The following is a 247,896-nucleotide window of genomic DNA, read 5'->3' on the forward strand; positions in this document are numbered from 1 at the left end:
TAAAGGCGATAAAATTGATCAACTAAAAAATTCTCCACTTCGAGGACTTCTTATAGGGTACTTATGATTTCGTGAAACTGAAAACCCTCCAATGTAGGTAGATATATTTTTTATTTTCGATATATTGCTTCTTTACAAAGTCACCTATCACACTTGTCAGTAAATATAAGTCTGGATTTTGTAGGGGTCAACTTTAAAAATTGAGATTACTCAAGTCAGAAATCAGAATTTGAGCCTCCAGCAAATTTTTGAAACCCGAAATCCCCACAAAATTTTATCAAATGGAGTTGGAAAGCCAAAATTCATTCTGCAAACTAATTTCGAATTTTCGATACGACACGAATTCGACTGCAGGTGGATTTCAAGTCGTTTCGGAGCCTCCAGCGACTTTTTGAAAATTACTGGCAATTTCAGGAAAGCCAAAATTTATTCTGCAAATACGCAACAGAGTCGACTGCTGCCTCCAGCATTTTGGACTCGCACGAAATTTTTTAAACCGTACAAAGGTAGATTAAAAGATCAAGCAAAAATTCCACCTGTCAAAATTTCAAGTGCTAAAGTGCCTTTTTCGATTTTTGTTGAATTGTTGAAAATCAAATTTAGGTCAAAAATCAGGAAAAAAATCAACAGTTTACCAAATTGACCAAGACAACTGAAATTTGGGATATACCCTATTTTTGACACGCCAAATCGATTGGAAACTGCTTCAACCCGTTTTGAGCAGTTCTCGAGCCACCAGCAGGTTTTTGAAACCCGAAATTCCCACAAAATTTCACGAAATGGAGGTGGAAAACCGAAATTCATTCTGCAAACTAATTTCAATACGCAACGATGTCGACTGCTGGTGGATTTCAAGCCGTTTTGGAGTCTCCAGCGACTTTTTGAAAAGTTGTACGGCGTTTTTTGGAAAATTGAAATTTCCACAGAGTAGCTGGAAGCTTCAAAACATTTGAAACCACCATACAGTCGACTTCATATCGTGTTGAAATTAGTTTGCGAAGTGAATTTCAGCTTAGCTTGCTAACTCCATTTGATAAGATATCGTGGGAATTTCAAGTTTCAAAAATCTGGTGACTCCAGTAATTTTCAAAAAGTCGCTGGAGGCTCCAAAACAGCTTGAAATCCACCTGCAGTCGACTTCGTAACTTGAAGGCTCCAGAACTGCTCAAAACGATTTGAAACAGTTTCCAATCGATTTGGCGTGTCGAAAATAGGGCATATCCCAAATTTCAGCTTTCTTGGTCAATTTGGTAAAATTTTGATTTTCCTCCTCATTTTTGGCCTCAATTTGATTTTCAAAAATTCACCAAAAATCGAAAAAGGCACTTAAGCATTTGAAATTTTGACAGGTGATAAATTTTTGCCTTATCTTTCGATCTACTATTGTAAGGTTTAGAAAATATCGACTCTGTCCAATTATTCTAAAATCAATGTATCCAATCACATCGGCTTGCATTTTCAATGTATGTGTACTAGAATGGTTGATTTTTATTTTTTTTTTAAATGATGATTCGGGATTATCATGAAAAAGATTGATCATTTCCTAAAATTTTGCACTTTTCCTTTTTTACACGACAAATCTTTGAAATATGACCATTTTCGCCGAAATAGTGAACAAAGTGACTTGCAAGTGAAATTAGTGACTGAGTCACTTTTCAAGCGATCGAATTTCACGCCTGCAAGATGCTTCTAAAAGCAAAAAAACCCGTCAAACTAGATAAAAAAATCAATTTGAAAAAAAGAATGACATCCCCAAAAAATGCTTTAAAAGCAAAAAAATCGTCAAGTTGAAAAAAAACATAGATGCTGCGCGAAAAAAGTTTTTAAAAAATACGTGATATCAAAAAAAAAAAAGACCGCCAAGACTGATCAAAAAATGTTCATAACTTTCACACAGGTCACACAGGTTGTAAGACGAAACTTCCAACGATTTCTAGGAAGAATGTGTTTTTTCTGCAAGATGAAGCATCCTTAAGGTAGGCAAGCGTGCTTTTCATTTTGCTCACATTCTTCAACGTCAATATGAAACTGCGCTTTGTATACATCCACATGAATTTTTCTCTAGAAGAACGTAACGACTGCTGCAAAGAAGATCTACGAGGAAGTAAATTGAAAATAAACATTTGTGAATAATAATAATAATTAAGTATATAAAAATGCCATGCTCGTCCGATTCACTATCTACTGTTGGCCTTGTTTATTTTTCATCGTCTACAAAGATCTGTATATGTGTTTTCGAAAAGCTAGTAGTTTGACCAAAAAGTTCAGTTCTTCTCATCCTGATTGAAAGTAATAAGGAACACCATCAATACTCGTCCGATGCGTCATCTACCGCTAGCCTCGTTCATTTTTCATCATCTCCGGAGATATATACGTATAATCACAACTAGAATAGCAAGAGTTATTACCTATCTGATTGCGTAAATACTCAACTACCGGTAATAAGTTGAACAAAAAATTGATCATACATTGAAGTAAACTGTACTATTGAATGTTTCTTGTCTTGTTCGTTCTTCGTTCATCAGTTTTTCTTGCTAACCTGAAAGAATTTTTCACACAAAGTACAACTAGCCAGAATAATAAGAGATTATAATATTCAGTTACATTACATAAATAAAATACTACCCGTAATAAGATAATTCCAACTGGTGTTTCTAATTGAATTATCATCGCCAGTCAGTAAACTAAAATCAGGAAGGAATAATTCTCATCATGATGAATCGCATAATCGAATCGATACAATAGCAAATTTTATCGCGTTTCATTATTGCTCATAAAGTTATTTTCAATTTCATCATAATTTTTTTTTTTTAATTATCAAAACACTGAAAGTAGTGAAAGTGAGTAATTACTGACAAGAGCGATGATTGGCGAACGGATGCGTCAGAAAAAGAATAATTTAAGCAATTTTATATTGCGATTTGTTACGCATCCAGCGTTCAAAAAGAAAAATCGCCTAAAGATCAGAATCAGACAATGAGCAAAATCTTCGTACAATTCCGTTTAAATCCGTATTTATTCGATAAATTTGAACAACTTTAAATTATAAAACTGACAGGATAAACAGGATAAAAAATAAAAATTAAAAAAATGAATAATTTGTAATTAAAAATTATTGACTCTTGTAGTCGAGAGTAGACTAGTCGTTAAACAAAAACAACTTGAACAGAAACTTGAAAAAAGTACTTCTTTTCACGCAAATCGCTTAAATTTGCGTTTCACATCAATACCAATACGTCCAGTTTCATCACTTCCTGTTTCTTTTATTTTAACAGCATTTAAACATGGTCCCACTGTGGATGGATTTTTCTTCTTTTTGTTCCTCCTCTTCGTTTTCATCTTCTTCGCGGATATGCCATCAGCACAATTTTCGTTGTAGCACGTCTTGTTGCTGTCACAATATACTCGTAGGTGGCCACTGGATGATTTTGATCTCAGATTTTTTTTTTCCTTCTTCGTGTTTTTGGACGCGATGGCGCAGTTTCGGTGGTTGGCATTTTCCGGAAGTGGCCCTACTCTTGAATTTGTTTGAAGCATTTTAATCACTATGCCAAAACATAGACTCGACGTATGCATACAATTAAAATTTTTGTTTTTCAAATATGATACAACTACATATTCTGGCACCGTAAACTTTTCTAATTCATCGAAAATCACCCAACTTAAATTCTCCATATCTGTAACAATTTTAACGAGAATTATAGATTCAAATTCAAACACATTATCTACAAATATATTTTCACTGGAATTTTCAAAACGGCAAGTACGCCCACTTACTTATACTACGCCTTCTAAACAACTCTAATATTTCTCCAGGATTTCCCAGCAGAATACTCCACTGCTGAGGGTCTTTTCCGATTGAACCTTTATCAACTCTTAAAACAGAGCTTTTTTTTAGTTCCATATGCTTAGTTAAACACTCGATGGTAGTTTCTGTCATCTATAACAAAACAGTAAGATGTAATGACTTTGCGAAGGCAACCAGACAAGCTACCATCAAATGAGCCCATTAAGAAAATATAAAATGCAACGTATACTTTTAGAAATTTTTCCGACTTTCCAAAAATAACAGCCTGACATTCCCCTCTTGACAAATCTACCATCTCAATGATTGAAGTACAATAAATAAGTACTTTTTCTTGATCTGCATGTGAAGATACATTCCAAAAAATGTTCAACATAGATTATTCAAACATTCAAGATGAGTTGTAATTACGATCAGTGATATATCAGTACATACCGGAAATTGAATCAAAAGGAATCAAACAATGATTCGTTTCCCTTTTGAGTATGGCTGGGTAGATAATTGATCCCAATTTATTTTCGTATCCCATATCTACAATTCCTCTAAGTAGAGCTTGCTTCAAACTTTTAACTTTAGCTGCGTCGGCTGCTCCTTCGATCTAATTAGGTATTCATTGAGAGAAATAAATTCATTACTAAATGTACATAAAATCGATGCATAAAATACCAATTCCAACCATATACCTAGGTGAAATTATTTACTAATACAGGTTTACTCACTTGCATGTATGCCATCTTAGCGATGCAACCAAAATAAGAATAATCAGCGATTGACCGATTGTAGCAGATTAGTTACTGAAACATATAACAATAAAGTTGAATAGGTACGTTTAGAATCACAGCTAGGTGCATACATTCGTGTAAGGCACCACACATAGGTAAGAATTATTCTGAACAAAAGAATAATGTTCCTAAAGAATAGAACTGACAGCACACGTGCGAATTTTTCATCTCACTAGAAACGAAAGTAGTTAAGTATATGGAATTGGAAACGACAATACGTAAAATAACTTACATTCGCAGTGATGACCACGACCACGTTGTTATTAATCAAGAAGCTGCGAATCTGCAATAATTGGGAATGGATGCAAAATACTTTGAGGTAGATTCTTCTTATCAATAGTCAATACAAAACAATAAACGCTACAAAACACAATTCAACAGCTGAACTAGCTGAACAAGCAACAAACTAATCAAATTAATCTGAAATTGATGATTAACGTCAGGGTACCATAATGTTTAGTAACCACGAGGACGTAAGCAAATACTAGAATTCTAGATGTTTCACACTGAATAAAGCACACAAGGCAGGACACGATTTAAAAATCATTGAAATTGTTCAAAAATATTCTCAATTAAAAAATGTATAGTTATTTCTTTGTAACAACTTATATAGTTAGGTGCTATCGTATCGCATTTTATTATTTTCAACCAAAGTCTGGAAAAACACATGACTAGACGTCGAGTACGTCGAGAAGCTGCACTGGCACCGCGCCGTACTCTGAAAAAGAAACTTCGATAACTGATAACCCAATACTGCTGAATAAGTTGCCTACCTAGACAGTGATAGGAGCAAAATGATCGATCTACGAGTAGAAAAACATCAAAAAGAAGTTCATTTTTTAAAGTACTCACTCGTATATTCGGTTTGTTACAAAAGTAGGTACCAATTGATAAGTATCAAGTACTTACGTCGTTTTGCAGCTATCCTAATCATTTTTCTTTTTGATTGAAAAAAAAATTCAACGTACGTACATATAGGTATCTCTTTCATTTGCAAACTATAACTACACAAGAACTTCCTTCTTAGAATGATGTTTGTTCATTTTAAAAGCAGGCTACCCGGTATACATTTCTCTAATTAAAAATATCCCTCGTTTGAATCTTTTCGAAGGAGCACGTGCCCATCGGAAATTTTTTAATACCTAGGTCACAGGTACCAGTTTGATTACAGCTCGAATGCATTTAATTCGGCTTTGAAATGCATGCGTAGATTAGGTAAATGTACTTAGTATGCACGTAATAATGTCAATAGGTGTGTAAGAAATGAATATACCTATGTATGCACATAATTATGTAGGTATGTATCTAAAAATGGTTTGAGTGATTAGACGCGGATGTTGGTGAGAAGAAAATGCAGAATTTCCGAAAGTTGAGCCTTCATTGCTAATGTACAGAAACAGATATTATTCAATGTAAGAATTTTATTTTAAGCCAGAATCATGGGAAAAATTGAATTTTGAAGTTGATAAATAAAGATTCATAATATGCCAGGGTTTGAGCTTTTTCCTCCGCAAGTAATCTTTCTGTGGTCATAATATTTCAACAAATATAAAATGACGTATATTTTAATAACAAATATTTTGGTCAATTCATAAATCCATATAACAACGATAAAAATACATATAAAATACATAGGAAAACATAACAATAACACACATTTTGAGATAGGAAAGTGACTTGCAAAGTTGTGAGTTTGTAACAAATGCATTAATTTGATTACATTAAAAAAATGCGCATGAGATTTAAAATATAAAACGCACGGGTACTTTTAAGTAGGTACATACAGTTTAAAATTAGAAAGGCAGTTGACTTACAGATGGTCAAGTCCATACGACCTCACACTTATACTGTGTAATTACTTACGTCGGTAAGTGAGTTCAGATCTATAGCATTGAATTTTGATATGACGAAATTTGATTAGGTACCTAATTACCAAGGTAGGTATACTTATCACTGGATCATTAAAAAAATTATGATTCTCCATTCATATAATCGGCCAAAATTTAATTGAGATGGAATTTTGTTTGTGGCTGTAAATCGAGTTTTACTTAATAGGGTTCATATATTGTAATTTCGTCGTACTTATACTTTCCGCACAAGCTACCACTTTAAAATAAACTATGTCAGAATCTGGATGGGAATCGTGTTTTTTTGTATGAGTACGGCCGTTATTCTCTGGAGTGCTTAAATCGTTAATTTCCTCGTCATCTAATATTCCGTAGTCTTGGGCATCTTCCTCTGTCGGTTTTTCTTGAACAAACATTTCATGAACACTTTCATCAGAAGAGAATTTTTCATTGCTATTGCATTTTTTATTGTTTTTTTCATCAATTTCTTCAAGGGAATCGACTTCTGCTTTTTGATTTGATTTTGTAGTTGAAGAATTGGAATTGTGTGTTTCTTTATTATTGATACTTTCGTAGGAAGATGATTGTGATTCTCTACTATTCGAGTTATTATCGTGTAGGCCTACTTCAATACGCGGTAATTTGGATTCACTCGCATGTTGCGTTATACTTATATCACAATGAGCTATACATGAACTCGGATTTTCTTCTTGGAAAACAGCAATGTCATTAATATGACTAAGAGACAATGTTCTCTTTTTTGGCCTAAATGATACACTTTTTGATATTTTTGAATTTAAAAATGGCTCTGAAACTTGAACACTGATTTCTCTTCGATTATGTGGGTTATCGACGGGCGTAAAAATATGGACGCTGGAGTCATCTCGTTCGACAACGTGATTGTAAGAGCATTCTCCAGAAAATTCATTTATCATTAACTGAGATATGGTTTCTCTTTGCTGGGAGTCGTCATTTTGCGAAGATTTCATTGTGTGATTGGCACGAGAAGCTCGAAGGTATTCTCTGGTATTCAGTTGCGGACGGAATAATATGATGAACATCTGTTGAAAAATGGAATTGCTTAATCAAATAACGTATAGGTAGGTAATTTCTTAAATTCAACTTCAACATTAGGAAAAAAGTTTTTCATCGGATCGGTAATGTTTTCTTTACTAATAAGCAGATAAACTTACAGATCTGTAGAATAGCGCAAAGACAATTACAATTCCATTGAAATTGGTAACGAGAGCGACGACATTTTCTCGGAGAAGTATGTCTGATGTCATAAAATGCATTATCAGCATCGCGATCCAGGAAATAATTGTGAATCTAATACTAAAAACTACATAGTAAAACAAAATTTTGAAAAATAAGAATGAAAAATAATGAAGGATTAATGAAAGAAATAATAAGTATTTGATTCTTACATATTTGAGGAGAATCGTTGAAGATTTTAGGTGTATTGGTTATTTTTTTAGTTCGCGAGTAACAAAGTATAATACTCGTTAATGGAAATAAATAAGCTATGAAGTATCCTATTTCTAATGTAGTGAAAGCTGAACACAATTTTATTTTGGTATCTTTATCACGAAAATGGAAGGTCACTTTTCTGGGATCTATGAAGTAAGTCCATATGACAGATTTTATTTTCTGAAAAAAAAAGAAAAAAAAATGGTCACACTTAAACTTGCCTACAGTGAGTTAATAATTTATACAACCTACGTGGAATTATGAAGTTACCTGAATACAACATAATCCCAAAACCAATAAAATAAACGCTGAGCTATTCATATTTTTATAATGAGAAGACAAATCGAAAATACGAACTATTCGATATGACTTCCAGAATAATGTTCCATAAATCAATACATATCCAATTCCACTAAAATAGCTGAAATCAGCAGAAATAAAAAAATAAGTATTAGGTAGGGAGACATATTTTTACGATAAAGAACGAGAAAATTACATTTATAAAAATGAAAATTAAGTACCTACCTTTGCATTGAGCAAACAACTTCATCTGGATCTAATAAAAAGGAATATGCGTTGGCGTGTAAGAACAATGCGCCCACTAATACCAATACTTGAGCTTCTCTCGAAGATGCTCTTACAATAGCAGTATTGAAATTACACATATAAACCGTTATAGTGGTCACAACATTGAAAAACCCAAAGGCTGTGCTGCTAATTATGGATAGCTTATAAAATTCGTTTCTAACATGAACTGCTTCCAAATCAATACACGATTTCTGATCTTTATCTGGTTTTGTGCCTAGTTTACATCGTTTGCATTCCGTTTCATCCGATGGTAACACAACCTGAAAAAGGTGACACATTCATTTGAAAAAAAAGAAAAGAAAAAAAGAAAAAAGAAAATTAATAAGTATCTAAAAATTACTTCATATTTTGAACAAGCGTTGCATTTCCAACAACATTTATCTCCGTTTATGTACTTCTTTACTTCTCCTTTTTTGCAAACTTCGCTGCAGGAAGATGCTGGCATTTCCGTTTCATTAATTTTAAATTGTAGTTCTAAAAATTATCAGCTAGCATTAGAATCTTTATTTAGTTTTGTTAAACAAGAAAATATAATGAAAAAACTTATAATTTTATATGTGAAAGTCTTAGATACTCGTAGTTTCTATCATCTAATTACTTTCCCAAACAAAGCGAATATTATTCGAAATCTGCATAATATGTGAATAGGTAAGCCGATTCTGAAAATTGAAGGGGCTAAAAAAGATACATATCTACATATTACTAAGAAAGGAACTTTTTGAAGGTGAAACAGACTCTTCTCACGGAAACACATAACTCAGTAGTTTTTTCATGAAATGAACTAGCAATTTTTTTCAAAACAATACAGCGCGGCGACTATTTTTGAAGTTTTTAATAAATATGAAAACTTCCATGCAAATTATCGAAAAAAAAAACAAGCAAACAAACAAAAAAGACTGGATTGCTAAAAATTGTACAAATAGGTAATCATTTCTTGTTACATTTGAATTAAACTTATTTAAGAAAATTAAATCATAAAAAATCTGTTAAATGAAAAAAAAAACACAAACGAACAAATAACAGCGAATATTTCATTGTATATCAGTTCATCACCTTCTAAATTCAGGATTAATTCTCCATTTTCGTAATTTCCAACTTTTATCCATTTAAATACCCGAGGGGAAGTCTGTTTGTAATGAACAATGTTATAACGAGCAGGTCCATCACAATTTTCATCAAATTGAAATTCATCGCCAGAAAAATCTAAAGTATGCATAAAACAGAACATGATATTACCTATAGAAATATGTAGGTAGTTTAAAAGGAAAAAAACATGCACATATAGGTGAGCACAAAAAATATCTGATATTTGACAGGAAAATAATATTTTGCGTCGAGCTAACAGCACTTACCAGTGAAATTAACTTTTTTAATGTACTCCAAAAATAGCGACCCTCTACTTTTCCACATCTTGTCACAAACTCCTTTTACATTCTTTCCGCATAGATCTGCATGCATGCTGATTAAAGCATGACAAAATCCGCACGTGGCTTGGTGCACAAATTGCAACTGATTCTCAATTTCAACGCTATTGACTTCGAGGTATAAATTAGAATGACATGATTTCTTAAAATTAACGTTAAAAGGCGTAACTGGTACAAATGGCAATCGACATTCGAAACGACTTTCCCAGTATTCTGAAAAGAAAATATCAAACCAGGATATGGATATGAGAACACGGCGCCAGTTATACATATGCCTACTTGCTTATCTAAGTACCTATATCAATTCGTAATAGATAGGTACCTACCTAACGAAATGCTAATTTAAACTTACCAGCAAAATATGGATTGGTGTGTTCTTCATAAGAACGTTTGAAAAAATAATCTGAAAAACCTTTAACAGGTTTAGCCTGTGGTTGGACAGAAATCGTACCTTCTACGACTTCTTCGTTTCCATCAGAAACTAAATCTCTAGCACTCCAGCCATCCGATCCAATCCATGAAAATCTATTCGTTATATTTAAACGCTTCACAGCTCTCATTATTCCGGCTACTTCTTGATCCGAAGCAAAAACGATTACTCCTATATGCAAAGCAAAAAAAACGTATCACAGAGGGCCGAAGAACTTATGATATGAACTCTAATAATTAGTATTCTTATTCCAACTTTGAAACTTCATAAAGCAGCACGAGAACACAATTCCGCTATTTTTTGTCGGATTTTCTGTTCATAAATGAAAGTTGAAATTTGAGCTGGTGCTCGACCCAATTTTAAGAAAGGGTAGTAATACTAGTACTTAATGCATTTCATTCACATACTTACTTAATGGCATTTCGAGACTACAACTACATTTAGGTTATATCTTTTAACCAAAATTCGAGTCGTCCTTTTCTGACCTAGCTATACAAATGAACTGATTAATGTCATACTCGGCTAGCAAAAATGAAGAGGAAATTACATCGGAACCTCGGAACGAAATAACAGAGAGTTAAGCAATCGCGAATAATTATAGAGAAAAAAAATCAAAAATTACGAAAATGTCTGATTGAAGGCGTATGATAAGCAATACATCACATTTTAAAATGGAAAATGGAGGATTTTTAATTTAATAACCATCGAATCATATGAAATTTCATTTCTTTTGAGAAGGTTGACGCCAATTTCTAAACTTTCGAATAACATTTTGAGCAGAGTTTTTAAATGGTTTCAGAAACGGTTGTATTATGACAAAAATTTCATAAAAGAAAATTCGACTGTTTGTGAAAGCAGATCTATATTTCAACTCTTTTCTCCTTTATTTTATCTAGCTATAGCTGTACCTATTATTCCATAATGAATGCATAAGTCGGTCTATTACAGAATTAGGGATGACCCTAATTTTTTTGTTGTCTTTTCTACGCAAATATGAAATACGTATTAGCCATTTTGCGTTGAAATTAATACGCAGCCAGTATCACATCTCCTAATCTAAAATGTGACATTACGAGTAGGTAGGTATAAGTTACGAGTGTTTTAACCAAACTGTGCTAAAATACAATGTGGACTGTTTAAATACCTTATTTTTTATTTAATGTATAACTTAAGATGGCTTTAAAAGTGCTAAAAATGTCGATTTCTTGCGGCCGTGTAGTGTTTTTTTTGGATGTTTTCCAAAATGTAGAATTGCATCTCCTCCTTATTGAATTCAGAGTAAAATTCTGCTTGAAAATACATGTATAGGTACCTACATAGCTACATAACTTTGACTACGTCTCGTCTCATGTTGAACATTATACTGTCAACGATTTTATCAATTTATAGGTACAATAACGAGCAGAATTTGAACGATTTTTTTTTAATTCGAATAAAAATACAAACTTGATGCTTATTTTTAATTTTTTTTTCTGTATGCGCAAGGGATAACTTATCTACAAGTAAAACGTGCGTATGTTTTTAGGTAGGTAAGTACCTATTTCTTAAATTTTTTTAGTGGGCATGCATGTCTTGAACACTTTTTGGTAGAAAAATTGGACGGTACAGCCTAAGTAAATTGTTAATTTTTTTTAAATAAAAATGCCTAATAATAATTAGTAGGTACTTAATCATGCTACAAAAAAAAAAAAAAAAAAAAAAACTTTCAAGGAAGGAAAACGTTAAAATTCAAACGTACCTACATACGTCTCGCATAAAAAAATTAAAATCGAGGTGAAGTATACATGTATAAGCGCGATATTGCAAAAATAATCACCATCAAGTAGGTATACCTATAAAATATTTAACGATTCAAGAAAATTTTGTATTCATTTACTTAGATTTGACAGAATTACGTAGGTACCTAGGTATGCAAAAATTAGGCTATTGAATTACGAGTACATGGTATGTACCTATAGGTATAATTTTCTAAAAAAAAGTTTAATTATCCACATAGGCACTCCTACTTAAATTAGGTAATCAGATTTTAAATCATAAAATTTACCTCTAGCTAACGGTTTAGTCAACAGTTTTGCCACCACTTTATCATAAAAAGCTTCGTTTGGAACGCCTGAATCTTTCAATACTTTCTCTTTGATCGCTATGCAAATTTTACGTTCGTTCAAAACTTTTTCCAATTCTTCCAGTCCCTATAGTTTTAAATGCAATACAATAAATTACGTATAAGTCTATTTGTGAATCTACATAAGCTTTTGAAGGCCTGCATTTGAAGACGAATATCGCTTTTTTACTACACGTGCTTATGTTGTGCTTCAAAGTGAGACTTATTTCCTAAAAGCAAACTCGACTATAAAAAATATTGTGTATGATTTGTTTACCTTTATACCGTAATTCGATTCTTCATAAATCACAGACACGTAGGTCCATTTCAGTTGGTCTATTATCTTCGCTATCACTTGAACTTGATAATAATCCGAAGGTATCGTGCGACAGAAATAGTCGTATTTATGCTTATTACTCAATTCTGGACTGGTAGAAAATGGCGAAATCTCAACGATAAATTAATAATTCATTAGGTAATGGTAATAATTCTCGAAGCAGTACAAAAGTACCAGAATTTAATTATAGAACTAGGTATATACATAGTTACCTACGTAGTATGTACTGAAATTTTATTTTTTTTTCTTACGCTCCAAGAACTTATTTGAGTCAAATTCAAAATAGTTTATAAGTATAGGTAAGTGTACGAACGTCTCTCTCTAACTTATCTATTTTTATTTTTTTAAACCGAAAAATGATACCTATTGAGTAGATCTAACTCGAGACATTTAAAAACGATAACTGCTCCGATTTTGATCGGAAAACGCCCATCTGGCGATAGCACGTCAATAAGTCAAAGTTTCCTTTGCAATTAATTTTGAAAAAAAAAAAACTAAATTTATAAACGTACAAAAATATTTTATTTTAACTTTACTCTTGAATAATGGTTGCGCGTGTGTTTATAATGAACGAATAGGTAAGGTTCAGGTTGCAGATGTGAGAAATTCTTTCGGTCTATGCTATACTTCAGTTGGCACTAATCTCCAACTTCACTTCCATAACACCCCCCCCCTTCATTTCAAATGTGGCACTACTCGAAGTCCAAAAAAGGACTTCTCAGCCCTACAAGACATCAACTACATACAAAACGTTATTTCTTCGATGATGACGTGAATTATAAGTTAAGGTTATGAGATACCTATTCATCTGACCGAAATCGACTTTTCATAGACACTCCTTTTAAGTCAACGTTAAAAATTCGTTGAACACTACACGAAGATATGTAAATAGGTACCTAATTTAATAGGTACACCAAACGTACCTACTTATACGCGTATTATGACACAAAACTTACCATCGGTATTTTGAATAAACGCAGCAAATTCGATACTTGAATGGATGTTATACTGGAAGGGGCACCAACTACACCCCAAATCGGTTTTGTCACTTGCGAACATTGAGAATCATTTACACTGTTATCCAAATAATGTAAATTTGCTGTAAAACAGAGTAGATACATCATTTTAAGAAAAATTATCGAGTAGGTAGGTATAGGTGCCTAATAATTTTCAATTCTACACAAACGAATAATTGGGGAGACTAATGAAATACACATTATTTATACTTAGTTAAGAAAAAAAATTGTATTCAGATGCACTTTTTCATAATTTTATATTTAAGAAAGCACATTGTAATGAAAAAATGTAGAAGCACGTGATTCAAAAATGTACCATAATTATTCTTTCGTGACTAGATAATAATTGTATTTTTTTTCCTGCTCGCAAATATTTAGTTACCTATCTAAGTATATATAGAGTACCTAATTTGGTTCGGGAAGATATTCATTATAAATATTACCCACATAATAATAAGGGAGAGTATAATAATACTTACTCACCTTTAATGAAATCTAAAGCCATCTCCAATCCGTAAGTATCAGTGTCACAATCGTCCAGTATATGGGCACCTATTTTAAAAGGCATATGCGGATCTTTATTAATCATTTTCAAAGTATACAGCATTACTTCTAAAGCTTGCACCCCTCCTTGAGCCATTATGGGTCCGCATAATTTGTCCCCTTCGCCGCGCGAATGAACCATCATTAAACCGCCTATGATAACGTCGCCTTCGACCGAAACTACTCGTTTTATTGGCCATTTCATTATTATTTTTTCAGGGCTCGCGTATGGAGCGTTGAAAGATGAAGAAAAATTAACAGCATCACGTTTCACAAAATTTCCGGATACCGGAACAGCCGGGCTAATTGAATGAGAAATGATATTCGTATTTTTCTTCGGTACGTCGGCGTCTGCGGCGGCGGCGGCGGTCGTATCATTACCAGATGAATACAAAGTCGAATCGAAACTTTGAAAATGCGAAACCATCAGCAAATTGTAAGCATTCTCCGTGGTGACACCTACCACGTAACTGGTTGATGTATCTGTGGTATTCGTTACGGTGGAATTTTTCGAGCTCGCATTACCATCTTTAATTTTATATTCGAAAGAACGATGCTCTTTAGACAGATCAAATTGATCTCCATTTCGTGTCATATACGGTTTGAAATTTCCTTGTACGGTGGTTCTTTTGAATCGATTCTTAGAAAAACCAATTTTTCTTCCGTGTCCGTCGGATAGACTGTCAGTTTGTTGGGTTTTGTTTTTTAAAAATTGGTCGTTTCGTTTCATCACATACGAACGATCGATATTCATGGACTTTTTGTGCATATGTCGAAAATCGTGGTGGAACTTTTTTAAAAGTCGATTGCTTTTGGTTCGTTTTCGGTGAATAGGAACAATAGCAGATGCTTTTCGCTGCGTAATACTCGTGCCATGGTATAACCTATTTTTTTTATAATTTCGATGCATGAAATCGGACGTACTTTTCATGCTTTTAATGCGTTGTAATTTCTCTTTCGATTTCGTTTTACCGATAAAAAGCTGGCCGAAAAAATCCACAAAAGGAATCCTCGACTTTTTACTCGCATTGTACGTATTCGGAAATTCATCCGACCTACTATAAACACCGGTAAAGGGTGAAATTAAATACGACTCGTTCTTTATATCTTTTGTTTTTTCATCATACATCAAGTTGGAAATTCCAAAAGGCATTTTAGAGCTTGTTAATGTTACGAAAAAAATGTGATGAATTGTAAAAGCAATTACAATGACGAAAGGTTGGAAAATCTTTAAAATTTTCATTGTACGATGAACCCGGCGATGTTTTTAACGTTTCGTTCTCATCGAGCTATTCATCTGCGAACAGAAAAAATGCGAAAAAAAAAAGTTTTGAAAATAATTAATTTATTTTGATCATCTAGTCTAGAAAGTAATAAAATAGAAAGTTTGAAAATTTGTTCAAAGTCACGCGAGGTGAGTATTTGAAATATCGCATGCATATGTTAGAATAATAATAATAATTAACAGACATAAAAAAAAATACCTACCTACCATTTGCAAAGTCTAAAAAGCCACCTAAGCTAGGCCCATATAAGTATACCTACAGGTAAGTAAAATTACTCGTTTAATACGTGCGTTGGTCTTATTTATACCGCATATATTTTACTAAACTAAAGCTTTTCTTCAAACAACAATTAGTATTTTTCTTTTTTCTTAAGAAATAAAGTGGTTCGTAAATAAATGAAAATTACTTCGTTGTACATATTATAGATCTCTCGAGACACAAATATATTCTAGATGATAACTGTTGTTATTCGTAGCGGGAAAAAAATATAAATAAGACCAAGTATACTACACGAGGACTACACTATATATACAATATAAGGCCTATATACATTTCACGTCGTTGATGAATATCTAGAGGCATTTTCTTAAACATTAGGTATCCCATGCTTAACGTAATTGCGAAAGTATACGCGTAAAATGTACTACGAAAGTATAACAAACTCTCCGCTCGAATGGTATTTTCAACTTTAGTTAGGTATAAGTTTGGCCAGCCGATGTTCTTCCGCTCGGTTTTATTTTACAGATAGTCCGCAGCTATTTTATACAAATAGAACTGATTATTTTTTACAACGCCAATCTGGCTTTTTACGTTTTAGCGAATTTTATTTTTCCGGTTCAATTTTCGGCGGTATCCCGTTTAAATTGCATGTAAATACGAAAAAAAAGCTTTAAATAAACGAACTGCCTGATTGTTTCATTGTACGTGATGAGCGCGGAAATGCGTTTTGCGAGCATTATTGTTTAAAAATATGCTCACGACGAATACGTATCAGCAGTTTTTTTCCAAGACAATCTGAACATCGAGGACATGTACGATATCACTTTGTTTATGTTTGCGTATAGTTCGCAGCGTGTAACATGTTGAAACTATTGGAAACAAAATGTTTTAATATTAACCTCAACCCAGATTTTGAAGTGTTGACGATTTGTGGCTTGAGTGAAATTTAATAACATATTGCCGCGTTCGTTGCATGTATGTAGGTATTACACCATCACAAACTCCATATCATATGCAAGAGTGTAGTGCCTATGGCTTAAATTTAAACGTGGAAAATTTCACCTACTGTTACTCGAACGAAATGTTTCCAAAAACTTGCCTATCTAGAGAGTAGGTAGGTAGCTAGGTACCTACTGATTAGCTTTTAAAGTACTTTGACGAAAATCGGAAGCATTTAGGTTTTTGTTTGGTCTTCTGTTAGCATGTCGCAAGTATCTGTTAAGAGATAATTTGTTACCTATATTCGTGCTCGTTTACATCTTAAATGAGCTTCTCTCTATCTCCGTTGCTCTCAGGGTAAGGTAAGCTGAAGTTGTCGAAAGGAGAAACATAGGTACCTATATACGTATATAATACATTTTAAATGATATTATAATAATTCATCTAATTGTTAAATTCTGTTTAAAATATGGAGATGAGATTTCAGAGAGAGCAAAGAAACTTATCATTGATTTTTGCACCAGAAACCAAAATTTCATTCTGTGATTTTGATTTTTTTTTTAATGTTGTAAACAGATTTTGAACGAAATCAAAAATACAATTACAATACTCAAAATTTAAATGAAGCAATTAAAGCAAAAACCATGTAATATGTTTTATGGGTATAAAAAGCGAGGTAAGAAACAGGTCACGGTCGTTACTCGCTCTTCCTCCTTCTCCAGGTAAAGCAAATATAAAGTATTTTAATGTTAAAATACTTATTTGTTGAAAATATTTTCCAGCGAAGTGTTACTTGATTTTTTTTCTTCAATTTAATAGGTACCCAAATTCCACAAATTTTCAGTAAATTCTTCCTCTTGAAAATGTGAATAGGATGTTTTACGCTGAAATGGATGCGTAAATAATGACTAAATATTCTGAAGCTCATGTTAAAGAAATACGTAAAAAACACACAAGCGTTTTACCCAAGTAGCCAAACTATGCACGGACGTTGAAACGGAAAAGTTTTCAATTTTAAAAATTTTATAAAATTGGTACCTACTTTGATTTTTCCTCATAAAGTGGGAGACTCACCAGCACCACATATTTTTCACCGAGAGGGCTGAAAATTTCATTGCGTGATTTTTTTACCCGACGAAACAACACGAGGGGGGAGGGAGTTGTGAACCAAAAAAAAAAAATCAAAAAAACGTTTCCACTCAGCATAAATAAAAAATAATGGAGGCACACTAGAGTGGGTCGACTTCGAGTTCCTTGGGAAAATTGGAAGGGAGATATGATAAAAAGTTGTGGGAGGACCTCAAAAGACTGTAGTAAAAATTTTGGATCCCCAACTTGAACCATCACTTTTCTACCGGGGTTTCAAATTTTAAAATTTACATTAAAAATCAAAGAAAAATTTTTAAAAAAAGTCAAAGTCGACCAACCCTATAAGGTACGCTCAACTGTCTACATTATTGTAGAATACTTAATTAATTATGTACGAGCTTATAACCATATACTTATTTGAGCTCATTTAGGACCTTTATTATTCGATATTCATCAACAATTCATAATAATATGGGGAGGGGGGGGGGGGACTCGTACTAGCATTGACGTTACATCTCACCAATTCACCATAACGTCAATGCCCGCAATTCTTTTGCGTTGCCTGCACATTACGCGATTTAGATGCGCGTCCATCACACACGTCGATTAAATTGCATACTCAGTTTGCCGTAAATACAGAAAGATGCAATTTAATGAAAATTGCTCGACTCGTTATTCATCAATATATGTATTTCTCATTTTTCTTTCTTTTCAAATTTTTATTCTACCTAAGAACAATGCTTATTCATTTAACTGACGTAGCTTACATACGTTGATAGATATACTACACGTACGAATAATAATTATATTTAGGTTAAGTGAGTCTTGTAATTAGCATCATAATTCAAGAGAAAAGGGGTGAACAAAGTCGTATTTAGAAGTTGAATCTATTTAGACATTTAAATAGATATAAATTCCAGATATTCGCACAAAGTTTTACAATTATATTCGCACAATTTTCAGTAAGCTTATCTGATGTAAATAATGTTTCGAGAATTTCATATAATAGATCTACATGCCTATATGAGTTAAACTTGTTTCAATGGAATTCATATATTATGTTGGATGTTGATAATTATTATTCCAGGGTAATTTGATGAGATAAACTCGAGTATCTCTTCGTACATACGAGTATAATAGGTGATGGACAGAAAGTTTAGTTTTCGTCTTTCTGGTACACGAAAACGCAAACGATGAATTTCATTACGCTAGATATAAAAGAAAATATTGTAGACGTTATTATGTAAATGTAATATAATAATTTAAATAAACTCATTAATTAGATACTGGACTTCTTGCCACCACACAAATTTCTAAACTTTACGCCGCAAAATCTTTCCGGCTTTCGTATAAACCGAGTGAAATTAATTTCACAAAGATACTATTACACTTGGCGAGTAAAGTGTATAACGAAATACTAAAATTCAGTTATCTGATTTTCTACAGTCAAAAATCTCCATCTAAATTCCACAGAATGATTTTCGTTCACATTCAGATTTACGGTTCCGTAATGGATTTACAATTGATCTCGAACGGAAACTGTTCACGATTTCCATAACATTTCATTTTAAACAAGGTTTTGATGCTGTTTCCATTCGGACAGAATTCATACAAAGGATGTAAAGCTACGTATTTTTGTCTTTTTAAGCCGAGCAAAACAAACTATTAAAGTTTGTTACCAAAGTTATACTTTTATCTCGTACTTTATGCTTCCTTTTAGGATTTGATTATTTTTTTTCTCTTTTTTGTAACAGAAAGAAAAAACAGCATAAGAATTGAATAAAACAAGCATAATAAATTTTATCAAAGTTGCATAAACGGAAAAAAATATACGACCACACCGACCACATGAAAAATTTCAGAATATCGAATCAAAGTAACCAAAAAAAGTCGACCTTCTTGCAGTACTCAAATTACCATGATGCACAAGTAGGTATAATAAATCTTATAATCTAGTTTAAATTCACATGCCCCACTGGAAAATCTATTTATACGAGTATGTAACTTGAAAACTACACAGCTCAAGGAAAAAACATTCAATTTTTCTGTTCAAACTTCGAACAGAACGCATCATTCATTGATTTTTTTTCCACACATGCATCTGGAAAGTTTTAAAGGAATTAAAGAGAGCGACAATGTAATATCATTTTATGCCCCAAAGAATTGAATCTTGTAATTTGTGGCTATGACTACGAATTTTACTCTATTTGTAGTTCGAATGAAATCAAGCGATAGTCTTGAAATGTCAATTCCTTTACCTTTAGAATACATATACTAGTTGTTGTTTTTTTTTTTTTTGCTGAAAATAAATCACAGCAGCCGTATGCGTGTACCCTATACCTATATGTAATCCGCACCCATTCAAATTTTTTTTACAATTCATTTACTATTCAAGTTGTTTTCTTTAGTCGAACAACATCCATGATATTAATTAACGCGTTGTTATTCCAAAGGAGAAAGAAAATAGGGGTACCTAATTACTCTTTTTTTTTGCGTGAAAAATAGAAAGAAAAACTGTCACATGCTTTACAAGAAACCCTTCTCGTTGTACATAGTAGTTATGGTTTGTAAAGAGTCTCACGGACGCGACGTAGGGAAAATTCCATCTTTCCCTATTATGATTGATCGGCGTACAAATATAAGGGCAAGGGGCTAGTTTTATTAAAAATGTATAAGATCAACGAACATTTTCGAACAGTTCAAATACAATTTTCTAATTACGTTCAGCTATAGTACCTACATTTATATCTACAAGCTACGAATTATTCTTGACAGTTTGTTGAACTTGGAACACCAATTTTATTTACGTAAGAATGATTCGTTCAAAACGTCTGATACGTATGGTATGTATTAATCTAATTTGATAGGTACCTACGTAGCCTTGTGATTTATGCACCCACGCGTGTAAAAGTAATGGCCAACTTACGAAGATCCGCCGACATGAGAATCGTGAAATGAGCAAAGATCATAATCATCATCATCGAAGGATAAAACGCTGATTTGACGACTACTCGTACATCGCACTTATTTTTCAAGTAGGGAAAACATTTTGAGAAATATCTTAATCCTTACTCACCCATAAAATTACACAGCAAAGAGAAAGAATTTAATTGAAAATTTTACGATGTAAAGTATTAAACTTTTAAACGAAAGCTGCGTGTACAACTATGGGAAGAAAAATCCTGGTAGTTTTTGAAATAAAGGAACTTAGTAAGAAAATCTCCACCATGAAAGAATTAATCAGAAGTCGACGAAAATCTATTTGGTACATTATACGGTGTAGTAAAAACGAGTTTTGAAACGAATTTTAGATGGCATATACATTTTTGGAAACAGTTTTGCGTAATATTTTACAACTTAATTAAAAAAGTAAGGAATTAGAGGCAACGAACAACATGCTATTAATTATTTTTACTACATGATTGGTTATTCTTTTAGCGAAAACTTTGCTCAATTCCTACAAAGATGTAATATTACGAAATTAATATTCGCGTAATGTATACCGCAACCATAATAAATATACTTACACTCGTAAACTTCGCCCTATTCTTTATATGTATGCATAGTAGTGTACCTAACTGCGGAAAACTTTAATCGACCAGTCGCCTTATCGTGTATCTGTTCCTGCATGTGTTCATACTTCATCACATGAACGAGAAAACTGAATAATAAATAATGTTCCAGACGCGGTTTCTTTCATTTGAATTCAAAGTATTGTACTCGCGTAATCACATAAATTTTATTTCCATTCTACATTTCGACACGTGGATAATATACCTACGAGCCAGAGAATATAATTTTTATACTCTGGTAGATGGTGGCGTTCAAAAATAATTGTTCATCTTACAAATCGATAGTTTATTAGAAAAATGTTGTGTCCGAACTAGATTACTTGACAAGAAATTCAAATTTTTCTTACAATGCCTTAAGCATAGGGGCATTCGGCAGACTGGAAGAAAATTATTTGAAGGACGAAAAGTATAAGTAATGTGAACTTTGATTTCCTAAACGAGGAGGCCTCTCATTTCTTTCAGATTCATCAACTCAAAAATGAACATATTAATTCCAACTTTTTTGAAAACAATAATAATTTTTGAAAAATGTCAACCAGCACGCGATATGCATATAGGTACTTAAGGAGTTGTCCAGCTTTTTGATCAGTCCGGTTCTATAAAGAGATGTCATGTCATGTCATGTAGTGATGGGGATTAGAAAAAAATCCCAATTCATTGAAATTAAATTTGAAAAAATGAATAATTTTTTTTTCCAAAGCCAATATCAAATTTTTCATAGTAGAAGTAGAGGGGAAGGCAGACAACTCTTTGATTCCCTGCCTTTGGTTCGGCTTTTGTTATCAGCACTGAAGATAACTAAAAGTTCTTCTCGTTTCTGAGTTTAAACTTTTCCAATAGTGAACCTCATTTACTAAACATAGGTACAAAGATTCGGGTAGGTGTAGAACTTGAGTACATAAGGTACCACTAATAAAGGAAGTTTTTCAACTGTCAGTGACTGACATTGATTTTGGTAATAACACTTGTCAGGTGTAAAGAGTTTTTCTCACAAGGAAACCACTTGCGGTGATGTCCAGCTAACCAGCTTTAATTTCAGTTACATATAATAGAATACTTGGAAAGTTGGAAAGAGCATATTGTACATTTCAAAATCCTCGTAACCTGAATTTCAGCCGCCTAAATAGATTTTTAATTTGTTGGTTCAAAGAAAAAGCCTAAATATTAAACACTTTTCCAAATCGGCTATTTACAATAAGCAACCTGACTATGAAGACGGAGGGGAAATTTCTTTTTCTGATATTAGTTATGGTAATTCATCCAACATCCCGATGTACTTACATAGGGGAGGGCGCGTACGAAAAAAGACAACTTGACCAAAAGTAAAATTTTCCAGAAAAAACGTTCAAAGTTTTCCCGAAATTTTTAAAGAAAAAAATGATCTTACACGTACGTCGTTTTTCAAATAATTTTTTTGCATTTTTATATATATTTTTTTGCATTTTCCATTTTGCAAAAGGACATGATCGTGCTTTTTTGCATTGTTTTTGACTTTTTTTTGAGCGATTTAAATTTTTCTCATGCTTTTATAAAACTGAAATATTTTGATGAAATCTTTGTAATTGGGGTTTGTGGGAGGTTCCTTTCAATTCTTAAAAAGTTCCTACGAAAACTTGATAGAAACAATTTTTTTGATTTTTGCGTCAACTGGACCCTTTTTGCATGCGTCATTGCATTCTCGCCACGTACTTAAGTAACTTCAAGACGATTAACCAATTTGATCATTTTCAATGTTTTGTTTTTTTTTCTTCAAAATTTCAAGGTTGATATAAAATTATGCTGGAAGCTTTTAGTCAAAATACCCCGGAGTATTTTCGAATATTTTGACCAAAATATCTTTCTATAAATTTTTTAAGCACTTACCATTGTTTCTTTCAGCCCTCCACATCCATTTTTCGGATTTAAGCATTTGAAGAATTTATGTTTTAAAAGTAGGTAGTTGTGATTTGATTTTCTTACGTACCTGATTAAATTTTGAAGGGGGCACGAAACATTTTGACAGGAGAGCTTTTAGAAATTCATTTACTTTGAATGCTGAATGACTGCTTCAATTTCGAAGTTACCTATAAAACAAAACATATGGCAATATTTACCTACCCAGTTTTCACAGTTACACTAGTATTTCTTTTTTTTTTGAAGGGAAGGGAAGGGAATGGAAGGGAAGAGGGATATTTCACCTTATAAATACTTTTAGGCCAACTCAAATTTAATATTGAACAAAAATCTATCACGACAAAATGTATTCAACTTCCGTACTTGTTTGAACGTATTTACATAATAGGTACTGTTCATTCTCATGGCTGAAACTTTGTAAGGTACCTATTTTTTTCGACAGCAATTTGCTCCTTCAGTTTGATAGATGTACGAGTACAATGTGTTACTCTAATGCGATCATATTTCTTAAAACTATTTTTTTCTAGGCACTTTACCTACATGTAGGTATGTACAAGCGTTTCAGTTGTCTTAGCCTGGATTGCACTTAGTCAGTGTATAGTAGGTACCTACATAATTATAGGTATTAGATACCTATTTCAATTAACAAAATTTCAACTAGGTATATACAAAAAGAGTAAAGAGTTAAAAAAAACTTTTGTTCTTTTCTATTAATAAATTATTTAATTGTGCTTTTTGCAGACATAGGTACATTTAATCATGTTTTAAAAGAAGACTTCAACTTTTTCATCCTTTTGAATACCTACGGCTTACCAGCCATAAAATCCAGACGAGACTTTCAACTTTCAAGTTACCTATCTAGGTAACCAATTGTTGACTAAAAGTATAAAAAAAATTACTATCTTTGTAAGTGAGACACTACCGTAAATGCAGTAAGTATTAAGGAGGTATTATTTTTATGGAGCAAATATTATTACGCCGGGGCTACATTTTCGCCAAAGTACAATAAAACATGGCAGCTGTGCATCAATTGAAGCTTTTCAAGTTATAAACTCTTTTATGTATACGAGAAGATTAATGGGTCACTGCGAAAATAGGTTTCAAAGGATATGTTTTGTCTTGGTCCAAAGCTAATTTCGTATAATTTTGAGCGAATACATGAGAGTAAACCTTTCTCCTTCAGCTAATATTAACATATTTTTAGAGTGCTGAGATTAAAACAGTAAAATTTTCAAAACGCACGCTCGCGCTCTGATTCATTGCACCGAACACATTTTGTATGAATCTCGAAAAATAATAATTACACTTTTTGATAATTTTTTTCGTCGAGCGTAAAAAATAATTATCTAGCCTAATCCACTCATATTGTTACACATTGAAAAACATATTTTTAAATAATGTAAATATTAACGAGTAATTTAATATCATTGTTATTACGTACGCAAAATTTATCCGTAATGTATACATAGTACCTACGCGAGGTACTTATAGGATGAAAAATATATATTTCTTAGGTAGGTAGGCACCCAAAATGGGGATACCGTGTTAAATGACAATGTTTTATAGCTCGCGCTTATCGAAAACGTTCACTTTTTATTTTTCTCACACTACATTAAACTACGCTAACAGGAAATCACTGCTTTGAATTTTTTTCCCAGTATTTGTTAAATTTCTTAAAACTAATAGCATACATGGGAGCTAATAATTTATCCACTAGGCCACCTGCTTACCTATATACTTGAAATTAAATTTTGCAAATGATACATTTCGATTATTCAAACTTACTATAAGTACATACCTACTTATCGTAGCTGAACCCTTGAAAATATAAAAAAGATATTTCGGTATATATGTATAGGGTATAACAGTACCTAAACTCCTTTAAATGGAAAACTCCGAGAAAAACATTTCGAAAAATAAAACGAAAATATTAAAAAAGAAAAGAATTCGGTGGAGTGATAAGGCGTCATTTTAAAAAATTAAGAAATCTAAAAATACTACCCCTACGACTGCGGCTAACGAGAGCAATCAAAGAAAAGCATAACTTCGCATATTTCACGGAAGGAATTTCTTTAGTATGACAGCAGTTCGAAAACATCTTTCAAACTTTTCTCGTTTGTCCAGTAACAAATTTTTAAAAGGGAGCTCACGCGATTGTCGACTATTTGAATTAAGATTGAGCTTTAGACCTATTTGTAAATGTCACGTTTGCGTCAATTTTCTTGTATAGGTAGTAGATATCTACTAGTCCCACAGGTATTTTCAAGTTTCATGATAAATTCATTCTTTTATTCTTCAATGCTTTTCTCTCCATTTTTAGCAGGATTGCTCAATCATAAATGCAGCTAGGAAAACGCACACCCAACAACGTACGTAATACCTACTCGGCTCAATCTTTAAAATGCACGGGGTGAGATGAACATGAATTTTCATTACGTTTTGGCACCTTTAGAACACGAATTAGCGCTTTCCGCGAAGTTACGTTTGAAATAATGATCATGTTTCTGAAGAGGTTTACTTTACGTAGGTGTTAGGTAAGTAAAAGTATCAAAATCAACCTCATGATAATCCTTTTATAAAAAGAACAAAACGATATTATAACTTACCATGAATAAAAATGGACCAAGGAGCTGGTTGCGTAGAGTGAGACGATTTACTACGTGGTTTAGAATACGAAAAATGCCGAAAATTACCACCAAACTATGTATCTCTATCTACGCGTGCACATACCTCTGAATATGTGTATGATTGATGGAGGAGAATAGATCAGCTCAGCATCATTACTTATAATTCTCGGCGTCGAATCTCTTTCGACCTTTTACAAAGTATTCACCATACTTACACGAAAGCAAAAGATAGGTATATAGGTACCATTTAAAACGGACTTATTGCGAGAATGGTACCTTCATTACGGTGTCATGAACTGAACCAAACCCGTACATTGATAATAAAGTTAATTAATCATTAATTGTATCCAGTAAAAAGGGTGGTTACTACATCATAACACCACCTCTAAGCAACACCGCGCATATAGTTTTAGATCGCACATGGTAATTCATATAAAAAACCACGTACCTCGGTATAGTAGAGCATAGTAGGTAGCTCTACCTATCTACCTACTTAAGCTTGCAAATATCCATTTTTTTGGTAGAACAAATGCACGTGGAGAGTCAGCAAAAAGAACTAGTTTACTTCCACTACCCGGTTTTTTCAAAACCATTTTTACTTATAGCACAGCATCTCGGCTTACTCCTCTCCTCAAAAATCGAAACCATATCCTAAACTCATTATTGGAAAAAGTCTCATTTTGTCTTCAAATCTTTTGAATAGGTACCTACCATAACATTTTTAAAAGTTGAAACACTTCAAACTAAATATACGTATTATGAACTTGAATGTTAACGCATCACTGAAGAAACTCAGGCGATTCATAAATCGTAAACAAAATAACATCATGAAATTTGAAAAAAAAAATTCACTAATATACTTTGGTGAAACTTTTCTCCTAAGTGACGGGTATCTACTAGCCTATAGTTGATTTTTCAGTTGGAAAAAGACACATCTTACTTCTAGGAACTGAGATTCATTTTCTCTATTTGTATAAGGCTTCTTTTTCTAGCCTGTTCACGATCGTGCATCAAATTGCAGATATACCTATTTCAGAATAATATTTTGATAGTTAGATCCCTATACTCAGCAGATTTTCAGGAGTTAAATTTTAGAGCAGTACCTAAAATAGATTTGAAAAATATAGCGCCACGCCAAGTATTTCCATAATTCATCTCATGAAACTTAAATTTTGGATATTTCCGGCGAAAAATTGATCCAACTATACTGAATAGTTTTCACTTTAGCCAGTTTGGCAAATTTTTTGCGACATTTTTGAAATTCATTCATTATGATTATTTGATTAATTAATTTACTTACTTAGGTACCTACCAATTTTCATAAAAATGAATTTGTGCTCTAAAAACTACGCAGGTATCTACTCAACTTTTAAAAAAATGAAATGATTTACGTCTAGGAAAAGACCGGGTCAATCCAGTGATGCCAATAAAGTCGAATTCAGGCAGACTGTATGATACCTATTTATTTCACATAATAAATAACTTTTAAGTTGAATTTATTATAGGTATGTAGGTATATGCCGTTTGAAATGACATTTATAATGTATTCCTTCAATGCAACTTGAGTAGAATATTTTGTCACATACTTTTTTAAAAACGTGAAATGAAAAAAACATTAAAATATGAGCGTGAGAATTATTCTGAAACTGCCTGACCCCGGGATACCCTGGTTAACCTTTTATGAAATAAATTATTCAGTTATACCCTCTGCAAATAAAAAAAATATACAAATACATTTTCATTTCCTGAATACGTAGGTAGAGTAAACGTAGGTACCACTAGTACATCTCCCACATCCCACATCTGTCAATATACCTACTTTCAGGGAAATAAGTGGTATTTATTGGTCATTTTACATCGACCATTTTTTTATTACATAAAAATACTCTATAACCAAAATACGTAAGTTCGGTACGTATACAGAGGGATATTAGTTACCTCAAAAACAAATTACTTTTTGATCATCGAATGATCCCTTTCTAAACAAAACGTAGGTATTTTATTTAGTGCAGAAATTTATTGCATTCAGATTTTATCACAATAGCTTTCTACAACACTTCTAATGGCGTGTTTTTCATTTCCAAAAAATGAAAAGAAAACTTCAATAAGGAGCAGAAGATGCGGTATTATAATTCTTTTGTACTCGTATTCTTGACTAAAATTGTCAATTTTTTTCTTCGTCTTGCTGGAATAGTTTTCATAAATTTCACCGACATGTTTCTCGACTTTAACCCCTTTCGTACTCTTAAGTCATCTCGAATAGGCCACAAAAACCCACGTATAGCCAGTATTTTACACCTTACATAAAACCTATTTTTACTCGTTTATATTAAATAAATCTTTAAATTGGGTACAAACAATCATCAAAGGAGAAAGGAATCGAAAAATAATGTATTAACTCGAAGAAACAAACGCCTAACATAATTCATTTACGAGTTGAAAAAAAAACACCGGAAATGAAGACAAGTAAACGATTTTTTGTTATTCTACTTAAGTAAGCTGCTGAAATCTTAGACCAAGGTTGCATTCGGTTGTTATTTATCACTGTCCGAAGTTTCAAGCTTGAAATGTTGGATCCGTATAATCTGACAGTAGAACGAAAAAAGTAACACGCGATACCTAATATAAAATTAACACCCTCTTAATTACATTTTTTCGTACATTTATTATATGGAAAAATCTTGTTTCGCCGTTGAATTTTTCCATCAATAATACGTACGTAGGTAGGTATACGGGAATTTAAATAACGAATTAAATAAGCTCGTAAAATGCCTCATTCACCCATTTGAAAAATATGAGAATCAAAAATACATTAGGTAGCTTACAGCACAAATATTGGTATCATCCTATACGATTTTTGAAACAAATCAGGATACCTATCCATAAGTAATATTTATGTAGATGGAGGTAATTACTTGCAACTAATGACTGGTAAACTAAAATTATCTCATCGTGAAATAAGTACCTGTATGAAACAAAAATTCCATTTTGCCAGCTCGACAGAAAAAATGGGAATTTTTATATCATCAGGAGTTAATCAAATACCTTGTACTCGTGATAATGAGAAACACACACACACACACAACTTGATATGCTTATTTATTAATTTGATCACGCATATCGTAAAACAGACGACTTAACGAAGTAATGTCATCGTATTATCTAACATTTGGCAAATAAAGCTATATAGGTAAGTGGTAAGTATAATGCTTTGCAATTCGAGGATTACAGAAAAGAGTTTACGATGAATTGGAACCCTTTCGATGAAAATTGAGCCATGAAAGTTACTCTACTCTACAAGTTTCAATTTAATAAAGCGCACTCTTTCAATAAAGACATATATTGTATCGCAAAGTACCCCATTTTTTTCAAACAGGTTAGAAGTTTTTCGAAAGCATTCGCATCCGATGAGATTTCAATGTTTTTAAACATTTCAGCGAGATATGTTCGCTTCGAAAAAACTAGCGTGCAGAAAAGAAATTTAACGAACTACGAACACAGTTGTGAATTTATTCATTAATAAAAAGTAAAGAAGAAAAAGGAATAGCACATTTATTAAATTTATAAAACAAATTATATTAGGAAAGAACCTGAAATGATACGACAGGTAATTTAAAAATCATTTATTATTTTAAACGATTCCAATACTTCTAATACGACGCTGCTCTCGATTAATTTTAATTTTAACCGGAATAATTAAAGAAAATCGATTACATTGCTATCAGCTAAAACGAGAAAATCCAAAGGGAAATAAAAGAACCGGGGCTGTTAACTGACAGTTTTGGTCATTTTGTCGAGAAGAAGAAATGTAGGTAGGTATAGGTTCCTAGCTGCCTAAAGCTTACCCATCTTTCGAATCTCTAGAGGGATTTACTTTCGTCAAATGGCGTGAAAATAAAAGAAATACAATGTTTTTTTGATAGCAAAATTATTACAGTATGGCATTGAAATATAAGCACTACCTTGAATACTTTATGCATGAATGAACACCTATCCCCTTTCTCTCAGTAGCCTTGATCATGAAAAATAATTTCAATTCTGTTCTGTGAGACATTTTCAAAGTATTATTAAATAGGGTTTCCATGTTTTCCATGAAAATTTCAAAGCCATTAATCATTTTTGTATAATTGGAGACTTTAATTTTAACCTTGAAAATATTGAAATTTCAAATTTTTGACGACTCGGTTGACAGATACGTACGTACCAAATCAAAGTTTTATTTGAAAAATAAAGATTTTTCTTCAAAAAGAAATACTACAGCTATGGTTCCATCTTCGGTCAGAAAACATTGAAAAATATAAGTGCAAAAAAAGGGGCAATAATAAATCATACATTCAAATTTTTTACTTTCAAGAATAATCACTATACGAGTAATTAGGTACATCATTAGATACGTCTAGGTACATATGCGTACCTTAGAGTCAAACCCAGAATTCTCCTCTTTTCATCATTTCGAGAAAAACGCAAAAAACTGATAGAAGGTGGGTATCAGTAGTAACAGGTTTCTGATCTCGCCTATATAAATAGTGCTTCGGGTAATAATCAAATTGACAAAAAATTTTTTTTTCAAGTCTTTTCATAGCAGTAATTCACGATACCATTTTGGAGAATTCTGGTTATAACTCCAAGTCGTAAAAAAAAATCAAAAAAATGTCAAAAATACGTGATAAAATGAGGGATAATTCTAGATTCAAGTCTGTTGAAAGTATCTCAAGGTTGTTTACAGTCGACTGGAATGAAAAAAATAATCATTTTTGAAGTATTTTTTTCAAAGTTTGACTCGAACCTGGTACTTTGGACCCCCTAACCATCATAGTATCGGATGGGGTAAAATACAGAATGGAAATTGATGCGTATACCTACTACATAACTGTACCCAAAACGACCATAATCTCATTTTTGAAAATTTTGAACATTTTTCGGAATTGGACTCGGACCCAGTACTTTGGACCTCGCTGACTGCGTCATTGTGTCAGATAGGTAAAAACGGAGAATGGCAATCGATGTGTACCTACTAATTGTAACCAAAACGATCATAACCTCATTTTTGAAAAATTTGGAGAATTCTGGATTTGACTCTAAGGTACTCATATACGACACTAGAGAGAATCGTTCAATTTTTGTTTATCAAATTTTCAAACTCCATCCGGGTAAAAAGTTGTCTTATCTGGTCCTAAAATTATACGCAAACTTTTTTTAAAACGCTTCAAAATTTTTGTAAAAAATTCAAAAAAAAATTGGAAAATAGTTTTGAAAGGTATCTAACGGTTTATTTTGAACCAAAATTTAATTTTAGCAGTGGGTTCAGCATTATTTTCTTCTAGTGGAGGTAAAATTCTTCAAAAAAATTAAATTTTTAAATCCTGGGAATTGGGAAAGAAAAAGTAAATAGGTAGGTACAATAAACTTCGTTAGTAAATGTTGCGAAATTTTAGACTGGAAGCTGGAAGGCTTCATTTCTACTTTGAAACATCCACTGTACTTACCTACCTTACCAATTTAACTCACTTTTAGAATAATCCATCAGTTCTAAAATATTTTAACGTATAATAAGTACATGAAAAAAAAATTAGTTTCGACATAACAACTTCATACCTACCTTGAATTTTTTTCATTATTTTTCAATCTTTGTGAATCAATCGAATAAATGTTGGTACTTAATCATCTCACTGCAGATTTTATAATATAAAATTTATTTTTTCTTGACTAATATAAATGATTCATCATAAACGTAAAGAAGCAAGTAAATTACCGCTTCATATTGCAATGAACATTTTTTTCTGAAATTAGGACGGTCTCGGTAATCGGTGCTCCTTGTTTGCGAATAAAATGTTCAAGTATGAAAGAAAAAAAAAACTACCTATATTTTACTTGTTAATCTAGCTACTTCTCCTTCCATAAAATATTACGTACAAACGAGCGCAATTGCGACTATAGACATTCGAAGTTTTTTCCTTCGCATTAATGCTTTTAGAAATTATAAAACTTGAATAATTACAACAATTTGATTTAATTTAGCTACGTACCTATTAGAATGAGAGCGGGAAAAAAATGGAATATCATTTTCCGCTCGCGTTGCGGTTTTATAATCCAAATTGCGTGGATTTACAAGCTTTCTACAAGAAGCTGCTGTTTAAATTACATTTCAGTTTTCAGTCGGAAACGAAATAACATTATTTCCACATTTCTATCGCTTTTATAATCACAAACATGCTTTAATTTTCCACTTCAACGTCAAATAAGCTAATTTTCAAAAAAAGAAGTACTCAGGTTACTTGTCATTTTTAAAGCGTTTTCGTTGTTTTTGTAAGTTAATTTGTATTTGATGTTTTAGCTCATTTAACAACTCAATAGAGTAATTTATATTCATAACAGCCAGAGTTCGCCCGCCTTTCTAGGATTAAGAAGGTTTAAACTTTGGCGAAAAAAAATTGTATTCTAAGTACCTAATGTAAATAGTTTTTACACTTTTCTCTTGAGATGGAATAAATTTTGTAAGTGGTAATTACTTTTACGCCATAGAGTAAGAATACCGCATCTTGAAAATTAGTTTCGTTTCGATTTCACCCGACAAAACGGTCCTTCCTTTTAAGCCGGGTCATTTATTGACCAGCATTATCAACATACTCTCACATTTCGCCTATAAAAAGAATGGAATCCAGTGTTATAGGTGATGCCAGAAAAATAGTACACTTCAACTTCAATCTTTTATCTTTTGCACGTAACGTATTTCTAATATACCAGCGCAGAATGTTTTCAATTTCAGATTTTTTCGCATTTTTTTTTTTTAGTATATCTGGTATGTACCTACTTATCCACCAAGGGGGTACGTTATTAACATATTCATTTTTTTCCTCGAATCGATAGCCATTTTTTTCTTTTATGATTTAATTTGGCTGAAAAAAAAATATATTGATATGGAGAAAAACGTAAAACTAAATGTCTATAGCGCAAAAATCTCATCAAATTCTATCCTCCAATTTGCGCCATGCTCTGGTTATGTGTAAAATGGATTTTTTCTCGTGAGTTGAAAGCTAATATAGTGCCCGAATGGTCTTTTACGAACGTGATAATAATTTTAGCTTCACGTCTTCATTAAAAATCACAAGAAGTGGTATTTTCTAATCCGCTAGAATTCAAAAAATTTGTAGAATACGTAATTTATAAGTATGTACGAGTAGGATGAAAAATCAAAGCAGATAGCGTACAACCATTAAAAAAATATAAAATTCATAAATTTTGAAGAAGATCCTTTCAAATTGCGGTTTGTTTAATTGTACCTACTCATTAATCTATTGTTTCTATTGTAAACTACATTGACAATAATTCGTGATTTTGTTACACGCAAGCCGTGTTAAAAATATGTTAATAAATTTGCATAACTAGTTCGCCGTAAATACGCGCAATGAAATCAACTTTTACGTCAATTTGAACCAAAAATGAAGAGGGGTTCTCCGATTCAGCCTATTTCTTATACAAGTTTCTTTCGATGACCCGAGCACATACACAAAATAAGCATTATTTCCGTCAGACCTTACCGTTGATTGGGGAGTGTGAGGCTGGGAGCTCGAAGTTTTCCAACATTCGTGAAAGCGTCATACATACTTTGAAAACATGTATCTCAGAACCGGTTACATATATAGAGCAAATCCGTTTGCAGGAAAATGAGAGATTCAAAATCAGTTACAAAAAATATTAAAATTTGAAAAGCATCAAGTTGAACTTTCAAGACGATACTTAGGCTACTTTGTGTTATATATTTTTTGTACCCGAATAAAATTTTTATTTAAAAAAAAAAGGTAAATTATCAAAAAACTTTTGAAAGCTTTAATTTTTAAAAAAATTATATTATTTATGATGATTTAGTACCTACCTAGGCATATTTCACCGAAAATCGAAAATAAACAATAAGTACCTATACATCATGACAAACCATTTGAATGTCACGAAACACAATATTTTTCGATTTTCTTATTAAAGATTCGTTTTTGATAGCAGGTGTTTTTGCAAAAAATAATATGTAACATACGAAAGTAGGTACACGCTAGATGGTTTTTCAATCAAATTGTGTCTGTAAATCGATATCTAGCCATATAAATTTAGGAAAGATAGAAATACATTTTAGTATAGGGTTTAGTTCAATTCCACATTGATGTTCCTTTTTTTTATCTCGTAATTATGATGTAAATAAATTATTTATACGCGTTATGATTTATTACGTTCCTATAATACGTGCTATCGAAGGTTTGAAAAGTTCAGTTTAGGAAACAGAATTACATAGGTATTAGGTACCTATATGTAACTTATTTGAATAGGTAACATGTATTCGAGGTCCAAGTATACCTATACTCTTGTGGGCAAAGAAGTACCCTTTTTCATTCACAAAAGCAGAGTTTAAAACAAGTGTAGAGATTATAAACTTCTCAAAAGTCAATAACCAATAAATTGTTCAGGTTTACCAACCTCGCTTTTATTTATATAATTCTTTATTTATTCATGAAGGAACACTTATAAAATGTGCACGATATTACATATTATTGAAATCCCCGAATCACATATAATTTACCAACTTACAAATCAGCGATTTTTAGTTCCAGATACATAATTGAGAAGATAAGACAAAAAATCACACGAATAACGTATCTAGAGATCTATTTATCAACAAAGTGACTCGATGAAAACATTTATAACCCCACAAAGAAACTACGAGTATATTCTGATCGCACTATACATTACATACTATATTTAGTAGGTAGTTAGGTACTCGTTAGTCGTACTCGTATATAAATCAACTAAGTATACGTATTTATGTCCCCTTTAAATTATGTTTTTCAATATATTAATTGCTGAACAAGGTTTGTTGTGCCGTGAAATAAAATTGTTTTCTCATAAGAGCGTGTATCATTTCTTATGAACGCACACCGCAAGTATAGCCTACTTTACCTACACAATCTAAATTCTAAAACCTTTTAATCCTGGCGTTTTGCCAATTTCATTGCTACTGTTATAAGGATATAAGCATTATACATATAATTGGCTGAATTGAAAATACGTATTACTTCGAGAATGAAAATCTGTCCGTTTCGGAATCATTTACGAATCCATAACTAAACGGCAAATAAATGCTTTGTACATTTCTTACGATATGCAGAAAAAAAAGGCACCATCGAGTCTTTCAATCCCAAGAGCAGAATTTCAACAAATTGTGAATTTTTGATTAAGTAAGTATAAGAATGCTTCAATTTAACTTTAACAATATATGTAATCTTTTTTTTCAAAAAAAAAAAAAACAAAAACAAAAACAGAAGAATGATAAGTAATTTTTCGATTTTGTTCAGTTGGAAAAATTTCGATTTGTCCTTCATATGTATTTTTATAACTGCTGCCCTCGCCTCATCTGAGAGCAAATTTCTTATTTAATAAATCCATCAATCATTTTTGTACATTGTTCTCGTCATTCGTACTCCAGAAAGGCATTTTTCAAATTGCGTAGGGCGACATTTTGTCTTGAAATTTCACCGAATTGATCTACTCAGTTGAAAATGACGATATGTCATAAAAACGAGTTTACCCAGTTGACCAAATGCTAGCAAATTTTACGCTAGCACGAATGGTGCCGGAATTTGAGACACTTTTTTTAAAAATGCTAGCAAATCAGTAGTGATTAGGTCGCATTAGCGTAGCAGAATTGAGCACAAACAGCTAGGGTATAGCTAGCATAAAGCTAGCGAAAAGCTAGCATTTTGTTAGCACTTTGCTTGCAATTCTACTACGTAAATGCGACTAAATCGCGACTGATTTGCTAGCATTTTTTAAAAAAAGTGTCTCAAATTCCGGCACCATTCGTGCTAGCGTAAAATTTGCTAGCATGAGGCTAGCATTTTGCTAGCGCAGGAAAAGTTTGATTATCAGGAAAATTATTTTTACTAATTAACTTTTAAAAATACTAGGAGGTGTTTTCAATCAGGTCAAGGTAGTTCTCCAATATCCAAAAATAGGCAACTGACCTCCTACGCTAGCTCACAGCTAGCATAGCGCTAGTGAGGTGTGCCAGAGTAAGTAGAGTGGTAGCACTCTTCTTACTATCATACAAAATACTACCTTGAGCTTATATTCAGATTGACTACATACTTTATCTAAGAGTAGCAAAGTATACCATGAGAGAGAACAACGCTAGCACTTTGCTAGCATTAAGCTAGCGCTTGGGTTAGAAGTCTCTTTATTGAAAAATAAAGTTTTTTTTTTAAATTAAAAAATTGCCAAAATTTAAAAATGAAATATCAAACAAACTAAAAATAAGAAATTTCAAAAACATTTGAACAACATTTTTAATGAACAAATTATACATTATAAAAAATGAAATAATTACAACAATGATTTTTCAATAATGGAATATTCTTCAAAATTATTGTTAAAAGTTGAAAAGTAGCCAAAATGGAAAGGAAAAATACCTACCTGTTAAAATGAAAAGCATTAACTTTGAAATTTTTTTAAAAATGAAAATAAAAAAATCATTGAGAAACGAAAAATTACGTATTTAGGTATCTGTTAAAAATATTTAAAAATTCCATTTAAAAAATGAAGATAATATGGAAGTATTTTTCTGAAAAATGGGTGAAAGAGATTCACTGAAGTTTTTCTGTACTTGCATGAGTAGGCTATGAAGGAAATGCCAGTGAAAAACATGCTAGAAAAAAAATGCCACATACTTGCTCGCATTTTGCTAGAATCTAATTCCATACAGAAAGCTAGCTGAAAAGTGAGGGCAATCAGCTAGCGTTTTTCTATTGCTAGATTGCAAAGTAAAAGCTAGACGAGAGAGACTAGAGATCTGCTCGCATTTTGCTAGCATTAGATTGCTAGATAAATGTAAGCAGATAAATGCAAGCGTATTGCTAGTGTAGAAAAGCAAGCAATTATCCGTTAGTAAAACGCTAGCATTAAGCAAGCACAATTAGTGTGATACAAATGCTAGCTGAAAAAAGCGAGAGAATTGCTAAAGAATTGCTAGAACATAATTTGCCAGAAAAAAAGTGCTAGCAAATTGCTAGCTTTTTGCAAAAGATTTAATGCTAGCTACAAAAAGCTAGAAAAATGCTAGCACTTTCCCAAAACGTGAGTAAAATGCTAGCAATCCGCTAGCACTTGGTCAACTGGGTAAATGTGAAAATACATATCGAAAGAACATTTTCGAGATTAAATAAAAATACGAACGGTGGTTTTCACCCACGTCGCAATTTTCATCACAACCCATAAATCGCTAGTAGATAGATAGACTACCTACCTATATTATGTACCACACTCGTATGTATATGAAACGTCGCTTTGATTGACATCGGTATTGAATTGCAACTAATCTTAATGACACATTTAACCAAAGGTCTTTGTCATTATTAATAAAATGCGAAGTATTACTCGTAGGTATTACATTATCATCGAGGGACATCATTTCAAACGTGTTAGGTAACATCTAAAAATCGGTTTCAAATTGGAGACATTCTATATGAGAATATGTACATTCATAAAAATTCTTCGTAAGTGCTAAGTAGGTACAGGTACATCTTATTTTACGTTACTTTCAAGCCGAACGTTCAAGTACCCCTACTTACCTACATATTGCCAGCTTAGCAATAAGAGGCAGTGACTTTTCAACAAAAAGTTCGAAGGAAAAATTATTTACCAAATGTAAACAACTTCGAGTTTATTTGAAGCGTCGTTTTAAAGCCATGAATATTCTATTAGCGTCGCATTTTTTTCGTCATCTTTGCAATATCTATTGAAATCAGACGTGCAACTTTTACGCAACATTTGTGACCTTCCGCTAAAAAAGGGCCCATTCGGCCGAAACTGAGTTATTACCTTGGGGTTCGTAATGTAGACTGTGGGAAATCGATCAAAAGTGATCCGAGCTCGAAAAATGCAGAAATCGCTGAGAAAACTCACTTTCAATTTTCAAACATGCCAAAAGTTCATTTTCAAGAACTTCGAGAAAAATGAATTTCAAGCTTTTGAAGCTAAGAAACTTCAGTATCTTTTCAGTATAGGTATACCTAATATGAATATTTTATCGCAAAATTTTGGATTACCTATTCTTCTGGTAATTTCATTCATTTTTCAATCGTGGGGATTTTTTTTCTTGTTTTCGGTATACTTATACATGTAATAAAACGCGTAATCGATCAAATAGACATTTTTCCGAAAATTTTTTTTTAGTTTCAATTGTACACCCCTTAACTGTAACGTGTGATGGTAGGCACTAGGCAGTGCGGTATGTGGAAAAAAGATTTTTGTGATTTTTTAATTCATTTCCTGAAAATGCATTTTTCTACTTACCTACTTAATTTGTGACCGACCAAATGGGCCCTGTGCTATAGCGGAACATCGCGTTTTATAAACAGGTACGTTTATTCGCGATACATATAAATAGGTACCTAAGCTTCATTTCAGAATACGATACCTCTGTGGATGTAGGAAAACGTAGCCTGCCTACGTACGCAACTTCATTTCCGACAAGGAAACGAATTAAGATTTCATTACGAGAACAGTATCAGCGAAATAAATTTATTTTCGACATCGAATAATTAAATTTCTCAGTAGGTACTCAACTATAATTAACTGTGAGATTCAAAACATTCGTAAATGATTAAGCGAATGATTGGAGACGAACTTTTTTTCGGGTGAATTACGGTGGTGAAACAAATTGTTTTGTTTATTCCTCTCTCTGAATTGTTTAAGTAGTATACAAATTTGGTGTTTCATGTGACAACATTGTATGTGAGTAATGTAAGTAGGTACATGTGTAGGCAGGTACCAAGTACCCATACAGGTACCTACAATACAACACAGTGTTATGATTTATTTAGATTATAATCATTTGTCGAATTTTGGTTAGCTTATACTAGTTAATACATACTTAGTTGAAACATCGCCAAAACTGTACGTCTGAAATTGTACAAAAATATCGCAAAAAATACCTGGGTCTAGATTGTTAGAAAATCACTACCTATTCTCTTAAGTCAGGCAATTAGTATGTAGAACAGAGTTTTAGAACTGAACATGAAATGCATCTACTTAAGCTTTACCTTAAAGAGAGAAGCTTCCAAATTTCGATTGCGAAGGTAGAGCATGAGTGGGTATGGGTAACATGGTGCTTTCAGAGATAGCTGAAAGAAGATATAGGTAAATCGAAAATTATATGTATAAGGCAGGTGTGTTCAAGTATATTCAAAAACGTTTTTACCCAAAACTATCGCCACTTCTTTCACGCAAAATGTCTTCGAGGACTTTATTAATGAGCTTTAATTATTGAAAAGACCAAGCTCTCTGAATTATTAAAATTAAATTTATGATTATAATGACTGATAGATTGGGAAAAAGGTATAATCCATCCCCCAAAAGCAACCGCATTTGAGGTAGGTACCTAGACCTACCGGGTTCCTATTCTAACAAAATTGAATTTGAAATTTTTCGTAAATTTTAGAGGATATAAAAATTGTTGTCATTAATTTGAAATAGTAATTTTAAATAGGTACCTATTGCACAGAAATCCAATGTTTGAAAGAAATTATTTGTCACCCTCTATTATTTTCTGATCCCCCTGGTGCTGTTGGTAATATTTTTTGATGCGTATTTGCTCAAATTTCAAGAAATTATTTTGAAAATCGAGACATTAGGCCTACTAATTCACTAGACACTAAATTTTGATTAAGTAGGTGTTTTCATTCCATTATACGTACGTACATAATGTACTATGAAAGAGATGAAGAAATTGGTATACTGTTTATTTTGGACACGGAAGGGAGAAAATTTTGAATTATTTTCTCATAAAAAGAACAACATTTCGAGCTGAGTGTAAAAACATCTCACAATGTAAACCAAAAAATAAGGGCCATCCTAATGTAAATACTTGTACAGTACCATGTATAAGAGTAGGTAAGTGTAAGTACCCAAGTATAATAGCTAAAAGGTAACAAGCACATTTTACGTACTGCGTAGGTAGGTACTAGGTACCGAATAATGAAATTTGCTATAAAATATATCCAACGCGAGAGTTACTTTTGGAATTTTTTGAAAACTGTAAAATTGTCAAATAAAATGGTGAAATTTATTATAAATTGATTCTCATAATGCCAGTGGCGAACAAACTGAAAGCGAAGTCGACTTTCCAACATTAAGAGTTTAATATAAAACACATGTTTCGTTCAAGCAATGTGATAAATATCCAGCGAAGGTACACACTACACAATACACATACCTAGTCCATTTACGAACAGGTCAGAGTGAGCAAATAAAAGAAAAGAAAATGCATCGTTTAAAAGTTGAAGGAAGAAAATAATTTTTCTCAGCACATCGAAAAATACTTGGGTAACTTTTTTTTTCTTTCATAAGGTGTAAAATATTTGCCATATATATACTTTCATAAAGAAAGTGAGCGTTTTTTTATTTTCGACCATCACATTTCAGTGAAAAATTGTAACCGCGAGATAACAAATGCGTTTCGCCATAGTTATTTATATAATTTCAGCTAGAAAAAAATGCACTATGATTCAGTTTGCAAAAACTAAAAACTTGCAATTTCCCACGAGATTTACAGAAATGCGATAGGTTTTCAAATTAATGACTGGTAACTTTTATTCTCGACAGTTTTTTCTTTTCTTTATTTTATTTATTTTTTTCTGTTTGGAGTGTATAACTTTTAATGCTGAACATTTCCTCATGAAACCGTATAGGTACATTCTTCGAATCGCGGAGTCATTTTCAACAAATTAACTGGTAGATTAATTATGCTATTCGTAACTGGCGAGCATATTGTAGCTGGCAAAAGCTTTTTAAAACATTTCTTCAATTTGAATCTCGCTACTTGAAGAATACTACCAAGGTTTTCTATTATGTTGGTTGTGTTGAGGTTATTCATTACCCTTAATTTTAGTATAGGTAGTAATCGTAAAACTAAATAACTTCCAACTCTTAATGCTATTAAATGATTTTAAATACGGTGCGTTATAGCACTCATCTCATTGCTTTTTCTTGAAACACAACGCTGAACATTTACATTTCCAAATTACATACAAACTATCGATATAATTATATTACACTTAGACATTAAACTCGAGCAAAAAATCGTTTAAAATTAAACTACAATTTCGCTGTATTTAACTGCAAAATGTGCAGCTTTGGATCGTTTTCTTCCCAATCACTGTAAACCTTTGGGCCGTTCTCATTTTCAAGTTTCACTTTTTCATGCCACCCCACACAAAAATTGAGAATTTTTGAGACAATTTTTTTTCACCACATTGTTTTTACTTTTGTTTCTCGCCTATGAAAGCATCACTCCCACTAGCTAAATTTTCAGAGGAGGGTGGCTAAAATTTTTAGCAAATTTTTTTCTCATGAAACCCAACAACTTTGGGAGACGAAGCAGAAAAAATCACGAAAAAATTTTCACAAGCACAAATAAGGACCGTCCCAATAAACCTGGTGTAGAAATGCTAGGCGAACGAGACACGTTAACACCTAGATATTTTTGATTAAACTTCTCCTACAAAGTGTGATCCACAAAGCTTCGGATCGTCCGTTGATGTCTTTAGAATTTATAATATGAATGTTGAATCTAAAATTGAATTTGTCCTAAAAATAATTCACGTATCTTCTCATACGAGTATAAACTCATTTTCAACTGGCCCTGGCCATCCTACAACACCTCAGCTAAAATACATTTCCATAATAAAACTCATCAAACATGAGCGAAAATGCTCTAAATCAACTTCATAGACGATGAAACTAATGTCACACATACCATTTTCACTTCTCTCACAGCTTTAGGATTCCCACAAGTAGGTATATGCCTTTGATGACGTTTGAAGTAGAATAATTTCACTCTTGAAATATCAAATTTGACAAACTCATTTACACTCGAGAAGATGGCTTAATTCAAGTTATCGTGCGTATCATCACTTCATCAGTCAAATGACTGCAACCCTCTTATGCAATACACAGTCTTCTCAACCTATGCAAAAAACAAAATGTATCTGGTTTGAAATTTAGTTCAGTTCGCTAACGGGAGAATACAAAAAATATTAAACCCCTCTTTCCATAGAATGGAAATCTCCCAAATTACTTATACGTAGGTACATATATTCGAATAAAATAGAAAATCTTGCTGTAATTGTTTTGAAAGTAGCACTCTAAACTTTTTTTCTGATCTTAGTAATAATTACTTATTAAATACGTAGCCAAAGAAATACTATTTAAAAATCAATTTCGCCAGCCACCAAGGTTTTGTTTCCATTTTAGCATAATGACAGGACATATTTTACAGTTGTAGGGTCTCGCGGATTCGTAATTCGCAAAAACACTGCGCTATTCCGCATCAACGTGAAATATAGGCTAGATTTTCTTGTAATACCTAGCATGACATCTTTAATCAAACAAAAATTAAACAAAGACCCCAAACGTTACATTCATACTGTCATTTCTCAAAGAAACATTATCAAATCAGGGAATTCTAATGAATATTATCAATGTAACCTCGCAAAGTTTACTTGGAACATAAAAGTTGAATAAAGTTAGTCTACACTCTCTATGCTTTTATATGTTATGCGTATCCGTTATCTATAGTGCTATATTTGCACTGATGTCGATTCGCATTTTTGCAAGATAATTCGATAAAATGTAAACTTTGCCACTGGTCATTATCAGTAAAACTGGTGTATTGTTATAAAATACATACGTAGGCTGTAGTATCTACACTCGTATCAGTTCCGTGTTTAATAGATACATGCAGTGGCCTGTTTAAAAAATATTTACGCCTATCATTGTAAAAATTCATTCGAACAACAGTTTACATTCGCGAAAGTTTAGGGCAAGTTTTGTTACTCGTAAAATGTAAATTATAACGGAATGTTCATCTTTGCGAGTATTAATTGCTAAAAAGTAATGCAATTGTTCGTGATTTGAAATTATGGCTTTTAAATTAAATAATACGTACACAATACACATGCATACGTGTATGGTCTATATATAGCTTCTTTCATATAAAACACCACCGTGGCCGTTGATTTTAGATACTCGCAGCTACTTCGAAAATATTCGTACAAAAGGATTTATCCTGAACCGAGCAACAAAAAAGCTCGTTCGCTACCGTGAAAATTTTGCATAATTCAACGTTCTAAGGGATGAAAAAAAAACTTTGTTTTATTACTCCAGAATTTTAAGTTAACAATGTTATAGTAGATAATCGTGTAACATTAATGCGGCACGTAACTAGTAACCCACCTATCTACTTTCTTTCATTTATAAGCGAATAGGTACCTATATTAGCGAGCTGCGAGTCGCGAGGTACTAAAAAAAAAAAAAAAAACAATTCGTATTTTGAGAAAAATTGTCCTCGTTTAACGGCTGCTTGCTTATTTTATAAAAACACATTTTCTGTGTTGAATAAAAATAATCTTGTTGAGTACTAAATGTCGAAAATTCGATTAAAATGAAAAATTATACGATAAAAAATGGTTGCTTAATATTCTGGAAATAAGTGTCACGTGAGTCTGACTTATTATCTGGAATTTAACCGAAACAAATTTCCACATAAAATGTTGACGGTAAGTGGAAAAATATTATCCTTATTGAAAGACTATCGAATCTATCCTGTGAAAAAAGAAAAAAAAACTCTTTTGATGTTCGATAAATGGCGTAGAAAATGTTTTTATAAAAGCGTGGTGGTAAAAAATTGTCAATAAGCAAACTATCTTTCAAAAAGAATGGACTGATGAAAGGGTTCGTTTCATAAATCTTGTGCGATAAAATGTATCCATTCAAAATGATGGAGATGGACTTTCTTTCACAAACTTTTACACAGAAATCATTTCATTTTAAACCCTCTCGAATTATTCTCTTCGCGACGAGAAGAGTGTTTCAGTCTATAAACAGAGTATTTACAAATCTGTGTAAAACGGCATAGTACCAATTCTGCTGTTTTTACAAGCAAGACTGATGTTCGTAAATTCTAAACAACGACTACCCGTTAAAATTTTTTCCCTTCAAATTTGCCTAAGAAACCGTGAAGTTTAAAAGTACATACATACTTTCGAGGAGACTTTTTTTTAGGCAATAAAATTTCCAACAAGTCAGATACGAATTTTTTTTTCAATTTGGTAATTAATTGGCAATTCGTATATTGATTATTTTGGTGGCTTCTGTATACCTACAGCTAAAAGTGTACGTATTGACCGAATTTGATACCTACGGCGGGAGAAGGGATGGGTCTGAAAAAACTGGTTACCTACTCTTTGAATTGACAAAAAGGTTGAAAATTCAAATTGAATTTGGAACTTTGGAAGTTATTGGGAATAAAAAGGGTACTTACTACTTAGGTAATAATAATGAATGACCAAAAATGCAATTCTTCTACATTTCCAATTAGATATGCATCTACTTACGCTTTGAGTCTTGGATTTTCAGACAAATGGCCAATTCTAGAGAAAAAAAACTCACAAAAGAATCGTTCAATGTGACAAATTTGAACCATCTGGTCCCGTTTGCCATTTAGTGTCACAAATTGACACTGCATCAAAGTGATACTGGGACGCGGTATAATTTTCAGTGATAGTGTCGGAGGGTCAAGAAAAATTGAAAAATAAGGAATAAATAATTTTATTTAAACCGAAAACTTTTGAAAATTGCCCTTTATTTGACTCTCGAGAGTCTATTAATAGCACTGCTTACCTACTCTTGACTTCAAAAAAGGAATTGACACAAAACAGAAACAATTTTAGGCTAACTGACTAAGCCGAGCGAGTCAGACAGAAAAAAATCGAAAAAGTTTTTTTCGCCAATTTGTAAAAAAGATCTACTTCTACTGTTTATACGACGAACAATAAAACTAGACGAGATAAAAACAAATTTTGCATAAACTGATCAGAAAACGTAAATAGGTATAAGGAATAAGAGAAAAGAATTTACATGATTACATTTCTCAAGTCCTACAACAACCTATAGAGACGCTTATGAAATTGTAAAATACTCGTAAGAATAAACATACGCGACACGCAACATTTTATGGGACAGATTTTGGATAGGAGGAGGAGAGAAAGGACCGGAATAGAATTTTTTCTTTGCATTATAATTTTAAAAATACTCGATTTCAGGGTTCGCGTAAAAATTTATACAGCTACCTACTCGTACATAAACTTTACCTACTTTCTACAGGCTGTACAAAAGTTGAAGAAAAATAAATTCGCATTACAAAATAATCAAGAGCTTGATGAAATATTATACGAAAGTTTTTGGATTAAAATGTGCAGTAGTATTTCGCTATAAATAAATCAACAACATCTGTAAGTATATATGTAGGTAAGTACTAGGTAGTGAATATTGCCCACAAAGTTTCCAATGGATTTATGTAGGTATAAATTTCACGATGAAATGAATTCGAATTATATTTTCCTTACCCGCGTTTATAATAAGATAGAAAAGTTGCCTAAATCATGATCGATATTTTATTCAAAAATGTTTGGAAGTTACTTTCCTTGATTTTCTTAAGAAAAGAACTGAGAGGCAACGCATTTGTGAAAAATTATTAGGTAGATATGATTTAATTTTGTCGAAGTGAATATTGATTAGGTGTACGATGAGTATAGGTAAGGGTACGTCCAGCAATGAGTTTAATTTCTTAATAGTGTTTTACGTACATGTATAGTACGTAACTCATGTTCACAAATTCACGATATGTATGTAATATGTATCTTCTCATATTTTATGAATAAGAGCATTCATACTTAATATAAGAAAACGAACGATTTTATATTCAACGAGTGTATTCTAGCGCACATTAATTCGTTCAATCGTATGCAAAATTAAGTATCCAATAATGGAATTTTCAAATATGCACCACACAATCGCGTGTGATTTTCATTATAATGCCAAAAATTTCACTTTTCTTCGATGTACGAGTATTACTGGTACGAAATTTGAACTCGTTTGTAACGGTACCTATCTTTATTGAATTGCAATGCGGCGAGGTTAACAATAAACAGGAATTACGTTATGTAATTTGCTTTCTTAAAAATAACTTTATAATGGTTATCGCGACAGGGACGATGAACTAATGAGAAAACTTTCAACTTTGGTGTTTGAAGTAATGTAACATAAATAATGAAAAGCTGAAGTATTAGATACGTGTCGAGCATATTATTAAACAATTGTTTCGAAATTATACCGAATAAGTTGCTATACACATACTAAGATTTTAACGTTCATCTCAACTTTAAAATTTGTAGGTAGGCATTATCATCTTCACGCATAAACTAAATTATCTCAACTGTGCAAGTACGCAGAGCTATTATAATGATACGTACATAACTCTTTATTTTTTTTAAATCGTACCTACCACCAACTTACTAACACAAACATATAGCTAACCTACAAATTAAGACAGAAACATAATAAATCTATTCAAATTTCTGTTGAATTCACCCTTTGCAAAATTAAATCATGTTTACCAACATGTAACCTACATATTTCATTTAGTAAATATGGTCTTGTTCTCTCGTTACAAAGTTATCACATTTTTATTTAACCAAAAAAAAAAAAAAAAGGCTGAACGATTTTTTTAATCTCTGAAATTCAACTTTTAAATTCAAAAACCGATTTTGTGAGAGATGAAGGTGGGAGGTTATTTCTGTGAGCATAAGTGAATGCCTAATAATTATATGTACATTGAATTTCATTATGATACACTATTCCGAGAAGCTTTCATCATTTTAAAAGTTGGCTTTTTGACTCCTTATTTTCTGACAGAGAAAGGAACCTTTAGGTATACCTAATCTGTCAACTATGATCGAGCTGAAATTTGGCACACCAAAAGAGCATGTCCCCTGTATCTCATCATCAAACTTTCAGCTTCAACTGATTTTTGATTGTAGAAGAAGTTTCAAGAATGGCAGAAATTTAGCTCTAAAGAAGTCATAGGTGAGTAAGGAGGAGAGTCTATCTAAGGATACAAATTATACCTACAGAAGCTGCATGACTATGACAGCACAGAATAACAAACTTTTCTAGAGAGCCAAATTTCAGCTCGGTTGGGGCGACGAGTGGTAAAGGTTTCCCATGTGAGGAAATTGGACAATTTTTAGTTATATACAAATGACAATAATTTTACTATGAAGTTCAAAACTTCGAAAGTATCAAAGGAAGGAAATTGAAATTTCATCCACCAGCAATCCTATAATATTACAACACTGGCCATAATTTTTTGTAACGATGAAAAAAAAGCGAAAGTAGATCCACATACGAATTAAAGTGTTCCTCTTGAAAGGGAAAAATATTTGCTTTTCATTTCAACGAGATTAGGTGTATAACTTTGCATTTATGAACAATAAAAATCATGAAAATAACTCATGTATGTACCAGGTATATCTATAATATGTATACACATTTTAATAGCATACTTTCCTTCAGCGATACGTTGATGAGATCCTATAAATAAATTTTTTTGCGTAGGTAAGTACCATCAACATACTTGATTGCTGTACCTTCAGTCGTTAAAATAGTTGGGCTTCATAACAAATGTTTATGATCGAAATATTTTGCAGTGTTAAAATATACTTAATGAAAACCAGAGTATAATACATTCATAAATAGGCACCTATTCAAAACATCCGATAAAGTAGAAACTTTACATAGTAATAGCAAGTTCCTCGTTTAATTAAAACTAAATGAAAACTTACCTATCTAAATGGTTAATCGGGAAAATACTGTCGTGTTGATTAGAAAATTTAAAAATCGCCACAAGAAAAGAACCAGGTAGATAGGTAGGTAATTGAATTTCTACATAAATAATTTTTGTATTAAAAATGCAACGAAAACGTAGCAGTCCACGTGTTCGGCTCAATTAAAGTGAACAGCGGTGAATTTAGTAATTTTCTAATTTTAGATCTCTAGAGATGAAAAATAAAAGTTTTAAAGTTTACTTTATTATACCTATATTAAGTCTCTCCTAATTATGGTGTGTGGTGTAATAACTTTTTAGATTTTTTTTTTTTTTTTTAATTTGAATGTTTGGGATAAACAGAGGATTAGAACTGGGTTAACCAATTTAGCGATTAATCGATTGAAATCGCATTAAACCATTTTTAAAAAGTTCATCGGTACCTACACATATTTGCAATATCACAACCTTTTAATAGCAAAGGCACGAGAATGATCATTTCAATGGGTGTTTTTTTTGCATACCTACGTAGGTAGGTACCTATGTAAATTATGTTGATACCTACCTATTGAAAATTCACAATAACTATAAGCTTTGAATCATTAAAATTCAACCTACCTCCCTTTTCAAACTTCATTAATTTTGATTAGTACCATTATCTATCTAACTTCCTCGTGAGAAAGCTGGAAAGGTACCTATTTGATTTTATCTAGTCACCTTCGATGAGGTAAACAATATACCTAAATGAAAGAAAGAATTTTTATCATTTCTAACACTTTTTTAGATCTGAAGATTATTTATGTAGGTACCTATTTACAAAATAAGCTAGATGGTACACAAGGTAATTAGGTCTTGAAAAATTTGTTTTCTTAAATACACCTTCTATTCTAATTCGTGATTCACATGACGCAATCAATTTTCCAAAACATGTTTTAAATTTTAAAAATCTTTACTCGAAACATAATTCACAGTTTGTCGTTTTTCAAACGGTCAATTACATTTTTAAAGAGCAATTACGACAAAACAGCTGAAATAAATTGTACGAAGGTAAACCATCTTATACGTTTGTCTGCAAAAGAACAGCAAAGCATTCTACGAGTATGTAGGTAACTATCATTAATAAAAACACTCTTTTCGAGACATTTGCTTTTAAATTGTCTTTCACAGCATTCCACGTAAAATTGAAACCCATAGTTCAACATAGGTAATTCAGTTAGATACCTACCCTCTTTTAATTCACACGCATTTACCTAGATACTAGTTAACTTGAAAGTTGCAACAACAATATTACCTATGGCTGCTAGCTAATAATATTGACATAATTGCAAAATGACATTTTTTGTGCTTCTTGTTTTTGCGTTTGGTCTCATAAATAAACATGTAGGTAACCTCATTTTCTATTCAAAACTTTGGAATCTATTCCCTGTAGAACAGTTTCAAAGCATAATGCATACATCCCAGATAGAGACGGGAATATGCGTATTCGAGATAGAATTGCTTCTAGCAAAAATAGAAACATGAAGAATTTACAAACCTGAAACATTTTTTCAAAATATTTTCCGTAATTTCATAACTTTTTAACAATAACTTAAAAGCATTACTACGATGTAATAAAAAGAACGTGGCAAGAAATATAAGAACAATATTTTCACCTTCTATATACTTACTATAGGTAACACCGGAATTCAAAATCATTATTTTCAAAGTCGAACGTTATTCTATAAAGTTGAAATTTTTTTCAAACATTTCCAATAAAACCACACGAAGAAGCTTACCAACTGTACCGATTTCTATCGATTTTTTTTATACATGTTTGTCGACTTATTTAGAATTAGTTTAACTTTTTTTTTTCATCCAAAATGGGACATCTTATTCGCGACCGTAATCTCAAAAAGAAGGAAAATTTAATCTGCGTTCGGTAGATAAGCATGAATAAACTCTCTATTTTTTTTGCCCACAAATTCTGGCCAGATTTAGATAGGTAAGTAGATCTAAGTGTTAAAGGATTTAGGAATACGGTACCTACTACAAGAATTAAACAAATAGTCGTCAGATTTTTGCATACTACCTATACACGTTACCTACCGCAGTAGATACCTTAAGTTTTTTCATTTATTCATTCCCAACTTAAGCGATAATTATGCATGTAAAACACGTTTTTCTTTTAATTTTTTTTTTTTTTTTAAGAAAATTCATTTTGAATGAATTTTTAAAACACATTCAAACTTTGTTTACTTCAATTTCTCTCCGCTTAAAGACCCTCATCTGGATAAGAAAAAAAAACGCGAGATAATTTTAGCCAGCGTTATAAGGTCGAAAATGCGTCTTTATTATCAAAATGTTGTATAGAATAATCTGTGTAATCACGATAACTTTCTTGCGAGGGAATTTTTTCGCAATGAAATTTTTATAAGTTTCGAATGTGCAAGATTTCGCCGAACGAAATAGAGGTACGTCTATTGTTATGGTATCTATAAATATATTTTAACGATTGAAGTAAAGTAAAGTAAAGCACCTTTTAAGGAATCTGAAATATGTACAGACGCATCCTTAGTGAATATACGAGATAAAATTTGATAAAAAGTCATGATAAAATTTTAACGTGTGATAAAACTATATTAAACTATACGAGACTATCCATTTCCACCATTCTTTTTTATGAAATAGTGAAAAAATATGATTGTTGTGATAATATTTACAATTGGCGAAATATCAATTTTTTTTTACTGAAATCGAGAGAACAAAAAACAGGCCTACGTAGGTAGGTTAGATATTTTCCGCCAAGTAAGAATTAAACTAGGCTAAAAATATATGTATAGGTATAGGTATTCATAGAACTGAAACTACACAATAAAAAAAGCAACGGAATTCGATACCGAAGGTATCAATAGGGATTAACCAAAGCGTCGTTTTTCTGCAAAATGTAAATTAATTCATTTCCTGCGAAGCGAGAAAATGCGTATAGATACAAAACCACGATTTACTAGCGTTATTGTGGAATCACTTACGCCACAAATAATATTGTTGGCGTTTATCAATTAGGTATTAGTTCAATTAATATCAAAGTACATACATCATTTTACTTTTTGTGTTCCACAAAATGTAAAACTTTATCGATTTGTTGCGGTTGTGTGAGGCATTTAGGGAACTTTTTCAAAATTTATTGTAAGCAATTTGAAAGCATAGACGCAGCTAATTCATAGTACATATACATACATAGCACAAGGAAAAATTTTACCAACACATTTCAAGCTATTCTGTTTTATAAATACCCGTATTAAGACGAGGAAAAACAATTTGAACCGGTGCCTGTCCTAAAATTTAAAGAGGGAGTGGTTTTGAAATTTAAAAAAAAACACAAATTTTTGGAATGGATTCTGATGCAACCGCTATCACACTTTTAAAACTGAAAGCATCACGAGGAAGCTAATTCTGAATGAAACTTCTACCCACCTATATGAAAATTTTTCATAGAACATTTGGAGTGGATTCAAAAGGAATTCGGATCAAAAAGTAGGTAGGTATATAAAGATTTTTAAAATGTTGAACCAAGCTTTAAAAATAAATATTACTCGCCGTATTAACTTGTGTGCAATCAGTATAGCAAGGAAGACTTTTTCATCACTTAGATGAAAAGTACCTACTTGAATAAGTGTCTATAAATAAGTAGGTACATACGACCCACAGAGTTTTTTACTCTTCAAATCATTTTTCAATCTACAGAAGATGCGAGTGTACATAAATGGTAACGTACGTTGGAATGGAACATCCTGTAGGTAGGTGCGTATCTAGATACTTACTTACTTCATAAGAGACAGACTTCTTCTATTCCAACTAGAAAAATTACACCCTCTGCCAATTCTTTTAAATTCCATCGAGTATGTAAATATACGAAATAAGACGCAGTCTACTAAAGATACTGTAACAATCTAAACATAGATATGTACATACATACATCGATGTCGAATGAAAAAGATAGCAAAATTATAGCTTTAACCATACATGTAATTTCCTGAAAGCGTTTCAAAAGTTCAAATTAATCGACCGAATAAAACGAGTCAAAAAGAAGGGGAAAAAATTGAAAATTGCATTCTCATTTCCATCAAATAGACGAATTTGAAACACACGTACGTTTCCAAAGAAATTCGATAATAGAGAATCAATCGAACTAACATTTGTTCACATGATAAAACACGCAGAATAAGTATTATAAGAAAATATGTAAATTTTTTGAGGAAAAAAGCTACATTGCCTTTCGCAAAAAAAAAAAAAAACTCCGGTCGGACGAATTATAAAATCGAGCAAAAAAGCACGCGGTATTTCAGAAGTTGAATGAAATGTTACAGACGTTTTACGAGACTTCGAGATATAAATTACCAACTTTTCTCAACACATCCGTGTTTTTTGCAGGAATTTTAGCGACTAAGTACTTAGATACCTGCAAAAATGTCCTAAAACATCCCCAAAAGAATTTGAATGATATTATACGTGAGCACTTTATGTACATGGTGTGTGGTTTATACAATAGACTGGAAAAATTATAATTTCACCCAGAAAATATACCTCGAAAACACCTGTTGATATATCATAATTCAAAATGATCATTTTCTCGAAAGGTTAAAAATTTTAAGACGAAAATTTAAAAACGAATTTACATTTTTACGCTTTCTGTTCGCGACACAAAAAGTATTAAAATAAAAATGTGTACGTAAGCGTTTTTGGAAGTTGAAAAAAGATCAACATTTCCCAGTAAACAGAACGTTTTCTATTTTCTCTTTTAAAAGAACTGTATAATATTTTGTTGGGTAATATGAAAACGTGCCTTGGTATATTTGAATAATGATAAAATTATTCGGCTTGACATTAATTATAACTAACGGATGAGTTCCAAATTGAACTAAGAGGGCGAGGGTTGAGTTCATGATTGTTATTTTAGCAATAGGTGAGCAGGCTCTGGAGTTGAAGCGGTGTTGCCTCCATGTTACCAACTCAATTACTTTGCTCTACTCTTGAATAAAATATTTCCACAATTCACATTTTTTTTGGTATTTATCAGGAAGTAATAATTTTGTCGGGCACATTTATTAGTCCAGCGTCCAGTCATTCCTTTCCCTGTCTAGACAATTATCTGGGCGGCAAGTTTAACTGTAAAAATTTCCAATTTGGTACCTAAGTATATAGTATTCGTGGAATCTCGCTTTTATTAGAATGGGCAGGAAAAATACCTCGGAACGAGCACATGACGAAGGTGCAGAAAAAAATGAAATTTGAACCCTCCTACCGCCTTATTTTAATTTTTGAAAATTGAGTTTTGAAATATGATATCATTCGCTGAATGAATTTTCATTTTGTATTAGATGTTTGTGTTCCTCGATGACGTAGTACATATTATATTTGTAGTTGGAGCCGTACCGCGGACCTTCGTTAACAAGGCACTGGGCTGGGTTCGAGCCCAGCTACGGAGCCAAGCTTAATTGTGTAATTAAAAATCTCACGTGCATTTATCAACATTATACGTCAAGTACTAGGGGACCACCAGTAATTAGCCAAATTAACAGATTGTGAACGCTATCTGTTGACAGAATCGAAAAGCTAAAACTGGTTCGAGCGCATTACTATAATATGTAGAGGCCAACACCCTCTAAACTACCCGACTAGCTCTAAGGTGCTTGGATAGATGTCACTAGTAAGCAACGGGAAAGTAAGTACACTTGCTTATACGTAGCTAGATTTGCATAACCAGTTTGCCGTAAATACAGCAAGATTCGCGAGATCAACGTAAACTAGAAGAATGTAGCAGCCTAGCAGGGTTTTTCGATCCGTTCTGAACTCTGGCGGATTGGAGAGGGTGAGCTCGCAATTTTCAGTCGAATCTACTAGAAATCGCTCTAGTTTGGTGATCAAAATTCAATTTCCAAGATTCAAATGAGAAAACTAGGTAAAATGAAGTCAGAGAATTTTAATAAAATGGAAATTATGAAAATATTCTAGCGTGTAAGAATGTTACTTTTTTCTATATTAAACACCTGTCAGCTTTTCATGCTTCTACCAAATCCATCTTGGAAGCGATATTATGATTACGACGATAGAGAAAATAGGGAGGATTTGATTAAAAAAAAATCATACAATTGGACTGGGTACAGAGTATCGTAAATGTTCGTTTGTGTACCTTGAACATGATATGTAAATAATAATCACCTGTATGAAAATGAAATGATTAAGTAGCGAGTACTACATTACATACATATAACGTGTTTTTTGAATATTTCTTTACTATTGGCACGATGCGCGTAAGCAATTAAGCACTCAAATTTGACAAAACCATGCCTTTTGAACGATAAAATATTTTAAACAAAAATTGAAATAATCTAGGTAGGTACGTCAAATTAAAAATAAACAACGTAAAAACAAATAGGTTTCTGCTTAGTTTTTAATCAAAACGAGAAAAAAAGTGAGCAAACGAATTTCAATAGGTATACCTAATACGATTTTTAATATTATATTAATGATTCGATCAGGCACTGGTACAAAATTAATGAAGTTTCGAGTTTGACTACAATACCTACCTATCCATTTGTACGAGCAAGAAAAAAATTAAAACAAAAATGACGAAAATTTGGCTCACCTAATATTAAACGCTGCGCCTTGTTTTTTCAACGATGCGAACTTACATACGAATATCAATAACATTTCGCACGACCGCGCGTGAATGGTAGTATAACCACGATAACTTAAAAATTTCGTTCAGCACTCACTAATTGGCGGGAAAGTTTGCCACTGCATTATCATCTTGAAATAAAAAATTCTAGCCGTTCAGAAAGCTGCGATGGTTTTTATGTGGAATACGTATAAGAGGGCATTATACGTGAGATAAAGCCATGCGCGGTATCACATGGAAAGAACACTCCTAGATATCTACGTACACATTTCCAGAAAATTTTTGATTTTTTTTCAAACTTTACAATTTTTTACATATTTTAAAATGCCGGAGGACCAATATACACATTTTTGGGGGTAGAAAATGAAAAATTTTGAAGAAAGTGTACCTATGTAAATAGGTACCTACATATATTACTTTATCAAACATTTATCTACTTTTACGAATAATTGGTTGACAAACAGCCATGAAAAGTTAATTTGAATTGGTGTTCGTGACTTTTTGTATTATTATACTTATGTAATTAAAATGTAATTTTATCCAATTAAATAAAAGATTTGCATATTCTTTTAGTAACATTTCACGCACGCGCCAAAAAACAAAATGTACGCGTAGGTACAAAATGCACACCAAATTTGAAAGAGTTGGTTTCAAGCTAAGTTAGGTAGGGCCTTCTCCTTGTACACATACATTTTTAATAGAAAAAAAGTTCATGTTTAAAAGTAATTTTGAACACAATTTCTTTTCAAAATACAGGTACCCAAGTGAATACATGACGTGTGTGACTGGAGCAGATATTGTAAACATTTTGTGCATTGTGTAAGGTGTCTCTTCACATTTTTTTTTTTTTTTTTTTTTTTTATATATCACGGCGGCTTTTAAAAATAAAATACGCAGGTATATAATTAAAAACTAGGTACTCTAAAAAAAAATCATTATTAGCTTCTTCTATCAGACAAAAAAGCATTCAAATCACGAATAATTTTTAGGGTTTTGAAAAAAACAATTCTTGATAGTCAAGTCTTTTGTGTAATTTTTTAACTCCCTTTCGTGTTAGGTAGTATACGGTACATGCATGTTAGCCTATACGTACATACCTATATCAGAACTGTAGGTCAGCCGTGCTCAAAAAAAAACTTTTCTTGATGCATTTTTCGGGAAATTTTAATGTTTGAAATAATTAAATATAAATACTCAATAGGTAGGTATCATCATAGGTATGGTACATAATATTCATTTTGCAAAAATATTTGTATTGTAGTCCTTTGAAAACCATTATTCAATTATCGCACTGTGAAAATGGATAGATATAAGGTAGGTATGTTGAGTTTTTCGTGAAATAACGAGCGTACGATTTAATTGAGCTGTAAAAATTCAATTTAAATTCACGAAGGAAAACAGTTCGAGGAACTCTCCGAGGTATGATTAGGTTTACAATAAATTCAGTTCGGTGCCAATTTGCTTACTCGTAGAGGCTCGTGCTAAGTAACCAGCGTACATTCTTAACACAGAATTCAAAATGTTATACCATTTTTCAGGCTTATAATGCAAATTTTTTCGTTTTGTGTTTCACTTAAGTATGTAAGTTAAGTATAAACGAAAACATAGATAGGCAATGGGTTATTATGTTGAGATGAGATTTGCATAATTTTGAATGAAACTTACTTCCCGCGCAACTAATGATTCATATTGGAATTTCTTAAAAGCAAAATTTAGTTGAAAGAATGCATATAGGTATACTCTACCTATATGTACTTGGTATTAAAACACCAGGAATCGTTTTATTGTAAACTTGATCTCAAGATAGAGAAACGTACCTAACGCACAATAAGAAAATTTAAGATTTCTATCAAGCTAAAAAGTCACCAAGAAGATAACAATGCTATACGAGTGCTTACCTAGGTATATCTCTGATTCAAAAAATTGTACAATTTCCTGCTTCGATCTTGGAAGCAACAAATCCCAGAATGAAAAAATAAGTTTGGAGACCGTATAATACTATTTGATCGTGGGCCATAACACGACATTTGGCAAAATATCAAAAAACTTTTAACCAGCTGTACAAAATTTATGAGCGTTGCAACATTAATTTAACACTACTTATTTATTATCCTTACGCAGGTTTTCGTGTTCTTTTAATTGTCTAAAATTGCAATAAGTAGAAAATTAAAACAAATTTCCGGGAAACGATTCAATTACGAAAACTAGGTAAGTATATGCCGTAAAAACTAAACAATGTGTGATAATAAGTTACCTACTCACGTAATGAGTCGGTAAAATAGATAGAGCCTATATCCGCTAATTAGGTATAAATTATTACCAAGTTGTCGTGTAAAAATAAAAAATACCGTCTTTAAATACTTATATACGTATAATCTTTGTGTTTAACATTTAAATATTAAAATTCATTTTTTTGTTTAGTTTTTCAACAAATAAAACGGTAGGATTAGCTTGGATTTCTTGATAAATGCCAGGCACACCCTAATTTCATTTTCATTAATATATATTTTAATGAGAATATTTAGCGACTTCATTCCCTAAAACCAAGTGTTAACTCGCACTTAGGGGAGTCGTTAAAATGACTCGGAATGTATTCAATGAACAATTTCTTTTTACGGCGTTTTTAGTCATAATCCCTCGAGAATGAACAAACGTTGAATTTTATTCAAAGTGAAAATTTTCTCAAGACAATAGTTCAGTAATCCGTACAGAATCAGGTAATAAATTATTCTTCAAGCTGATATCTGCTGTAAGACTCTTTGGTCTATTTGCATTTTGTTTCAAAATTATCAATGAAATCGATATAGTTTCAAAGGTACCTATGAGCATAGGAAGGTGTAAACCTATCGTATAATAAAGAACTATACACGTACAACTTAGTTTTTGCAATAAAAAAAGGAAGGAAGTAATTAAAATTCAAAAGATAAAAAGGTAATGGCATACGAAGGTACTGGTTAACATTCTAATTTCCAACGAAATGCGGGGAGTTTTTTTGAGATAAAACGTAATCAAAATCAGTAAATTTTCAAGGTGGTAGGTAGAGGTACTTACACCTGAAATACTTATAGTTATTTCCTATCTTCTTCCATTTTACCAAAATAATATAATGTAGAATTGCGACGAAGAAAATGGTAATAATTTGAAAGAACTTTCGCATTTACGTCGTAAATGATAGAGCAAGTGGTGCTACACATACAACATCTTTTTGCAGTACCAGTGGCAGACTGGCAGTGGCATGGCGGTGGCCAGTGGCTCGATAGCTAGACTTGAAAAAGAACATGGTTTAGTACCGAGGTTTTCCGAATAGCACTTGGCAAGCCATCTACGGTTCACCAGTAGATACATACAGATTGAAATTTATAGTATTCACCGGGGTAATTTGTAAAACTCATTCATGTGAATACTTAATCTTGAAATAATGTGCGGAGAGCGCAATATTTTTTGACGATTTTCAACTCGCAAACTTATCAATTAGGTATCTGAAAATAATGTGATTAGACCAAAAAAATAAATTAAAAATGAATATGGCTCAAGCAGATTATTGCCAGGTACATAATAGGAACAATGGAACATACATAAAGCATTTCAAGTAGGAATCCGGTACCTACCTGATTTTTTTACATAGTACTAGTAACTCATAAAACATTTACCAATTTGTCGATTTTTATTTCTAAATAGTAAGTAAATAATATTTATTCTACTAGTAGAATAAAACACTACTTTATTCACTCTCGCTAGTCGCTCGAGTGATCAAATGCGCGTTTTCTTTCACACGTTTGGATAAAATATGTTATTCAACTAGTCAAATAAAGTGATTTTCGGCGATTTTTAATTACTTCCCTCGCGTTGCTCGGGAAATAAACCTCAAAAATCACTTTATTTTACTAGTAGGATAAAATACCATTAATTTCAGGTAAGTAATTCTGTAGTAGGTATAAGTACAGGGTGGCCAGAAATATCGGGTACCCCTAAGAAAGTTTTTCATTAAAAATATAGGTTGGCAACGTGAAATAGATGCATATGATTGGTGGAATGTTATCTCTCCAGTCCAACAACCAATCATGTGTTATCATTATTATCATTCACTGTGACCAACCGAAGTATTTAGTTAGAAAACTTTTTTAGGGGTACCCGATATTTCTGGCCACCCTGTAGGTACCAACCTACGTGAAGCTGATGATGTTTTGTTTGCAGTGAAATACGAGTATCTATCTATTGGAAAAAAATATAAGACAGGCCAAAACCAACGACAGCTCAATGGCTCAGTCACAAACTCGTAATTAGCTATTACCATCGAAAGGCAACTGATACAATGAAATCTGTCAAACAATTCTTTCGTACCTAATAATTTAATAAGTACCTACCAAAAATACGTTTTTTGATCAGATTCTCGCCTCTCGGGAAGGTAGTGTACATCGCTGAACTTTCTCACAGCGTGCAGTAGCAGTAGCTGAATTTTATTTTCAAGCCATCACTCAGCAATCATTCATCGTCAGATTGTCACTGATTGGAATTTTCACGAATGAATTTTCCCATTTTTGGACAATGGAAGTATTGCTCACTCTCTATGACTGAGAAGAAACTACATCGGAACTTCAATGATATGAAAAAAGGGCGAATAGTGCTCTCTCTGTGACTAAAATAGAACTAACAATTTCCCAGGAACTTCAATGAAGTACTTTCAGATATCGCATACAGCGTCAAGGCATGCCCTTTTATCAATAAATTTGTGTTTATATGATAAGAAAGTTTCCACTGTCTGTAGTTGAACTTAAATATGACAAACTTTTTGATTTTTGAAACTTATTGTTGTGAATAATTATGATTTTAAACTCAACCGACGATATAACATGAAGTTCAGATATTTTGCAGTATTTTGTATTATATTTTTAGTCACGAGTATTTACATTTTCATTTTCGAAAGACAACGGCCAGTTTTCGTTGGATTAGTCACAGAAACGCATAAACAGTTCGACAGTTTACGAACCTTCAAAGTAAATAATATTACTTCATATATGTACCTACTGTTGAGTATCTTTTATGATCTCAATTAATTACTTCTCATGTTGTTCATTCACAGCAAGACTTGAAAGAAGCCAGTGAAAAGCTTCTAAATGTGGACAGACGATACATGATACGTCTCGGATTCAAAGAGAATCCTCAGCTGTATCCAGATTATTTCATGCGGAATGTAACCCTTCCAGTAATCGTAACCTATGCTAAAAGTGGCCAACAAGATCAAGCTGTGAGTTTCGTTCGTAACATGGCCAGCTTATTACCTGAACATCTAACATTGATGTACAACATCGGATTGCAAGCATACGAATTATTTCTAGTTAGCATTTTACGGTTCACGATTCATTTACGTGATATGTGTTGAAGACAGAGAATGATTAATTTTTCAATTATGTTCACAGTTACAAGGATTTTGCAAAAGTAATCATTGTTTGATCAGAAATTTCGATTTGGATATGTATCCTCCTCATATTAAAAGTGATCAGTCTCTTTTCCGGCCTTTGATTATTCAAGTTTGTATAATTTATGAATAGCTTTACCCTTAGAATCATTTTAATATGATAAGGTACCTACGTCTTGATGTACACTTGTGTGTTTTATAGGATGCTTTAACCAAAGTAGGCAGTGTGTTTTTCATGGAATGTGATGTACGATTACTGACGGCAGACGTAAAACATATCTTCAATGAAGCAAAAAAAAGTGAAATTTTGGCCTGGCAGTCAAAATATCCCACTTCTGCGGTTACGCATCCTAAGATGTTTGAATATTTCAAAGCTTCTGAAGAGAACTTTTACTTCATTCCTGCTGTCGAAACATCAAAATTAATCTTATACAATACCAAAATGGTTCATTACGACATTATGTACCCATGGATAAAATGTGTTTTAATTAGAAGCTGTGTATTACCTATCGGTGAGTATCTCATGAAGTTGAATTATTTCGATTAAGGGTATTCTTTACACCGTTATCACTAAGTGTGGTTTCTGGTTGCATACCAGTTTTTCCTTAACGTATATGTTTACATTTGGTGATTTACCTCGCGAACGACCAAAAATCACGAACTGCAGAGGTGCATTTCTTCTTTCTATTCATTCACAATCAGACAATAGTGCATACTACGCAACCTTTTCTTAACAATACTCACCCTCTGCACCCCGCACTTGCGAAGTTTTTTAAACTATCTAAGCTTCTTGTTGTACAGTATATTAGGTGTGTGATGCATTCGAGAGTGACTTTTACATTACTGTACACCCTACCCCTACCTTCACCCTGCTGTGTATTTTTATACCTATTAGCTATCTATTATTCTCTCAGTCTGTTTTTTTTCTCGCAATTCTTATTACCTAAGCTGAAGTATCGAAAGAAGAAAGGACATACTCATGTGAAATATTGAATTTTCGAGGGTGATTCTGATGGGATTTTCCACACTGATCTCAAGCAAACTAAACACTCTACAAAAAAATTATTCCAGTATAGCACGTTTTTTTTTTTTAAATAGGAAGCATTCGTTCTTACTCTAAGATTTGTGCTTTAAGTTTAAATGTTCTACTTTCATCTATTCTTTTTTTCGTACATAGAATGCATGGTTGATCCAGAAAAAAATGTTTTTACTGTCAAAAAAGGTGAAAAAATAGGAAAAATTTTCAGCCAAAAATTGATTCGCGGAAAAGTTTTACATGATGGAAAAAGTAGCTCCATTTTTGAAATCAAATAACAGCATTTCAGAAGCTCCAAAGGTCGATATCCGATATTTATAGTAGGTGTAAAAGGTCGTTCATTTGACAAGTCAAAATTGAGCTTTTTATATTTTTCCGAAATTATCTGAAAAGTGAAAAGCGTAACATCTCAGAGAAAAATCAATTTAGTGAGAGATTTTATGCTACACGATCAAAATGTTTTTTAGTTTCTGGGTAAATATTTTTTTTTAGAAGGTAAGGGGCTTCACAGAATAAATGAAGAGAAGCAAAATTATAGAACATGATTTCCCACCAGTAGAAAGTGGTCAATTTTTTACGTGCAGGTTTATGTATTGTTTGAGACATTCTAAGAGAAAAAAAATGATAAATTTATCGAAGTGATTTTTTTCCTAAGTTGAGATAAGAAAAACTGAATTCTTACATTAAAATTGATATTGTTCTATTTTTCGAATTACAAATTTTTCAAGTCTTTTGCCCTCGCTTCGCTCAGGCCAATTTGTTTTTTACATTTTCACCGGGACACAACAGTATCAATAATTTTGAAAAGTTGATGGTACTGTTCAGAAAAAATGAAAAATTCGCACTTTTCAAATGGTTCGGGTATTGGGAGTATTTCTGGAATTTTTTAATTCAATTTTTGAATTCTTAAAATTTTTGAAGGCATCATGTTGAATAGCCATGAGCGAAGCGAGGGCAAAAGTTTTGAAAAATTTGTAATTCAAAAAGTAAAAGAACATCGGGAGCTGAAGAAAATTAGGGAGAGTTGGAATAACAAAAGGGAAATATTGATACTGAAAATTATTCTGGCTGTGTAATGTGTAGCTCCAAAAAATCTTTAAAATAATCCCTGCAACTCATCGCCATTTCAAATGCATTTGTGGGTAGAAGGTTCATAGTACCTCTACCTATCTACCTACCTATTTATATCAATAAATGAAACAAAATTTTATGAACAAATTGTTTTCCTATAAGTACTTTTTATATGACCAGCTTTGTAGTTCTATTGCAATTGAATGTTCTTTTCAGACGTGCCAATTTTCCTCAAAGAGAGGGAATTTTTAAAAATATGCGTTTTCGAAAGTAACTGCACCAGTTCTAAAAGGTAGTATACTTGAGATTCTGTGTGGCGTCGATCAAGGATCAAGGTCGTCATTGCCCTCAAAATCCAAGATCTCTTTTGGAGTTCTACTGAGTGGTTAAAAATTCTAAAATCGCTTACTTTTGGAGTTTTGAGTAAATTAGTACATATTTTGAAAATGATTTCTTCCCAAATATTTTGTATTGAGCCAAAGCATGGAAAGCAGAGTGTCTACTGGCAAGAAACTCGCAAGAAAGCAAGAAAAAGGCGAGAAATTGACATGGGTGGTAAAAAAGCAAAAAAATTTCCAAAAAATTCACATAAAAAATCTCTAAACAATAATTGAAGTTATCCCACCAATTTTAAAAAATTTTGAGACAAAAAAAATTGAATCCTTTCATTGAAATTGATGTTCTTTTACTTTTTGAATTACAAATTTTTCAAAACTTTTGCCTTGCTTCGATCATGGCTATTCAACATGATGCCTTCAAAAATTTTAAGAATTCAAAAATTGAATTTAAAAATTCCAGAAAAACTACCAATACCCGAACCATTTGAAAAGTGCGAATTTTTCATTTTTTCTGAACAGAACCATCAACTTTTCAAAATTATTGATACTGTTGTGGGACGGTGAAAATGTAAAATAAAACATACAAAATGATCGTTTTTTCGTTTTTTGGAACAATTTTTCGAAAAATGTTCGCTCTCGTTTCGCTTGAGTAGTAATTTTACCGTCATTTCAATAAAATAATCATTATGAAGGGTTTTCGAGAAATTACCTAAAATTTCGATTTTTCATGTCTAGAATCTGGTTTTATTGCTCCCCCCTCCCCCGCCATAAAAATATAAACTCCCTCTATGATTTCATCTGTAAATGCCGCTGATGTTCAGCATAGGTTCTTGAAATTTTGATTTTTGTAGGAAAAATCACAATTTTTTGTTAGCAAAATGACATGATACATCCCCCTGCCCAAATTTTCATCTTTGAATCAAATTGAGTTTATTTTATTAGGTAATTGTTTACTCGTCAGGTACTCTGAATGTTAATTTTCATTAAAATGACTGGTTTTATTATCAAGTTTAAGATTTTGATTTTTCCGTATGAGAATTAAAATTACTTCCTTGCTTCAAAGAATTTATGTTTGAAAGTGAGAAAACAGCAAAGGCAAGAAAAAAGCGAGAAATTTGCTTTTTTGGTTTCAATAGACACTCTGGAAAGTGGAAAGATATAATTTCTGAAACTGGGGAAATATTTTAGAATTCAGTTGTGTCAATTTTTTGGTCATTATTGCCAATTTCATAAACTCGAAAAATTATTAAAAGTTTTAGGCAATTTAATTTCAACTGATTGAATGAAAAAAAAAATGAAATTTTACTCACTGTAACACACGCATATGTATCAAAAAATTTCCTGGGCGAAACTCGAGTATGTATTGTTGAAAAGAAACCCAAACAAGCCTATACGTGAAGTGAGAGCTGAAGGCTTGATAATTCAAAAAGTAAAAACATTATTTTTGACGATCAGAAAAGTCAATTTTTCAAACTTTGTTATTTAAAAAAATCTGAACAAGCTTCTGAAATTTCAGAATTCAAGAATTGAAACGAAATTTTGACAATAGGAAAAAAAATCCGTTTTTTCTCGACGTTGAATGTTGAGTGGATATTAAGGAACGTTTTTTGTTCATTTTGTATTTTTGAAAAAGAAAATTATCCATCATTTTTTAGTTTTCTTCAAATTTAACCCCCTCCCCTACCAAATTTTCCACTCCTAGGCGGCCGCCTTGTCTTGCCTATTGAACTAGAAAATCAAATCGACATTCGACACCCAGTAACAGTAACCTCAGAAGAAGTCGGAAGAAGTAAAACCGGTTTAGTTTAAATACTTACCCAAAATCTGTGAAGAACGAAACTTCCCTTCTTCATAACGTCCAACACTCACGCACTCCCTCTATATTTTTTTGGCTGAACTGTTACTAGGAATGTCACATGTCCCGCCACCCGCTTCCATCCATCAGAGTACTGAACTTTTTCGTCTGATTACTCCGTAAGTTTCAACTTTTTGAAATTTTTTTTTTTACAGTATGGTTCAAAAAAATGAGATCTAGCCGCGTATGTCGCCACATTTTTGATATAACCCTTAAGTTGCCTGCTTGGCTGCTCGCAAGTTACTGTTTTTCAAAGCTTTTTTTTGAGAAAAATAATTGATAATTTCGAAAAATCGCTACATACGCCGCTAGATAAAAGCATTAACGTCACATTAAAACAAACCCCATTGAAATCGGTTAAAAATTCGCGGAGTAATTAGACGAATAAGTTGAGCATTTTTCCCGAACATAACCTAACTGATAACAAGTGTAAAGAATACCCTTAATGATGAGGTCTTTTGGAGATATAATTACGAGAATTAATATGACATGTGGAATGTTCGATTCAAGAACCTATTATCATTTTTTTTTTATCAGGAGCTCAAAACTCAGGATGCCAGTATGATAAAAAGCCACAATATCGTTATTCTGGCTGTCACTTAAATGATGCTTCAGCTCTGAGTGTTGTTCTTGGCCAACATTTCAACTACGATAGTAGCGAATATTTGAGCGCATACGATAAGGATATTTTTCGCGAAGTTTCGGCGGATGATGCTAAATTAGAAATATCGTCGTTATTGCAAAATAACAGCGAAAAATCTAATGGAGTTTCCAAATGGATGATTTTATAAAACGACCTTTTCTAATGATTGATTCTTTTCAACTGTACGTATTGTGCTGGGAACATTTTTCCATATTTTTAACGAGCACTTCAATTCGTTCGTGATTTTTTTTCTTTAAAAAAAAAAATAATAAAAATAGAAATCTGGAATTTATACCTGATAGAAAAATTATTTGCATGTATCATTGGTGTTTTTCATTAGTCTTGTTGTAGTATTTTTTACTTACGAGTAGATACTATTATTTTGAGAATGAATAATTCGTAATTTCAAAAACTGCGGTAAATTTATAAATATCTATGGTACGATTATAATGTAAATTCGAACTATCGACTGTTTGATGTACAGTAGAACTAAATACTCGTGGTAAATTCACTACAGGTTGATATTCTTAATTGATGGATCTGACATGTGTTTTGTATTCGTATCTTAAAAACAAAATATATAGGCTGTGATATTTATAACGATTATGTATTTTTCATTTCACGTTTTAAAAAACATTTTGGAGATTAAGTTTGAATTCGAATGACTTCAATGATTTGTGAATCGAAGAAAGGCGGCATTTAAGCTAATAGGTAGGTATCTCTTTCATAGCTGGTGTTAAAGCCAAGGTTATTTACCTTCAGTTCTACGAAAGACCATCTTTTTCGTGTACCTTTAGGCTATATACCTTAACTAGTTATGGCTTTTCTAGAAACGTACAAAGTTTCAGCTATGTTTGTGAAAACGGAAAAATATCGTCGGTAAGATTATAATTTTGATCAGGAATTCAATCTTGTAGCATAATAAATTTATAGAAGTTTCCTTTTCGATACAAAACTCCGACGTAGTGACGAGCAACGACAATTCATAAATTATAGAAGAGTGACGAAAATTGAAATAAATTTTATATTTATTTTAAACGACAAACTTGATTTATTCTGATTTTGTAAAGAAAAGTAGTACTCGAGCAAGAAAACTGGTAGGTAATTAGGTGAAATATACCTCCCATACATCCCTGTTTAGCTTGTTTATTTATTTCAAAGTGATATACATAAATACATTCTAAAAGCAACTTAGGTAAATGTATGTGGTATAAATGTCATTGTCATTTAGCTAGTAAGTAGCATAGTTACCTACTATACAGTTCCAAAGGGAAGTAGATATTAATTATTATTCAAAATGTAACCCTCTGTTGATTTTATTTACGGTTTTCAGCTAACCAGTAAATTCCATCCCTTCGCTAATATTCGAAATACAAGTAACGAAGTAAAGTAATGTTGCTGTTGACGCGTTGTTATAGAAACATGTAGGCTAAATAATCTACTCGTACAAATGCTAAACAGATTATTACGATTTCAATCATTTTCGTTCATGGATGAAGGTTAATCTTTAAATAATGAATTGTACAGATACCAGTAAAAATATTCAGGCACCAGTCTCTAGAAAAAATGAAACGAATCCATGTGGCAGAACACCAAGGCGCTCAAATCAACAAAAACAAACTGCAGGTAGGTGAATTTATGAGTAAAGGCTAAGACTGAAGACGTATTGTTCGTGATTTAAATGTCCTTACGTATTTTATAATAAATAGGTTTATACTTAGACCTACCTACCTACAAATCATACTAGGAATTCGGTCATTTCTCAGTTCAATTTTTCATTTTATCATGGCTGAAAACGGTAGAGTACCTGCCACCTACTTATTTTTTCCCTACTAATTACAAGATAAACTCTGAAAATAATAAATTTAAAAAAAGGGGGCAGTGTTCGTTAAATTAAAAAAATATTTTTCGATCACGGCTGGTAAACAGGTAAGATAACTATACTCAAGAGGAACAAATTTTCTTCAAAGCTTGAAATTAGATACCTGCATACGAAAACATTTTATGGGTTGAGGACTTCGATTAAAGCATTTTCATTCTTGTTCATAACATGTTTGTGCAGTTATTCTGTCATCAAACTTTATCCATTAATACAGAATATGGCGAAATTAAAGGATTTAACAATGCAAACATTGTTTCAAAATTGTAATGCCATTTCTGAAGGATTTATACCCGATGTGACAGATTTGTTAGATGCTTTAATAGTGGCAAGTTTTAGTGAGCAGAATTGCTCGTGAGTGGGTTACTTTTTTTCAAAATCCCAATTTCAACAATTTTGGAATAAATATTCCTGGAAACAAACACAAACAAAACATATCTACCTATTTGTATCTTGTTACAAATGCGATGAAAGCACCGATTCGGACCAATGAATACGTGCAGTGCACTGACGTACCTCTACCTACCTAGACCTACTAGGTATACATACATTTACCATGACATTTTTTCATACAAGATTGGTACGTTTAGCCTACGTGTAGTACGTCAACATGCATCACCCCCGTGGATGACTCACTTATTACACCCTACCTAAATATAACTACAATTTAGAAGCAAAATTTGAACCCAAACACACGATTATTGCTATTTTTACACCTTTGATTACAGATAATAATAAACGTTGTCTCCTATCAGAACGAAAATCACCCACGCCAAAAACAAGAGCTTTGATTGAAAAATATTCCTATCAAAGTAAAAACGAAAAAAATCACGTCAAGAGCAATATTGAATTCGTAAAAAATATAACATTCAAAGAAAAACGGCACATAATGCAAGATTCAAATAATGGTCACTGTCAAGATTCTGTTCAAGCAGGATTGGAGCTGAGATACGTATTCAAAAAGGTATCTGTCAAATTTGCTTCAAAACATGGCAGAATTTATTTTCACCTGATGTACCTATAGGGCTACTGCATTTCATAATGTTTAAATGTAAGTACGTACTTTTTTTCCCTTGTACAAATTTAGATAAGTAGGTAGAGCTACGTATGTTTTACGAGACGTATGCAGTGAAATTTTAATTCAAAAGGGCGTAACTTCAAATAGGTGTCACTACCAACCAACACAAGCTTGTTTAATCAAATAATGTTATTTAGTTCATTAAACGTGCGTGGTTACTGCTTATTACTACATTCATATTCCGAAATGAGTGATCCAGACATTGCTCTTTTCATTTAATAAGAATCTGGGTACATAATAGCATCAACAATTCAACATACTATAATAGTGTAGGTACCCAATTCAATCGAATTCCTCAGTTTTCGAATAATAGGTACCTATTGTAAAATGTAAAAAGCGAATAAGCAATTTCGGATTATGTAAAAATCAACATGCCTATCAAACACGTAAGCAACAGTTTATTTTTTTTTTTTTTTTTGTAGAAACGGGCATGTATTCAACTGTAAGAAACTATAAGGGGCTGAAATGTTGTAAATGATTACATGAAAAATCACTTATACAAAGTAAAAAATTTTAATGTTGAATGTATATTCCTGCACTCTTTTTATCCTCATTATGAAAACCGTGGGTAGGTTTGACAGAAACATTTTCAAGTTCGCAAAAAAAATAAAAAATTAAAGGTGCAGAGTGGTGAGTGTGGCTCAGTCTACTTGACAATTCATTCATTTTTTTAAAAAAAATTGTAAGACTTTGTGTACGATACATTTACATAATCTAATCATCTAAACCTAAATAAGATAAGTACCTATTACTAAACATAATCTGAACAAATGACTTCCTTTTAATAGTATTGTACTTATAGAATTATTAAAATGAGTGGTTTCTAAATTTTTTTTCAAAATAAGTATGATGAATGATGGATTCCAGCGAAAAAATTTCAAAAAATGTTACTACGTAAAAATTTGACCGCAAAGTGAAAATGTTGAGTATATGTAGTTGCGTATCATGGCCGATAAATTCAATTCAACTGATTAGCCTTTTTTACATCCCTCCCTTCTCGAAAGTCCATTTTATTTTTTACCGGAAAACACGGCTTTTGCTTGAACAGCGAGTCATATTGGAAAAAATTGTGAACAAGAAAAGTACATAAGGATATTTAGCATAATTTTAGTGTTAATTTTAAAAACCTCGCATTCACCACAAATTTGTTAAAATAGTACATACTTGAAAAAAATGACAGAACACCAGAATGTAGTTTTTATAATTACAGAGAGGCCGAGCTCCTATAAAGGGTTTTGCTCTCTTTGCCTTTCTAACATCAAGTGTTGCTCAAAGTCTCAAATATTCTATCTATATCGGCATAAATTATAAATAAAACTCAGAACGCTGCCACACTTGACAGGAATTTTTAAAAATTTTTCGAAGTAAAAAAGCAACCTAGGCCTAAACCTCCAACGAAGCTGTATCAAGTTGATCGTAAGTTCATTAAACGCATTCGAGTAAACGACATGACATAATGACTAGGTATTAATTCTTTAAATGTCGAAAGTTTACAGAAACGAGCTTTTAAAAGTTGTATTTTCACATTACAATGTTAACGAAATCGATACAATTACAGGAATACGGCAAAACACCACGTTATATTAGAAGGAATCGGTACTTGATAGAAAAAATGAAGAAAGTAGAACAGGACGCCAATAAAGTACCTGAACCTTCAATGCGATACGTGGAAGATGAAGAAAAAGACGCTGTATTGGACGTGAGTAAACGTTAATTTGATTGCTGTTCAACGGCTTTATGTTTACGTGAAATGACGGTTATACATAAGCGAAAACGTTTACCTATACTTTATTGTGTTTCGAGTTATGCTCACTAAATTTCCCCCATATTCGACGTTACATATAAAAGGGCCGTATATTTTCAATCTGCAAGATCGTGATTGCGCATTTTCAAAGGATTAACTATAAGGTACTGTGTATAGATTATAGGTAGAGGTACATCTAGCCTACATAGAAACTTGCTAGGTATGTTACGTTGATATAATACCTGAAACTGTAAGATAAGAGGTCACTAAGAGACTGAGAAAAACGAAAACCACAATCGGAGATCGCAATTGTGTTTTCAGCCCATGAGCGCATTGTGCAAATAAGTATGCATCTCATCAAATTGATTGACCTCTGTCTAATTTCATTAGAATTTAATTTCTTCTGAACTTTGAATCAGACCAATGGAGGTCGATTCAAGGAATGCGCAATCCCCTGCCGCGCTGAAACCACAAACGAAAAACAAAACGATCTACATGGTTTTAATTTTTCACACACTCTTTTTTACTCGTACCTATTAGGTAACCATAATATTATGTAGCCTACATATATAAAGTCAACACGACGTCCACAGCCTCGACCATTTCAACTTTTCAAAGAAATGTGCGCAAACAAATCTAATTGGCGCACACTGCACAAATGAAGAACGAACCATTGGAACTATTTTCCATCCTTTTCTCTAGGTAATGGTTTCAAATTTCAAAATTATTAAAACATTGAAAACAAAAAAAAGTTTTTTCAAAAAATAATTTTTTTGGTGATTGGTGATTGATGATGATTGATCATATTATATCCCTACAAAAGTGAGAACGCTATTTTAAAATTTTTTTCACTTTTTAAGGTAATTTTACGCAACTTTTGAATACATCCAAAATTGTATTATTTTTGTAAGTCATGCAAAGCCCTACGATTTTCTTATTTCCGAGTGGGTAGGTAATGGTATGTGTATAAATGATTAATTATCATCGCCAAAACATTTTTTAAAAGAAAGCTTTCCTTTTGATTTTCAGTGTGTAAATTTAAAATTTAAAACTCCGGTAAGAAAGTGATGGGTAGTTCAAGTCAGGGATCCAAAATTTTTCAATCGGTTTTTTGCGGTCTCGCCGCAACTTTTTATCAAATCCTTCCTCTGATTTTCCGAAAAACAAAGTCAAAGACGACCAACCATAGCAAACGCACAGATAAGCTTCTGTATGTAGAATTTTACATGTACATTTACGTGTTTAGTTGTTCTTGGCGCTTTGTGCAAATGTTGCGTTAATTCACACCAGTAGGTAAGTAAAAAAAATCATTTCCAATAAGTACTAAATACTCAATCAAAATTAAACAAAAAATAAATTCAGGCGGAAAAGCAAAACCATTCAGTAAGTTACTTACATTGAAAGATTTTTATTTTTAATTTGGGTATTTCGTTTCATATTTTTGTGTTACTTTCGTTATTTTATTCAGGTATTTATACTCGTATTTTAAGTTTTTTCGAAGTACCTACACATGTACCTCTACCTACCTATTCATTTTTTGGAAAAGTCATTTCTTCGGTATGAAAGTTAGTACTCGTATTTTTGAAACCTCTTTTATTCTACTTCTCTTCTTAAAATCAAAATCATAAAAAGATTATGATTGAATGAATGCCTTTATACTGTCATTTGATTCCTATTGGTTTAAGTGTTTAAAATACCTTCTTTTTTTCAGGGTTTAAAAGCCAATTTAAAAGAAGCGGAGAAACAATTTCTTTCATTACCAATTGTGACAGACACGTTGTCAAAACGCAACAGAAAAATGTACCTGGAAAATTTAATGCTCAAATTACAACAGGATATTGAAACTTTAGAAAGACACGATATTATTGTATTAAATGATTAAATTATGTTAAAACATTTATAATTCGACGCAGCAGCGAGTTTATTTCGTAACGAAAATGAATTTTGAGATTTATCATTCGAGTTGGAAAGTATACAGCTATAAGCGTAGACACTTGGAAATAAATAAGAAAGAATTTTAATTTCAAGTTTTTAATAAATAATAAACGTTGTAATCTTACAGCAAATGAAATCTACACGAAGGCAATACCTACTCGAATTTCATTTGGTGTGCATCTATGTACGAGCACCTACACATTTGTATACCTACATATTCATACCTACGTAAGCAATTAAACAACAATTTTTCAAACTTTATAAAATAAATTTTGCACCGGGTCATTTTAAAACAATCAAGATATACCTATGCAGAGACTCGAAAAACTTGATGCGAATTCAAGTTTCAACAGTCTTTAAATGGCAGCCCAAGTAATAATACCCCACAAAAGTAAATTCAGACTTTCATTCGTGTCATTTTACACAAAATGTAATAGCATCAATAATTATCATTTTTATATTTCCAAGCTAATTAATTCACTTCTTAAGTTGATGGCAAAAAGTACTTTTTCAACACAGCTTTTTCATCTGAAAGAGGGAAAAATTGAATTACGCGCTATAACCAAAAACTTTTAAACAATGGGAATTAAGTACCTTCGGTTTTTACAAAATTAACTTTGAATACATTCACACGAGGTGAATGTTATTAGAGTGTGTCAAAATGATTTATTATTGTTTACATTTTTGAGAGGCGCAACAAAAAAGCCAAAAGTCGGAATAAGTTGGCAAAATATAATTACCTATTTTTATCGTTAGTAAACACTTTTGAAAGAAATATAAATATTATGGACTATAAAATAGACCGTTGAAAACTGATAAAAATCTGTTGGTATGATTTCAAACAAAGTACAAGTTACGTAGGTATACCCAACTGCATAATACAGAAGTTATAGGTACCGACGCTTATTGTACGAGTATAATATAGTATGTCATACTCATACATATAAAAATTGTGAATGGAGACGAAATCTCCATTTCCCTCGAGTGCTTTAATATAGGGCAATTCGATGAAATGCACAATGTAAATTTCAAATTGTAGAGGAATTTCTTGAAAGTAATTTTGACTATAAGACTACCTAGTATTATTTGGGAGTGGAATCTATTGTTATAATCTAGAGATGGAAATAAACACGAGATTTTTACGGATATTTCATCAGTAAAGTAAGTAAGACCTTTAATAAAAAGAAATGTAGGATGTATTCATAGGATGGTTGGTAAATTATTCTCATTCGAATAGAACAAATGAAAAATAAAGTGAATAATCTGATTTTGAAAAACACTGCAGCTAGTGTTTGATTTTTTCATTAAACCCATCAAACATTAAGTATGAGCCTGCTTATTCTCTTTGAATAAAAAAAAATGCCATAATCAGTGTTTAAAATAAAAATAAAATTATTCAGATAATTTTGTGGAAAATTTCCAAACATTCGAATCATGGTAGGTAGGTACGGGTATTATGTATTTGGATTTTTGAAAGAACTCCGAGTAAATAGGAAAAATCGAATACATATATTTCATTGTTGTATTCATATCGAGTGCGAGTAGGTAAATAGGTAAATTTTACGAATAACGATAAAATCATTCGCTCATATTTACATAACTAACTGCAGAACTTATTCGTTCTATTGGATAGGTAGATAAAGGCTTCTAACACTACTTTATATGTAAAATTTGCAGCCATTATTCAATCATGCAGTGAATGAATTGTACGTCGTTTCAAGTTGATTTATGAAAATTTAATCGTATGTATAATAACGTAATCATTCTTACCGATAAAGTAATCAATCATTAGAATTTTGTAAAAATCTGAATCCGAAAACTCCAGCACTCTATCTCCAAATCGTTTAATTTATCGGTTTACGTAAAAATTTGATATAGGTATCTTACCTACCTGTACTTACCTATACCTAACATTAAATCTCGTATGCACGGGCAATTGCAGACAAAGACAAAGACGTAGATTAAATTTTAAAACGATACTTTGTAAACATTCTTGCTTCATGTTGACGTGAAATTTGTTGCTAGGTATTAAAAATTTTCCAGACGTTTTCTAATCGTAAATAAGATACATAGATATAAAATAGGTCTAAAAGTATCTAAAGACGTAGACGGACAGGTTCGAAGATGCCTTCAATTTATATACGTAACGTAGGTACTAGGTCGGTCTAGGTACCTATTGAAACGATAGAATAACAGGTAACCTTATTAGCCATCGATGGTGAATTTTTCAAAATAAGATAACACGAACTTAATTTATCAGTTTGAAAAACAACGTTACCTGAGCATAATGTATTTGGGATATCAGTACTTCGGGGAATTAGACCCAAATCAATGTGACATCTACAGCACTAACCACAACGTTAATTTTGCAACGTGCTTTTTAAAGAAATTTACATTCATTGGAAGGTATAGTAGGTACCTTTTACCTATCTAGAATTATAAAACGGCAATTAGATTCGATTAAACCTGATCAATATGGTTAGACATTGAACGAAAACGTTTTAATTACGTGCTTGTCAAATTCATAAGCCTACCGGTTTAGAAACCTACCTATGTTATAATTTTTTCACAAACAAGCAAATATACAAAATTTCTTTCACGTAGGTAGGTCTGCGAGACTGCGACTGATTCATCGTTTAGCATGTATGAATTTAATCCGTTAGGCATTTCATTGTATTTTTTTTTATAATCGCGCGACTCGATGACGATAAAAATCCATTAAAATTTCAATTTTTAAATGGTTGAATTTACGCAAAATGACATCATTATCAGCTGTGATGTATTCTTGAACTTCACATACGAGTACGAACGCAACGGTGTATGAATTTTTTCGCTCCATCAATTATTGATGGACGTATTTACCCTATTTTTGACTTTTGCTTTCATATAAATGGGTCGATATTCGAATAAAATATAAATAAATAAAAAGTAACAGGCTGTTTTATAATTAATGAAATGACAAAATGATCAAAAAACGTGTAACAAATACATACGTATGACGAACAGTGTATCTAACGTTTGTATAAAAAGACAAGCCCTACATGGTAAAATCATCATTTTAGGCATGACCTTCAGTTTGAATAATTGAAAAATTATGGTAAGCTTTCGTTAAGAGAACCATTCGAGGCGTACTTGAGAAAAAATGTACCTATATGAAATTTTAGCACCCATTTGTATACCTAAGCCAATTTGATTTTCATTGTCTCCGTTACATCACTTTAATATGAAAAGTGGGGTTTCTGGCAGATGAAAAACTGCAGAGAATCTTCATAAAAGGTCCAAACTTGAGCATTGAAAAAATAAAAATCAAGTGCGTCTGATTTTTTGAGAAATGAAAAATTTCACACAAACCCGGTGCTTTGGGTGCTTCTGTCTATAGATAATTATCTTGACATAGAAGCGCCGGTTTAGAAAATAATGATTTTAATGACAAAAACGTGGAGAAGTAACGGTGATCAGATATTTATACATGGTTTTAGCTTAAAACTCGTCTGGACATTAGAGGTCTACTCGTATAAAAAAAATTCCCCAAGACCGCAACCACCATATTTCACTAGCGAAAACTAAATTATAGCGTTGTTAAAATCACATTAAGAAAATTTCTGCAAGAAATGTTCAGAAAATCCGTAATTCCCCAGGATTCAGTTGTTTTTGGAACATTTGGGCGGATTGTAGATAATTCAAGAGTAAAACTATATGTAGGTTAGGTAGTACGTACAAATTTATTAATATGCATGTTTTCTAAATAATCCTCTTATCTTTTACACCGAAACTGTTGATAAGAACTTCAGCCTGATTCAGATAGAAAAATTGTCTAGACACCTTCTTATGTATGTACTATAGGTAGGTCTAGGTACCTATTTTGGTAGCATCACTGTTCTGTTATTTTTAATTTGAACGAAAAAGAAATCATTTTATAATTTGTTCAAAGAACAAAATAAGAGTTGGAAACTTTTTCCATAATAAGTACATGGAACGAAACAGCGGCATAACCCATTTACCTAATTAATAAAGCTCTACTACCTATTGATTTCTCGGATCGTTTGCTATCAGTTTCAAGTCACTTCTGGAGCTTATCTACTGCCAGCGTTCAGATTTTCTGGTATTACATAAATAAGAAATCTTTAAATATTCTATCCTATTGAAAGTGTGAGTAAATTTTGATTTTCAAGAACAAAATACGCACTTGAAAGAACAGCTTTGAGTTTTGTTGGTATCAGGGAGTTGGAATGTCAATTGTGCCTGGGTTGTAAAATAAAAACGGTGGAAAAGGCGAAAATATGTACTTATGCGTGAAAAATGTATTTTAACATTCAGATCTACTTTGAGGCTATTTTTGTCCATAAAGTAATTGAATATCTATACAGCTGTATTGATTTTTAAAATTATCCAATTAAAAATAGGTGCCTACTAAAGTAAGTAGGTTCGTATTTACATTAAAGTAAAATTCCATTTAAAAAAAAAATCTGCAAATCACCCATACGGTGTCATCAGTTCAAAAAAAAATTCAAAAATTTAAGAGAGAGTCATTAGATTCAGCGATAACGAGAAAAAGTACTGTAATGAGAGCGTCTACCTATAGGTGGTAATTATTTACCTTACAATCAATACGGTTACTCCTTCTAACAACGATACCCTTCCCAATTAAACATTAAAACTACATGATGGTTCACCTGCTATGTGATATATGTAATGTATGTACACGAAAAATGTCTGTAAACAACCAAACGTATTGAAAACGACCTAATTAAAATATCGCGTCAGACATTAATTTATGTTAAGGGATTAACTAAATACTATGGTGGAAAATTTCATTTAACTACAAGCTTTTTTAAAATTTGTGAAGTTAAATACGAGTAAACAATAAACCAAAATTTTACAAACCAGGAATGATGTATAAATGTTATACGGACGGCTTTTGAATGGTGAACTGAGGAAAAGGGAGGGAAGAGGAATATTTGACTTCAATAAAATGAATTGAAGGTACTTGGGGAATTTTTTAAATCCATTTCGTACTAATTCATATCTCATATGAAAATGTTTGCATGTGAACCACTAATAATAAGTTTTACTGTACATAAGTAGGTGCTTACCGGCTTTGAATTTTTTCTTGTAATTATTCTACCATCCAGATTCATCGTGATGTCTGATGTCCCCGTCGTGTTGACGACCTGTTAATGAATTTAAAAAACAATCAAATTAGGATACAGCTATAAGTACTGGTAAATGAAGTCTCAAGCTAAAAGCAGGAACAAATTTCAATTTTCAAAAATACCTTACTCAATAGATCTTATGGGGTACCTAATATGTACCTACCTATATTGGTACCTATTTAAATCTATATACTACACAATTTGATCAACAAAACCCTAAATTCATATTTTAAACCAACGTTTATTTAAAAATTCCTTTTTACACATGAGTGGTGAATATTTATATCTTATGGATAAAAAATAATTTTCCTGGAGAAAACCCAATCAAGTACATAGTAGGCAGAACGCTGAATTCAGATGTACTGAAAATGGAGTTATGGAAATGTATTTTTTAAATTTATTCCCACCTACTTTTCGTAGAAAATTATAACCTCTATTAGTTTAATTAAAATTCACCAAACATGAAAATGTACTTTCTATCTTGGTAGCCATACAAAACACATCTTCGCTCTTCAAAATACTTCTTCATTTTTTTTCTTCAATGAATCACACAGTGAACGTTTCATTATTTCAATAAAGTAAATAGATACTAAAACCACATAATGACTAGGTAATACTTAAGCCCCTTTTGAGTAAATTTACACCTTTTGATAATATGAGTGCTAATACCAGCGCGCTGCTTAAATATCTGATGGATACATACAAAAGAGTTTTTCGGGTACCTATGCATAGTACACTTACACTGCAGTGTTTAGATAGGTACCTATCTAAATCAAACAGCTTATTCTGTGAAACAGAACGACTTTAGAATGTAAAGAAATTTAGCAAGGTAAATGAACTGTGAGTAAGTTTAATTCAAAATACAATCTACAAGAAACAATCTCACAGTGATTTGACATTCATATTCGAAACGAAATGTCAAGCTCAAGATAAAACTTTTAACTACATATATTTTAGGGAGCAAAAAAAAGGTATGAAATCAGTTGTAGGTAATGTACCCGTGTACCTGTGTTCAAGTGTGTGAACATTAATTTTAAAAATGTTATCTACATTTAGACCTATAAGCTATTGCGGAGTCACGAAAACATGGAAATTAAAAACTGAAACAAAAGGTAAGGATCACAATTTTATAAAGATAATATCTCTATATCAACCTACCCATCCACCTATGCATATGATTATTACATATATAATTGGTTGAAAAATAATTATGAATTAAACAAAATCACCCAATTAACTTTTAGATACGTTATTAGGTACACAATTTTTTTCAAGTTTTCTTTCCCTTCAACTTGAAAATCAATTTTTTAACGGTTTAAATAAGCAATAGGTAGGCATTTCATTGAAAGCGAATTAATTTTTTCCTCAAGGAAACATTTAGAGTATCGAACATAAGTTATGAAATAAGATTTAAAAATATGAATCTTGAAGTCCTCTTCAATTTGTCTTTGTCTTTTGATTTCAAATTTCGAAAGTTTAGAAAGAAAAAAAAAAGAAAAAAAAGATTGATTTTATTATATCGGGGTCTTGTAAGAAGTGTCGCATAATTCACCTCATGGTACGGCAATTCAAACTGTTTAAGTGTAAATTGGTTTGTTGACCTTGAAAATTTAAGGGACAGATTTCTGAAACGTCAGCAGTTGCAGAACTTTGAAATTATCACAAAAATAGTCTTTCAAATTTTAGTTCAACTTCAAAATTGAAGGAGCTATGTATACTTATGTAGGTACCTATTTCTCAAACATGAAAAAGTGTCCAATACGAGTACCGAGTAGGTACATATAGGTATTCAAAGAGATTCTAAACAACTTGGCGAATTTCCAAATTTCCGAAAATAGTGTTTTGAGCTGGGTATAGTTCTTTTATAATTTGAGCATATGAATCGAGCATGAAGTCCATTTCAACAGAAATTCTGTTCTGAGTACAAAAAAAAAGGATAAAAATTTGTTCAAAGTAGGTACGCAATAATAAACATGGTTTTGATTTTTATTCACAAATTTAAAGACGTACTTACCTAATACCTACAGTTTAAAGAAGAGAGATGAAGAGGTGCCCCCAAGATCAAAATTCCAAACTTTTGTTATTTACCCACCAGATTCTTTTACACTTAATCTGACAAACAACTTTTTTTACACTCTCTGTTTTCAATTATTCATTTAGAAAAACGTATCTTTGTACATACCAGCTTGATCAGTTTCAAAGTTATTGCCAAAAGGTATAAACTTGAACTCAAAACTTATCGACTGATGAATGAATATGCGTTTGTGGAGGTTAATTATCTACGCAGGTAGGTAATATCAATCTATATACGCATAAACACATCAAACCGCCTCAAGTCAAACACTCACAACAATTCAATTTTGGTAGCTTTCTTTATCTACGAGTACCTACCTTTGTTTTTCAAAGAAATACATGGAAGCATTTGGTAATAAAACGATGCATTTTTCAGTATAAACCAAGTTTTATAAGTTTTATTTATCGTACAACATATTACTGAACTTCTGTGAATTGAAACGGCGCCAAGTGAAATTTTCATTTGAACGAAAAATTTTCTTTTAAATAAGATATTTCAAGCATTAAAAAATTATTGCAAACAATGAAAAATATTTTCTCATTTTTCAACAGTAAGTAAGTAAATACGAGAACATTATCATTTTTATATGTTATGATCTTGAAGAATCATTATCATCAACCTTGTATAATACATAATGGTTAAATAGTCCAATAAAATCCATGTATGGAATTTGAAATTTAATGTTTCTTTGATAAACAAATAATACATCGTCCACGTGAAGAATAAATATCTATATACATTTTCTAATACTTGAACAAAACAAAAAAAGAAATGAATAAATACCAACTACCTATACGTATTAATTTTACAAACAACATAGGTAGGTAGGTAAGGTATATAATCTGGAAAATTTATTATGAAATAAGCAGGTACGCGATTGTTTTTTACTACTCGAACTAGACGGGCTAAAAAGTTTTTCATACCACAAATTCGTATAAATCATGATTTCGAGTAGAAAATTCTCAAGCACACTTGTGGAATTTCTTATTGGTCATGCATGAAAGTTATTTGAAGAGAAATCGAAGGCACGATAAACTTTCAAATTTAATACTACTCTTATTTTTCATAGAAAATTTCTAAATTGAAAATATCACCCCTTGAAGCACTGGTTTCAACATGTCAAAAAATTCATGCCAGAAAAAAATGACGAAAAAAAGTCGAATACGCATAGGCCCTTGTATGAATTCAAGTTGATGCCGGCGCAAGTTGACGCATTGTTTGTGGGTATGCAATTAATCTAACGTGTAGAAGGAAAAGTTCTCGAGAAGTAGCATACCCGGAAAAATAAGTTGATGCAGCCGTTTGTGAGAAAAAAGGAAAAAAAGTTTGAAAACATCAAACTCAAAATGAAGATAAAAGGAAAATGGAGAATCTTAAATGAAGCGTGAGTAACTTTGAATTTACTAAAAACTTGAATACTTCACGCGTCAATGATGATTTCTACTATGTATTTTAATACCTACTTCTCAGCACCTTTTTTCAAAGTAGCTAAAATAGAAACAAAATTTCCAAGTGGATATTTGTTACATATTCCATTATCGCTTTCAATTCGTAAATATTTTTTTTACAATGAAAATTGAAAACCAACACACGTTATCGATTGTCGGATATATTTATCTTTTATATTTTCATAACGTGGAAAAAAATCAAAAATATTTTTCCAGTAGAATAATTTTTTCATTTTTTTTTTTTTCTATTGACGGCATTTTTTTGCAAGAAGTGTTTGTAGGTTGTGAAATCCATTCTAATTGCAGACATAATAAAATAATTGAAATTATACTTTTAAATAGTTTTTAAAAGTCGATGAAATCATCTCATTGCCATAATCATAAGACAATGAAAGAAAAAAGTGATATCTTTGAAAAAAGTCACATTAATTAGATATGTACAAACATCGCTTAAAAAATTAAATAAAATGAACTAATATTAACGAATCGTATAATTGAATTTATATGAGAGGGGTTTTGCGATAAGGGCCCTTGTGGTGATATTTCGATTTTTTCAGGAGAGAGAAAACATCGAATTGCTTCGATTTTTTCGATTTTTTTTTTTTTTTGATTTTTGGGTGCAGTGTTGTCTTGCGCATAGGTTGGATGGGAAATTTTGACGAAATTCGTTCATCATCGCCTGATATCCGTGATTTAGAAAAGGGACCTTGTGGTGAAAAGGCGAATTTACACAACGTTACAGACTACCCCGCAAAAAAATACCGAGAAATTCGGATTCGCCATGAAATTTTACATAGGTAACAACAATAAAATAATTTTTCCATCAACCTTTTTTTTTTTAAAAAAAAAAATCAAAAACAAACGAAAACTTTGTTTTTCGATTTCCCAAAAATGTGAGTTTTTGAGTATTCATGTTCAAGTAATTTTTAAACGAGAAGTTGATGAGATAGGTGAAATCTGATTGCTCCATTCGATTTCTCGTGAAAAAGTAAGTCGGAATCGCCAATAAAAAAAAAAAAACATCGAATCGCCACAAGGACCCATATCGCAAAACGCCTCTCATATAAACTGTAATTATCGAAATTTATACGAAATGCTTTACAGCCCGCATTTAACAATTCATCATTCAGCCCTTGCGCCTTACTCAAAATAATCGTCATTGCGCCGCGTGCGTTTTACAAGTCACAACGCTTATATATACTCGACTGGCGCGCTCTTACACTTCACATTTATTTTTCTTATTGTTGCGTTTTTTTTTATACGTCTATCAAAATAGCCACAGGTATTTTCGAAAAACGAAACGTGATGGTTCATTTAAGAACAACAGTTCGCGCCTCAGTAGTATTTTTTGCCATTTTAATTAAATCATCACTATCGGTAAGTTTTTAAAATTACGAAAAATTTTTGCACCATCGAATTTATTTGCACTCGGTTAAATTGGCATTTAAGTTTTTCTACAACATTATGCGTGAGATGCAATTAGAAAAATACACAATTTTTTTGGGCAATTTACCAACTTATATGGCGATTTTCGTTACTTAAGATTTTCCACGCATCCACGCGTAAAAATAATTTAAGCAAAGGAAGCTGAATAATTTCTCTCATAAAAAATCCTCAAATCGATCATCACGCATAGGCAATGGGTTTTTCTAAATAACAGTTTATTTCTTTCTTTCCAGAAAGATAGAATTTTATATTCTTGCATATCTAAATTAAAAATAATCATCAGAATCGGTTCGAAAGTTTAAAATAAATCGATGAATTGACAGGTCGATTTATAAAAGAGTGTGTGTCGACAATTCATGCTGAACCACATATTAGATAGGTACCTAGCACTTAAACTGATCGCAACTCGTAAATCAGACGTGTATAAAATTTAGACTATTCGGTATTTTACGCACAAAAAAAGCGCGCTAATTCAGTTTATGGCTGGATTACACATCTCCCAACAGTATAAAAAATTCGAGAGCTCGCTCGATCTTATCACGAATTTATATAAAACGACCGAGTATTACTTCAAAAGACAAATACCTATTTTTGATGAAATATTTGTTCGCATTACACCGAAGGAAAATAAATAATCCCAAGTATCAACAATTTCGTGACAAGAACAATAAACAAGTTTTTTTTCTTTATTTTTCGAAACATGTTAACGAGTTATTAAAATTGCATAGTAATTATTCTGCTTTCCATCTTGTAAACTTTGGTAATTATAGCATTCGAAGAAAATTTTCGTACTTTCGCATTTATACGGTGAATTTTCTAATAAAAACAAATCGCGATGAAGAATTTCAAAAGCTCTTTAACGCGATTATTTTTTTGGACACTTTCAATTAAAGGTGTCCACTTATCTTATAATGCTCGATGCATTAAAAAAAAACAACACAACGCATTTTTACTCACGCTCGTATTTTCATTTAAATTTAAAACAACACGAAGTAAGTCGCAAAAAAGAAAAAAAGAGGAAAAGTGTATAAGTTTCGAGTAATTTACACGAATGAACTTCTTTTCATAATACAATTTTATATCTATCAAAAAAATAAAAGTTTGTGTCGGTTCCTTCGCAAATAATTCAAACCAATACAATACAATTTGTAATTTCTCCTTCTCGTTGCAGGATTTCCAAAGCTGTTTCCAGGTAAAAAAAAAGCTACGTATTTCAACGAAAGTTTTTACTCGAATTTTATTCTGATTTGCTCAAAATTAATCACTTCGAATGGTCGAAATGTTACGCGAACGTTGTTACAGTGTTTTATAATATTAAAAATTCCCAGTTTAAAAAGGTCACCGAGTCGAATAAAATATTTGTTATTTCCAATGTTACGTAGAAATATAAAACAACCTTTTGTTGAATAAATTTTCGTTGAAAAAATCTACTCTTTATAAACAACTTAAGTAATTATTTAATACTTCACGAGGGAGCAGTTTGAGTTCTCACCAGTACATTGGACCAGATTTTTTTCATTATTAATAAAACAGAAAAAATTTCAGCCACCTATACGTGAAATTAACAAAGCTATGAATTTTTCAGCTCTTTCAAGTGATATTTGCCTCAATGTTAGGTACTCTTTTAAAATTGCTAACGTTAAACATAAAAAATTAAAAGATAGATAGATAGATACCGAAACAAAATTTTACAGTTCATCTGTCATGGCCACTTCAATTATATAGGGTGTCCGGTGAATCCTGATTTGCCTAACGAACCCACGTGTAAATTTGATGTAATAAATTTGCCAATCGAATCAGAAACAATGACAGAAAAATGCAACGAGAGAACAACACCAGTGATTTTTTTAAATGCAATTCGCGATTCTAATCATTTATGGTTTCACGAATGATTCTCTGGATTGACGATTCGAAGTTATATATTGGAATCGCCAAAATTAAGTGTGATTTGTGATTCGAATCAATTTTTAAACGATTTTGCCCACTTCTGGTTCAATCTTCGTGTTGTGTGAAAGCTCAATAGGTATCTAACTACCGCAAAAATTGGTTGATTTTCAAAGTCCATATCAAGTTCAGCATTTTTTTTTCAACAATAATTATTCACAAATATTTCAAAACAAGATGGTAAACAATAATAAAGACTAAATACTAACTAACAATAGGTAGTTTTAAGAAAGTTTCTCAATGAAAAAGTACTGAAGTACCTACAAAGTTTATTTACATTACTCATGATAAGAAAGTACACACTTTCGCCCCTTCTATGCGGGGCGAAAAGCCCTCTTTTCATCCCGGCACTTTCGACCCGCGTCAACTAAACACGTACAGAAGTTTTCCACCCGCGTTAACCAAACACAAGCCGAAACCTATCGAAAAGATAACAAACGCGAGTAGGCTTACATGAGTAACACATTGTTATGAGATTATTGAGATTTTTCTGGGTTTTGCGTTAATCAAGCATTGAATTATTTTGTTGTTTGTGAAGTCAAAAGTGTGTGGTTATGGTCAGTTCTTTCGTCATGTGCATGTGCTGTGTTTGTTCGAATTTTGTTTGAATAACGATTTATTTATCTTACATATTTCATTACCCATGTAATTAAAATTAATAACTTGCACAATATTATACTCTGCATTCTGCAGAGACTCAAGACTCAACTGAATACCATGGTCCCCACATACTAGCAGCGACGAATGCGTATACTTTCTTATAATTCGTAATGTAAAATATCTTACATTATAAGGTGTGAGAGTGAACTTTTTAACGACGAGTAAATTTTGCTTCACTCGCCTTCGGCTCGATCAGCAAACTTTTGCTACCTCACTCGCTTCGCTCGTTCGGTAGCAGTTACTTCTCTCACCTTCGGTTCGTTCAGTAAACTCGTCCACTTCACTCGCCTTCGGCTCGCTCAGTGAACAATACTCGTCGTTAAAACGTCCACTTTCGCCCCTTATGGTGTAATATACTATTACATTTCAAAATCATTCGATGAAAAACTCCAACCTCTCATAGAAAACAAGAGGATCTTTGGTTCCCCAAAATTGGCCATGGCTAAAAATTTTTCTTAATAAACTTTTATTTTCGAAACATTTCAAGAATTCTTAAAAATTGGCAGAAAAGTCTGTTTCGAATAAATTTTTATTAAAGTGCTGACAGTTTTTCAACTTGACTCAACTCTTTCGTTGAAAAAAAAAAACTCCAAAAATTTCCCTTCAATATCTAATTCTTCTTCAAAAATTTTACACATATTGGAAAAAAATTACAACTTCTTCGCACGTTTACCTCTTTTTAAAAAATTGAATGAAAATCAAACCACAAATCAACTTTTTAGGAAATGAAAAAATTAGTTTTTGAGCTTTTGAACAAACGCAAATTTTTAACGACCTCCCCATTCCTCCTCCCCTCCTCCCCAAAAAAATTTTAATATGGGATAATGAAAATAAATGACTAAATACATATAATAAAAATTCAGTTCAAAAGACATTATACACACTCATACATATGCCCTTACAGACATAACAACTTATCTAAAAATCATTGAACTCTTAAAAGAAACATTTTTTTTAGGAAGAAGGGATTTAGAGGAGAGAAAAAGTGAAAGTGTAGAGGGATGTTGAGAAGAAGCTGGTGTAACAAATTTCCTAATGTCACTGTAAAAATTACGTTTTTAACTTCTTGTCAGGATATCCTCTGTTAATATATGCATGGTGCCTACATTACATATCTTATCTACATATGTACCTACATGATACGTATTTACGGCAAACTGGATAGGCAACTTATTTCACATCATTTTCAATAGTGGATTTCTCATTATGGTACCATCAATTTTATAAAATTTGAAATAAATCATCGACAAGATCAGCAAAATTTTACCTACCAATCTTTAAAATGATCAAATTAAAATGTACTAATTTCTAAAATTTTACAAAATCATAAAGAAAACAAACTTCAAATTCAAAGCCAGGAACATCTCACAAATTCAGAGTTATAAATTAATGGAAATAGTTTATTTTTTGTGCCGAATTCGACATTTGCCAATAATTTAACACCTAAAAAATCCAACAGAAAACTTTAACTTTGAAAACATACTTAATTACCTATCTAGAAGACATTCACAACACATCGTAAGTTGAATTTGCTGCTCCCTATTGGTTAAAAATGCTAGGTAGGTAAAGTTAAGGTATCCTTAAATTGTTGAGGTTTGTGTACCAGGCCGAATAGCCTATACCAAAATACAAGAAAGGATTTCCTGATAAATAAGCACTTGAAAAATTTTAAATCTTGTACGTTCATTAAAAATGCTGTACGATACCACTCGTAAAATAGAATTAGATCGTTTAAGAGGATAATTTAAGTTGGGTAGAAGATTACCAAAGCCTGTGCCTGACCTGTACCCATATTTAATTCGATAAATGTTTTCGTAAAAAGTTCTATACCTCCGTAGGTAACTGTATGTGTATGTTTAGTATACTGCAATATGGGTGAAAAAACGATCACGTATAAGGATTCGTTAAAATTTAACAGAGTAGGTAATGATCTTTTTTGCTGGGTCATTGTTGAAATAGAATTACACAGGTTTTCGCAACAATTTTGGAACTTTCACAAAAAACTTCGAATAAATAGGGCACACACTTACTTACCTACTATAACAACATCCAAGTCGATTGTGAATTTTTTCATTAATAATTCAAAATTACATTTTCCTATTACGTATAATATACTTTTAACATAAGATTTCTTCATCTATTTGTAGCGCTCTTTTTCAAAAATCATTACGCTTTCAAAGATGCTAAAAGGTATTATAAAAATGTTTATTGATTAGTTTTTAAACTTATTTATTACTGGTATAGGTAGATACAATGTACTGAATCACATACGTACTCACATACCAACACATAAATGTAGATTTTGAAGTGAAAATTACAGTAATTAGATATACGAAAGTCTTTTTTATTTTTTTAAAACACTTATCTACCTATCTACCTAGGTGGGTAGGATACATAAGTCACGTTTTTAGAATCGATGCCTTCATTCTTCGGTGCTTTTCCTATAATAAAGTCGAGTATAGATACTCATAGTTGAAAGTTTTTATAGTTAGGTAGGTACCTATTATATACCTTAACAATAAAAACTTGGGCAGACCATCGCGTGAATCGAATTCGTGGCAGTGGCAACTTGTTAAATTATTAATTCCAAGGACACTGGACCAAGTAAAACAGTTTAAACAACAAATTTAAAAATATTTTCAAAAAATTCGATAAACTCGTTCAATATTGTCGCCATATTCGTACGGCAGTGGTTTGAGAAGATTATCTCAAGTACAAAATAATCGTAACCGTAAAAGTACAAAAATGACAATGCGAAACGAGCTTTTACTCTCGCACAATTGTGCTTTTTTCCAACGCAACATACAATAAATATTTCAAATATTTTCACATTTATGAGATTTCATTTATTTTAGAATGGAATGTAAGCAACAAATTTTAAACGCGTGAAATTCTCTATTCATGACGAATTGTTGTATAAGTACGAGCAATATAAGTATTATTGTGTAAAAAATTATTTGCAAATACTTCATCTCTTTTTGGGTAATTTTTTTTACGAATCCCTTATTTATCTAATATGTAGTTAAAAATTATTAATTTTTTTCATTTTTCCTATCGTGCGTGGGTATAAGTAGGTGTTTTTAATGAAATTAGGTTTCTTACTTTTTCATAGTTAGGTACGTACCTACCTACCTATGTACTTGAGTAGAATAAGATTTTAAGGAATCTTTGAATCGGACTTGAAATTAAAACGCAACATTTTAAATGAGAAATGCCACAAGGAATTATGAATAAAAATAGGAATAGGTAGATATTGTCAAACAAAAATTTGGGCATATCAGAAATCTGTAGTCTTTGATAAAAATTTTAAAAATGCTGAGCTAGGGGGTCAAAAAATCATTCTCATACCATACCTTTTGGAATCAGATGATAGAAGAGATAGCGATTCTAAATTTTTAGGAGACATTAACATGTGGTGCGGATAGGTATTAGGTACCTTCCTAATACAAATTCAAATACTAATTATCAAGTATAACAGATAAAACTGCTTGCATAAAAAAAATTCATCTATTAAATATATTTTATTGGCAAAGCAATTAAAAAACAATCACCCCCTAGATAGGCATTTGAGTCAATTTCATAACACTGTGGAGTAAAGAATCATCCTTAAGTATAATTCGTTCATTAATTCTCGAAGCATTATTTGATGGTTTCATTTGTGAATACTTACGTATGACAAATTTTTTAAAACTATAAAATTAAAAATTCAGAAAATGAAATCTCATTAAGAAATACAGTACGATTTGCAAAACATGTTCTCTCGTGGGCGAAGGTCGTATTTCGTTTTTTCATTAACTCTTAAAACGACCTTAACACTTGGAATAATATCTTTTATATTTTTCATTATTGCATTTATTTCGACATTTCGTGCGTATTTTTAATAGGAAAATTTATTCTTTTAAATTAAATTCTTACTTCTACCCGGGTCACGTATGGCGATGTTTTTTTATGAGATGATTTCTCGCAGATCATATAGATAGGTACCTTATTCTCATACAATTTTGATTGAGTAATGTATAGATAGATATCGTATTACAAGGTCAAATATAAACTGAATTTTTTCATAATGAATAAAATTATGTATTATCTACTTAAGCTAAACTAATATCGTTGCAGTAAGCATTTTTACAAAAATTTCATACGTTACGACATGATTAAGAAAATTATACTTAGCTTTTTTCCCACCATAGCCCTGATTATTTATATAAAACGTTTTCGTTATTTTAAAAAGACATCGCCAATAATCGAAGCAGCTAATTTATTATTTTGAAGAAAATCAGGTCAGTATCGCCCATCTTCGGTAAAAATTAGACAGAAATTAACCCCGATGCTTAATGGGATTACATTAAAGTTATAAAGTATCGACAAACTTTCAAAAGCGAATTTCGAGTAATTTAAATTATGGCCGCAAGAAGGTGGTTTGGTTAAGGTTAGCTTACTAATGTAGGTATATCGCGGTTTTGTTTTAAAAACAAAGGCTGCAGTGAAAGAGCAGAATTTCGAGTAGTACCTTCTTAAAAATGAATTCGAAATCCGACCAAACTTCCGAAAAAAATTAATATCGAACCGAAATTTCGTTAGATACTTCGTATAGGTAGATCGTAGAACCACCAAAGTCAAATTTCATTGATTTATCGAAAGGTTCAACACGTTGATAAAGATGTTGGAGGCGTATTTGAAATTTTTCCTACCAACAGATAACGAACCATGGTACTCGAAAATATCTATAACCTCATGCACAGCTGGACATTTTAATTAAAATGAAAACTTGAAACTGCTAAGTTATCGAAAATTTTTATTAGATTTAAACGCGGTAATCAAATAAAGGTCTTTATTTATACACCCTTTTTTTTTCTTTTTCAAAATTAAACATTCATTCGAATGTAGAGCAAATTTAGAAAAAATAAACGTTCCGACGCCCATCTAATCGGAGTTTTAATTTAGAAAAAAAAAAGTATGCGACTAAAGTAAAATTAAATACGGTTGTAATCAATCAAATTTGCCAGCTACTGGAGCCTATTTTCCCCTATGTCAAGACCATGTCATTTTTATACAGTTATTAATTAGCCAACAGGTAGGTGGATACTATTCCAGCTGCAGAACAAATTAGGTAAGTATTAATGTTGCACTTGGCCATGACTAGGATCAATCAATTTTCAGTTAAATTCTTCATCCCGTTTTTACTTTATATTTATAAATTGTGAAATAAGCTCGAAGATAGCTTCGAGCTTTCAGCTTCGAGCTTTCCGCCTATAATCTACTCAAAAGTAAGTAGTACATACATACACATACATATACGTATGAAGTTTACCTACTTATACAAAGATGAAGGTGATTGGAAAACAAAAAGCAAACAGAATGAAAACGCAATTTTACATAACAGATACCTATTATAAACTTTACTACAACATCTATTCGGAAAAAATACAGCGATTTGTTTCTTATTTTCAAAAAATGAAATAAGTAAGTAAACATTCGACGTAGAAAAATAAAACTAACTTACGTTATTCGAGCATAAAATGCATGTAATTCAATTTTAAGCAGCGTGTTTTCAAAGCCTCGCGAATTAGATTAACGCAAGAAATATTTCTTTAATATTGCTGAAAGAATTTTACATTGAAATTACTTTAAATCTAACACTTTACTTTTCGTACTGCACCAATCGTAAAATGCTTTTCGAAACGCTCTTTTAAATACCGCAAAATAAAAATTACTTAATTAAATAATCTGCGTATTTCTGACGAAAAAAAAGAACTCCGTGATTTCATTCGGTGATTTTTCCCCAAAAAATCTGGAAGATTCAAATCGCAATCTAGGTGAAGAATATTACAGTTAAATTTACCAAACAAAAGTGATACATTAAGAGTCTGAAAATTGAACATGAAATATATAAAGAATTTATATTAAATTTTCGTAACATGAGTAACGTCACGTCAACACAAAAGTTTTCCCAAACATCTTCGCGGTAGAAATCAACAAAAGAAGGAAAAAACATAGGTATGTACTTAACTTACACTACAAGAGCTATTCCCATTCGAATTGAAGTTTTGAAATTTATAGATCTAACCAATGTCAAGCGAGAAGAATTTGTCCCAATGTGAATATTTCTCAATTTAAAGCGACATTTTGCCACTGAAAACGATAAGTATCATCAAGAAATCTTGAAGGAATAATTAGAATGCTCAAAATACAACGAAATAATTTATAAAGGTACCTTACCTATACTGATGACATAAAAATGTTCTGGCACAATAATATAACCCTAATTATAATAGATAAAGATAAGGCTACCCATTCTAAAAATTAGAGACCAATTTCACGATAAGTAATCGTAACTACCTGAAAATCTTATTGTATAACTTTATACCAACCCGAATTAATAATTTTCGCCTTGTTTCCAATGAAAATATCAAAAGCTATCGAAGTAATTCGTAGTACCATATAACTTTGTAACTTCAATATTAAGTGCATGAAACGTTTTATGAGTGCAACATTCATCAAGTATTAAAACTGAGAGCGCAAATACCTACTTGTTAATTTTTTTAAATTCACTCGTGTTCGATGTACTCGTAATAAAAAATTGGTATCATACCAAAGTTTTTTCCTTCTAAAAAAGGAATAGGTACCTATACGATGAGTGAGGAGAGAGAGTATTTTTTTTATGTAGGACGTGTCAATCAATTACATTATCTAAACATGAAAAAATTAGTTAGCAGAACCTATTTTCGTTTAATTAAGGCATAGGTAGGTATTTTCAAAAAAGCCCGAAATGAATTTTTTGGTTACCAAAATGTAACGATTTTTAATACAATTTTTATATATGTAATTTTTCTTCAATGAAACGATAGGTACTAAAAAATTTCAAATCTTGGCCCGACATTTAAAAAAATATTAACTCAAAATTTGGTCAATTTACTCAAACAATGACAAATTGACAACCTACTTCCTTCATTTAAAATGTTTGAAATTCACCCCACGCTGTTATCCTATCGCAGTAAGTAAGTGCAAATAATTTGATATTTCGAATAATTAAAATGACAAAACTTTGCATTCACAAATATTTTATCAACTAAAAGATTCATGGAAAAATGCATTTAAAAAATTGAAAAAAAATTATTAAAAATCAAATAAAAGTTACAGTATCTCTGAGAACTTTCAATTTTTTCATTAATTTTTTTTACTGATAAAGAAAAAAATGAATTCAACTCGATAATTGAGTAGGTACTTACATAAATGTACATATCTATTCTATACACGAACAACTAACAGTTCACTGTCGTAGGAGTTAAACAACACAGGTCAAATGGTGGGTAGCTGCTCAAACACCGATTACATTGAAGTTTTATTTGTAATAATAACACGAAAAAAATCAGAAAAAATGAACCTAAAACTCTACTGAATAGGCTCAAATATGCGGCAAACATTGGTGAAAATAAAAAGTAATGCGTTTTTCAAAACGACAATAATGGTACAATTTGTTGTGCGACAAACAAAATGAAATCTTACAGGGCATATACGTTTTTCAGTACCTATACGTACCTTCATACCTATCTATACTTTAGGAAAAAGGGGGGTATAATCAGGAAAACATTCGGGTAAATCTCGAGAAATATTTCACTTAGTACTCGGATACATAGATATCAATGGTATTACTCTCATTAGACGTTGCTATGTTGATAAAATATGTAGATTCGCCAAGTGCTTCGAGTCATTATGAGTGAAAAATTTAAGCACATAACACCTGCTTCGATGTAAAAGTTTCTTCCAGTATTTTCCCAGGTACGAGTTGACAACATGCGAAGAATAAGTACCCAATAAAACGAAAGAATATGAACGTAGAAGTAGATACAAATAACTTGGTTAAAAACATTTTATTAAACAATGTTTTCAATAAACAATTTTCTGATCTTTTTTTTTTGAAAACTGTTTTCGCTCATTCTATAGAATCCCGTGTCATAAGTATCATCTTTCATTCATTTTATCCGTTTTACCATCATCTATTCTGTTTTTGAAATATTATCTCGTGTTTAATTTGAAATTTTATTTTTCAAATCAGATGCTAGAAATGACTAGGGTTTGACTATCGCATTAAAATGTAATAAGTAGGTACCATAATTTAATATCAATGATGTACCTACTTAACCTGCGTCGGAAAAATTTAGAAAAATTTAAATTTTTCAAAAACCACCTATGTACCTACATCTCAGCGCATATTACATTAAAAAAATTGTATCGCAAGGCATCATCAAATTTAGGTGAAATAGGACGTACGTACGTATATTGCATAAGTAATGCTAATGTAGGTAGCATACCTACGTATTTGTATTTTTTGTTGTGTGAGGGTATTTCTTAGAAGCAAAGGGTGCGTGATACGAAAATTTGACGTTAATTATTCACACAAGTCGAAAATAATGTGCCAAAAAATTAGTTGTTTTTTTTATTACGTAGATCTACACGACTTTCGTGCAAGCTGAACTTTTTAATAAATTTTGACAACTTCGCTCAGAAAATTCTATTGCGTAAAATGCGAGATATAACTCATTCGTTTGCTATATATGTACGCGTACCTATATAATTATGTAATATTTCAATTCACATTGAAAATACGAGCTTATATTCATTAACTGTGTCACCAATAGTCTTCTTTGTGAAAAATTTTCCCACAAATAATCATAATAAGCGCGTTACTTAAACTGAAACTAGAGAATTTTCGTAAAAATCTTTCTCTTAAGAGGGAATAAATTTTTGAAACAATTTAACTTTGTAACTTCTGAAATGTATCGTTAGTGAAAAGTACCTAACGGAAACCAGAAAGAGGATGGTAAGAAAAAAAATGAGAAAATGAACACAGGAAGAAAACGATTATCTAAGACTGTGAGAAAACTCGAATACCTATATTCGTAGCTTTAAAATTAGCACTGAACAAAAAAAGCTTTCAAGTTTCTCGTAAGTTTACATCGTACTTGAATGACGTAATTGGCAAAACCTTGACTTTTCCGTTTAAAAATGCAGATAAAATTACTTTGAATTTTCTACAATTTCAACTCATATGATTCAGTAAAATTTGATGATAAACAGTTGAAAAATATACACCTACCTTTAGGGGTAGGGAATCCAATTGTTATAGAATTTGGTGGAATTACACGAAGTTAACTACAGTACCTATGTGAACTTTATTAGATATTTTTATATATTATATTTCATTTTATTTGAAATTTCGAGAAAACAATATCATAAGACAGACACTTACCTTGAATTTATAAATTTTTTTGAGAGCGAAAGATGAGGAGGGTTCATTCTGAGAGGAGAGATAGGTAGGTGAGTAGGTTCATAGGTACCCGGGTGGATACGTGGATAGGTAATTAGGTAAATGACTAAGTTGAGCTAGATATTATCTTTCAGTTTTTATTATGCTTACCTTTCCAAATAATTTTTTCGTCACAAATTAATAAATTCTAATAAATTTATATTAAAGCTAATTAAAGAAATTTATTTGCCACTGAGCACCTACAATTTGTTGTTAAATATGTTTACGGGAAACGAGCAATGCTGTGAACTAAATTTGTACCTAGCTCTAACTAAATGTTAAAATCTCTCGAGATTACCTATACCTACTAGGTACCGTAGGTAGTCTCTCTTTTTTTTATACTTCAAGGTTATAATATTCTTAATGATAATTCACGCGAGTATTTTATTTATTTTTTTCAAAAACAAAATGAATAAAAAGGATTTTTCTAGTACGTATGCGGAGCACGTAGATACCAAATTTGAGTTTTTATAATAAGAACACAAGTCACAACTCAGCATACTCCGTATTCTCGTTCAAAAAAAAAGTGCGCAAATTGTAAAGTCGATATTTAAATGATTGACCATTCTCCTGAGAGACATTATGTTATCAATACCATTCATTACGAAAATGAACATGGAATTGAGCTTGCACCACAATATGCATCGAAATCATAATTATTTAGTGAAAATTGTCAAGAGCTCTGATTATAAAATAAGTAGGTACACATAGCTATGTATTATGTACTTACATTTTAATCACGCTGTATCAGTGCGGTATAGACACAATAATTTAATAAAACAGCCCAGGTAATGACTTTTATTCACTCAAATATTATTATCTATAGAATTAGGCTGTTGGTCATTATAGCAGTAATGCTGGAGCACATTGCCATTATTACCGATAACATCGAAAACAGTAGGCCTATATTAGTAGAACAACTTTTCGTACGTCACAGACAATGAAAATGAAAAGTTCATAAATCACTCGCGATGATAACTTTTTGAAGCATCCTCAAGAACCACTTGAAATGAATCTATATTTATCAAAATATTGGATCCTTTCGAAGATATTCAAATTCTGTATCCGATGAATTTAAAATTTTTAAACTTTGACATACGCCTATTACTGCAATACGAGTAAAAATCTACTACACGTTTAAAATGACTCACAAAATTTAGATTTGACAATAACGTTCATCAGAATGCTCCATCCCAAGGTCGAAAAATACTGTTAATAACACTTGAGGTAAGTCCCATCGCTCGAAAAAATGAAAATTGACAGAAAAGCAAAGTACGAGTACCTAGACCTACACATTGAGAATTAATTTTTGTAAACTGACATTTTTATCTGCTCAAAAATGCTTCAAAATTGATTTTGGAGGCCAAAAATGAAGCTAGAAAATTGAAAAAAAAAAGAAATTTGATTGCCTTTATCTTGAACGCTAAATTCAGGGGGGGGGGTATATCATTGAAAGTATGAAAAATGAAAATTGAGAATACATACCATGTTTTGTTTCACACCCCCTTCCCTCCACGGAAAAAGTAGGATCGTGAAGCTAAGTTTGGAAATTTCATTTTACCACATGCAAGTATGAGGGTCAATTCACTTATCTTATCTCGCTAACATGGGGTTTCTTTCGCTTGCTAACGTTGAAAATTTTTTGACCAAATTGAATAAAAGAATTCATTTGAACATATTAAGCTGTCTTTCAAATTCTAGACAAATATGCACAAGTAAACTCAATATGTATTGTCCAATGCCCATGCCACTGATAAAAGGAGCTAATGTAAGTCGCGATGGGACACCCTGTACAACTTGACCACTTAAAATCATCGGTCGAATAATTTTTCAAATTTTGCCTCTGCTCACTTTTGAAAATGACCTCTCGGTCTCGGTACCCCGCCCAATCACTGTAATGAGGAATTTAAAAATTACAAATTTTCAGAAGACCAGCGTAATATAAACTGAAAGTTTATAGAACATGTTTAGAAATTTTTTGTATGTCATTTTTACAACAAGGAATTTATTTCGCACTTTGATCGAAACTTTTAAATTTTATTTGACAAAAAAAGTACGATAACAAAGCCAGCAACTTTTTTAAACAAAATTATTTTGTTGTTTAAAAGTTATTTTTAATGTTTCCCTTACGATCGGAAGAATTTTAGTTTCTCTCTGTAACAAGGCTGAAAAGAAACTATCTGTACTTGGTGACCGGCACCCTGTTCAGAACGAATTTCACACTTTAAAACAAAGACGTGCTGCTGATGCTTCAATTATTACTTCATCGCTCTCATTTGGTGCAAAATTAAGACGAAGAAAATAATTACGCAGATATGATTTCTACAATCATTATATTGCATGTTTCTCATTGCATCAACAACATAGGTATGTACTAGGTAGGTACAAATAATTTTAAATCGATGAGGTCATAGGCAGGGGTAGATACCCTTATTGAAGCAAACCTTGAGAAAAAATTTCTTCCAGATACTAATTCATGGTTTTTTAGTGGTCAGGTGTTCCTAAAGGTACTTTAAGAGACGTGTTAAGTATTCCTTTACGTTTAGTTTTGTGTTACCATAGGGTCTAAGTAAGCTTTAAAATAACAAGATGAAAGGATTACAGTCACTCTGACCATGTCACGAGTCCCCTGGTTGAAGTTTACGAAGAATTTATACGGACTACACTGACTACAGGTACATGCTGATAACCATAATATTTTATGGAAAAAATGTCACGAATCAACGATGTTGATAACGATAAAACAAAAATAAATATTTTCAATTTCACAGCCCATAGCAATTTTGCTATTTTCAAGAAAAATGACCACAACTTCCTTACTAAAAAAAAAAATGTTTTCATTTTAAATTTTAATTATCAATCACTCTATCAGTAATAGGTCTAATTAATGCAATTAAATATGTGTCTAGGATGACATGTCTTTTTATGACAATCGCTCCAAGAGGGGGGAGGGGAATCTTTAGAACTTGGATTTTTTATTCAATCAGAAAAGTTAATTTTAAAATGCAATATTTTAGGCATTCAATCAAAGAATTATCTACTTATTACCAGAAAAACGTATACCTATTCAAACTTACGAAACAATGCAAAATTTCAGAATACGAGAGTGTATAAATGTGGTTTACATTTAGCCGCAAAATAGTATGGGAATTTCTACAATTCCACGCTTCAAATACCGAACTTCCGGTTTGGTTATTTTGAGTAAATTTCGAAATTAATGTCAATAAACATCGGTTAACATCAGTTCAATTAGAGGTAATGGCTAACAAATCGGATATACTCGTAAAATTGGGGCGTTTAAAGTTTAAATTTTCACATTTGTTCGATTTGATGTACTTAACCACTCACGTTTACCTATTATACATATTACCTACTACATATTTACGTAAATGATAGCTTTGCGGCTTGAGCTAGTCCATAGGTAGGTACCTAGTATGTATTATCATATGTTGGGATGTATAATTCATCAACGAAAATTGAATTTGAATCCTAATAAGACGAGTGTAACTTATAACGTATCTTATAAATTCATCGAAGTGCTGCATCCGTCGTCCTTTTAAAATAATTAAGGAAAAGTTGAACTGCATAACGCGTCAGTTGCGGAAACGGAAACTTTACGTACTTAAGTGTCTGTCATCCATTTTCGACAAATATTAACATATATAAATAATTCTCGATCTCTCGTTATTTTGACTCGTGATAGCAAAACGTTAACAGCACGTTGTCGTACGAATACACAGGAATCATCAGTAAAGTACCTAGTTCGTAGTTTTCATACCTACTAAGTATACATAATAGGTATCTAATCTGTCATCTTTCCATGTACATACGATATAGAAACATGGAACGATTTTTGAATAATACAGCTTTAAAAAGGAAAATGCGATTGGCAACGGGGTATGAAAAACCAAAATAAATAAATAAAACGAATGAACGAAGTAATTGGTGCTTCGTTTCAACAACATTCGTGTTTCAATGTGAAAAAAAAGGTGCATGGAAAAATAAAAGTAAACAATATGTTAGCGTCAAACTTATACGCGTAAGACCATGTGGAAAACACATTGTAATTCCTTCTACTATTTTTTCTTGGTTTTGTAACATTTCAATGAAAGGTATCAACAATTTTTGTAATGATTTATCAAAATTGAATCTTTTAGGTCTTGCCATACATGCATTTGGGTGGGAAAAAAACTATACATACAGTATGTATATTGGCAATTTATATTACGTAAGTAGGTCCCCTATTTTGAAATTTATTCAGCAAAAGGCGGAAAAATATAGAACACATTTGCAGTAGTAAGCACATTGATTCCTACTAGAGATCAGTTTTAAAATTAGAAATCTCATCTACGTGGATTCAATCACAGAATTTACCTAGATATCAAAAGAAAATGAGTTTGAAGAAATTATTATTGTGGGATTAGAGGATAACTTTTCAACTTTTTATCGGGATTTGAGCAGGATAATTACCAACCAAATCTCATCACGTCTCAAAAACCTGACGGGTAATTTAAATTTAAGTCGTTTGTAATCTGAATTTAGCATTTCATTTTCTGTAGTCAGTGTCGTCTTCCGTATTCGTTATGAGTAGGTCTAAGGAGTAAAACCCATCCACTGAAGTACAGGTTATTTTTTTTCAAACTTTCATCATTTTAGATAAATACCTACGTAATGTACCTATATTTTCTGCTATGATGCTGAAAATTATTTTGAAAAAAATTCGCACTCAAATCAGCTGATTAGAATGTCAAATCTTCGCGAACTGGCTATTATTGAATGGAAATTTTCAGAAATATTTTGTCACCATTTTTATGGGAAAAAATTAAGTGAAAATAATCGTATGTAAGTAGTAGGTAGGTATAAGTATAGGTTAATTCATTTTTATGTGTTGTTTTTTTTATATTAAATACTTGGATAGCTATATTTGTTCAAAATTTTATAAAACATAAAAATTGTTTAATTTGAACTTTCACCGATGGAGGGGGGAGGGGGAGGGGGTGGGCAGCAATAATTTGAAATTCACAAATTTCTACCATAATTTTATGAGATCATTTAGCATAAATTTTTAGCAGCTCCCTTCCAGCTCTGAATTGAAATTTAGAAAATTCAACATACAAAACCTCACAGGTACAAGAATAAGGAAACTGAAAAGCAAATTGAATGAAAAACAGATGGTCGACTATTTTTTGTGGATCAACGTGAACTGAAATATAATTCATCTTTCAATCTACCTATATAATACACATCATATCTGCCTGTGTAAGTAAGTAGGTATATCTTTCTGCAAGTTCAAAAAACAAAAAGTAGGAACACATATTTGAACAACAGTAAGCAATCAAAAAAGTAAAATAGCAAGATGAGAAAGATACACAATATTTGCACTTGTATGTATGTAGATATACCTACATAAACATAGCAATGAATACTTTTTGGAACAAGTAAATAAAAACAAAATAAAAAAACTTAACAAATCATATTAAGGACGACTGGTGTTTTCAAATTGTTGTTAATCTTGTTAAAGATGCCCATTAATCTTTCCGAAATACCTTAGGTATGGTATCGAAAAATAACATTTCCTCAAAACCACACATATGTACCTACTACCTACTTATAAGTTAGAAGAGAATACGGCAAATAAAAATTTGTAGGAACAGGATCATCAAGAAAATTGAACCGAAAGAAAACATTTTATTATAAAGTCATAAATTCGATGAAGAATTTCTTATATTATTTTGGTTGGATATTCGAATTGAGAACCACGTAAGCCAGGCTGATTCTTTTTTTAATAGTCACGTAAAATATACCTTCATCGATTGGATTTGCTTGAAATAAAGTGCTCACATTCAATTATAGGTATTTCAAACATGAAAGATGGGTAGATAACGAAAAATATGTAGTATTGAATAATTGCATTTAATTTAAGGAGGAAGGAGGGGTCGTATTATTTAGTCCAACAGCCCATTCTGATTTTCAATTGGATTTGACTGAAGCATTAGGAAAAAATAATTTTAATCCAGACTAATGGAAAATATAATATTTTATAAAAAATTATGTAGAATAAATTGCCAGGCCAGATTTGGTGTAAATACGCATCGCTACGTTCTAATCTGACTTTTAACACAAGGTTGATCCCAGACTTATAATTATGCAAACTGGAATCAAAAACTGCATCAAGTACATAGACAGACATACCTATTCCGATTTTACTCAATTTGTTTGTGAGTACTACTCGATCGCCTTTCAACGTAACCGCCGTCATTCCCATCGCCTAATATAGGTATCAAAAATTCGAGAGTAAACCAAGTAATTATTACACAATTGTTTAAAAATTTCTGAATTTCTCGTAAAAAGTCGAAATTTAAAGGTTCATATCATAGTTCAGACCAGTTGAGTTTGAAGTATATATTTTGGTTGGTAAGTAGTAGCCTATTTAAAGTAGATAGTACTTTGAAGAGAATGCGATAGGCATTCATTTCCAAATGTGCCAGCACAGTATACTAATTTGCCCAGTTTTCCAGTCTTCTCCTTATACGTAACATCCAAATTCTATACCTAATGTAATCGAAATACCTGTACCTGAGTCTGACTTTGTTATGAATTTCCCCCTTTCGGGCATACGTACTATTCGTTTCAGGTTATCGTTCCATGCAATCAACTTGTAATTCAAAAACAAATACATAATCATTAACATAAAATTATTTCTCTCAAAAATATAAAAAAAGAAAGGAAATTTTCAAACAGCAGGGAGGTCATTGGATAAAAAAAACAATGCCCGAAGAAAGCGATACCAAAATTTAAGAGTAGGTACCTACTTGAAAGATGAAAAAATAAAAATAAAGGTACGATAAATACCATTAAAATATGTATAAAAACTCTCGTTTTATTCAGTAAACTACATTGTTATCTGTCAAGTAAAATATAGAAATAGAATAATAATAAACACATTGAGAAGAAAATGATTTTTTCACTATAAAATTATCCACTTTCTTAGTACCATCGAGCCAACTAAACGCTTGGTGGTTTTTCTTCTTTCATTTTTTTATTGTCTCAGTTTCAGTTTCGCATCCAGAATACCAAGTATTCGCCAAATATAGTTTGTTTTTATTTTTCGGGGTAAATATTTTTACGATGGAATTCGCCAGTTTTTCGTTCCATTATTTTATGAATGGATGCAATGAATACGAATTCTAAACGGATATGCATTTTTAAACAACATAACCACCGCGACGCTTAATCGAGTTAATGCAATAAAACACCCATGCTGCTTTCTTGGCTTGGTTAAACTGACACCGTTACGTAGTAAATTAATGATAAATAACATAACCTACAAATGGATCGCGTGAATTTAATATCTATAGTTTTTTTAAAAATATTTTTGCAAAAACACGGATGTTTATCAGTTTTTTAAAAACTGAACTTCAACACGTGTGAAAATTAATCAAGTGCATTTTTGAATTTCATATAAATATAGGTACCTACACTTCTATGTGTTTTGGAACAGGAGGAGAAAGAAAAGAAGTAAAATCAGATAGGTACGTAATCAAAGGAACCTATTAAATAAGTTGGATATAAAGGTACCTACTCTCGAAGATCTACAAAGGTGCATGAACTTTATATGTAGTTCATAGTTGCTAGAGAAAAAATTTAATAGCTCCAGAATTTTATTTCGACGTTCTTCCAAAGAGTGTTGGTTTGTTCTATTCCGTATACTTACTTACTCGTAACTCGTATTTACTTATTCTTCATGTGCTGGTACGTGGAAAAATAAATTCCAATCATATTTAGCGTATCAACACAAAATTTTTCATTCGATAGTTTTTCAGTTACATGGTTTACTAACGGACTAACTTCTACTTAATAAGAATAAAACATCGCGAAAGTTCACGAAGCCAGACACTTATTTCATTAGAATTAGAAATACCAATATACTTATGATAGAAAAATGCTTCTTATATTTCTTAACTAAGTTATCGTTAGCAAAAGTAAAGTATTCATTTACAAAAAAATAAAAAATAAAAAATAATCATCTTATAGAAGTTTTGAAACTGAGAATATTTTACGAATTAGTGATGGATAACTAATCTTGAGAAAGTTCGATTCAACGTTTAATCTGCGCGTAAAAGTTTTCACAATAAACGAGTCGAGTAAAATATTGAACTGAAAAGGCAAATTATAACTTAACAGCAACAGATAACTAGAGGGAACAAGGCAGGGTGTTCCTATTCCTAAACAGTGCAATATCCTTTTATCAATAACTTTACAAATGCGACTCATTTCAAGTTTTTGTGCATACGATGCCGGTTGATTTGTATAAACTTCAAGGTTACCAGCCTTCGTATAACACTACGCTTAGAGAAATACGTTTTGGAATTTATTTTGAAAATTTATTCTTACAACGCAAGATTATATAGTATCAATATGGAAGTTTATTTTAATTGTTTCAGCACAAATATTTTTACTACTACATACATACAAAAACCCGTTAAATTCGACAGTGGAGCAACTACCCATTTCTTGATTTTTTTTCACAATAAATAGGTAAGGCACCTGCTTGATTTACAAATTTTAAAATTTAAAAGAGATCGAGCGAGCGTAAAATACAGTGTAGAGGAGTCTCCATCTAATTAGGTAGGTACCTACTCTTTTTCAAAGTCGATTAAATTACATCTTTTCCCGTAGGGCCCACTCTCAATTTCAGAAAAAAATAGCCCAAAAATAGTACAGCCTCCTCTCGTTCAAACATTCAAATACAATAAAAGCTGACATCAAAACCAGTTACATAGCATATTTGTGTTTTTTTGGATTGGAATAAATGATTAGCCCTTTATTCGATAATATTTCATTCGATTAATTTTGCCAATTAATACAAATCGTCTGCGATTACAAAATTACATATTTAAATCCTACGATATTTCATTTGCTTTGAATTTTTGCAAAATAGAACGTTACATGTATGTATTATAAACTTCATCATGGGGAATATTTTCGCTATGTTTCGCTTTTTCATAAATAATAAGCTCGTACATTTATACTACGGAATTTCTACGAGTATGTGGTGGTGAATTTCTACCGTTTGAATTAATCATACAAGTGACATGTCGATGATGATGACAACTTCCCCATCTCACTCATAGTTTGGATTAACGAGTAGGTGGTTTTTTTTCATCATTTTTGAAAAATTAGCATTAATATCCGTTTGATGAAATTTCACACTGAGTATGATTGATTCGTGTAAAATAAGAAGAAAAATACGACTAATTGATTGTTTAAGATTTCATCTTGCTAAACATATATTTATCGTTGATAGCAGTTTCATCGTCCTTTTAAATGGAATAAAAGGATTATTCGACGTGTATTTATTCGATATAGGTATGCGTACATTGTGTGCCCACTTGGAGCATGAATATCCCACTGCTTATAGTCTGCTTGAAACTATTCTCTGCTCACCAAATCTGTTCTCCTCCTAAATTCTATTTTTTCATTACTCTCTCCCACGCTTACTTTCACTTTCGTGCTCACACACACACACACTAGTACCTACATACGTATATATTTACCCCTGCTGGTATTGACATCAATGAAGGGGCACTGGTAACACCCTTTAAAAAAACCTATAAGTAAGAACTTTGAAATTGAATGAAATGTCGTAGATTGAAACTTTTAACTCAATATATTTTTTGACAAAGACTTTCTTTCGGTGAAAATTGAAATCTCGCGATTTTAACTCTCTCAAATCCTAAAAAATTCTTATTAGGTAAGTCATTCGATATTGCTTCACAACAATTCTGCAACAATGTGTGAGTGCGTTTCTCTCTCTCGCTCTCGCTCTCTTTTTTGTGAGAAGATAGTTACTTAATTATGTTCAAGGCAAAAATTTTTATTTTTTCCAGGCCTAATTTTGGTACTTAGATACCACGTAATTTGGTGATGATTACACTAGGCAACAATTTTTGACTTTTTTCGTGTGTTCGGGTTGAAAATGGGCTTAATCGATAGTTTAGACCCTAAAACAAAAAACAGAGTGGGATTTTTCAATTTGAATTGTTTTTGTGGTCAGGAGAGATGATCAAAGTTTCAAAAATGGCCGTTTTTGCCCTATTTCACGAGTTTCTGGCGACACCAGTATTGTTTTTCGAAAAAAACCAAGGTCATATTCGGATTCTACGCACTTTTTTAAGTAAACATCTTTACCGGATTTTTGATTTTCGAACATTCAAGCGCATACGGAAGATTTTCGTTTGTAACACGAGATTTTTACTGCACGAGAGCCTCGCCCGCGCGAACACGGTTCCGCGCCACGATTACATCGTGGAGTAACGCCAGCGTCGTGCGCTCCGAGTTTTAAAATATGTTACAAACAAAAATCGTCCGTATGCGCTTGAAACTTCGAAAATCAAAAATCCGGTAAAGATGTTTACTTAAAAAAGTGCGTAGAATCCGAATATGACCTTGGTTTTTTTCGAAAAACAATACTGGTGTCGCCAGAAACTCGTGAAATAGGGCAAAAACGGCCATTTTTGAAACTTTGATCATCTCTCCTGACCACAAAAACAATTCAAATTGAAAAATCCCACTCTGTTTTTTGTTTTAGGGTCTAAACTATCGATTAAGCCCATTCTCAACCCGAACACAAGCATGCCGTTGCCTAGTGTTATTATAAGCGTGTGAATTGAATTTTGAAAAAAATCTAAAAATTTCGTCTTTTGATAATCAGCTTTCAAAAATGTCAACTCCTCAATATCGATATGTGCACCCTACAAATTAAGTATATGAAATAACGAAAGGATAACACTATGAATTACGAATTTCCCTTCACTTAAATCAATAAAAAATGAAAAACGTGAACCGCAAAATTTGACCTAAGAAAGAATTCATGTGACGTACCTACTACGACACTTGCTTATATCACATACACTAATAAAATTTCGAGAGCATATAAAGCAAACAAAAACATACAGAGCGTAAATAACCAAAATAGGAAATTACGTTTGAAATTTATTTTCACTCCATTTCACTAGAATATTTCTCGAATACTTTTTTCAAAGAACTTTTCTGACTTTGAAATAGCGAAATATTTGGATAAAACCCAAAGTAAGGTACCCAATAGGTCTGACTTGTAAAGTACTTGTAAGCACTAAGCACATTGATATTAGGTATAGGTAGTTTAGTGCCTATTTGAACATATAAAACTAAACATTTTCTCCTCACAACAAATGCTTACCCTTGGGTTGATTTTTCATGAACCCTCGCTAACCTCCAACAATAAAATAACGTGTCTATACTTTCGTCCTTTTATAATAGGTAGGTATTTTTGAGAGGGGGGTCAACTAAAAATTACACGCAAATACATAGGTAGAAGTTTTCGCCAAAACTATCACCTACATACCTATTGAATCCGGATTAAGCTATTCCAAAGTTTTAAATTCAGAGCAGGATGACGAGTTTCCTCTTTTGGTCTATTTTTTCAACAAGTTGCTCTTCTTTCCTCACTCGGTAATTCATTCGTTAAAGCAGTGCCACTTAGAGAATTGAAAGAAGACATGTGCCTTATTTTCATAATTTTTCTATCAAATTTTCGTTTAACTTTCTTACAGTTTATTGATATTTCAACACTTAATCCATTTTTGACCTCTTCTGTCTCTCTCTCTCATTTTCAATACAAAATAGATCCATTCTTTGTAATGAATGGCTCAATTTTTTCTAAATTCAAGAAGAAAAGTTCAAAGTATGTTTGAATAAAATTTTTGTTTTTAAAAAAACAACTAGATTTTTATAATTTCAGGTAATTTAAAAACACCGAGGGGTGCAGCGACTGTAAAAAATATGTGGAAAAAAATGAGGATATCGGGATAAGCATTACCTACAATGTCTTGAAATTTATTAGCGCCCGACCTCGTAAAAAAGTAGATAACTTCAGTTCACTTTTCAGTACAAGATTTATATACTTAACATAGGTACTTAATTTGAGACAATGAAAATTTTCTTTTCTTACTCATGTTTAATTCATGGAAATGTAAGATAGCCTTTACCTACAAAATGTTGTTAGACTACTTACGTTAGATGAATTGCAAGCAAGTCTGCTAGCTATGTATTTAAGCATTGCACATCAAGTATTTAATTTTTCTTTAATCACATTTCTTTAGCTTTCGAAGAATTGAAAAGTTTTGGATACCTAACTTGACACAATTGTGGGCAAAAATTACGACCTTAAGATTTGAAAAACAATACAACCGGAATATCTTTCAAAACTGTTAACACGGTTCTTCTTTCGGCATAATCGGATTAAACAGTGAAATAACGAATAAAACAAATCTCATGTCCTACTCAACAAAAAAGGAAAGATTTTGCTTCTATGATTCAATTTCTACGAAACGGGCAAGGTGCAAAGAAGATTTTCAAATTAAATCTTGGCTGTATTTTTCAAACGAGATTTTGATCTGAACACGATTTTTTTCGTGGGTAAGAACTAGGAAGGGCAAAAATACGTATGGTATGCTATTTCAAATTTCACTTCGTGTAAGATTGAAAAAAAAACAACCAAAATCTGATCAAATCGACAAATCCCATTTGCATGCGAAACTCATTAATTTTAAGTTTTGTTAGGGGATTCGTATTTTGAAATGAGGAACAATTTGAGAGTATTTTTTTCTCTCTTTACAACATACGAGTATAGATATGTAGTCTGGTCATTGATTCGGTGGTTTCATTGTCATATCTGTACTAAAGGTTACTATTACATTGAAGGGATGTGTCTTGGGATTTCATTTCATTAATGCATATTTTCCTTCTGGCGAATGGTATTTCTTATTTAAATAGAATCTCGTTAGGTGCATAGTGCATATACATATGTATTCAAAAAAGACAGTTTTTTCTTATAACGGCTACTTTTGGTTGGGCGTAATATTTGTTACAAATTATTTTTTTACAATTGCTTTCATTTCAAAATTCAATAGCATAATCTACAGTGAAAGTCGAACAGTAGAAAATTCATAATATATTCGAGAAACCCCATTTTCCGGCAATGTTTGAATAAACTTTCTGCAGACACAATCATCAACAAACAATAACATTGGTACCTACACACGAACGATCGACATGCTTGTACGAGTATAGTTATAGGTGATAGGTAGGTATCTATTCGTAAAAAAGACTAAAATAAACACCCTGCATAATTTCAAGATTTTACGTTAGCTGGTTATTTTTCAAGCGCAGATTCGTCACAATAGGTAGGTACATATAATGCGTCAATAATGAAAAAAAAAAAAAAAACTGAAAAAAAGAAAATATTTAAATTTAAGTTTAAACGCACTATGTACGAGTACATTGGTACACATTTATAAATTTATGTAACTCTTACACTTGGGCAACCAAGGAACGTTCAAATTCCAAACATATGGTCTAGAGGCTTAGCGTATCGACGTACCTAATGTAGTCTTTAGTAGGTATCATTTTTGAGACCACTACAAAGATAGGATAATACAGATTTTTCAAAAGCCATTTTAATTCCATCAAACTCATAACTAAAATATATTCGCATAGCATTGACGCGGCTCGTTATCTATTCCAAATTTGACACTTTTCATCCATCCCGCTTCCTATATTTCCTGGGTTTATCCTTCAGTTCGAAATGAGCGCAAATATTACATATATAAATATTTCACTCGTGGATTGAAACCAGAAAGAAGCTTTTGAGGTGAAAATTCGTAGGCATTTTCAAACTTTTCCGTTAATTTCTACGGGCAACGTAAAACAAAGCGTGAAAAAAGTTGTTGAAAAAAAGGTACATATAGGTAAAGGTACTTAACTACCTATAACAGTTTCACTTTCTTCAGTTTTTACCTTCGTGTTAATTTAATAATTGCGTGTTTCATAATAGTAACTATTCGTAGTGTTTTTCACATACCTACTTGTAAACGTTATATTTAAAAATTATTTCTTTTAAAAAGAATTTTTTTTCCTGACATTTGAGCATGCAATAATTGAAACTTTCAAAGTTGCTTCATTTAGAATTTATTATTTTTCAAAGAATACAGGATATTTTGTTGCATAATAAAATAACGTTACCTAATAAAAAGATTCCTTATCAGTTATCAGAATTGACTTCCGTCTTCCTTACTCAATCCTTTGACACTTTTCATCAAAATGAACTATTTACTTAGTATTAAAATTGCGTCATAAACGGTGACATCGTAAAACAGACCAACACCAAACGGTACCATACTTTTGAATAAAATGCAAATACATAAATGGCTTTGACTTTCTCAAAAAAAGAAAAAAATTATTCACCTACATACAATATTTAATTGGAATACGCAGGCGGAACTAGGTATACTAGATACAAGTAAAATTAAAAAAAAAAAAAAAAAAAAAAAAATAGCAAACGAAAGAAAAAAGCGCCAACCTAGTTTTCAGAGTAAAAAGTTGACTCAGTGCCCCTTGTCGGATAAAAGATTATTGCGAATGAAAGAAAAAAGACTTTGTTAGTTTTTCAAAAATCGAAAGAGATTTTTTTTCGGTATTGAAAGAATAGATCAAACAAAGATTAACCAGAAAATGTTGAATTCGGTAAGCACGCGACATTTCTCCCAATTTCTGAGGTCTCCTAATCCTTTAATATCGCATTCAACTGAATGGAATATACTCGACGTAATACGAGTATAGGTACCTAAAATCAAAGTATAGATACCTAGAGCGACTGACGTGAGTTACTACCATTGATGGCTAACAGTTTCTTGATATTAGTTTTGAAATTGAAATCGCACCCAAATGACTGGTTTTGACAATTTTATCTAGGTATTTAAGTAATTACTCTTAGGCATTATTTTCTCGTTTATAATAATTTTCTGAAAACCAAAAATTGTTTTGAAATAGTGGGAAAATTATAATAGCAAACGTGAGAGTCGAATAAGCATAAGTAAATATTTTACAACCTTGGCTCAAAATTATAGGGACATTACTACCCACTTTGGCATTTTTATTATATGATGGTATACGTCTTGAAAAACTTTATGGTAGATAGGAATCCAACATGGTATAGGTTTAGATAGGTAAAAGTACGACGTTAAAATTCGTTGATTTTATTTATTCATACTCAATGAAATATTAATAAAATGAAAAGAATAACTCAACTCGCATAAATTGTCGAAGCTAATTACTTACAAGTATTATGTCGCATAAAAGTCCGGCTGTTACTTGTTTTTGATTACTAACTAATATTTACTTAAGTGCCGTTAAAAAAATCAATCGCCATCGTTTACAAACTCTATGTTGAAGAAAGCAACAAATGTTTTATTTATTGCCAAAACAGGTTAATACCCTTATTCTATTCCCATAATTACAAATCGACGAACCACCATCATTATATAAACAAATCATTCTATGTAGACTGTAAGACCAGACAACTCATTGTATAGGTGTATTGATTCGTCGACCATGACCGCTATAATTTTTACAAATGTGCGTATTCGGACTCTTATAAATGTTTACATCGACAAAATTTTGTTTACGGCTAGAATTTTGTAGCGTTGGTGTGTTTAGCACTTCACAGTTGTCCAGTACATGTCAATTTTTAATATGTACTTACAAAAAAATGAAATAAAAATCTCAGACAATACCATAAAATCGTATGTTGAGCGTTAAAATCGTTAGTTTAAATAAGTTCCTTTTGATTTGGATTGGGAATGCCAATCTATTAAATACATGCATACCTACTTAGGTATTTTTATTTTTCATTTGACTGGTTACCGCAAACAGTTCAAATCATAGGTATCTAATAGCCTACCTAAGTATCGAAAGTACTGTATAATTCATTAAAAGAAAAGCTGTAAGGTACACCGAATAAGTACACTACGTACTTATGCACTGTCCATTTTTGCTGGAATGATTTTTTTAAAACCACAGACTCGCGATCAAGTTTCTAATAAATTTAAAATATCATTACCAACAAAGTTTTCGTTTGAATGTAAAGCGATGTTCTCGCAGGTTAATGTACAACACAAACCATCGTGTTTTTGAAATAAACATTAGGTGGGTGCCATAAAGAATCCAGATATAGAAACAAAAATAAATAATTCAAATTTTTTTCAACGTGTAGCGAAATATGTAAATGGAGCATGAAAAATTGAATAAAACCGCGAAAATTGCGGATGCTTTTTCCGATAATGATTGGTATACGTTTAATAGTATTTTCTTTTTTCATGAGCTATGATGTAGTCAACGAGTTTGGAAGCAGAGGAAGGTACCTATTGATGAATGGTACATACTTATACCCTCTATAATTTAACACCCATCAACATGTGTTACAGTAAAATTCAAAAATGTGTTCATTAATAAGTAAAAGCGAAAAAATTTCAGGGAATGAAATACGACGACATTAGATCGACCTATTCGCGTGACTAGAAAACTCCAATTTTCCCTTTGTAACTAAACTTGTTAAAAATGTTCTTATGGTCGGTTTTGGTTGCCTAGCATGTGTATTCAATAATGTTACTTTTCTAACAAGTGAGTAGAATTAAACGTAGGTATGTTAATTATGACCCAAGAAGATAAAAATAATAGACCTAATTCCAGTTTGTTGTGTTTGATACTTGTATAACAAAGTGTCAAAAAAACAATAATATCAATTTAATTAAAAACGGAAGTTATTTTAGAAATACTCAGATTAAAAAAACATCTTCAACTATCCCAGAATGCATTACAATACTCATTTTTCCCTTTAAAATTGATGAAATATGAAAAAAAAAAATGTTTAAAGTTGTGTGAACAAAAAAATGACTAAGGCGACTTTCACAATTAGCCCTTCAATTTCATCCCATAAGAAAACGTCATTTTTTGGCTCAACCAAACAGATTTTCAAACATCAGTACATATCCCGAACCAAATAGGCACCCTGTATTCTTAAGCGTACCTCTAAGGTATATGGTACATATAACCAAACGGGTAACCAACCAAGTTTAAAACAATAGTTACTCTGTTGGGTTGGTAGTATTAAGTATTTCCAAGGCAGAAATTTATGCGTCACGGAACCAAGGTAAAAGTTGTATTTTTTGTAATAAATTCAAAGTGAGGAGAAAGTAGATACCTATAATTAAATTCGAGCCACACGGTTATCATCGATAAATCCTATACACAATTTTTTATTACTGTACTTTTTCCTTTCGCACGTAATTTACATCTAATAGAATATTTTTACCTACCTATCTGAAAAAAAAAAACCGAAGGAACAAAAAGCGGAAAGAACATGCCTATATTCCACCCTCACTCTCTTTCATAGATCCTTTGATTTTCAGAAGATAAAATCTGCACCAAATATGTGCAAACATACTTTTGGATATTCTTTCTATATACGAGTATACCTACCTATGTATTCCCATCCTTTCAGCACAAAACGCACGAATTGAGAACCTTAAAGGAAATAAAACTATAAATTTAATGAATGATGGAATATTGTAGAGAAGATAAATTGAATGAAAGGCACTTAAAACCATGTGTAGAGTAAATTGTAACGTATACCTACCTACTGGTTGCACATGTCAGAAAATCTAACCAAATAATGCAAAGAATTTATTTCTGATAATTTTTCATTAACGACTCATTTCACATGTCTGCGTCTCGTTCGAATAAAATTGCATAACTGGTGATCAAGAAATTCCTCCATCAAAAAGACTTAGGTGCCTATAATACCTCAGCTTAAGTTGTTGCATTTTTTTTTTGCACCGAATAAAAAGCTAGAAAAGCTCAAATAAGTAAGTAAGAACTGAGTATAATTTCGTGACCTTCGATTTAAAAACGTAAGTAGGTGTACGCACTAAAACAGAAATAAATTGATTTCGCTAAATATACAGAGAATTGTCGGCATAAGTTAGTCAGGAAGCTGTTAAATAACTATCGATATCTACGTTTGAATTGATATCAACATTATTTAGACTTGATGCCCCTTGGAACGTACATTTATGATTATGGAACAAAGGTTCACCTAAGGTTGAAATTAGTTGACAATTCAATTTCACCATTATCGTAAATACCATTCGTTTCAACACCCTATTGTATATTTTCACTGCAAACAAAACTAAATAGTATGTGTACACCTAACTAAATCGATTAGCCATAAAACCAAAGTAAATGTTGGTTTTGCGTTCACTCATAATTTACGAGTACGTATAGTTTTCAATAAAAAATTGCAGTGTAAATACGAAAACCATAATGAAATTAACGAGTACCAGTACAAGTAACTAGGTACTACAAGTATACTCCTATGATATTTTGTCGCAATAAATAACTTAACAATTAAATTTCTTCGAACAGCGATCAAGATAGGGAATGTGAAAAAAGAAAAAGAATAGTATGATAAATAATAATTCAAAATTTAATCTTCGACAGAAAATTATACCAACCACATCAACTCCCCCCTCATTGAATTATCATTTTCTTTGTACATTTTTGCAATCACTTCGATACCTTCATCTACAAATTAGGAATACAATATGTTTTTACAGCCTCAACCGCATCAACACACGCGTACATTATATGTATTATGCCAAAAAAAACAACATTTACTTTTCATTAAAAACAGGTTCATTTAGACGTAATAGGTATCATGAAAGAATAAAGTTTGAAAGTTTGAATAAATATATGAGTCAATAACTTTTTTTTTCAAACAAACGCAACTGACTAAAAAATGGAAAGTTGATTTCAAAAAGATTGTACTTTAGATTTCATAGCGAGATTTTTCTGGTTACATATACTACATAGGTATGTACTTGTTTTTCTACATACCAACCTAAATTTCTCCATTCCCCAAGAGATTAGTTCTCAAGTTTGATTACTACAAAATCATGCAGCAAAAAAGTAAATCTATATACGAGTAGGAATCAATATAGGTACGTCCTCTCTATCTCTTACCGAAATCTCAAATCATGTAATTCCATTTGAAAAGGTTGAATTTTTACAGATTCGATGACTGAATAGTGCTTTATTTTTTTCAATAACAAGAAATAAGAATCATTTCAAGTACCGACACAAAAAGCTCATCTCACATCATTTCAGCAAAATATGTATCTGACCGTTGAGAAATTAGTAGGTACCTATACAATATACATTCGTTCGCATGATATTTACGACCAGGGTTTTTCAATTTTCTCATCTTTGTTGTTCAGCTATAAAAATAGGTACTCTTATTTTTCCTCTTTATGTAATTATAAATATAAATTTTGCATTACTAAATGGCGGCAAACATTGTATTTATACTTTTGAACAAAATGAACCACCTACAAAGGCCAATGCCGATACGAAATGTTATTTCGATACGATAATACGAGATAAAGCAAAGAAATCCTTCATTTCAGATTAATTTTCACAAGAAAAAAAATGAAAAAAAGAGAATTTGTTCAGTGAAACGGATAGTTCATATGAAATCTTTCAACCGATATTAATATTACCTAGGAGAAAATTGTCGAGAGGATATCATAAAAAAAATTGTAACGATGCCTATGCAGGTACCTAATCAAATTAGAAACTTTTATAACTTGCGTTAGGGAGATAAACATTTTCTTATACCTACATAAAAAATTTCAGCCACGATATACCATTAAGTAGATATTAGGTACTTATTTTAAAAATGAAAAATCAACCTCTTTGTTCGAATAAGTAAATCTCTTATTTTAATTCAATACTAAAAACTAAAAAGCAGCGAACGTAGAAAAAGAGAAGAAAAGAAAAGAAAAAAATCACCCAACACGAAGTAAATTTGACGTTCGTGTTGGCAGTTATTTAACATGGAAAATGTTTCAACTCACATAATAAGTTGAGGAGTAATTACTTTATAAAAAGCAATATTTTGTAAGAAGGCTTTAAAGTATAAGGATTTTTGAAGTTACAAGGATACTTTATGGCTCTTATATAAATTATATATGTACAACTAACATTAAATACAATTTTTTGCAGTTACGTATTTTATTCAGATGCATACAGGGTGTCTCATAGGGTGCGATAATTTTCAAATTTCCTCGAAATTTTATGTCACGTTTTAGAAACACAAGAAAATTTCAATTTCAGTTAAATCTCCACCAAGTAGTTTTAAAATTTGAAATTTTCGTAGGTATTTTTCAAAATTTTGAAAACAATTTGAAGCTTTAAGCTTTTGGCAAGGGAGAAGGGAGAGGGAGTGAATATTGATCAGAACGTAGACTTTTCATCAAGCGTTTTTGAAGACGCTTCACAATAATTAGACTCGTAAATATATAATTATTTCTCATTCAACTTCTCCTTCTATTGAAATCGATGCAAAAAAGTTTAGATCATAGGATAAGTAGGTACTGTAGTGAATTGAAATTTTTTTCACAATAATTCTAGTTGTACCTATTCGAAATATTTCTTCTATTTTTACGATAGATAGTCAAAAACTCCATTGGTACAAAATGATGCATATTTACCTATTACTCAACAATACATTTTTTAGAACAAAAGTAGGTAGGCTACACAAAAAATGAAACAATTTATTTTTGAATAATAAGTATGCACCTAGTACCTACTCTTTTAGAAAGTAGATACCCCCCAAAAAAAAAATATAACACAAAAGATTTAAACCTGTTTAAAAGTTGATTGAAATGGTCAACTTTTTGTAAGTTATTCCCTCACTTTTAAAAATTCATTATTTAATGTAAATGAGAATATTAATTATCCACAACAGGGTGTTGAATTGAAATTGTCTGTCAGTAACTAAAAGTGTTGATAACTGTAACACTCACGAGATATTAATGATAGTTTAAATTCGTTTAGACATTACCTACTCCATGTTGTATATGCTGAAATAGTAAATTTTTCAAGAAAGGTTTTCTTTTTAAAAATTCATAAACGTTCTTAATGTAATACATTAATGTAAGATGTATGAATGTAATCAACAAATTAGTGAATAGTGATCTACGGTGTACAAACAAATTCAAATTTGAGTACTGTTGCAGTAAATAAACGCTTAATCATCTCATGAAAATGTTGGCATCCTACGCCGAAAACTCTATCGTAGCAATACATTAAATTAGAAATTTTCATTTTGTTTCAGAGCAATGACGTGGACGGAAAAAATACGTTTAAGACCAACCATGATGATGGCAATTACAATTCGAATGCGAATAAAGATACTGGGTACAATAATCACGGTAAGAGTAATACTTACTGTCAGTCTAGACTTAGGAGGTACTTATGCCTATCTACATTCCTTGATAAGGATACATTGTGCAAGAATATGTATTTATTATTTTCTGTAAGATATTTCATATCTCAAGGTGATTCAACTTTTATTCGAGTCTACGAACGTTGAGTATTCGAGTATTCGAACTAATTAACACGTGTTACTAAAATAAGTAAAGGGTTGTCATAACAACTCGACGAATTCTAATGCAAGAACTTTCAAAAAAATTGAATCAAAAGCTCAATAAAATTATGTGACACTATAACAATTTGAATGCGAAGAAGTTTTATGGTCTATTTTACAGTACCATACCACCTAATGTTATAGAATGAATGATGCTCCAGCATACAGGTAGAGGTACCTATATAGCCGTCTTGAAAAGACAATTTTTACTACGAGTATAAAAAGTATTTTGGTTTTGGTTGGAGTTTTTACTTTTTTTTTTTTGCTTACCTAAATGAAACTGCCTCATCTGCGAGAGGAGTTACATATTTAGCATTATATCATGTCTTGGCATGCTATTAAATGTATCTAATAATACAATCCACATCGCACCCGCAAAATCAAAAGAATTTTAAGCCGACCAATCTAGAATTATTTTCATACCTCGTCGCCTTAGAACACAGAGGTGATAAGTCCATCACATATTTTTGTCAGAAACTGGAAAAAGGTCATAAATTGAAGTTGATTTTGCACATATGACTTTTGTATTATACGTAGTAATTATTTTCTGATATTTTCTCCAATACCTACTTAAATAACAAGCAGTTACCTACCAAAATCGGTCAAACTGTCAAACTCCAAAAACGAAAAAAGTGGACATATCTCCCCTGTGTTTTAAATGCGACGACCTATACTCGTATACATACCTAACGATAAATTCATTTAAAAAAATTAAAACTATCAACGTCTCACTCTTGCCCCTGCGGTTTATAGATTATACAAACATATAAATTGTCTTCGGAATGATTCGTATTTTATCACCAAGGAAAAGGAGTGACGGTGAGAAGAGACGATACGAGTACATTTTGCATACAAGTTGGGAGTAATTTTTTTACGTGTCGTTTTACGTACATTACTGAAATAGCACAATTCTTTCTTATTGCAAACCACTCGATTCCATTTATTCGGAACTTTATTTGGGTTACCGCTCCTCCCCCAATGCAAGATTGAACACAGCCACCGGAACAAAAAAAAAACAAACAAAAGAGAGGCAAAAAATAATACCGGAATAAAACAACCCGCAACAAAGCTACAGTTTTTCTGTATAAATAAGAAAAATGGACATCATCTTCGCATAACCAATAACATAAAAAAGAACTCATAAAGGGTACGATTACATCGGCTCTCAGCACGTCAGTCGTATTTTAAAGGCAAGTAACACTAGTGTGGCGCCTAAGCCATCGTTTGAATGCTGGAGAGCAATTACTAGTTTACTTTCGATGGTATTACACCACGATTGCCGTTTAAGTAAAATACGAAAAATAATGTATGTATAATATGAATATCAAAAACATTTTACAATCACACGTTAGTTGTAATATAGGATATTTTCAAGTTGTATAGAAAACAGATCCGTTGAAAAAGACGTAGGCATATAATTATATCGATTATAGCCTAAAATTCGAAAACGAAATCCCTCGTGGCATCATAAAGCTAAGTACCTAAGAAATCATTGAGTAATTATTTAATATCGGCTCTTGAATGCATTTCAAGTGAATAATCGTGCATAAGGAAAAATATTAACGTAAGAACAAGGTAGTACAGACATTTCATTATTTACATATTTTGCAAACCGCTTAAGAAATTTTTGTAAAGGTAAAATGTTCTCAAGATTTCAGCGGGTAAGTAAGTAAGGGTACTCATTGTTCAGGCATAAATTTTTGAACCAAAATTTCGTTGACATACGTACTTCAACGCACCTTACCGAATAAAAATACAGGAATCGTTAAAATTTAAACGAAAATTTTAAAAAATAGGTACAACGTTGAGTTTAACATTGTTTTATACTATAGAAAATTAAATTTTTAAAAGTAACTACACCCTCCATAACAAATTTTTGTGAAAGATAAACAAAAGCCTGAAAAACTTTACAAATTCTTTTTCAAAATAATTACCTGTGTCCTGTGTCAATCATCAACAATTCATAAAGCGTTTTTTCCTCTGATGTAATCAATAGCCTCAGACTAATAAAGAATAAAATTATAAACGCAGCAAAAAAGAAAATAATTAAAAAAAAAAAAAAATGAAAAACATGCCATGTATCGTGTACAGGCAACACATGTGTAGTTCAAACTCAAACAGACATATATCATTTGGTAATTTAATTTTCATAGATACTTTACGCGTTTCGTGGTTTAACGAAGTTATCCTAGATATGCAAAGTACAACTTGTTGGATGTGATATAATGACTGAGTAATAACTTTCAGGTTTCATCTAATATTCTATGTACCTCATTTACCAACGCGAATCAACTTTTCAGAAAATTCGATTTTCTTACTCGCAGTTCAAAATGTTAATATTTCAAGGGTAAAAAAATGAACTAATATCTACATCATTCGAATGAAAATTAGGCGACAATTTATTGAACGAAAAAGGGACTATCATAATGAATTTTCAAAATATTTCTTGGGTATTTATTACAAACTGTAAGATATAACCTTTCTTTTTTAACCGTTTGTTTCGAAGGCATTCTAAAATTCTTTTAAATATCTTTTCTTTAGAAAAAATACATTTTTTTTGTGATCACAAATTAATGAAGTAGGTATGTGAACAATTTGGAAATTTGGAAATTTGGAAATTTGGAATCAGTTTTTAATAAAAAAAAATATGTAGGTACAACACTGGAACGGGAAAAGAAAAGTGACACGACAATTTCCTAAATAAATGAAAAGATAATACTGAAGTTTGAATAATGAAGAAGTTGTTTTTGAAAAAATGAAACCAAACAGTCGCTATGAAAAACCACAATATCTACCTGTACTATATACATTTATAATACAGTTACGTATTTGAAAATTGTATTTCAACTGACTATATATATTAAATACCTATCATATGATTTTTAATTGAAATCGATTAAGAAAATTAGCTCCTACCTTTTTATTTCTTCGTGTACCGTAGAAATATGTAGATATTCATAATCCAGAATTGGCACGAACTTCCTAATGATTGAAAAAGAAATACGATTAGAATAAAAATGAAGATGCTTTTCATCATTTAGCTTTTTTCTTACCTATAAATGTAAACATCTCTAAAATACATGATATCATAATTCACTTATCGTAATTTAATTTTAAATCCTGTTTCAGATTTGAATACCTTAATAGAAGAACTACAGCAGCTGCGTCAAAATATCGAAAATGCAGCTTCTTCTGAATTTAGAAATACGCCATCTTTTAAAAAGCTCAGTTCGCTGAAGTAAGTTCAATAGAAATTTTAAAAAAATGTTCAGTACTTAAAAAGTCCTGCATAAACTAAGTGACGTAATTGCACGATGATTCTATCTATGCATGTATTTTTCAATAATTATTTATTTTTATAGCTTGAATACTTGAATCGGTCAGTACGGAAAGGTAACAAGTCACATTTTTGAAAAAAAAATTTTTTGCGGAAATGGGGGTTTCAAAGTACGGCGGATCGACTGGTGATGTCAGATTTCCGCAAAACTGCCGGGAAAGTGGTATTTGGGTGCAGAAAAAGGGCGGATCCGCATTTATGACTTTTTTGTAAAATGTTTTAAATTCCTTGAAAAATAACTAACATTTTTGAGAAGACCATTTTTTGAAATTTAAGTTAATCTCTGAACTGAAAAATGATGAAAAAATTAACAACTTCGGCAAAAAGTCTTAGAACTCAAGGGGTTTTTGGTCAATTTAAACGAGATAGCAGTCTAAATGATGTACTTAGATGTAGAATCAAGCCCCATTCGTGCCCGAGAAATTTCAAAAGAAATTTTGTCGATTGAGTGCAGAAAGGGTCTAAGTCCCATTTGTTTAGGCAGCAACAGCACCGGCGCACGTGAATATTTTTTTTTGGAAACTGCGCTAAAAGTTGTGTCTTGGGGTCCTCTTTCAATGACCTTAAGCATGTTTACTAAAATTTTTTGATTTTTGAATGAATCAGTTTTTTGTTATTCCTGAAAAACGCAAAAATGGACTTATCCCCTTTCCGTACTGACCGATTCACTTGATTAGGTTTATTTATCAATTTTATTCTTTAATATTATAACTTCTTGCAGAAAGTCGCCGGAAAAGTTGAAAAAAGAACGAGAAAAACTAATGAGAAATAATGAAAACGATCTCAATTATCTGGATTTTTTATTAGCTAAACTAGAATATGAAAGTTATCTAGAGAGTGAACATCCTGAAAATGAAAATGAATATATCATTCAAGCGAAAAAGAACTTCGATCCAATTGACGCATCTGGATTCAGTAGTTTTAATAAAAAGAATTTTGATCCAATCGATTCTTCAGGATTTAGCAGTTTTAACAAGAAGAATTTTGATCCGATAGACAGATCTGGTTTCAGCAGCTTTAACAAAAAGAATTTCGATCCAATCGATTCATCAGGATTTAGCAGTTTTAATAAAAAGAATTTTGATCCAATCGACAGATCAGGTTTTAGCAGTTTCAATAAAAAGAATTTCGACCCGATTGATAGGTCTGGTTTCAGTAACTTTAATAAAAAAAATTTCGATCCAATAGATAGATCAGGCTTCAGCAGTTTCAATAAGAAAAATTTTGATCCGATAGACAGATCTGGTTTTAGCAGCTTTAATAAAAAGAATTTTGACCCAATAGATAGGTCTGGTTTCAGCAGCTTCAACAAAAAAAATTTTGATCCGATAGATAGATCTGGTTTCAGCAGCTTCAATAAGAAAAATTTTGACCCAATAGATGCATCTGGTTTTAGTAGTTTTAATAAGAAGAATTTTGATCCAATAGATAGATCTGGTTTCAGTAGCTTTAATAAGAAAAATTTTGACCCAATAGATGCATCAGGTTTTAGTAGTTTCAATAAGAAGAATTTCGATCCTATCGATAGATCTGGTTTCAGTAGTTTTAATAAGAAAAATTTTGACCCAATAGATGCATCAGGTTTCAGTAGTTTTAATAAAAAAAATTTTGATCCAATAGATAGATCGGGGTTCAGTAGTTTTAATAAAAAAAATTTCGATCCGATAGACAGATCGGGTTTTAGTAGTTTTAATAAAAAAAATTTTGATCCTATTGATAGTTCTGGATTCAGTTCCTTTGTAAAAAAAAATTTCGATCCCATTGATTCTTCAGGTTTCGGTTCTTTTGTGAAAAAAAATTTTGATCCTATCGATAGTTCAGGTTTTAGTTCATTCACAAAGAAAACTTATCCATATGAAAATTCGGCATCCAGCCTGCATGAAAATAAGTCTGATTTAAAAGATACTGCGCAAAATAAATACACCAAAAAAAACTTTGATCCAATTGACAGTTCTGGATTCAGTGATTTTGTGAAAAAAAATTTTGACCCAATTGATCGATCTGGGTTTGATAGTTTTGTTAAAAAAAGAAGTTTACCATAGTTAGTAACATGATGTTAACCATTTTACGTATTTATTTATTATAAAAAGGAATGAACATCTGTTAAATAATAATTACGAGTACCTTACGTTAAACATCTTCAAATTGAATATATATATTTAATATTTTTACGATGAAATGTTTTGTTTTGTGTCTTAATTACAGAATATAAGTATAAATTAGATTTTGTAGATAAAAAAATAATAAAAGTTTAATTATCATTTAAATAATTTTGTAAGTAAATTACATATTTTATAACAGCTTTTTATTACAAATAAAATGCACAAAATCAATTGACTTTTTAAGAAGTGTTTTATTAAATATGTATTGTTTATTCTAAAGGGGGAAAATGGTGCATCGAATTACTCAGAAAATCAACAAATTTTAAGTACTAATTAAATGAATGAAAGAACTTACATAACGAAATAATAATGAAAATGGAACTTCAGTGCCACGCATTGGCGATATGATACCCTAGATTCACAGCTTCATTATCTACAGTTGCATCTGCGAAAAAAATAGAATAGATAATATTTTAAAAACGTAGAAAATAGGTACTCTACAATATCAGTAGAAAGGGAGCAAAATTAAGTACTGCAGATGAATCTAGCTTACCATATGTCTTAGCTAACTCCAATGGAAACAGTATATAATAATCACAATCAATGGTCGACGAACCCTTGGCAATTCCATGAACTTCAACTAATCCAGATACGTTCTCTGACAATGGTTCTTTCAGGTTGACTGTTACATTGAAACTATCACCAGATAGAATATTGAATGCCATGTTATTCGGCAATACCTGAAGTAAAATACATCGAATGAGCAGTTAAAAAACATGAGACGAAGAAAATAATTATCTTACAACTCATAGAACAGAAAATTAAAAGGAGTAAGAGAAATACTCACAACTTGGACAGTTCCAATCATGCTAACACGTTTCGATGTACATTTTCCCAGCAAAGCACCATTGGTTCTCATCATGAAGAAAGTATATAAAAGTTATGAATTCAACAAACAGAGCCACAAATTACACGTACACTGCTCAACTATAAAACTATAAAAGTCTGTTTTTTAATAATACAAGTTGTAAATAAAATTGTGGAGGAACCAGAACAATTTGAATTTAGGATTGGGAAGCTTTTTGAGCAAAATGAAAATTTCAAAGCGGGAAGAAACTCAGAACTTGTTATCAGATAACTTCTACGAAGTTCCTGCAATTTAAAGTTACTGTCAAAACCCCTAATTTCGGACACTTTTTCACGTTTTTCGAAAAGGGCTTTAAAACGAGCGATTCAACTTGGTGTTTATCTTCACATTCTCATAGAATGTCATCGTGTGAATCGTTTTTGAGCATCAATTTATAAATTTTACGTGATTTTGTTTATTTAATTTGAATCCGAAAAGTGTCCGAAATTAGGTCCAAGGTACCCTAATTTCGGACACTTTTTCTTTAACGTGGGAACTCGAAAATTTTAGTTGAAAAAGAAATTATTTACCTCTGAAAAACAACTCCAATCAAAAACAGCTCGAATCATGATGTGAAATGTAGAGAAAAACAATTTTTCAAGGAAATGTTCAGCACTCTCATTATCCACTTTCTCATTAGAAAAATAAGTTGGTAACATTGAACAATTTCTTATCAAACTCCTTGTTGATGATTTTACGACTCCGACTTTTACTTTTCAGAATGGTTTTTAGGAAAATGAGTGAAATAATAGTACAATATCTTCATCAAAACTGAAAACACTTGAAAAAATACCGTCGAACTCGAAAAATACACATTTGCAAGTGCATCAGTGTTACCCTTCCAATCTCGGTAAAGCGTTAACCAAAGTGTCCGAAATAATGATCCGTTTCGCAACTTTTTCAGTTTTTAGGATTTAAATAATAGAAACAAAACGTGAAATTTGATAAATGAATTTTATTTTTAATTACCAGTGACTTCTTGATATTTTAGAGCGATTTTCGTGGTTATGAAAGCATTTGGATAGACTCTGTGAATAACTTTTTCCCCACACTTTACATGAAGCACTTTGTAAAGTCCATTTTAATGGCTAAATAAATAGTGTAAAATGAAAATTCTTACATCAAGGAGATTGTCCGTGATCTAAACTAATAGAAGAAGTGTTCACTTTTACTTGTACCCTTGGTTCTTATCAATAAAAGAGCAAAAACACTGAGTGTCCGAAATTACGTACCCTGTCCGAAATTAGGGGGTTTGACAGTAGCCTTACTTATCATATATAAAAAATTAGTTATAGAATGTTCAACAAGATGTCGCTTAATTCAATTAGTTTTTACTTTTTTTAATAATTTACCAAATTATTATTTAATTTTGAATTTTTATCATTTTATGTATGTACGTAATGTATGCACTAGCAATTCGCATTCGATACTTTGACAGTTACACTTTTTATTTTTATTACTTTATTTTTTTATAATTTATTTTGACGTGTTGTCAAATAAGGTGTTTGTTTATTCGAGCTTTCGAGCACTTTGAATTTTTGAAAAAAATCCGTCGGAAAAATCAAAATGTAGGTCTAGGTAGAGTAGAATATAGTGAAATACTCTCTGATTAGTGATTTATAATGGTGGAGAGGGAATCAGGAAAACTTCTTCTTTTAAGCTCAACAATTTTCATGAAAGCATTTTTTGAAAAAGATGATATGTGAAGTTGGTACTTGCTACTTGGTAAAATGGTAAGAGATTTACGATATTATTTTTATGGCTCAATTTACTCAATATCTTGAACTCTTGGATTGTCAAAGTGTCAAGTTGTTCTTCTAGGTGATGTTTATCCAATATCCCTAGCTATGAATTTTCCACAGTAAGTTTGGTCTTCTTTTTTCAAAATATATGATTTCGAAAACGCGCCTTTGCCCAAATAATTTTCTTTCACATACCTACGTGTTATTATCTGAATCTTGGATCAAAGATGTATTGTCATCTCAAAGTTGAACAGCTTTCATTTGATTTGATGTAAAAAATGGATATTAGGTATGAAAAATATTTACGAATTTTCGCATTTTGCTGAAGTTGTTTTTTTTTAATAGGTAGGGGTGAAATTAAAGCACTTTTTTAAAAAATAAATCAACCGTAGATTTATAAATTGAATAAAACTAATTCAACAAAAATGATCGAAACTGGCACGATAGATTTAGTGAATCAACTACCTATTTATATGTATTTTTCATTTTGAAAGCGTACGGTGATAACAGAAGACGAATCATTTGAAAATGTTCACTGAGAAATCTTCAAAGTGTTTGAAAATCATGTATTTTTGCAAAAAGTAAAAAAACAAACAATTAACAAATTATGAAACAAAAAAATAACATTCACAAGGAAATGGATGATGAAAATGGCACATTTTATAATTTACGAGTCAAGTTTTCAAATCATTTGCAATCAAATAATTGGGTATACCTACCTACTCAATTATTTTATTCAATAGGCCTATCACATTTTTTCCACAAATTAAATTATCACATCAAGAAATGTGATTTCAAAGAACTTGCCTCTGAGTTAATTGATAATAATGTCCTTCCATCGCTAATAATTCTTTATGGGCACCTTTTTCAATTATTTTACCCTTCTGCATGACATAAATTTTATCGGCATTTTGTATTGTTGATAAACGATGAGCGACTACAATACAAGTTCTTCCTTTCTTAGCTACATCTAACGCTTCCTGAACAATCTGAAAAACAGGAAATTTTTGGTAAACACAAATTCAAGTTTTTTTTTTTTTGAAACTTAGAACAATGTCTTAAATTTAGTGGAGATGGAAAATAAAGTCAGGCAAGGCATTGAGAATTTTAATGTCACTTACTTTTTCATTTTCTGTATCTAGAGCTGAAGTTGCCTCATCCAGTAATAAAATTTTTGGATCCCGAATTAGAGCTCTCGCAATGGCTACTCTTTGCTTTTGTCCGCCCGATAATTGAATTCCCCGCTCACCAACCACCGTATCATATCGCTGTATTAATCATTATTTGTAAAACAATTCATCCTACTTAGATACAAAATTTACAAAAGTAAATATGATGCGTAAGTTGAGTAACGTACTTCCGGTAGATTCATTACAAAATCATGAACATTTGCTAATTTTGCTGCTCTAACTACTTGCTCAAAAGGTACATGTTCATTCAAAGAAATTGCCCCATATGCGATGTTATCTCTGATTGAGATATCAAATAGTATAGGCTCTTGAGTAACTAAACCAATTTTCGATCGTAAATGTGATAGATTCAGTGTACGAATATCATATCCATCGATTTTCTGAAATCAATAAAGGTATTTTTTCAACAATTAGGCTCATGACTACGAGTATAGGTAAGCGCTCCGAAACATTTTCAATTAAATTGATTGTAACTTTTTCACGCGTAAAATAGTCGGAGTTTGGAAAATCATTTTTACTAAGTACACGGAACTATTTTTCTAATACGTACAATGCTTCCTTCTATGGGATCATAGAAACGTTCCAACAACGATATAATGGTGCTTTTACCGCATCCTGATTCCCCCACCAAGGCCAATGTTTTCCCAGCTGCTACATTTAAATTTAAACCTCGTAAAACTTTTACATTAGCTCGAGCCGGATAAGAGAAATGCACATTCTTAAATTGTATTTGGCCTTTAATATCCTGAAAATTTTAAAAACAAAAACTATTAGAGGATACCTAATTACCTACCTACGTTATTTGTTCTCATTTTTATGAAGAAAAATCATGCATACCGGTTTTATCCCTAAAGGAGACGTACAATCAATTTCAGATTTCCTAGTTAGCAAGTAATTGAGCAATCGCATTGATGTTCGAGCTTTGGAATAATCTTGTATGTAAGAAAAAGCATTGCCTATAGATACGGCGCAAAGAGACAACGCGAAAAAAACCCTGAAATGTAAACAAATTTTTTCAATTTATCGAATAAATTAGGTACATAATACACCAATGATCAAAGTTATTCTAAATGAAAAAATACTTGTAAATATCGTTTGTTTGCATTTCTCCCGTTTCGACGAAATAACCACCAACACGAAACGCCACAGCGTACATGTAAAATGTAATTGCTTGCGTTACAGAGTATAAAACAGAGTAGAGTAAAGCTTGCTTTTTAGCTTCTCTGAAAGCATACGCAATTCATTAGCTTATTTATGCACGAGTAGTTCACTCGCTAGAAAGTAATTGACTTAAAAGAAGAAAAAAACCTGTAGGGCACTTCTAGATTTTCCTCATATAAAGCACTGAATAGTTTCTCTTGTCCTAATGCTTGAACTGTTCGAATATTCCTGACAACTTCCGATGTGATCTGTATTGAAAAAACAGTAGGTAGGTATTATTAACTCGCGGATTTTACAACCGTATCTGACTATTTTCGGTGTCACATAAGGGCTCTATTATTTATCCTTCATCAAGGAAAAAATTTTAAGACTGTAACCACTTGAATGTAAGAAGATTTGCCGATCAAAAGATATAAAAAAGTTACAATACTTTGTCTCATTACCCATGTATTTTCACCGCTAACTCTTTGATTCTGCAAACTTACTAACGTATGTACTTAATTACGTTGCATAAATGTTGAAATTTCAGAATCACCAATACATTTTTTAGGTGATGAGTATTAAGTAGGTACTTAGGTGGGTAGGTTCATTCATGCACGATAAATATGAACCTTTGTGAATTGTAATTCATTCTCGATACTTACTCGTCCGGCCTCATCCATCAGTTTCGAATCTCTAGCTTGAAATTCTTTCAACAAAGAATTCTGTTTGAAAGAAGCATAGATGATGATAGGAACACAAAAGGTTAATATAAGAGCCAATCTCCAACCACATATGTAAGCTATTAGAAATGCGCCTATTAATGTTACAGCTGAAGAAATCACTTGTCCGATTCGTAATCCTGCTGCCTGTGAATATTATTTTTCATAAATTGGTATTCAAAAAAAGTCTTCATTAGGTAATAGGTACATAGAATAGATGACGCTCTTACCGCTTTAACTAATGGAGCGTTTCGAGCCAAACGATTCACCAATATTCCCGGAGAGGAAGTTTCCAAATCAAACCATCCTACCGGTTGCCTCAGGATATTTTCAAACACGAGCAATCGTACTCTAGCTATGACTTTTTCATTCGCTGTTGTAGATCCAAAGGCCTTGAATGATGAAAATAATATGAAAAAACAGCTTTTATCATTATCACATAAAGAATGCTCTCAGTTTATCAATCTTACCTGACAGAAGAAAGCCACTGCCGTGAATGCAGCTAGTAAAATAAACATATATGTCCAAAATATTGTCCCTTCAACCAATTCTTTGCCCGTTTTGGTGAATACCTGTGCAAGATTAAGCATACAAAAAACATTGATTAAAATCACAAAGTAGGTACCTCTCGCTGTGTAACACGTCCTATCAACAAAAATCAAAATTATGCAGTATACTGCTTGCAGTATTCTAGCACATTTTGATGAACCCAAAGCCCAAAGCACCAACACAATCGCTCATTTCAAAGTAATTTAATTTAAAAACTGTTGCCCATTATGCTAACACACCTAACACAATTTTTTGCGCCTTTACTAGGACACCGCATTTATGCTAGCACTATGCTATAGTAAAATTGCCAATAAGGGAAATGAGAATAAATATCATCAAACATTTAAATTTTCTCATACAGGAAAATTTGAATAGGCTAAGGAATTGGGTACAAGAAAATAGGTAATCAACTTACAGTGAAAATTTGTCCATAATACAGTGAAAATATTGGCATTATTGAACCACCACACGCACAACCGGTAAAGGCCATTAACAACCATTTCCACTCGTATTTGTGTAGTTTTAAAAGTTCCCATAGCGAAATATCCTTTTCAATTTCCTGTCAAAACAGTAAACAATTTTTCAACAATTGACCAATTGGCGGAAAATGCGGTAGGTACCTAATTTATAGATGTTTTGTCTTGAAAAATTAAGCATGGCGATCGTTTAGTGGGCATTCAAATACTTAATTGAATGAATGGCGTAGGACTTACTTCTGGTTGGCTAAAAGGTAAAAGTTTTTTCTCCTCTTCCGTTGTGCTGCAACCAAATGAAAATATTGGTTAGTAAATGCACAAAGAAAACAAATAATTTCAGAAATACGTATGGAGCGAAAGTAGATAAGTACATAGGTAGAGGTACCTGCATGAACACCATTAAGTACTTGAAAAAATATTCATTATACACAATATTTTAGTAGGTAGATGCTATACCTGAATCGTTTTTTTCTCGACGACGTTGTAGGTTCTTTTTTACTTTTTTCTGCCTCTTTCTGTTGGAAATCAATTTTAAAAGTTTCAAATTAAAATTCTTATTCAAGTTAATTATCCAAATAAGCAGATAAGTAGAATTTACGGATGTTTCAGGCTGAGGTTCATTTCCTTCCTCATCCTCTTCATCACTGTAGAGTATTTCTCGAGTCTCCCTTACATGAGTTACCACTGTTTCATATTCCTGCAATGATTAATTGTTCCAGTTGTAATATGATGCACTCTAGTTAATGCGAAAAGGTATAAGGATAATGAAAATTAATGAATAATTGTAAATCTTACATCATCTTCATTGTCATCTGATAAAGTCTCGTGCGACACTTCACGGTCCAGGACTTTCCAATTATGTTCGGGTTCTTCGGTTTCCTCACCGCTGTCAGACGAAAAAAAAAATCAAGCTCAAGTAGGTATTTGACTATTGAGTAGTAATTAATACAACCAAAAAAAACTTGGCAAATTCAGTGCGAAATGAATTTAAAATGAAATATTTACTCGGCATTTTCTTGATTGATGTCTTTTTCTCCACCCGACGGAAATTTAATTCTGTAATCCTGTAAAATCGCGTAAAATTTTTCAATAATATGTAGACATCCATCAATTGGTTTTGTTATGAGTAAGTAGATGTAGAGCTTTTCAGCATGTAAATAGGTCTCCTGCCTAATTTATGCAGGCAAGCATGTCCAGTTTCTATGCTGTAGAAAAAATTGTGAGTCGGTAAGATATGCTCATAGGAAATTCTTGTTTTTCAAAAATTACTTTCGGTTTTTACTATCTCGACATAACATATGACGGATAGGTAATTCAAAGTTTTCACTTTAAAAACGCTAATTTTCTAAAAAAAAAGTAAATGCTTACATGAAAATGTTTCCATTGACAAAATTTTTTGATCAGCTAGGCACGCTGAATACGTAGTTTGGAATAAGAATTCACTTTTGCCAAAAAAAATTTCCATTTTTTTTGTTGGCAAAAATTGAGTTTTGATTCCAAACTATTCTCAATGTCTTTGTAAGACACAAAAAAAGACTGCATAAATGAGTTCTGTAGGCATGAAAGAGAATATTTCCGGAATAGGTATCCACCCGATTTTTTTTTAACGGATATACAACTTACACATACCTCTCCATCACTTTTAAATTCCTCCAGTAGTTCGGTTGGTCTCAATTTGGATGCATTTTTTTCTTGGCTTAATTCGTCGGATTCCTCTCTAAAATTTTATCATCATTAATGATCATTGTAATCAAGTCCCTAATCCATGATAATTGTGATGATGATGAAATCGAAAAATATGCATCATTAAGAACATCTACTCGTACTTACACGGGAGATGGACTTTCATCATTCGTTTCATCGGCACTAGTAGCAGTTTCAGTATCGTTAGAGTCGTCGGGCTTCGTTTGAGCTGTCACCAACTTATAATATAAAGATTGTTTTTTCATAAGTTCCTCGTGCTTACCATTCTCAAAAACAGCTCCGTCCTAAGCATCCAAAAGAGAAGATCGAAAAAATTAATACATGTAATGTATGCGGAAATTATCGCACAATAGAATAACGATAAATCATAATAATTCAAACCTTCATCACGTAAATATTATCTGCATTTCTAATCGTTGACAATCTGTGCGCAACAATAATGGTAGTTCTTCCATGCATAGCTTTTTCCAACGCCTCCTGTACAACGCCTTCACTGTGCGCATCCAAAGCGCTGGTGGCTTCGTCCAATAATAAAATTTTGGGATTTCTAACCAGAGCTCTCGCAATAGCTATTCTTTGCTTCTGACCTCCAGATAATTGTGAACCAGTGTCACCAACTAACGTATCATAGCCCTAGGAATAAATAAAACCAATAGTCAAGTCGACAAATTACTGAGTTTTTGGTGGGAAATGTGGTGTTTTCAAGTAGGTACTAACTTTAGGCAATTTCGTTATAAATTCGTGAGCGTTGGAATTTTTAGCTGCGTCGATGATTTCCCAAAATGACACGTTTTCTCGTCCGTATCGAATATTTTCAGCGATTGATACTCCGAATAAGACAGGTTCTTGAGAAACCAATCCTACCTGTTTTCTCCACCAATTGACATTTAATTCGTCAATGGGATTATCATCAATGCAAATCGAACCTTGTTGGGTATCGTAAAAACGCAGCATTAACCCAACAATTGTACTCTTACCAGCACCACTCGAACCTACGATAGCAACAGTGTTTCCAGGCTCAATTTTCAAATTCAAATTTTTCAAAACCTGTCAATTTAAAAATAATATAATAAGGTACATTATAGTGAGAACTTAATGCGTTTATAGGTAAGTACATATTAAGCTAAGTTACCTGGACGTTTGGACGAGATGGATAAGAAAACGATACATTTTTAAACTCAATGTTTCCGACTATCTGCGTAAGTTTTCTTCCTTCATCCGAATATGGGTCAATAGTGACTTTACGTGAGATTATTTCCTTTATACCTCCCACCACTCCAACAGCAGTTGATACGACATTGAAATAAGGTAACGCATTTCCGATTGAAAATGCACCAACCACAACGCTGAAAAATACCTGAAATTGGCGAAAAATAATAAATTCAGACCTGCGGAATTAATTTATGAAGAAAAAAACACATTCAGGAGATTTGCGCTCACTGTAAATACACTTCCTGGAGTAGAAACGCCCAATTGAACCAGTTTAGAACCATACCAAAATCCTAGACCATAAGCGGCGAACATTAAGGCGTACATTATGGCAATGCACACTGAGAACACGTGATATTTGCTCATCGCGATTTTTCGACCAGCTTCCAATGCTTCGCCATATCTAATTAACAAATTTCAGAAAAGTGATTATTTAATCTCAAAACAGAAACGATATAGGTATGCCTCAAAAATACTGCCGATTGATTTCTTCACGAATAATGATCAATTTAGATACCTACCTTCTAATTCAAAAAATGGAATCCTCAAATTTTGCGTAAACAATTTTTTCCGTCCACTTCTCTCCGTCCCCCCTCTCCCACCCATGATTAGTAATGCAGGTAGGTAAAATATTACAGTTTTGGTTGTACGTAGATAAGGTACCCATCTGCCATGAAAGCTGAGGGATGATGAGAGGAAAAACTATACCCTCGCATACCAATAAAAAATGAGGACATAGCACTTTTGAACAAATAATCGTCTTATCAAGTAGGTACGTTGATTCTCTTTAGTTCTGTTGCCGACGAGTGGCGAAGGAGTGATGGCCCTCCCGAGAGTCATCCTAATATCTGTGCATATTACCTACCACTTGTTACCAAGTTGAATGTATCATAGCAATATTTCCTTACTTTCTTATGCTTATAGAAAACCCACAAAAAGCTTGAACGGTTTTTATATTCGACAAAGCTTCTTCTGCTACGGCTCCCGCAGCAGCATATTTCTCCTGTTCTCTGGCTCCCGAATAAGCTGCAAACTGAACAAGGACAAATTCAGCACATTATTTGATAGGTGGCAAACACCTTATAAATCAAAATCCTGTGATATAAAAAAACAACTAATTCTCACTTTGGAGATATAAGCCGTTAGACCAATGATGAATGGTCCCACACATAATGTGACTAAAGTTAAGGGTAAATTGACATACAATCCGACAGCGATTCCCGAAATAAATGACGCCACGTATTGTATAATCATTACACATTTGAATCCAGTTCCCTCTCGAACCCTTTCCAAATCGCTGAAATGAACAAATTTGGGGTTATAGTTTAGGTATGTAATTGTACCTACTTATTTTTACTTTTCCAAGGTGCGACTGAAAGTTTCACAAGAATGATACGACTTGAGTCGGCCTGACTGATTTTTTAAATATTTAATGAAGATGTACCTAATGTAAGTATCAAGAATAAGCAATTTGCTCGAGAATAGTGATAAGAAAGTTGCTCATTCAATCGCTTCCGCTCGATTTTTTTAAAACTTTCTGTTAACTGTGGTAAGTAAGTAGTAAGAAAGTATACCTATGGTATGTATATATTGTATAATTGGACATTACAGGTACCTGGGTATTTATATCATGAGCTCAGCTCAGCTAAAACTTACTCGGATAGTTTATTCGGTAAATTCCCATTATCGTTGGTATCATACCAAGAAATATCCTGGCGCATAATTTCTGAAAAGTAAAGTTTGCGCATACTATGAACTTGATGTTCACTAACATATTCCCAACACATCGTCTGAAATCACCCATTCAAATAATTAAAAGTTTTTAAAAATCCTTCTTCAGAAAGGCACATGCACCTCACTTAGGTACCCATTTTTAAAATTAAGTAGGTACCTAATACCTATACGTATATGTCTTACATATGTACATATTATCCGAAAGTGGCATTAAATGAAAAAAAAAACACAAAACGATTATATGTACAGGATAAATAGCAATAAGATTCTATTCATTCATACCCAATTGAAAATAATTTATTCGAAGTCTACTCTCATCTTAGATAAGTATGATATTTTTAAATTCGTGTATTATGAAATTCCCGTGCTGATTATTTTATCTGTTAACACAATGTAACTCTCAGTTTCATATCACCGTAGGAAGTCATAAATTTGTGTTGCAATGAGGGATGAGATATCTACACCAAAGAGTCTATTTACCCAAGATTATGCGAAAATTCAGCGTTGCGTCGTTTCATTATAAATTGCATTTCGACTATACCTAATAGATATCTCGTGTCTACCCATTAGTATGTAGTATAGTAGGAAAGCACTGCAATAAGCGAAATGCCAATTCTTATAATCAGGGTTGCCAAAATTTGAAATCACCTTTTATTACTGACCCCTGACATGGATGATCAAACACTGACACGTTGCCTTACGCTAGATGGAATTGAATTATCAGGTATATAGGTACCTACTTATTACTGATGAAATGAACTGTTACCTGTATAAACGAACAGATCATCATGATGGTGCCGATTATCAAATAAATGATTAGGTATTTGTTCAAATTATTGTCGAATTCTCGTTCAGTCATTGGTATACTATAATTCCTAGAATAATAAAAAAGTTGGATATTAATGAGGCCATTTTTTCTGAAATGATGCATTATTGAAGACATAGCTGAAGCATCACTAGAAATTCAATCTTCACATACCCGTAACCGCTGTTTTCCCACAAATCTTTTTGAGGTAATTCTGCTTTGAAAACTTCATGAAGCACGTATACCACTTGATATACGATCGTGCTATAACAAAATAAGAAAAGGTACGGTGTAGGTAAAGGTATACCATGCACTACGTATACATAATTATGTAAGTATTTTGTAGATGTTGAAATAGGTACTTTAAAAAAATATATAATTATGTGCATCGACTTCAAGTCGTGTAATAAAATTTGTTTTTTCTTTTTATGAAATCGACGAACTCTAAGCATGGATTCAAGCGTTTTCAAATATTTTGGAGCACAATTAATTGTTTTGGATAAGTCTTGCAACGCTTTAGATTTTAGTAGGTACCTACCTAGTTTCTTTCCTTTTTTTTTGCCATAGAAAATCCACAATTTGTAGACATTGGCTTGTATATGCCCTAGTTAGTTACATTAAAGTCCATTGTGCGTTTGTTTAGACTTGAAAAAAAAATTTAAAAATGCATGAGCGTGTACGAGTAAGTATATGTAAGTGTAATGGTTAGGGTTTGGGTTTTTACGCTCGACCATATTTTTTGTATGCACAAGGGATGAAGTATTTTTCAGTTTTTGTTTTGTTGATCTTTCAATTTTATATTGAAATAATAGAACGCTCTATTTTGCATTTTTGTTCGTGAATTCTTGGTATTATGCAACAATTTTAGTACATAAAATCGTCCAGGAATTGATTTTCCCTGTAAAACAACACCCATATCGTTGGGTAATATTTTTACGTTTTAGATCATATTTTGGCATTTTTTATGGAATATTTAAGCGCTTATACAGGAGTTTTTAAGGAAAGAATATTCGAGCTTTGGTAATCGTCCATGGTTAGATATATGAGCTGAATACTTAGATTTCTCCTGCGCTCATCCTACACAATTTCAAGTTGAATCTTAACGCAAACTTTAGTCGCCGGTACTTTATAAAAAGTTTTGTAGACCAAGCTAAGTACAATTAGGTACTGTTTTTATCAAAATTTCTCAATTCTTTCTATGAAGAATGCATAGATAGGTATTATATTACATTACAAAACATGGGTAATGAATGTAAATAATGTTTCGCTCGCCGTTTCGGTATGTTAAGTATAATAAGGCATCATCATTCATCATTGCTATCAATTATTATTCTATCCCTTCTCTATGCAGTTCCATATCAAAAACCAATTACATACACGAGTAGATCACCAATTACCTATTTTCCGCTGATATAGGCACGAGATGTTGATCGAAATTAATTGCCACCGGATTAGCGTGCGATGTTGCATTTCTTAACGTTGCATTTATGACTTCATCCGATACTAAACCCTAGAGCAAACATAAAAAGTACGACTTCTTATCTGTAGATCAAATTAAATAAGAAATTGACAAATTATGAAACAATTTTCCACGTTTTTGAAAGTTCATTTTTCTCTGGTTTTCATCGAGGGATTTTCTACCTAGGTAGGTACATATATTAGCTTTCGTTTTGAAGTTTGAACATTGAATTCGAAACGTGGATGCATTGCTGCTCTTGAAAAAAAATTAAAAACTTACTTGAGTCGCTTGATTAAGGAAAATATTGGTCATGCCTCCAAAGAATAATCCAAGAATGGGTAAACATGATCCAGAAATTAAACTGAATAATGCGCCGAGTATCAATAATGTTCTGTCTAATTTCGTTGTATATTTGAACTAGTGAACGGAAAAACAAATTGTTAATTGGAATAGAGTCATCATACCTAAACCTACACACATTGAATTTCAGTTTTAAATACCGGTTTGCTATGTTTACATACGTGCATGTGCATGATGGCATTATAAGAACCTAATTCATAAGGTGATACATATAATAACACAACTTTGCGTGAATTTCCTCACTTTTGAGTCTATTTTTACTCACAATTCCTGCAGGATAATCTGCATTTTCATTTTTGACCTACGATCTATTGAAAACCAGTTCGACTGAATGTTGTGCGCACGCTTGTATAGATCTAGGTATGTGAGTGTAGATATAGGTAGAGTTGAGCATCAAGTGAATACCCACCCGGTAACAAGCTGCTAAACTTGTTTTTTTTTTTTTTTAATTTTTTTGAATCACCTTATCTGAGTACCTACATATTCAATTCTTTTTCCGCCATAACAATATTTTTTTAATGATTAACAAAAAAAGATAATAATTCCAAGTAGAATTCAGCTATTCAGTGTTATCAAAGTGGTGCCCAATCAAATTAGGGATAACGATAATAACGCGCACAAATTAATCGAGTTTATTCTACAAATTTAGACGTACCTAATTATTTAGAGATAACCAATGATGAATTTTCATCATTTTGAATTATTTCGTTGGGTTACCTATAAAAATAAATCATTTTAGGTAGATGCTTACTTAGGTAGGTACTCGTAAAATGAAATGGGCATTACTAAAATACTAAATTCATTAAGGTACCTTATGTAGGTATGCACATGCACATATGTATGTAGCAAGCTAGGTACACATATGTACATAGTAATAATACATATGTATATAGTACCTACGTACTGCCTACTTCCTACATTTGTACATATGTAGTGACAAGTAGGTATGCTAATACGAGTAAGTAAACTTAATCATAGAACATACATTAAGCTACATTAACCCACTCAATCAACTTACCAAATAGAATAAACTGGAGGTTTTTTCTTTTTGTGCTTTCTTCGTTGATTTCTCGCTGGAAACAATTCAACAAAATCAAATCAATCAAATTTTTCGGTCATAAATTCTATGAAATAACCATGAAATGCCCAGCCAGCTGATTAAACTTTCATTATCCTGTACCTACATATTACAGGATAGCATTTCTTTGCAAGGTTAAAAAAAATCATCCATAGTATATGATCGTAAAAATAATCATGCTCAGGTGTAATCAAAATTCAAAGAAGAGTTATTCATTCATACCTATAAATGTAGGTAATAAACAAAGAACATGTTTTTATTGGAAAAGAATATAAACACTTACGTAACAGATCCATAATCTGTACTTTGCTCTTTTTCTAATAATTTCGCCGATTCTCCGCTTTTAAACACCATTTTCACTTCACGTTTTCTATACTACAAATTAAAACTCATCGCTCAATGAAACAACCATACTTTGATGTTCATTACATTACACGAAAATGATGATAATGTTCAGTTGGCGTTGTTGCTTGTGAGAAGATAAGCGAGTAACCAGGTATACTGATTAGAACTTGAAACATGAACCCATCGATTCGAGCTATTTTAGTGATTTTTATAAACCGGTTACTGAAAACAACGCGACCTTCCTTCAAGCAGGAGTTCAGCTATGGGTTGGCAAAAATTAACATATGTATTTATAATATGCTTAATTCGTAGGAATCCAATTCTTTTTACATCATTTTACATTTTCAATCACATCTTCGCAGTGATATCATAATGTTACGTAATTTTTGATATCGTGGAAGAACACACGCTATAAGTACCACCCTACCTCTTATATGTACTGTACCTTATTTTATTTTAATTTTTGATTTTGATATCTTACGGCTAGTCCTTGGTCTGTATGATTTTCATGCCAATATAATTTAATAAGACATTTGCAGGAAAAAAAAGTTTTCGAAACAATATTGGGAGTAAAGGTGGTTGCAATGAAAATCTTTACGTAAAAAAGTAATGTTTTATTAGAAAAACAAACATTCTTATGATTAATAAAATGTAAAAATCGAGACTTGATAGGTAACCGAGGTACATAGGTACGATTAAATAGGTAAACGAATAAGTTAACATATTTACACATAAATTAAACAAGTTGAAAGAGATCGTTTCAATTCGCATTTAATTTCACATTCATATCTGCTGTCTTTCCGTTAACTTAAAATAGTAACCTTTTTTGCTGACTAAATCTTCGTGCGTTCCAAATTCTATAATTCTACCTTTGTGCACAACGGCGATTATGTCTGCATTTTGTATTGTTGATAATCGATGGGCGATCGTAATACAAGTCCTACCTTCTCTTGCTTTATCTAATGCTTCTTGCACAACCTAGAGACAAAAGATTGATATATTTACAGAAACTTTTTCTTCACGGTTGTTTAATGAATGGATATCAAGTCTGCAGTTTGAACAAAGGTATACATGGACGAATACAAATAATTTGAAAAAACCCTGATCATTGCCTTTTTCAACTCTATTTTTTGAATACCTACTTCAATCAATGCCCAATGCCTTTCAGTTTTCAAATTTTGGAAAAAATGAAACTCTTCAGGTGCATTACAAAAGAAAAATAGTGCCGTTTCGATTGTAATGTGAATTTATATTGACATTTTACCTATCTGGTGATTTCCTATTTACCTACCTAGTATTCGAAAATAAATACTTGTATGTATGTACTACCGGATATTATCTGGTGATTTTTCTATTTACCTAGTATTCGAAATATTACCGGTTCTCATGGCCAAAAATGTAAACAAATATGTATGTACTGTATACTTGACAAGCTGACGATTAATGTGTCCCTTCCATTTAACTAATAGGCAACTCGTTCGCCTCGAGTCTCTTACTAGTAGCATACCGTTACAACGCTACAGTACGTGTACCTAATACCTATTAAATTATAATAATGAAAAGTAATATTTCAAGTGAGGCTTACTTTTTCACATTCTGTATCAAGCGCTGACGTTGCTTCATCCAACAATAATATTTTGGGATTTTTAATCAATGCTCTAGCTATTGCGATTCTTTGCTTCTGACCGCCGGATAACTGGGCACCTTTTTCTCCGACCATAGTATCATAACCCTAAAAAGTACATCGCAAAGGTGATACTTTAAATTTAAAATGAGTTTCTTATCGACGTCTTTGATGAATAAAAACCTACCAGCGGTAGAGATGCGACGAAATTATGTATGTTGACACTTTTTGCAGCTTGGATTACCTTCTGCATCACAATGGTTTCGTTTTCGGAAGCTAATAAGCCATATGCGATGTTATCTTTGATAGACCGATCAAAAAGGTTTGGTTCTTGAGTAACGATGCCAATATTGCGACGTAAATGATGCAAATTTATAGTCGAAATATCATAATCATCGACGTGCTGAAAAATTTAAATTTTATGCAATAAGATAGAAGTAAGATTAAGTAGGTATAGCTACACAAATAAGCAAATGAAATGTAAATGTTTCTCACAATTTGTCCACGACAAGGATTGTAAAATCTTTCCAATAAAGATACCACTGTGCTTTTCCCACAACCGGATTCTCCTACTAAAGCTAACATTTTTCCAGAATCTAAGTTAAAGTTGAAGCCACGTAAAACGTTGAAATCTGCTCTTGCTGGGTATGTAAAATGAACATCACTAAATCGAAGTTTTCCTTTTATATTCTGAAAAAGAAATATTTTCATCATTCAAAATGTTGATAGGCTCCTTGGGAGAAAACAAATCACATGATATAGGCCTATAATCATAATGCTCACAGGTTTAACACCAGAAGGGACCATTGGATCGATTTCTGACTTTTTATTAATTAATTGCATCATTAGTCTAGCTGCGTGTTTTGCTTTCATGAAATCTTGCATATACGAAAATGTATTTCCTACAGCAGTGGCACAAAAAGCTAGTGCAAAAAATACTCTGAAAATGCGCGCAATATTATGAGAGTTTTGCAATGGATTCAGTGGCGATAGATAAGTGTAACACAGTCAAGAAAAACTTGAAACCAAGTAGGTATCAGTGTATCCTACCTATAAACATCTGTCGGAGTCATTTCACCGGTTTCGACCAACTGGGCTCCGTATCTAAATGCTGCTGCATACATCAAATAAATTATCGATTGAGAAAATGCAAAGACTAAACCAAAAGTGGCTGCGTGTTTTTTTGCCTCCCTATAAAAAAATTAGGTCAAAATAGATTTAGATAAGTACGAAAACTTTATCAAATATTTCTATTCAAGTATATTTTTTTCCAAAGTAGGTAACCTTAGTTGAAAATCATCAACTCACCTAAATGGAACATCTAAACTTTGAACATATTGTTTCACAAATAATTTCTCAGTGCCCAACGCTTGAACTGTTCTAATATTTTGAACACATTCATTAACAATCTGTGTAAAAAAAATATTACAATTTACTTCAAGTTTTTATAAGTTTTATAACACGCAATAATTTTTGCTCACTTTTCCTGCTATTTCCATTAGACGAGAATCCCTAAACTGATTTTTCTTCAAAATCATGTTCTGTTGATAAGCTGCGCCTGCTATAAATGGTACCCCACAGACGAGCAAAATCGACAATTTCCATCCAAAAAGAAATGCAATGAACATTCCGGATCCCATTGTAACACAAGCAGTTATCATATGACCCACTCGTAAACCAGCAGCCTAAAAATACGAAATGTTCCATGAAAAATTCATCGACTATGATACTGCATGATTTATCCAAAAATAATCGATGGTACTTTGCTGTATAGTTACCTACCGCTTTAACAAGTGGTGCATCTCGGGCCAATCTTGTGATTAAATAGCCTGTTGAAGATGATTCTAAATCAAACCAGCCAATAGGTTGTCGTAAAATGCAATTGAATGCTTTTGATCTCATTCTCATGATTAATTTTTCAGCAGCACTGGTCATACATATCGTCTGTGGAAACAAATGATTGTAGTATAGTTTAGTACATACGAGTACTACAAACATTTAACCTACTATACACTACATACGTAGGAATCATAATTTATTAATTATTATAATTTTTACTTGGGTGAACATAGCAGTTCCTGAGACAAAAGCTAGAATAAGCAGCATATATGACCAAAATTTAGCAGAAGACTTCATCTCATCTAAGGGAAGCGTAAACGTCTGCAAAAAATTACTGTTATTGAATCTGAATACTTACAAGTGTTCATTAGGGGGGAAAATATGCAACTTTTTATACATACCACAAACATTTCTGTGTAAAAAATGGAAAATATTGGCATAACTGCTCCGGTTACGGCGCAAGCGAGTATACCAACAGTTAATCGTAACCATTCTTTTGAGTTGAATTTCACCAACTGCCAGACGCTGACTTGAGGTAAGTCCTTTTCCTGCAGTCACATTGATTTTAATGATGTGATAAAATGTAGGCGTAGAATTATAGAGCAAAATTGCCATCATGTAATAAAAATACACAGTTTACGAACTTCTGACATATTATCAACGACATTTGTATCCCATTCAAATGATTCTAAGGACGAACTTCTAGAATTTAAGGACATCGTAGAAACAAATCTATTCTCGAACTCGTCTTCTTCGTTCCTACAAAAAAGAAAATTTTAAGTTGCTAACTAAATTCAAGAGAACCTATAGTTTCTACTTGAGTATATAAGTATCTTATTTACTAACCAATTTTTCGCAGGTTTTTCTTCTATACTTTTATCGAGAGTTTGCGCAAGTACTAGATTATAATAAAATCCTTTTCGTGACATCAATTCTTGATGTTTACCACTTTCTGCGACATATCCATCCTGTCAAAACATTTGTTAAATTTTATATTATCTGGGTAAGTCACTGATTTTCTTACAATAAAGTAAAACAGTAATTGCACCTAGATGCCCTTTTTTCATAATTCACAAAAACTTGGTTCGTACTCCAAATTTATAATAGTAGGTAATAGAAAAAATAGGAATGTCTATTTTATAAATAGGCATACTTAAGCAGAGTAGACTCTGAACTAACATACGTTGTCAAAAAAAAAAAGAATGATTGTGCATAATAGGTAGGCAGATAGGTTGTAATTCTTGGGTGGTTAATCGGATTTTCTTTCAGGAGCAAGATTTTAAGGTAATTTTAGGTTATAAAAAATAACTTACACAAAGTTTGGTATTATCTGGTGCTTCTGCCCCAGGCCCTGATGCAGATGCTCCTAGGCGCAAACACGTAAATTGCAATGTGTTCGTTCAATGGCAACATGAGTTTAAGTAACCCAAAAACATGAAGAATCAAATCTAATATTTCATCTTACCTTCATAACATAAATCAAATCAGCGTTTCTAACAGTCGACAAACGATGAGCAATAATGATTGTAGTTCTTCCAAACATTGCTTTCTCCAAAGCTTCTTGAACGATTCCTTCGCTATGAGAATCTAAAGCTGAAGTGGCTTCATCGAGCAGCAATATTTTAGGGTTCCGCACTAACGCTCTGGCAATAGCAATTCGTTGTTTTTGGCCACCAGAAAGCTGAGAACCACAATCCCCCGCCAAGGTATTGTATCCCTGTAGAAAATTTGTCAAAAATATTTATAAGAGTTGATATGACAATGTGTTCCGCATGTTATTTTTAAAAATTTTATTCGACGATAACCTCTGGTAATTTGGAAATGAAATAATGAGCGTTTGCAATTCGAGCTGCTTCTTCTATATCCTCGTCGCTAACGTCTCGTCTACCATAACGAATATTATCGGCAATTGAAGCGCTGAATAACACGGGCTCTTGAGCGACAACGCCTATTTGATTCCGCAGCCAATTGACGTTCAATTGATATAATGGGGTTCCATCTAACGTAATCTGTGATCCCAAAACACGCATACAATTTTAGTGTTATGTAGCAGTAAGTATTCATTCGCAATTTCATGTCTTAATTTTACGTATGAATTATGTACCATGCCATCAACTGGATCATAGAAACGAAGAAACAAGCCTAAAATTGTACTTTTACCGGCGCCACTAGCGCCAACAAAGGCGACCACTTTTCCTTGATCAATTTTCAAAGATAAATCGTGCAATACCTAAAAAAAAAAAAATGTCAATTGTTCAAGGGTAAAGCAGTAACATTTCATTAAAATGTGGACAGACGAACAGAAGTACGAGTATATTCAGCAAACCTGTACGTTCGGACGTGACGGATATTTAAATGACAAACGTTTAAATTCGATGTACCCATCTACGACTCTAGGTTTCAAACCTTTTTTGGAATATGGATCAATTTCTGGGATACGTTCCACTATCTTGAAAATTGAAGCAGCACATCCTACTGCTGTACTAACAGAATTAATGAATGGTAATGCATTACCCACCGAGAATGCACCTGCCATAACGCTGAAAAATACCTGAAGAAAAATATAATTTTTTATAGAAAACATGACAACGCGCCAAAAAATGATCAAAAATAGGTATTAGGTAGGCACGTGAAACAAGGTAAATTCTTGTCAACTAACCGTAAAAATTGACCCCGGAGTGCACGTTCCTTCGGCAACCAAACTTGCACCGTAATAAAAAGCGAATCCGTAAGCTGCGTACATAATGAAAAACACAATTCCAAGACCAATTGATAAAATCAAATATTTTTCCATGGCTATTTTGCGGCCATCGTTTAGTGCTTTCTTGTACCTACAATAACAAATTCAATCAGAATTAATGCCAAGGTATTAGAATATATATAATCGAAGACGTATTTTATTTTTATTTCATTTTCAAGTAGGTTAATGAATGACCAGTCAGCAAAATGTTGAACATTTAGGTAGGTATCGATTTAAAGTACCGTTTCATTTCAATATATTCTTTACAAAATGCAGCCACTGTTCTAATATTGCTCAAAACTTCTTTTGCTATTCCTCCAGCTATGGCATATTTCATTTGTTCACGAGCTGCAGAATTGGACGAAACCTTGAAGAATAAATAATTTTAAAATAATCGTTTTTATACGTATCTAAATCTCATACAATTTTATCTCGTAACGGAACCTACTTTAGCCAAGTACGCAGATGTGCCGATTAAAAAAGGTCCTACAGTGATTATCATCGATGTCAATCTCCAGTTGACATAAAATCCAACCAATAGGCCGGAAATGAACGTCGATAGGTATTGAATAACCAAACTAAATTTGCATCCCAAACCTTCTCGTATTCTTTCAATATCACTAAACGTTAAAATTTAAAAATGAAATTTAAAAAAAAAGCAACGGATACACGTAAATAATAAGTAAATTAGGTCAAGTTATAGAATGTTTGCTTATCGAATACCCAAACAAAGTTTTTTTGTTTAAAATGTAGGTTGGCAACGTGAAATAGATGCATATTGCATATTATGATTGGTGGAATGTTATCACCCCGATCCAACAACCAATCATTTATGCTATCATTATTATTGTTATTCACATGTGACCAACCGGAATATTTTACAGACAACTTTTTGGGGGTACTCGATACTTCTGTGCACCCTGCACAATTACGTGCATATCTGCCTATTGAATAATTTATAAACGCTTACTCTGATAACTTTGATGATAAATCGATGCTTTCATTTTGATCATACCAACTAATATCTTGCCGCAGCAGTTGAGAGAAAAAAATTTTACGCAGACGATAGACTTGATGTTCAGCAACCAATTCCCAGCAGAAAGTCTAAATAATGTACAAATTAAAATCTTTAAAATTTCTTAATCGCACAATCAGAAGCATAGATTACGAATAATGCTTCTGTATAAGATGCAGGCACCTAAGTATACGAAATTTTTTTTTTGAAATATCATTCAAGTATTTTAAAGAATTTCATCATTTTTTTCTTCTTTGAATTTTATTAATAATTAAAAACATATCTCGCACTTACCTACAAAGTAGCAAAGTTAATTTATCTTTATTACACGAAATATTTGAAATGATAATGATTTACTCATAATCCCTAGAGTTCGTAAATGTTAATCAGGAAAATATGATTAAAATTCGATAATTTTCTCTAAAATATGTATATCTTATTATCTTTCAAAAAAATTAATTAAGAATATTCAAACCAATTTTCAGCATCCTATAACCTTTTAAATTTTCAATCGTATCAATTAGTTCCCCTTCACTAAATAACATTTATAAAGGGAGAAAAGGACATTGACTCGTATAGTATTAGTTTGCGATAATTGTACATAATGTATGTAACCTACAATAGGATATACAGTAGGTACTGAATTCAAGCGCATTCCAGTACTGTCTTACATTGAGGTCTTTCAATAAATCAAAAACTTTTCCAAAAAACATTATAAGAACATCACTTACTTGTAAAAAAGCAGTCATTAGTACAACGATTGCAATCACGAGGTAACATTTCGAGTAAAGAATCATTCTGGTATCAAATTCATCTTGACTAATTGGCATGTTAATCAAATTTTCAGAGCTGAAATCGTAATTTACATAAATCACAATAATCAAAATGTGATCACACTACATGGTGAGAAAGTGATTAGACTACGATATGGATAAATAGGTACCTTGTTCCCATAGAATTTGTGAGGTTATTTTGAGAAACCGAATCGAATCCCTAAACAAATATAAAAATAAAATTTATAAACAAGAAGATGAGTACCTATTTACTTAGGTACCTATGCTATACATAGAAATCAAAACTGTTAGCTGAAAAAATGCATATTAAGTATACATGTAAGTACCTATCAATACATATGAAAAAACTAGACAGCTAAGCAAAGCTTAGCTGCAAAGTGTGCGTAGCTAGCTGCCTTTTCTACAGCTATAACCGTTATTGCATCTAGGTAGTGCATAAGTGAATCAACCATGTCACAGTGATGAGAATTTTTGAAACTCTCACTGCTTCAAAATAATAATTGTTTTTCAGTGTTTTCATATTTTCCAAATTACAATAGGTATTTCAGAATAATTTATAAGCTTGTATTGCTTCTAAATTAAGAAATTTCTAGTTGTTTTTCATAGTTTGCATTGTTTTAAAATTTACAAAATTTCAAATCGATTTCCCGAATTCCCCATCGCTACAATTTCATAAAGTTTTCAATAAATTTTCAGAATTTTGCATTGCTGCTGAGTTAGGAAATTTGCAATCAATTTTTAGAATTCACATTGCCTCTAAATAGTCAAATTTTGAATAATTTTTCAGAATTCTTATTGTCTTTAAATTAAAAAATTTCAAATTCAATTTTCAAGTTCATATTTTCCACAAATTGTAAAACGTTTACTCAATTTTTGGAATTCACATTGCCTCCAATTTTTCAGAATTCTCATCTTCTTCATAAATATTACAATACTTATTTCATATAATTTTCAAGTTCACATTATCTGCAACTTACAGAACTTTTAATCAATTTTTGGAATTCTTAGCGTCTCTAAATACAAATTTTCATATTATTTTTTTTAGAATTTCCATTGTCTTCAAATTTATAAATTTTCAAACCAATTTTCACATTTTCAGAACTTGCTTTTCATTCTAAATTAAGAATTAAATCTTATAAAATACCTATGTTAAGAATTTGCATTGCCTATTACACGAAAAAAATATGGGTAATTTTTACAAAAAAATTTAACTAAATACTCATAATTAAGTACCAGATCCCATTCAATAATTTTTACTGTAATCGTATAGTAAAACTTATCATTTTAATAAATTTTGCTATAGGTACCAATAGTAAAAATCGTTTTGTTTTAATAATTTTTACTAAATCATGATAATAAAAATTACATGTTTCAATTGTACAAAAATTAGTTTAATTACTCATTTTGAAGTAATTTTTAAATTATAAGTAAAAAGTTGAAAATTATTCATGTCAAGGTAATTCTTACTATACTTATGGCTATAGGTAGACAAAAAATTAATGAAATGAATTTTTAGTTAGCAAATATATCATAATTCATAACTCAATTTCAGCATTATTTTTACCCCATTATCATGTACCTACTACATAGGTAACTCCGAAGCATTTACCTATCCAATTTTCCTACGAAAAATCTGTCACCTACCTACTTACCTCACGGGGATTCGAACCTGGGTCCCTAAATTTCCTATTCCTACCTACATGCCCTAACCACTCAGCCACCACTTCGCTACGAGGGTTACGGCATTAAAATAATATATTTGTTTGGTAAACGCCCCACCAAACCACTCCCACTTGGAATTTACAGCTAACAGACTGGGGGTGTAACAGGGTACAATGAAACACAGCTGGTGATGGAATAGACTGGGGGTATAGCAGGGTACAATGAGCGGCAGGTGTTCTACAAGTCCCCTTTTCCCTTTTTTAGGATTTAATGCATTAAAATAATGAACTAAAATTGCAATTACTCAGCAACTACCCATCCGAATTGAATGAAAATTAATCTATTCCCTCCGTCTTAATGATTCTCAAATGGTGTCCAATAGGTACAAAAAACGGTTGGATAGCTTAAGAGAACATTCAGTTCCAATAAAATTTCATTTCTCAAAGCGAAACCAATAGTGTGCTACGCACACTAAAAATCATAAAATATATTTTTTAATGATCAATGGCACTCAATACTGCTGAGTAAGTATAAATAAGTTATAGGTAGGTAAGTACTTATTTAGTTTCTCCAATTGAAAAAATATGATGCGCCTATAATATTTTACAATCATTTCACAGATTTTTTTTCATCTTTTTCCTTGTGATCTTTAAAATTCATAAATTTTCTGATGTACCTAGCTAATTTGTCTATTGTATATAAGGAACAATGGATGGATATAACTAAGTAAGTAGGCAAAAAAATTAATTAGGTATTCTTCTTTTGCGTTTTTGAAATCTAACTTGTAGTAAAACGCGTTTTAATTGAATGAAAAACTGATTTATTTACACCTAGATGAATAACTACATATGTTGATGCATGAGGTGGAAAATTTTACGGAACCAGCCCTTGGCAGCAATCAATAAAACAACACAATATTCAAGTAGGTACTTAGACCGGATAATGATTTACCTATTCGTCAAAGGCGAGTAGGTATACTTGGTTTACGTGAAAATAAACGCAGATAATTTTTAATCTTCTAATTACGAGTACAAAAGAATAATAAAGATTACGATGGAGTAAATAAAATGTTTACATCAACAGCGTAAAAAAAAGTATTTCATCAGCCTGGAATAATAGATGAATTAAAGAGACCAACTTTTGACTCTTCGATAAAATCTATACGTACGTAGGTAGAGGTACATAATATTGAATCGTTTTATTTTACAGTGAAAAACATTTACCTAATTAGGTATTATTTATGTACATCTGACTGATGAAACAATCGGAATAACCACGTTTGAATATTTTTTTACCTAGGTAAGTACTTACACTCGTTTTTGAAATCTATTAAAACCATTTTCAGAGATTCAAAAGATCATTAGGAATATTATTTGTGCATTTAAGGGGACAATGATTAAAATTAACGATAATTATTTTTCAACACAGCCGATGAAATAGGTAGGTAACTAAACAAAAAGAATTCTCTCAAAATTCAAAAAATGCTGGCGTCGTAGTAATACAAAATTTTCAACAGATACCTAAGTAGGTATAATGTTGTTAGCCTATAATGTTCTTTTCAACTGTACCGAACAGCTACGTATAATGTATTGTCACAAGACAGAAACTATAAGAAAATAGGTTTTCATACAAAACGGAAATCGGAATTGAAACGTTTGAAAACCTTTACCTACCTAACATTTTTCGATATTTCCTGTGATATAAATGATATTAACTTTACGTTATGTAATATGATACGATTTAGATAAGAATTATGATACATCTTATCAAGTATTAAGTTCATTCATGTTAAATACCTATGTATGTACTTATCATATTTCCAATTATTGACTTTGTGGTTAAATTAATTTTTGCGGGGAAATGATTACGAAACATGCATTATAAATAGATCAATCAGAGTAACTTTTATTCTTTAGCAAAAATGATAATAAGTTGATAAAGGTATCCATCTAAATTGAAAATTGTCGCATTTGACCATGATCCTATTTCAATTTTTTAAAAACTAACAATTTTCAAGACGAAAAACTTACCGATGTTGCTTGTTGGATGAAAGAGTTGGTCATCTGACCGAATATAATTGAAAGTATAGGAAAGCTTGATCCTTGAATGATTGCGCTGCATACTCCAATAAGTATAAGAAATGCATCTCCAAGGCTGGCATATTGAAACTAGATGTTGGTACAAATAAAAATAGGTACCGAATATTTATTATGTACATTCATCAAATAAGGAAGTTGAAGCTACCTAACGTTTTTCGTTTTTAGAAAAATCAATAGGTAATTTAAATTACATTTAAAAATCATGATAATCCTGTCTGAAAAAATCTCATCAACTGTAGTAGATAGGTAGGTACCTACTTAGTACAGGACAGGGCGGGAATAAATATCAAGTACCCTAAAAAAGCTTTTTGCTAAACGTTTCGGCTGGTCACAGTGAATGATGATAATGATGCTAGTACATGATTGGTTGTTTGACTGAGATGATAACATTCCACCAATTAAGTATATGCATCTATTTCACGTTGCCAAGTTGCCAACCTATATTTTTTATTTTAAAAAACTTTCTTTGGGGTACTCGATATTTTTGCACACCCTGTATGCACTACCTAGTACCTATAGGTCCAATTAAATGAAGACCACTTCAATTTTTTTGCATTTTTGTTCAGTGTTCTATGTTTGAATATAGGTTACCTATTAGGTACACTGTTGACTGTTTATCGGAAGAAAAAAACGTAGACTATAATCTTAATTCTTATTTCAATACACTATCAAGTAAGTAGGTATGTACTTATGAACTTACAATTTGGAATAAGCCTCTCTTTATTTTCTTTTGCTTCGGTTTTGTGTAATTTTTCATCCAATCACTGAAAATAAAAAAATTATTTTTCAGTTGATGTTCATCGTACATGAATACAGAATTCAGCAAAACGGTATTTCGTGAGAAGAATATAAAAATAGTCATGTGTAGGTATACAGTAAAAACAATGTAATGTACTAAAAGCATGAATACGTAGGTATAAATGTTCTGATGAGTCGTCCAAGTGCATACAAAATCCTACATCGATTGTATCCATCCACGAGTAAAGACAGAAGCGTATTATAATGCATGCTTAATGTACACGTAGGATGTAGACATCAAAAAAATCTTTCGTAAAGAATGATGAGGTTATCTTTTAAAATTATTTCGCTCACAGTCAGTCTGTAGAAAATATTTTTTCGTTTTAAAGTTTTTGATAATCATGGGTAAGAATTTTAGTTTAATATGAACCTACGAACGTGGGTTACTTATCTAGGTATACACGAAGATTATCTTCATTGCAGCGAGAAGAATTTTGCTCACGAGATATATAATTTGACTACTTAAGCTTTATTAAAATAGATGAAAACACTAACTTGTATTTCTCAACGTTCAGACTTCCATAAAAAGTCACATCATCGCCATCCAATAATTTTTTAGTATCCCGAGGTGCCATCACATTAACAAAAAACAACAGTGATCAATATTCGCTTAAATTATGCGCTGCAACAAAAAAGTTCATTTACAATCACGATTTAATACAAGTTTAAACATTCAAATAGGTGAAATAACGACGTAATTTGATAGAGAATGAAATCGAAAAAATGAAAATACTCGAGTTTCGTTATTTTAGTATGTAAGAAAATACCTGTGACACTGAATTTGAAGATGATTGCAGATTCTGTTTTCCTTATTACAAATTGATAATGAAGTGTTCGTGAACCAAACGCCGAATACAATCTTGAACGCCGACACCTATCCCTGCATTGCATGCGAAAGCGATATGAAATAACAATTAACGCTACGTGCTTTCCAAAATATACCAGTTCACATATTCACAAGAGTTCAACTTATCAAGAAGCTCAAGCGATGTGAAGTGATGGTAGGGGTTAACGTACATAATAAACACTGCTATGCGTTTTCTGATTTTATATCAGCTGCTCTCTGCTCAGAGTCACTGCTACTTCCCTTACTGCATTTAGCACTGAAGAGGTAGGTAGTCTGATTGCTATGATTTAATTTAAACACTCTATCAAAATTGCACTTTGTTGCCTTGATATCAAAATTTGAAATCTGGGGAAAAAATAATTACGGTAATTTGATTTGATTAATAATTATTTCAAGTTGCGTAAGTGATCTCTGTGCACTCAAGTTTGAAGTTTGTAAATAACATGGGACTTACTTTTCAATCTTCAATAATCGAAATCGACATTGTCCAGTGTCCATCATTATAAAAGCTGCCAGACCATATCAACGTGAAGCTCATGTCAGGTAGTAGGTACCTACTCAAAAGTCAAATCAAAGTTTAAAAGTCATGAAGTCATGGACACCACGGAGGGTGAAAAAATGGGTGTTTTGAATTCTGACTCATTATTAAACCTTTAAAAGTTGAAACTACCGATCCCTACCTAACGTTTTGTTTCAATCAATTCAATAATTCAATATCCTCATCTCACGGTGTGTATTATGTATAAAAGTCATTTCATTTTGGAAGATTACAATATTGTAGGTTCTACCGTTCTAGTATGTAGTTAATAGGTAGGTAGGTCTAGGTATCATTCTCATAATCTTATGTATCATTAAATAGAAAATTGTAATACTGGAATAGTGATGAGATGAGCACAGGGATGCGAACAGAAAAAAATTTCAAATTTCTAAAGGTTGAAGGTTCCAGTTGAAAGTTACAGGTTAATTACCCAAAATTAAAAATTTGGGTTCCTGGTTAGTGGTTATAGGTTAAAAAATTTTCAAAATGCGTGAATGTAATATGTGGCCAGGGATCGCGGAGCGGAGCGGAGGTGGAGGGTAGGAGCCCCCCGGAGGGTACGTTTTTTTGGACTTGCTCCGGGAGCCGGAGCCGCAGCCGGAGCAAGAGCCGCAAGAGGTACTTGAAATTTTTCTACTGGAGCCGGAGGTGGAGGCGGAGGCACTTACAAAAAACCCCCGGAGCCGGAGGTATTTTTTTTCAAATAGTCGGAGGGAAGGCTCTATAACCCCCCCCCCCTCCACGACCTCCGGTGGCGGAGCGGGAGGGCAGGAGCCCCCCGGAGGGTATCCCTTTTTTGGATTTGCTCCGGGTGCTTACAAAAAAGAAAAAATCTCCGGAGCCGGAGGTATTTTTTTTTCAAATTTGGGAGCCGGAGCTGGAGGTGGAGGCACTGACCCCCTCCCTCCACGATCCCTTAATTGTGCATTGCTTGGTATTATTATTTATTCAGCTCTGTAACAAAACAATACAATACATATTGAATATACCAATAGCGAACCTTCGGATGAATGAACGATTTTGAACCCATTTCTGTGAATTGTGAAATTTCAAATTTTTAAAAATACTGCCCATTTTATTTTTTCAAAAATAATAATAATTAACAAGTCGTAGCAGTAGCGGTAGGGTTTCTTGTCTTGTTTCTTCTCTTCTCATTAGTCATTTTTTGAAAAACGGCGGGAATTATTGAATTCTCCACCAAATCCAACCAGTAGCGCTATCAAGTGTCACAAAGTGAAATAGAAGTTTACCACTTTTTACTTTTACCAGGCTCTGAATTTTAACTTAACAAAAACAAGAAGAGCCAGTCATGCTGATTTTCATGGTGCTGCCTGCTGCATGTGCTGCAGCATCTCACTTTTCACATAATGGATCATTGATGTTCATTTTACCGTCAGCGTTTAATGGACTTGTGGAGAGTAAAATTTTGGTATGATAATTTTTGATCGTTATTCCATGAAATTGAAGTCGTGATAAATTGTTCGCAGAAGTCCTAGACTACTTTACAGTTTTAGTGGACTGCTACATAAGCGGCAACTCGGCAACTTAGCAACTTCGTTTCGCGTCAGTGGAACGAAAATGATAAGAAGTTGCTCGGTTATTGGCTGGAACTAGCAACCAAATCAAAATTTTTTGATTTGGTTGCCAAGTTGCCAGTTGCTGGTTGCTAGTTGCTGCTTATGTAGATGTCGACTTAACCCAGTAAGTACCTTACCTAAATTTCTATTCATTCATACCCTCAACTAGGTATCATATCGTGTGAATATTGCATGACACGTCGACTTGACTTGATGGATTCAATGTGCTGAATATTCCTAGTTTTGCTAGTATGGTTTGATTTATCGTGTTACTGGTTATTCTTTATGTTCTTTACCTGTTTTAAAATCACTATTTTATGTAATTATGTTCCACTTTATCTTTCAAGTTTTTCTGGCGAACAGCTCATACTTCCATACCTCCGTTTGGCACTCGTGTTCTCTTATACAATCCTTTCTTGTATGATCCCGATGTGCTTTTTTCTAAATTTGGTTTCGATCTTCAAATGAGTATTTTTATACAACGTTCTGTGATTTTCACATTCTTACTATTGCATCATTTAAACTTCACGCAAAATCTGAAATCATGAAGATATGAAATCGTTTTAGTTATCGTTGTCAATTTTTTTTACAGTGATATTGCAGATGAGAGTTTTAAACTGCTCGGAAAACAGATTTTAGCATTTTGTGGCATCATTCAACGCGAAAATGAACAGTAACGAAGAACCGAAAACTTTGCATTCGGGTAACCCAGCTTACAGCTATGAAGAAGTGTTCCCTGCATTGCCTGGAGGCTTACCAGGAATCAATGTGCAAAATGGTCCTAATCCTGTGAATCAGGCGGTCATCTCTAATAATCAGCATAACAGGATGAAGATCAATTCTACCGAAGTGACTCAGGTATGTGAATCGTATGTTTTTTCATTTCTTCATTCCCTGTGAATTTCATTGGATCTTATTCAGCTAGGTTTTCTGCGTGCCAGCCGAAGAAAGAAAGTACGACCATAGTGAAAAGTTCGGTGAAAGCGAATCTTTAAGAACGTGTACGCAAATCAGTAAGGAGACTGGTGCTCGTATTGAAATTAGTACTTCGAAGGATAAATCGTTGACATTCTTGATTACTGGAAAGGTGCCAAGTGTGCAGGAAGCTCGTCGCAAAGTTTTGATCAATTTTCAAACTCAGGTGAATTATTATTCTTTCATAATATTCCCAATTCTAATTTTTCGGACAACTGTCACGTAACTATGTGTTTGGTTATTCCGTGAAAACTTGACTGTGTATGTACATGTTTCAATATTGTTGCAGCTGTGTAATTACTGTTATATGTACAATGTACATATTATGATACAGTTGAAATACCCTTTCTCGTTAACTTATTATGCGATATTCTATTTGTCTATTGATAAGTTACGAATTTTATAACAGTTATAGCGTCCCATCTCGTTTAATTGCAGTAAATTTGGTTCTTATTGAAAGCATTATGTTTTCAATTTCAGGCGAATATCTCTATCAGCATCCCCAAAGAACATCATCGTTGGATTTTGGGTCAGAAAGGACAAAGATTGAAGGATTTGGAAAAAAACACTGGAACCAAAATTAGCATACCGGCGATCAATGATCCTTCTGATAAAGTCACCGTTGTTGGAACGCGAGAAAGTATCGAAAAAGCGGTTCACGAAATTCGTGTTATTTCTGACGAACAGGTACATGGAATTTTCTTTGCTTCTGAAGGAAATTGATGACAATTGTTTCGTTGTACGATTAATCACTAGTGACATTATTGGAATTTATCATGAAAATTGTAAATACTTGTATGTATGATATGTGACTTGAAACATTTGAATATTGATAGAGTGTTAGTAATGTTATCATTTTGGTCAAATTATCTGCTTCGCAGTTATTAAAGTAAGAAGGTTGCGTCAAAAATTTTAATAGAGAATATAAATCTACCTGTGGTTATTTGAAACGATGTCACATTTTTCAAACTCGAGTAGTGCCTGTGATGCAGCCAATTAATATTTTAGTTTTGCGTTGATGTATTTTCTCATGTACCGTATGAATTTTAGTCGAAGAAAGCATTTGTCAGAGTAAACGTACCGAAAATCTATCATCCTTTCATTACCGGCGGGAATAATGATAAAATCAACCAACTGAGCCATGAAACTAATACTAGGATCAATGTGCCTCCGCCTTCAGTGGATAACACTGAAATAACCATCACTGGAGAAAAAGAAGGGGTTTTGAACGCTAAAAATCGAATCATGCAGATATATCAAGATATGGTAGCTATTATTGAATGTACCTGTATGTTTCATTTTTTTTGTGTTTGTATGTATAATCCTTGTGTTATTTTTATAGGAAAAAAATTGTAAAAGTATTAGCGTCGAAGTTCCGAAATGGCAACATAAGTACGTAATCGGACACAAAGGCTCTACTATGGCTGAAATCTTACAAGAAACTGGTGTTAGTGTAGAAGTACCTCCGACTGACGTCGTCGGTGACACCATAACTTTACGCGGACCATGCCAAGCTCTTGGAGATGGTAATATAAATTTTCTTACTTAAACAAAAAACTGTAAATATTGGAAAAATGTTTCAAGCCCAAATTGATTTTCCCACAATCCTGGGCTATTGCAATTATAAATGAAGCTTCACTTAAAAAAAATCCTGAAATGTCTTATTGTTATTACCATAGAGAATGCGTCGTGTTTGCTTCAGTATTCACGTGTTATTTACTTTTGGTGTAGAGGTACATACATCAGTAAAAATTACCCTCCTTAGCGCGTGTAAATTGCATCGTTGTTAATTTCTTTGAATTGATTATTGAGGAAGGTATTATATTGAGCTAGCATTGTGTTTAATTTTTGTCCAACAAGGTAAAAGTAAGAAAGGGGCTCACATGAGAGAAGGCGAGAGAATGTGCAATGAAATTATAGTAGACCGCAATGTGTTTTTAAAACGTAGACAATGAGCTAAGTTGTAACCGATTACATTACAATTCGAAGGGAGAAAATGAAAAAAAGCGTTGTTTTGATGACTTTTTTACATTTTTTTTTGTCGAATATCTGCTGTTGGAAATGTGTACCCTGTATCGTTTGTTTCTTTCAGCTTTGAAATATTTATTTGACAAGGCAACGAGTATGCAATGTGTTGAAATTGATGCTCCGTCTCATATCCACAAATTGATAATCGGTAAAAAGGCTGCGTTTATCAAAGAATTGCAGGAAGCCTATAAACAAGTACATATTTTGAGATCTTTAACTTACATTGAAACAAATCTGGAGTTTCGGTAACTTTGAATTTTGGTGGTTTTTAGTGTCATGTGGAATTCATTGGTGGCAGTGATAAAATCAGAGTCGAATGTTTACCAGACGTCATAAACGAGGTAAAGCATAAGTTAGAAGAAAGAGTCCATTATTATTTACACGAGTACGATATTGTTGAAATCGATGTCAATCCGAAGCATTTCAAACATATAATTGGAAAAAGCGGAGGAAATGGTGAGTGCAGATGATCACTTATGTATAGGTATTTGAAATAATATTATTAATTTTTTTCTGAAACTTTCTTTTTTTTCACAGTAAACAGATTGAAAAATGATAATGATGTTTCGATTACGATTACTGATGATATTAAAAACAGTATAAAAATTGAAGGTGCTAAAGATGATGTTGCTCAAGTCAAACATGTAAGTTGAGCTCACTTCAAAATTCAATAAATAGGATTTAAAAAAAAAAAACCAAAAAAACAGCAATTTCTGATCGAATCGATGGTTTTTATTTAGGAACTAGAAGAACAAATTAGAAAATTGGAGAACGAACTAGAAATTGAAATTCGCGTTGATCAGAGACACCATAGGACATTTAGTGGAAATAAACGCAGAGAAATGCAAGATTTGTACAAAGTTGTTATAATTTTCCCGAATGTTGGTGAGTTGCTGCAGATTTATATCGTTTCATAGATGATTTTATTCGTCGATATTTATTTTGTTCGCTTTATTTCTCTAAGCTGAGACTAGCGATGTTGTGAAAATCAAAGGACAGAAAGAAGACGTTATTAAATGCAAAGAATATATTCTGAAATCAGTTGAAGAATTGGATGAAAATAGCTACACCTTGAAAGTTCCAATTTACAAACAGTTTCACAGATTCGTGATTGGACGTGCTGGAGCCAACATTAGGAAGGTGTGAATTTTTGTAGTTTGTAATTATTTGTGGAAAATTGATGGGTTAGAGATTTAAGATTTTGTATTTTTAGATACGTGACGAAACAAGTACTAAAATTGATCTTCCATCGGAGATAGATAAAAATGATACAATTACTATTACGGGTAAAAAAGAAAACGTCGAAGAAGCTCGAGATAGAATTCTTAAAATACAAAAGGAAATGGTAAATTCACCTCGACTGATTTTTTCAAACTATTTCTGAATTTGCTATACAACAGTGTTTTTATTTTGAAATTTCAGGAATTGGTTCACGGAATATCAGAAGACCCGTCTAAACCGTTACCAGACGTTACTAATGAGAAACCCCAACCGACTATAACGATTGAAATCAAAGCTAAACCCGAACACCATAGATTTTTAATTGGCAAAAGTGGCTTGAAAATCAAAAAGGTACTGTAATATTCTGGCATGTTTTCGTGTTTTTCCTTCAATTGTTATCGTAATGTTCTATCAAAATCAATGATTTATTCAAGGTGCGTGACTTAACTGGAGCCCGTATTACTTTTCCGAATGAAGGCGATGAAGATAAAGAGCGTATCATAATCCATGGTAAAAAAGACGCCGTTGAACGAGCGAAGGAGGAATTAGAATTGATGATAGAACAGATCGTAAGTGCACAGAAATATTCGAATTGTTGTGTAGTTTCGTTTGGGTGGAATTTTCATCACGAATTGCATTTCCTTTGCTTAGAATAATACCGTCGAAGAAGTTGTACACGTGAATCCGAAATATCACAAGCATTTCATCAGCAACCGCGGAGAGCTTATTCATAGAATTAGCGAAGATTGCGGAGGTGTTACCATATCATTCCCTCGACTGTCTAGCGCTGGACCGAATGAATCCAAAGTTATCGTGAAGGGAAAACCGAACGGTGTCAAAGAAGCAATTAAAAGGATTGAACAAGAAGTTCAAGAATTGGTATGTGTACTACATATTAGTGGACGATTGATCTTTTATGTAGTATTATCTATGTGCAATTGTCCTCCGGTCCTATTGGAAACTGTCAGTAAAGTAGTTGCCATTGGCCATCTAGTGGTGAGCATAAGAATTTGGAAAAATACGGAGAAAATTCTAGTATTATACGCATTATTTTTATTAAGAATTGTGGTAAAGATCGTCTTGACTTACAATCAGAGAAAAAAGTGACAGTTGCTAATATCACCATTGAGTTCAACGTTCGCTTTTTCTGATTTTTCTCCATTAAATGGTAGCATTAATCATACTATAGTGATTAGGGTTAATTGTTTAGGACAAATTAGAAGACGAAGTGCATGTAGCACCTCGGCACCATAAGCATTTTATGTCGCGTAAAGGTAGAGTCTTACAAAGTATTGTACACGAATGCGGTGGAAGTAACCGGGTCACGATATCTTTTCCTCGAATCGATATTAAAGACTCGAGAGTGGCTTTGAAAGGACTAAAAGATGCCGTACAATTAGCTAAAAGAAGAATTTTTGAAATAGTGAAAGATTTGGTAAGCTGGCGACTTTGTTTGAATTATAACGTGTTGCTGCTTAAGTCTGCTGGTATTGCGCAGTTTTTTCTTCTTACCGTTATTCTTTTGGCAGCATTGCGTGTTTGTAGTTTTGAAATATAAGTACCTGAGCCTTGAAAGAGTTCATGAGAAATTTATTTTATTATTTTTATTTGATATTGTGCTTCCTTAGATGCAGCATGTTTGCGAGTTTTTGGTAAGAATTACAAAGAGAGCTGAATTTGTATTATTCTTTTGGATGCAATAGGTTTCGCATTGATGGTTTTACTTTTATTCTAGCTGCTGAAATAGTGATTTTTTTTTTACAAATCGCTTTTCAAAAGTTTGCTACCAATTCTTACAGAACTTGAACATGGTAAACGCTTGATCAAACATTCTTTTTCTGTAGAATGTGTAGATTTCGTTTTTTCAGTTTTACGTTATCTCCGCGAGAGTTTTTATTTGAATTTAAAATTTTTGTGGAATTATTACCGTGCACGTAGGTCGTAGATCCATATCGACAATTATTTTCTTTATTTCATTGATATCCTTATGGACGAATTCCATAATTTTGTAATATATAGTCGTTTTCTACGTGTTTTTTTTTTCTTTTCAGGAAGAGCACGTTACGATCGAAGTTTTCATACCAAATAGAGATCATAAGGTTCTGATCAGATCGAGAACTCCACCCACAATCAATGACATCGAAAGACAGAACAATGTTAAGATATCGTTTGCTGACAGGATCAGCGGAGGTTAGTATTGAGTTTTTATTTCATGATAGATTGTGGCAATTCATGCGAATCAAAGAACTGCGGATCATTTATCATTATTATGTTTGGTATCTAATATTATCGTATTTTGTACTCTACAGATAATTACCAGCAAAATGGAATTTCTGATATCAACGGACATGCAGACGATAAAGATCAGGCTAGGCCTTGCGATATTGTTTACATTACTGGTAAACCAGAAAATTGCGAAAGTGCAAAGCAGAGTCTTTTAGATATTGTTCCAATTACTATAGAGGTAAATTTTGAGACAAAAGAGTGCTGAGATACGTGTTTAAAATATACGGCATTTCAAATATTCTATTTTTTCAGCTTAATATACCTTATGGCTATCATGGTTCGATTATCGGACCTAGCGGGAAATTGATTCGCGAAATCATAAATGCGCATGACGTACAGGTGGATGTACCTCATATTGACAAGAAATTAGATTTAATTAAAGTAAGTGTTTCTGGTGGTTGCGATTAATACCGATCACTTTATATAATCAATGTCTCAACGATATGGTAATTCATAATTTACGTATTATTACAGATAAGGGGCAGACCGGCATCTGCAGAAAAAGCGAAGGAAGCTATTCTCAGGAGACAGAAAGAAATCGACGATGAACGAGTAGAAAAAGAATTGAGAAGCTATGCAGTGCAGGTACCTGCTTTAACACTGATTCCTTTCTATCGTTTTTTGTTTTCGTGTTTCTTTGCGCTGCTATAATTTATGAATTGTTGAAAATGGTTCACAGTTAGACGTAGATCCGGAATATCATCCGCAAATAATTGGACGTAAAGGCGAAGTTATCAATAAGATGAGAAATGACCACAAAGTCACAATAAGTTTACCAAAAAAGGAAGATCCAAATAATATCATATCGATTACTGGGTTACAAAAAGATGTGGAAGCCGCGAAAGAGGATATACTCTGTATAGTTCAACGTTTGGTTAGTTACTCAATGAAATCTCATCACTTTTATTCTGCCTTATTCGAATGATCGAATTATTACGAATAAATTTTTTCGATGATATTTTGCAGGAAAGTCGATATCGCGAAGAAGTTAACATCGATCGTCGCGTTCATCCTAGAATGATCGGAGCTAAAGGTCGGCAAATCAGGAAGATAATGGAAGAATTCGATGTTGAGATCAGATTCCCTCGCAGTACGGATACTAATCCCGATACTGTTGTGATATTCGGTGATGAAGATAAAGTCGCTGATTGTAAAGATCATCTGTTGAGTTTGGAAGAAGACTTTGTAAGTTCGCTGAAAATAATTTTGTCGTAATTGGAAAATAAGACTGTTCAAGATAAGCACTAAAATATGTACGGTTTTTACAGCTTCAAAATGTTCGCGATGACGTGAGAATGCCAAGTACCGCAGATATGATATTTGACGGTACCAGAAGTACTCGAAATGATCGTGATGAAGCAGGGTTCTTTGTGAAAAATGCCCCTTGGGATCCTAAAGCACCAGATACGAGCAGTATTGCGGAGTTTCCGTCATTTGGAACCGTCGACAATAGTAAAACTTTCGCTAAGACAGGGTCCGAATCGAAACCTGCTTGGGGGCCACGGCGTTAATACGTTATAGTGCCTTTTTCTTTATTTTCTCTAAGTTAGTTTTTTTTAAAAATTAAATTAAATTACCTACATATATAATACATAATAACTTCCATTTTAGAAATAGTACCGTGGTTGACTGATGACCAATGGTGACTTTTCGAAAAGTACGTAGTGAGAACGTTTTGCAGGGATAGTGTCTTGTTTACTATGTAACGATTAGAGAAATAGTATTTTTTTTTAATGGAAAAAAAATTTGCATTTACGTAATTTTTTTCTCAAAATTAAATTTTTTAGTCTACTTATCAACGATTTAGTTATTTAAATTTATTGTTTCTTGTAATATGTATATGAATTTATCTTTGTCAATGAATATTTTCTGTGAAGTACTACGAATCTTGAAGAATGAAGATGTGTTCACTTTTTCATTTCTTTTCCCTGTGAAATAAATTAGTCGTTCGTTGCGTTTGGCTTAGCATATTTTTACCATGTATTTATTACTTACCTTAATATTTTCCTTTATTTATTTTTTAAAACGAGTTTATTATTTTTATGCCAATATTTCGTATAATCGTTCGAGCACACAATTTTTGATATTTCATTTATACAGAATACTTTTTTTTGCAAATCAAACCGAGTTACGCTCGCAAAATGTTTGTTTTGACAGTTTTTTTTTTTGTTACCTGTTTGTTTACATTTTGAACCGTGTACATGTACGTGCTTTTTAAAAAAGTTCTATTGATAAATGTAATTTGAAAAAGAAAATAAACGAGATTTGTTAATGATTGAATGATACGATGAATTGATGTAAATATGACGAAGATGCAAAACGTAATCGTGAGGTGCAGCTTAGCAGTGCTGAAATTTTTTTGTCCAGCGGCAAGAAAATGTCTCGATGTAAAGATAAAGTTTACAATTTTCATTTAATTAATCACTTGAGATTTCTACTTCGAGAGGCGGGGGAGGGGTGTTTTCGTGTAAGGCCAGTGAACGATGTGAAAAATCGAAACAATTGGGTACCTAAGCGAATCGTTAACAATGAATTTGATATTTTGATACTGATTTAATTTTGAATGATATTATTCTTTGTCGTGGTTCCGGTATTGATTTTGTTCTTTGCATATTGGATGTAAAATAACTACTGAATTGTGATTTTTTTAAAAGACTATTGTCTGGGAATTCATCAAGTTAATGGATGAAATTGTGTCGGGGTTTGCAGTTTGAAAATTCCATGTTCTCTCGTGCTGGAGCTTGTAGTCGGAACGATTTAATTATAATCACGAGGAATTTCGAAAATATCAAATAGTTTAGTTCTACGTACTTGGTATGTCTTGTCACTTTAGGTATCAATGCTGAAGAGTTGAGTAACGCTTCCTACGGCGTTGGTGTTTATTTCATTTGCGTATGTTCACGCTTGATTAGTTTCTTTTTTCCTTTCGAAAACATTTTTCAGTTGAACGTATGTATTTACTAGGTATTCGAAATATGCCGGCATATATCATCTCGTGTACCTGATTTAGCAGCGTCAATAAGGAGAAGAAAAGAGAGGGTGACAGGTTGCGGAAAATTTTCAGCTGCGCGAATAAAAAATAAATAGGTACGTAAAATTCAGAAAAATATGAGAAAAAGAAGCTTACGCGAGTAAAATGGATGAAAAAATTTAGAGAAATTTATTTTTAATTTCAACATGGAAAAGTAGATTGGTAGGTAAATTAATTTTTTCAGATGTTGGAACCGTTGGAAAAACTGTATAGGCATCTCTGTTTCTTACCTATACTGATGGTAGCGAGAGCAACATGACAATAGTGCCTGTTTAATGGAAAAATTTCTATGGTTTAACATCCTAAGAAATAATAAAATTAGCTAAATGAATAACTCGCCGGATTTGTGTAATGCTTTTTGAAAATGTAATTGCCTTTTTCAAAAATATTTACTTGGGTAGACCATTATTCTGCTATTCCTACCTATTGGTACAAGTATTAAAATAATAAAAGGTAAATTTTAGGTTTCTTAAAGGAAATTACGATAAAAAATAGCAAGCTACGGTATTTAATTATATTTTTAAAAAATTTATTATAATAACGAGTCATGATTTGTTTAAATTAATAAAAAACAAATTGAAACATGAAAAAATCCACTATTGAAAAGTAAAAATATATTTTCTGAAAAAGGTTTACATTTTCCCATCAAAAGCAAGTTACCGCGTTGAAATAACACCTCCAGTAAACTTTTCCTTTTTCTTGGCCTCTTCGCTGCAGGCCACTCTGAAAAAAATTTATCATTCGTTATGAGATTTTATCTAAATCCTTAAAAATAGGCATGGTTGTATACATGTACGTCATACTTGATAGTTTAAAAATAATGGGTAGGTATGTACTTTCTACTGGGTGTTTGTGGGTGGAAGCAAACCCTTTCATTCAATAATCACGTAACACTGATTGAATACGCGAGATGTTATATTTTGTATAATTTACAGGTAAGGAAACCAGGGTATGGTAACCAAAGGCTATCTTTAATTTTTTATTATTCAAAGAACATCAGAATTTCATTGTCCCTGTAACCTGAATGACTATTACGATTTGGTGATAGACGTTATTTCTCTTTTCAAGCGATCAGCTATTTCAATTTTTAAAAAATTGGCAGATTCATCAATTTTCAATTACGTACTTATTATACTTATAGGTAATAATAGTGAAAAGTCAAAATATAATATTGCAGAGGCAGAATACGTATAGAAACAGAGTTAGCATTCCAATCGAAGTTTCATAACAGTATCTACCTATTCTTTATTAAAAATAAAAAATTGTGTTCCTGTAAAGAGCTTGATTTGATTGAACTGAACGTTCTCAAATTTCAAGTCTAAATAATATATAGACACCCTTGAATACGAGACAGAAAAAAGTCGGTTTGGTAAAACTGAAACACCTGTTGATATAAAATTTACGACCGAATTTTATCGCATGCATTTACTATTTGCACTTACATATGCCTAGCCTATTTATTGATTTAAAATGAATAAATACGTGTGATTTTATTTTCATCGCACTTTTAAAAAGTTACCTATCAAGCTTTCTAGAAAGTTGAAACGACCAAGTCAAGCAAGCCGATAAATTCGAACGTAGGTACCCACCTCTACCTTGATTGCTATTTTACGCAAAACATTCGTCATCAAAAAGGTCTGATGTACTTAATGCGGTAGGCGATGACAGATTTGTAAGTATTTATCGACACGAATCGAAAAGTGTTTTATTACCTTTTGAAAACGTTTTCGCTTCTGTTTCACTTTCGAGTTAAAATAAAATCACAAGAATTTACCCACGTTGTTCATAAGACACCTCGGTATACATGCCGAAAAGTGTCATATATCGTCATTTGTAAAGTTCGTTGAATGGGACGTGCTTCTTATGGGACATATCCACATTTATATTGAATTTTTATCGTTGCTTGCTCAAAATTACATACTGGTACTCAAACTTACCGTAGACTACATTCTCAGTTTATAAAGATAAGTTTATCGGTTACGTTGTAACTTAGGTATTCTATTATGTACGAGTGTATGTCAATAGACTACTTTTTTAAAAAAATGATAATTATTAAACTTACTCCTGATTCTGGATAATAACCTTTCATATTCGAATCTCTCCCATCGTCTAAAGCTTTTTGTAACGCTACCATTATTCGGTCTAATGCTAATGCCGTTCTTTTTGGAACTACTACCTATGAAAAATGTATTTATTAAAAAACAAGTTCATTTAATTCATAACATTATCAAGATGAAAAGCAAAACTCAACATTTCAATAAAAACCAATGATCGTTTCCAAATTTTTAAATTCTAAAAGAAATGATTTTGTTGAACAAATGAACTCGAAAAAAATAATATTTTTATTGAGAAAAAATATGTACCTATTTTTGAAATCATTTTATAATCTTATACTTTATTTCAAAATAACTTTTAACTATAGAATAAAATACCTAATCATAGGCATGCTTTTGGACTGTGGATTGGTATTATTTTTTCAAGTTTTTTTTGGCGTTTTCTACGTATTAACTTTAAAAAATTTGAGGTAGGTAGGTAGGTACCTAATTAAACAATATATGTACCTAACAGGTAACAGAAAAAGAAAAAAGCTCGCCTCGTAGTTATCATGTTAATTGGAACGCAAGGAAAATATTCAAAATTACGACAGGCGCAATCACTTTATTAAAATTAAGTAAATGAAATTAAGCCGTGATATTGCAAGAAATTGCGTAGAAAAATAGGTGTCGAAAGAATTGCATACTCGGTTCGCCCTAAATAATGCACTGGTTTTACGGCAAACTAAGTATGCAATTTTATTAACACCATCCGACGACTGTCTACAACCCACATGAACTGGAATCAACATTACGGTCGGAACTCGGATCTTTCAGTTTCGCTCTGACTTTTTCTCGAGTTCAATCATGCTCAATCAAAATTTTCGTTTATATTTTTCCGAAAAGCGAGGGGGGGGTGAGCCTCGTAATTTCCACACGCTCGTAAATCTTTACAAAACTACCAAACTTTGAAGGCTTGTTGAACTTGGAGCAGATCTGTTTCCAGGGTTTTAAAAGAAATATGTAGGTACATGGAAAAAACTTCCTTGAATTTTCAGATTAAGAAAGGTTGAAAATTAACATTCAAAAATAATGTGAAAAATACTTTTTTATTTTCTTGATAAAAATTTTATCAGAAATAAAAATACCTAATAAAAATAAAAGTGAAGTAGCCTACGTATCAATTGTTATTAATTTGAAGAGAAGAAGACTGAGTTTGAATATTTGCTTATATTTTTCAATTCGATTCTTCAAAACTGAAAATTATTTATAAGCATCTTTGAAATTTTTTCTACCTTTGATAATTTTTAACGCTCAACAAGGATTCGTCATTTTACTTCGCTCAAGAGTCAGAAACATTTTTTTTCAATTTTTATTTTGAAAATTTCCTTTTCTTTTCAATTCCTTTTACCAGATGCGTCTTCTCCAAAGAATACCCTAATGATTATATCCTTTGTATCAAATAAAATTCGGTCCCTATAGGGTTGCAGCGTGATTTACATTACGAGCATAAATTTTCTTACAAACAGCATAATAAAATGCTTACTATTCAATATTCTTGTCACTTTGTCTCATAGGTTAAAAAATTCGTCATTATTATACAAGTGTATTTCTGCCTAATACCTACAATTCGAGGATTTCCCAGACTGTTAGGATGGCAATATAAAACAAAATCTGCCGCCATCTAATTTCATATTCGTTATTTTGGAACAATTGGTTATAACTGAAAGGGAAAAATGTTTTAATACGTTATCCAGCTACAGCATAACGTCGATTCGTTGAGAAGATTTATTTTTAATCAAGGGGGAAAACGCAACTCTCTGGGGATCATTATTGAGCCCAAGAAAAAGAATTGTTGGGATGATGCGCCTTTTTTTCTCTCCTTAAATGTAGGCCATCTATCATAATTTTATTTTTGTCTATTTTTATTGAATAAAACTTTCAACTTGGAATAATAGAACGAATGAAAAAACCGTAAAGTTTTTTTTTTTTTTTCAAAATGAATCTACGTAAACAAACACGCATACTGGCTATTTAAAAACAACAACAACAATTCCCTGCTGAAATACACATTCAAGAATAAAATAGGTAACGAATTTTTTCCATATCTTTGATCAGGCTGAAGAAATACCCATATACTAAACATATAAAATTTGCCAACATGGCAACGACATAAATATGAATTTACACATCTTGAAGAACACAATACGTACGTAAGTAGGTGTATCTTTTTCGTTATGCAGACAGTATTCATTACATTATTTCAGAGTATTGGGAAAATATAAAGAAATTTTCATTTTTTAACACATAGTAACATCTAGACATGGAAGAATTTGGCATTGCTTTGGGTATGCCGAAGCTTTACGTACATTTATACTTTGGTAAAATTAAAAAACAGAGTTTATATAAATTGGGTTATGTGTGTTGTGCCAAATAAAGTGTAAAAATTTACAATGAGATTAACATTGTATGACAGGTATTAAATTTCCATTTTATCATAATTCGTGTTAAAGTCACACACATAGGTCTAGACTCACAAACACCTACGTTGGATTAAAATTTAGTAGCGTTGCCTTTCGAAAATTTTATAGGTACGTATTGAAAATTCTTCAAGTAACTTTAATTAAAACCAATCTAATCGATTAAATTTTTTATTTTCCCCAATTTCCATTTCAGTTTATGTTCAGATCGAACATTGAAGGGGCGAAGAGAATTTTTCCCTGGAACAAAATTTATTAAGCACCTACCAAATTCATCTAGACGTATTACAAATTTGTTATTTTACTTATCGCATCAATACCTACCTATGATAAACCTAATCATATCATCAGTGAACCAAAAAACAAAAAAAAAGACAACAGCAAGCCGAAATTTGTCACTTTAAATATTATAAGACAAAAGAAATTGAATTTCACTTCATGGTTATTCTTTCGAAAGTTTTTGTTTTTTTTTTTTATGAATATATACACATTTAAGTAATACGATTTGAAAAAGTATCTAAAATATTTTAGCTCAGGGCATACAATGAACAAATAAGGATATTGTAGGCGTTCAAAGTAACATGATTTATCTAACGCACACTTTACAAATTTCACAAAATACGGCGATTTCAAATATTACTGAAAAGAGAATGTACCGTAGACAAACTCGTTTAAAGTCGACCTCATTTTCAATAAATTTATTTAAACTTGATAGTCTAATTATAAGCATACCGAAAGAAAAAAACAAAAAATATCGTTATACGCAAGTTCATTTTCGAAAGCTCACACGTAAAGCACGTAGGTAGGTAAGGTACCTACTACCTACCTATTATTACTTCAAATTCATAATTTAGATTTTGGTCAAGATCACGCAACTCTTGAGTGGAGAATTTCAATGATGAAAAATTGATCATGGAATTTTCAATTACATGATCGGAAATGCCAAATCCTTACCATCTTTTATTATTATGTATTAATCTCTGACGTTGCGAAACAATTGGCGAGATGATAAAGATTTCGTACCACTAATGAAGATTTAGCACTTGGCCTTCATTTTATGACTTTGTACAGCGTACAGTGTGCTCAGAAGTATTGAGCCCCCCCCTCACAGAAAGTTTTTTGTTTAATATGTAGGTTGGCAACATGAAATACTGAGACGCATATGACCAATTGCTATACGTATAGTCATCACTTTTCTGCTACTCACAGCGACCAACCAACATTTTCAAGACAAAATTTTTCGAGGGCGCTCGATATTTCTGAGCATGCTGTGCTAGTAAAATAGATAGGTAGGTACATATTTGAAATACGTATTCAAGTAGAGAAGAGAAAATAAGCATTGCCAACAGTTTTAAAATTAAATTGTGAAGGGATTTTCAAATGTTAGTTTCATTAACAAAATTATTACCTAGCACCCCGATTAGCGCTCGGTGGCAATAAAATTGCCAACTGCCAATTTTGGACTTTTGGCCAAAAAAAGCAAGAAGTTGGTAAAATCTCCACCAATGAAAACGCTTTATTTAATGCCAACTTGACAATTTATTGGAAAAAATTCTGCCAACTATTTGCCAACAGAGGCAATATTTCTGTCAATTACCTACATTTCATTTTTCCAACTAATTGCCAACAGAGGCAATATTTTTGCCAATTACTCTTATTCTCAAAATGATAGTTACATTTTTGAATTTTAAATTTCAAAAATCAAAAATGAAGGGAAGGGTTGCATATTTTTGCTTTTTGACCACAGAAATGGTACCTTTCCATGGGGTTTCATTTTTCTGGCCTATAACATATTACTAAAATTTCCTGACCTAGGGGGGGTTCGAACCTGTGTACTCCTGCACCTAAAACCCTACACCTAACCCTACAGCTACCAATGCTACAAGGAGGATTGGGCATAAAATGAATTCTTATATTTGCTTGCAGGTTCCTGTTGTTAATTGCTTTCATTTAGGCTACGTCAAAAAAATTTATGAATGTTTTTTGTTGTAAAAAATCCCTTGAAGTGGATTTTTTTAAATTTTAGTAAAACCAAAAATTTTAAATCTAAATTCAGAAATTTTGTTAATTCTACTTCAGAAATAAAATAAAAATAAGAAAATCAATATCAATTAAATTGAAATTATTTTTTTTAATTTATTAAATAAATTTGTGAATTGACTTTTTTATTTTCATTGATTTGGAATAAATTATTTTGTAAAATGAAATTTTAAAAATGTCTGAGTTTAGCTTTACAATTTTTGGTTTCACTGCAATTTTTTTCGATCCACATAGGTACACATTCAGAATGTTTATTTTGTATTGATTTTTTTAAAAATTGAACTGAAAATATATTTTTTTCGTACCTAATTGGTTAAAAAAATAAGTTACTAATACAGTTTTAATTGTTTTCAAACAATTTTGAATCTATTACCTATCTTTTTATTTATTACTGTAGAATAAAAAAATTAAAAATAAACAAAAATATGTTTTCCTAAACAGTTACTTGAGTTCCTACTTTTTTATGGCATATTTTCACTTAAGTATCAATTTTTATTATAATTTTTTATGTTTCAAGGGCAGCCTATTCTCAAAAATTTTAAATTAGAATTAGGTACTAGGTATTGAAATTATAACTTTTTGAGGGAAGGGGGGAGGGGTTCGAAATTTAAGTGGCTGCTTGCAGTAATTCTTTCAAAAATTAAGTACATATTTTTGAATTTAGCTTCAGAATTTTTGTTCTCAAAAATTATTCTGCTTGGATTTTTTTGATAATTCGGTTCAAAATATTATTTTAAATTAAATTGTTTCCTTTTTTCGAAATTGGCGATGACTGTGGAAAACTTTTTTTTAGAAAGTTTGAAAAAAACACATTTTTTGGTTAAAAATTAACCTTTCTTTTTTGTTTTTTTTTTCAATTCAAGTGATTGTTGTGAATTTAAAAATATTTTAAAATAGGTACCGACCTCGCAAAATATTTCGCATTTGTTCTTTTTTGTTTTTGCTTTTTTTTTACAGAATTTGACTGAGTGTAGTGATTTTTTTTTGAAATTGGAAAAAATGAAAAAGGTACTTACTTTGAAAGAAAAACTATAGTAAAAACCAAAAAAATCAATTTAAAAATGTTGAAAAACTCTAATTTTTAATTGGGTTCTAAAAAAAAAATCCATTCTTATTACTTATGATTTTAGTTTAATTTTAAACTTTGAAACCACCAAAATATACCAATTATTTCAATGAAAACCTCAAAATTTTGAGCACTGAAACATACACTTGAATTTTGTAGCACTTCAACTGAATTGTAAAAAAAAGAAAAATAGCATCTGTAATGTCTTGCGCAAGCGCATGATGCTGATATTGGCAAAAAATTGCCAAAATGTTGACAATATTCTTCTAAGGAAGTTATCGCCAATTTTTTGACAATTTATTGCCAACCACAGCAAGATGCGCATGCGCAAATAAAGTATGTGGCAATGTTTTGACATTTGGTTGGCAATTTTCTCTTACCTTCATTTTCTATTTCGTAGGTGCCAATTTTATACTCAAAAATGCCAATGTGGCAGTAAAAATGACAAAAATAATTGCCACTGCGCTAATCGGGACAGTAACGTGAGAGCTGACACATAGGTAATATGTCAAAGTATCGAAAAACAAAAAAAAAAGAAATATTTTGAATTAAATAATAATATACTTAGGTAGATTTGCTTTAATGTATATTTTATCATTCCACTTCTCCCTTTTTTTCTTTTCAGTTCCACTTAAGACATGCCGCTTATAAACACATCCATGAAATAAAAATGCAAGCCTCTTTTCAGAAAAAAAAAGGTCGTTATCGAATAAGATTTGAATTAAACATCTTATAGATACCTACCTAATTTAAAAACAAAAACAAGGGATAAAAATTTCAATTTTTTTCGTGAGTCGTTCATACGTAATCCTCCGGTGTAGGTATGTATAGGTAAGCGAAAAATATAATGATAGATAGGTAGGTACCTTACTTATTAATTTGCATAGAGCAGCCTACGGAATGTAACAAATGCTTATGAAAATTTTAAATTCAATTCAATTCAATTCCACCCACAGCTGAATCGTTTATTGTTCATACTAGTACATTTTTCAGACTATTTTTCAAAGTTCGCACGTTTAAATTAATGTGCTCAAAAATATTATTTTTTGCAAGCGATTTTACTTTTTTTTTTGCTTTAATAAGAAACGGAATAGGTATCTAAAGTACGAAGTAAATACGAATTTGCGAATCTTTTTAAATTCGACGATTTAATAGATAATCAATTTCTCGAAAGATGAGTAACCTGTACCTAAACTTGGCTAATTTCTTAATTTCAATTCTACGGAAACGGAAGTTGAAAGTTTTAAGTTTTGTACGAGTATAATCTATAGTGTCATTGTATCGAAAAGATGAAATGACCGAGAATCTATCTTAAGATGAACTACTCTTCGGGAAAACTTAACGATACTTATATTCGAGGTAAGAGCATCCGGTATGTTGGCAAAATAATTATTTTGACTCAAATAAGTACACGGCAGCATTTGCATATTTAAAGGTTATTGACCACTAAGTTATTCATTTTCAAGTTGCTTCGATTAATCATCGTTGAACCTCGAATTTCCTCATTCATTGGGTAGGTAGGTATATTTTTTGAATACGATTAACTAATTCGTTGAAAAGATGAATGAATAATTATACAGTTTGAGAAACAGCTGAGAGAAATTAATGATTAAGTATTCATCCGCACCTGAGGTCCAAATAATGTGGTAAACAAAAAGTCAAGATTAGAACGCGCTTCACCAAAGATATTTTTTAAAATTAACCGCCAATATCGAATTTATTTGCATTTAGTGTTTAATTAGCCATCTATCAATACACTTTCGTACTTTTTCCACTATAATGAAAAACTCTAGTGGAAATCGCGTGTTATGATTGATTTGATTCGAAAACGAACACCAAAAAACGTACAGGCCTGTTATACTGAATTGCAGGAAATAACTTCGGTACCTACGCTTTACGGCACGTACAAGGTGGCCAGAAATATCGGGTACCCCTAAAAAAGTTTTCTAACTAAATACTTCGGTTGGTCACAGTGAATGATAATAATGATAACACATGATTGGTTGTTGGACCGGAGAGATAACATTCCACCAATCATATGCATCTATTTCACGTTGCCAACCTATATTTTTAATGAAAAACTTTCTTAGGGGTGTACCCGATATATTTTCTGGCCACCCTGTATATAGTATACCTAACCTATAGGTATACCTATTATTGTATGTATTTCAAAAAACAAAACATCTTACCGGGTAATCGTCGTAAGGTAAACTCGATTTATCAATACTCATAGGTGCACTTTGTTGTAAGTCTTGAACACGTTTTATTCGAGGAATTGTGTGGTAAATTTTTGTTTCACCGTTTGTATCTACTGTCTCGTGCCATGTGGCTTCCAGCGCATGATATAAATTCACCAATAGAAAAAACTGAAGACATAATTCTTTAACCAGTCCTGTCATCATTTTTCAAACATGAACCAAAATATCACAATTGATTTTTCCAAAAACTGAAACAGATAATTATTCAATTTGTCAAATGAATGCAGCATAATAAGAAGTACCAATAGGTTAGTACTACATACGAGTATCAAGTTGGAATTTGAAAGCATTAAAGCGTTTTGTACACGAATAGGTAGTATAATTCAAGCAGAATTATAGAAAATTAGTAGGGTATATTAATCACAAATATGTACAAAGGATTATAAAACGTGAAGAAATACTGTATCGTATGAGAAACCGAAGGAGCGATACAAGCCTAAAAGCAGCAAATGGCATTAAGAAGAAAAAAACGTAGAATAAACTCTGATTATTTAAATGTTCATAACACTTGCTCTGTTCAGCCCTGTTGTTGTTTCTATGTATGTATGAGTGGTACCTACTCATATCAACTTGTTTTCAAAAACTACCTCGCCTAAATATGGCAATAAAAACGCCCACGCTACATTAACGTAAATAGATTAGCCAAGAGTATAATTTTAAGGGGCAAAATTGTTTAATTTTCAGCTTATTGTAGGCACTTCGCAGTTGAATACTGGGATATTCCATAATTTTTTTAATAATACATACACCTATGGTACTATGATGAGAACATTAAAATGCAATCTCAAGTTTTCTATTTGAAAAATAATATTTTCGGCCATATAAATGTATTATTCGCATTTGTTTTCAAAAAAAAAAAAAAAAAAAACTCAAGTAAATCAAAGCATAAGTCTTTCTTGTAGGCCAAGTTTTTGTCATTCAACCAAATATTCTTATATACTTACTCAAAAATCTACGAAGGTAAAATTACTTATTATTATTAAAGAATTTTTCTGTGTAAAAATTAAAATGTGAGACTTTCTGTACGTAAGTACATACATACGTATAATTTCCTTTCATTGTTTTCAAGTTAATCAATCAAAATCACAAAAAAATCATATATGCAGTGCAATTTTTTCTATTATTATAAAATGAAAAGAAATGATTGATTTCATAAATAGGTAATCTATTGTCTGGCAAAGTCAAAAAAAAAAAATTTCAACCTCAAATACTTTCTCCAGCTTTGGAAAAGTTTCCCTCCTCCACCTCGTAGGTAACTGCATGAGGAAGGTATTATAATTTAATTTTTAAGCACCATAAAAGGGAAAGAAACGTGTTTGATACCTACCTATTATGTTTTTACCCAGGAACTAAGGTAAAATGTCAGTAGGTACCTAACATTTTACTAAACGAATATCTGCTCTCTTTAGACTTTTAAGCTTAATACGAGTATATCCTAATTTACAATGGGGTGAAATGAAAATACGTAATTTACTACATAATAAATACAATATGATAATTTAGACAATTTGTTCATCATCATATGTATAAATAACCATCAAAGACGTCTTAGTTTTAAACCTTTTAGGCGGAAATTATTTATGATTCTATTTGACGTAACAAATTCACGTTCGTATTAAATACAACATTACGTTACGTTCCGTTACATACAGTAACTTCTAAATAATATAGGTTGATAGAGGTACAAATGTAACTGTACAATCGTAAATACATAATTATAAAAATTTTCGAAACTGAAAAAAACTGAAGTGCGCACACTATAAATTGATGAATAGATTTGTGCGTAGTTAGAAGTACCTACCTTTGTTGTAAACCTTCATAGGTAGGTAAGGTATACCTCGGTTTCGTATTCTAATACAGACTCCAACGAATAACGAATTTGCAACTTATGAATTCATTGCTTATCGGTTCAAAAGCTACTGCGAAATATCTCCAAGATATCCTTAATTGTTAAAATTTGCTTTAATTTTTAGAATAGTCACCATTCTGAGACCTACCAACGCGATGCTTCAACTTCCCTTAATTCATTTTTCTTAAAATACACGAAAATCTGAATTGAATTTTTTTAAAAATTCAATTCCATTGAGAATAAAATTATGCGAGTAAACAATAAATGAAATACTTAGTATTTTTTGAGTAGGTGGTGTTGTAAGTAGGTAAATGCTAGCATAACAGTATGAAAAAGTAAGTATCTACTATTTCAATGCGGATTACAGTTTAAACTTTGTTTCTTCTATCGAACAAAGTAAAGACAATTCGTGAAAAGGTAGTTGTACAGATGGAAAAGCTAAATGCTCGACTTTTCATGTCTCATTTATCATTTTGTAAAGCAGAATTGAGCTCAACAGATGAACAAAATAACGTTTCAGGTTACCTATCTAATTGTTTTGCCAAGTTTTTATGGTTTCAATATCAATTCTGCGAATGAGAATTCATTTAATTCATAAACCAATGAAAAAGATTATATGAAGATACAAATTTTAAATCCGTTATCTTTTGCTGGATTGAGGTCTTGAACTTAGCGTATATGCTTCGGTAATTAAAAAGAATCGAATAATACGTACCTCTACAGGTACTTAATCTCAGCGAGTACGCTTTTTAAAATGCCTATGTATGTACCTACCTACCTACCTATGCGTAAATTTCAGAACTTTCAATTAAAAAGTCATTAAATTAATATGTATTTTCACTTCCAAATGATCAAAAAAAGATAACACGTTTGCTTTAAAATACCTATTGGTATCTCTATCTACATATAATATTGTTCATCATGGTAAAAACTTCTATTCCTCAATGAATTGAATAGGTTTCAAAATCATTTCGAATTTTCAATCCTTTCGTAAATTTTCACTGTAGTTTTACATTGAACGGAAAATGTTTACTAACAGTTCATTTTCTGAAAAGAATTAATTTATTTTTAAATTATTCTCGAATGCTGTTATCTTTGTAAATTAATTTTCATAGAAAATGTCATTTCGATTTCGCCCACTGGCAGATATAGCACTATTCTACACAATAAGTTGGTACCTTTAAGTACACAGTGCATGACTCGTAAAGCACCTTGAAAACTTTTACCTACAAGTAAATGATAAGATCTGATTTTCGGTGGATACATTTTCGCCTGAACTCCTGCCGATTGTCACATAATTTTTCATTGAAAAAACATTTTCTCGAAGTTGAAAGTGGTAATTATGTGACTGGGGTTTTTACCATGTATGATGTTTCGAGATGGAAAAAGTAATACTTAGTGACTTATATTAATGGTGTTTTTTGTTTTTTTTTTATATAACTAATACATTGTACGTATATATTCCTACGTGTAAAATATTTTTCAAAAGTAGATAGGTAGGTTCTTAATATACTTAAATGCAAATGATAAATGCCGATGTGTAATTCAACAATTGTATAAGGTAGAGTGGGGTAATTGCAAAGCACTCTTTGATTAGTGACACTTTGGGAGGGCGCTGTGAGAAGATTATTGCACCGATGAAGCTAAAATTTGTACCACTTATACTTCAGGGGGTTCTCTATCAATGCTAAAATTTTGGTACAGTTTGGTCCACAAATCGTGGAAAAAATTGCAATTTTAAAATTTAAAAATCGACTTTTGCATTTACCCCATTTTTCATTTTTTTATTTTTTTGCATTTTCAACACACTCGCTGTATTCTACGTGTCATTTGCTAACTTTTTATGTATTCGTGGTCTTGATTCGGTAAAAAATTCGATAACTTTTCCACTTCCCAAAAAAAATTTTAGGGGAGTGAAAAAATGTTGAAAAATTATTTTTTAAAAAACTCGCTAAAATGAACAAAAAATCAACTATTGATCATTTCTGATGTTTTTTATGTAAAAAACTCGTCATAGAAATACATTTTTCGTCAAATATATTAGTAAAACGTTAAAAAAGAGCAATAATCTTAAAATGCAGTAAAACTGTTAATCACTTCTCTAACGTGTAACTCATCATGTGACCGTGGAAGTTTATTTTTTTGGTAATTTCAAACCATTTTCAAGTTATTTAGGGCAAAAAAATATTTGTGGTAAGAGCAAAAATGAAAAAAAAAATCGTTTTTGCAATCACCCCGAGTCGATTTTTTCTGGGGTAATTGCAAAAACGCAATTTACGGACCAAATTTTTAAAAAAATTCAAATTGCGATATCTTACCTTAAACTTTAATCCTTCATGACCCTAAATCGTGAAAATTCCAGATAAATCGACAGTTTTTTCTATTTCACATGCATTTTTTTTAAAAAACACCTCTCACTTTACTTATGAGTGATTTCATCATGCTTTGATAAAAGTGTTTGCTACGGAGGGACAAGTTGAACCCCGCGAGTTGTGACCAAGTGAATATGTCGGTAAAGGTTGTTGCTTCGACACCCCTTAGTTGGCACAACCAGAAAATTGATATTTTTTTGCATGAGGTCACAATTTTGCAATTACCCCACTCTACCTTAGATACCTATTCCTCCTCATATCCTTGCAAAACACGTCCATATTTTTGTTTAATTTTAATAATTTTTTATCCATATTACGTTATTAAAAGGATTAAAAAAGAGACACATAGAATGGAGGAAGAACGTGGGTAGTTGCAGAAGATACTTACAACGTGTTAACTGTTACGTAGTTACCTCAACTTCAACTTCGAAAACTCGTTCAAGTGTTAAACATGTTTTTCTTGAATTTAAAACAATCTTAAATACCTAACATTCAACTCTTAATTATGCAAACATCTCGCTCTCTGGAAATGTTCACGAGATTTTTTCGTAGAAAATTTTCAACAGAATACTTTTTCAAAAAGAAAATGCCATCTAACAATAACTTTTGACCCTTCATTAATTTATTTTTCATTGTTACCTGTATAATTGTTTTTTAGTAAACGAAGAAAGCTTTTCAGAAAGATTTCGGTCACATTTTATACTTATTGAAACTGGAAATTCGAATCGTTTATTAGAAAGAAAATTGGAATCCTTAAAATGGAGATTATTGTTTAGATATTTCTGAATAAAATTTTAAATAAGTAATAGGTGCAGTAGGTAATTTTCAACCAGTAACTTCTATCTTGATACCGTCTGGAAGGTTAATTTCTTTGTCTTACTTATAGGGATGTTACCTAAAAAACTGATAGTATATATATTTTTTTGAACGAAATATTAACATGGAAGTATTTATGTACACACGTTAAATTTTTCCACGTACATATATACAGGTACTACTCGTATTTTTATGATAGACATTTTGGTAATTTCCAAGCATAGTACTTTGGTACAAAAAGGAAAATTACGTTGTAAGTAGGCCCAACTACCTACGGAAGTTGCTATAGATAGATAGAACTTCAGTTGCAGATTAATAAATGTCGACGCGACGACGTCGTGTCTAACGAATGACTTTTTTCACATGAAAAAAAAAGTAAGGGGTAACCATTATAAACACAAATATTCACGTGAGGTACGAATGTAATTCGCAAGTCGGGACTGAAAAAATCCCACAGGACGAGTTAAGTAGGAGAGAGCAAGTGATGATTAATTTTTTTCACATCCTACAAATTCGCACGTGCGTTTAGAATTTTCTTTCTTATTTTACACGCAGGTGATATGTACGTATTTCATAATGATTTTCAAACCTAGAATCCGACTCTTTTTTGTTGATTTAAACACATGTTGCTGGATTAACAGTGGAAAATTGGCATTGATTTTTTACTTTGTGGTTATTAAAACCAGAAAATTTTTAAAATAATGATTTTGATAATTTTTTCTGTTTCTCGTACGAGATTTTTTCTCCGATTCATTCCCATTAACCCAAACATGTAGAGCTCATTAGGCATTTTACTTAATCTGAAAATTTGACGACGTCAATTTGTTTGTTTGTCTATTATCTTTCCGGTTGCAGCTTTTATAATATAGTTTTGTTTTTTTTTCTTCATAAAGCTTGAAAAGTTTTTGCCAAAATTATTATTATTTAGAAACTTAGGCTGTGTTTTAAAACAAACTTTAACATAGAAATTGCTTTGAAGTACGAATTCTTGGCTTTCTGCTGATTAAACATACTCGTAGTTAGGCACCTATTATGAACGTGTGAAATACCTTTAAAGTGTGCTTTAAGGTTTGTTTTCAAATGCCAGTTTGACTCCTTTTAAACAGACTTTCCATCATGTTTATTTCTCTACAACGATACTTACTATAAGCGTACGTTTCTTTGTCTGTTTAATAGTACCTATAATTGGTAAAGGAGATCTATTTTATTGCTAAGTTATGTCAGAGAAATTACGAAATAGATTACTGTATATAATTTAATGACTTTTTAATTGAAATACGAGGGTCCATTTACAAGAAAGAACGAGCAAGTAGTTATACCCAGAAATTTGAAGAATTCAATGTTGTAAAAATGGATCATTGTTTCATAACTTTTTCAAATCATGAGCCTTATCTGAGCTCTAAAAAACGTTGATTTTTAGTGAGCAGTGACAAAGAACATACCTATATTTCTTTGATTCCAGTTTTCGAAAATTTTCTGTTTAAAGTTGCTCAAAAATTTGCAGATTTTGAAAAAGCTTTGCACACGGTCTCTGAATTGCAATAAGTGACTTAACTTTTTAATTGGATTTGATTGAAACATTGATGTTAAATAAATTGCATGATCACGCAGTTCGCCGTAAATGCGCATTTAAAAAAAAAATTATGTGAAATAAGTTGCCTACTCAGTTTGCCGTAAATACGCGTTATTTCTGTGTTTTAACTTTCAAATTTCAACAGAGAGAATCAAAAATGAAATCATTCGCCTCGATTTCGTTCAAAATTTTGTTTGATTTAGCAAAGTTCCTAATCGTCATCATCATCACATCATCACTATATTTCTGTCGCAATTCTTTTAGACGTTGGTGTGATGGTGATGAGCAGCGCTGTTGATTTTCAATTTTCATGCATTAGATTTACGATCACGATTTTTTACGAAACAGTCAAATTTTGAAGGTGCATTGTATCTCACGATCGATTGACTTTGAGGCTCATTTCTTTTTTGCAGTATTTTAAAGACAATCAATTGAAATTTGAAAAGCTTGAATTTGAGTGAAGACATTTTTTCAGCCTCCATGTAGGTTACGAACTGGGCAATTCTCAAAATAGAATCTCAATACTGTCCAGAGGAAGGAAGACTGAGAGACCACAAAGATGCACAATCTCGATCAAAATTAAAAAAAAAAAAAAAATCAAAAATGAAGTGGCAGGTCGATTGTTGGTAAATCGAAGACCCTGAATTCGAATACTGCCCTATTTTTTTCGATCGGACCCTTGACACCTCTCAATTCTCTCTGAGGCCTCAAGTAAACATGATCAATATATCAAGAAATTGAAATAATGATATGTGACGCGTCGTTTGCTAGGTTTTCGATGGCGATGAGTTAAAATATCCACCGATTTTTTGGATAAGTATTCTCCTCCATATTTCTAATTTAACAAGGATGAAAGTTTGAGGAAGTAATAATGTGACATTTTTTGAGGAAACTCTTCAAAAGTATGATCATTTGCAAGGAATTCCGAATTATTTATAGGTACTTAATTATGAAAATTCAAAATCGTACTGTCTTGCGGGGGAAGAGGTATGAAAAAGAAATAATGCGCAGTCATTTTTAAAGTTGCGTTCATGTTTTGCTTTCTTTCATTTTTCTATGCCCATTGTTCAAAGCTGTTGTTTATTAATTATTGAAGTTCTATATCCTCTCCAACTTTCCCCAACTAAATATGGTATAAGTGAATTGATGAAATGAGCGTTATGCTATTAAAAAGACTTCGAACTCTTTTTTTTTTTTTAAAGAAATATGTAGGTACCTACTTTCAGGTTTGGCAAACATAAGTCGGGCTCAGGATGGGCGTCTACTCTCCTGTTTGAAGTAAAAACAAAAGTCCCTCAGATGAGAAGAATCAGAACTTCATAAATTTCAATGAAATATCAAAAGAGTATGGGCCACTCTGTACTTGATTGTGAATCATTGATTAATTAATGAATATTTATTAGTTCAGTTATAGAAAAATTACGAGACATTGTTTGAAAAGCAAACAAACAAAACTTAATGGCTAATTTCAAATAAAAATGTTGGGATTTTCTTTATTTTGATTCACATGCGACACATATCTACGAATGCAAATAATTGTATAAGGCTCATCATATTTTATAATCACGTATCTTAATAACGCGTGTTTACGGAAATGATTTAGGTAAGTAATGTCAGTTTGTCACCCTGAAAAATATGTTTGATAAGGTACATCCTACAAGTTTTTGTTAGAGCAGTAAAACACCCACTAATTCAATGAACATGTAGGTTTATAAATACAAGTAGGTACCAAGACTTAAACAAAAACAAACAGATGTGGAAGTTCTATACATAGGTAAATGAGGTTTACCGAACGAATTATTCGATTAGAATTACATTTTCATTATCAGGTTTTGTTAAATGGTATGAAGAAAATCTCGCGTGAATATAAATAGCATGCAGATATGTAAACTCGTGTAGGTATAATACAGTGGTAAAGGCAATGCATAAATCCTCCAAAATCTTTGTAGGTATAAATATGGTTGAAAATACGAAGTGAAGACCTGACTGAATTCTTAATTACTTATAAGTAGGTACCTAACCATCTACACACACATTGAAAGAGGCCTGAAGGAAAAAATTGTTAAATATGTAATTGATTAGGTATACGTACACCTACTACCAAAGTTCATTTTTATTTCTATTTTTTGTACTCAAAGGAAACTGAACTTGATTAAGTTAAATTTAGTAGCGAAAGTAACTCTCCATGCAGAGGCAAGGGAATAAAGAATTTTTAGAGCAATGCCATCTTCCTGAATTGCGAATTCCTACATATATTATTTCAACACAGAGCTGTGCTTGGAGACGATTCACAATTCACATACTATAGCAGTTTACGAGCACGCCGAATTGCAAGACGATATTTTGGCTTAGTATAGGTATAGGCTACCAACTCGATTTTTCAAAAGAATATAATTGAAGATATGCGATGTTTCTTTCCCGCTGCTCGTTTAGTTTTTATGAAATATCTACTTATACCTACGAATAAAATTGGTAAAATGTATAGATTGTTATCTGAGTAATTGCTTCCTTTATTTTATCAAAGAAAATACACATTTGTTCGCACTACTGTCTCGTTAAAACAAGCCCAAATTTTGACAATCTTCCTCTTTCAAAAAATTCATGCTTAAAAGCAAATAAAGATTTTGATTTTCCTATTTTCAAAATCAAATTCAATCGTTTTGTTTATTTTTAGTATAAGGTACTACAGGTATCTGAAGGGTGAGTGACTGAGTGATCCCAATGAAAATTTGGATACAAACGTCAAACGAGCACTAGACAGACAATCATAAAAAACATCTCGACTTTCTCGGAAATTCAAATAAGGAAGAAACGCGGTTCAAAAGAATGAATTTTTGATCGTAGTGTGGGTAAAAGTTGGATAAATTGGTTTTTACCTAATTTGAAATGAGATTTAAACAGTTTTTAATGCTAAAAAATTACGGAAAATTTTCAGAAAATTGAAAATTCACAGAGCTGAGGCATAAATAACGTTTCAAAATTTAATTCTACATAAATACGTATTAGGTAAAAATGTGTCTCACAATCAGTAATTTTTTTCCTTTCTCAACTCGCTATCTCATCTTTCAGTCAGCTTTTAAGACTACCTATATCAATGATTCATGTTACACACTGCAAGGTGTTTCATAGATGATTGGCCTCCTTCCATCCGGTTAGTAGGTAGCTCGAATATACTGTAGAGCACAAGTAGGTATGTTTGCCTACATTTTGGAATGAAGGGGTAAAGTCATGCTCGTATGAAAAAATTCAAATTTTTCAGCAATTTCAATCTATTTTTACATGTAAAGGCGATTGCTGTAAAATAAATGTAAGTATTACCATTTCAACCCACGGTGCTGGTACCTAATAATAGGGGGAAAATAAATTTAAAAAAATTGACAAAAAATTCAAGTGATTACTTTTAAAGCGGGTTCGAGACCATTTCAGAAAAAATAATTTATAACCAAATCAACGTAGGTAGGTACCTACATATTTTCCTTTTAAAAAATTCCAACTTTAAAAAATGATCGGTTGTAGGTACTTTTGAAAAATTGAAAACAAAACAAAAAAAACGTAGATATTCAACAATCTTAATCAATGTAAAATAAGCTTTTGTAAAGAGTTAGGTACCTATTTTTTTCAAAATTCTATTCATAGCTCCATCAGTATTTAAATAGGGAAAAACACGTCAAATCAAAATTTGTTTACCATACTTTTCGATTAATCAGAAATTCGTTTGAATTTTTTCTTCTCAAATTGCATTTTCCCCTTCTATGCGGACACCCTGTACCGAAAAAATGTTTCATTTTGATCTTTTTTTTTAATGAGTTGAAGAAATTGAAATTTTTAGTTGATGTGATTCGCTGCCTATAAAATTAGACATTTGTTTCCACATTGAGCGCTCAGTTGGCTTTGAAAATGTACCTACTCGTATATGATTTTAATGGGTAAATCACGATACTCAGTTCAATACGTAGGTAAATTTGAAACAAACACTCATAACATAATCCAACATGGGCTAATTTTCAGTAATTTTCCAGTAATACCTACTTAGAAACTTGATTTATGCTTTCACATTAATTATCCTTGGGTTAAGATCTGTTTCCAAATACCAGCCAAAATATCGGAAGCAAAAAAAATTTAAAAAAAATAGATATTATAAATAAGCAAAATTCCATACATCTACTCGATCATACCGTTCGTACGTTGATTTGCGCAAATTAGGAATCTATTTCAATAAACATTCGAAAAGCTTTGATTTACTTAGGTAAGCGTAAAATTAAATACTTTCGCTAGCACGTATAAAATGTGATTATAGCGATAAAAGGCCGAACACCGTAATTACACACGACTTAACTTCCCAAACGAAATGTTTTCTCAATACTGACATTATTAAAGACAAATTCCCCGACTTTCGATCAATTTCCATTTATTTATTTCCCAATGGACTCGGCTGTCTTAAAATAGGTAACATGTTGAAATACACTGTCATACTTATGCACATGCATTAGTATTAGAATAGGAAACAGAGAAACAATAATCAAAATAATAAATACAAATTCTACGAACACCTGGCGGAAGGAATTTTTTTTTACCTGTATCACAAACAATGCAAAAAATAAACACTTAGAAATATCGCAAAACGCGTAATTTTGAAACATACACCTTAAATGAAATACGGGAAGAAATGGCACGCGTTCAAGGCGAATGGTAAAAATCGCAGCTATATAAAGAGAAAATGGTATAACAGGTGGTTTCAAACAACATGCGATCTAGAAATTGCGCGTGCTCCAAGAACAAAACTTTTCACAAATTAATTGTATGAAATTTTGAGATGCTAAAGCTAATATCATATCGAAACATCGAAGCGATGGCAGTTGCAAAATTTTACACTTCTTAACTTATATCTTTCGTAAAGTTAATTTTTTCATACCTCTTAAATATGCCTACAGCGTTAAGTAACTTTACCCAACTTATCTACTTCAAAAGTCTAGATGATTCAACCTGTACATATACATATATTAAAATGATTCGTGGAAGAGTATTATTTTTCTGTTTCAAGAGAATGTAGAATTTTACTATTTACTCGATGAAGATTTTTCAACTTCATAACGAATAATAGATCTGCATATTTCAACCGTTACCCTTCCATCGTGCTCGTATTCTAGAAATTGGTAAACGTGTAGGAGAAAATAGTAGATAATTTCATCGTCTTGAAAGCTTCCAACGATTCGTTTGCGTAGGAGTAAAATTTTATTTTAATGCCATTGTGACCTATAGGTTGATGATGAATTGTAGACGAAGGAGTAATAGGTAAATTTAGACTACGAGTAAATAATTGATTCCAACTCATCGTCGTCGAGAACATGAAAAAATCATCAGATGTTTTGACTCAATGACCCGCCGTTTTCCAAGTTGAAGGCCGATTTTCGAATTAACCTTGTAATCATAACTTATGTTTTATACTCAAATTGCACCTTAGGGAACTTGAAACGCACAAGTGCATGAAAGATTGCCTATATAATAGTCGTAAGTATTACAGGGACAGCGATATCAAAATGATTTGTTGGTGGTCAAAACACGAAATTTGGCCAAATTTATTCATTTAAACGAGTATTTAGTATTCCTTTGCTGCGACAAATCGGCCATTTGAAATTTTTACCCGAATGCTGTATAAGCTGGAGGAACCGCAACGTTTTCCTTAATTTTCCGCTGTTTCACGAATGGGCGGATAGGAAAACTTGAATTCCTTGTTGAATTACGATTCATTTTTCAAGGTGAAGACTTTTGGCTAAGTACATAGGTACCTATACTTACTTTTACATTTTACAGGTGAAAGTTTGAAAGAAAATGTGTGAAATTTCAGATGAAGTAACCGGTATTAGGTAGGTAGTAGGTACCTACTACACAAGTCCGGCCATCGCGATTTCTGGGAAAAGCGTGGTCTGAAACTCTCATAACCGAAATTTCAGCTGCTCAAATTCATCAAAAATAACCATTTTTGGAAATTTGTCAACTCGTCCGAAAACCGAATTTCATCATACACATCAATTCTGAAGTGTTCAGCCCAATTTTCGACTTCTTCGGTATTTTTTAATTCCTCCAGAAGGCGTGGAAATTAATTTGAGCAGCAAAGAATCGAGAGAAAGTGACACCAAACCACAGAATGTTACCCGATCCACTTTGATCGTACAAAATTAGTACCCAAAAATTGTACAGTATGTGAGGAAATACAAGCACCTCACCATCTACTCCTGCACTGTTCAAATCAGGAAAGGAATAATTTGACATTTTAATATCTAAAATTTCTAGAACGAGAAGGAAATTATGCAAAATTTTCTTCACAGCCTAATACAAGTTTATCGAGGCGTCAAATATACATAGTTAGTGTTAGAGAAAACACAGCCGAAAACAATAAATCCAAAAATGCTACGCGAATCGTGTACACCTCTGTAGTATTTTTCATTGTGTACAACTTTCGTTCGTAGCTTATTTACAGATTTTAGTAAAGTTTCAAACATATAGGAATGTAAAATTAAATCTGCTAAACAATCGCAACTTGTAGCTGTACAATGAGAAAAACAATATCGTCCATTGATTTATTATCTGAAGTTCTTGTATTTCAGAGTGGAAGTTTTTTTTCGTCGAATAACGCCTGACTTGAACTAATTTTTTAAAATTTCCCATGTTAGGCCCACTAACCTACTGATCCCACCCATAGAGAAAAAATTAAACTTACAACAAAAACAAAAAATATTTTTAACACTTTTTTTTTCATTTCGCTATAGATACATCAAATAAAGTATAAAATCAATTACCAACAGAAATTTTGGAAAAAATAAGTTCATTTATTTATGTAAGTATTCGTTCAAGTCGAGAAAATAATTCGGTGTGTGCCTATTTTCCAAACGAAAAATATTTAGGCAGGTGCGTCAAATTTGAAATCGAGCAAAAATACTCACCTAATGTTTAAAAAACTACCATCGTACCTATCTTAAAAACATTTTTCTAATCAAAATTTAATTTTTAACCATCACGTAGTTTTCTTTGATTAAAAATATTTCAACGAAAATATAAGTAATCTAAGTAAAAACACGTATCGAGTTATAGCTCGCTACATCGACCCAGTCATAAATGATTAAAAATATCGTTTGTATTGTACCTATACAGTGTGAAAGCACCCTCGCACCTTCAGTCCACCACACAGTCAACAAATCTTTTTCGAATATTGCACAACTTTCGTGGAATACTTTTAGGCTTCAAAAACACTTAATCGGTTGCGAAATCGCTTTGTTGAAATTTGATCGAATGAAAAATCAACGAAGAATAAGTAAAATGTCGCGAGTTGAAAAAAACATCGAACTTCTCGAAATAAAATATAAATTTTCTCATCTAAATGGCGAAAATACGATGAAAATACACGGGGATAATGTTCAAAAATACATAAGTATCTAATATTTTTTCCTAACCAAATAGTTTTCTGATTTCCATGTTGTTTTCATTCTATAAAAAAATACACTCGAGTACCTAAGTACATACATAAAATTTCCAAACACCATGAGATTGTTTTATACGAACTTAAGTAGATAGGTAGGTGAGTGAATTCAAACACGCATTTAAAACAAATTTTTAAAATATTCGCTCAAAATAAAACTACGATATTACTTATTTAATAAAAAAAAAGCCCAAACGTTGACGCGATAGTAGAAAAAAGTTCAATAACATATCCAAAATGTACCTAGCTCTACCTACCCTCGTCAAATATATAAGACGACGGAATTCTTATATATTTCAGAAATGTACGCTACCATTATTGCGATTTGTGGGAGGCTATAAGCTTACAACATTCAGCGCCATATATCAAATTACCTGATATACTTATATAAACTCTTCAGTCTGCCTGAATTCTTCTGTAAGAAAGCTTAAACTACTAGGTAGGTACATATGTTTGAATATTTCATGCTGGTTTCGGTACTACAAAATATGTATACAGTACATGCGGAGTCTCTACATATACATTTTGAAATAACCAAACGAAAATAGAAAATGCCTCTAGGAGTAGCTTTTATCAATCTGATATGCCTACAGAAAAACGTAGAATGAATTACATCAGCCAGCATACGAGAAAAATAATTTTTGTTACAAGGAGTTAACAAAATACATATCAATTTTTAAGCATTATTTTAAGGAGAAAACATTAGAAGGTTGCGTAATTGGGTCTAACAACTTTTTGTCTTGAAGAAAATCCACTTTGAATTCAGCAAAATTTAGAACTTTTTCGATAAAGCTAAAAAATATTAAACGATTAATTCGATAACGACGAATTGATTAGTTGGAATAAATAAATCAACTTTTCTGTAATACCTACCTAACCAACGTATATCATAATTAATTACAGACCAGATAAATGACCTATTTCGAGAAGCCACATAGACGGAAAAACAAATAACCCAAATTAATTCCTCTTGATGAATTTCAAATTGAAGAATTGGAAAAAAAATCGTAAATTTAGCGCACACTATTGACAAAGCAAAAGCTCCATAAAATGTCATATATAAGTAAACATAGAAAATCTTTCAATACAATTAGTCTCACGCGGCGTAGAGCTGCGGGCGTATCGTCCAAATGAATCATTAAAACGATTTTTAAAAAGTTTCTCCGTTGCTCTCCTTCCGGTATTTGTTTTAAAAATTGTACGTAAAAATATTAAACATATTTATTTTCGTTTAGTACTGCGAATGCGAAATGTAAAGTCGATTGTATTATCCGAGACCGAGATGGATGACGAATTAAGTCGTTAAAATTTTTCAACCCTTTGTTCCAAGTGTTTACAGTATTATAGAGTATTTTAGTCGAATAGAAAATATAGTAGGTACACGGCCCTTGTACCTACTCCTTTTTTCAAACGATGAAAGTTCGGTTCAACACAACTGTTTTAATACAAAGAGTACACGAAAATCAATCATCCTTACGGTTTAATTAATTAATGAACAAAGATATACTCTTTGTTTTTGAATAATTTCCACGACTGTGACTCACGTAGGTATATCGAATAATTAAAAATTACCAAAACGATCAATATGTGAACAAAACTCTCTCGTAGAAACGGCAAAATATTTTAATATAAATTTACAATTTATTCACAGGAATACAAACACTCACTTGATACTTAATTTACTTTTTTACAAAAAGAAAAAAACATCGATACTAATAAAAAATGATATCACAAATTTCTCCAACTCAAAGGTAGCATTATTCGTCAATCTTCTGTAACTGTATTCTGAGAATTTTCTGAAAAATGAAATAATTTTTTTAGAGCAATGAACCAATAAAGAAGAATGAACTTCATCAAAACAAACACATTCAAACAACACATAGAAATTCACTATTACTATTACAAATAGAAATGTTTGGTTTTAGACTCTCCTCCCTCCATCATTATTAAAATAATTTTGATGAGTGATTGAGACAACGATATCGAAAAATCAAATCGATGAGTTGTTAATGAAAAAAAATCGAATGTACATAGTACTATTTGTGGAATTTTTTTCAACATAACATACAAAATTTCTGACTGAGCAAAACGAAGGTGAAAAATTTCCAAAAAAAATTAGACCTACAAGAAAAGCTAACAATCACAATGCGACTGAAAAAAAGACGTAATCAAAATAGGTACCTATTGTACTTGACGTTTCTACAATTTCTAAAACAAGTAAATTTCAGAAAAGTTGAATATGGGACACATGCATAAGCTGGGGGTTTATTAAATTTGCAAAACTGAATTTTCAAACTTCCTTTTACTTCCCTTCTTTTCAATTTTTCAATTTTGTTGACGTATCTAGATTGGATTGTCCAAACTGATGATATTTTTTTCCGCATACTGATCGTTTGAAAGTCAATATTGGCATTTTTTTCCCATCTCCACCATAACGAAAAAATGTTATCCAACCCGGAAGCAAAAGTGACTTTTGACAATTTTGATTCATTTTCATCGCTTCGCTTGGGCAATAAATCTCAAAATCGTTAAAAAAAAAAAAACTTTTTCTCTCTCAGTTGAATAAACTAGCCTATTATTTTTAAAAATCAACTCCAATATAATTCGTATAAAAAACTTCCTATGATTTGAATACTGAAAATTTGAGACAAATAATTTTCAAAAAACCAAGTACGGAAACAATAGTTATTAGACAATAACTTTCCTACATTTTGCAATGACGATAAACAAGTCAACTCAAAGTATAAAATTGATGGAAATTTTTTAATTTGTCGATTTTGAGATCAATAACTCCGCCTTTAATTTTCAGTTTTTCAAGTACATTTGAAATAATCAATTGCTTAAATCATTAGTGACTGTAAAAAAAATGATCAACTAATCAGTAATACAATCGATTATAATCGATGAATTAATTATTAATCTACATATTCAATTTAAACTAACAGGTGATTCGTTTCCCTACTAGTAATTCAACCTTTTTTACAAAGAAATTAAATTGAAAAAAAGCAAAAAGCAACTTGGAAAGATCGATTTTGGATTTTGAGAAGTCATGGGGTGGGACACATCTCTCCCTCAGCTATCGAAAAAGATAAAACAAATGTATTTCACCGAAAAGATATGATTTTTTCGATAAAATAATCATGCCCTACATTAAAAAATAAGTTTTTAAAATGAATCTGCCTCACCATAAAAAATTACTTGAATTATAATTAACAAAACTAATGAAGATTATCGTTTCGATACTTCTACGGAAAAAATCAATTACCCCCCCCCCCGGGGGGGGTGAACATTTTTAAATTACTTATCTGCATTCAATTTGCGGGAGGTCATAACGAAGTCCACGTACTTTCAGGTTTTCATCACCACCGCTAATTATCTATAGATAATTGATATCTTAATTAGGAAATTCTTACAAGAAACAAGCACAGTTGATCACAAAAAATTCCACGATTCAAGATCTCAATTTCTCCCAGTAATTAAAGGGGTGATAAAAACCTTCATAGTACGACTACGATAGAGCTACGAACGAATTTCTAAACCTCCGAATCATAATCAAGCCTTGGCGGACAAGATTTTCTTTGAAAATGAATCACCTGAAGTGAGTAAGAAATGACATACCTCGCCAAAGTTATCTTTCTCTATCGAAAACGATCCCGAGACAACTTTATGAGTTGCTTGATTTGTTTCGTCCGTGATTACGGCGCCGTAACTAAATGTATAGTTAATTCGGATATAATAAGAACTACGTGAACTTATAATCGTAGAACATGCTTAAAATACGGAAAATTTTAATTAAAAATTTACAACTACATGAAACGTTCACACGATATTTAATAAGTTTGCGATGTTACCATAATACCAAAGGCTATCCAGTTACTTATCATAAAACCGGATAGTCCCTGATATCTTGGCACAACGCAATAATCGTGTTGATCGCAAGTTATCAAAAGGATACGCTATGAAATGTCTTCGGAATTCTTCATTAGCTGCGGATTTTTCCAATTTTATTCTTTTACCAGATAATAAGTTAGGAAGCGGCTGTCAAACAAAATTAAAATCATATTCACTTACATCAAAAATGTGCCTTCTTAGGGTTACAAAACTAATGTCATTATTTTATTTACCAGATCCGGAAGCATTTTTCGTTTAATTTTATCAGGCGTAGTTTCATTGCTCTGGAATAAAATCACAATTATTTGACATACCTATAACATTACTTTAAAATGACGTCACAATGTATGTAATTACACGTAAATCTATTCAGAGATTTGCATGCAAATACTTCTCGCGTAAAATGTGACTGGTGATAAAATGAAATTTAATTCCTCGTACGAAAAATTTCCCGCTAAATGAGATACGCTTTTTGAACACACACAAAACCAAATGAAGTGTAAAACAAAACGGAAATACGTACTATATTAATAATGCAAACGCGACGAAAAGATTGAATACCTTTATGTTTTCCTTCTGTTTTCTCGGCTTCTTTGTGGGCGTCGTTTTGGTGCTACAATTTGAATCAGAATACGAATTTAAGAATGGCAGAAGTTTAGAGGCTGCATTTGTCTTGGATATCGTGTACAAATCCTGCATCACATTCGAAGTGATTTTCAAAATTAATAATTCAAGCTAAGGTAGGCGATTATCGTGAATTTTTACAATCTTTTGTAGACTTACTTTCAATTCAGACAAGTTGGTAGCTGTTTCCCAAGTTTTATCGTCTCGAGTTCTCATCACGCGAGGAAATCGCATTGAAATTCCATCGGCAGTATGAACATCGTGTTTGGTGAACTCATGCCCGACTATTTCCCAAACTGGCATTTTCTGCACGCGGTAAAAAGAAAGAAATAATACAATAATAATGTTCGTTACGTATTCATGTCCATGTTGAAATGCATCACCAACCTTCGGATCTTTAGCAACGAAATCAGGTATCATGGTTTTTGTGACATCTAACCAACGAGGAACTTTATTCACATCTCGACTAATTTTAACCATATCTAAAGACTAAATTCAAAATTAAAATAAAGTTCTCGAAGCACGATTACGATTACAAATGTTATAGGTACTCAAATGCGGTCTTACTTGCAAAGCCTTCAATGTTTCATCATCATGTCCGTGAACTTTGGTAACTGATTTAAATTTTTCATCGTCTTCATTAAAACACCCCATTAGGAATATAGACATCATTCCTCCTGCAGCAAATCAATTATTTCATTTCTTAGATAAAGTTATCACCGGCAAAATTCAATTTTTGAGACGGCGATATCGATAGATAACGAACCCTTATTTCCGGTTCCATACCAGGCTCCTAGAACGATTAAATCGACAGAATCTGCAGCTTTCCCTTCGAATAGATAATCCCGTTTTACTTTAATCCATCGACGTTTTCCGGGTTCATAAATGCCCTGTAGAAGATTGCCGTTGATATTACTTTATGCAGATGTAATAGGTGTACAAGAATATTTTGAAAAAATATAAAAAACGAACCTTCGTATCTTTAAGAACGAGTCCTTCCAAACCCAAATCTAATACTTTGGTCAACATTATTTCCAAGTGTTTCAGTGTCTACAACAAACGGATAAAATTTAAAAGAGGAGTCCACATATAAAACATTTAAAAAAATATACGTAGGTACTTCAATCAATTTCACGTCGGAAACAGTGACGTGATTCGGAATTTCGATCATATTTTTCTCAAGTATTTCTCGACGTTTCTTCAACGGTCTGAAAAGTAACAATAATTCATTTACTTAATTTGGAAGAAATGCAATTCGGACAACTTCATAATTATGTACTTGAAATTGGCTTGTAAGTTTTACAGAAATGATATAATATTCATCTCACCCCTCAAACTTTCCAAATCGGTAAATCACACAATAGATCAGTACCTCCATCCACCTTCCCCTCAAAACACAAATATGAGTGTCACAAGCTATATTTTTTTTAAATTCAAAAATTACGGTACTTACGTATCAAGTAAAGATTCTCCATTGAAATATAGACAATCGAAGACAAATAAACAAGGACTTGCATCTTTAAATTCATTTTTCTAGATACAAACGAGAAAATTGTCATTTTATCAAATATCCTAGTTTCGACAAGAATAACTAAGAAAGGATCTTAAGTACATACCTTATGAATACCCAAGCTACCGAAGGGTAAAGGATTCCCAGTATTTGTATCTATCATTAACACCTCACAGTCTAAAATAAGATCATTTCCGGTTGGAAACGCTCTAGGAATGAAATCTTTGAAAAGGTTGACCTACGAAATATCAAACAAATTAGCATTAGAAGGCAATTTTCAAGTAGGTAAATATGACCAAAATAACATTAGTATGAAGTACCTTATGAGGCATCACAGGCTTTAAACTACGAGAAAAAAACTTGAAATCTGTTCCTTTTTTGTGCAGTTGAACTCGTTCTCCATCGTATTTTGTTTCGGCGTAAAGTCCATTAGGATGTTTTGTGATGGCAGATTCTAAACATGAGCAAGCTTCTGCCTAAAATATACAAAAATAGAATTAGGTCATGAAAAAGAAATGAATTTTACAAGATTTTACCAAAATAATTTCATACCAGCATGGGCGATACAGGCGTAAGAAGTTTAATTTCAATTTTCAGCGCATTTTTACCTTCACTAGAATCTCCGGTTTTACTGGTAATTTGTTTCACAACCATATCGATATCGCGACAAGTCTTGAATAATTGATAAGCATCGGGATGAAGAGCTTCCAGACTGAAATTGACAAAAATTAATTGAAGTTCAATACCACCAGTCTATCGTATTATTGAATGTTACTCACACGTGTTTTGGTCCGGCATTAATTCTTAAATCGTGTTTTATGAAACGAATTGCGAACTGTAAATCGTTGGCAGTGCATCTGAAAAACCAAAGAAAATTATCATTAAATCAATCAAACACGTGTCGATTTTGCAATATATTCAATCGCAATATTACGGCCGCTATCAAGAAAAATAATTCATAGGCCCTCCTCTCCGATCAAAATTTACTAACTTTTCACTGAAGCTGCTCAAAAGTTTTTGTTGTTCATTTTCTTTGGTGACTTCGGATAACTGCCTTAAAAATATATCAACTGCTTTTAAAGTGAGGGTGCTTTTTGCAGCAGGTTGTACGGTTTTACTCTTGACGAAAAATTCGCCTACTGTTAACGCTACGTCTCCTTCATCCAAATGTCTCAACATTTCCTCTTGATCTGTTTGAAATATCTGTTGAATTGTACAATACTAAATTATAACGATCAATACCAATGACAATTACTTTAAAAAACCTAAAATCTGGACTCCGCAATATAAAAATTTATTAGGTACATATGTAGTGTTACTCGAAAGAATTTCACCAGGGAAAATATATATTTTTTTTATTTTGTAAAAAAAATTGTTTAAAATAGAGACCTATATTTTTTCTATTAGATGTTTTTTTTCTTCAAAATTTACGCAGGAAATCTTCATGTCAATAGATTAAACTAGTTAAACTCGCTATCGAAATTGTTATAATTGTTTCATGACGTCAGCTTCGTAATTTATTTAATATTATCTATAATGATACTCATGAAGATGATTGAGATGATATCGAATAATACGACTAAGTAGAGAACGGAAAAACTAAATTACGGTCCAAACCGTTTTAAATTAACGATGTTTTGATTCAAATGAATATTCTATACAATATCTGTTATTTAATCTTGAATTACTCACTCTGCTGAATATTTTTACCAATTGTATGCTTTGTAAATTGTAAACAGTTTTTACAGCTCCAGGCAGTAATAAACGGCACCATAAGAATAGATCTCCTTTGAAGGAATCTGAAATGAAAAAAAATGAGTATATATATCATTTTTAAATTGAAACAGAATATCAAAATCCAAACATCTGATCTCGAAATTCATACAAATTGAAATTAAAGTTCATATTAGTGTGCACTTAGCATGCATTTTAATGTTCTGCAAATAATAAAATGTGAAAAAATGTAGAATGCTGCACAAAACTTCAACGCACACAAATAATTAAGCCGAAAATTGATTTAAAAATGACAACATTTTTTATAAGAGAAAAAAAATATGTGATATTCAACTTTACAAAAAATGTCTTTTTTTATTCAAGGAAACGAGCAGTAAAAATCGAACTCACTTTCTTCAATCACGGAAGTCGAAACATGCAAACTTCTGGGAAATCATCTTTGAAATTTTTACGAGCAAAACTAAATACATCGAAGTCTACACATTTAATACTGACGGTTACTTTTCTAATGATTTCGTATCTTCAGTCAAATAAAAGTCGACTTCGACGTATCTCCAATGGTATACCTAATTTACATCGTTGATAAAATTCAACGTTAGATAAAATCTTGAAATAGTTTTCTACTTTTTTCTCTCCTTTCCCTATTTCATCTCGCGAACTATTCAATTAACTCGAATTAACTAATAAAAAGCTAATTTCTAATGAAAATCAGATAGCGTAATTAATTAGATTGCATAATCTACAAAGTTAATTCGTCTTTATAGATAGCACAGTCAGAGAACTGTTGAATTTGTACAAATATATTCTTTCAAGTTTGCTTTGCATTCTGAATGAAAAATGCTCGTAGTGGCAGTTCATGATAATTATGAACATTATTTCGTAGTAAATAAATACCTACTTCCGAAACTTCAAGAAATTTTTTTATCATAAATGATTGAATTGAAAAAAAGGACACAACAAAAAAAATTTCCGATAATTACCTTATTAAATGATTAATGACCCCGAATCGCATGCAGATTTCGTTTTAACAAAGAAGATAACAATATTATTATCATAAATTAATGAATTGATGTATGTAATACATACTATAAAATAAGTATTGCACACATTTTTGTTATAAACATATAAACTAACAGCGTAATTGGGTTGATGTGAGGTGTTGGAGAAATTCGTGAAAGGTGTAATGTAATTATCTAAGCAGTTATAAGTATTTAATGCAAAATGATGGTAAAATTGAACAAAGGTAAGACATCGAAGTTACTTTTATAGAAAATTGAAAATTAGGCACTAGCGACATTTTTTTGAACCAATGAAGATTTTTTTTAGTCATATGAATTGATGTACTTTGTTCCAATATTTCAATTTATTCAGATTCATCTTACTATTCTGAGGTACTAAGGCCGGAAATCAACGATTTTGATAAGATCAAATTAATATTATCATTATGTACTTAAGCTCAATAACGTAATATTTGAGAAGAATCCACGAAACATTTTTATTTCTGGAATCCACACACTAGATTTTCCGAACATTACGTACCGTGTATTTAGTGTATCACTATGCACCATAATTTCAACAACAAAACATGAATCAATACCAATTTACGACCGTCTTGTACTTTTGTATCTCGAATTTTCCGCTAAACGATCACACTTCATTCGTACGATCATTGAAAAATACAATACATTCGCAATCGCAAATACAGGTAAAATCATTCAATTGCATCGTTTCACATTGAATAATGATTCGGTAAAAGTCATATTTTATAGACAAATTTTTTTAATTTCCAACTAATAATATGTAGACTACTCTAACTCATATAATAATGTGCTCATACTTACGTCCATCCGTGCCTTTCTGGAAAAAGTTTCGCATAATATTGATTTTACGCAAATAACTACTTTCATTAGCAACTGAAAGGCAAAGTTTTCTGAATTCCCTCAAAGAGTTGTCTTTATGAGAGTAATCAACAGCTTTAGAAGATACCGAAGACTTGGTTTTTTCACGTTTCTCTGAAGTAGCTTTTTCGCTGCTAATTTCCGAACAATTTTTCTTCCATTGAGCTCTAGCATCTGAAATCAACATTCACATGGTAAATGCTGTACGTATACTGGATATGACAGCTGCATTTTGATCGGTTAAAAAAACAATTTTACTATACCATCGGGTAAAAATTTGAAAACCTCTTCTAGTTGAGTTTCCGACAGAAGTTCGTATCCTTCCATATCATCAATCTTCTCTATTTTTGGAGTAGTAGCTCGTTGTTTTTTGAAGGCTTCAAATAGACAAGCCACGTGATGCCAAGCGGGCATTTTCCCCGAGCCAAATGGATTCGTTACCATTTTTGCTATTCTCAGTGAACCCGCATTAATGGAGTCTTTGCATTTCTTGCACTTGGACCGTCCAGATTTAGCAAGTTCCACCTTGAACAACTTTTCTTCTGGTTCTTCTACGATATCAGGATCATTTTCGCATTCGGCGTTTTCGTTATCACTCATCTTACTGAAATATGAACAAAATGTCATATCACTACAAAACAAACCTTACTGGTACATAATGCTATCCAGTCTACTCTATGATAATAACAATTGATGCGATGCTTGTATAATAGTTTGGTAACAGACCGACAAGGATGTACATTAATCGACATGATACTACCGCATCGCCGATCGTACAATTGAAGATCATTTTGGACTAGTAAAATCGTGTACACAAAACTGTACTTACGTCAACTGTGCAGAAGATGATAGATTTATTCAAATTTACACATCACATGAATACTTTTCCGTACAAACACGTACTGTGAGATCTGAAATTGTGAAATTTGACAAATTCTCCTTATAACTTTGAGTAAAAGTAAACGAAAAGATGAATGAAATTGAATGTCAGTAACATTTTTCAACAAGGTCTAGTTTCCTATTGGGCCGGCTGCTGCAACTCTGCAAAAGCAAAACAGCAAAACATGATAATTCGATTTCTTCAAGTTTTTCCGTGTTTGTCTTTTTTCGAGTTTTTATATCATACTTCGTAAAAAACAAATAGAAACTTTAATTATCTTTCTTTGCCGTAACGTTAATAAATTGTTACTTCACCCATTTTTTATTATTTGAGAAAAATAAAATAAAAAGAAAACTGCTTCCAACGGTCACGGACGTCACGGTCCAAGTCCAGGTACGGAGAAGGTTGACAATGTCGACATTAGCGATTCTAGTGCTGAAAGAGGTAAGCGCTTACTAATTTTGAAGCCTGGTGTAGGCTCTGTTCTTGACGACAAATTTACCACGTCCACGTGCATTCCTTTGACAAGTTTAGTTGTGAATGGTCTGATAATGTTGAAAAATTGGCATGATGCTCATTACAAACTTGGGAATCAAAATTTTGTTTGATTTTTAATGTGCTTAGTCAAGACAAGTATATTGGCCATTGGGTAGGGTAGTATACAAGTTACCATTTTTTTATTTTTGAAAAACTCATTTCATCAGACTATAGGCAAAATCAAAAACATGCATTTAATTTTAACTAGTCATTACCTAACATTTTAAATTACCTGTTTGTACTAGTCAAATTTGTTTGAATTATAATTAATTACACTTTAAAGCATAAAATACGCGAAACAGCTAGTTTTTATGATTGATCAGATTATTGAGCGACATGGACATCGAAAAGCACTAGGTAATACAGGGTGCCCAGAAATATCATGAACCCCTAACAAAGTTTGGTTGTTGGACTGAGATAATAAGTAATAACATTTCACCAATCATATGTATCTATCTATTTCACGTTGCCAACCCATATTTTTAATGAACACGGTATTATTGGGCACTCTGTAAGTTAAGTACAGGTAGTCTTTCTCATCTGAGTCGAAAAAATGAAAATGGAACTACCTACTTTAGGTTCTTTTTATTTTAATTCAACAGGTAGTGTAATTAATTAAAATTCGAACAAATCAAATTTTTTAATTAAAATTTTTGTGACTTGAATTGATTTTGAAATCGAGGTGTAACAAATTTTTCGGTGAGCTTTCGATATACCTATGCCAAAAGGTAAAAAATACGTAAGTACCTAGTACTTAGTTTTGTTTTTTTTTTTTTTACATGGATTTAGGCAGCTTTTCGAGAATCTGGATTTTGGCAGATTTAAAATCCACGAGAATCTGCTGGGATAGTAGCTTTTGAAAATGGATTTTGGATTTTACCTACTTGAAGAGAGAAGACTTCTAATGTTTTGAAAGTATGTGGTAGGGACCTAAAAAGTGTTTAAAAAAGAGATTCAAAAAACGTCTCAAAAACCAGATTTTCGAGAATCCGTGTAAAAAAAACATACTTAGTATCAACTCAACTCAACACAAATGCAAGTTTTAAATTTACGTAGGTACATGTATCGTGAAATCGTGAAATATTGACATTGACTGTCCGGCACAAAACTGTTTCAATTTAGGAATTAGGACACTGTCAAAGGTGACGGCGTTGAGTCTGTCAAAAACACAGATGAATTTCAGGTTTCAAGTGCGTTTTTCGTCTTATGAACAAGTTTTTACTTAAAAAATTTTCGAATTTCGTCTTTGTTTTTTTTGAGATTTTCGTACCTAAAGCTAATACCTATGAAAAATGTTTAGAAGCTTATATAAAATTTCGACTTTTTTATGGGTATGTACTTGAAAATCTTGTTCTGCTTTTCCCTATGAAAAATGCTGGCTCTATCACTGGTTTTTAGGCATAGGCATACCGTATCTACCTTAAGTGCCTCTGCCCATCTTATATTTTAAGCGTAGGTAACTTCGTTGTATGTGCAGAAGTAGATAACCCTGTTACTAGGTGATCGCGTAAGTTTTGAGTAGTAAAAGCAATTTTCTCGAAAATATTCAAAGTGGAGATATCGACTTGGACAAAGAAGAAGAAACCCTTCTTCATCATACTAGAGTCAGTGTCGCAATGAAATGAACAGCACAACCGCATTATTAAGCCATTAGCTGTCAACGTGTCACTAGAAAATTCTTATGTTTTGAAATTTACCTCGCGTACAGGTTCATATGCTCTGTACTTTTACAAGCCATATATATATTATAATTAACACACAAAACACTTAGGTTTTCGTTTTCAAATAATTGGACAAATTGAAAACGTTTTAAACTAGGTACGGTTTCCCAAGCTAAGCGCGTAAGCTTCCAGCGTTACTGAACTGCATTCTCGTGTGAAAAGTTTTGATCGAAATTCTCTCGTCATCTGCCGCCAACGACTGAAGGTTTGCGGAGGAGACCTCCAGTAAATACCAATCCGTATTTTAAAAAATGACGTTTTCTATACTGTTTATTTTTCTAACCAACCGCGCGCAATCAACCGCTATTCTTGAAAAAGTTCATAAATATTGAAAAAAATAAAGCGAAAAGTTTTATTCAGCCATACAAAATAAAAAAATAAATAAATAGGTACCCATCTTCAGAAAATTATTCTTTCATATTTAGACAAATTTTTCTGTAAGGTATTTTTATAAGTTTGAAAAAATTCATTATAGCGTGAAACGATATCGATTTTTGTTATTCTTTCAATAAATATTCGAACTGCCTTGTTTATTTATTCAAATCTTCAGATAAAGTTTAACCAACATGTTAAATTCATTTTTTTACTTTCATCAACCCCACAGGTACGTAGGTTCTACAGTTTCAAAATCTTGGAAAATGAGTGAGACATTCTACCGAATAAATGCGTATTTTGTGACCTATGATGAAATTACCTACATTATTGTAGGTACATACTTCGAAAACAAGCATTTGTATGTAGTAGTAGGTTGATGAGTCTACGTGCGTGGATGGATCTAATTGAAAAAACACTTGCATATGGTATACCTACCTATCCAAAATGAAAATAATACATACGAGTACATTAAGTATATAACACTTTTTACAGTAAAAGTAAAGTGATACTTCCCCTTCATCATGGAAATATTTAAATGTAGGTACATATTTAAAGTGTTATACACGCACACGATGGGTATAGCCTACTTGCTGTAAAAAACATTTTATACTCAAGCATCATTTCATGAACAAATTCCCTACCTCCCGCGTCAAACATTCTTAACAGTTGAAAATGATTTTTTAATTACGTATAGATAATCTTCTACGTATCTACGAGTATGTATATGAGTTTTATGCAAATACTTACTTAATCTGCAATATTGTTTTATTGTTGGACCAATAGTACACATTTCTCAAATTTTTTTACCGATAGGTACCTACAATTTTTTTGTCTCAACATAAAAAATAAAAGCGCGCTTTTTATTACCTACCGCTCAATAATATGAAAATTCCTTTCAATTGTTGAACAATTTTACACTCAAAAGTTAAGGACCTGTTTCAAAGGAGCAGAGAATAAATAATAATTTTAGAAATTAATCAAGTATGCGTGTACCTATATGTATAAATTCATTATTTGAGTTGATTGACTGAATGTGAAGTAAAGGACCATTAGTCATAGGTAAGTAAAAGTTTCATGTGAAAGAAGACTCCATGATTGATAATTTAAGGTTTGAGATGTCAATTTTTAAATTCAAACCTGTACTGCTTCTTAGACGAAACCACAACTTTCAATTGGTAGGTACATACGTATTTAAAAAGGTCCGTTCACATTTTTAAAATCGGTAGGAAATTATCATAGCACCAATAAGCACATAATGAAGACACCTAATTATAAGAAATAGATTTAATGCTTTTAAAAAACTTCAATATCCATCTATCTAGTAACCGTTGGACAAATTAATATTTCATTATGATAAAAAAAATAAATACAAGCAGACGAATAAAATTTTCCACTCGCCTTTTTACCATTTCAATCTCAAGAATTAAAACACCACTATTATCAGGTCTCTAGAAACACTTTAAGATGGCAGCACCGTTTTAACGTGGGTTTGAGTACGCCAGACAATTGCGAAATCATTCTCCGGTTAATCTAAATGCTGGGGTCAGGTAAGGGTACCTATATAAAATAGGGAAACGATACATCGAGAAATTCATTCTGTACTATCTGTTGCGCATTTGAGGGAAACGTATGTTGAACACTGTTGAATAATTTTTGAAAACACAGGTAATATTTTTTCACGTATCTATCCTACGTATATTAACCTTCCTACATACTCATAATAAAATGTAAAGATACCGAAACTTTTTAAAATTTCAGCTTTTTAAAAATTATAATTTATAAATATGTACCTATTTTGGTACTTCGAGAAATAATTATTGTTTAATTGCGACGTTTATTACTTACCTATTATCATTTTACCATTAAAAATTACGAGACAAAGATCATTTTCATAAACAAACTTTTTAAACTTATTATTGATAGTATTTATGCAGCTTAATTGTATTTCCGCGAATATTATTGGTATTGGTACGCTTCGTAAAGTGAATCAATGTCCGTGAATTCTTGATTGATGTTTTCTTTTCATTGCCTCAACGATCCGAAAAACGTTTTGATAAACAGCAAGGAAATTTTGAACCAATAATGTGACATTTTTGAAATTAAAAGTAAATACTTAAGATCATGAATTTTTATAATTTTTTTTTTTTTTTTGCTTGCAAATTTGATCCAATTTTTTCAGTATTAATATTATATAATTTGATAAAACGGTAAGGGATGCATTTTTATTTTAAGAAAAATCTCAAATCTAAGAATTTCAACAAAAAGAGTGCTCGTAAGTTTATGCAAAATATTTAAAAAAAAAAATTAAAAAATTAAATTTCTTTTTATTCCCGGGTGTCAATATCTTTTTATTCCAAAAATGTATAAAGGAAAAATTCAGATTTTCGTTCATGCTGGTAGAACGATAAGAGTAAAATGTGCAGATTTTTCAATGCATAATTTTTGCAAAACAATACCTAAACCGCATATAAATACGCGCGAAAAACTGTTATTTTTAGTCAGATCAACTTTAACAAAAACCAAAACATTTTACGATTTAACGAATAAATATCTTCTCCCTCAATTCTCGAGACGTTGGGTATATTATTGAAAAAAACTGAAAAAAAATTAACCTGATTCGAATTATAACATGGTGCTTTGCTTGAACAAAAAAAATCCTCCAAGCTGGAAATTATTTTTTGAAACTTTTATTTGCGAAAATACCGATGAATAATGAGAAATGAAATATCGTAAGTGGGTCCAGGTACATATTACGTACCTACATTGATAAGATGATAACGTTAATTATGAGAGTATCACGTTCAAGGCGGTTTCATTTCAGCTCAGTTTTCCTCTTCCCGTATTTTTTCTGAACAATGATTTGACACGTACTTCGGAGAATTTTAAAAAACCTTTTTTTCATTATTATCTATCTCTAAAATGTAAAAAAAAACTAATCCATTTGATGATTTTAATAAAATTAAATGTTTTATACTTCTTTTGTGTACCTACTTAGGTATACACGAGGTACCTTACACTCCTACCACAATTTGATTTTTTTTTTAAATTTTAATTATACATAGTAGGTGAGACATAATTTTACATATGTAGGCCTGGAAGAACCTAAAATTGATGATAAAATTTGTACTTCATAGCTTCATCGTGATCAATAAAACGACGTTATATGTATTTTTGCATTTACATCGGTAACCCATCTATGACCACTACCAGGTTTTTATCAAGTGTATCTACATTGTTTCAGTCTTTTAGTAGGTATTAATTGAATTTCATTCACCTAGTATATTCTTTATTCATCCACATACCCCCATTAGGCTCGTAATGAATCTCACTAATTAGATAAAACTAAAAATGCTCGTTAGTAATAGAAATTGGTAGGTACCTAAATCCTTTTAATAATAGAATTATGTGTAGGTACCCAGCTACGGGCTATACCCACCAGCAAAATTCAACTCATATAAACTCAGCATTTCATTTTTGAGTTTTTCTATGCAGTCATGATAGGCCTGCGTTACAGAAGTATTGTTTTCTTACGTAAAATTTTTCAGCATTTTAAAACGGTTTGAAATAATAAAACTTGCGAAGTTGTGCATTTTGTTTATTTAATCAATATCGTTCAATTATATCCCTAAGGGTTGGACGTATTTTCTTTTTTCGGAATTCAAATTAAAAATCATATTTTGGTAACGTATAGGTATAGGTACCTAACTTGAAATATTCCTTAAATCGATTGCGCTAAATCAATTCAAGATGACAAATGCACTTAAATATTTGTATATTGTGCACATAAATTTTTAATGCATGTGCCACTCATCTTAAAGCTTTCCGCTATACGAGAGAAATGAGTAGAGGAGAGAATCCTATTGCCTTAGGGAGAACGTTGTTTTTACTTTCCTTACAACGTTGCAATAGTATTGTTTTCGCCCGCTAAATCCCTTATGTAAGCATGTGCGAGTATGTATGGAGGTATGTACATATGTACAAATATGTGATCAAAATGTTGTGAACACGATTGAAGGCGCTGTAATTGAGATATTGAGTTCAAATTCGCACACGAGATGAGGAATAATTTGAGCACGATCCTGTTAACTTCTCGGCGTGATCGATACCATTAGGTGAATTTTAATGAGCATTGTTCGTGAAAAGTGAAATGCCATGAACGTGTCCTCAGTTTCGTTTCATAGTGAACTCATGAACTGGTTGCGTTGCATTGCGATGCAACGAGAAAGGGTTGATGTACCTGCTCTTGAAATTGAATTTCACATTGTTATAGTCTTCATGTCTATCCACAAGTTCAGATGTAGTGTTGGCTTTTGTTCAATTCTCAAGTCTATGCTTGGGTTTTTTTGTATTCACCTACGTGAAAAAAGATTAGTACAGTTGTTTTTACACCAGAATAGCTTACCCGAAATACCTACTACACATTTTTTTGTGATTGATAATTACCATTTTAAAATTTTTCTTTTGCAGTGTTGTCTTTATTCGTGTTATCTCTCAAGAAATCTTACTGTTTTTAATTGAAATATTTTTTTAAAAATGTTGTGTTCCCATGTTCGGAAAATTCACGATGCTTGCATCACAGTTCATTTATTTTATAATTTGTAAAAAGCAAAAAAAAAGAGAAGAAGAAAGAAACTAGAAAGAAATCGTTAAAAAAATTGTAGGCATGCCTATAGTTTCAAAAATGTTGACGTAATTTTCAAAAAGAGCGTTTTCCCTACCAAAAGTTTTCTTTTTTGAGAAGAAAACACCGGGGTACTTGATTATCGATAGGTACAGTATACATAGGTAATTAATGGATAATGTTTCAATTAAAACTATAAAAAATCAACTAGCTAAGTAAATTAGATAAAAATGTATTTTTCTAAACAAAAATTGAGTAAATTTCAAATATTGATCTTATTATCGGTAACTTAATAAGGAAACATTGTTTTCATAATTTCAACATTAGCATAAAAGCTATTCGTTATCTAATAGCATAACTTTTTAAAAAACGAGATGAAGTTATTACGGTCTGAACAACGCAGAAAAAGAAATCGCCGAGGAAAGCTTTTTATTGTAATAATAAAAATTTTGCATCTTTTTCCTACTTGAAATTTACCTGAGATGTTCTACAGTGTTGAGAAAAGATTAAAATGACTGCTTTGGCTAAGAATAAAATGAAAACTACGACCATTCAGACATTATAGGTACCTATAAAGTTAGCCTATCTTAAAGTATTGTGCCATAGGGCTCCAATACAAATCAAATTCCTCTCCGCACAAGTATACACAGCTTGATGTATTTCGATGAGTACCTACTACCTACCTAGGTAAAAAAAATGCACCATGATACCAATTTTCAAAATTTTTTCAACTTTCAACTTTTTATCTATCAAAATTTGAAACTACTGGTAGGATGGTAGGTAGTTGTTAAAATTTCGACGAAAAAACCTCGAATCGGTATTTTTGCCGAATGAAGTTTTGTACAACAAATTTAATAAACAATTGGGTTCAAAATTTTGTACTTTCTTAATAGGTACGTCTTAAAGTTTGTACCTATGTGGATTGAGGATGCATACCGTCTAAGGAAATTTTGGCGCAACTTATTTTTTATTTGTCAGCAGGTCATGCAGCAAACAACCAGAAGCTGAATTTTTGGAAATTTTAAATCCTGTTTCTGCTTAAAATACCAAGATTGGTATCATGTTCATTAAAAATTGTACAGTTTTTTCCCAAGAAAAAAAAATACTCTGTTGTAATAAAGAAATGTCACTGGTACCTATAGTGATCTACCTACCTTTTACATACCTACTATAATCTATATCTATGAATGGAAAAATCTGAAGAGTCATCTGACAAATTGCTGTTTTTACTTCACTTTTTTGATACCTATTTAGCCTTTGGATGAAAGTATAATACCTATTACCTCTAAATTTTTCCCTGGAAGCAAAATCAATTGTAACATTAATTTTGATATTCAAGATGCGATGGAGAAATGATATCAAGGTATTTTTTATTTATCAAAGCAGGAGGTGGTGGATGCTACGTTTTAACATCGAAGAACTTTGCTGCAGTAAATGTGCGTTGAAAAGATTATGGTATTGTATTTCTTCTTTTTCCTGAAGTCATCTCAATTTTAATCAAATTACGTATGATGCAATGTATACTTTTTCGAATTAAGAACAAAAATTAGATAGATACTTACACTTACCTACACACAATGTAAATGCAATCTTTAATTTCCCTACTCGCGTACCTAACCTACCTATACCTATCACTCGTGTAGGTAATTAAATTTCTGAACACGCTCTTAAAATCAGACAACTATTTGTTCAGTTGCCTCTTCTATGTACATTTCATCCAATCATATACATTTGCACATTTGTACTTGAAATCTTGAGCTATAAGCTATAAAATCTGTGAAATCATCTCATCGTTGAAAGTTTCATTGGAGAAATTGTCCATAAGTTAATCTAACACCAAACACGATTGCAATATTTTTATTATGAACTTCTACCGAAGAAACTTTACTCACGTAATGTTGAAGAATTATTCGCCAATGATCTTCATATTATGTCGCAGGCTGGACAACAAAACGTGACCAATGCTGCAATGCAGAAATTTATCATTGATTCGTCGTGAATTGTTTGAGTTTCAGTTGCCAGGATAACAGTGTAATTTTAGACTTTCGAACAAAATCTTGTTGTAATAAATTACGTTGCGTAGTGCCACTGATAAAAGTTAAGAAGTAATTTTCAATTTAATTAAAACTTTTTTTTTAAAAAAATGGCTGATGTGGTGGTCCACCTAACTTAAACACATACACTTATAGGGTCTATATTTATTCGTCTCCATTCCGTTGTTTGTCTTGGAGATCATTATTTAGGTGTATAATTTTAAACACTTACTCACATAATGGAAATTTTCATTATAAACGATTAGGCTCGTTATTATATGTCTATTTGTATCAGTCTTTGAAAGATAGGAATATAAATCTTGAACGTTGCTGATTCCTCCCTTAGCACAGCCCTAGTCCACCTTTCTGCATTTTTAGTTTTTTTTTAAAAGGAAATTTCCATCAACCATAGTCAACTGTAGTACGTAGGTACGTACCTATGTTAGAAAAGTCATTGTGCAAGCTGGGTACCATAGATATTCATATTTCTTAGTCTATATATGATAGTTTTAGAATTTATTAGCATTTATTTTAAAATATACCGCAGAGTAAATAATTTACTTTCATGATATACGATCTAAAAAGAAAGCAAAAATATTCTAGATACCTACGTGGCATTTACATCGTACATTTACTTAGGTAGGTAGGTACTTGTATTTTTAAACATCCAAGCTCAAGGTTTTTACAATGTTATAAAGAAAAAAAATTAATTTCCTTAAGAAGCATTCACTTACTCGTACCTATAGGTATATCGTAATAAATATACCTCAAAAAATTAACTTAGCAAGTATCGCAGGTGTAAGTGTAAAAAGATCACGTTGGTACGTATTCATAATAATGCTCTTACGCGGGTAGGAATTATCTACCTACAATATAGCTGTAGGTATGTGGTATATCCAATAATGGCATTTCCGTCGTGAATATTGGATGGTTATTATTTCGTAATTAAATCCAAGAGTATACATTTTAGATTTACTAACTTAAATGCTTTTATAATGCATTAAGCTGAAAGTAATAATGAAATCAATTCTTCGTGTGTTTATACTGTTTGGTGCACACAGAGACATTGGACCTTGTTCTAGAAGCGGCATAATTTTTCAGTTTTGATTCTCTGTCGCAAATTCTCACTTTTTCTACCGGGATTAAATTTTTTTGGTGATAATTAATTCGGTAACATTTGGTATTATACTTATCCATAAAATTATAAACATCTTAAACCTCGCCTTCTTGAGAAAAAATCGGAAAAATTTTTTAAAATTGAATAGGTACTTGAAAATTCTCAACTTTTTTTCGCCTGCCTTTTAAGTTCTTGAGAAAAAAAATTAATGAAGTAGGTACATATGTATGTACATAGGTAACTAGGTACGAGTACCATTGTGTATGTAATATTATGGAATAACGATAATAGTGTTCATACTCAAGTATGTATACCTACCTACCCACCATCAGTGGTTTTTTGTTTCTATGCACATTGCGCAATGCAACACACATCAATTTTGCATTTTAGACACTCCCGAATGAGTTAGATCATTTTGAATTCAAGTCAACTTCAATATTTGTAGTTTTCGGCTTGAAATCCACGACACATTTCAATGTCGCGAACAAAGTTGATAATTGGATATTCAGACATTCCACACATTGCTACGTCATTTTACCAAAAGTTTTCCTATCTATTTGGAGAATACCTAGTTCACGAAATCAAGATCTTTCGAGGAATGCTAAAATCTTGCATTAAATAAATTAGAAACTCATGTATCTATATTCCCAGTGATAAAGGCAGATCCCTCTAGTTCCATGAAAAAAATTATGAGAGACAGGGGTTAACCTAATAAAACATATGTATAGGTAGGTAGGTAACTGCCTATAAATGTTTTCTTCGTAGGAAAACTAAAAAAAAAAAAGAATGTTAATCTCATCAAAAGGAAAATAGGGAAGCGAAGAAGTTTACACTTATTGTGACTTGTGCAAGTAAAGGTACCTACTTGAGATAATGATACGATCTCTACCATTATTATTGCTACCTACGTGAAGTGTGTCGTGTAGATAGACCTTTGTTCAACTTTTACTGAAAATTATCGATTCATCACATAAAATCCACTGGCTACAGCAGATGAAATCGTCGAGCAGATATTTCTAAATTTTATTTACGGTGGTAATCTAACTTGGAAAACAAGAATAAGTAAGACACGAGTGAATAATAAACTCGAAAATATGGTTTTTAAACATCCGATACAAACATTTCGTTAGAATCAAAACAATGATAATAATGGCCATTTCAAAAAGGAAATTCGTTCATAAAAAAGAAACTCGAAGAAAAAACATGCTCTGGTGTAGGCAGGCAGGCAAATAGGTACTTCTTTCATCCTTGCACATTTTCGTCTTATAATTTTGGAAACCTTTTAGTACCAGAACATTAAGTTGCATTGATAACCAAGTCTTATTTCAACAATGAAATTTGAAATAAAAACACTATCTTGTTACAAGTTTACCTATCTCAATAAATAATAGGTATAACTGTCGAGCGTTAAAAGTCTTTCTAATGAAAGTCTAGTGGGAAAAACAACTTTTATTCAAACGACACCTATTCGGTTTTTAAAAAAGAAAATAAATTAAATTGTAAGAGCTATTGGAAAATAGTTACAGGTGCACAATGATGATCAAGTTCGTTCACAACGATGACATTTCTCCAATGCAAAATAAAGTACTCGCGCATGTAGTTTCGATAAAATGATTTTCAAGTCGGATTCGTTGTTTTATAAATTTCAAACGTACCTATTTCAAGCGAATAAAATGTGTATCTAATGTAAAAATGTAAACCAATAAAAGATAAAAGCATTTTTAAGATATTGCGAGAAGTCGTTCGCATAAACGAAAATATCGTGGCGTAGGAAGAATAGGTAGGCAAACTTTTTTACAAGAAATTGGTAGGAGAGGGAAAACATATGTACATTGTACATTATGCGGAAGCTGTACTGAATATTTGAAATTCCACTGTGATAGGTTAAACAGCAAATGTACATATTAATAATTAGAGCTCGGATTTTTATGCGCTTAAAAAATCATTTTATGCGCATAAAACATGCACTTATTTTGATCAAATTATGACAAAATATGCCCTTATCCATCAAAATATGCACTTTTATGCAACATCAATATGGGTATCTATAGAAAGGATTTTTCATTTTAAAGGTGAAGAGAAGGCTAGAAAATTGAGAAATTCAAAAAAAATAGGTCTAAGTCTTCAATTTTACATTGAATAATCAATTTTAGGTCAACATACAAATCGCCTCAACGTGGTAAAAAGAAATTAAAAAATCATTTTTTCAATTTTTTCCCCTGAGTTTTTCGATTTTTAATGAAAAATACTACCAAAAAACGATGTTTTGGCCAACATTTCCAAAATATGACTGAAAAATGGAAAAAATGGCCAAAATATGACGAATATGCGCTAAAAATGGCTAAAATATGCATTTATATGCATTTATACCCAAAATATGCAAAATATGCACTAACAAGTTGGGCTCATTTTACTCAGATTTGTATGATTCGCAAAAATCCATAGGATATGCACGATCTTCTGCGATGAATGAAAATATGACAAATCATAAAAATCCGAGCTCTATTAATAATAGATGTTTATCCAATGTCTACCTAATACGTACAATCCCTTTCATTTTTAACAAAATTTAATAAAGCATTGGTACGATTTTTTTGAAATATTTTCCCACGTGTTCAACTCGTAGAATGGCTCTGATTTCCACGTATCTGTGAAACTTAAATGATTTTTGGGCTGTTGGTGATTTAGAGGGAGATGAATTTTTTCAAAGGCAGCAGGCACCTATTGAGAGGACAGCGAATATACCTATTATCTGCCTATTACAGAATATTTAAATTTCCTCGAATCAAATATCTACCTATGTAAAAACCTCACAATATTGACCAATCATCATTAAGGTTGGAAATATTTATTTTTGTTTTAGGTGGCATAATGAAAAACATACTGATGGCGACTGTTTTCACATTATTTTTCACATTAGACTGTTCATTAGCGGAAGAAACTCAGAATCCTTCTAAAGAAGATATTATTTTATTGATTGAAAAAATTGATAAAATCCTTCGGGTACATTGAATATTTTCATATTAAAACAACGCACGATGAAATAAAAGAATAAGCAACAGAAAAACTTATTCAGTATTTCGTCGTTTACTTTTTTGTAGGAGAAAGATTACGAGAAATTTCGTACGTACTATCCACATTTTTTAGAAATGTTTGTTAAATTTTGGAAACAAACGCAGGAACAGAATAAAGAATTCAACGTAAAAGACGAACGATGGGAAAATGCAGTCAATGATCTTCCAGACCCAACCGGTGAAGAAGGTTCTACCGCAGTATTGCGCTTCTTATCTGCCTGGTTAAATAACGACGAAGTTAAACGCAAACGAGGATATCGTGAGTACTTTTTTATTTTTCATTCCAGATCAGAAAATGAAAACAAGGACTAAAAATAACTAAGAACACGAATGCGGTTAAAAATGTTAAAAAGAAACGAAACCATTTTTATATAAGAGGATTTATCTTACGCCTTTGCTCTTGTAAAAACAAAGAGCAATTTGCACTTCAACGTAATTACATAAATAGGTAACCTTACAAGTTACCCTTTTTTTTTCATGCCCCTTCACTTCACGTTCAAATTTCATTTTGGGTTACCTAAATTTCTTTTTATTCAAAGAAGTTTTTTTTTCGAAGAAAATGAATTAAATAGCTACTAAGACAGTTTATGGGATAAATGTAAGATTTTCATTCATTTGGTAAAGATTTTTGAAGCCATTTCAATACTTGTGTTCAAATTTTAGGTTTTCTAAGATTAAAATGGCTAAAAAAAAGTTGGGTATCTACATTTTTCTTTTTGAGCAGTTTATACACCGAACTCGTCATCTACCTACGTGAAATACGATTTGTGCGCGAAAGAATCAACACCCACAAAAATGTTGTTACCGTAAACTGGGGTAACATTGAAATCGCGGGGTAACATTGAAGGGTGCGGGTTTTCATCACATTATGCTCCATTACGGTGGAACTATGAAGAATGGAGCAATTCTGACACTGGGAATGGATAGAGTACACTTTGGCAGTTATTTTTCCTGTTTTATCATTTTCAACTAGTGATTCCAACACCAATAAAAAAGCAAGTGAAAAAAAGTGGTGTTTTAATTGATTTCGATTAATGTGAAAAGCTTGGTGTCTGAAATTTTGAATTTTCAAATAATGAGTCAAGTGACATTATAGATGTGTTGGTACACCTCCTGACTACAAATTAATGCATTTGTTCATGTGCCAAAGTTCTTCCCTGAGGAGTAAAAAAATAATATTCAAACTGGGGTAACTTTGAAGGCTATGAAAAAATCATGAAATTTCAGTAAAATTGGCCAAAAATGCACGAAAATGCTTGAAAACTTGTTAAAAATGATGTGAAAACTTGAAAAACAGCCCTAAAATCATCGAAAAATCATGGAATTCGGTCAAATTGGCCAAATTGCATGAAAAACTCCTGAAAACTTGAAAAATTTCAAATTATCAATTTCTAGCACTCTTTTATAAGTTCAATTGTGAATATGGATCATTTTGTAGGTGCTTGACGCGTATAAAGTGACCAAGAAGTGAATATTCATGGTTTTGATAATTTTTGACCTTGAGCGAAGCACATTTCAAGGTGCCTTCAAAGTTACCCCAAACGCTGGGTAACTTTGAAGGGCACTTCTTCTGGCTTTTGCGCCTGACAGGAAAAAGGTAGGCAACTTCTATAACCGCCAAAACGTAGTGCTGACATAGCTTTATCAAAAGCACTACACACATTTCCCCTACCTCCGCCATTCATACCTCTAAACATGAAAAATTCTGAAAAATCCTTCAATGTTACCCCAGTTTACGGTACCTTACCTTATCCATAAAATTGAGCATTTTATTAGCAAAATGAAGGGGCGGGCGAATGGCCAATTGCCGTCTTACCTATACTTCTGTAAAGACCTATTAATCAAAACATCAAGGATGAATAATGATGTTTCTGCAATTACCCTTTCTTCTCAAATACCAACATAGTTCATTGGCGCCGTATTAAACGGGCGTCCGGGCGTCCCTTTTTCAAGTACCGGGTACCAACCACGTTGAATACCTAATTCGTCGAAACTACTTACCTACTCACGACAGTTCAAATCGTATGAGCAGTTTTTTCTTTTTTAGAAAAAATGTTATGTATTGTTTTAAAATGACTAGTCTACGTAAATTAAAACTTTTGTTGCAGATCGAGCGTTATGTCACTTCAAAATTTGCAACATGGGGTCTAAGAGGAGTAACTCTTGGGACATGTGGCGAAATAATCCTCAGTGAACGAACAAATAATGGCGAAAAAATATCGTAAATAGCGTTAATATCCTAAAAACCAGACTTTAAAAAAAAAGAATTTTAATATTATTCGCTTTTAAAATCGCGTTTTTTAAAACTTACCTATTTAATTGTAAATGACAATGATAAGAATACCCATCTTTTTGAGCAATCTTGATAATTTTTCATTCCTATAAGATATCGTACCTACGGACGTACTTATCTAACTTCTTGAAATCATCATAATTTTTTCATGTACCTTCCTATTGCTATTTACTTACTTGAAAATAAAATAACAGTACTTATACTTAAGCCTACGTATGCATTATTATTGATCAAGTATTTACCTGCTTTCTTCTTGTACCTGTTTAACTGTAAGATTTAGGTAACAAACATTTCTTCAAATTGTTTGTTGTGAAAGTATTTTACATTTTTGTGTACAGTTTCTCATACAAATAAAAACTGATTTTCGAAAAACATGCTTTTAAGTTCAATTCACGTAACATTTTCACAAAAGTTCATATAGAATAGATTGGTAACTCATAACTTCATGAGATATGTAAAGGCATTCAAAAACATACCAATCATAAGATAGGCTATGCAATATATTTTAATGATAAAATTAATAGGTACACACAAAGTACATATACTTAGTGGCAGTAATGTGCACCTCCTGCACACTATGCAACAATCTGCTACAAATTATTCAAAAAAATTGTCAGTTTTGGTGTAATGTGGTTTCTACTTCCTATCTATAATAAAATCATCTCAAAATAAAAAAATACCTAATCTGAACACAAGCTGAAAATAAATGCCTTCCAAGTTTCATGTTTTTGTACATTTTGTACACATTATTTACATAAAATATAAACCTTTGTTTTCTTCTACAAGTGCTGATTTTACTTACATTATGTCATGGAAAACTACCTAGTTCAGACTCAAAGAGCATTAACTATGACTAAAGAAAATCAGGTGTAAAATTACAAACAACAAAAAAAACACTCCACATTTTTCTCTCTAGTATCCGCACCTGAAGTAAAATATAAAAGAACTCAAGAGTTTTGGGCAGTTATAGAGAGGAGAGCTTTTCCTCTTTGCCCTACTCTGAATATAAACATGTCAAAAAGTAGGTACATAGGTAGTAGTAGGTATAAAACTTATTCATAACAAGTAGGTATTCATACTGGTAACTAAATAAAAAGGTAAAGATCAGTCAACATTAAGTATATGCTAGATGAGAATAAAATGTACACACATCTACATGAAATGAATATGTAGGGTAGGCTATAATAGGTACATAAATTCATATTTGTCCTGAGAAATTAATTAATGGTAGATAAAATGAAACTTTCTTAGAACAGAAACAGGTTTACAGGGTAGATGGGGTGAAATTTGAATTAATCTAAAAGTTCATTCAATCAAAGTACTAGGCACAATGTCTTCATAAATGAGTTTTTTGATGTGGCACATTCAAGTAAATTTTCACACATCCCACAGTACCTAGGTACCCACAAATGAACATATTTTCTAGAATTCTATCCTCATTGCTTGAGAGTAATATCAAATTCATATCACAGTATTCATTCATATCAATGATATTCACTATTGAGTTCAAACTTCAAATCACAACAATATTCAGAGTGCTTGTTGAAAAATATTCCCGACCTCACCAACTTTTTGAGTTGTAAAATTGTTGAAAGTGGACATGAATCAGCGCTTGTGTTTTAAGAATTCAGGTCAATTCTCCAAAATATAGAGGTGTTGGAAAAACTAGTGTACAGTGTACCTAACTAAAGTTTGAAGGAAATCTTTTATATCTAGTGAAAACAATGTTTCCAAAGATGTATTAGAATATTATTTTGGTGAATCATTGAAAATCCATGCATCGAAGTCCATGGTACGTTGTCTTGCACTGTTATTGTATGCTGGTTCACAATTCAAAGGGCTGTTATTACATTCAAAATATTCAATTTTTCCTGTAAACTGTGGAAGAAAAAAAAGTTGTTGATTAGTCAATAGGCAAATGAAGCACTCATATTGTTGTAATCTAGATTTCTAGATATGTTGATTAAATGTGGATATTTTATTTCAGAAACAGCTACTGATTCTGTGCAATAGTGGGATTCAACCAATATGATTTTTGTAGGTACCTTACCTACCTACACCTATACCTATAATACTCATCCAAGATCAATTATGCAACCTGATTTGACATTAAATAGGTAGGTAACATGGACATGTTGTTTAGTTTAAATGCGGTCATCATTTTTTTAAAAACAGAGATTTGCCTATTTTCTCTCATCAAAAACCTTCAAAAACATACAGGAATGTAGGTATTTATAATTTGACAGTTTTCCATTTCCTCTCATTTCCTCTTTGAGAGAAAACTTGTCATTTTTGAGCAGAGAGTGAATTTGGAGAAGGGGTTTGTACCTATTAATACTTTTTTTTGGGAGGGGGGGGGTGTTTATAATTACAAGATTATTACACCCGTAAGGGGGGGGGGGTTAGATTTGGTTTGTGAGGTTGATGTTTTTTATTAGGAGGGAGATGAATTTTTGAATTTCTGAGGGTTCGTCAGGGATAGTAGGTGGGTTTTCTTTCATCAGTAGTGTAAGTCTGTTTTGTTTTAGTTGGGGACAGTTGAAAAGTATGTGTTGGATGGATGTGGGTTGCTGATATTGCAAACTTATTGTCCTAAATTTTATTGGAAGTCAATGTCATAGAGATTAACTTTGAAAACAGTTCTTGATATGTAGATATTTTAATTAGGTATTTAGGAAGTACCAGCATGCACTCATGCTTGAAAGTTTCATAGTAGACCAGACAAGTCAATAACTTTTAAAAATGAGATTAGGGCCAGTCGAATTAAATTCTCACGAAGTAGTGGAGAATATAGTCTATTCAGATTTTGAGAAAATTTGATTTGTTATGATAAAAGTGGCCCAAGAAAAATAGAGGAGAGGAGAGAAATGAGCTGAGAGATGAGTGAGACCAAATCTGGGGCCAAAAGCAAGAAAATTTCGAACATGAGATAAAGTGGGTGGATGAAAGTTGTTAAAGAATATGCAACAAAGCATGAGAAACGACTTTCATAGGTATGTCATTTCAGAAAAAAAAAAACATTCTGTATTACACAATATGTAATATGTATTACATTTACTTGATTTACTCACCCTGTGACTCCATTAAAATGTTGGTATAGGTATTTACGAACCATTCAGATTAATGTATTGGTTCAATGTGTTTGATAAGTTGGTCCATTTAGCAATATAGTAAGTGAGCATACCCCACAATAAAATTTGGGCAACCCAATCTAACCAGTATAGCCTGAAAATCATACAGGGAATTTATTATTATTAAAATTATTGATAGGTAACACAATAATTTTTTCTAAAACCTTCATGTAGGTAATCTTACAGTTTAAGTTGGAAACGAGCTTTTGGTAATGTTGATAATGGTTCTTTCATGCAATATTGTCTAGCTCCCAATAAAACATCTAGTAGATACTTGTTGTTGTCTGCTTTTGTGTTCCCCATGTAAAAAATTTTCTGTTCTTTCTCACTCAGCTTATTTGTGAGAGCAATTGTTTTATGATTCAAAAAACTCCATTTTCTTGTGGTGAAATATTGTAATACACCCATTCCGACTTGGATTCTTTTCTGTACTCTTACCATGCTGAAATAAACAAGGAACTCATTTGATTACCACAAAACATGAAATGAATACCCATTGTGTAAGTCTGGGTACTAGGTAGATGATAACTCAACATTAATTGAAGGGATTCTTTTGGACTTTATTAGAAAAGTATTTTGAAAACTTTTCAAATATTGTTTTCAGTAGGTACCTACCTATATTAAAAAAATATTGAGAAAGTTCTCCAATAGATGGTTTCGGCAAAAATTACCCATTTCAATGAAGATAGTACCTACAGCTATTTTTACCTGTCAAGTTCATAGCAGGTAGGTATTTTTAGTCAATATTTTCATATTTACAGCTACTCGTACATAGCTCAATTATTTTGAAAAGAGGAATATTTTATTTTCACATAGAAGTTAATAAGGTTCAAAGCAGGAAAATTCTATTTTCGATTTTTTCTCCATAAATTTGATAACTTTTAAAAGAATTTCAAACAACTTCAAATTTAACTTTTCAAAATCACACACAAATCAAGAGTAGAGAATGAGGCTGCTCATCAACCTCAAAGTTGCTGGGAAAAAACATTAATGTATCTACTTGAGACTTCATCTTTAGAACATTTTAATTTTTTTTTCTCTTTCCAAGTATGCTGCATAGTATCTAGCAATAAAAAATGGTCACATACGTACTTATTTGAGGAGAAGATAAAAACAAAGATCGTAGAAAATAGTTTGTTTTTTGTTAATGAAAAAAAGGTTTTAATTTTTTCATTTTCCTGTTCAAAATTTTGAATAGAAAACAATCTAAAATCATCTTTGCAATTTTTTAAGATCCGAAACATTTTTAGGCCTACATGTAATGAGCAAATTAAATGGCATTGAAATAAATAAGGTACCTATAAATTATAGTACCTACTAGAAATGAATTAGGTACCTAAGTGCTTAGAATAAGTTGAATGCTGTGGTATGAAAATTCCAACATTAAAGATTCAAATTATTACTACTGGTTTCTTATGCAAATATTTACAATTAAATTGATAATTTATGACTTCCGAAAATTCATATTGGCAAGTGAGTACTTACAAGGTTTTTTGACCCATTAAAAAGAGCAATGCGTCGATGAAATAGGCCGGTATGATTTGACAGAACAGTACAATTAAATAATGTGTTATTGGATTCATTCTGATGGTCCCATTTGGAAACCATATTCCAGCTTCAAATGGATACTCGTAGCTCAATTTCTTACCATGCTTTAATACCTCACCCCAAGTCATAGTTTGAACTTCACCATTCGAGATATTGTATACAGGAACTTTTTCTTCCAAGTCTTTTCTTCAGGGATAGAAAAAAAACAAATAGGTAGGTAAAAGTGCAGTTCTACTAAGTTTTTGGTAGTGATGTAGGTAATTTGAAAATTATTTCTACTAACGAGCTACGTCCACGTTCCCAAGCAATAGCAATTATTGCATTGATTGCAACATCAACTGGAATTACTTCGGCGCAAAAATCTTCGTCAACCATCATAGATCTAATGAGACCTTTTCCAGCTGCCACAACCACTCCAACTGGTCCATTCAAACTGTCCACCCAGCCAGGCATTGGTTCATACAAGGCTGGTGTAACTATTTTAATAAATAATGTTAGTACATATTGGCATTTTCTACTTTTAAAACAATTTTAAATTGAAAATGAGCCACTATTCCTATGAAAAATTATTATCTGGCTGTTTGACATTCCAAGGGAAAAAAATCATGTAACATGATTCGTGAAATCAATTTTGGATCCTACAGTGTGAGATTTTTACAATTAATATTTTCCATTTGCTCTCTTGAATGTTACATCTTACCAACCTATAGATGGTCTAGCCACAGCTACTGGAATTTTGTCCGCATATTCGCTCACCAAAGCTTCTGATAATCTTTTTGAGTAAGTGTAACAATTCGGATGAGGTCCTAACAGCCTAAAAAAATCCAACATAAATGTGCCATTAAATGTAAAATTTAAGGGAAATATATAATCGCACGACAGAAAAGGGTGTTTGAACGACACCAGCAAACGACAATAAATGCTGTGGTAGCGACAAGTTAGGTCTTTACAACGACAGGTTTTCAACGACAAAATAATGAGTCAGAGCGACTATTTTTAATTATTAATCACGACAAGTCCTCCCGACAAAAAAGGATGTCTAAGCGACAGAATAAAATTTCAAACGACAGAACAATTTATCCAATTGCAAATCTGAAAATACACGAAAAAGCAATAAATAAAATGTTGGATTGGGATGCTAGCAAAAATATACTTACTTAAAAATTGCCCTGAAATTGGTGCAAAAACTGTGTGACAATTTTCAAATGAGGAGTCGGCCTGCAAAGTGACCTAACTGCAAAAAAATGATTTTTGAGATAGCAACGCTATCTGATAGCTTAGGACATGCCCTACAAAAGGAATATATCGCCTTCATCCAGTTTCACTCTTAACACCCCTTCCCCCCCTGAAAATGATAAAATTAAAAGCATGGCCTGCAAAGTGACCTTATTTTTACGATTTTCCAAAAATGTGTTTCATAGGGTACTGTTTGTTGAAATCAAAATTAATTTTAACCCATTCTGAAGAAATTCAAAAATTTTGGAGACATCGAAAATCGCACTGGAGGCTTCAGAGTGATTCGAAATGGTAAAATCGTAAGTTGAGAATAAGCCACAACTCCAGTTTTAGCTACCCAGCTTCCTGTACATAAAAAAATCTTGAATGAATGAATAAATCTTTGCTTTCATAAAAAATAATATACGCAATAAAAAACCGGAGAAAATTGCGTACATATCACTAAAAAACTAAAAAAAAACGTATGTGCGGCCTGCAAAGTGACCTAACTGCAGAATTTTTTATTTTTGTTGCACCCTGTAGCGAACCCGTGTTCATATTTTTCAGAAACGAAAAGGTGATTAAGTGAGTGAGGGTTGGCCCTTTCGATTCCCGAAAACAGATTTCGAAAATGTGACTTTATTTTCCTAGGACACGTTTTTCTCATTTATCTCAAAATCAATTTTTTGCAGTTAGGTCACTTTGCAGGCCGACTCCTCAAATGTAAAATGTGAGGTTCCTATGGACTTATTGAGATTGCAATTTGCAGAATAATACAGTACCTTTGCGTTTTATCAATCAATCAAAAAGTTTTATTTTATGACGTCCGGCATCTATGTATGATAATGAGAATTCGTCAATTTTTTCAACGAAAAAAATGAAGATCATTACACTTTATATAAATCATTCATTTTCAATAACATGGCGCGTGACACACAAGTCGAAGGACATTTGGGGTATAAAACCGAATGTACACGAATGAAAGGAGGGCTAAAAATCTCAATACCAAATGTAAAATGTGATGCTTGCATAGATAAAAAAAATAAAATAAAAATTATGCCAAAACCGTTGAGAAATTTGCTGTGTACACAAAATTTACCACTTTTTGAGAATTACCCTCCTATCATTTTATGAAAATTTCTATTTTTTTTCATTTTATTCGATTTGTAACTTTTTTGGTAAAAATAGGCGTGTTGATGGATTAAAAAAAAAATTAAAAATAGACGTGTTAATGGATATTTCAGTCGTTAATTTTTTTTTACTACTGTCGTTCATTTTTTTTAAACTGTCGTTCAATTTTTTATTTGTCGTGGACATTTTTTATCTGTCGTGCAAACATATGATTGTCGTTCAACTTTTTTTTCTGTCGTTCAATTTCTTTTTTGGTCGGGCATTTCTTTTATTTGTCGTGCCTGTCGTTTAGACCACCTTTTCTGTCGTGCGATTCACCTATTCTGTCGTAACGATAAATCATACCCAAAATTTAATAGGTAGTCATTGATAGTAGGTATCTATTGCCTATTCAGTTATTTATACTTATAGGTAGGTATGTATTATTAAATTATATGATTATCACATTATAAGTAGACAATTAGACTCATCTTTTTAGATGAATTTAATCTCTGTTTGTGTCCGGAAAAATGATTAATTACTGTACATATCAATATCTTACTCAATGTCAGTCAGTTAAGTACAGCAGAAAAATTCGTTAGAGAGATTTATCTATGTATTGTGCATATAGTATTTAATAACCTGAACTTTTGATATAATTATGTACTTAGTATTTCAAGTTTTAAGTAGGTACTTGGGTACTCTATAATGTGGGAAAATCGTAACCTTGGGGTGATAGCTTCCAGTGTAGTTTCATCCATCCACGAAACCATTTGTATAACATCTCTGGGGTTAACAGGAGCTGGGTAAATTATTTCATCCAAGACTTCGTATTCACAATGACAAAAAGCTGTTGAAAGGTGGATAAACGCCTGTGAAAATTGAAAGTTTTTCAACAGTAGGTAGGTAGGTACCAATTTATTATATGTACAATTTAGAAATAAATTAAAATTATCATAAAAAACAATACATTACTTAGGTACAGCATTATATTCTTGAAATTAATTTAATGAAATACAGATACTAATCATGTTTCATTAAAATCTCTGATGAATTTAAAAAATAAATAAATAAATGATGTAGAGGAGAAAGTACTGTTTTAAGACATATGTACAAGTACATAAAATTTTAGCTGCCCCAAATGATTCTTCAATTTTTAGTAAATACGCAGGTAAGTACGTATTTAGAAAAGTAAAATTTTTCATTTTTTTCCCGCCAAAATTGGTTATTTCTAAAATCATAAGTAGTCATCAAATGAAAAAATCAGACAAAAAACCCTTTAATGCATAGGTGGTCACATGTGACCACAGCTCAAAAATGGTCATCATTTAAATTTGAAAAATTGCAGTTAGGTACCTATACCTATACTTACCTTTAAATGTTTCATTTGACAGCTCAAGTCCAATATTCTCAAAGTGCCGACAGTATTATGCTCCACAGCAGCTTTCAGACCAGCCTCCAAACGCAAAGAAGCTGCTCCATTGATAACAACAGAAACTTCGTTGAGCAGAAGCTCTTTAGATTCGGCGGCTAGTCCCAAATCTTTTTGAGTAAGATCTCCTTCAATCGCCACCAGTTTTTTGAACACAGATGGGTTACTCTTTCTCAATTTGTCGAATAACTGAAATTGAAACATTAACCGTATTATTAAGTAGGTATGAATGTAAGTACCTACATCAGGAGTTTCAAGATCTACTTGATAAGATTGGCAAAGAAAAATTCAAACAGGTATTTACCTAACCTAATTTTAATAGACTAGCTCAGTTTTAAATAAATTTTTCAAGCTACATTATAACTTTTCGGAAAAAATATCAAAGAGGGCAAATTGTCCACACTGTTGACTGTATAAATGATAAAATATCTTCTCGAATTAAAAGTGGCCTGTCCGGTGTCTGTTTGTGACAATGATTGTTCTGAATCTCATTTTGAACCCGTCTGTAACTTTGAACTGCGATGATGAATTTAATTTCTATACCCAAGAGCCCGGGTATTTTTATCGAAGTATCTATATTACATTTTTTTGACCAGCGTTGAAAATCATTGAAATCGTTGAAGAATAAAAAAGCACACGAGTATGAATAATCCAGGTATTGAAAATAAACCTTTTTATCTGAAAATATTCGCCAAAATCGAAAAATTTTTACGCTTAGACTTGAACACCCTATATGTATTAATTTCAAATTAGCATATTTTTGATGGTGCCTTTTTTGTTACCAAAATACACGGGTATAAGCTAGGCTGTCTTCATTTATTAATCAAAGAATCGGTATTAAAAAAAAAAATCATCTTATCCATCATTATTACTTGTAGGTAAAGCATATGCAGGTGTCCAGAAATATCGAGTACCCCTAAAAAAGTTTTCTACTAAAATACTTTGGTTGGCCACAGTAAATGATAATAATGATAGCACATGATTTGGTTGTTAGAGATAACATTTCACCAATCATATGCATCTATTTCACGTTGCCAACCTATATTTTATAATGAAAAACTTTCTTAGGGGTTTTCGATATTTCTGGGCGCCCTGTAGAAGTCAAAAAATAATACCTAAGTATATTTTGACGTACGTACCGGTAATTTAGAAAGTTCTTCAATTCTAGTAGCGGGAGAAAATCCTTTTTTGGGGCGACACAAAACGTAAATTCGTTTCAGATCAGGTATGCAACGTAGCATTTTTTCTAGGAGTACTTTTCCCATAAAACCAGTACCGCCTGTGACGAGAATCGTCCTTCCGGCGTACCACTCAATTAAACTGCCTTCCGTCATATTCAATTCTGCAATGAAAAAAAGGTATAACATGTTAGTAAGAATTGTTACAATTGTACCATTTTATAAAAGAAATAGTATAGAACGATAATTAATGCGGTTTCTTTTCTATAAAAAGTATATCGAGCAACGATGTATAGGTAAGGTAAGTTAATTATACTTAGCCTAAGTTTGTTGTTTTTTTTTCTCAGAGAAGAAAATTTTTAAAACTCTTTACAAATGGATGAAGTAGATATCAGTAGGTATAAAAGTCTGGATTTATTGTGCAAAAACTTAAACAGAGTTTAATTATCCTTAGGGGACATTTGTATTCCTACACAATAGTTATCTGCTAATATAACTAATGTCATAATAACGAGTCGCAAATAAAAATGAAAAAAACATTTCGCGATCCTTCCAGTAAGTAATCGTGATTTTTTCACGCGTTTCAAACGCTGAAAATTCTCAAATGAATTTATATTGCAATTTCAACTCGTTTATCCAATTTAGCGACCATTCGAACAAAATATCGTATCAAGTTTACAAATGTTATGGAAAAAAAAAAGAAACACACGCTCGTGATAAATGACAGCACATCCCTCTTAAGTATCAGTTTCTGTAAGTAATACCTACTTTGTAAATCAGATTCAAATGCAGAGCGGCCTTGAATGACAGAAATTTATCGCAAAGAATTAGTCAAAACCGCAACTAATATTTTCTTTAATAACATCTGTTGCTTACGATCAGTCAATATTTCTTACAGAGAATCAATACCTACCTACCACACTTTCCAGTCATTGAGGATAGTTTAAAATAGGAATTTCCATACCATTGTGCATTTTCAACAGTCCTCTTTGTCAGAAGTAGCAAATTAACAGCTGAATAATTATGTTATCGCATTATTTTGTAACATCTTTAATGTTTCATTGGTGTCTTGGCAATTGTATTCATCTTTTCCACTTTGAATTTTTTTTTTTCAAGAAATGTGTACCAAGATGTGAATACCTATTTTAAAATTTTGTAATTAATCAGCGCTCCAAGACACGCGGCCGGAGAGTAATAAAAATCGCACCAAGGCCCAGATAATGAAAAAAAAAGTGGAGAATAATAGTGCTCGGCAAATCTTCATCAATAAAATCGTCTCAATTTGCTATAGGTATGCATTGCTGAGTACCGGGTGGACAATAAATTACATGCAAGTCTTGACTGTCTTGAGAATCAAGGTTTATTTTAACATGAATAGGTAACTCAAGTTTGAAACGTGTAAAGCTGTCGTTTAAGTAGGTAATTAAGTACTTACCTACAAATATAAGCATTAAAAATTTCCAACAGCTGGAGCTTTCAAATTACAAAAAAAATCTCCGTGTATTGTTGACTCGATAATCGATATAGCACATTAAAAGTGCAGTTTTACTGATTCATGATATCTGGATATGAGTGAGAAAATGGTGAGAAAATACTCATTAGCAATTCATTTCCAATTTGAAGGAGGAAAAGGGCTGAAAATTTATGATTTTTTCATAACTAGGTAATCATTTTTGGAAGAAGGTGAAACAGAAAATAGTACATATGTACCTACATTTATTTTAATGCATGGTAGGTATATTATAAAGTATTAAATGTTAATTTTTCAAAACACATATTTAAATTAGCTTTCAATTCATTTTTGATTTGAATTCGTTAAAAATGTATTCTGAAAAAATAGGCATACCGTACCTATCAATAAGTAGGTAGGTAGTGTAGGTACCTATGAATAAAATGTTGAAACGAATACCTACAGAGTACAGACTAAAGACTTCGTGTGTATATTTTTACTGCAGGTGATATTATTAGCATTGAAATTTCGTTGATGCCAAAAATTCGTTCAAGAGTTTTGACCTTTCTTTTTCGTAGACACATCCCACTGCGATTACCTGGATGATTCACAGTTGTTTACAATCGGAAAACTAATAAAATATGCAATGGCAACAGGCGAGTGTATGTCGTACTCGTATATACCCACTCCTGAATGTAATATTGAGACTATAAAGTTCGAATGAAATAATTTATGCATTTTATAAGAATAATAATTCGATTGAATAATTAAAACTGGAATTTAATCAAAGTAAATAAACACAATTTTGTTAGCATTTACCACGCGTTTACATTTACGTTACATTGAGAAGAATTCGCGGTATGCAAGCGTTAATTTTCACTATGCGTGAGATACCTATCTCATGAAGATGCTTTTTCAGCATTGAGAAATAATTATCAGGTAGGTACTTACAAAGGAGGTGCCCCAGGAGACATTCGCCGATTTCAACGATTCTTGCACCATCGAATAGAGGACATCGAATAATACTTAGATTAACCCCAAATTTTCAGCTGCTGAAGTTGATAGGTATTTTGATTTTCACAAAGCAATTTTAAGAAACCGAGCAAAAATAGTCGGCGCAGGTTGCATACCTAAACCTCTGAAATTATTTGGGCATTTTCATACATTACGTTGAGACTAGCTCACGGTGATTTCTTACGTGCCGACTATTTTTGGCGAAGTTTTCAAAATTGCATCGTGAAAATCGAAAAATCGCTCTGCATAGCTGAAATGTCAACTTCAGCAGCTGAAAATTTCACCATGGGCTAGTCTCACCATAATATGTATTTAAATGCAATGTCGAGAAAAGCGATAATTTATGTAAAAAAGACTCTTGCGAGAGGTGGATAATAAATCTGCGTTGGTGCATCTACATACACATAGGTACCTTATATCTACGACAGGTATTATCAACAAATTGACACGTCATGTAAATACTACCTATAATTATTTCAAAGTCTAAGTCATAATAAATTGCAATAAAACTTTCATGATTGATGTTACGATGCATGCGGAGTTAGGTTATGCACACCAAAAGACTGGGGATGGCGCTACAATTTAGTTATGCAGAAGAATGGAATAAGTATGCTACTTAGTTCGAGTGCTTACATACTTTACAAGTTACGTTACATGAGTATCATTGACTGATGCAATGATGAGCAATATTATGTGGTTAGTTGGGTAAAGTATCTCTATCTACCCTGTATGCAAAATCTTATAGCTACGAACGTACGTTCATCGCAAAATTGTTTTCAAATTAAATTATCACAAATTAGGCTAAACGAACGATAAGTGCCTTTAATAGTCCTGCGTTGAAAAGAGTAGTTTCATTAATAGATAGACCTGACCGTCACTTGCTAATTGCAAAAAAATTCTACTCGCCTCAACAGCAAAACGATATAGTTTGAAAATTGGATTAAAAATCGAAAATTCGACACCTTCGTCCATAGGATAGATGATAATTTCTCTCTTCAATAATGGAGTGAAATTTCCTCCTTTTCTTATTCAGGCTAGAAAAGTGTATATAAATAAAGTACTAACAGTTACATATCTAGCCGGTGGTTAGCCAAAGGTCATCATAAGTACGCACATCTGACATTACGCCAATAACTTAACTCAGTCGCCGCAATTTATCACTGCAAGCATTACGTAAACTTCAGGTTTTTGTAAACTACCTTTCAAAAACGCGAGGTGTTTTTTTTTAATCTGATGCATTTCACTGCGAAATTGAAATCACGCGCTAGCAAATTGCATATCAAGTGTTTATGTCTAGTCAGACGCAATTATGCATTTATATGGATAAGTACACATGGTTTATGCCTAATACACCAAAACAATTATAACCTAATTTACCAACAAGTACCTAATAAGTATTTTTAGTTTCGTGAAAATGAAAGTATCAGCCTGCTACCTGCTAAAAAAAACTACGTATAGGCAGAACGTTTGCACTAAAATCGAACATGCATTAGATTACCTAATCAGTACAGGTTTTAATTATCAATTCACCAGCCAAACGATTCCAGACATGATACGCAAGTGTAGGTACGTTATTATATTATAAGGAAGTTGCACCAACGTTTGTCAATATAATATAGACTAACCATTACATTATGATTTTTAAAATCACGTGAAAAATTTTGAGTTTTTGAAGATTTTGTAATGATAGGCCAGGTATGGTTTAATGAGTAGTTATGATTATTTTGTCGCTTTTTTATAGGTATGTAGTAACTTCTTTGCATATCTATAGGTAAAGCATGATGATGAATTTTAAAGAGAATTAGGCTAAATGCTTCGAGTATTTAGGTCCTACTTACCAACTAGCTACATTTTTATTATTTAATGCTTAAAATTAAAAAAAATGATCTGTCTCCTTTTCGAGTGACTAGGTAGGTAATCGTTTTTATACAAATTTTCACCGTTTTATGCAGACAATTTTTCAGGATAGAAAGAAGGAATAAATGAGAAGATTGAGAAGAGAGGGGAAAGAGACAGATGCTATTACATATTTTATAAAATCAAACAACGATTCAACAAACTTTAGGTAAACCACCAACACCCCCCCCCCGGCCATCACACAAAAAGTTACATCAATGAATTGGCTATTACATAAAATCCCTAAATGAAGGTCAGTCAGGTCTCTGAGTCCGGGAAGTCGGTACTGTTTTTGAGTTTCAAATTCAAACTTCATGAAAAAAATAATGAAATTACACAAATAGGTAAATAGTTAAGTACATAGGTAGAAACAATATATCGAAATTGGTTAAAAATTTTAAATCCAAGTTAGGCGCCTACTTCAGAAAAGTTTTCATATTATAAAAATTATTTCACAAATAAAATATGGTAAGTATTCATCTTTTTTTTTATAAAGAAATATTAAAAAAATGTTTGCTATCTTACAAGGGAGGTGCCCCAGGTGACATGCGCCGATTTCAATGATTTTTGCACCATTGGATGATTTTTAGGTGAAGCATCCGAGACCATTGCGTAAGCTTTTTCACCATTCTCAGTGCAGTGTGCAGTTGATGAAAAGTTAATACACTTGCTAGATGGGAGCGTCAATAAATCTTGATCTTGCTCTCCTTTCTTCTTCCCTATCTGCAAAAATTTTGGACCATGAAGTTCATATTTTTTTGTCGACTTTTCATTTTCATTTTAAAATCTTGACACAAGTTCGGTGGTATATTTGAATATGATACACAGTACACACCAAATTATTCAAGTGAAAAGAAGAAATGGATTACCCGGTCGTGGAAAGCTTTGGAATTGCTCCTGGTTGATTCATTTGCCTTGCATTGTTACATCACCGAATGTTTGAATTACATTTTATAATATGTACCTACGTATAAAAATTACGCATGAATCGGAGTTCAATTTATATCTATACCAATTTTTATTTTTCAATTGACAAGCATATCCTTTATACATACCTATATAGATAGGTAATACTAAAATTTGTACTTATTTGTTCATTTTATTTATTTTTTTACATTTTTTGAGCTCGACAGTAGATGCAATATTATTTGTTCACGTATTTACATGTGAAACTGCATAGATTCTAATTTACTGCAGGAAGATTTTAGTTGCGTGAACGCAGCTTTCACCACATCAAGGTTGAAATTCGGTTCCTTATTTTCGTGATACTATCCACGCATCGTGTCGCGCGACACCCAATTGGTCGAGTTTGCATGAATTCGTTCACGCGTAACAGAACATACCTATTTTATTTAAACATATTTCGAAAATGTACTGTTGCTATCGTAATTACCACAACCTATCTGTTCATTGATTGAGAACTCAAAAATTTGTTCTGCATATGTAAGATGATGGTAAACGCTTCTAATTTGTAAGATGAAGAGTGATGTACATTGTACACGTTATATGTAATTCATAGGTTGCTACGTAAAATGACATAGCTAGGTAGGTAGGTATATGTACATTGTACATATACGTGTACAATGGAAGAACCAAGATTAAAAAGATTTCATGAAAAAATGTAGAATACACGGAACGATTCAGAAGTTGAATTTGATGTTCATTAATATAAGGTAGGTACCTACCTCAATAAGTTAACTACTACAGAACTTAGGCGACACTATCTACCTAGGTAAATTAGCCTAAATAATCAACTCATTTTTAATCGCTTTTCCAACTTGTGTTGAAATTGTAATGGTTAAACATTTAAAAAGATAAAAATCAAGAATCTATAGGTACGAGTATTGACTGCGAAAAAAAAAAAAAAATCCGAACGTTCGTCTGACCAACATTGAACTTACATTCATTATGCCTATAAACGTAAAAAATATAGTAAAAAGGAATAAAAAGAGGAAGAAAGAAAAGGAAAGTGGTTTATTGGTTCTTTATGAATGAATTAAGGTTGTAATCGTATGTATCTCCATGTTTGAAACCGGTTGTGTTGTGTCGGTGCCAACTTCAAGTCAGGTTAATTGATAGACTATTTTTTACTGTTTTGCCGCCTTTGTATGTACCTACTTACTCGAATCATGGGTTCAATTAATGGATAATTAATTTACGCACGAATAAGTATAAATAGCATTGTCAAAAACTGTAAACATCTAATAGACTTGGAATGCGCGTGTACCCACATTTAGTACCAATAAATTAAATTATCAAAGCAATAAAATTTTGATAGATTGTTTATACATAGATGGACCGACATCAATAAAAGCGTATAGAAAAGTTTACCACCCCGAATAATCATCCAAAAGTATTTGCCACTTATTAGGTATACATATGTACATATCTACTATATGTACATACATTGTACCTAATGTATACAGGGATATTGTAAACCTATCATTCTGCATCGAAGAGGAAGCAGGAAAAACTACTGCGCGATTAGATAGGTGAATCAATTTTAGGATTGATCCAGGCTGTGTGAAGAAACACATGTAGGTAAGTTCATATGCCTTCATTGAGGTATGTACTTCTTTCCTTTAAAACTCTTCTATCTTGCACTTGTGCTCTTCTTGTGTACAAATCTTCAAAGTTTAAGTGATAGACCATTTCCTTAGATTTTCAACTGATCACCAAGTAAATACATACCTAGTACACATCAAGGTAAATAAATACTATCGTAATAGGTAGTCTGGATCGGCGCTTGGTGTTAGTGCGCGTTGCGTTTGTGTTGAATTGTGACGTCAGTGGTTCTAGAGAATCCGCAACTCTTATACGCTTTGTACAGTGTCGCTAATTTTTACTACTTTGAGCTTTATTAACTTTTGAACGGCAAGTGCTAGCGCTTTGGATTGAAAACTATTCGAAAGAGGATAAAAATCTGAACATTTTGGTTAAATAAAATACTTATGTGTCCACTGAAAATTTCGTGTAATTTTAATTTAAAGTGGGATTTTTATCGCGAGTGGCTACTTTTTACAACTTTGATCTTTAGTAACTTTTGAACGATAAATGCTAGCGCTTTCGGCAAAAAACCATTTGAAAGAGGATACAACTCTGAACATTTTGGTTAAATAAAATATTCGAAGTTGGAATTTTTTCCGCGAGTTATTATTTTTTTACAACTTTGAGCTTTAAAAACTTTTGAACGGTAAGCGCTAGCATTTTCGGTAAAAACCCATTTGAAAGAGGATAAAAATCTGAACATTTTGATGTATTAAAATACCTATGCGTCCGCTGAAAATTTTGCGTAATTTCAATTTTAAAGTTGGATTTTTACTGCAAGGGCTACCTTTTACAACTTTGAGCTTTAAAAACTTTTGAACGGCAAACGCTAGCGCTTTCGATAAACAACCATTTGAAAGAGCATTAAAATCTGAACATTTTGACCTATTAAAATACCGGTGTGTTCATTGAAAATTTCGCGTAATTTTAATTTGAAGTTTTTTTTTACCGTTAAATTTGAAATGCAACGTGAAGTGATGAGAAATCAGAACCACTGACGTCACAATTCCACTCCCTACCGCAGCACCCAGTGTGTTATTACAGTAATCCAGACTACCTATTACGATAGTATTTACTAGGGGGCTACGCCCCCTGGCCGCTTCGCGGCCCAACCCCCATACTCGTTCCTCGGGCTTCGCCCTCGGAACTCGCTCTTGGGGGCTGCGCCCCCAAACCCCCCTTCGCTCACTCTTAGGAAAGGTTTGCTACCAAGTATATGCCAGTGTCTCCAGATTTGGCGATTTATCGCATTTTTGGCGATTTGAAATCGTGAAAAGCGCCCAAAAAAGGCTGTTGGCGATTTGTCGCATTTTTGGCGATTTGAGATTTCTTCAATCTTTTCTTTTTTAATGGGATTTTTCATTAAATTTTGTTTTTTTAAAAAATATTTTTTGTAAAAAATTATAAAATACTTTCTGCAAAAGGAATAAAAAAATACAATTTTTTCTGAAAATTTCAGAAAAAAATTGACATATTATTGGTGGTAGCTTAACGAAAAATCTGGCGACACTGGTACGTTGGCGATTTTTGGCGATTTCAGATCGGCGAAATGGCGACCTCGACCTCGCATCCAAAAAATCTGGAGACACTGGTATATGCTTCGATTAGAACTTTGATTAAAATGATAGATGATAGACGCGAAAGCAAAGTACTGATGATAGACGGATTAACATTATAACATTTATTAGCAATAATACATATTAATATTATGTATCTGTTTCTGTTGAGAATTTCACGCTTCATCGATATGCGATATGCATAAATCATAATCCTCGCATTGTACTTAAGAATTCCGTTGTTGGAGGAGTGGGAGGTTTGTATGCGCGCGCATGTCGCGTGATCCTGTCTGGAATAACAACGACAGCGATGCGTTGTCCGGTACATTTACGTTGGTGTGTGTGCGTATGCTTGTGTGGGTGTGTAAGTACACACATCGTTGTAACGGTTGTTTGTTATAAAATGCCATCAAAATCGATCAAAATCACACGATCTAATTAACTTTTTGCTAATCTGTTTTCACCATTTTACAGAGCATGAAATATCGAACATTTCCCTCGTTGACAGTACCCATCCAGCGTTTTTAGTTTTCGAGATAATTTAATTCAAAATTGTGTAACTGAAATTCGAAATTTGAATTCAAAATAGCTCAAAAACTAAAAACCTCAGAGGGGTAATGTAATCGAGGGAAATGTTCAGGATTTAATGCTCTTTAAAATGAGATATTAACCACCCTTCTAGCCTTTTTCGTTCTTGATATATTTGAGAATAATCGAAAAAACGGCAAAAACAGCCCATTTAAACTCAAAATTTGGGCCCTTTAATTTCAAAATTTTTGCCCCCACGTATTTTTCCTATATTCTAGAGACGTTAAGCTGTCGATTAAAAAAAAAATCAGCTTTCTAGGTGCCATAGATCGGGCTCAGGACTTTTTTCCGATTTTTCGGGTATTTTTTAATTAATTTTTTTCGTATTTTTCGCGTATTTTTGGGGTATTTATTTTTCTTGCAGCTTTATAGGATAGATTTACCTTGCTACACATACACAATACATATACAGTCGGCCCCGCTTATTATGGTCGCGTTTGTCCGAGGCAATTTGATTTTATTAAGCGGGTGATTTTATAAAGCGAACTTTTGAAAAAAACACAATCTTCACATAAAATGTATTTTTTGATAATTTTGGCTAAAAACATGACTTTTTTTGACAATTTCAACAAAAGTTGGGATTTTTAAATAATTTTTTCAAAAAAGAAACTTCTGTACCTACAATTTTGGCAAAAATTTGACTTTTTTGTTAATTTTTCATTGTTTTAGCAATAAGATTTTTTGAACATTTTGGCAAAAAAACAGGTGCTTTTTGGCAATTTTTACAAAAAATTGAGATTTTTTGATGAATTATGACACATTTTGATGAAAATAGCGAAGATAACGAGTCATGAAAGGAGAAATGTCTCACAAATTGATTTTACTAAGCGGGGAACTTGATTACATTAAAGGAGTGATTTCCTGTGTAATTAGGTACAAAAAATCGGGACCAAGCCATTTGATTACATTAAACGGGTGATTTTATTAAGCGGATCCATAATAAGCGGGGCCGACTGTATTGAGAAATTGTTTGGCATCTCTCTATTCACTTTTTACCCTCTCCTCGATTTGTAATAATTTGACCAAATTCGAATTCTGGAACTATAATTACATCAAGATTGCCCTTTAAAACCAATTTTGAAAATATGTCATTTTTTCTTGAACGCATTGAAAAATTAAGTAGATACGTGATTTTTCCATTTTGTCCCCGTCATTTGAGGGTGTGTGGCATCCATTCAAGGAGAGTCAGATTCAGTTCGAAAAATCTAAGTGCTGTACGCCAATTTAATCAAATTTTGTTCGAAAATCTTCTAAAAATTAAAAAATGAAAGTCTTATTTACCATCCAAACTTCAACTTGCTACATAAGTTAGTGCAATTTTTGATGATACGAGTACATACATTATTTTGGTTTTTGTTTGCTAATCCAAATAGCGTGTAAAGAGACGGAAATCGTGATTCTTTTATTGAAAAATTTGTGAAGGTGATGAGAAAGAATGGAAAAGGTCTAAAGAAAAAAAATGAATTACTGTAGATAGATGTACATATTCATAATCTTTCAATTTATATCATTATTTGAACATTTTTCCACTAAAAAGATTAGGTAGGTGAAAAAGGGTACTTGCATAGGCTACATGTCATACTTATTCCAGCCCATCCACGATGTGAATATTTAGGCAGAAATTATTCAACATTAAAACTCGTATTGCTGATGATAAGATATGATGAATAATGCATCTTAAAATGAAAATTGCGATCTCATTCCAAAATAAAAAATTGTACATGGTCTTCATTTGACTGATTCTATTTTCTACAAGCGGGTTCAATTTATCCACCTGAACCTTGTCTTTGAATAAAATGTTTTCAACGTTAAGGTCATCAGTTTTGCAAAATGATCCAACACCTTTATGTTCTACATTTTGAGGGCCAAGATTATAATTTTTCATAGTACCTACCTACATATAAAATTTCTTCCTATCATCACAGTTACTTAGTGTAATTACAAATGGAACCTTGGCCACGTGCACTGTACTATGTATAGGTAAGCGAGTATTTTTAAATTGCAACACCTTTAGCTGGACAAAACAAATTGATGGAATTTTACGCGACAAATTATTTATCAACAATATGTCGCTTGTAAATAGATGTAGCATAGTGTGCGTGTAATATAATTAATTAAAACTGAATGATTAGAAATAGCATAATTACATCAACGCGGTGTTATGTTTTTTTTTTCTACATGCATAAGTATTAAGTACCTACAAGGATGCGTTAATTAAACAGATATCCGAGTACCTACTAAGACTAACCATACTACCTACCCAATACCCAACTATTCTCATCATACAAGCAATGACAGACGCATATGATTTGCATGCTTTCGGTTATATAATCAAAATTGTACCTTATTTTTTTAAAACAGAGGTAGCCGGTATTTGTACTTATAATTTTATTTCAATATCTATGCGATTGAGACGCGCTTAACTTAACAGACGATGGAATCGATGAAAAAAAAATTGGAAAATTTTTCAATTTCAAAAGAACTTGCTCTATCATAACGCGACAAAATATAGCTTCAACGTGCATTGATTGAGCTACTTGTACCCCAAGTCAATAAAATTTTCTACTTGGTTTCCCTTAAATGGCTAAAAAATTACAAAAAACATGCTTATCAAATTAGTGGAGGAGGCAGCCAATTGAAATGCTTGACGAACATCGATGTTTCTAATTCATTCTTTCCACTGAGCCCTCGTTGCTCAGATTTTGTAGGCATACCTATTACCTACTACCTATGTACCTTGATGAAATCGTCTTATTTATTTGAAAAATTAACACTAGGTCCAATTTGAAACTCGATGAGAAATTGCTCGAATTTGCCATGCTTAGTTCATTATTTGTACTTACCTGTTTGAGAGATTCGAGAAGCATATTTCACCGTGTAACGCACACTATTACAAGAATTTCAAAGTGGATGTCTAATTATCAAAGCATAGATACTTGTAGTTAGAACGTAACTAACGATACGAGTAACTAAGCTTTTTGACCAGCGAAAACGTACGTTGAGACTTCTGTCTAGTAATATTTACGCGCGAGTGCATGATTTTTTAATTTCATCTGTTTCATTTGCTCGCCGAACCTGGATATGCTTGCTTGAAACAAGTGTCGAATTTATTTAACCTCTGATAAATTATTTATCCAAAATAAATTGACATAAGTAATCTTTCTGTCACCGGTCAAGTCAGTAATTTAGTCCATTTTTTGTATCAATATACGTAGGTATTTAGGTAGGTAAGTAGGTAGGTAGGTACAGGGTGCCTAGAAATATCGAGTACCCCTAAAAAAGTTTTCTACTAAAATACTTTAGTTGGTCACAGTGAATGATAATAATGATAGCACATGATTGGTTGTTGGACTGGAGAGATAACATTGCACCAATCATATGCATCTATTTCACGTTGCCAACCTATATTTTTAATGAAAAACTTTCTTTGAGGTGTCCGATATTTCTGGGCACCCTGTAGGTAGGTAGGTAGGTAGGTAGGTACTCAGTATCTACTAACAGAGGCATCGGCTAACATTTTGTGCAACGTTCACCAGCTTCTATATTTTTCTGAAAACGTTTTGGCTAAAATAAGGGTAATGATAATTATTGGAATCGTTGAAATCATCCCAGTAAAATAATTACAATTTCATACTCTGTCACTTTACTTACCAATGCATTTTTGAAAGGTGTTTGTTTCGTGAAATGGCGATATGTACCGCATTTACCTGTCTCCCAATAAAATTCTTTAAATTTATCGGATGCGGATTCCAAGTACATTTATAAACTTTTATAACGACCTGAATTATTCCATAATAATTATTCAAACAATTTCCGATCGTATCAAGTTCCATATTTATGTAAGACATTGTTGCAATGGTTTTCCTCGTGGTATGAAATCGATACAGATTCATTGAAAGCAAATTGAAAAAGTATTGAAATATTTCGCGTGACATGTGAAACCTTTTCTCTGTTAATGTTAAAATTTAGATATTGAACAAACTTCCTCGTTACTTATTCGTCGAATAATAAATTTCATGATTCATCTCTCATTCATTTTATATCATTTATAGGTACCTACTTAGTTACTTTTAGACAGAGAAAATATAAATAGGATAGATAGATATTTATTTTTTACAAATGATTTTTTATTTTTTTAAACCTCCATGCCCTTACCTAACTAATTTATACTGAAAAGAACATTTATCGATAAAAAGTGACGGCTGCAAGAAGTCTGTATCGATAAAATTTTTGTGTTTTTTTTTCATCAATAAGGTTATTGAAGCAGAGAATAGGTACCGCGGGTCTCCCTTTAAATGCGGATCCCCTCAGGGAATTTTTACCAAAAATGCTCTCTCCTCTTCGAGACGATTTGGGGCATTTCAAAGGAAGTGGGAGGCGGAAGGGGCTCAGAAAAAAATTTCAGCTAAAATATTTCCACTACGAAATTGCTATAGACAGAGCGTGACGAAATGGTGCATTGTGAGGGGAGAGAGAACTGAAATTTTTCCAAGTGATCCAAAAGAGAATTAAAAATTCTCTACAATTTCGATAACGTTGCATTTTCGTAGGACGCTCAGTCTCAAAACTGTAAGCCTTTGAAGTTTGAGTAAAAAAAGGTTGGTCTTTCTAGTTGGAGTAGGTAATAAAAAGTTGCGGCAATGTTTTTTCCCCTCAAACTTCAAAGGCGTACAGTTTTGAAACCGAGCATCTTACGAAAATTTAATGCAAAGTGCAAACGAAATTGTAGAGAATTTAATTCTCTTTGAGATTACTCTCATCAGATTTTTGCTAGGACGTACGGTTCGTCCGGTAAATGCGGAAAACTGAAAGCCTGACAATTTTCTCACGATCATTTCAGTGAGCTTTTAAGAGCTTTTGATTTCTTTTTTTGGTTCAAACATATCAAAATTTTTGTAAAGCATAGGGCTTTCACCTCCAATAATTTTTTTTAAAAAATTGTTAGCGGTATTGTTGTATGTAGAGTGGTTTTGAAAAATGGTGTAATGTTGTGATTTTGCTGGTGTACCTATGTACCAAAGTAATTTGCACGATACTGTGCCATATAGACCTACTGCAGAGCTAAGGTACATAGTTTTTATTGTAGTTTCAAACAAATTAACAAATCTGGTTAATACATCGAAAGTCAGATGAATATAATACCTACTCGATGGGTATTTGCGGAATTTAATGGACAGTTTAGGCTATAAAATTTAATTGTATTTTGATTGTTTCCTTCAAATTTCTCTCATTCAGGCCCATGACTCGTCACATATAACCTACAGCCAAACCAATATGCTCAGTCAGATACTCGTACAGGCATAATTATGATAGGCAATTTAAATTGCCTATCTATCTATATATTTTGCTTTATTTGTTGTAAGTATAAAATTTAACGAGACGAATGGTGGATATGTACCTATATGTATTTGTTAAAATATGCATTCCATAATAATTCAGCTAAACATACGTGTGCGTAAGTAGCACGATAATAATACGTTGGGTAGGTACAGGTAGGTAGGTAAGGTACGTTGTCGAAGTTGTTCTAACCAAACGGGTGTTTTCGTAATTTCTATAAATACAGTAAGTACCTACCAACGTGGGTATACCTAGGTATATCGAATGACCGAAGGTAGATAGAGATACTACGTTTTTGTTTGTCATAGAAGAAAAGAAAAAAAGATTTCCTCGATTAAAATTCATTTAAAATGCGTCCACTTTTTTTTCAAAAAAGAAATTAGAAGTCATTTCTCATGAAAACAAACGATAAGTACGATATAAAGAAAACTTCATCATATCGTTTCATAATTATAAAGAGTTCTGTGCGTTGAAATAGGCAGATCGCCCATATTTGTAAAAATATATGTATAGGTATTTTGTATGAAAGAAAGAATACCTACGATAATAGAAGATATGGTTAACGAATGAAGTCTAATAGTCTAATGATATAAGAGGCGACTGGTCTTTAGTAATTCAAGTCACCACGTTTTGCGGATACACTTTAATGCAACTGTATTGGAAACTTTTGAGGAGTTAATGACCAATATGGAATTGGGAGTCAACTCGCGATGTTAATCTATCTCGGTCACGAATGGTTTTCCTCGCGATGCGAAACCAAAACAAACTCCGATATCATCTTGTTCGGCCAGTATGTAATTTGCAATCTCGTTACTTGATTTGTTATTATATTATTTCCAGGCCCACCTCTATACAACAGTGTCAGACTCTTGTCGGTATTACTTAAAATTCATCGACTGTTACTTTAACTCCGATGGAAAGTTCTATAAATAGGAATTAATTGATACAGCGAGTAATTTCTACACTTACTCCAGGGCATCTGCATCAACGCGATGTATGAAAACCGCTAATTATCGAATAAAAATATATGTACTTATACCTACCACGCTCGAATCGCTTTGACCTGCGAACAAGGCCTAAGTATAGCACTTTTATTTTATCGTGTACCTACTAATAGGTGAACCTGCAGCATCCTTACACAATTTTTTCCAGTCTGTGGACAAAAGTGTTACGTTATCTTATCTTCCTATACTCTCTTAATACAAGTCAACTTGACGTTTTCGTAAAATAGTTTTCTAGCTAGGTATGTCTAGATGTATTTTGGTGGTAGGTGTAAAGTGGGTGCTATATTATTTCCTTCTTTGAAAAATACGAGTAGGTAATGAGTACCCTAACTATACATTTTTATACCTCCGTTCGGATAAAAAAAAAAGTATGTAAGTGTGGGTGTTGAAGCTAGGGGCGTATAGAAAAACAATTGAAGCGAATAATGGCTGAAACAAGAGGGGTAGGGAACCTTATCATTTTTCATAATCATCTTAATGACCACATAATTACCCATCCGTTATCAGCTTTAATAAACTTTGGCACTTTGAAACGACTACCTTAAATATATGTAGTTGAATCTAGTTTTTAAACACCTAGGTACGAGTGAAAATTCATTGAAGATGTTCTATTTAAACTCTCGAATGTTTTTTCGCAGAGACGTAGGACATGGAAAATGCTTGTCTTTTTCACAAGGAAAAAACCTCAGATACACGCGTAACATCAAATAATTCAAGTATTTTTATAAGAACTCTACTTGATATCATAGAACTAGGTAGGTACTTCAAATGCTGAACTTTTTTTCAAGCATTTCATAGACTAGGTATGCGATACCGTAAGAAACAACGACCTTTGCAAAAAGAAAAATAAAGGCTATAAAAGTGAAGCATTAAATTTCGTAGGTAAGGGTTTTTTTTCAGGACCGTTGATAAAAAATGAGAGAAACTTGGACATCAACAAAAATATAAGTAAAAAAAATGATAAAGAAGCTTTTCAAAAAAAAAATATACCTACCTATAGGATATAAGCTACATAATAGACATATCATACAACAAATCAAACATTTTTCTAGCGTTGGGTAGTTACCAACCAAAAAAATCTAGTCTGTGTTTTCATTTTTTTAACCCTTTCGGTGGCGCGGTCACATATTGTGACAATACCAATGTTACGTTACCCACAGACAGTGGCACATAAGTGTGACGACATAGATGTTACCCAAACGTAGTAACGATGTCAGACATAATATGTGACCGCAGTCTGTGAGAGCATTTTGTTGTTGTCATATGTATGTATTATATGTGACGCGGTCTATGGGTTAGTTTTCATATGTGAGGGCGCATACGAAAAGGGACCATACGACCAAAAAAAAAAAAAAAAGTAAAGGGTTCCTACAACAATTTCAGAGAACTTTTTTTTTTTTTTTTGGTCATAAGGACCCTTTCCGTATGCGCCCTCACATATGTAATTCACGTGCGGCACCGAAAGGGTTAACAAAACGTTTTTACTGTGCTGTGGTATAACTACATTATAACGCTAGATCCAATCCAGGGACACGTTCGTGATTCCACCCATCCACCCCACTAACATCCTTCCCATTTTTTTTTTTTTTTTTTTTTTTTTTTTTTTTTTTTTTTTTTTTTTACTGTTCCAACTTGGAAATTGGTTTATTTATTGGTAAAATAATAATTTTGAATTCAGCCAATTCCGCTTTCAAAATTGAAAAGACATCGTCTACTATAGGTAGTAAAATTTTCCCCACCACATCTGCAAAATTTCAATAAGTAAATAGGTGGGTGCCTATATTTTTAAAGGAATATTTCTCTGACATGTGAGAAAAATAATAATAATATAATGTAGATCTCACTGAGGACAAAAACCTCTAACAGGGTCATTCCACGTCAATTAGATCAAGAAGTGGTAGGGGGATTCGGCGATCGCAGCCCTCTAGCCCATTTTTAACGGCAGCCAGGGGATGTCAAAGTTTAAAAACCAGTTCACTCAATGAAATGAACTCCTAACAAAAAAAATCAAAATTCGAAAAAATTCAATTATAAATTTCAAACATCAAAAAAAGTTTAAATTTATTCAGTTGTCTTATTTTGACCTCTTTCTGACGTATTTCATGAAAAAGTTGATAAAAATTACACTCACAACAAAAAAATAAAAATTCGTTCATTTTTTGAATCTGTTCAAATTTTGATTTTTTTGTGAGAAGTTCATTTCATCGAGTGAACTGGTTTTTTCAACTTTTTCAACAGATACGTAAAAATAGGGGTCAAATGGGTCAACTTCACCTATCAAAACTTTTTATTTCATGTTTTAAATAAAAAAATCACACTTTTTCGCAAACTTTAAATTTTTTAAAATCAACTTTGCAACATGTTACCAATCGCAATTTTTTAATATGTTGTTCAGCATGAAAAGTTATCCATAATAACTTATATTTTTTTCAGAATTTTTGAGAGTCGGAACGATATGAAAACTACGTTTTGAAACTTTTTTGAGCTAATTTTTTGTACGAAAAAAAGTGGCAACACTGATTTTTATGATATCACCAAAAGCCTGTCAAAACCTCCTAACTGTGGGAAAATGTTCCATTTTGGTAGGTACCGTGGTCATCGAGTAATCCACTGCTGAAATGCATGATATTTTAGGTTCACTTAAAAAAGGGCTAGAGGGCTGCGATTTGCGCCATTTGTCATCCCTTTGGAAGGTCTTTCCACAGGAAAAATTTCAAAAAATTCGCCGAACCCCCTACCACTTCTTGGTCAAATTGACGTGGAATGACCAAACTTCATTCCTCTGTTCCAGCTGATGAAAACCTAAGAGGACTCGGTAAAGAAGAAAAAATATGAAATTTCAGAATCGAAATTTTTAAAATTTCAATCAATAAATACGTAATGAAATAGAATAAACATTTTTTTTTTCTAAAACATTGAGTATTTCAACCCCTATCTACGTAGATGCCTATTTGCTCTCATAAGGAGCTGCTATTTTAGTTTCAAAAATTCTTGGTTTAAAAAAAGTTCATTTTTCTAAAATTTTTAAAAAGTGCACTTTGGTAGCAAAACTAAATTTTTGACTGATGGTGATAAGCAACAAGTGGTTACGGGAAAAACTCAATACCTCCGATTTGTGCTTACAAAATTAGGATTAAAATTAAAAATTGGCGTGAAATTTTACGCATGATTAAGACTTTTTAAAAATGGTAATCTGACGTAGTTCCAGAAAATCATTCAAACCCATGAATTAGGTAAAGTACTATGATAAAAATGGTTGAATTTCAAAGCTGGGAATCTATTTCTTCATCCCAAAAACTTTTTTCCCACTTTTTTCTTGCGGATAGGTATTAGGTATGGTTGGTGCTTTGTACACTGTCAAATAGGTATTAAAAATGCAGAAGCGTACATATTCAAGGAAAAGTTTTGAGGTCTCGCTCGCAACTCTCTTTGGAGCCGGGGACTATCAATGAAATTTAGTAACTAAAAATTTTCTACTGTGCAGCCTCACAGAATGATAGAAATGTGCACGCAAGTTTGAAAAGTATCTACATTGCCTAGATCTTGTGGCTTGCAGTGTATTTACTTTATTTACCTTGACTTATGTTCACTTTCAGGTGTAAAACATGTTTAAGATTCTGCTGGTGCCGGTATTATGGTGCACAACACCAAAAAATTGTTGTTGTTTTTTTTGGAAAAAAGATCGAATATATTTACAAATGAAATTTACCTATTTCAATTAGCTACCAAATGGCGAAAACTGTCCTATAAATGTCCCTCATATTCAAGTTTGTGTTATGTATCGTGAATTATGAAATACGAATAAGTACGAAGATGAAATGAAATGAACCGCAGCAGCTGTCTGCAAAGTTCGATGACACTGAACTTGAGTCGATTTTGATCGAGAGAGTCGTCATTGTGATATATCTAGGTACAAACACCTTGCTTCGGGTAACACGTTTTGTGGATATCTGATAAAGGTTCAATGCTCAACATGATGTCTGAGCCATATACATAGATACTCGTATAAGTACATAAATACCTACCTACCTAAATTTTTGTAGTATCACTAACGATGACTGGAAATTGTTTCATTGGGTACAATGTTATATTTATTTGCTCAATGAATAATCCATATTTACCACCCTACCTACACAAATTATAATTATTACTTAAGCAAAAAAAATCGTATTTTCGAGATTCTTTGAGAAAGTAGGTAGGTGGTAAAAATTTCTCAACAGAGGCTGATACCTACGATAAAGTATGCCTATTTATTTCTAAAGATTAATAATTCGTTGAAAAATTTTCTCTTTTCAATTGATATTAATATGAGTAAAATTCTTTTTTCAGTTTTATTGGTACGAATGAAATTGAAAAATGACTAAGCTTGATTCCTATTGGAAAACATCAATGCGTAAAAATTTTCAATATCTCACTCAACATAAAACGATTTTTATAAAATAGGAGTATCCGTATGAATGAGAACTCCATTCGGAAAAATGTGTAGGTAACCGTTCAAATGGTTATTGATATTTTCCTTAAATCCTTTATCGTCACGTAGATTCTTTGTAAAAATAAACTGATGAAATAATTCACATATCACCATTTTCAAATAAGAACACATTAAAAAAAAAAAAATGAAAAAAAAGAACATATTGCTTACTGTTTGTGCTCATCGGTATTGATGCGAATAAAAATTGTTACTTTTTTAATATTCAAGATTCTCGCAGACCACGCGTCACATATTATCGATCACTGACCGCAACTGATCAACGATTCAAAACAATTGCACAGTTTTAAATACTTTCGCTGCGAATCTCGCGTTTAAAGCAAGGTAAACGAGTTTTTAGTATTATAATCAAAAAACACTACCAGTTGATTCTAAATATCAACGGAGTCCGTTGCACTCTAGGGAAAGCAACTACACAGAGTCTAATTTTATCGGTCCACCCCAGGACGAAAAGGCCACCCATTGTAAAAACCAGTATTTTCACTATTTTGTATTTCCTTCGAGTGCGTTATTTCGGGAGGAAGTGCCGATGATTATTCTAATAGGTAAATTTGATGTTTTACATTCGTACATTGATACTCTAAATTCGAACGTCTGCATTATTTTAATCTATTGAAAAAATTGTTGTGCAACGCCTAGTAATTTTTTACACTATGCAATTAGATGGATAGTCAAACATACTCAAATTTCTTTAAATTACATCACCTCATATGTGAGGGCGCATACGAAAACGCACCAAATGGCCAAAAAAAACCCTACGGAGGGTTCCACTCGATTTTTGAAGAGTACCTACGAAAATTGGGCGAAGAAAAAAAATTTTTTTGGCCAATTGGTGTGTTTTCGTATGCGCCCTCACATATGTACTTATTTAATCAGAGAACTTTATATGAACGTGTTCTTGGAGCTGAGCCAACAGTTTATAACAAAAATTTTAGTCACTCAATGGCCAAAATTAAGGTCCTACTTATTTTATATGTAATTTCAGGACAAAGACAAAATCCAAAAAAAATTGAATCGGCTGCTCTAATTTTATATATTTTTTAAGTTTTGGGGTTTATTTTTATATGAGTACTTATAGGTATAGAAGGATAGATACCTATTTGAGTTTCAATCTTTTTCAGAAAAAAATTATCATAAAAGGGTAAAAAACGCGTTCAAAGTTTTTGAAGCAAAATTTTGAGCACGTTTTCTTACCCTTGTATGAGTTATTTTGAAAGTAACCGACCACGTCAATGAAAAGAGCGTCAAAAATCATATCGAGTCAATACCTAACTTCAGCCACACTTTAAAGTAGGGGAAAAAATTCAGCTTTGCATATTTTTGTACTGTCAATTAATCGTCCTAATTTCGGACACTAGGTATGCCCTAATTGAGGACACCAAGTTTATGATAGATAAACACAAAATTTAAAAAAATGAACAGTTTTCTACCTGAAAATGTACCTATATAAGAAACATAAATTCCAGATTTCATTTTTTTCACTCTTTACTTTTTATTACCTAGCTATAAAGATGTGTCCGATATTAGGACGTTTGGCAGTACCTATACTTGATAAGTAAAAAAACATTAATTTTTCCGAAAAAATATCTACACTCGCATAGCTGTTTACTTTAGTAACCAGTTCCTTTTGCATGCTACACTAAATAGGTACAAGTGTAGTGTACTGAAATGGAGGTAGGTAGAGGAAAATACATACATTATATTATTATGCATACCTATTACCTACACATATGCACATGGTCGGTTTGCGTTAAACTGGAAGTGTTTTTCTTCTCGAACTATAATAACCTAGTAATTAGGAATAGGTATACAAAAAAATTACCGATATTTTCCTCATTTTCCGAAGATTGACGCATTGTTAAAATTTCATGCTACCTAATTTATTTGTAACTGTTGGTGATTACCAATTGAATCAATGTTGTAATAATCAAATTTTTAAATAAATTATACACGAAAAAAAAAATTATGGATAATTTTTACTATTTCAAACAGTAACCGGATCCCATTCAAAAATATTGTGATTTTTACTATGAGAGTAATAAATTTTACCTAATTCTATAGGTAAAATGTATTCTTTGGCTGAGTAAAAATCACTATTATTTTTGAATGGGATCCGGTTACTATACTGAAAAAGTAATTTTTATTAATTTTTTTTTCCGTGTATGAAGCCTGTCTAGATCTACAAAATGTTGCACAAAAATGCAATGATATTACATAAAAGGTTAAAAACTGCATGACTTGCTGCATACCATAGCATACCTATCCAACTGAAGTATGATTTTTTGATCAGCGATTAAATATGTGATCGGCTAACCAAAAAAAATAAAATAAAATAAACTTGTTTTTTTTTAGAAAAATATTTATAAATAGGTACTTATTGGTAATTATTTAATTTTAATTTTGGTAACTTTAAGAAAAGAAAAAGAAAACAAAAAAACATGAATTTCTCTTGAAGAAAATGCCTTGGATCATAAATACCGTACCTGCAAATTTTGTTATGAGGGATGAAAATTTTGGTAACCGGGCACTTCCCCGAATCCACTTTCCCGAAAGACGTTTTCCCGAATGTCAAAATCCCGATTTTTTTTATCCCGAATCCATTTCCCCGAATCTGTTTCCCCGAAAGACCTACACCCGAAAATTGAAAGAATTTTTTTTTTGGGGGTGTTTATAATTACAAGATTATTACACCGGTAAAAAAAGGGGGGGTTAGATTTGGTTTGTGAGGTTGGTGTTTTTTATTAGGGAGATGAATTTTCGTATTTCAGAGGGTTCGTCAGGGATAGTAGGTGGATTTTCTATCATCTTTAGTATAAGCCTGTTTTGTTTCAGTTGAGGACAGTTGAAAAGTATGAGTTGAATGGATGTGGGTTCGTTTCTGCAAAATTGGCATGGGGGTTTTGGTTCTCTTTGGTATAGGTGGTTATGTGTAATTTTTGTGTGGTCTATTCTTAGTCCAGTAATGAGGATTTTTTCTTTTCTGTTCAGGTGGCCTATTTTTTTATACTCGTAGAATATTCAATTTTCATATGAGTAACCTGAGGTGCTTACACGGTATAGGTACCTATTACACCTGATCATTTTTATTTCCATGGTAAATGTACTATTATTCGGGAATACACCGAGGCATTCGGGATGTAGGCGTTCGGGATATGGGCATTCGGGATTTCGGACGTTCGGGTTACTGGTTCGGGTACACGGCATTCGGGTAAATGGATTCGGGAATACACAAATTGGGATTTTGTCATTCGGGAAAATGTCTTTCGGGGAAGTGGATTCGGGAAAATGTCCGGTAATCGAAAATTTTAATAGGTATCTAACTAAAACTAGAAAAAAAATCATAACAAAATATCATTCGAAACAAAAATGACGATATTTAGGTAAATTGTTCAAAAATTGGAGTACTTTCACGCTAAACGCAGTTGGAAAAACCTGGCAGAGAAAATTGAGCCCACAAAAAAACTAAAATAGACATCAAATTTCTGCTCATTTGCTACATTATTTCTCCATTTTATTTCAGCTTCTGATTTGAGTTAAACGTTTAAAAATGTCTGCATTCGGATCCGCAGCAGTGTACACAGCATTCGGGGATAACATGTTGCCTATCTTGCCTACCTTGAGGATGAAAAAGAGCAAACATTGTATTTTAAAGGGGAAAAAAGTGAAATGAATTTTTTATCATGGAAGCGAGTATTATATGAGAAAGGTATATCAAGAATTAGGCGCAAATTGGTCAGATAAAATTTTGTCCAACTTGTGAATTAAAAGGGCTAAGGACAGATTTTTACAAAAAAAAATCACAATCTAAAAAATGACCTACATATAGTATTACGCGTTGATAATCGGTCAAATTTCTCTTAGTATGAGTGAATTTTAAATGATCAATAAGACAGAGTTCAGTGCTCGTTTTTCAACGTAGGTAATATAAAATTTTCAAGATCATTTTTGAAATGACGATTTTTTTTTCTTTAAATCAGAATCCATTTGTAGTCCCTTCAATTTGCAAGTTGAATAAAAATTCATTCAATCAAACTTTGTTCCCTTTTCAACTTACCTACCATACTCAATGGATAAATAGGTATGAATTTTTAATTTTTTATTCATTTTCATTTTTTCCTTTACCTCAATGATCCCGCTGGCTGTTTCAATTTTGAAGATATTTCTTCCAACTTTTTTTTTTTTTTTTTAGTAGCGCTCGAGCAAATCCGAGTTTGGTATTATTGAAAAACTTTTGAAGCAAGAATGCGTTGATAAAAAAATCCTCCTTGATATCAGTTACAATAAGTAAACGAATTCTTAAAAAACAGAAGATGAATATCTAATTTTGAAATATTAATCTTCAGTGTGTTCTGTTAAAATATCATAGCAGCCGAAGTTAATGGCATAGAAAATAAATAAATGAACTCCCATGTAAATCTTGAAAATTACGTAGGTATGTACCTACTGAAGAATCACTTTCTAGTCACGTTGATTTTTTTCTTTCTGTTAAAACTGACCTATAAACTTATTTATACATTAACCCTACATTGCCCTGTGTTACCTGTGTATATAACTGCGGTTTTATTTACCACATGGAAAAATACTGAGCTTCAAACTTAGGAACATACTTCCTTTTGATAGAAAACAGGAATCAGACATACTGGTAGACGATTATACAATACATAACTAGGTAGTAGGTACCTACGTATGGTAAATTATGTATTATATTTTTTTCGTTTTGATTGGTACATATCTGATATCTTTTTAATTTATCTCTTGAATTTTCATTGTGTATCAAATCTAGTGAATAACCACGCAAAAAATTACTGTACCATTAACATTTTTATGGCCGTTTTTTTAAATACATATTTTTTTGTGCACGTTATGGTCAATGTTACCACTTAAGAAACCAGACATATTGGTTACCTAATTCAAATTAAGTTACTTGAGTAATTTTTTCAATGAAACTAATAAAGTAGGTACCTCGATACCTAGTTACATCCAGTAAATTACTATTGCCTACTCGCCTTTAATTGCATTGCAGATAATTATTTCGACAATCGAAGCTAAACTTGATATTTTAAATTTATAGTAGGTAACAGTATTTCGAAACATTTCATGATACACCAAATCAAAATTTTGTGAAAATTACCAGCATCTCAGCAATCACTTGATGAATTTGATAACAAGTGCACTTGTGAGGACATGAATGTCGGAACGAAATCGTTCCGACGTTAGCTATACCTATACTTTCAACTGATAATTAAATAAGGATAATAGTTAGGGAGTAAAATCTAGAATCATCTGATTCGCACAGTGCCTACCTAGTATCTACGCTTGAGAGCTCACCGTAAAATTTGATGTTTGTTATTGATTATTTAGGCATATGCAGCCATCAGGTAATAAGATCTTTTAATTTTCAGCAACATCCGACGACACAGCGTAGTTATTAAAAATCGTCATTATACCTATATGTCGTAATTTGAAAGAAAAACAAAAATCACTACGAGTTATGCGCGAACTGTTTTAAATAACGATATAGACTTAATTTTTTCATCTATAGTAAACAAAATTAATTGGGCAGATTACTTCATAAATGGAGAAACACATTCTGATAATATCTACCTATAGTCATGTAACTCAATCTTAGTTATTTTTAGATAAATACCGACGTATATAGAACACTCATAATATTTGCCAAGTAATTATACAGAGCTTTGACATGCTGTTGTGATTTTCATGATCGAATAAAAGAGATAAGTTACCAGGTATTCAGGTACATAGGTATTACTCTAACAACAACTGAAAAATCAACATTAGGTACTTTCGAAAATCCAGCAAACCTATTTTTAATTTCAGATTAAACTTCCCATCATTGATTTTAAATGCAACCCAAGCGAATATAAGAAAAATTGAAAAAACATTCAAAAAACAACGTTAGACAAAAATATCATCGATGGAAACGAAAAATTGCCAATATCGTGGGAACGTTGTGATATGTTTTGCTATAGGTACCTTTATTTTGAAGCATTTAAAGAATAATACATACACTCTACAAAAAGAGAGAGAATTATTTTCCAACTAGGTACCTATCAATCGAATTCGGAACCATTTCATCAATTACCCTTGAACATTGGATGATTTTATTGTAGTAGGAACGCTACATATAGATACCTACCTAGATGTACCGTAATAGGCAGGTACTTTCTCAATATTTGATACAAATCCTTTGACAAAATAATTTTTTTCTTTGAATTTTCTCAATGTATTAGGCACATCATAGGCTGCGCTAAGTATAGGTACTCATCTCTAATAGTGGATTGTTTTTTTTTGTTTTCAATTTATTTTTTGAAACCGCTGTTCAAGTGGCTTCATTGAAATTCTACAGTTCTATGTACCTTTATTTTTGATTTTTGAAAGGTTTAAATTCAACATGCATAGCGTAGAAATTCAAGTAGGTACTAGGTACTACCTAACTTTAATTTATAGAAAAAAAAAGCTCGCATTCAGGAGAAAATAAGTGTACTTACCTCTTAAATAACTTTCAATTAGATAGGTGCGTACTTGTTTTACGTCTACGTATTGCGGAAAATCTTGATCCTTTCTGTAACTAATTTACGATAGATTTGAAAAGTGCGAGAAAATACCTTTACAAATTAAATTTTTTATTTCAAGTTTTGCAACCCAACGTACACTTATAGGTAGGAAAGTATATTTTTTAACGATGAGTATAAGTAATAAGTATACTTGCGTACTTACTATCATTTTGTTTGTACGTAAATGTCACACAATTTCGTTATAACGAATAGGAAAATTGAAATTAAGTATTTTAGAAATACTATGTTCATATTATTATTCTAGTCGTTAATAAGTTCTAAAATTTTTATTGTCCTACCAAAGCTTCAATTTTTGTCAGATTTTGTCACACTCTGTTCCCACGTTTCAGTAATGTAATTAAATTCACGTTGCAAGTTTGCGAGTCAAACAAACAGCAAACGACGTTCTTATCTCTCCGAAAGAATTTTTTCACAAATACAGCATCTCACAACGACGATAATCCGCATTTAATAAACTTGCCTTGTCAATACAAGCAAGCAACTTACCAAAATAAAGAAAAGAATAAACCAATTATAAAACCATCGAGGAAAGGGGAAAACATAAAACATGAAAAAAAAACAACAAAACAAAATCAATATCATGACAATTAATTTAAACGAATCAAACATGAAATCTTGTACTATAAGTGAGAAAGTGACTGCCCAGTTGACCAAGTGCTAGCGGATTGCTAGCATTTTACTGACGTTTTGGGAAAGTGCTAGCATTTTTCTAGCTTTTTTTAGCTAGCATTAAATCTTTCGCAAAAAGCTAGCAATTTGCTAGCACTTTTTTTCTGGCAAATTATGTTCTAGCAATTCTTTAGCAATTCTCTCGCTTTTTTCAGCTAGCATTTGTATCACACTAATTGTGCTTGCTTAATGCTAGCGTTTTACTAACGGA

The 247,896-nt window shown here is 32.1% G+C and overlaps 13 protein-coding genes across 27 annotated transcripts; 5 read left to right on the forward strand and 8 right to left on the reverse strand.

The window, feature by feature from the left end:
- Positions 1–3,156: 3,156 nt before the first annotated feature.
- Positions 3,157–6,093, reverse strand: LOC135831838 (uncharacterized). Its single transcript, XM_065344637.1, has 6 exons — positions 4,820–6,093; positions 4,525–4,599; positions 4,241–4,403; positions 4,038–4,144; positions 3,778–3,940; positions 3,157–3,677 (listed from the first exon to the last, which is right to left on the reverse strand). Exons 2-6 carry the CDS (start codon positions 4,537–4,539, stop codon positions 3,193–3,195), a joined length of 933 nt encoding a protein of 310 aa, XP_065200709.1. The 5' UTR covers positions 4,540–4,599; positions 4,820–6,093; the 3' UTR covers positions 3,157–3,192.
- A 43-nt stretch (positions 6,094–6,136) lies between these two features.
- Positions 6,137–117,709, reverse strand: LOC135831834 (metabotropic glutamate receptor 3-like). 4 transcript variants are annotated; one of them, XM_065344629.1, is made up of 16 exons: positions 117,640–117,709; positions 76,418–76,495; positions 23,412–23,511; positions 14,284–15,640; positions 13,741–13,883; positions 12,725–12,895; positions 12,391–12,535; positions 10,269–10,517; positions 9,845–10,129; positions 9,546–9,695; positions 8,833–8,966; positions 8,430–8,752; positions 8,175–8,325; positions 7,862–8,084; positions 7,628–7,776; positions 6,137–7,495 (listed from the first exon to the last, which is right to left on the reverse strand). In XM_065344629.1, the coding sequence occupies exons 4-16, from the start codon at positions 15,584–15,586 to the stop codon at positions 6,632–6,634; spliced, it is 4,290 nt and encodes a 1,429-aa protein (XP_065200701.1). In that variant the 5' UTR covers positions 15,587–15,640; positions 23,412–23,511; positions 76,418–76,495; positions 117,640–117,709; the 3' UTR covers positions 6,137–6,631. The 4 variants fall into 4 exon arrangements, with proteins under 4 accessions (XP_065200701.1, XP_065200702.1, XP_065200704.1 ...); XM_065344630.1 differs by lacking the exon at positions 23,412–23,511; XM_065344632.1 differs by lacking the exons at positions 76,418–76,495; positions 117,640–117,709 and adding an exon at positions 54,297–54,463.
- LOC135831830 (uncharacterized) lies at positions 59,058–65,288 on the forward strand. The gene is made up of 5 exons (XM_065344626.1): positions 59,058–59,323; positions 59,410–59,664; positions 59,747–59,857; positions 59,948–60,257; positions 64,583–65,288. The coding sequence occupies exons 1-5, from the start codon at positions 59,180–59,182 to the stop codon at positions 64,834–64,836; spliced, it is 1,074 nt and encodes a 357-aa protein (XP_065200698.1). The 5' UTR covers positions 59,058–59,179; the 3' UTR covers positions 64,837–65,288.
- On the forward strand, positions 65,377–71,410 carry LOC135831832 (enkurin). Its single transcript, XM_065344627.1, has 4 exons — positions 65,377–66,314; positions 67,296–67,531; positions 69,204–69,344; positions 71,101–71,410. The coding sequence occupies exons 1-4, from the start codon at positions 66,203–66,205 to the stop codon at positions 71,269–71,271; spliced, it is 660 nt and encodes a 219-aa protein (XP_065200699.1). The 5' UTR covers positions 65,377–66,202; the 3' UTR covers positions 71,272–71,410.
- Positions 81,136–120,454, forward strand: LOC135831836 (probable cyclin-dependent serine/threonine-protein kinase DDB_G0292550). The gene is made up of 4 exons (XM_065344635.1): positions 81,136–81,376; positions 114,412–114,508; positions 117,853–117,961; positions 118,782–120,454. Exons 1-4 carry the CDS (start codon positions 81,305–81,307, stop codon positions 120,100–120,102), a joined length of 1,599 nt encoding a protein of 532 aa, XP_065200707.1. The 5' UTR covers positions 81,136–81,304; the 3' UTR covers positions 120,103–120,454.
- LOC135831839 (uncharacterized) lies at positions 120,117–122,324 on the reverse strand. 5 transcript variants are annotated; one of them, XM_065344643.1, is made up of 4 exons: positions 122,190–122,324; positions 121,010–121,157; positions 120,716–120,902; positions 120,117–120,607 (listed from the first exon to the last, which is right to left on the reverse strand). In XM_065344643.1, exons 2-4 carry the CDS (start codon positions 121,082–121,084, stop codon positions 120,546–120,548), a joined length of 324 nt encoding a protein of 107 aa, XP_065200715.1. In that variant the 5' UTR covers positions 121,085–121,157; positions 122,190–122,324; the 3' UTR covers positions 120,117–120,545. The 5 variants fall into 5 exon arrangements, with proteins under 5 accessions (XP_065200715.1, XP_065200714.1, XP_065200712.1 ...); XM_065344642.1 differs by having other exon boundaries at positions 122,039–122,324; XM_065344640.1 differs by having other exon boundaries at positions 121,600–122,324.
- A 1,039-nt stretch (positions 122,325–123,363) lies between these two features.
- LOC135831833 (ATP-dependent translocase ABCB1-like) lies at positions 123,364–135,752 on the reverse strand. The gene is made up of 31 exons (XM_065344628.1): positions 135,521–135,752; positions 135,178–135,232; positions 134,079–134,216; positions 133,738–133,850; positions 132,515–132,604; positions 132,302–132,410; positions 131,458–131,591; positions 130,927–131,098; positions 130,710–130,834; positions 130,033–130,204; positions 129,725–129,949; positions 129,310–129,639; positions 128,974–129,225; positions 128,719–128,876; positions 128,518–128,605; positions 127,894–127,952; positions 127,684–127,774; positions 127,487–127,585; positions 127,345–127,403; positions 127,126–127,171; positions 126,828–126,971; positions 126,334–126,435; positions 126,094–126,255; positions 125,807–126,010; positions 125,310–125,410; positions 125,084–125,224; positions 124,839–124,995; positions 124,552–124,746; positions 124,169–124,381; positions 123,933–124,079; positions 123,364–123,800 (listed from the first exon to the last, which is right to left on the reverse strand). Exons 1-31 carry the CDS (start codon positions 135,589–135,591, stop codon positions 123,606–123,608), a joined length of 4,347 nt encoding a protein of 1,448 aa, XP_065200700.1. The 5' UTR covers positions 135,592–135,752; the 3' UTR covers positions 123,364–123,605.
- A 429-nt stretch (positions 135,753–136,181) lies between these two features.
- Positions 136,182–149,149, reverse strand: LOC135831835 (ATP-dependent translocase ABCB1-like). The gene is made up of 27 exons (XM_065344634.1): positions 148,921–149,149; positions 148,649–148,775; positions 148,056–148,119; positions 147,287–147,424; positions 143,744–143,793; positions 143,532–143,649; positions 142,756–142,889; positions 142,234–142,405; positions 142,028–142,152; positions 141,705–141,876; positions 141,372–141,596; positions 141,150–141,275; positions 140,851–141,054; positions 140,511–140,762; positions 139,892–140,013; positions 139,690–139,804; positions 139,447–139,593; positions 139,265–139,366; positions 138,989–139,150; positions 138,688–138,891; positions 138,515–138,615; positions 138,257–138,397; positions 137,990–138,146; positions 137,702–137,896; positions 137,394–137,609; positions 137,168–137,314; positions 136,182–136,560 (listed from the first exon to the last, which is right to left on the reverse strand). Exons 2-27 carry the CDS (start codon positions 148,726–148,728, stop codon positions 136,366–136,368), a joined length of 3,864 nt encoding a protein of 1,287 aa, XP_065200706.1. The 5' UTR covers positions 148,729–148,775; positions 148,921–149,149; the 3' UTR covers positions 136,182–136,365.
- Positions 149,150–150,897: 1,748 nt separating this feature from the next.
- On the forward strand, positions 150,898–159,900 carry LOC135831841 (vigilin-like). 4 transcript variants are annotated; one of them, XM_065344647.1, is made up of 23 exons: positions 150,898–151,239; positions 151,708–151,973; positions 152,041–152,256; positions 152,571–152,777; positions 153,141–153,356; positions 153,433–153,616; positions 154,183–154,313; positions 154,391–154,574; positions 154,656–154,762; positions 154,859–155,003; positions 155,083–155,258; positions 155,332–155,463; positions 155,541–155,690; positions 155,774–155,908; positions 155,991–156,218; positions 156,550–156,774; positions 157,391–157,529; positions 157,649–157,803; positions 157,878–158,006; positions 158,100–158,210; positions 158,305–158,499; positions 158,592–158,810; positions 158,894–159,900. In XM_065344647.1, exons 2-23 carry the CDS (start codon positions 151,782–151,784, stop codon positions 159,134–159,136), a joined length of 3,819 nt encoding a protein of 1,272 aa, XP_065200719.1. In that variant the 5' UTR covers positions 150,898–151,239; positions 151,708–151,781; the 3' UTR covers positions 159,137–159,900. The 4 variants fall into 4 exon arrangements, with proteins under 4 accessions (XP_065200719.1, XP_065200718.1, XP_065200716.1 ...); XM_065344646.1 differs by lacking the exon at positions 150,898–151,239 and adding an exon at positions 151,241–151,364; XM_065344644.1 differs by lacking the exon at positions 150,898–151,239 and having other exon boundaries at positions 151,268–151,973.
- A 1,353-nt stretch (positions 159,901–161,253) lies between these two features.
- On the reverse strand, positions 161,254–181,817 carry AstCC (Allatostatin double C). Its single transcript, XM_065344649.1, has 4 exons — positions 181,718–181,817; positions 170,465–170,721; positions 162,719–162,832; positions 161,254–161,379 (listed from the first exon to the last, which is right to left on the reverse strand). The coding sequence occupies exons 2-4, from the start codon at positions 170,675–170,677 to the stop codon at positions 161,302–161,304; spliced, it is 405 nt and encodes a 134-aa protein (XP_065200721.1). The 5' UTR covers positions 170,678–170,721; positions 181,718–181,817; the 3' UTR covers positions 161,254–161,301.
- Positions 181,818–186,222: 4,405 nt separating this feature from the next.
- On the reverse strand, positions 186,223–195,446 carry DNAlig3 (DNA ligase 3). Of its 2 annotated transcripts, XM_065344651.1 has the most exons (21): positions 195,104–195,444; positions 194,538–194,878; positions 194,218–194,448; positions 192,335–192,441; positions 191,634–191,845; positions 191,422–191,499; positions 191,195–191,354; positions 190,963–191,118; positions 190,749–190,880; positions 190,586–190,665; positions 190,253–190,340; positions 190,105–190,182; positions 189,899–190,022; positions 189,700–189,809; positions 189,520–189,621; positions 189,292–189,438; positions 189,070–189,201; positions 188,742–188,792; positions 188,573–188,655; positions 188,236–188,326; positions 186,223–186,413 (listed from the first exon to the last, which is right to left on the reverse strand). In XM_065344651.1, the coding sequence occupies exons 2-21, from the start codon at positions 194,872–194,874 to the stop codon at positions 186,375–186,377; spliced, it is 2,538 nt and encodes an 845-aa protein (XP_065200723.1). In that variant the 5' UTR covers positions 194,875–194,878; positions 195,104–195,444; the 3' UTR covers positions 186,223–186,374. The 2 variants fall into 2 exon arrangements, with proteins under 2 accessions (XP_065200723.1, XP_065200722.1); XM_065344650.1 differs by lacking the exon at positions 186,223–186,413 and having other exon boundaries at positions 187,362–188,326; positions 195,104–195,446.
- On the forward strand, positions 193,506–211,297 carry LOC135831846 (uncharacterized). 3 transcript variants are annotated; one of them, XM_065344654.1, is made up of 4 exons: positions 193,506–193,619; positions 208,422–208,561; positions 208,660–208,891; positions 210,741–211,297. In XM_065344654.1, the coding sequence occupies exons 1-4, from the start codon at positions 193,598–193,600 to the stop codon at positions 210,824–210,826; spliced, it is 480 nt and encodes a 159-aa protein (XP_065200726.1). In that variant the 5' UTR covers positions 193,506–193,597; the 3' UTR covers positions 210,827–211,297. The 3 variants fall into 3 exon arrangements, with proteins under 3 accessions (XP_065200726.1, XP_065200728.1, XP_065200727.1); XM_065344656.1 differs by having other exon boundaries at positions 208,738–208,891; XM_065344655.1 differs by lacking the exon at positions 193,506–193,619 and adding an exon at positions 199,300–199,452.
- Positions 211,298–211,407: 110 nt separating this feature from the next.
- Positions 211,408–240,730, reverse strand: LOC135831844 (putative fatty acyl-CoA reductase CG5065). Of its 2 annotated transcripts, none has more exons than XM_065344652.1 (10): positions 240,574–240,730; positions 220,501–220,703; positions 219,302–219,550; positions 218,656–218,801; positions 216,309–216,418; positions 215,888–216,080; positions 215,542–215,790; positions 214,241–214,498; positions 213,997–214,150; positions 211,408–212,803 (listed from the first exon to the last, which is right to left on the reverse strand). In XM_065344652.1, exons 1-9 carry the CDS (start codon positions 240,584–240,586, stop codon positions 214,030–214,032), a joined length of 1,542 nt encoding a protein of 513 aa, XP_065200724.1. In that variant the 5' UTR covers positions 240,587–240,730; the 3' UTR covers positions 211,408–212,803; positions 213,997–214,029. The 2 variants fall into 2 exon arrangements, with proteins under 2 accessions (XP_065200724.1, XP_065200725.1); XM_065344653.1 differs by lacking the exon at positions 240,574–240,730 and adding an exon at positions 232,434–232,490.
- Positions 240,731–247,896: the final 7,166 nt, after the last annotated feature.

Source organism: Planococcus citri, chromosome 1, assembly GCF_950023065.1.
Source record: "Planococcus citri chromosome 1, ihPlaCitr1.1, whole genome shotgun sequence".
Classification (NCBI taxonomy): domain Eukaryota; kingdom Metazoa; phylum Arthropoda; class Insecta; order Hemiptera; family Pseudococcidae; genus Planococcus; species Planococcus citri.

Coding starts and splice junctions, on each gene's coding strand:
- LOC135831836 (XM_065344635.1), top strand. CDS start 81,305: ATGGTTCATTTAAGAACAACAGTTCGCGCCTCAGTAGTATTTTTTGCC. Junction 114,509..117,852: donor TACTGGGTACAATAATCACG/GTAAGAGTAATA, acceptor ATCCTGTTTCAG/ATTTGAATACCTTAATAGAA. Junction 117,962..118,781: donor AAAAAGCTCAGTTCGCTGAA/GTAAGTTCAATA, acceptor AACTTCTTGCAG/AAAGTCGCCGGAAAAGTTGA.
- LOC135831835 (XM_065344634.1), bottom strand. CDS start 148,728: ATGGCACCTCGGGATACTAAAAAATTATTGGATGGCGATGATGTGACT. Junction 141,276..141,371: donor CGTCACGTCCGAACGTACAG/GTTTGCTGAATA, acceptor TTTTTTTTTTAG/GTATTGCACGATTTATCTTT. Junction 138,616..138,687: donor TAATGGAAATAGCAGGAAAA/GTGAGCAAAAAT, acceptor TTTTTTACACAG/ATTGTTAATGAATGTGTTCA.
- LOC135831846 (XM_065344654.1), top strand. CDS start 193,598: ATGATGGTAAAATTGAACAAAG. Junction 193,620..208,421: donor GATGGTAAAATTGAACAAAG/GTAAGACATCGA, acceptor TTTTTGTTTTAG/GTGGCATAATGAAAAACATA. Junction 208,562..208,659: donor AAATTGATAAAATCCTTCGG/GTACATTGAATA, acceptor ACTTTTTTGTAG/GAGAAAGATTACGAGAAATT.
- LOC135831838 (XM_065344637.1), bottom strand. Junction 4,145..4,240: donor TCCTTTTGATTCAATTTCCG/GTATGTACTGAT, acceptor CTTCACATGCAG/ATCAAGAAAAAGTACTTATT. Junction 3,678..3,777: donor GTTTAGAAGGCGTAGTATAA/GTAAGTGGGCGT, acceptor AAATTGTTACAG/ATATGGAGAATTTAAGTTGG.
- LOC135831833 (XM_065344628.1), bottom strand. CDS start 135,591: ATGGTGTTTAAAAGCGGAGAATCGGCGAAATTATTAGAAAAAGAGCAA. Junction 130,835..130,926: donor TAACGGCTTATATCTCCAAA/GTGAGAATTAGT, acceptor GTCCTTGTTCAG/TTTGCAGCTTATTCGGGAGC. Junction 127,172..127,344: donor TCGAGAAAAAAACGATTCAG/GTATAGCATCTA, acceptor ATTTGGTTGCAG/CACAACGGAAGAGGAGAAAA.
- AstCC (XM_065344649.1), bottom strand. CDS start 170,677: ATGATGACAGGACTGGTTAAAGAATTATGTCTTCAGTTTTTTCTATTG. Junction 162,833..170,464: donor TACCTTACGACGATTACCCG/GTAAGATGTTTT, acceptor CATTTTTCATAG/GTAGTAGTTCCAAAAAGAAC. Junction 161,380..162,718: donor GTTATTATCCAGAATCAGGA/GTAAGTTTAATA, acceptor AATTTTTTTCAG/AGTGGCCTGCAGCGAAGAGG.
- LOC135831841 (XM_065344647.1), top strand. CDS start 151,782: ATGAACAGTAACGAAGAACCGAAAACTTTGCATTCGGGTAACCCAGCT. Junction 152,778..153,140: donor GTGTTATTTCTGACGAACAG/GTACATGGAATT, acceptor TATGAATTTTAG/TCGAAGAAAGCATTTGTCAG. Junction 156,775..157,390: donor TTGAAATAGTGAAAGATTTG/GTAAGCTGGCGA, acceptor TTTTCTTTTCAG/GAAGAGCACGTTACGATCGA.
- LOC135831830 (XM_065344626.1), top strand. CDS start 59,180: ATGAAGTTCAGATATTTTGCAGTATTTTGTATTATATTTTTAGTCACG. Junction 59,665..59,746: donor AAGCATACGAATTATTTCTA/GTTAGCATTTTA, acceptor TTATGTTCACAG/TTACAAGGATTTTGCAAAAG. Junction 60,258..64,582: donor AAGCTGTGTATTACCTATCG/GTGAGTATCTCA, acceptor TTTTTTTATCAG/GAGCTCAAAACTCAGGATGC.
- LOC135831832 (XM_065344627.1), top strand. CDS start 66,203: ATGAATTGTACAGATACCAGTAAAAATATTCAGGCACCAGTCTCTAGA. Junction 66,315..67,295: donor TCAACAAAAACAAACTGCAG/GTAGGTGAATTT, acceptor CTTTGATTACAG/ATAATAATAAACGTTGTCTC. Junction 69,345..71,100: donor AAAAAGACGCTGTATTGGAC/GTGAGTAAACGT, acceptor TCTTTTTTTCAG/GGTTTAAAAGCCAATTTAAA.
- LOC135831844 (XM_065344652.1), bottom strand. Junction 216,419..218,655: donor CTGGAAGCTATCACCCCAAG/GTTACGATTTTC, acceptor GGATTTTTTTAG/GCTGTTAGGACCTCATCCGA. Junction 215,791..215,887: donor TGGGAACGTGGACGTAGCTC/GTTAGTAGAAAT, acceptor CTATCCCTGAAG/AAAAGACTTGGAAGAAAAAG.
- LOC135831834 (XM_065344630.1), bottom strand. CDS start 15,586: ATGAAAATTTTAAAGATTTTCCAACCTTTCGTCATTGTAATTGCTTTT. Junction 12,896..13,740: donor GTTTATTCAAAATACCGATG/GTAAGTTTTGTG, acceptor TTTATCGTTGAG/ATTTCGCCATTTTCTACCAG. Junction 7,496..7,627: donor TTGCGCTATTCTACAGATCT/GTAAGTTTATCT, acceptor ATTTTTCAACAG/ATGTTCATCATATTATTCCG.
- DNAlig3 (XM_065344650.1), bottom strand. CDS start 194,874: ATGAGTGATAACGAAAACGCCGAATGCGAAAATGATCCTGATATCGTA. Junction 190,881..190,962: donor AGCCTGTGATGCCTCATAAG/GTACTTCATACT, acceptor GATATTTCGTAG/GTCAACCTTTTCAAAGATTT. Junction 189,622..189,699: donor AAACATTGAAGGCTTTGCAA/GTAAGACCGCAT, acceptor TTTTGAATTTAG/TCTTTAGATATGGTTAAAAT.
- LOC135831839 (XM_065344643.1), bottom strand. CDS start 121,084: ATGATGAGAACCAATGGTGCTTTGCTGGGAAAATGTACATCGAAACGT. Junction 120,903..121,009: donor TGATTGGAACTGTCCAAGTT/GTGAGTATTTCT, acceptor ATTTTACTTCAG/GTATTGCCGAATAACATGGC. Junction 120,608..120,715: donor GGAGTTAGCTAAGACATATG/GTAAGCTAGATT, acceptor TTTTTTTCGCAG/ATGCAACTGTAGATAATGAA.